The sequence below is a fragment of the Lepus europaeus genome, chromosome 7 (genome assembly GCF_033115175.1).
Source record: "Lepus europaeus isolate LE1 chromosome 7, mLepTim1.pri, whole genome shotgun sequence".
Classification (NCBI taxonomy): Eukaryota; Metazoa; Chordata; class Mammalia; order Lagomorpha; family Leporidae; genus Lepus; species Lepus europaeus.
In genome coordinates, this window is record NC_084833.1 from 53,175,291 (window position 1) to 53,463,648 (window position 288,358).

General features: G+C 44.5%; 2 protein-coding genes and 1 pseudogene across 5 annotated transcripts; 2 read left to right on the top strand and 1 right to left on the bottom strand.

The window, feature by feature from the left end:
• Window positions 1-23,892: 23,892 nt before the first annotated feature.
• Window positions 23,893-63,395, top strand: DKK3 (dickkopf WNT signaling pathway inhibitor 3). Its single transcript, XM_062196491.1, has 8 exons — window positions 23,893-23,993; window positions 24,493-24,737; window positions 31,045-31,182; window positions 33,690-33,773; window positions 59,487-59,579; window positions 60,624-60,768; window positions 61,372-61,528; window positions 61,997-63,395. Exons 2-8 carry the CDS (start codon window positions 24,519-24,521, stop codon window positions 62,208-62,210), a joined length of 1,050 nt encoding a protein of 349 aa, XP_062052475.1. The 5' UTR covers window positions 23,893-23,993; window positions 24,493-24,518; the 3' UTR covers window positions 62,211-63,395.
• A 5,120-nt stretch (window positions 63,396-68,515) lies between these two features.
• USP47 (ubiquitin specific peptidase 47) lies at window positions 68,516-182,226 on the bottom strand. 4 transcript variants are annotated; one of them, XM_062196493.1, is made up of 29 exons: window positions 182,017-182,226; window positions 151,388-151,447; window positions 141,173-141,376; window positions 135,705-135,818; window positions 133,993-134,131; window positions 129,285-129,381; window positions 125,474-125,619; window positions 124,924-125,003; window positions 122,399-122,548; window positions 107,687-107,782; window positions 107,446-107,598; window positions 105,105-105,272; window positions 99,965-100,096; window positions 99,143-99,219; window positions 98,510-98,565; window positions 96,955-97,067; window positions 95,344-95,448; window positions 92,899-93,106; window positions 88,854-88,966; window positions 85,918-86,037; window positions 83,443-84,220; window positions 78,377-78,552; window positions 77,949-78,029; window positions 75,934-76,049; window positions 75,468-75,586; window positions 73,294-73,424; window positions 71,082-71,129; window positions 70,861-70,991; window positions 68,516-70,020 (listed from the first exon to the last, which is right to left on the bottom strand). In XM_062196493.1, the coding sequence occupies exons 1-29, from the start codon at window positions 182,053-182,055 to the stop codon at window positions 69,846-69,848; spliced, it is 4,125 nt and encodes a 1,374-aa protein (XP_062052477.1). In that variant the 5' UTR covers window positions 182,056-182,226; the 3' UTR covers window positions 68,516-69,845. The 4 variants fall into 4 exon arrangements, with proteins under 4 accessions (XP_062052477.1, XP_062052476.1, XP_062052478.1 ...); XM_062196492.1 differs by having other exon boundaries at window positions 88,854-88,969; XM_062196494.1 differs by lacking the exon at window positions 151,388-151,447 and having other exon boundaries at window positions 88,854-88,969.
• Window positions 182,227-183,138: 912 nt separating this feature from the next.
• Window positions 183,139-234,428, top strand: LOC133763172 (prothymosin alpha-like; annotated as a pseudogene).
• The last annotated feature ends 53,930 nt before the right edge of the window (window positions 234,429-288,358 follow it).

The following is a 288,358-nucleotide window of genomic DNA, read 5'->3' on the forward strand; positions in this document are numbered from 1 at the left end:
CACAGGATGAGTGCATGTCGACACACCAAGTGAAACAGAAGCCTGGCCCCAGGCCCAACATGGGGAGGGGGGTTCGCCTTTATTTTAGCCTCCGCAGCGAGCACTCAAAAAAAGACAGAGGCTGGGGCTGGTATTGTGGCATAGCGGGTTAAGCCTCTACCTGCAGTACTGGCATTCCATAGGGGTGCTGGTTTGAGTCCTGGCTGCTCCACTTCTGATCCAGCTCCCTGCTAATGGCCTGGGAAAGCAGCAGAAGATGGTCCAAGTCCTTGGACCCCTGCACCCATGTAGGAGACCTGGAGGAAGCTCCTGGCTCCTGGCTTTGGCCTGGCCCAGCACTGGCTGTTGCAGCCATTTGGGGAGTGAACCAGTGGATGGAAGACCTCTCTCTCTCTCCTTCACTCTTTCTGTATCTCTGCCTTTCAAATCAAATAAATACATCTTTTTTTTAAAAAATAAGAGAAGTGATTGACCGATTGATGGATCAATCGATAGATAGGAGGCCATTAGGTGCCGCTACTCTAGTGATGAATCAGGAAAATGAGTCAGAGGACAGAGAGGCCCCTCCGGCCTCCAGGGCCTTTGTCTGTCTGGAACAGACACCACAGGCCCCCGGCACTCACGACTGAACTGGTACACGTGGGAGCAGAGCAGTGGCGGCAGAGTGAGAAGCTCCAGCTGTGGTCGCCCCCCACGGACGCTAAGCTGAGCAGCTCCCTGTGTGCCAGGCCACGTTCCCGAGAGCTAAGGAAGCCAGCAGAGGGACCACAGCGCCTGGTGTTAGCCCAGCAGCAAGAAAAGATGTTTCCAGGGAGTCAGGGAGGGAAGAGCAGCCTTGCCACCCCTCCCCCCAGCTCCAGGCCCTGCTGCCCCATGCAGCCCCACCCCCTGTGAGGGAGGGGGACAGCAGTCAGTCCAGATCTGAGACTCGAAACCCAGCCCCAGGGCTGCCACGGTGCCACCCAGTGCCAGCAGGGCTTACGGTTCCTGCCTGCAGGTCGGTACCTGCACACTAAACCTGTGGAGCCTCCTCAGCCAGGTGGCCACAAAACCACCTCCATCACACACACACCACCCCCATATTCCCCCCACCCCCACCCCTTCCCAGCCTCCGGCAGACAGCAGGCAAGACTCCAGCTGCTGGGGAGTAGGGTGGGAAAGTCAGTGCAGGACTTTGCTTCAGAGCTCAGGGCTGGGCCTGCGGCAGGGAGACCCTGCACTGGATGAAGCCTGAAGTCCTCTAACCACAGCCGGGCCTGCATGCCAGGCGGAGCCTCCATTCTGAACAACCAGGATTTAGGACAAATCTGGGGTAGGCGCGCCCTCTAGCGTCGAAACAGTGATAACACGCCAACGGCCGGCTTATGGCACATCTTGACTTAGGACGCCATCTACTGGTGACGTAGCCCAAGTGCCCACAGGCTCAATGAAAAGAAGCAAGCCAGGTAATAAAGAGTGGGGGAAAATTTCCAATCCTTGGAAGCAGAGATGATGTTGTATGCTAACAAGCATCACGAACTCTCAGGAAATCATGACATCAACTAACAAACAAAATAAGGTGTCAAAAGCCAGTCAGACAAAAACTGATGTATGTAAATTTTTGGATATAGAAATTTAAAATAAAACTGTTTTAAAGAAACTTGGGGAGATTTGGGAAAACACAGAAAAATAACTCATTACTCTAACAGACAAGCTTAGCATAGAGATGGAAGTAATTTTTGAAAAAATCAAGCAGAAGGAGCTGTGGTTAATCCTCTGCCTGCAGTGCCAGCATCCCATATGGGTGCCAGTTCGAGTCCGGGCTGCTCCACTTCCAATCCAGCTCTCTGCTATGGCCTGGGAAAGCAGTAGAAGATGGCCCAAGTCCTTGAGCCCCTGTACCTATATGGGAGACCCAGAAGAAGCTCCTGGCTCCTGGCTTCAGATTGGCTCAGCTCTGGTTGTTGCAACCATCTGGGGAGTGAATCAGAAGATGGAAGACCTCTCTCTCTCTCTCTCTCTCTCTCTCTCTCTCTCTCTCTTCCTCTCTCTTCCTCTCTCCCTCTCTCCCTTGAACCTTCTTTATCTGTGTAACTCTGACTTTCAAATAAATAAAAAAATCTTTAAAAAAAAGAAATAAACTGTGCAGGACATTTGAGACAGCACTGAAATAGCAAATGCCCAAGTTTGTGTAGGTCAAGAGGGGCTGGAGAAGGCCGAGAGGGTGGAGGGTGCACGTGAAGATATAACAACAGAACAACTCCTAAGCCTAGAGAAACGCACAACTGTGCAGACACAGGGAGGGAAGCGGTTGATAGCCCGACTCTGCAGTCACACCTGCCCCGTGACATGGGATACTAAGCTCTCCAAGACGACAGGTGAAGAGTGGATTCTCAGCTGAAGTGAACATAAGCAAACAGTACACAAGGGCGCCCCCAACTGGCCTGGCCGGAGACTTCTCGGCAGAAACCTTACAGACTGCGGGAGATCTTCTCAGAACGGGAGAGAACATGTGGCTAACCAAGAAAGAATACCATTTAGATGTGAAGGAGAAAGATGCTCCCAAAGGAAAGCGGAGAATCTATCCCCACAGGCTCGCCCTGTAAGACATGCTAGAGCGAGTTCTTCAAATTCGGGCAAATCGACACTAATGAGTAAACAGGAATTACCAAAAGGCAGAAAGCTCACTGAATGGAGAGCCTGGAAACAAACCCACACACCCACAGCCAACCGATCTTTGACCAAGAGCTGAGGCAATCGGACAGCCACGTGCAGGGTGAACACAGAGCCTCATCTTTCACCTTATACAAATGTCAGCTCAGCGTGGACGAAAGACCTACATGGAAGACGTGAAACTGAAATTCCTACAAGTTAACGTAGGGAAGCAATTCAGGCAGGACATTGTGATGTGCAAGGATTTCATAGAGCAGATCCCAAGGCTCAGGAAACAGCAAAAACAGACACATGGGGATGTATCAAACTGAAAACCTTCTATACTGCATGAGAAACACTCACCCGATCAAAGAGACAACCTCCAGAACCCAGGTCACAATGAAAATATTTTCAAGCCATACATCTGACAAAGAGTTAAGAAGAATGGATAATGAACAAAAACATCCCGTTAAAAAATGGACAAAAGGTATCTGAACAGATGTTTTTCTAAAGAAGATATACAGTGTCCAATAGGTACTGGAAAAAAAGCTCAACATCGCTAATAATTAACCATCAGGGAAAAGCAAATCAAAATCACAATGCAATATCTTCTCACTCTAGTTACAGTGTTATCACAGAGACAAAAGATTGGGGCATTGTAGCGCAGCAAGTTAAGCTACCACTTGGGATGCCTACATCCCATATCAGAGTGCCAGTGTGAGTCCTGGCTACTCTGCTTCTGATCCAACTTCCTGCTAATGCACCTGGTAGGCAGCAGGTAATGAGTCAAGAACTTGAGCCTCTGCCACCCACATGGGAGACCCTGATGCAGTTCTGAGCTGCTGGTTTCAGCTGTGGCAGGCAGTTGGAGAGAGCAAGTGGATAGAATCTCTCTCTCTCTCTCTCCCCCTTCTCCATCCCTCCCTGGCTTCTTTTTTTTTTTTTTTTTTTTTTTTTTGACAGGCAGATTTAGACAGTGAGAGAGAGAGAGACAGAGAGAAAGGTCTTCCTTCCGTTGGTTCACTCCCCAGATGGCCACTACAGCCGGCGCACCGCGCTGATCCGAAGCCAGGAGCTAGGTGCTTCCTCCTGGTCTCCCATGTGGGCACAGGGCCCAAGGACTTGGGCCATCCTCCACTGCCTTCCCGGGCCACAGCAGAGAGCTGGACTGGAAGAGGAGCAACCGGGACAGAATCCAGCGCCCCAACTGGGACTAGAACCCTGGGTACCGGTGCCACAGGCGGAGGATTAGCCTAGTGAACTGCGGTGCCAGCCCCTCCCTGGCTTTCAAGTGGATGAAAAGAAATCAGAAAACAAATAAACATTTTAAAGAGATTAATTTATTTATTTGAGAGGTAGAGTTACAGACAGAGAAAAGGAGAGACAGAGAGAGAGATCTTCGATCCGCTCATTCACTCCTCAAATGGTATCAACGGTGGGAGCTGGCCAATCGGAAGCCAGGAGTCAGGAGTTTCTTCCAGGTCTCCCACACGGGTGCAGGGGCCCAAGCATTTGGGCCATCTTCCACTGCTTTCCCAGGCGATAGCAGAGAGCTGAATTGGAAGTGGAGCAGCAGGGTCTCGAACCAGCAATCATATGGGATGCCGGCACTGCCAGCGGTGGCTTTACCCACTATGCCACAGCGCCAGCCCCATAAATAAACATTTTGTAATGACAACAGATAACAAGAACTGGCGAGGACGTGAAGGAAAGGGGCCACTTGCATTCTAACTGCTGTGAGGGTGTGAATGTGGAGAACAGCACGGAGCTTCCTCAGAAACTGAGAAACAGAACTACTGCGGGACCCCAACAAAACCGATCTGTCAAAGAGGTGTCCGGCAATTCCTATATTTATTGCAATATGATTCAAAATAGCCAAGAAAGGGAAACAAAGTAGCCATCGAGAGATGGACAGATAAAGGAAACATAATATGTGTACAGAATGGAATACTATTCTGCCGGAGCTGAATTGAACATGACATAATACATGTATGTACAGACATTGCCCGTTATGCCTAAAATACATACCATTTTTGTGTATCAGTTAATATTTTTTAAATAAAAAATACTCCCCATGTTTTAAAAGTAAAAATCCAGGTCACAATGAATGCGATCTCTTCTAACGGCTGGGGAACAAATGCCCAAGCCTTGATGAGAGAAAGGAAATAAATGTGACACAGACAAATGGATGTACTTGGTTCCCGAGACAAGCAGTGAAAATCCCATACAGACGAACAGTTTCCCAAACCCACGTGGACAGCAGCTCTTGGCAGGTGCCTGGAGAGGAGAGTGAGTTCTGGGGCACCAAGACTTGGTCTCTTTCCTGCCTTTCTGAACAGCGACCCTCGAGAGAGGGGCAGGCTTCAAACAGTGCTGGGTCCGGCAGTGTTTCTGCTGTCCAAATCTTTCACTTAGCTCAATTTTCTTCCACCTTCAAAGGATTGCTGTGCATTAGGTCTTGAGGGGCATGTGACAGTCAAGTCAGACAGCACTTAAATAGCAGACTGTTGGGGACTGACATTGAGACCCTGGCAGAGTTGCTGTACCATCTTCACCGTGTACGCTGGGCGTGAAGGGAAGCCATGGTGAGCAATTTGCAGCTGCAACAATTTATTAAACCCCAGAGTGCCCAAGGCCAAGTGCTGGGTGAGTGGGGAGACAGGTGAGTGAGACAAGCCAGAGGAGTTCGACAGAGATGGGAGACAAGGTAAGCACCTAAGCAGTTACAATTGACAAAATAAATACAAAATTACCCAGAATGATTCGAGGTTTGGTAGCATCGCAGGGACTTGTTCCTGTCTTTTACTTATGGTTACACAAGCAAGCATGTTCTCTTTACACAAACAGGGCGCCTCCCCTCCTGCAAAATAGGAGTCGTGTTGTGTGATCTGTCTGCCATCTCTCCACGTGAACACGTGGTGGGCAGCTTCATTCATTCTGATGACTTTCCACGGTCGTCCGGGTGCCTGCCACGTTCCAGACACAGCGCTGGGTGGGGTGTCGTAGGGATTGAGACCTGGTTCCTGCTCTCAAGGACCCTGTGGACGTACCAGGGTCCAGGAAATCGTCTCCCTGCTGCTGGGCACGTCGCCGTATCACTTGTTCTTTGCTGGGCATGAGAATGAGAGGAGAGATTTATCGAGCACTTGCCGTGGGCCAGGAACTCTGAAAAGCGTTTTATGTAGATTGCTTCATTTGATCTTTCCTGCAGCTCATGGCTGAAGGTTTATTACAGATGAAGAACTGGAGGACGAAGGCTCAGTAATTTAAAGCGGCAGAGCCAAGATTCAACCTCGAACCTGACGTCCGAGCCCAGATTTGTCCCCAAGGAACGTGGTTGCATACTTCTTTATGTTTAGCTGAATGTTCCAGAAGAATAGTCTCGGGAGAGGAATACGTGTGCCAAAGGGTGTACTTTTGTTTCAGTATTTAAGAGGAGAAAGCAAAGCTCTTGGTACACTGCTGAGATGCCAGTGCTGTGGATGACAGAAGCTGTGCCATCCAGTGTGGCGGCCACCTGCTCCGTGTGCCTCTTGAGCACGTGAAACGTGGCGAGTCCCAGCCGAGACATGCTCCAAGTGCAAACAAAGCACACGGGACAGTGAGGACTTAGCCTGGAGGGAAAGCTGTGAAAGCCTGGACTCTCGCCACAGAAACCTGTTGCAGAAGAATCAGGCTCCTGGCTTGGGCCTGGCTCAGCTCCAGCTGTGTGGGCAACTGGGGGAGTGAACCAGTAGATGGGGAATCTCTGTCTTTCTGTTCCTGCCTTTCAAATACAGTAAAAATATAGAAATATTTTTTAAAAAGATCAAATGGAATAGCACCAAGTGCAGTCCTACCAGGGTACTTTTCATCTGTCTGCAGGGTAGCACTCCCAGCATCCCAGCCAATGGCTGCTAAACACAGCCATCCCCACCGTCCAGCCATTCCCAGAGCTCAGGGGCCATGCTAAGGCCTGTGTCTTCTGTGTGTTTCCCAAGGGTCCACGTGCTGGAGGCCTGGTGCTCAGTGCAGCAGGGTTGGGAAGTGGGGGAAGCTCATGGGAGGCCCCTGGAGGCATTGCCCTTGGCAGGGGTTCAAGCAGGTCTTGCAGAGTGAGCTGGTACTCACGAGAGCAGGTGCTGCGAGCAAGGCCACTCCATGCCCCTGGCCCCTTCTGAACATGGCTGCTCCCCTGCCTTGCTATGACACAGGCAAGACGGCCCTTGCCAGAGGTTGAACACAGGAGGCTGGCTGCACTTGGACTTCAGCCTCTAAAAATGGGAGCTAAATAAACCTCTTTTCTTCATCAAGCGCCCAGCCTCCGGTATTTTGCTACAGCAACAGCAAATGCATCGAGGGGCATCAGAGGCAGTGCAGGATGTTAGCTGCCATTGGCGTGGCAGGTGCCAGGCTTCCACAAGCAGGCATGTTGCATACTGCAAATACATAAAACTAGAAAAGCTTACAAGGCTTTCACACTTGGAAGGAGCCCATGGGAAAGGCACTTCCAGTGCCTAAGAGCACTATTTTGATTGGGGGGAGCTTGGAAGATGCCACGGGACAAATTATCCATGATGCTTGTTCAACTGGGCAGATCTGACTCGGGAAGGCTACGGCTATAGGCTTAGGGGCTTCTGCAATGGGGGTGTTATGGTGGAGGATAGTGGAGTCGAGTTTGGGCTCAACTCCAAATATAACAAGGAAAAGTGGGAAATTGTAGCTGGAGCAGAGGAGTCATGAGATGGAAAGTTACCAAGTGGAAATGCCAACGTCAGGGAGATTCTGAGCAACAGCCTCCAACAGGTTTCTTATGACGGCAGACCAGGGTAACCAGGCCTCTCCCCAGAGATGGGGATGAGGAATACAGTACTATCAAGGGTGGCATCAGGTTAAACTGAGTGGGCAGGGTTCTTGCTAAAACTGGCCACTGCAGAGAGGACATAAAAGTCCAGAAGCCAGAGCCCAGCTGGGACAGGGGTTCAGGGGAGCCCCAGTGGAGGGAACTTCAACAGTCATGATGAGGGTTTCGGAGCAGGCCTGACGCTTGCCATCTGGGGAATGAACCAGCAGATGGGAAATCAATTGGTCAATCTCCCTCTCTCTGTCACCTTCCCTTCCCCACCCAAATCACCTCCAGTTATCCCCAGGTCTGGGCCTGTCTCACTCCAGGATGTCAGAGGAGGGACCAGTGTGGGGAGGAGAGGCCCAGGGCGGAACTGGGCTGCAGAAGCGAGCACGTGTGCCTGGGCACTGGCAGAGCAACGGTGCAGAGAGAACTGCACGCATCCTCTATTCTGCACTGACCGGCAGCGCCAGGCTATGCACTGGGCCTTCTGCTAAGTGCCAGCACCAAGGAGGCAAATCGCACACTGCACGGGGCATCCAGAGGCCCCAGAAAAACAGTTATGAAGCAAGGAGGTGGAGGGGACGCATCAAAGCTCTGGGTGTCCCACCGGCGCTTGAGTGCTCCCTGCCCTAGGCTGGGAGGTCGGAGACAGGAAGGGAAGGTCCCGGAAAGCATCAAAGAAATGAAAGAAGAGGAAGGGGAGAAAAATGCCCTTTTTTTAAAAAAAGATTTTTATTTATTTATTTGACAGGTAGAGTTACAGACAGTGAGAGAAAGAGACAGAGAGAAAGGTCTTCTTTCCATTGGTTCACTCCCCAAATGGCCACCACGGATGGAGTTTTGCCAATCTGAAACCAGGAGCCAGGTGCTTCCTCCTGGTCTCCCACGCGGGTGCAGGCGCCCAAGCACTTGGGCCATCCTCCACTGCCCTCCCGGGCCACAGCAGAGAGCTGGACTGGAAGAGGAGCAACTGGGACTAGAACCTGGAGCCCACATGGGATGGCGGCGCCACAGGTGGAGGATTAACCAAGTGAGCCACGGCGCCGGCCCCAAAAAGCACCTTTTGAGAGTTTTAGAATGCTACCCCAGCAAGAGCCGGCGCTTCTGTGTCCTTCCTCGCTCGTACTTCTCAATGGCTTAGTCCCGGTTGTATTTGACTTGTATTTAAAGGTCAGCATAATCCATGCCCAGGAAGCCCCCTGCTGCCCACCCCCAGACCCTGGCCCACTCCAGCTTGCATAGAAGTCTTTCCACCAGCCCCTTGGGTTAAGCAGAGCTGGGAGTGAATGAAAGAAGTCTCCAAAGGCTTTCTCCCGTCATCAGCTGGGACCCTCTGGTTCTAAACAGCGTCACCTACTTTAGCCACTTTAAGCAAACAGAGGGATCTGTTGGTGGAGGCAGGGGTGCCTCAGGGTCTCCCAGGGGCAGGGAGGCAGCAGGAACTGGCCCCAGCGGTGCCGCCTCTGGCTCCGGCTGATACCTGCCCCTGACCTAGTTAGCTGTGGCGACGAGGCGAGTCACAGAGAAGAAACACGGCTGCCAGGTGCTGCTCCATTCAGGGAGCGGAGGCCAGTGGGCGGCTCTCAAAGAGAGGGCAGGTGCTCTTAGCAGTGTCCATCTCCCAGGGGAGCCAGCCAAGGGCTGACCTAAAGCCCGAACAAGAACGGGCTTGGAGACCAGGAGGGCAGCTGAACAGGAGCCTCTCTCTTATTTTTAAAATTCATATAAAGGGAACAGATTTCATGTATTTTATAGATACAATGCTAAAGCCATTACTATACTTCCCTCCCTCCCTCCTTCTTCCCCCCTTATTTTTTATAGCAACCTTTTTGATAGATAATTCACATATTACATCCAATCACCAAGTTAAAGTGCAGGATTCTGTGGTTTTTAGTGCACGCATGGAGATGTGCAACTGCCACCACAATCAATTTCAGAATGCTTCATTGTCTTAAACAAGAATCCCACATGGACTGGAAGTCACGGCCCATTTCCCTCCAAAAGTCTGCCCCGGTCCCAGGCACCCAGCATCCACTTTCTGTCTCTGTGGATTTGTCCCTTCCGGACACTTCCTATCCACTGAATCTATAGCATGTGGTCCTGACTTCTGAGCTCTGATCACTTAGCATAGACGTGAGCAAGGTTTACACAGCAGAATGTGGATCCACGTTACACAGCATGTAGCGAGGCTCATCTCTTCATTGCTGAAATCGCATTGTGTCTATAAACCACATGTTGAGAGTTTGTTCCTCAGCTGATTCATATTTGAGTTGTTTCTACATTTGGGCTACTGGGATCTGTCATGTGCAGGCTTTTATAGGGGCCTACGTCACCATCGCTGTTGGGTAGACGCGTAGGAGCGGAATTGCTGGGTCATTCGGTGGTTCTGTGTTTAACATCTGAAGAACTGCCAGACCGTCCCAAAGCTCCTGCTCATCCCACCAGCAGGCTGCGAGGGTTCCAGCTCCCCTTGTCCCCAGCACTTCTGTCCTGTTTTTGCTCCCCAGAGCCCTGGCAAGTGGGCTCTGGTTAGAGATTTTTCTCCTGGCCTCTGCAGGCCTGGGCTAAGAGGGACTGCAAGCTAGAGGGGGCAGAGAGGAGGCTGCTCAGTGGCAGAGCCCAGGGCTGTAGTCCACGGCTGACTATGGACCTGCCTCACCGGTGAGTTATCAGAGCCACAAAGCCCAAACAATGCACCTTTGGCTCCATTTTCCTTTGCTATAATGAAGAACCTGAGGAACTTTACCAAAAAAAGAGGTTCACGGAGCTCACAGTGTTAGAGGCCCAGAGCCCCAACAGCACCGTGCTGCCTCTGGCCAGGTCCCATTATGGCGTGTGAGCCCAAGGGGTCACATGTGAGATGGGAAGCCAGAGAGAAGGGACAGGACAAGCATTGACAACCCCTCTCCAGAACTGGGGTCCCACGACAGCTACCTCAATTCCTTCCAAAGAAAACTCATCATCTTGCCCTAGACTCTGCCTCGCCGGGTCCTGCCACCCCTCACGCCACCACCCTAGGCACCAAGCTTCAGCACGCAGACTTGGGGGACAAATCACAAGCCATCCATAGCAGCCTCCTCGCCATAGCTTGCTGCATCCAGCAGGTGGGGCCAGAGAGGCAGTTGAGAGAGGAGCTATGCAGACTGGGAGAAAAGGGTGGTCTCCCTGGGGAATGCTCAGCTTGGGAGACACCTCCCATGACAGCTGCCACTGGTCAGGCATCCGCTGTGTGCTGCACCGCCCAGGAGGGACACACCCACTGTCTCAGCAACCTTCCCAGCCAGGAGCAGGCATTGGATTCCTTCTCTCTCTCTCTCTCTCTCTCTCTCTCTGATTTATTTATTTGAAAGTCAGAGTTACACAGTGAGGAAGAGACAGAGAGAGATCTTCCAACCTCTGGTTCACTCCCCAAACAGCTGCAATGGCCAGGGCTGGGCCAATCCAAAGCCAGGAACCAGGATCTCCCTGGGATCAGGGAGCCCAAGCACTTGGGCCATTTTTCACTGATTTCCCAGGCTGTTAGCAGGGAGCTGGATTGAAAGTGGAGCAGCCGGGACTCGAACCAGCATCCATATGGGATGTCAGCATCGCTGGCAGCAGCTCTATTAGGTTCATTCTCGAGGTGATCAGCTGGCTGCAGACTCTGACAGCTTTGTCTGCCCCAGTGTTTCTCTCCCCCCTGCCAACTGTTTTTCTTTTCTCTCTTGCGCAGGAGCCTTCCTAGACTTTTTTCCCCAATTGCCCCTATGGTTACTTTTTTGTTGTTGTTGTTTATATCCTATATGTCCATCTGTGCTTTATACATACAGAGGAAGATATTTGTGCCCCCCAAGGATGAGTCAGTGCCCCTCAGGGGCACAATTGCCCTGCTAGAAACTGTGCCTGGAGCGCAGCAGGCTGTGAGGGGAAGTGAGAGGAGGCACCTGCCCCAGGAGCACAGGTGAGAGGAGGAGTTAGGATGCCAAGCACTGCCTGGAGAGACGGGAGTGGCCATCTCTGCTTGCAGCAAGAGCCAGGCGTGGGGTCTGGCTGAATTCAGTGCATTGTTCCTAACTCCATCCTCTCTTCCCTGTGGCAGCTTCTGAGTAAGAGTGGCCTCTGTCTCAGGTGACCCCTGGGGAGCTGACTGGGCCGCACAGCATTGAGTCCAGGTGGCCAGGGAAACAAGAGCCCAGGCTGCTGGGGGAGGGGAGGGCCTCACCGCACTGCCACGCTGGTCCTGCCCATCCGGGCCGCTGCCCTCTGCCCTCGAGAGCTGCAGGAGGGCTGCTGGGCTGGGCGGCTACGAAGGGCATGCTCTTTAGACTGGAGGGGACTTCAAGCACCGTTGACTGCACTCTCGCTCTCTCTTACAAAGAATCACCCCGACCCCGTCCCAGCACACACACCTGGCTGTGGTTTGGCTTTGCTCTCGAGGACACTGGCGCTGTGCACCATCTCTCTCCACCCTGCAGTCTGGCACAGGGCTGTCTCTCACACATGGCCTTGCCCTTGCCTTCAGCATGCAAAACCTCAAGGACACATCCGGCATCAGTGGTGGGACAGCAAAGCTCCATTTGGGGAGCAGGGTTTACACTGTGATCTGTTTGTGGGTTTTGCTCTTCTTTCTTTCTTTAACCTCTGGGTAGCAACAGTCTGTGATTTCGTGGGAGATACGCTGGTGAATTTAGTCTTTGACCCTGGTGCCTGACATACAGCTCCTTAAACCCTTGGACTCTATTGAGTGACAAGAACAACTTTCGTATGCTAAGGAGAAGGCTGGGGGCTGGGGGCCACTAGATAACACCAGGACTGGTGACCCGAAAGGCCCTGGGGGAGGGGAGATGGAGTTGTTCACCACAAGCATCAATTTTGCCTTCAGAGCAATGACATCACCATAAAAAGAGAAACAAACAAGAACCCTCCAGCAACAAGCCTTTGTCTCGGCAGCGGGACACTGTTAGAGATACCCACACCGGAAGTTGGAGTCCTAGCTCCACTTCTGACCCAGCTTCCTGCAGGTGCACATCCTGGGAGGTTGCAGGTGATGGCCCAAGTATTTGAGTCCCTTTAACCTTGGGCGAGACCCAGATGGAGTTCCTGGCTCCTGGCTTCAGCCCTGCCCAGCACTAGCTGTTGCGGGTATTTGGGCAGTGAACCAATGGATGGAAGTGTTTTCTTTCTCTCTGTCTCCTTTTCAGGTAGAATGAAAATGAAAAAAACTTAAATTTAAAAAAAAAAACCCTAATGATAGGGTTCAAAGAGCTGGGTTGGTGTCATCCTGCACAGCATATGGGGACTCCACAGTTGATGTATTTATTTGGTAATGTGTGTGGCAGTGGCATGCCACGCACTGTATGAACTCTGTGCATGTTCAGGGAGGCAAGAGCTTCTAAAGATAAAAGGAGGTGGTTACATAAGTTGTTTTGAAGCAATTATCCTTGGCTACCAGGATAACAAGGCCGTGTCGGGCTGAGATTGGACAGGCGGTTGCTCAGCAGACGTCCTCGCAGAAGCGTTTTCTGTGTGAGGCTATGGTCTGGCAGACTCTCTGGTGACAGTTCTTGTTATCAGACTCCATGCCTGAGAGCCCCTCCTAGCGACCTCCCAGCTTCACTGGTTTACTTATTCTGCTAGGGCTTGACACAAGCCACTCCATTTTGATTCTGACAGCTTTCACAGTAAGCACATGAAAGTGCTGTGTGGGCGATGCTCCTGCATGGGGCACAGGAGCTGCGTATGCCCCTCACTTCACAGCAGATCCTGGGTGTTTCGTCCATGTGCCTGTCCCCGAGTTGCATCCTTGCTCACTGGTGCAGGGAGCAAAGTGCTTCCTTGGGAATTATAAGCAAATCGTAAGCAACAGGGAGTAGGTAAGTGAAGCGCTGTCCTGTGGGAGCCCTTGGTCACAGCCAGGGAGAAGCCCAGGTGATAGCCTGGGACTCGGACAGGCCTCTTGCAGTAGGGCAGTCTTGTGGGACAGAGCCCTCAACGTGTGAGGACTGTGCTGCCCAGGGGTGACTAGTGTGAGAACACAGTGACACGGCGGGACTCTGCTGCTGGCTGCAGAGTTGGGGGACGGATTGGTGCTGTGAGTGAAAGCCACTCGCAGCCATCCATGCAGCGTTCACTGGAGCCCAGTCCCTGTGCCCTTCCCATGCACAATCTCAGGAACGCACTGACAGCCCTGGAGAAGAGGCACAACTGTGGTGCTCTCGTCGCACGTGTGGACACTGGGGTGGCAAGAGCATAAACACCAAGATCACCAGCTGCGGAACGCCAGACTGGGGATTTCCACCAGGTCCTACCCTGGGTGGGAACCAGGTTTGGTACCGGTTTTAGAAAGAATTTATCAATTAACCTCCAAAGTTTTGCATAGGAAATACACGCACTTTTTATACATTTCATCAGGTACAGAAAGGCAAAAAGGAAGGAGATGCACGCCGATGCATACACAGTAATGCACGGAACACTGTGCACCCTGCCTCACTTCATGTTTCCTCTCAAATGTCAACTTATCACAGCCGTGTCTCCCCAGTTCACTAGGTAGGAAGAAGGCAATTCTCCCTCGACCTTCGCCATGTGTTTTCTGCTTTTTTTTTTTTTTCATGGCATTGATTATCATGCTAAGTAGTCTTTCTTTCCGTGTGTGTGTGTGTGTGTGTGTAGTGGTGGCTGTGGTAGAAGTGCTGGTTTAGACACCTACATCTACATTTATAGAGATGTAAACTCTGTAAGAGCAGGGACTTTTTTTGCTTTGTTCATCTCTAGTCCAGCAGCTAAAACAGAGCCAGCACCTGTCAGCCCCCAGCAAATGTGTGTTTGTAGAATGGACAAAAGGACAAAGCTGCTTAGTTCTTTTGTTAGTGCAGACAGTGCCTCACTGGTGTTTTCCAAACTGTAACTATGCCTTTTTAAAGGAAAGACTTTGGGGCTGGCCTTATGGTGTAGTATGTTGGGCTGCCATCCGTGACGCTGGCATCCCACGTGGGCATCAGTTCGAGTCCCAGCTGCTCCACTTCTGATCCAACCGCCTGCTAATGCATCTGGGAAAGCAGTAGAGGATGGCCCAAGTGTTTGGACCCCTGAACCCATGCTGGAGACCTGGATGAAGATCTTGGCCCTGACTTTGTTGTGGCCCAGGCCTGACCATTGTGGTCATTTGGGGAGTGAACCAGTGGATGGACGATCTGTCTCTCCTTCTCTCTCTGTAATTCTTCCCTTAAAATAAATTTTTTAAATCTTTCAAAAATTAAAAATAAAAAGAACAACTTTATTAAATGTTTATTTATTTCCACTTACTTGAAAGGCAGGGAAAGAGAAAGTGAGAAAGAGACCTTCTGTCCAATGGTTAATTCTCCAAGTGTCCGCCCTGCCTCGACCACCCACAATAGCCAGGGCTGGGCCAGTCCAAAGACAGGAGCCAGGAACTCCAAGTACTTGGGCCTCATCCACTGCTCCCAAGTGCATTAGCAGGAAGTTGGACTGGAAGTGTGAGGTAGCTGGGACTTGAATTGGCACTCCAATATGGGAAATGGACATCCTACATGGTGGCTTAATCCACTATGCCACAGCACCTGCCAGGGTGCGTTTCCAGGAACACACTAATTGCTACTCTCCTTATCTTACAATTTGAATCAGTGTGGCTGCTGTCAGAAAGTAGAACGTGAAGTTTGAGAAACCCTCACATCTCCTTTCCAGCTGACCACAGTCACCATCTTCTGCTTGGACAGGGTGCTGCCAACACCACCATGGCTTCTCACCGACAAGTGCCACTGTTCTCTCCACAGCAATCAAGAACAGGTGCACTAAATTGTGGTCCCTGGACCCATAGCATGAGCATCATGGGGAACATAGAGCTACCAGGTTGAGGACCCCAGCCCCAAGCCTGTGCTGAACACACACCGGGCCCCCACTGATTCTGATGCTTGCTGAAGGTTGAGAACCCCCAGACCTGGGGAGACGATGGACACCAGGGTGCCGCTGGCAGGGTGGGCCAGCCTCAGGAGCCCACCAGGGACGTTCCAAAGCCCTACGGCAAAACCAGCAGGGAGCTGTCATCTTGCAGGGGCTTTAAACAAACAGCCCCACTCCCAGGGACCGCCTGAGGTCCAGGAGGACTAGGCAGAGCATGACAATGCCAGAGGGAATGGCAGAAGACACACAGTTAGCAGAGGCTATGCAAACGGCCCCGGTCCTAGGAAGTCATTCCCTTGTTGGGTGTTGGTTCAGGGGCTTCCCTTTGCATCCCACTCAGCTTGCATCAGAAGGTCAGGGGCAATCATATCGAAAGGAGGGGTGTGGAGAGCCTGAGCTCCCGAGAAAAGGGGTCTCCAACGTGAGTGCTTCTGCAGCAGGCCTCAGCCTGGCTGGGAGCGAGTTCTGGGTGCAGAGAGAGCTTAGCGCGTGAACTCCTGACCCAGGCATCCTGACAGCGCAGCGTGAGGGGCAGATAAAAGGTTTGCCTGCATAAACAGAAAGAGCCCTCTGCACGGAGACCCTCCGTAACCCTTTGTGGTCTGAGCCATCGGCCGTGGAGCCTCCCCTCGCTCTGCCTTCCCTGGAGCCCAGCAGAGCGCGCACAAAGGGAGCTCTGTTGGCTGGGCCAGTAATGAGGCCGATGATGATAATATAATCCCAGCCAGCGCTCCCAGATGCTTCCCACGTGCCAAGCCCCAAGCTCAGTGCTCCAAAGAGTCTATTTTGTGTAGGACTCACAACAGCCCCACAAGGTAGATACAATTCCCATCCTCCTGTTTACACACGAGGAAAATGGGGCTCAGAAAAGTGGAACCTGGGTAGTAAGTCACGCAGGGCTGGCCTTGGTCCCTGGCACCCAACTTTACAATTAAATGCCAGTGCCTCGAACCAGGGGCTTTTATAAAAAAACAAACAACAACAACAACAACAACAACAAAAAAACAGTAAGCTTTTGTAACTCTTTTAACCAAGGAGAAACTACATAGAAGATGAGAGACGTTTACAATGACACATTAGCATATCCAAGCAAGAAAATCCAGAGGGTAGCAAAAACACAGCCAGAAAGGAGTTCTTACCCACGCCTGGGTGCCGCTGCTTCCAAGTTGACTTTCCCGACTGCTGACAGAACCTCATGTTGGAGAAGGGTCGCTTCTCACCTGTGGAGCTGGCTGAGGGTTTTGAGCAGCCTCAGGGCATCACAGTTAATAGTCAACATTCAGGAGTTAAACACACCTGTTTGAATCTCTGGTCTGTTTTCCCTCATTTTCTTTTAATTTGGAGCACAACTGACAGGCATCAGATTCATTTTTTTAATGAGTTTTGGGAACTGCGGACCAGTGCCAGGTGCCTACCATCACAATCAAGGTGCAAAATCCTCCAAATATCCCCATGCTCCTTTGTGGTCAAACCCCTTCCCTTATCCCAGCTCAGCAGCCAATAATCTGTCTGCCGTCCCAGTAGTCTCGCCTTTTCTAGAATATAATATAAATGGAATCAGGAGGGGCCAGCACTATGGGGAAGCTGGTAAAGCCACCGCCTGCAGTGCTGGCATCCCATATGACGCCAGGTTCGAGACCCCGCTACTCTACTTCCAATCCAGCTCTCTGCTATGGCCTGGGAGAACAGTAGAAGATGGCCCAAGTCCTTGGGCCCCTGCACCCATGTGGGAGACCCAGAAGAAGCTCCTGGTTCCTGGCTTCAGATTGGCACAGCTCTGGCTGTTGAGAACAACTGGGGAGTGAACCATTGGATGGAAGACCTCTCTGTCTGCCTCTCCTCTCTCTGTGTAACTCTGACTTTCAAATAAATAAATAAATAAATAAATAAAGTAAAAAATGCTTTCAGGATGCTTCCATTTTGTGCCTTGGACACTTCCCAGGTGACCCAGGTGATGGCTGGCAGGGACGAGGCAGGGACTAGGCATCCTGTGGTTTGGAACCAACGAGCTCACAAGCTAGAGAACCCTGGAGAGGCAGGTCCTGGCAGTCAGGCTCAGTGCCAGAACCCGAACCCAGAACTCTCCAGCTCCAAGTCCAGCCTTCTTTGCACTGCTCCAGCGGCTTCCAACCACGTCTGTCAGGAAGGGAAGCACTGCTGGGCCTGCCCGAGCTGTTCTGTCAGCTGGAGAAGAGGCCTGCAGGTTTGTGACAAGGCCTGATGGTGACAGATCTTTCCTTGTGGCCTGCAGAGCCAGGACGGGGTAAGCAGCTCTAAGGGCAGTGCCCAGGCATCTGTGCTTTTTAGTGGATTTCTCATTAAGTAAATTTATTATGCAACCAGCATCAAAACTTGCCCCAGAGAAGACATAAATACATCGTCCTGTCCCAAGAAGGGGAGAGAATTAGGTAGAAATACATTTCTTTTGCAGAGAAACGTTTTTCTTCCAGAGTTGCCTAATAACACCAATTATTTGCTTTTCCTCTTTGGGTGCTGGTTCCACCAAAATCCTCTTCCTCCATTTCAGACACCTCAGTGAGAATGCATGGAGCACAAGGATCCACCTGCTAAATGAAAGTGCCAGACAGCCAGGCGTGAGGCTTGTCCCACCTGCACTGAGTGTCAGGGGTGATGGCCAGGAATTCGGTCCTCTGGGTCGCCTCTGCCTACCCACCCATGGAAACTTGGCCGGTTCAATGTATGTTTTGGCTATTCACTGGCTGTTACTCATGGAAACCCTGAATCCATGTGAACACTCTTTCCAAAGCCAGATGGAGTTTCCATTCAGAAAATTCTTGGCACCGGTTTCTTCAGAACAATAGCAAGTTACAGGCAGGACCTGGGAAGGCTCTGTGAAATTGATGAGGCTGGACTGAAGGGGAGGTGTACCTGGTGACTTATCCCTGTTTTGTTTTGTTTTGTTTAAGATTTATTTTTATTTGAGAGGCAGAGTTACACAGAGAGATCTTTCACCCACTGGTTCACTCCCCAAATGGCTTCAATAGCCAGAGCTTGAGCTGATCTGAAGTCAGGAGCCAGGAGCTTCCTCCAGACCTCCTACATGGGTACAGGAGCCCTAGCACTTGGGCCATCTTGCACTGCTTTCCCAGGCTATCAGCAGGGAGCTGGATTGGATGTGGAACAGCCAGGACTCGAACTGGTGCCCATATGGGATGCTGGTGTTGTTGGCAGAGGCTTAACCTGCTATGCCACAGCACTGGCTCCAACTTGTCCTTATTCATCTGTTTCTTCCTTAGGTGTCTCAAAGAGCACACACCTCCTCTAACGAAAACCTCCTTGAAGAAGATTGCCTGATTAGAATATAGGCTGCCCCACCCCAGACACTTGTAAGAACAATTGGTGTCTAAGTTAACCCAGTTTGATAGAGAGTAGTCAAAAGCCATTCAATAAGATGTGAGCAAAAAGGGAGGTACAGTCAGCCTTTCATATCCATGGTGCCTCCTGGGCAAATTCAAACAACAACAGACGGAGAATATTCACCCCCAAAACTGCATCTGGGGGCAGGTGTTGTGACAGCAGGTTAAGCTGCTGCTCATGACGTCTGCATCCATATGAGTGGCAGGATTGAGTCCTGGCTCCTCTGCCTCTGCCTCAGCTTCCTACCACCCATGTGGGAGAAACAGTGGGTTTCAGGCTCTTGGCTTTGGCCAGGGCCAGCCCTGACTGTTGTTGCCAACTGGGGAGAGTGAATCTCTCTCTCTCTCTCTCTCTCTCTGACTCTGACTTTCAAGTAAATGAAAATAAACGTTTTAAAAATTGCATCTGTACTCAGTATGTACAGACTTTTCTTCCTTGTGATTATCCCCTAAACAATACGGTATAATAGCTATTTACCTAGATGCTACGTTGCATTAGGTATCATAACCTAGAGAGAATGTAAGGAATACAGTACTAGACCATTTCATATAAGGGAGTTGAACATCCAAGGATTTAGGTGTCTGGCACCAGTCCCCATGGATCCTGAGGAACGACTGAGTGTGAGAAGAATACAAAGACACCTTACAGAGTCTGCAGGCAGATGGTGCAGCTGGGGCTCAGAGAGACCGTAATGGACTGAGAACCAGAACAACTTCTTGGAACCCAGTGACGATTCTCTTCCCATCATCCTCCTTGCTCTGCACGTGCTTCTCTACTCAGCTGAGCAGCTTCAAATTCCTAGCAAGAATGGGATGCTCAGGTGACCATCCCTGGTGCAGTCCTGGGGTGGTCACGCGTGCCGTCACCACTGGGCGTCCCGTCCCTGTCCGAGGTCAGGGCACCAGGCAGGGGCACTCTGTAAAGAGGCATCTTTTATTATTTTCTTTACCTCTTCTTCCTGTCATTGTCAAGTTTTCCTTGACTTTTCATCCAGTGTACTGCCCGGCCCCGCCCACTTGCCTGCCTCTTCGTGGCACTGCGGATCACTAGCCAGCCTGCAGGAACTCAGCACGTCTCTAACCAAACACTCACTCTATGCAGTGACATTACTGATAGTTATGGGGACAAGCATGGTGGGCAGCCTGGAGGCAGAGAAAATGGGCACCGACTAGCTGGGCAGATGTGCTACCTCTGATCACAACTCTTCCCATGGTTTTCCAAGTGATGTGCAGCACAGTCTAAGACAGAAGGGAGAGGGAAGAAGAAAGAAGAAGGAAGCAGAGAAGGCAATGTGCAGTAAATCCTCCCATTGTCTAATTACTGGGAATGGGTACAGCTTTAAAAGCCAGTGACTAACAGTCATGTGTCCAGACTGTGTCTCTGTGTTCCAAGTAGCTGAGATTTCCCGTCTATGCTGTCCCTTCTTTGCGTGCTGCGTAGGTGGTAGGTGCCGGTGGGGAATCGATCCATCAGCCCCACCAGCTGGCCAGAGCCACCTCTCAACCCCAACTCAACCCACCCACGCCCCTCAGGGCAGGAAGGCACCCAACGCCCCTCCCCCAGCTTGGGGTGGACCCCCCTGCCCCGCCCAGTCCCCAGCAGTGATGGAGGCCACCACTCAGCCCTGGCTGGGGTTCAGCATTTATAGTCTGCCTGGTTACAAGATTTTTTTTTTTTTTTTTTTAAAGTCTTGAGGAGGGTTTCGTTTTGCTTCTTTTCCTTTTTCTTTAACCAACAGACTCACAAAATATTTCAAATAAACCAAAAATAACAAGAGACATGCCTGACTACCCACATGTGCTGATTAAACAGATGTGATGGCCAGCACCGTGGCTCACTAGGCTAATCCTCTGGCTGCGGCGCCGGCATACTGGGTTCTAGTCCCCGTTGGGGCACCGGATTCTGTCCCGGTTGCCCCTCTTCCAGGCCAGCTCTCTGCTGTGGCCCAGTAAGGCAGTGGAGGATGGCCCAAGTGCTTGGGCCCTGCACCCCATGGGAGACCAGGAGAAGCACCTGGCTCCTGCCTTTGGATCAGCGCAGTGCGCTGGCCGCAGCAGCCATTAGGGGGTGAACCAACGGTAAAAGGAAGACCTTTCTCTCTGTCTCTCTCTCACTGTCCACTCTGCCTGTAAAAAAAAAAAAAAAAAAAAAAAAAACCAGATGTGAATATGTGGACACTGGTTCCAGAATCCTCTATGCTGCTGCCTTCTCTTTTTAAAGAAACACAATGCTATAAATGCGACTGAAGGCACCCCCTCCTGCTGCCCAGCTCAGAGGCAGCCCCGGGGCCTATGGTGCCCACAGACAACGCATGTCGTTGTTTTGTGTGTTTTTTATTTTTAATACACATGAATAGTATGTCGCTGGGCAACTTGCCCTTTCCACTCTCCATTGTGATTTTCTGACTTGAGACAATTGCTGCCTAAATAGTATTGATTCCTTTCATTGCCGTACAGCCTTCTAGTATTTGTAGAAGCCCCAGCTCCTCCACTCTCCTGCTGAAAAACACTGAGTGGGTTTCACATTTTCGCCATTGTAAATATCCCCTCAATAAACATCTTTATGCATGGCTTCTTCAGCACACGCTCACGAGTTCCTGGAGGGCAGGCGGCTGGCCACAAAGCTGCTGAGCGGCCACTGACAACTGACAAGCCCTCCGCTGCCACTCTCACCCAGGAAGTGAGACCCTAGCTGTGACTCAGTGGATGCCTCACAGAGAAAATGCGACAATTTAGCATTTTTACATCGTAATTCCAGAAAGAGAGAAAGAGAGCGAGAGCGAGAGCGAGAGAGAGAGATGCTTTAGTGGACCTAGAGCTGAGCCAGGAATAAGATGGAAACTGTGGAAGTTTACAGCAGCCGGAAGTGGCTGGGCCAGCTCTGTCGCCTTCCTGCTTTGTGCCCCTGGGCCCCTCACCTCACAATGGCCATGCAGACTGTGAACTGTTCCCCAACTGGTCCCCAGACACTCTGGCCTTCTGCCTGCACCCCAAGTTCTCAGGAGCCACGCCCATGCCTGTCTGTGGGCCCCGTCTCTGCTGCTGGCTCCCATGCCTTTCCTTTCAGCCTGTGGATGTGTGGATGTGTTGGGCTGGTGGCAGGATTGGTGCTGAGCTGGGCAGAAAGGGCCCTTATATTGGAGGCCTGCAGACTTGCTGACTTATCGTTTTTCCTCTTTATTTCCTTTTTTTTCCTTCTAGTGGTAGTTTCACTTAATAGAATGAAACTATTAATACATTTGAGTAGACAAAATTAGATTCTATTTAAGAAGGCAGCTCAAAAGCTTTTAAAATTATTTTTTATTTTTATTTTCATTTTATTTGAAAGGAATGAATGAGAGAGAGAGAGAGAGAGAGAGAGAGAGATGCCATCTGCTGATTTGCTCCCCAAATGCCCCCAACAGCTGAGGCTGAACCAGCTTGAAGCCAGGAGCCAGGAACCCCATCTGGGTCTCCCATGTGGATGGCAGGAACCCAAGTACTTGAGCCCTCACCTGCTGTCTCCTGGGGTGTGCTTTAGCAGGAAGCTGGATCAGAAGCAGGAGCGCTGGGACTCAAAGCAGGCACTCTGACACAGGATGCAGGCATCCCAAGTGGAATGAGTCTGAAAGCAAGACCTCTGAACCTCATGCTGAAAGATCAAAGTCAGAAGCCAGGTCTTATCTGGGGAAACCGCCCGTCTTCTCTGTCAGCAGCAGGAGCAGAATCTGCACACTGCAGTTCCCAGCTTGGCCCCAGCACCCCTGGCCCTACCCTCCGTGCAGCTTCTGTTTCTTCGTCCTGCACCCTGTGCCTGAACAGACACAGTGGGGGCATCTGGAGACTCAGCTCCAGCTTCCTTGCATGGGCCCAGCCACCACCAGAAAGCTAATAATGGCTGAGCCATGGTTACCTAACACTCAGGAGACAGAGCAGAGGATGCTGTGGGAGGGGGGCTTGCCTTGGAGTTCGGGACACCCAGAAATTAAGGAGAAAGTGGCAGGAAGCCAGTCTTGGAAAGCCAGTGGTGGGGACTAGAGCTGAAGAGCACCAGCTTTCCAGCCAGCTGTGCACACAGCCCACTGCCAGCCCCACGCTGACCTTGAACTTCTCTGTCTCTGCCCCTTCACTTATGGAAAGGGTTGATGGTACCTGTCTTACAGAGCTGTGGTGAGTGCAGGGCTCAGTGCCAGAAAAGCCCCAAACATGCCTTCTTCTGTGCTGGCACTGTGCTGTGGAGTCAGGTGCAGGGACACAACAGGTGGCCATGGTCCCACAGTGGTCACCTGTGGAAATTGCTCATCTTATACTCCGCAGTCAGTTTAAATACATCCTAGGTAGGTTAATGGCAGAGGACTGTGGTAGCTAAGGGGAAAGGCCAGATTCCTGGGTTCAAATCCGGGTTCAGCTACTTAGAACTGTGTGCCCTTAGGAGAGTGCCCTAATTTGCTGGATAGGACCCAAAGCAGCAGCAGCAGCCTCAGAGGACTGTCAGTCCCTGCACCTGGCACACTGGGAGCACTCAGGATGGGTCTGTCAACAGCCTCGGCGACCTGGAGGACAGAGGAGGAATCATGCAGGCCAGGGGCGCAGGCAGGAGTGTCCAGACAGAAAGAGGAAACTAGGCAGCCCGGGAGGTTTGACAAGCTCTCGTTTACTTAAAACTATACCCGAGTGCTGTGTGGAAGACAAAGTGCAGCTCCCTTGATGGGCAGTAGCTCGCGCCCAGGACAGGCAGGCAGGACGCAACAGAGCTGGCTGCAGGTGTCTCCTCCCAGCCGCTCTGCCGGCCTCTAGGAGCTGGCTGACCTCCAGAGGACGCACTGCGGGAGCCACAAGTGGGCTGCCCAGGCCGGAGCGCGGCGTCTCCCGCCGCACACAGACTCTGGCCAGCCTGTGAAGGCCGGAGTGCAGCTGGGCGGAAGTCGCCTAGGCAGACGGCGAGCTCGGACTGGGAGGGCTGCGGCTAAGCCCCCGGCGGGAGACCACCGTGCAGGGATGCGGGCGAGGAGACGGCTGCCCCAGTGCGTGTCGGAGACCAGAGCGGGGGCAGGCGTGTGGGTGAGGTCGCCGGCGCCTCGGCGGCCAATGGCTGGGCGGCAGCCCCCCCCCGGGGGCGGGGCGAGGGCTGCAGGCGCGCCCGGGTACCAGCGCCGCCGCATCCCCGCCGCGCTCCTCACCCGCCGCCCGCCCACCTAACCCTCCAGCTCCCGCAGCTCGGTGGCGGCCTTGCGGCCAGGCTCAGGCAGGTCTACCCGGAGGTGCAGCTCGGTCCAGTCGGGGTGGGTGAGGGGCGGCGGCTCGGCTGGGTCTCCCCTGGGTGGGGGCGGGGCGCTGCGTCTTCGAGGGGAGGGGGCGACCCGTGAGGTGCCCGCCCGAGATGGGGAGGCAGTGGGGGTCGGGAGGCTGGAGCCGCGGTGTGACCTGGTCGGGGAACGGGCAGGGCTCGAACCCGGGACGGAGCTGGAGTGAGCGCAGGGGAGCGAGAGCTGGGGGCTGCTAGCGCAGGGGCCCCGGGTTCGGTTGCTCGGGTGAGCAGGCCATCAGAGATCCAGGGTGGGGAGCAGAGCTCAGCCTGGGCACGAGGACGGGGTGAGGGGTACAGCGGGGGTCCGGGTGCGGGGTGTGGGCGCTGGAGCGGCTGGAGGCGCCTCTGTCCCGGAGGGGAGCGGGTTCCCTCGCCCCTGGCGGTAGGGGGGGTTGGTGCGAGGCCGAGGGGCGCCGGGGCGGGGCCGGCGAGGGGTGGTCTGCGCGCCTCAGACAGCGTGCTTCGTCTCCCAGGCGGCGGCGGCCGGCGCAGAGCCGAGATGCGGCGTCTGAGCAGCACCGTGCTGTTCCTGCTGCTGGCGGCGGCGGCCCCCGCGGTGCCCGCGCCCGCGCCCACGGCCACGGCCACCTCGGCTCCGGGCGAGCCCGGCCCAGCCCTTAGCTACCCGCAGGAGGAGGCCACGCTCAATGAGATGTTCCGCGAGGTGGAGGAGCTGATGGAGGACACGCAGCACAAACTGCGCAGCGCCGTGGAGGAGGTGGGTGCCTGCGAGAGCCGCGCGGGGCGCGCAGGGCAGAGCTGCGAGCGCCGGCCGCCGACCCGGGCTCCCGCCGCCGCGGCGGGTAGGGCCGACTCCCGCTTCGTGCTGCCTTCCTGCCCGGGGGAGTCCAGGTCTGAGCCCATCACCCGAGGGACCCCAGCTGGCCGCCCCTGCCCGGGCAGCCGGGCTCGCCACCTAGCGTCTCTGGCCGCCCCAGTAGTGTGCGATGGTTGCTTGCGAGGCCCCGTGTCCCGGCGCTGTGTGTCACAGAGGCCGCGGGAGCGCCAGGCAGCCTCAAGTCCTAGCTTGTCTGTGGGTGTTGAGCGCCTGCCATCTCCCCAAGCAAAGGTACACTTAGCATGCGTGTGGGGACAAAGAAATAAAGCCGGGCTTCGCTGGCAATCCTGGCCCCGTTCCTTTCCTGAGAGCAGCCACGTGGGACACAGAAGGCAGATGGGAACCCGAAATCTCAGCCCTGTAAATGATCAGGGTGGTTGCTGAGAATGTGAAGGGCACCCCACCTCCAGAGTGCTCTGGATCAGTCCTGGGTTCTAGTCCTCCTCCGTCCTGAGAATTAAGTGCCTTGTTATAAGTGGGGGCACTTGATTAACAGTAGGTGGGTGATATATAGCAACCACTATTATCAAACACCAGCTATGGTGGAGCAGCTTTGCCTGGCTGCTTCCATTCCTCACCTCCCAGGGCCAAGCACCCAGGAGGGCATCCTCCTGTTCTGTCCTCTTTGGTGGGTACCCAGACATGGTGAAGGCTGCCTGGGTAGGACACAGCTGGCCCTGGACTCCCCATCCAGGTGTGGGGAGCTGTCCCTGGTGCCTAGGAGGTGGGCAGGTCTGGTCACTGTTGACCAAGCCTGTCTTTGGGGAGAAGCCATCTCACTTGGCAAAGAGGCAGAGACCAGCTGTCCTGGTCAGCGTCCACACATCCCTGTTGTCCCCAGCATGGTGGCCCCCTTGAGCAAAGCCTTCAATGCTGGCTCTTTGTTGGGAAAAGCTGCTTGCTCCCCCCCAGCCCTGCAGTCCGTGATACAGTCAGCCGGCTGGAGTTTTCAGCAAAGGGGACACTAGATAGGGAAGCAGTGGCCTGAGTGAATGTCCCTAAATATCCACTGGACAGGCCCAGATCCCAAGACCCTTGGACTTTTCCTTTCCTGCAGTTGCAAAGCCATCCCAGCCTGGAAATATGGAAGGCTGAGGGAGCCAGCTCGGCCTGGGGGTCGGAGCTCTGTGCCTCCAGATTTAACAGAGCTCCTCAGCTACCCTTCATGTTCAAACTCAGGTCGCCTGCTTTCCCTCCTGCACTTGGAAGCCTAATAAGACCGGCCAGGTCTCCTGTGTGTGCCTCTCCAGAGGAAAATGGGTCCCACTGTTGGGAAAGTTTGAGGCTGGGTCCTCTGATGTCAGCTCCAGGGGAAGGAGATGAGGGAGCAGCAGGGGATTCTTCAGTCTCCTCAGTGATTAGAGCAGTTTGGGACCCAGCAGACCAAAGTGGCCGTGTCTTCCCCTGACAAGTTACCCACACTGGGCTGTCCCAGGACCCCAGCCTTCCTCCATCCAGATGTGGCCCTGTGTTTGTAGATTGGCCAGCTGAAGTGTGCCGTGGGCAGACAGATTGGCCATCCTTGGCCTCTGCCAGTGGTCACTGCCCAGAGAATGTCCTCGCTGGTGTGGGGACAGGAGGAGTTTTTGCACACCTTTATGTCAGGAGAACTGGCACTAGGGATCAACTTTCCTTCATCCAGTCATGGCACTGTCACTCATTAAGTGTAGGATCCAGGATCTGAAATGCAAATATGCATCCCTTAGAATAGAGGGAGAATTCAATGAGAGGGTGAGAGTTAGAGCTGCTTAGCCATCTACAGTAGGGTTAGGGGCTGGGTTTGGCTTAGTGGTTAACATAATGATGAAGATGCTGATTAGGAACTTGTGTCCTATGCTGGATTCATTTCACGGTGCCTGGACTCATTCCAGGGTCTGGATTCATTGCACAGTTCTACTCCTAATTCCAGCACAGAATGCTGGGGCGCAGCAGGTGACAGCTCAACTAGTTGGGTCCTTGCTACCCACATGGTGGATTTGGATGGGGTTCCTGGCTCTTGGCTCCAGCCCTGGCCATTGTGGGCAGTGGGAGAGTGAACTAGTGAATCTCTGTCTGTGTCTGCCTCTCTGTCTCTTGAATTAAAAAGAAAACTTTCTAGACGGCTTTAAAACCAGGGTTGAGTAACAGTTATAATACAAGTAGCTTCATTGTGATGTTGGAAGGATCACATGAGACTGTTGTTCTTCAATAAATAATAGCCATCGTTATTATCGTATTAATGGTAGTGGTTTGAATAATAACAAAGTGTCCGGTTGATTCTCAGTAAGTTCTCTTGTAAATTATCTTAAAATATTAAAATCTATCTTAAAGTATCTAAAGTATCTTTTACGAGTATCTTCAAAGAATAGACTACCTTGTAGTTGTTAGTATCATAAAGGAGACTTCCAGAAAGCCCCTTACATCGTAGAAACACAAGACAGTTGTCATTTAGTTGTTGTCCAAGGGAAGAACCACAAAGACCCGGCCAGATGCATGAATTGTTTACATGGTTGCATCATGAGTCCCCTTTCAAGTAACTTCCTGACATTTTATACACTCCAGCTGACTCAAGCTGGCCGTTTCTTAAGGGGAAAGGCAGAGTAGCTCTGTTTGTAGCATTGTTATTGGAAGACACAAACCTTCAGATGGCTTCAATCTGGAAAGTTCCTGTTTTCCTGTGTGCTCCTAATAAATCTTTTTGTGGATAAAGCCAGTTGGTTTCTCCTACCCCAATTACCACATCAGTCGCTGGTATATGGCAGAACGTTCCTATCACCTCACCTCCTCCTAGCAGGAGCCCTGGATTTATTCATGGGCGTTTTCTACTGTGTCCCGTTAGCAGATGCACAGTGAGCCGACTATAAATGCCATGTACCAGCATCCACATTCCTATTCTATGAGACAACTCCTACTGCTGCAGGCTTAAGTTTCTCTTAGTGGTGGCAGTAATCGTTGTGGTTGAAATTTCCATCGCAAACTGTTCTTTTATCCCACGGTGCCCTTAAAGAACTGTTAGCTCATTCTGTTAAAATAACCACTGGTTCAGAGGGGGGAGATTTTTCAAAAAAAGAATGATCTGCTCAGTCCACGGCAAGCTCTAGATTTGGTAACTTGTCAATTGTTTGAAAGTCCGATTGTAGAATTCCGATTCCAATGGGGCTTTTAAAAACATGGGAACTTTCCCTCTCCTCCTGATCTATCCTCTCTAGCATCATCAATTTCCTTTTTTCCAGCTGAGGCTTTCCAATCATGAAACATGCCAGGATCTCTTGATTTACAAAATAAAGTCCACCTGTCTCCTATCTTGGCTCCATTCTGTTGCTTCTCCACTTTGTTGGAAAACTCTTGAAACACCTGCTATCTACTGCCTGTCATTGCCACTTCTGGAAAACTAGCTTCTTCTGAAACTGCTTTCTTAAAGGGAAATAGTATTACGAATTGGCTCTGGGGCAGATGCTGTCCCCAGCACTTGGATTGCATGATCCTGAATTCTTCTAGCCACTCAACAAAGTAGTATCATCCTCATTTTATGAATGAGCAAGCAGAGGTGTGGAGGGATTGGGTATCTTGTCCAAGGTCATGTGGCTACTCTGGGTGCAGAGCCAGGACTTGGACCCCCTTATATGACCCAGAAGCCTGGCACTTCCCACTGTGCAACCCTCTGATGATGCCAGAGGCAGTCACTTGCCTTGTCCAGGGGCCATCTTACAGTGGCTTCGCCTTCTGGACTGATTTGGCGCCTTTGCCGCCTGGAGGTCCCCCAAGATGTAGTGCCATTCTCCTGCACCTGGTTCTAGCCTGTTCCCTTATGTCCCCTCTTCCTTCCATCATCTCTAGATTATTTCCCATGTGGTTTTCTAGAACTTGCTGTGACTTCCTATTGCCCAGAGCAGAGGTCCTTGATTGGCAGCAGGGGGAGGGGAGAGAAACATTCAGAATCACTTGAGAAGTTCATGGATGTCTGGGGCCCCATCTCCAGAAATTCCAATTCAGCAGGTGTGGGGAGGACGCCAGGTATATATTTAAAAGTACCCTGTTTCCCAGTGGCCTAATCTGGAGGTCACCTGTGTGACCCTGATGTACGCACCTGGTTGAGAGCCAGGCCAACACCTTGTGCTTCAGAGCTACCATTGGGTCTGCCTCCCAGCCTCTGTCTACTGAACCCCCACTGTTTTCTCCTGTGCCCAGCATGGGCCTCCTCTCTAGCCTAAAGCACACCCCATGCATGTCCAGGCTGCCGTGGCTCTGCCTGTGCTGTCTGCGCTGTCTTCGACACTTTTCTCTGCACCAATTCTACCCTTCTCTGTCCAGACTCTGCGCATGCTTTGTGCAGAAAGGGCCACAGCTCCTTTCTCCCCCTCTTCCTGGAACCCTTTCTTCTCTCTTCTTCGAAAGCCTGACTTGCTTCTGGAGACCCCCCAGAGGGCCCTCATAGTCATCTCCAGGCTGCGCAGCCAGGGGCTCTCTCCCCTCCAGGGAAAGCATGGGCTGCGTGGGGGGAGTCCAGTCCTGCTTTGGGAGAGGCACAGAATTTGGAGTCAGATGCACCCAAGTTCTGATCCAAGCTTTGCCCTTGCAGTGACGTGATGACATGAGGCAGTGCCTTCATCTCGCTCATCTGTGAATTGGGGGCGAGACCGCCTTCCTCATGGGGTTGTGGTGACTGTTTAAGGTATCTGGTGCAAGGGCTCAGACATAGGCAGTGCTGCACACCTGAGGGCTGTTACTATGACGATGATGATCACAACATCTGTGATCGAGTTGTAAACATCGTAGTGCTTGGATTCAGCACAGCACCGTGTGCACAGCAGGCACTGACCGAGGCCCTGTGTGGTTACTTGAGCCTCTGTGCCTCCCAGACTTCTTCCACTCCAGTGGGTGTGTGCTGTGCTGGGGCGGGAGTCCTTTCTGGCATCCACCCATCGAGGCAGGAAAGAAGGGTTTGCCTAGTGCTTCAGGAGACAGAGGGCAGAGATGTTTCTAAAATAGGAAAATACTTTTGAGGATTGTATTTAACAATAAATATAGCCCAGAGTCAAAGATAGCAGGACTGGAAAACTGCCAACCACCAACTGGAACTTCCTCTTTGTGTCTCTCATTTTAAATTCCTAGACAGTATCTGGTTGGCTCAGCTGGTTCATAGTGTGGCCTCCTTTTGGGTGTAGACAGCTGAGAAGGAGTCCCACTGTGGGCTGCCTGCTCCTTGGGGGGTTAAGGGGGGGGCCCGTGCGTCTGGAAGCGGAAGTCGGGCGCAGATGGGAGTTGACTGATGTATCTGGGCTAGATGTCAGGGCAGGCGAGGAGACCGGAGGCTGCGTGGCAGTAGCCTCAGAAACATGGCAGCAGAAGGACAAATGTCCACAAAGTGCTAGAAGGGGTGTGGACTCCGAGAATCATCAACTCACCCTCCTGCCAGGGGACCAGGTGGTCTGGTGGGGAGGGAGACTTAGCTGTGGCCTGACCTGCAGTGGATAGGGATCTGCCTTACTGTGGCTCCCCCTGCCCCTGCCACCATCACCACCACTAGACCCTGCAGGGGTTTGGGAGCGAATAGTTTATCTGGGAGGTGATCCTAGAAAATACTAGCAGAAGCAGGCAAATGAAATGGATGAAAGGCAATGAAGGCTGTGCTGATGAGCAGGTTACCGTTGTGAGTGCTTTGCGTCAGTCCCACCAGGGGCGCCCAGAGAGACTGCAGGTGCTGCACACCTCGGGGCTGCCTTGCTGAGGGGAGAAGCCGCTGGGGGACTGTGCCCCATAGCCTGTCCCTTGTTGCCTGGGTGTTCCTGTGCATACTGAGCCTGCTTCTGTAGCCAGAGAGGGCCCTCAGAGCGAGACCGCGCCAGCTGCTGGCACGTACAGGGATGGATGCAGGTGACCTTGGAGGAGGCTGCCAGGAGGTGGGCAGGGCTCCCACACCATTCCCACAGGGGCCACGGCTGCTTAACGGAAACAAGTTCAAATCCAAACCCTGTCCCTCACGGCGGTGGCCCTGGGATTTATGTCCTCTCCCCAAGCTCAGTTCCCCCACTAACAGCCACCGTGTAGGGAGATTTGGAGATTTTAAGGGCTCTTGATTACAGTGTCTGTCTTGCCCTTGTGGGTCCTCAATTAATGGCACCTGTCCCGGTCACCGTTCTTTGTAATTAGAGTCCCATTTGAAAAAAGGAGAAAACAATTTTGCTAATTAAATTCATGGGTTCAATAGATGGAGGCAGAAGAAGCTGCCGCGAAAACGTCGCCAGAAGTGAGCCTGGCGAATCTGCCCGCCAGCTATCACAATGAAACCAACACAGAAACCAAGGTCGGAAATAACACCGTCCACGTGCACAGAGAAATTCACAAGGTAAGGGCGGCCCCAGCCAGGCTTCTGTCCTTCAGCCCCCGCCCCAGCAGAGAACCAAGGTCTTGTTTACGTATTTGCTACACTAGCCAGAAACACGGAGAACAGTCAAATGCAGATTCAAAAACCAGAGGGAGTGCTCAAAAACCAGAGGGAGTGCGGGTACTGTTTGGGAGAGATTTGGATCAGGAGCCTAAATTACTTCTGCATCTAAGCAGCAAATTTAACTCTGGGCTTCCTGCCAGTCTAATGGCAAAGGAATGTTCCGGGATTTCTATCATCCGAAAAAGAGGAAGCAAACAAGTGTCTGCAGAGCTGCTGTCCGGGTATTGAGTTGGAGGAATTTTTCTCCTAGGGATTTCTGTGTGACTCAGTCAGGAGCTGCAATAGAGACCGTCCTGTGGGGGAACGGTTCCCCGCGGGTTCCTCGGGAGGATCCCACGTGTGTTCTAGCCCATCTTCAGAAGGGAAGCCCTCTGCTACCAGGAGAGTAAACACTCACTGGTGTGCTGGCTGTTCAGCCACAGTCTTGTACCTGTTTTCAGCGTCTGCTGGTTCAGCACGGGGAGCAAGTGTGTTGGTTCCTGTTCTGGCCTGCTTTAAGAAAGCTTTGCACTAGAGGAGCAGAGCATTAGCCCGCCCCGCTGCGAGATGCCTCAGGGGCTTTGAAAGCAAACCACGCCCCGTGCTGTGTTCTCAGGAAGAGTCAGCCATGCCATTCAGGGCCTTTGTTTGGAGCCACAGAGTAGACGTTCTGTTGTGAATAGCAGGGAGCGCTCATCTCTTCTCAACTCCTGTGTGCCTGGCCGCAGCGGCTCCCAGGAAGGAGCTTTGCATTTGTTCGAGTACCCAGGTAATTACTTGGTTGGAACAGCAGTGCTTCTGTGCCATCAAGCGTAAGGAGGTCAATTCTTCCGGGCGATTGCCTTGACCATAAAGTGGCTTTTGTGTGGTGGCAGAGGGGTGGGCCCAGCTAGAATGCGCGGCAGCTTCAGAGAGTGTGCCCCCCCCCCCAACTCCACCCCAGGCCAGGGGATGAGTTCACCAGCTCAACAGAATCCTTCAGCATTGCTCATCTGAAGGCTGGAGAATGTTTCTGAAGGGATTGTGTTATTGTTGTCAAAACCAATATGAAGTCATCCTTTCTGATAGTAATTAGCCAATGAGTTCAACTGCTCCTTGAAATTGCTGTTTGTAGTTGTCAGAGTATCCGAGTGTGAGGTCCTCCAGTAACCAGTATGATTTTGAAAAAAAAGAAAAAACTATTTAAATGTCCTGACCCTTGCTAACTGCATTTATGAATAAGGATATGGACGGCTACCTTGCCGAGGGGTAAGGATCATGTAACGTCAAGCATATGAAAGCTTTTAGTAGACCAGCAAGTGCTGGGCAAAAGCAAGTGCAAAAAATAAAAATAAAAAAAGAAAAGCAAATGTTCTTCCTATTGTCGCTGACTTACTGCAGAGAGCAGAAGTTGTCAAGTGGGTTCCCCCGGGCACCGCTCCTGTACAGTGCTTCATAAGAGACAGGCTCTGCAATGGAGAAACATTAGGAAACCATACGTCATCCTCCTGGAGGTTACACATATACAGGCATGTAATTAAGGCCCCGAGACGTCATGCAACCCATCCCTACCAGACTGTAGAATTTTACAAATTCTGACAATGGTGTATCCTGCGGAAAGCTGGGAGAGAGGAGGAAGATACCTTGTATTTTCTGGGGAGAAGAATTTTTTAGGTGAAGATGTAAAAGCATGGTCATGAAGGCTTAGTCCCTACCTCCTCAGGACTGGCACCTGATTCACTTCTGCAAACCAGGGTGAATTTTCCACTTTGTTCCAGCTACAGAATCCTGTGATTTGAGAGCTGGCTGGTCCTTGAAAAATATGTAGAAATGAAAAAATTATGAATCAGAAAAGGAAACACTTGCGAAGAACACAGAGGCCATAACTCTTGGGTCAAGCCAGGTGGTAGACAAGCTGTTTGCCAGGACAGGGATCACCTGCGCTCCACATGAGGTGCCTGCCCCTGTACCTGGTTACAGAGTCAGAGAGAAATACCGGGACAGTCCGTGTACTAGCTCAGCACTTTTGATGACAGGAAACCATCCACAAGAGTGAGGAATGGGGCTGCTGCTGGGGAAGCCTGCTAGCTTCTATGAAAATGTCCACAGCCCCCAGCCCTGCCATTTGTCACGGAGAACGCTGGTGTTGGGTTCCGAGGGATGTGCCCCTGTGGTTGCTGAGCAGGTACCAGGGGTCAGGTTCTGCGCTGAGCCCCATCCACCCCCCTGCCCCACAGCTCCAAGACACTCTGCCAGTACCTCCCTCACTGCACCTCAGGGCTGCTGGGCATGGCAGGACTCGGGCCGAAAGAGGGCAGTGGGCGTCTGACTGTTCACCTTGTGCTCTCGCTTCAGAGTTGGGGGACGGAGGACACTAAAAATTAACCAGTGTGTGGGATTTGCCCACCCTCCCTCTGTTTCACTTTCAGTGTACCTCTCCCCTCTAGGTAACCAACAACCACACGGGACAGACGGTCTTCTCGGAGACAGTCATCACGTCTGTGGGAGACGAAGAAGGCAAGAGGAGCCACGTGAGTGCTGCGCCGTGCTCGTGCCCTGCCTGCCCAAGGAGCCCACACTGCAGACCCTGGGCGGAAGGGGGCGGATTCTCCTGCTTCTTCTGTGCCTCATTCTGCACCCCTCGCCTCGCACCTTTCCCCAGGTCCAACGCTGTCTTCCCGACAGGTGCACTTGGGTAATAGGCTCTGTCCCCTGCGTGCTCGGCATCAGAAACAGTGGTGACATTAAGCTCTACGGTCATTGGGTGCCCCCAGCTCAGCTTGGAAGGCGGATGAGCCAGTCCCAAGTATATTGACTGGGGATACCAGACAGGGAAATCTCCAGTTCCTCTGGGGTGGCGGCTGTTTTATCATCCCAGCCCTGGCCAGGCAGCTTGAGAGCAAGAGCACTGTGAGTGGGACCCACAGGCCTAGAGGGAGGACGGCTGACTGTGCCTTCCAGGTATCATCAGGCTCTGGTCCTGCTGTGACGCTTTTGTCACTTGCCTGCTGCTTAGAACAAAGGTGGCCTGGATTTTATACAACGGCAGAGTCCTAACTGTGGAGTATGAGAGAATGATTTCACAGGAGGAAAACCGTGGTGCAGCTCAGGCTGGAGGGCTCCTGTTGGAGTCACTGGTCAGAGGCAACTCGGCTGCCCTTTCCCTTCTGAAAGAGACGTCAGGGCGTGGTCAGCAGGAACCCTGTACCCCCTTTATGGGGGCTGCCAGGACCCAGCCTCCCAGATGCCTTCCGCACCCCTGGCCTGCCAAGGACATCAAGGTCTCCCGTCACCTCCTTTGGCCCCATTGCTGGAAGAGGACCCTGCTGATAGCAGGAAGGTGGCGCTGCCTTGGGTGGCGGCTGATGGGTTTCTTTGCTTGTGTGTGGCTCAGTGCTCAGTGTTGGGAGCTGGCTGACATTCCCTGCAGCCAGCATTCAAGAGGGCCTGGGAGGTGACGGGGAGGGCTGTGCGGTGCCAGGCCAAGGGCGCTGCTGGAGTGAGTTTGTTTCCAGCGAGCTGAGGGTGCTTTGGTGTCCTCATCTTTCCCTGAGCTAACAGTTTTCCCACCTCTCAGCCCTGGAAGTACAGAAGCCTATGAAGCAAGGGCAGGCTGCATTGAGGTCAGGAAGGGAGAGAGGCCAGCTTTCCAAGGTAGAATAAAGAGAGGGAAGCAGGTGGCCACAGGATGTGGCTGTAGAGCATTGCAGATCTAAGTCTGTGTCTGGGGCCTAATGAGGGACAGAGGCCTGAGCAGAAGCTCTGGAGTGGAAAGGGCAGGAGATACAAGTCGCAGAGCCAAGAATTAGGGGAAGAGCCTTTGTCCTCATGCTACAGAAAAGTGAGTGTCATTACACCCTGCCGCAGCTTTGCTCTGCAGAGCCCTGCAGCGCCCCAGGGGCAGCAGCCCTGTGTGTGAGCACACCTGTGCAGGCAGAGAGCCCAGGGGCACACGCAGCGGCAACACACACCTTCCGAGTGTGGGGCAGCCATGTCAGGGTGTGAGTGGGGGCAATGGAGACCCTGAGGGTGACGGGCAGGTACGAGAGCAGACCTCAAAGATGCTAGGAGCGCACATGGGACAGGGGACAGCTGCTTGCACTGTCGTGCTGTGTGCTGTGAGCTGGTGCCAGCTTTCCCAAGAGTGCAGGAATTGTGCACCCAGGATCGCCGTGCTGCCCACGCAGTCTCATGCCCATGATGTGATAAGGGGTGTCCAGAGGGATTTCAAAAAGTCTGTGGGAAATGGAATTAAAAGCTAAGTATATTTTGGTGCAAAACGTTTTGAAATCTATGGGTAATTTTTTTAAAGATTTATTTTATTTGAAAGGCAGAGTTACAGAGAAGCAGAGGCAGGGTGGGGGGAATGTCACCCATCCACTGGTTCACTCCCCAGATGGCAGCAACGGTCGGACCTGTGCTGATCTGAAGCCAGGATCCAGGAGTTTCTTCCTGGTCTCCCATGCAGGTGCAGGGGCCCAAGGACTTGGGCCGTCTTCTACGGCTTTCACAGGCCATAGCAGAGAGCAGGATTGGCAGTGGACCAGCCGGGACTTGAACTGGTGCTGCAGGCAGTAGCTTTACTCACTATACCACAGTGCTGGCCCCTCCATGGGTAATTTTTTAATAATACTTTCCATAACTTTTTTGAAGACTCCTCCCATGCATGGATTTCAAAGTTTTGGACACCACCATTAACTTTTAATTCCATTTTCCCATGAGCTTTCTGAAGTGCCTTCCAGGCACCCTTGGGCAGGGTCCACACCCCTGTGTAAGACAGTCCCAGGGATGCAGGAAATTGGAGGGATGTGAAAGATCTGAGGAACCCAGAGGCAGGCACGCATCAAAGCTGTCTTGATGTCTTCTCGGGCCCTTGGGACCTGAGCTCAGCGGGTTGGCTCAGAGGGGCACCCGGGACATGTGGTGCTCACTGAACAATCCTGCGGGGCATTGGAGAACAGACTGGACACTGCAAGCTGCCTGTGCCAGGGACGTCATGTGGTGGCGATGCTGAGTTGTGTTCCCCACTGCTGAGCCTTGCTCCTTGTCAGGGCAGCTTGTCCAGAGTCAGGGGCTCAAGACCAGTTCCCAGTACCCTGGAGTCCTTGCATTCCACCATCTTCCCTTCCTGGGCTCGCCCTCGTCCTAAGCCACTCGAGCTGGGGCCTAGGCGCCACCTCCCCAGCCACGCGGAGCCGCCTTTTCTGAGAAGGAAGCTGCAAAGACGAGGTTGCCTTCCAAGCAGTGTGGAGGGTGGAGCGCTGTCACCACTGTCCCACCCCACAGTTGTGCCACCTGGCGCTTTCTGCCTTTTCAGGCCTTGAGCCGCCCTGTGTGCTGCGGGAACTTTCTCCTCAAGGCAGATTGGCTGTTTCCAGGGACAAAGTCGGGTGCTGTTCACCCTCCATGTCCTGTAAAAAGGAGCTAAATAGGCACGCTCTGAGTTTCCCAGCTGAATGCAATGAAAGGGACACCCCCAGAAGCCCTCTTCCTCCCTTCTTCAAGGGCTGGCATGTGAGCAAATAGGCCAGGTAACCCGGGCAGGCTTGTGGGAACTGCAGACAGTAGCTACAGACGGTCACACTATGCTTGTCTAGAAATTTTACCCCATCTGCACCAGGTGCTGGTCTGGTTTTGCACTCACGTGTGAGAGGGAGAAGGGCATGTGGCTTGTCATTTCGCGTCAGCCCAGGGTGATGTGATTGGACGTGTCTGGGGGGTGGCTTTGGTGCCCCCGGGTAGCTGAGCTGAGTGACAGGGGGCCCGGGAGAGCTGCGGCGAGGGAGAAAACTGGAGAGCGGACGAGCCTTTTTGCACAAATAGGAGGCTTTTATTTAGAGCTGTGTCCTCACCTAGGGAGAGCCTGGCCCAGTTAGCCAACCAATTAGTCGCTATTTTTAAAGACTCTGGCCTCTAATGAAGATACAGCTCACAGCCCCTGGGGAAGCACTTCCTGCCTTTCTCCTGTGGGTCTCCTGTTGGTCTGGGACAGGAGGGAGTGGGTCTGGCTGTCTTCCCAGCGGAACACACTTGGTTTGAAGCAATGGGGTCTGCCGTGTACAGCCACCTGAGACGCTGGTCAGTGCCTCGGAGGCCACGGGAGGGCCAGATCAGCCATCCACACAGGCCACAGGGTAGACAGGAGGAACTCGGTGACTGCCTTGTTCTGGAGGGGACCGGTACCGCCAGGGCCTTCCGGCTGGAAGGCAGTGACTGTGGAGTTCCCTGCAAGTGTGAAAGCAGAGGCTTCCGTGTTGGGAGACTCCTGGCCTGTGATTTGTGTGGAGGTGAGGTGGTGCAGCGGGAGAGAAGCTAGTGTGACAGCACTTATGGACCCGCCTGTGTGAGCGCACTGCTGTTGAGCGGGGATTAACACTGGGCCCACGCTGGCTTCGCCCTGGTTCCCAGCTACCTGCTGCGGGGATGCTGGGATTAGACCGGGAGCTGAGGGTATGTGGATGTTCCCTGCGGCCCCCAGCCCCTGGTGTTTTGAGGCCGGGGCATGGCGTCAGGTGGCTGCACCTGCTCATGCCCTCCCTCTGCCATGGGTTGCCTCGTCCTGTGACCGTGTGTGTCCGATTGGGTGTTGGGGAGAATGAGCTGTGAGGGAGTAGTGGTGCTCAGGGCTGACAAGCTCCAGGTGTGGCCTCAGGTTGGCGAGGGTATTTGGTTTCTGTCGAGGACAACAGCTTTGTCCTAAGGGTGAGGACATCGTCTGTGTGAATGTGCAGTTCCACAGCCCTGCGGAACACAGCGTTTGAGCCCATTGTGCTTCTAAATTCCAACTTTGGCTTGACTTTGTGATTTTGGCTATGTATAAGTCTCCATGCCTTAGTCCACTAGAAAAAGTAGAGGAGGAGAGGGACAGTTGGAGAACTCTGTATGATTCTGAGAAATGGGTACGTAGTCCCAGGTAAACACAGTTGATGAGGATGAGCAGTTTCTATAGGGTAGACTTTTTCTCTTGAACCTTATCCTGGCTGGAACCACGTGATAATGCATTGTATTCACTTCAACTCAAGTATCTTCCAAGAAGGTGTTTGTTAAGAGAAAATGATTCCGGCCAGCGCCGCGGCTCACTAGGCTAATCCTCTGCCTGTGGCACCGGCACACCAGGTTCTAATCCCAGTTGGAGCACCAGATCCTGTCCCGGTTGCCCCTCTTCCAGGCCAGCTCTCTGCTGTGGCCCGGGAGTGCAGTGGAGGATGGCCCAAGTGCTTGGGCCCTGCACCCCATGGGAGACCAGGAGAAGCACCTGGCTCCTGCCTTAAGATCAGCACGGTGCGAAGGCCGCAGCGCGCTGGCCATGGCGGCCATTGGAGGGTGAACCAACGGCAAAAGGAAGACCTTTCTCTCTGTCTCTCTCTCTCACTGTCCACTCTGCCTGTCAAAAAAAAAAAAAAAAAAAAAGAGAGAGAGAGAGAGAAAATGATTCCACATCCCGAAGCAAATACTGTGGGGTCAACAGATGACTGTCACGTATGTTGGCATAAAAGGGAGGCCTTCTGTAACATGCTGAGTAAGCGAAGGCAGTTGGAGAGCGGTGTATGCAATATACAAAGTCTATAAAATCTACATATGTGTGTATCTGGTATGTAAAAATATCTCCATTTTAGAAAAGCAGTGTGTGTAAGAAAGGTTGGTAAAACAGTCACCAGATCATTAACAGAAGTGTCTTCAGGAATTCAAGCTTGCAGACTTCTCCTGTATCAGTTTCTTGAATCTTTTAAACAGGTCTTGTGCATTGCTTACAATGTTGGCACAAATGTCCACCTATGTTTCTGAATGATTTTGTGAGAATTTCCACTCTATAAATCCTAGAAATTAAGTTGCTAAGTCAGAGGGTGTGCAGACCCCGGAAGGAAGCAATTGATGACTCAAGTACTTGGGCCCCGGCCACCCACATGGGAGACCCAGATGGAGTGCCTGGCTCCTAGCTTCCGTCTGGCCCTGTCTGGGGTACTGTAGGCATTTGGGAAGCAAATCAGCAGATGGAAAATCTTTCTGTCTCTGTCTCTCTCTGCCTTTCAAAAATTTTTTTTAAAAAATTTAAAACAATTTTAAAGAATATGCAGATCTGAAATTTCAGGGGACCCTGCCAACTTTCCCACCGAAAGCTGATGTGCCTTTCATTGCGCACTGCTGTTTCCGAGGCTGTGTTTCACCAGCCCCCACCTGCAGCAGGGGCTGTCAATGATTCCACATTCCTGGCCAGAACCAGCGGAGGGCCCAGTGTCTGTGTGAGCCAATGGGCTGTGCCACACCAGGCGGGAGGTGGGATGACCGGCTGCCCACTGCCTCCACCCTGTTAATACAAAACAGTGGGCGCCCTCCTTCCTGCTTCCTCCCTCCACCCCTCCACAAACCTCCCAACCAACGTCTAAGTGACTCCGAGAAGCACTTCAGAGGGGTAGGTAAGGATCTGGGCCCAGGCAGCCAGTTCAGATGCCAGCTCCGTTGCTCACCTCACTCACCAGCTGCGAAACTTTGCTTCAGATCCTGAAGTCCTCTAAGCCTCAGTTGCCCCAAAATGTTAATAAGAGTCCCTTCTGGGTGGTATTGTCATGAGGATACAGCGAAGTGATCCAGGTCAGAAACAGTGTGGCTCCTGGAACACAGGAGCTGGAAGTCAGTCGGTGTCAGCCACTTGTTATTAGGATTTGGCTGTCCCCAGTCCATGACGCTCAGAATGCCCAGAATGTGTTAACTCAATGGTTTGTACATTGTTTTGAGCACCTACTGGGTTTTCTGGCAGGTAGATGTAAAAGGTGTCTCTGAAGTCGAGAAGCACCCAGGCTGACAGTGGATCAGAGCCATACAGAGATCACTTCGATATGGATGTGCTCTTTCTGGGCAGAGGGTGTACAGGGCGTGGTGGGTGCCTGGTGCTGAGGTCAGATCAGGCACCCAGGGAGACTTTGCAGGGAGGGTTCTTCGTGGGTCTCCCTTTGTAAGCAGAGGCACAAGTTAACGTCGTGGTAGGCAGCTCAGCAGAGGGGAGAGCACTGCAGAAGCCGATGTGTTACCCACTCAGCACGCATTCCCAGCCCCTAGGCATGGCTCTCGGAGCCAGTTCCTCCCCTCCCCAGCTTCCTCTACAGCTCCCCCACACCTACCTCCAGCACTGGCATTCTAAGCTACCGGGTGCTCCTCAGACATGTTCTTACCTCTACACCACCTTATTTCCCTTTGTCCCAGTCTCTCTTTTCAAGGGTGCTCATTGTCCAGCCGACAGCCCTGTTGGCAGAGGGCAGGTTTCTTGTGGTCTGTTATAAACAGTTAGAGTGCACTGAGGTCTTGAGATTCCTCGGGCCATCATCTGCTGCCTTCCCTGGTACATGATCAGGAAGCTGGATTGGAAGCAGAGCAGATGGTACCCAGACCACACTCTGCTACAAGATGCCGGTGTTGCAAGGGATGGCTTCACCTGCAGCATCACCACACTGGCCCTGTTCATTCTTCTTGACCAGCTTCCTGGAAGGTGTGGCAGTTGAGCTGCATTTTGAGTGGTGTATGGGATTCTCGGTTGTGGGGACGGAGAGAAGTAAGGTGTGTAAAGATAGGAACATGTCTGAGGAATGCTCGGTAGCTTAGAATGTCAGTGCTGGAGGCAGGCTTGGGCGAGCTGCAGAGGAAGCTGGGGAGGGGCAGGAATTGGCTTTGAGAGCCATGCCAAGGGGCTGGGAATGCGTGCTGAGTGGGGAACGCATCCAGCTCTGCCGTGCTTTTCCCTGTGCTGTGCTGCCTACCGTGATGGGGAAAGAGCCAGGAAGACGTGGTTTGGACGGCAGGGATGGTGGTGGGGTTGGGCTTTGCTTATTTCCGCCGAGGCTGGGGCCTGAGGCAGAGCTCTTGCCCTGCAAGAAGCCTGGCTTCAGGCCTTAGAGTTTGGAAAGCTTCCCTTAGAACGGGAGCCTCTGCTTTTGTGTGCTGCCAGCAGGCTGGCCAGGCAAGTGACAGTGATTGGACCTGAAGTCTCATTTGGCGGATGGTGTCCGCGACAGGGCAGTCCAACTTCTATGGCGTCTGGACAAGTCGGCTGAGCTGCTCCTTCATGCTGGTGTGTGGTTGGCCTTGGCTGAAGGGACCTGGGGATCCTTCCAGACTCTTGGGGAAGGCATTCACCGCGGCGCCTTTTCAGCAGTGCTAGGAGATGGCAGAGCCAGTATTAAAAGAAAAAAAAAAAAAAAAAAGAAATGAAACAAACCGAGGTCTTAATTAATTCCGGAACTTCCTACACCCATGTTCTTAATAGAACATTGTTTTTGAGAGAGAGAGAGAGAGATCTTTCATCCACTGATTCACCCCCTAAATGCCTGCAACAGCCAGGGCTGGACCAGGCAGAACCCAGGAGTGTTGAATTCAATCTGGGTCTCCCACATGGGTGGCAGGGACCCAAGACTTGAGCCATCACCTACTGCCTCCCAGGGTGCACACTAGCAGGAAGCCGGAATTGGAAGCAGAGCTGAGATTCAAACTCGGGCACTCCAGTATGGGATGTGATATTCCAGCCAGGTGCGTAACCACTGTGCCAGCAAATGGCCCCCACATACCCTTTTCCACGGCACCTGCACCACTTTACATTCCCGCCAGCAGTGCCCATGGCAGAACAGCTTTTCACCTTTCAGTTTTTGTGGTTGTAGGCACCGGAGGATACATGGCTCAGCTGGAGCTACAGGGCCCTGGCACCCCGGGGTGAGCTGATGCGGAGCTGGGTCAGGATGGGCTGTGGGCATGCAGAAGGCCATGTTCAGTGCTCTCAGGATTCAGTCATGCTCCGACTCTGAGAAGCTGAGCTGGGCTCCCAAATCAGGCAGGAAGTCCCTACAATGATGGACGGAGACTGAGCCACCCACATGTCTTCCCAGCTCCCATTGCTCTGTCTAGACCTCCTGTCAGGCTTGATTTTTACCTCCACTCCTGGAAACAAAAGAGTAAACAGGATACCTGGGTCCTTTCTAGGGGTGCGTGGTGTGGAGGAACTTGGGCTGGAAACTGCCGTGAGTTGGGATCCCTGCTCCTTTGGCCACCCCCCCCAACCCCGCCCCCAGCTCTGAGCCCCGGGCCTGCTCTAGGAAAGGGAGAGGCAGTGAGTGACTGGGGAAGTCGGAGGCAATGCACGGAGAGTGTCTGGCACTCAGTAGACCTAAGTAAGTGCAGATTCTGTTTCCTGACCTCACTTCCTGGAGCTCCAGGCAGGAGGCAGTAGCTTAGTGGGTACAAGTGTGATGAGTCAGCAAAGACATGTATTTTGTTGTTTGCTGTTGCTTTGAACATGACAACTGAGCATATTTCTGAAGGGCTATGGTGACCAAGGTGCTAGGCCAAGCAGATGGAAACGATGTGTGTGAAGGCAGACCTTGTGCAAGAGATACAGCAAAGCAGTGTTTCTCTGAGTCACACAGTGACAAATGGCAGAATTCACAGGGTCTTTTGAGCCCCCTTTAGACCAGGAATGAAAACACATGGCACGTACAGTGCCATCCCCCAAGCGCCATGCCTGGGGCAGACATTGCTAATCAATCGCAGAGTTATTTCCTGATGAGCCAAGAGGCTCTCAGCTCTTGGGACATTGCAGCACCAGGGGCACTCACTGACAACGGGGGGGAAAAGGACTGCAGCGGACACCGTTCCCACCCCTGGTCCAGACCAAGCCTCCCATTTTGCAGATGGGAAGACCGAGATGGAGAGAGATCGTTACTCTGCAGTTGTGCAGTGGTCAGAGCTGGAACCTCCCATCCTGCTGAGCTCAGGTTTTAATACGTTGTGGGCCAGCAGGGTCTAGATGCCCCTGTCTGTGTCATATCTTGGAGGATCAGTGATGGGACAGATGGTGAAGACTGGAGGGGAATGGGAGAAAAAGCTGAAACTCATAAAGTGACAGCAAAAGAATTATCTAGAAGACCATGAGCGGAAGGCAGGGACCTCGTCCGCTCACCCGTGTGGCCCTTTGTCTGGCGTGGGGTGGCCACTCTGAGGTTAGCCGTGAAAGCTGTGTGGCCTGGGAATAAGTAGGAGGAAGTGAAGCAGAAACTTAGAGGTCATGAAGATGCCACAAAGCACTGCAGCAATCGAGTTTTATTTGCTGGAAAAAACAGTCCTGTGCGTATTTTTCCTGCCTTCATTCATTCACCTGGATAACTGAACCCCCACTATGTACTGGGCCGTGAGCCAGCCAGATGTCTTTCCATGTTTTATTTTCTGATCCTTTTACTACTGGGAAGTAAATATAATTTTACAGTTAAGGACATCAGAGGTCAGGGAGTTAAGAAGTTATAGTAAATGACTAAGTGGTAAAATTGGGCTTTGAACCCAGACATACACCTTGACCATGTCAGTCAGAAGGTATGTTGCTGATAGGGGAGTTCGTGCTGAGTCTGCCGCCTTGATTTTGGGTGATTGGGAAACTGTCAGACCGTCCACCACCTGGCTATGATTTGTGTTGGTTATATCCAGAGTCATTGAACACACCGGGACCCCTCTCCCCCGCTGCCGACACACACACACACACACACACCCCGAAAATAAAAAACCAGCATCACTAAAGGACATGTGTGTGACAGTGCACATGGGGTCTTCCCCTCCCTGGGGTGGTGGCGCCCTGTGGGTCACGGGAGGGAACATCGAGGAGGCTTGGGGGGGGGGGAGCCGTGGCATCTGTCACCCACTCTCTGCCGTCCTCACTCGTGACCGGGTGTGCGGAACAGCTCTGTGAGCCACAGCAGGAGTGTTTGAAGTGGGTGGCACGCGCGGGCGCCTGCTGACGCTGGCCAGTGACACATTGCAATGATGGGATCTGGAAAATACAGCCACAGGGAAAACAGCCTGAAGTTTCCATAGTCTCATAATTCCGGGCCTCCTCGAAGAGGAAGCAGAAATAAAAGGCCGAGGGAAGAGTGGCTGGGATGGAAGAACTTCCAGTCCTAGTGGGGAGGAGGGCCTGCTCGCCAGCCCAAGGGGCCCCCGGGGTGGCCAAGGTGGCAGGTGGCAGCAGCGGAGACCTGACTCCTGCCCAGCCCCCCGCACACACGTCTCCCTGCCTGACAGCCTTTTCCTTTTGCCTTGCGCTCGAGGAGCTGTTTCTCTGGAGGGTATCTGTGGACACGCTCCCTGTAACCGGGCAGAGCTGCTCTCCTTCCCCACACTGTGCTGGGATTTGGGGGTTGAAAGAGCACCTGCTCTGTGCCATGCCCTGGATGGCCATTCCATCTCAGCTGTTCTTCAGCTTTCCAGAGCCACCTAACACAGGGGTCAGGACAGCCCCAGCCTGAAGCTAAGGCGCCCAGACACACAGTGACTAGCTGAGGTCCCAGATGTCCACCACTGCCCCACCCAAGGGTCCATGGACAGCCACTGCTTTAGCAATTGGGTGTCTGGCCCCTGCCCAGTGTGGACTGATCACCCTTAATCTTCCTAGATGGTAACTCGTTCGGTGTGTCATCCCACTTCGCAGATGAGCGGGCTGGCTCAGTGAAGTTGATGACTTGCTCAGGCTTGCACGTGAGAAATGAGGAAGGGAGCAGATGTGGGAGCCCATCACGCAGGGCGCATGGCTTCTTTCCACAGCCCTGGAGCCAGCTCCTGGCTCAGCGAGTGGCCGAGTCCTCATAGATGCCCCCCAGCCCTGCTGGGGCCGCTGTGAGGGTGGGTGGCTGCAGGGTGCCTGCGTAGGAGGCCTGGCTGTGCCCAGACGCCTTCCCTAGCCCATCTGCATTTGACCTTCTCCTTGGAGGGGGAGCTCTCCGTGTTCCCTTCCCACAAGGTGGAGCAGAACACGACATGGCCACTTGTGAACGAACCGCAGTCAGAGTGTCTGTTTTTCCAAACTGAAACCTATTGAGGTTTTTCACAGACTCAGCAACATAAAGGGTTCAACGCGAAAAGTTTAAAAATGCCAGAAGCCGCATTTTCGTCCTTACCACGGAAGAACTTTGTGGGTAGTGCTGGAGGTGGGAAAGAGTGACGACTGCTGGGGCTGCGGGTCGGAGGCCCAGGGTGGACGCCCGGCTGTCCCCCAGCCGGCGACCCTGCCGCTTGCTCGGGAAGTGCTTGTTGTTTCCTGCAGAGGCGAAATAGCCGTGTTTCTGTTTTGTGTTACTTTCACTTTTCTTCAGATTTTCATTTATTTGTTTTCATTTCCTGTTTTTTTAAAAGGAGTTGAACAAATTCCCTGAGGTGTGTTTTTCTTTAGGGTTAGGTTGGAGGCCCAATGAAGTGGTTCTTATGCTTGGATTCACTTTGGAGTTTCCTTTTTTTTAAAAAAAAAAAAAGTTTTATTTACTTGAAAGTAAGAGTTACGGAGAGCCAGATGGGGGCTGGGAGAGAGGGAGAGAGGGAGAGAGGGAGAGAGGTCTTCCATTTGCTGGTTCACTCCCCAGATGGCCACAATGGCCGAGCTGAGCCAATCTGAAGCCAGGAGCCAGGAGCTTCTTCCTGTCTCCCACGTGGGTGCAGGGGCCCAAGCACTTGGGCCATTTTCCACTGCTTTCCCAGGCACATTAGCAGGGAGCTGGACAGGTGGCTTCCCCAGGAGGCCCTGGTGGCCGCATGGGAGCCTGATCCTGCCCTGTGCCCAGGGCCTGGAACCACGAAGACCCAGGACACTGCTGCCCTCCAAGGCTGCACACTGGCTCTCTGGAGTGGATGCCAGCACCGGGAGACCTCCAGTTCTGCAGGCCCCGAGGCAGGTGGTACAGGCTGTGGGTGAAGACGGGAGCTGGAATGGTGGGAAGAGGCAGGTGCTGGAGACCTGCCCCAGGTGACGGTGTGGTGACAGCAGAGGGTACAGCTTGCAGCCCGTCGAACTGGAGCTGCTTGGAAGCTCACCGGAAACATTCCTGCTGTGACCTGGAGCCAACTCCGAGGAGAGCCCTCGTGACCCCCTGACCCTTCGCTCCTGTGTTGTGTCTTTTCTTGTGACTCCTCCCAGGACGCCTGTCCCTCCGACCTGACACCTTGTGGCCAAGGAGCACCTGTGACTGCTCGGACACCTGATGACCCTGGGCGCCCACGTCACTCCCCACATGTGGCTTCGGAGATCCATGCTTCATGCCCAGAACGTTAATTTCAGAAGAGAGAAAGCATAAAAACGGTCCCCATGGGCTTCCAGCACCATGGAGGTGAGGCAGGGGTCTCTTCCTCAGTAACCAACCAGAACTGGAGGCAGCCCACCCTGAGACCGGACATCTACAACAACCGCTGTCTTATGAGCAGTCACAGTCACCGTCACAGGAGTGCTCGCTCTGCTGGACCCTTGAACAGAGAGGGCAGCTGCCTTGCTAAGGAAAACAGCCTCCCCCAAGCCTGGCCTGGGCAGCAGCCAAGAAGGCCACAGAGGCCACGGCCAGGGGCTGTTCCACACCGAGGAAGCCAGAAGGGGTCAAGTGGAGATGAAAAGGCTCCTGTGAGCCACCGAGCTGCAAGGTGACCAGGCCTTGTCTCTGGGAAGCAGCTGCAATTGCTTTTATTTAGTCTACCTGTGGGAAGTGAGCCTCTCCACCCACCCACCCCCGGGCTCTGGCGACACCTGCTGGATCCTGACAGCACCTGCAGGTCCAGAACAGGAAAAGTGGCGAAGCAGAGGGCGAGTTGGGATCCATGGCATCCCAGTTTTCTATCAGCCCGTGACCTGGTGCTGTAAAACATCTGTTGGGTCCTGGACTCTGCTTTAGGAATGTGGACAAGGAGGGGACCCGGGGACTGTCTCTGCTCCACTGTGTGTGGGGCCTCAGGCTTGAAGCCAGGGGAGACCCAGTAGCTGGAGCTCTTTTCCCTTCTGCTCTGGTGCCGCCGAGGACTTCGCCTGGTGCTGCTGGCCTCTGCGTGGCCTGGGCTTCCCCACAACATGGCGGCTTGGTTCAGCGGGCAGGCATCCGATGGAGCAAAGAACCAAATGGAGGCTTAGCGCGGGCTGGGACCCAGCCTTGGAGGTCATGCAGTGTCATTCAATTAGAGGAGCCTCTCTTCCCAGTGCGGTGGCAAGGACTGGGACCCCGAGCAGGATGGAGTCAGGGTCGCAGGGGAGCAGGGCTGCTGGCTGAGGTTGTGGGGTCAGTGCTAATGAAAGCTGGGGGGAGGCTGAGGCTCTTGGGAGGCACTCGCTGGGCAGAGCAGAGAGCTCCCCAGCGATGGAACTCCAGCCTGGGCACTGGAGGACACACGTGGTTTTGGAGTCACCCCCTCCTTGTCACGTTATTTGATTACGCCGGGATGACAGGTACAGCCTCCCCAGGCCTGGGAAGCGGGCTGTCTCCTCCGATTACATGTTGATTGAATTAGCCCAACCCTGGCCCCTCTGCTTGGAGCTATGTTCACAACATTGATGCTCAGGACGGGCATAATCAGGTTTGCATTTTAGGACAATAACGGTGGCAGTGAGGAGTCTGGAGGGGGAGCGAGGCTGTAGCTGGCCACATCGTGCACCTTGGGGGGGGAAGGGGACCATCTCTGTGGGCACAGAACCCTGCCTGCCTGGGAGGAAATCCCAGTCTTCTGTCCAGGGCCTCTTCCCCATCTTCTGGTTCCCAGCAGGAGCTGGGCAGGAACGGGTGCCTCTCAAGAGAAGCAGCGAAGCTGCCTGTGTTTCTCTGTGGCACTCAGCTTCCCCTTACCGGATCCGGGTCTGGATTCAGTTCCTGGGAACCTGGCGAGAGCTTGGCTGTGCACCCTGGTTAGGTGCGACCCTGCTGGGTGGGATGCAGGTGCCGAGGGCCCTGCTGGCTTGGCAGCCTGAAGTTTGCAGCAGTGGAAGGGGCTATGGGTCCTGAATGGAATCAGCAGCAGCTGGCGGGGGGGGGGGGGGGGGGGGGAGGGGGGGTTTGCACCTGACTTTCCCCACATCCCTGGGGGCTGGGGAAGGCTGGGGCAGCTGGCAGGGGCTGGTGGCTCTGCCTGTCTGTCCTGATTTGTTCCTTTCTCTCCATCTGGGATTCTGCCCCTCTCCCCCAGCTTCTGTTGCTTCTCTTTTTGCTCCACAAGGCAAGGCTCGTGGGCAGAGGGCACGGGCTTTGAACACTTGTCTAGGGGAGACTTCCTGGCCCCCATCTGCCGTGTGACCTAGCGTGAGAGCCACCAGCCTGGGCTCACATCCCAGCCCCACCTCTGGCTAGCTGTGTGACTTTGCCACTGGCAGAGCCAAGTTCCTTCACGTTTCTGTGCCTCCGTGTTGTCAGCTGTAAACAGGGAAGAATGATGACAGTACCCCTCTCAGTGGGGGATTTGAAGTTTATGTGAATTCAGGGTTAGGATGTTGGGCAGCTGTGGCGGGTGTGTAGGAAATGATGGCAGTGCTGGCTTCATTACGGTCACTACTGCCATACCCAAACAGGGGCCCTGTCTGGCCCACAGAGCCCCTGAAGTCCAGGCAAGGATGTGGGTGGCAGGGAGCTAGGGCCACATTTCATGGCCTCCTCCCTCACGATTCGGTGTCTTCTGTTCCTAGCCGAGGGCCCAAGGTCAGGGGCAGGCTCCTGATGTCCTTGCCGGCCTCACCTTCTTGGTTGTCTTCAAGGCCTCCTGTGGCCACCAGCCCATACTCCTTGTCTTCTGCCCAAGGCCAACCCTACTCTCTCTGTTCCAAGAAACATGGTTGTGAAATTGTCCCCTGCTGATGGAGCCAGCAGATAAAACATAGGATGCTCTGTATACTATGATGGTGATTTTTACTGAAAGAGCAATATTTGGCCCAAATTGTACTAAAATATTGCCCATTTATCTGAAATTCAGATTGCAGTGGACCACCTCTGCTTTTTTTGTTTTGTTTTGTTTTCTCTTGCTTTAATGACTTTATTTACTGGGGCCAACGCACAGTGGGTTAAAGCCCTGGCCTGCAGCACCAGCATCCCACATAGGTGCCATTTCCAGTCCTGGCTGCTGTACTTCTGGTCCAGCTCCCTGCTAATGTGCCTAGGAAAGAAGCGGAGGATGGCCCAAGCACCCACGTGGGAGACCCAGAAGAAGCTCGTTGCTTCTGGCTTTGGATCAGCTCAGCTCCGGTCATTACGGCCATTTGGGGAGTGAACAGTGGATAGAAGACTTCTCTTTCTCTGTCACTGCCTCTGTAACTTTTTCAAATAAATAAATCTTTTTAAAAAGTTTATTTATTTTTGAGAGGCAGAGTTACAGCCAGAGAGAGAGAGAGAGAGAGAGAGAATCACTGGGTCACTCCCCAAATGGCCAGGAGCTTCTTCCAGGTCTCCCACGTGGGTGCAGGGGCCCAAGGACTTGGGCCATCTTGTACTGCTTTCCCAGGCCATAGCAGAGAGCTGGGGCATGAACTGGTGTCCATATAGAATGCCGAGGCTGAAGGTGGAGGCTTAGCCTACGATACCACAACACCGGCACCTCTGTTCTTAGTTGTGAAACATGATGATCCACCTTGAAAGCCCCCAGACTAAGGGGTCTCAAGTTATTGTGGGGGAGGGGTATGCCTGAGTCCTTCCTCTTACGGGGTGACCCAGAAGTGCTGCTGTGACATCACTGATGCTTTGGGACACAATGTTCCAAACAGCCTCCCGGTCTTCTGCGTGTGGAGTGCCTGTGTACCGGGTGTGTTTGGGGAAGGACAGGTCAGGTAAGGGCCAGTGGTTCCCCCACTGCGTGCCTTGGAATGGGGCCTAGGAGCTGAGCAGGCCCAAAGCCCCTGGAAAGGTGTAGGGAGGAGAGAGAGGGCCGTCCGCGCTTTCTCTAACCCAGGCGCTCCTGTGATCAGAGACGACTCGGGAGCATGAGGAAGCTTCCTTTGGAATGAAATACGGAGTCAGACTCTCCAGAGGAGACGCCGCTCAGGCCGAAAGAATGTGCTGGAGGCTGTGTGAGCGTGGGGCTGGCTGCGGCCTGGCAGTGGGACAAGAGCGAGGCATGAGGCTTTCTTCTGGAATGCCTGCTCCGTCCCCGAAGTCTGATCTCCCCTGGAGCTGACGGAGAGGGGGGCTCCCAGGGCAGCCCCTGCTCTGGGGATGCAGGCAAGGCCGGGAGGAGGAGCGCTCCAGGCCTATTCCTGAATGATCCAGGCAGTGGAGCCTGGGGAGGGGACGGGAGTGCTCTTCACACCCTGGTGCAGAGAGGGGGTGCATTTTCCTCTTTACTGGGCCATGTGGCTTGGGGAAGACAGATTGGCAGGCACAGCCCCAGGGAGCAGGCTTTTGCAGACGCTGGCACTGTGGAGTGATAATAGCTGCATTGGCTGCTGGCTGCTGCCTAGATTTTTCCATGGGGCAGTGTCTGCAGCTGGGTCAGGCCAGAGCCCGCGGTGAGGTCTGGGCCCCCCACCGGCCTGAGCTGTCTGAAGTTTCCAGAGCAGCATCCAGGAGGGATGGCAGGCGCCTGCTGTGCTGGAGACAAATGTGCCTGCCGCAGGCGTCTGTGCTTGCCTGGCTCTCAGAACAAAACGGACTCTTAGGTGAAGGTGTTTAAACCGCAGTGTCCTAAGTTAAAGATCCGAAGAGAGTGAAAACGTAATCCAGTTGTGGTGTTTATGGTGGGATCTTGGGGTAGCGATTAAGTCGGTTGAGGCCGTTAGGGTGGAGCCCCCATGACCCAGTCCTGGTGGCTGTATTGGGAGAAGTAGACACACACATGCACCCTCTGAGGCAGGGTGCTCAGCTTCCTGCCTCACCATGTGATCCCGCCTCCGCGTGCTCCACCCCCTCCCCAGATGCCCAGCCAAAGGGACTCCCTGATCTTGAACTTGAGCCTCCCTAAACTGTAAGCTACAGAAATTATTTGCAAAGGGAGTTTTCTCAGGCATTTTGTTCTGGTGATTAAAAGATGACTAACCCAGCTGGCTTTCTCTTTATCTCTTCCCATCATCTTCCCTCTCTGCGTGCTGGTGTCCAGATGTCCACTTTGTACAAGGTCAGGGCGGTCAGATTGGATTAGGACCAGCCCTAGGGACCTCATCTTCACTAATTGTATCTTCGGTGGAGCTATCTCCAAACGAGATTACCTTCTGAGGTCCTAGGCGTTAAGGACGTCAGCATATGAGCCCATAGCGGGCACCTGGAGGTGACAGCGTGCACTGAGAGAATCGGCGCTTGGAGGTCTGCTGGACCTGCACCTCAGTCTTGCCTGTTCTTCCTCGGATGACAGAGGCCTCTGAGGCTTGGTTTCCTCATCTGGAAAAGGGAGAGTGACCAGTGGTTCATCTGTGCATCTCTTCATAATTTCTCTTGTCCTTCTAATGCCAAGTACACGCTGGGTACATATGAGCTGGTACCTGTTAAGGGTTTGAATTATTTGTTCCTTCCTGAACTCCCAGTTCCTAGCAACTTCATTGTTACTGTAATAGCAACAGGAGGCGAGACCTTTCAGAGGTGGGCAGGTCCTGAAGCCTCTGCCCTGGTGAATGGACCGATGCCGTTACTGCGTTTGTATGGTGCATTACAAAATGGTATATTCAGCCCCCTTTTCTCTCGCTCTCTCTCGCCCTTCCTCCTTCTGCCATGGGGTGATGCAGCAAGTGGGCCCTCGCCGGCTGCTGGCCTCTCTGTCTTGAACTTCCCAGCCTCCAGAACTGCGAGCGAATAACTTGCTGTTCACTGTGAGTTACCCAGTCTCGGGGACAGTGTCACAGCAGCACCCTGGCTCATGCACAGAGAGAGCCAGTTACAGCTTGAAGCAGGTGCAGGCAAGCAGTCGGTGCTCTCAGCGTCCACTCCTGCACCTGCTGTGGCGTGCAAGGCTCCAGGGACAAGTGGCTCTGGGATGGCGGAGGTCCCCTGAACCTCCGCTCCTTGCCCTGAGCCGGAGAGGACAGCGTGGGAGGCCCGAGTCCACCCTGGGTGGGCTCCTCCCTGAGCCGTGTGATGACAAACATGTCTGCAATTTCCAAGGAGTGTGGAGCAACCCAGTGCTCTGGCCAGCAGGAGGACAAAGGACAGGGGCAGCAGATCCCCAGGGAGCCACCCACCCACCGCCCTCAAAGCCCACAGGGGCCCTTTGTTGACCCCTCCCCCTCCCCAGTTATGGGCTGCTGCTTTCTTGGGGCCTCTCTCCTCCGATAAATGCTGAACTGGAAAATCAAGACTTAGAACGGCCCCTTTGCCATTTGCACTGTTCCGTGATCGTGTTGAAGCCCTTGGCCGTTTCCAGGCCCAGCATCCCTGCCAAATGTAAGCCTCGATCCTAGCAACCCCACCTCCCCGCCGGCTTCTGAGCCGTCTAAATATAGCTCCCTCCTGGGGACGACACAGCGACCAACCAACTGTCCTCTGAATGGCCTCAGTCGGACGCCAGCTCCCAGGCTGCTGGTCCGGACGGGAGCCGGGAGCCGGGAGCCGGGAGCTGGGAGCCGGTGCAGACAGACAGGGAGTGGCCAGGACCAGATCGGAGCCCTGCAGCCTATGTGGCTGGCTTTTGTTCTCCAGACTGTGGCATTTAGGCGCAGACACCCAGGGGCTTTGGCCTTGGTTGTAAGTTCTCGTCTTCTGCTTCCTGGCGTGCATGGGGCCCTGGGCCCCGTGCCAGGGCCTTGCTGAGCTGATGGAGGAGAGGAGAATGGCTGGCACCAAGGGAGAGGAAAATGATGGTTTCCAAGGAGGAAGTGGAAAGAACTTTCCTTAGGGCCTTCTGACTCCCGTGCAGGCAAGCCGGGTGACCCAGGGTCCACCTCTGTGAATTGGGAAAGAAGAAACATGTGGAGGGGATTAGCGAGGACTGGTGCCGGCCAGGATACTAGTGGCCCTCCTATGTGGAGGCCCCAGGCGCTAGCCAGTGCTCGGAGTGGCGTCTCCGCTCTCCCGCTGCTGTGCCCTGGTGTGCGGCTGGCAGCAGGATGGAGTCTGTCCTCCAGTCCCAGGGCCCTGCCAGGTGCTCCCTCCTCAGGAAACGACCCCAAGCTTCCTCCTCCCCTCCCAGGCCTCAGGCCTCACTCCTCAGCCCTCCGGGGCCCACCTGGACACTGGGGTTCCTGTAGCACGTTGGCCCAAGTGTGGACACAGCCCTGGAGCACAGGTGAGAGACATGGATGTCAAGGAGAAGGTGAAGATCATCGGGCTCTCAGCTCCAGCCATGTCCTCTCCTCCCACCTGCCTGGGTCTGAAATGGCTGCCGAGGTGGGGCCCGCCCCTGCTGCTAAGGGGGCCTCGGGAGACACCCAAGCCTGGCTCTCCTATGAGGGGAGGCCACTGTGTCTCCAGACTGCCCACCTTTGGGTACACGGGCCACCTCCCTCCTCTGTGACACCCTTGGGGTATAAATAAGTCAGGGCTACATGTTCAGTCCCCGAGTTGTTGGCAGGGACGCCAGGCCCCTGTGGGTTGAGATCTGCTCTCTGCTGACAAGCTGGCTCTTGCTGGGGAACATTGGAGGTGGGATAGGCGTTCAACAGGGAGGAGCACGCTCAGCCGCCTGCTGCCATGGCCACTGTTCAGAGCGCGGACCCTGCCGAAGAGCTCTGCCCTCCTCCTCCTCTTCAGTTGTGTTTGAGTCGGCAGCCCAAGGTCACACAGCTCTGAAATGACAAAACCAGAGATCAACCTGGGAGTCCCCTGGTTTCTAGGGCGAGCACGAGCCTTTGAAAACATTTCCAGGGTCCGCTGGGAGTGATGTGGCACATGCCCCCAGGGCAGGCTGGTGGGCTGTGGCGTAATGTCGCCGTGGAGTCTCCTCCAGGGATGGACCTAGCCGAGGTCTTGGAGGCACGGGAACACATCAGCCGAGGAACCCCGGGACTGCAGTGGATCCAGTTCTGTCTGAGGTTCCGTGCCGGGAAGAGCGGGTGCACGGCTCGCCCGTGGCCTTGCAGGGCGTGCGCTGCCGTGCGTAGGCACCCATAAGGGAAGCGATCTCTTCCTGGGGACGAATGCCCCCTTTTCCTGGTGGAGAACTGTGAACAGCGGGGGCCACAGGGGCTAGTGCTACAGGGGTCTTCGCTTCTGTGTCTCTAATGAGTGATCTGGAAGAGGTGACTGATAATGAAAATTCCAAATGTACAGTTTTGGGAAATGAGAGGCCAAATGAATGGCACATAAGAGAGGACTTCAACAAGTTCATATGGAAATCTGCCAGTCTTTTAAATCCATTTTTCCTGGATCTTTGCAAAGCTCCTTTGGAGAGCCTTTTTGCTTTGGTGTCTGAATCCTGGCTAAGGGTCAGCATTCTGGTAGCCTGTTGGTTTAACCCATTCAGTACATGACCGTCACGAGCCCCGGATGGCTAGGTGCCGCGACAGGCACGCGCCCACCCGGCTGTGCTGTCATTCTGCTGTTCAAGAGTGGGACTATGTGATTCTAGCACATGCTGCTTTGACTTGGCGATGTATCACCCAAGTCACTGTGCAAGGAGTTACTTCTTTTTGATGAAGAATCTAAATGTTGTGTTTCTCAGTTTGCTGCAAAGCCATGGCTTCGCTGTGTGAAAACAGCACCAGAAGATGCAGTGTTTGGCATAACTGAGATGGTGCTGTTCTTCATTGGACAGACACTGAACCATGAACTAGAACCTTCTCTGCTCTCGGTGGTTTCCATAGAAATGTTGGTAGGCGTGTTGGTGCAAATCCAGGAATGGTGTTCAATATTCTACTAGGCTTAAGATGCAAATGTTATCTTTGAATTATGTGATTATTTTAACTAGTTTCTTCTTTAAGATTTATTTATTTTCTTGAGTTAAGAGAGGGAGTATGGGAAAGAGAGAGAGAGAGAGAGAGAGAGAGAGAGCGCGAATGAGCACTTCCATCCTTTGGTTTACTCCTCAGATGGCCACAATGATCAGGGCTGAGCCATGAGTCAGGAGCTTCAGCCGGGTCTCCCACGTGGATGGCAGGGAACCCAACACTTGAGCCATCCTCTGCTGTTTTCCCAGGCCATTGGCAGGGAGCTGGATCAGAAGTGGAGCAACTGGGACTCGAACCAATGCTCATATGGGGTGCCGGCATTGCAGGCAGCGGCTTTCCCTCTACACCACAATGCCAGCCCCTGTAACTAGTTTTTATCTTAGATCATTTCATGAATCCTGAACCCTAGAGCCTAGTCTAAAAATCACAGGATATTGTGAAAAAAAAATCCATATTTTTTTTTAAGGCTTGTTTTATTTACTTGAAAAGCAGAATGACAGAGGGAGAGGGAGAGACAGAGATCAATCTCCTATCCAGTGGTAAGTTCTCCCAGTGGCTCCAACTGCTGTGACTGGCCAGGCTGAAGCCAGGAGCCTGGAACTCCATCCAGGTCTTCTACATGGGAGGCAGGGGCCCAGGCACTTGGGCCATCATCTGCCACTTTCCTGGGTGTGAAAGCATGGAGCTGGATTGGAAGCGGAGCCGCCTGGAGCTCATATGGGGTGCCCGTGTTGCAAGTGGCGGCTTGACCCACTTGCTACCCACAACGCACCAGCCTGGCCTGTTGTGTTTATCTGCAATCGTTAGAAAGTTAAGGGGCGTTTTCTTCCCGTGGCAGTGTTGAGAGAAGTTTCTTCCTCCGTCAGTATTGCTGAAAGTGCCTGTGTTACGTCTTCGGTTCACTGCTCATGTAAGCCAACTGTGCTGGATCCCGTGATTTCATGCTGGCTCACTGGGGGCCCCGTTTTCGCTCCTGTGCGTCGTCACCCATTAGCTCTTCTAGTTCTGGAGAGTCCCCTGCTGTCACCTCAGCCCACAGCCATCTTCCCACCAGTCCTGGATTTTCTGCAAGGGCCACGTCATGTCAGTAGCATCCCCTGCTGGAAGGGATAGGAGTCCACCGGCAGCGCTCACTCCCCCCGGCACCAAACCCAGCTGGTTTTTTCCATTTTGGTTCTGACTTTGGGCAGACTGCATTAAACATCATCTCCCAGATCTTCCTGTGCAAAATCCACTCCTTCTGCCTGGTTCTGATATCGTTTTCTGTTGTTCCTTGGTCACGTCTCCCTGAGAATTGTTGCACTGAGAGCAGAGGGGGTCCCTTGCATGTGCAGGGTCTGGAGAGGACCCTGAGGCTCCTTGCACCGCCATGTCCCGGGCTCACCTGGTGCCGAGGGTGCTGCCTGCTCTTCCCTCTCTGCCTGAGGCATTTCCCCTGAAATGGCCCTGCAGTCATGGAGTCAGTTCCCTCTTCTTGGACATTCCTGGATTACAAATAATATAGAGAGACTTCAAAAAGTGTGTGGGAAATGCATAATATGAGAAAACTGTGCATGGATCTCAACATTTTTCTGTGCAAAAAGTAGCTGACTTTTTATTTCTGTTTTCTCCACAAACTTGGTGAAATATCCTCACATAACAGTGCAGCCCTAAACCTCCTTGTCCTCAGATACTTGCACAAATGGATCAGTGCTTCTGAGGGTGGTCACCTGGGAGGGACATTCCTGGGGCAAAGAACATATGCATTTGATTTTTTGGTAGATGCTAGGGAGCCCGCAGGAAAATATGTAGTTGAATTTTCATTAATTACTCCCAGATCATATGCAGTGCTCATTTCCTTAAGCCAACATTGAACTTGGCATTAGTTCCCTACCAATGCTCTTTGTTACCACTAACCCATGGGTCCACGTGACACAGATTTACCATCACATGGGTCCCTCTGCTGTAATCCAAGTGTGGGAGGCACTGCATTCCTTCCAGGGGGCGCTGGGCCCTTGACCTGTGGACCCCCTACCCCCACCCTAATGGCTGGCAGTGGCCAGTGGCGTCCTTGGAACATCACAAGTGGCACCTCTCCACTGCTGGCTTTTCTGCTGTCTCCCTGATAGATTATGCTGAACAATTCAGGATGATCTCTGTCCCCAGGGGGGCTGGTTAGCAACCTTAGCTTCCCTTTGCTGTGTAACACAACAGACCAAGGCTCCAAACAGCAGACATGGATGTCTCTGAGGGCGGGAGGCATTCTTTTACCTACTGTGGAGATGATAGCCATTTTTGTAAGCTTTTTCCTTTCAAAGTTTACATGCAGCATTCTTCTCTTGGAGCTGAATGTTTTCAGTTATTGGTACACATCCTTTTCTATGTGAAGAAGCAAAGTAATTCCTGTTATTGATAATTGTCTTTCTTCTGGATTGCCTTTAAAAATGTTTATTTGAGAGACAGAAAGTGAGCTCCTATCTGCTGGGTCAACCCCCCAAAAGCCCACAGCAGTTAGCACAGGGCCAGGCTGAAGCCAGGAGCTGGGAACTCAATCCAGGTCTCCCCTGCGGGTGGCAGGGACCCGACTTCCTGAGCCATCACTGTGGCCGCCTAGGGTGAGCATCAGCAGGGAGCTGGAACCAGGAGCCAGGACTTGTGCCCACCCCACCCCCCACCCCCCGCCAGCACTCCGCCATGGGACCTGGCTTCCCTGCCAGCATCTGAGCCCGCGGCTACCACCTGCCCCCCGGTTGCCAGTTGCTGTTCTTTGGCTCTTTTGCCCCAGGCAGATTGTGAGGTCCTAAGGGCAGAGACTTCTGTCTGCCTTTGTGTTCCCAGTGCTCCACACTAGGACGGGATTCAGAGAAGGGATTCCGTGCCTTTCAGCCCCTCCTCTCTCCCAAAGGTCACCCCTCCCACTCCACGCTCTTGCGCTTTGGTTTGGGCTGAACGGCTGAGTCACTGTGTGTCTGGGAGCACATGGTGAGCTGAGCCTGGGAGCCGGCCCTCTGTACCCTCAGGGTCCACATCCGCGCAGCCAAGGAGCTGTGGGTGGAAAATATTCCAAGAACAGTTGCGTCTGTACTGGGCTTGTACCGACCTTTTCCCCCTTTGTCATCATTCCCCAAACACACAGCACAACAGCTGCATAGCTTTTCACATAGGGTTAGGTATTACAAGCAAACACCATGCCAAGCTGCATCCACGGATCATGGCATCTGTGGGCATCCTGAGAGCAGTCCCCGACGATACCGAGGGATGGCTGCACTTCACGGCCTTGTGGACTTCTCTGGCTCTTAAGTGCCCGGGGGTCCAGCAGGCCGAGGGTCCAGCCCCCTCACCCTGGCCGCCCCTGTGCCCTGCTCAGAGCATCGGTTTTCTCATCTGTAATGCGTGCATTCTGGACTGGGGAGTCCCAGGGACGGAAGCATCCAGCGCCACCTTTGCTGAGCTGCCAGCACCTTGTAGTGTGGGGCAGAGAGCAGCAGGCAGAGCCGCAGGAGGCGGACTGGGGCTGAAGCCTGGGACCCTGGGGAGAGGAGTGGAGGAGTAACTTGGGGTCATTTTTAGGGTGTTGGGCAATGCGATCTGCCTTGACATTTTTGGGAAAATAGTGTGATGACTGCCATGCTTTTTGGTTCTCCTGGGAATAAGACTTGGTCTTTTTCAAAGCCCCCATGTGTACGGTGGTGATGTGTGTGTGCCAGGAAGCTCAGGCGGCATCCCATGGGCCTCGTCCTCGCCTTCCTTCTGGGGCGGGGGGAAGGTGGTGCCCGCTGCCTGCTGATGGTCTTCCTAGCTGGTGAGCCGAGCTTGGAAAGCAGAGCGGGCCCTGTGCTCCGAAGTGTCCCTCAGGGACTGGGCCTAGAGGGTCCCTCTGCCCCAAACTGGCCGCACACTTGACGGGGGAGGCGCCTGGCCTCTCTGAGCCTCCATTTCCGAGTTGGCAACCCAGAGGCGGTCCCTGCCTCCTGCCTGCTGGGAGGGTCACCAGCAAGGTCCAGGGTGGCGAGCCCAGCTCCGCGGCGCCACTGTGAAGGGACTGAGGGTGGCGGCTCTGGCCACGGTGTCCCCTCCTCTGCCCCCTACGTTCTTTGCTGTCCCTTCAGGCCTGAGTGACAGCAGGTCCGACTCGGGGCTGGAAAGATGCTCTTCCCTCCCTCTCCTGGCGGAGCCTCGAGAAGGGCCCAGGGTTTCCTGCCCCTGCGAGGGCTACTGCAGGCAGGGCTGCCATAGCAGGTGGTGCGGCTGGCCGCTGCTCCTCTCACAGCAGCAGGGCCCCGCTGGCCTGGCCTCGACCCTTCCAGGGCAGTCACGAGGGGCCCGGAACTCATGAGCTGGTTTGGCGTACTCCTTGTGTTCCCTGCGGAAGAACAGCCCTGAGTCTCTGCTCCCACCCTGAGCGTGCAGGCGGAGGCTGCACACAGACAGCAAGTGTGTGGATCCGGGCTGGGACCCTGCAGGCCCTGGGCGAGCACAGAGGGCAAAGCCAGGGTGCTCCTTGGGGGAGGCCAGGATGGAGGTGGTGGAGAGTGGTGGGCGGGGCGGGGCTCTGAGGGGCTTCTTCTGTCTGCAGACCTGTCCTGGCCATCCTGAGCTGGGGAGGGGGTGGGTGGCAGCCCAGGGGAGAGGAACAGAGCTCAGCCCCTCCCCCGGCACCATGGTCCAGCTGCTGTGCCTTTCATTGAGGAAGCTGTTGCCCCTCCCTTGCCAGGAGTGCATCATTGACGAGGACTGCGGGCCCACCAGGTACTGCCAGTTCGCCAGCTTCCAGTACACCTGCCAGCCATGCCGGGACCAGCAGATGGTGAGGGCGCCCTGGGGGCCCTTGGGGGCTGCAGCACCAGGGTGGGGGGCACACCAGGCAGAGGGCGGGGCTCCAGGAGTTCTCAGCTGGGCTTCCTGGGAGAGCTGCTCAATGGTGAGGGGACTCCAGTGTGGCTGACAAGGAAGCCACCGGCCTGGCAGGCCAGCTGCCACTGCGGCGTCTCTGCCCTGGTCATGTTGTCAGCCTCACGGAAGGCGGGAGGGAGGGAGTGTGAGGAGGCCCTACTCTGTCCCTTCCCTGGAGACCACCCATCCTAGTGGACACAAACAGCCACTCCCCGCTCCTCCAGCAAGGCCAAGGGCAGCCTTTCTCCTCCAGGGCTTGGAGCCCACTCCCCCCACCCCCACCCAGCTCTTCCCCAATGCACCTGATAACAGGGCAGGGGAGGGGGCAGAAGGGGGCACAGCCCATCCCCAAAGAAAGCATCATTGAGAAACACAAAGCCAGGCCAAAGGAGACGCTCCCTCCTCTCAAAACATGTTTTGGACAAAGCCATGTGGGCTCACAGACTTCCTGCTGTCATTTTTCCTTATTAAGACAGTGATCCAAGATGCTAATAAGCTAATTGGCTCTCATCGCCTGCCTGGCCTTGTTTGGGGGGTCGGCAGCCACTGCACCTCCCAACCTGCCCTGCACAGGGCTGTCCCTGGCAAGGCGTGGAGACCCGACTCAGGTCTCTCATCCCAGCCCCGGTATGGCTCCAGGTCTCCAGCCCCCTGGCACTGTCCCCATCTTGATTTGATGTGATCCGTGCATGGGACTCCAGTGGCTGCCTCGAGCCACTTGCCTCGCTGACGTAGGCACCTAAGGAACAGAGGGGAAGGCCCAAGTCCACAGGGGAACCACAGACCCCTGGCTCCCTTGGCAGTCGTGGGCTCTGCAGGAAGTGGTACTCCTGCCCCCTGGGCTTTCACTGAAAGCCCCACCCACTGGGGCCTGGGTCTCCTCCTCTCTACCAGGGGGGGCCTGGGGCGGAGCCAGGCGGGGCCATGGCCAGGCTCTGATCCCCCCTGCTCTGTGCAGCTCTGCACCCGGGACAGCGAGTGCTGTGGAGACCAGCTGTGCGTCTGGGGCCGCTGCGCCCAAGTGGCCAACAGAGGCAGCAACGGCACCATCTGCGACAACCAGAGGGACTGCCAGCCGGGGCTGTGCTGTGCCTTCCAGAAAGGTGGGTGGCCTCTCTGGGCGCAGAGGAAGCCCTGTCCCTGGTCCGTGCCAAGCACACCTTTTCGGGGCCTGCCTTCTGCACGGGCTCCCAGGTGCTCACGTGCTGGGTGTCCCAGCCCCACCACCTCTGCCCGGGGACAGAGGACTGTTTGTGTTTCACCCTGCTGATGCCTGGAAGGGTTCAGAGCCCCCAGGGTGAATGAGCCCAGGCTGGAAGGAGCAGCCTGAGGTGGGTGGGCTCCAGAGCAGATCCTCCCCTTCCCCATGGCGCTGATGCTCCAGGCCTGGTGCTTTGTCCTGGCTGTCAGCCGCTCCTGCTGCCCCCACCCCCCCAGCCTCTGCATTGGTCCTGCTTCCACTCCACTCCTGCCTCTGCCTCTCAGTGGCCCGACTCTCCTCACTGGGTCCCACCTGCACTGGGTCTCCTCAGTTGGTGCAGTGCTCTGGGCACTCAAATCTCAGCAAAGCCTGCCTCTTCCAGGCAGTCCTCCTGGCTCATTCCCTCCTGAACTCATGCTGCCAGTCTAGTTCTTTTCATTCCACTTCTTGATGGGAGGCTGCACCCCATTTCCCTGTCCTCCTTGGTGACTCTGGGTGGTTCCAGGTCTGCTGTTCCCCGTGTGCACACCACTGCCTATAGAGGGCGAGCTCTGCCACGACCCAGCCAGCCGGCTGCTGGACCTCATCACGTGGGAGTTGGAGCCTGACGGAGCCTTGGACCGGTGCCCATGTGCCAGTGGCCTCCTCTGCCAGCCCCACAGGTGAGTCCACACTGCCCTCCCTGTCTGAGGGCCAACAGTGGGGACGCAGGAGCAGGCTTGGCCTGGTGAGGGGGATGTAGACTTAGTTTCATGTAGCTTTAATTGGAGCTATTCCCAGGAGCCCTGGGTGGCCATGGAGAAGCTTCCTGAGTGGGTGGCCCAGGGACCAGGCAGGCAGGGCCCCCTCCCGGGCCACAGAGACCCAGGGCTCCCCTGTACACGGCGGGCGGGCTGTGCCCCACTGTCAGGCTAACCCTGCCCGAGGCCTGCCTACCCTAGAAGGAAGATGGCCGCAGCTGGGGGTGGGGGCAGCTGATGGAGGATGCCCCCTGAGCGACCCTTGACGCCGCCATGTGTGTCGGGTGAGAGGCAGGCCGCAGGAGGTGGTGTTCCAGGCAGGTAGGGGCTCTGCTGCATCCCCACGGGGAATCCTGGCCCTTGGCTGAGCCACAGCCTATTTCTCTGCAGCCACAGCCTGGTGTACGTGTGCAAGCCGGCCTTTGGCGGGAGCCTGGAGCACGCTGCAGAGAGCCAGCTGCCCAGGGCGGTACCTGATGAGGACGAGGCCGGCGGCTTCATGGAGGGGGTGCGTCAGGAGCTGGAGGACCTGGAGAGGAGCCTGACCCGGGAGATGGCGCTCCAGGAGCCTGTGGCCGAGCTGCTGGGTGGAGGAGAGATTTAGGTGCAGACCCGCTGCACGCCCATGTGCAACAGAGAGAGCTAATTTATTTTCCCAGGTGTGTCCCCTAAGGGTGGGCTGGCCAGGCTGTCCCCCACGTCCCCTTCCCAAGAGCCCTTGCCTGTGTCCTGATGGATGGCGGCACAGGTGTGAGTCCCCCGTGCCACACTGCACTCACACCCTGAGTTCCCGGGAGGGAGGCGGCTGCAGGTGCCTGGGATGGGTCGGGGAGACGTGCAGTGCCCTGCTTCGCGAACATCACCCTGCTGACAGTGCCGCAAAAGAGTTTCCATGCAGCTCTTCCCGCCGGCGCAGGTCAACCAACATCCGCTTGCTCTGCATCCTCCCTCCACGGCGCCGAACTCCTGCTCAGGACAGCACGTTCACGGCCAGCACGGCCTGGAGAGGAGGCATTGTCCTCCTTGTCCTCAGGGATCTCGGCGGCTCAGAGACTGCATGCTGCTCTCCCCCTGCCACCCCACCCCAGGGTTCCCCTGGTGGGGTGCTATGCCGCTTCCCTAGTCCCCACATCAGTCTCAGTACCATCAAGAGACTCCCTCCCCCTCCACCTCCCCAGGAGGAGGGCGAGTGGGGTTTCCCTCTTTCAAGGCGCATGTGGAATTAAAGGCAAACTGCTCCCCCTGCCCCTCTGAGCTGCAGCTTCTACTGTTAGAACAGCCGTGTTCTTGCCGGTGTGGGGCGGCCAGCATTCTAGACCTAGGGCGATGCTGCTGCCCGGGGCACCGCACTGGTCACGTGGGAGGTGCGCTGAGCACGGTGTCTGCCGAGATGGTTTAGATCGGTCTAGGACCAGGATTATAAACAGCCTCTGCCAAATCACTGAGCAGCAACTGAAAACCATTACCGACCACACGGAGCAAGTGAGAGCCAGCCAGGCTCTGTGCAGTGCGGTTGCAATATCCAAACCGAGACCGCCGAACTGGATGTCTTCCACAGATGGGCTTGTCAGGTGCCAGGGACTGTTTCCATCGTGTCTTCATCCAGAATTACTAAATTCTAAAGTTGCACACGACTGTAAAAGCATGCCTCCTTTGACATTTAAATTCTGTATAAACACATGTTGCATTTAGAAATCACACATAAATCACTTCAATTACCCTTTGGCTCCTTTCTCCCCTTTGACTTTGAATAAATGTAACTCTTTCAGCCAGAAAATATAAAATAGCAGTGACCTGTCTTGTTTAAAAAAAATTCCTTCCATGGAAGCAAATTTTCCAGACAATCAAAACCCACCTCTTAGCCTCAAAACATCTTAGAAATCGTAACTGCTTTTGGACTGGAATTGGTCTTAAGAGTACAAAGGAATCCCTGTGTTCTGCACGAACAAATGGAATATCTCTGATGTTGTTCTTGGGCGCCGCCTTCCCGCCAGTGCAGTTCTGGGTGGTAAAACAGATCTGCCAAGGCCAGATTAGGCAGTCCCGCTGCACTAACTCGTTTAATCTTCGCTGAATTCCATGGTCCTTTCTTCATTTAACGGATGAGAGATGGGAACACCGAAAGGTGAAGTGGCGGAGCTAGAAGTCCAAACAGCTCATGATCCAGCATGGCCCGGAGATGCTGATTATTTTAAGACCAAACACGGAGCTGTCTGTATTCAACGTCAACAGTCACCTGGACTGCTCTCCATCCTTCTCACCCAGCGAATACGCGCTGAGAGCCTGCTAGAAGCAGGTGCTGATATGCTCTGGGGGTGCCAAGTTGGCCCAGCTAAGGTCCCTACCCTGAGACTCAAGTGAGGGAGATAAAGCTAAGCCACACAGTACGCAAGAGCAGAGACAGGAACAGAGTGTTGTGGGAGCTGGCGCTCAAAGACGCCAGGAGCCTGTCAGAGGCCAGAGAGAATGCGGCAGAATCGGGTCCGCCCTCCTGGAGCTCATAGGCAGGCATGTTACCCTGCTCTGCTCCGTCGCTGGAGCCACTGAAATAGAACAGGAGGGGCTTTGCAAAACACCTGCACTCAGTGCAACCGGGGCATCTATTCCCGGCTTCACACGGAACATGGGACAGGCCGGGGGGTGTGCGGGTGGGCTTGACTCAGTGCCTGCTCTCCTCTGGACGCAGGGACTTCTCCCCCTTGATTGGCTAAAGGAAATGGCAAGCAAGAGGGCCCCTGCCCTCCACCCTCGTCCCTTCCCTGGGACTTGGAGGGCAGGTGTCAGGCCGTGGCATTTGGCTCTGGCGAGCACATGATCGGGGGACCCCATTCCTCTCCTGGCCCTGGAGACTACTTCCTCGCCCCTCTTAGCCTTTGTAAGTCACTCGCCTTCCTTGCCTCCTGACCCCCTTCATGTTCAAAGTCAGCAGTGACAGACCTGTCCACCAGGGGCCGCCTCTCAGGCCCCCCACTGTGAAGGACTGATGTGATTGGGTTGGGCCCGTCAGGGATCTCTAATCTTTCCATGTCAAGGTCTTAGGCCTTAAACATGTGGGCAAACTGTCGGATAAAGCTGAGATTCAGATGCAGGGTTCAGGCCAGGGACATCTTGGGGGAGCCTTAGTCTGCCTTCCACAGAAGGACAAGGGTCTGAGTCCTTGAGGTTGAGGAAGCCCGTCCTGATCGCAGCCATCACTGGATGCCTTGGGAAGCAAAGCACCAACATCACAAAGGCTATGGCTGCCGTTAGCCTCTCTGTTATCCGAAGCCCAAAGCATTCCTGAGTCACACTGGACCGCCTGGCACGCTGAACAATAGCGGATAGCCATACCCCTCCCCGCCACCCTGAGCCTGGCTCACTGGGCTTTCAGCGTGGGGAGAAAGGGACGCAGGGCAGAGGCAAGAGGTGAAGGGCCGGCCAAGTGAGGGGCGAGCGGCGGAGGGAGGGAGGCGGGCAGGTGAGAAGAGGGGGCATAAAGGATTTCTCTGGGCTGAGCATCCCCTCCGGGTGGTCAAGAAACTCAACCAGATGATTTCAGTTGAGTGTTTTTAGCAAGGCTGGGTTTCTCAATCCAGGTGGGCGAGGCACCTTCCCGTGGGACTTGGGAGAGCTGCCCCAGCAGCAGCAGAACTGTCCCATGTGAAGGCGGCTGGAGGGGCTATGAAACCCCCTTCTGGGAGACTGCGGGGTTGGGGAAGTAGGTTACTCCCCTCCCCGACTTCCCACAAGGGAGAGAGAGAGGAGGTATTGCCAGCTGAAGCCTGTGAGGGTTGGAGCTTGTTTATCCAAAAGGCAGAATTAGAGAGAGGGGGAGACAGGCACACAGAGATCTTCCATCTGCTGGTTCACTCCCCAAATGGCCACAATGGCTGGGGTTGGGCCAGGCTGAAGCCAGGAGCCTGGAATTCCATCTGGGTCCCCCACATAGGTGCAGGGGCCCAAGCACATGGGCCATTCTCTGCTGCTTTCCCAGGCCCATTAGCAGAGGGCTGGAGCCAAATTGGAGTGGCTGGGACTTGAACCAGGGCCCAAATGGGATGCCGGCATTGCAGAAGGCGGCTTCACCAGCTACGCCACAATGTTGGAACTTAGAGAACACTCACAAAATCTGTCCAGGAGCTACAGCCCGCTCAGAAGGGGGATGGCTGTGCAGGACACCCTGAGGAGCATCTAAACAGGCAGGGGACAGACCACTCCTTTGAGTCCCCAGTGGTTCCTGAAAGGTAAGAAGACGGATTGTGATGGCATGCACATCTCCAAAGGTTAGGGGCATGGAAGATGAGAGACGAAGCTAAGGGTTAGGTTGGTGGGGACCAGTGTAGCACGGGATACGCTTCAGAGCAGTCTCTTGCTAGGAGGCGGCTGGCCCAGCAGTGTTACTGGCAGCCGCGCTCTCTGCTATAGGACCCGCAGGGCACCTACCTTCAATTCTCCAGTTACTTGTGACCAGGGAGAGGACAGCGGCCTCACTAGCATCAGGAGGCTGTTCCATGTCACCTCCTTCATCAGTGCAGGTGGCACAGGGTGAGCAGGCGACCGTGCACATGCTGTGGGGGTGGCGGGACTTTGAGGGAAAGGACTCCACCTCATGATCAGATTAGTCGTGTCTTAGTAGTGTGAAATGACTCAGATGTCAGGGGACTGGGACGCTGCATTTAAAGGAACACTGCTGGCCTCTCCTCCCCACTTGCACACCAAGCCTAGGTGGTTACCAGCTTCCTCTGGACCATGATCCCTCTGAAAAGTTGTTTTACTAGCCCCCTAGAAAATCACAGACATAAATGATTATAGGACTTATGGCCCTTAACAGTTTGAAATGTATTGTTTTAAAGGCAGATAGAGGGAGATTGATTTCCATCTGCTGGTTCACTGCCCCCAAATCTGCAACAGCCAGGAGCCTGGAACTCAATCCAAGTCTTCCACGTGGGTGGCAGGAACCCAAGCATTTGGGCCATCACTTGCTGCCTCCCAGCAGGACGCTAGAATCAGAAGTGGAGCTGGGGCTCAAACCAAGGCACTCTAATATGGGGCATGGGCCTCAGGCAGTGTTTAATCAACGTGCCCCAAATCTGCCCCTTGATGGTTTTCTTGTAAGGCTTTGACTGCTACTCAAAAGAATGACGTATTCAAAAACCACACAGGATTATTTAGAACAGTTTCATTTAGCAAACAGAACACTTAGTCATTCAGTCTCTTCCATTCCACAAAATGTAGTCTAAACTACAATCTGTAGGTCTTAAGTGCAAAAGTGTTGGCCAGGGCTCTGGTGCTGAACAAAGGGACCAAATCCAGAAGGGAAACGACTAAGATCCACTGCAAAGGAAATGTCAGCGAGCGGGAACCACAACAAAGGATTTTATTGAACTCCATACATTCACAGGTCATTTCCAGATTTTGTTACAACACGGTAACACGTGCGATGAAGCTGTGCACTCATTGAGCCGAGAGCAAGGTGAATGTGTGTAGTGGTCCCCAGCTCTTGGCCTGTAGAGAACAGCAAGACCACTGCTTACAATGTGACCTGGCAACCCATGGCTAGCCCACCTGACGACTTCCTAGTGGGGGCATAGGTTCACTCCGTCTTCTCAGAATTATGAAGTGCCTGCCAGTCTGTTACACAGGAGATGACCAAACACCAGTGGAGGGCTCCTCGTGCACTGTGCTATTGTCATGACCACCGGCCTTTACATACACTTCCCTCAGCTAGCCAATCTCTGTACAGACCAGCTCAGGATGGCACGGTCTGCAAATCACAGCTGTTTCTTTGGCCAAAATGGACCAGAACCCTGAGCACATGCCTCACTGCTGCGGGCACTTGGTTGTTCACCTGAGTGACCTGTGGGAAGCAGCTACAAGCTGTGGCCTGTGGCCTGTGTTAGTGGATAAGCAGCCGCCAGGCTCTGTGGTCCATGGTCGTTCTTCTGCCTCCTGGGCTACAGATGTTCACCTGATGCCCTGCAGCCAAGGGCAGCTCACGTGTTGACCTCCTTCAACTCGACTACTGTTCCCATCTCATCAGTTCACTCTGCCTTTTTACTGAAATTACAGTATCCTGTTTCACTCTATCAGGCACTGAAAGCAAGAAGCTCCTCCTTTTCTATTATGAAACAATCTTCTCTACTCTTGGTAGGTATACTACGCTTGCAGTCAGAAACAGCAGTTAAACACAGAACAAAACGACAAACCAGAGCGGAAGGTACAGACGGAGGAGCGGGTATGAGAACTTGACCTCCTACTCTTACACAACACTAAGGCCACCAACGGGACCCAGTCTGCCCCAGGCCTCCCTGCTTGCCAGGAAGTGAGTCCTTGAAAGCAGAAACCTTATCTCTTAACTCTTAGGAGGGCACATCCCAGGCAAGCAGGCTTGATTCAGAACCAGACGGCTGTCCTCTGATGTAAGGCAATCCAAGCGACGCAAAGGACGCACCATCACACATGCCCGACGTTTCCCTCTGAGCACATCACCAATTCCATGAATGCAGACTTGCAGCATGACTTCAGTCAGACGTAGCTGAAAAGCTACACAGTTTACACGGAACAAAAATCAGCCAGAAAAATACCTCAGAAAAACTGTTTCTCCTTGTGGACCTCGAGAGACTCTTCAGACACTATGGAATTTAAATATATTCCAACTGCAGTGCCAACACTGGCTGATATTATTTTCTAACTCCACCTTTCTTAAAAGGGAACATGGGTAACAACCTGATACTGACATATTGATAGGATTCTCCTAAATCAGATTTAGTATCTCCGCATCTCTTATAGGAACTTCCCAGTAAACACAGCTTATCACAAATGATGTGATGTTTCAACACAAGTTATAAAGTGTCCTACTTAAAGACGACAAATCTATTCTCAACCCAGGTTCTTCATCCACAAAGTTTAATGACTAAAATAACACAACAAAATGAACAAATGTTTTATTGGCATGTTCATGTGGTAAACAGCATCTGGCATGACAAAGTTTTACCAAAACCATTTTATTGATTTTTATAAATTAGATGGCATTTCAAAACTTACGTAGAATTGTGTTCATTGAATACTTTTACTTAGCAAAGCAAAAAACTTTCTGATTCTAATGAGTTTGCAATGAAATCATGTTGACTGCATCAGTTTGTACCACAGCCTGATCTTACTAGCAACTTCATTCAATGTGATGTTAAGACGTTTCCCCAAAGTTAAACTACATGTAACTACAAATTGGCTTTAAAAATTAAAATGGGACTTACAAGCATTTTAGAAGTTTCAGACTTGAAGTAAATCTTCAAAAATAAATGTACAAAGAGAACCAGAAGGCGTTGAACAGAAAAGCCTTATTAACAAGGGCAAATACAAACCTACGGGACCCAGCACTGAGGAACCTCACTGAGGGTGACATTTACATAGATTGCTTTACTTCTCAATGTACACAAATGTACATAATGGATGATACGTGAAAAGAATAACCATGGGAAACAGGTGAGCTGCAACTAGGATAACTCAATGGGATCATTTTATTTACATGCCGAAATGAACGTGTGAAACATATTCTCTACATCCATAACGTAAGTACAATCAGGTATAATTACAATACCACAGCAACTGTAGCTGCCACCTGCTGAGAGCGGTCTAAGGGAAATGAACTGATGTGCCAGAATAATGTTCTTAATACTCTGCAAACAATGGAACAAAATAAAAGCACAACTTCACAATTCTTTTCTGGGTTACGGCTGGTTCTAAGAATTTCTTTCTTCAACTCTTATTTTTGCTGCTGTCCAAGAGTCAACACATGTTGCATTAACTTCTGAATTATCAATGAGGTAATGTGTGTATCAGTGAAATAAACAGAAAATCCATTCATTCATGGCCTTTGCACAGCTTTTATTATGAAGCTATGAGCATCCTGTTGGAGGCTAGTTTTACTAGCGGCTATGTGCACATCTGTCCGCAATAGAAGAAGTTTGCTCATCCCCCTTCCCCCTTTTCTAGTAGCAGGTTTTGCTTTTTGTTTTTGTATTTTTTATTTTTGCACATCCCTTTTCACTTTACAGTACATTTGACTATAGTGCACAACATGATTCCAAGTCAAAACAGTGGCCCATCGGGCACTGAGCTTCTGATTGGTGAAGGGCAGTCCAATCAGTGCTGGTGTCATGGGTTACCCCAACCATGTCCGGCCATAATGGCACTACACAGTAGTAGTGAACCATCTAATTAAAACCAAAAATCCCCCAGGGAAAATGCTACACTAGCAGAGTCAGTCTTGAGTCAGATCTTTATTTGGTGCTCCATCCAGATATATTTTTAGTGCTTTCTCTTTACGAGGGGAGTATGTTACACGATGTCCAGTCTTCTGGAGTCGACTGCTTTCTTTTTTCATCAGTTCGTTTCTTTGCTCATCTGTCAACTCCATTACTTCTTCTGTTTTATCCCTATATTTAAAATATTACATTTGAGATCAGTGTGGCTAAGTGCCTCTATTATTTACTGCTTGAATGCTATGATGTTCCCCAGCAAGATAATGAAATCTGCCTGTCACTGGTGAAGTTATATAATCTCATATATTAGGGCATCTGAGATTCCTAATGTGTTTATCAAATTAACGTATTGCTAACTTTTAGAAATGGCACAGAATTTCCATGTTATTATTAGTAGTAATAAATAGCTGTCATTATTGAACATCTTTTGTATAACAGGCACCATGCCAGATATTTTAAATGCCCTAGACCTAATTCTCATAAAATCTTCAAGGCAGATTATCATTGCCATTTTACAGATGAGAAGCTAGGGAAATAACAAAGCTAGCCTTGAACCCACATCTGCCAGATTCCAATGACTAGTCTTTCTCCTCTGTATCTATATTGTCTAATATGGTAGCCATTAGACATGTGTGGCTACTACTGAGCACTTGCAATATGCATGGCCCACATTAACATGTGCTAGAAGTATAAAATATACGGCATATTTTTAAGACTTAGGACCAGAAAAACAATATAAACTATCTCATAAATGACTTTCTATATTGATGACATGTAATGACAATATTTTGGATGCAATGGATAAAAATACTTTACTAAAATTAATTTCACCTGTTCCTTTTTACTGTTTTCAATGTGGCTACTAGAAAACTTCAAATTATAATGTGTGGTTCTCATTGTATTTCTACTGGTTAGGGTTGCTCTATAACAAAACAGTAGTAAAGACATTTAGGGCAAGGTATTTATGTACACCAAAAATGTTTTATCAAAGCAACAAAACATTGTGAATGTTACCTATAAAATATGACTGCACCATCATCACAGATATAAAGAGGCCAGACATTCAGGGTAGAAACTTTAGGATTCCAGTCCAAATCCTGATGAATGTCAAGGACAGATATATCACAGGGAAAAGTTCCTCTACCCTAAGGAGAGAAGAATGAATGAATAAATCCTTCCATCAGCCACAGTCACTGTGCATTAACACATTGGTGCAAACATTGTTAGCACTTTACCTTCGCAAATTCAATATCTTCCAAAGGAATCCCACTTATTTCACTAAGCTGAAAAAAAAAATCATATGAATTCATTTTAAAAATAAATTTGCTTAGAAAAGTTTATTTTCCTTTTATTCCACAAACAGAAATAGCTTGACTTTTTTCTTTTTTAAAGATTTATTTATTTATTTGAAAGTCAGAGTTACATAGAGAGGAGAGGCAGACAGAGAGAGAGGTCTTCCATATGCTGGATCACTCCCCAATTTATGCTGGATCACTCCCCAGTTGGCTGCAACAGGTGGAGCTGTGCCGATCCGAAGCCAGAAGCTTCTTCCGGGTCTCCCATGTGGATGCAGAGGCCCAAGGACTTGGGCCATCTTGTACTTCTTTCCCAGGCCATAGCAGAGAGCTGGATCGAAAGTGAAGTAGCCAGGTCTCGAACCTGGTGCCATATGGGATACCGGAACTGCAGGTAGCAGCTTTACCCATTATACCACAGCGCCGGGGCCCCAGCTTGACTCTTTTCTAAAAACACTTATCCCCCCCAAAAAAAACCTCAAAACAGCCTATGTCTGTAATAAAAAACTAGAAGGAAAAGCAGAAAATAGAATTCTCTCTTTGGGCCACTCTGCAAATACTACATCCCAGAAATTTAGTTGGTACATTCCTTTCAGACTTTATCGTATACCCATACATATTATATTCATACATCTATGATACGTGAAATTGTATTAATAAAATAATCTCTATATGATTTTATACAGCATATACAGAAGAACAGGAGGATGTAGAGTAGCTTCATTCTCTTCAAGGCTGAGCAGTATGCCATTTTCAATTTTTCCAGGTTACCATGCTATACCATTTATCTCCATGAACATCTTGGTATATTTCTACAAATAGATCAAATTTTTGCATGTAGAACTGCACATTTGAAATGCTGACAAAAATGTCAAACTCAATCATGGGAAAAATTCTACCAATTTAAAATTTAACCCTTGCCAAAGACGAATAATATTGCCTGTTTCCCTCAGGTCTTGACGACTCTTGGTATTTTCTGACTTTTTAAATCTTCACCAATTTAAAGAGGTGAAAAAGTATCATTGTTTTAATTTGTTTTCTTCGATGAACTGCCTATTCATCTGCCTATATTAATGCTAAACTAAGGTAGTGGCACCTTATATATTATGGACATATTTCATTAATGTTTCAAATAATTTTCTCCCAAATGCTCATGGGTTGTTTGCTAAATACTTCTTTGGGGGGGCTGCGTAGAAAAGTTACACTTTCATGGGGCAGATTTTTTCAATTTCTGGTTTTTGGTATTATACTTACAAATATCTTTCTCTAGATCATGTAAATATTTTTAATATCCACTACTTTAATGTAGATTTATCGTTTTATTTTTATATGCATTTAAAACACCTGGGATTTATTTCTGTGTATCATGTGACACACAGAAATACATCTTTTTCATGATTTAATCCCTGATTGAACAACTCACCCTTTCCCCAGAGATCTGTAGAGTTCCTGCCTTAAAACATAAAATACAAAATGCAAAATAAATCTTCATCTGGATTTTTTAACTCAGTTTTACGTAATCTGGTTTTTATAGACATATAACAACTTACTATACTAATTTCTTGCTACTTAGGACAAAGCTGATTGCTTTCACTTGCAACAGAAGGCACACTTCTGGATGGTCAAGAGCCAATTTTGGGGTCAGCACTGTGGCACAGCAGGTAAAGCAGCCACCTGCAATGCTGGCATCCCACGTGGATGCCGATTCTAGTCCTGGCTGCTCCACTTCCGATCCAGCTCTCTGCTATGGCTTGGGAAGGCAGTGGAAGATGGCCCAACTCCTTGGGCCCTTGCACTTGCATGGGAGACCCAGAAGGAGCTCCTTTCTGGCTCCTGGCTTCAGATCTGTGTAGCTCCAGCCATTGCGGCCATTTGGGGAGTGAACCAGTGGATGGAAGACTTTTTTCTCCCTGTGCCTCTGCCTCTCTGTAACTCTTTCAAATAAATAAATAAATCTTAAAAAAAAAAAAAAAAAGAGCCAATTTCTCAAAGCCTCAAGAGCCGTAAGAAATAAAAAGAGCGCAGCAAAACGTGTGACAGAGATCAAGAAAGCATGACTACTGCCATCAGTGTTAGGTCCTCATTTTCAAGGCTGACCTCGTGCAACAGAGTGAAAAATGGGTACCGTCTCATGTGTTTATAATGAACTTGCCTTCTCCCGCAGTTCATCAACACTACTGCTTTCCAATACAACCTCCTGAAAGGGATCCAGCTTCATCTCTGAGGGCCTCCACCGGCGTGACAGAACTGCAAGCTGTGACATGGACTTCATCTTCTCCACTCCTAAGAATATGCAAGATTATGTCAACTTTCTGCTTTCTCCAGCAGTGCAAAATTTGACTTTTCCCACAGTGCTGAGTAAACAAAAACATTTACTCCAAGTGGGCACAAATCAAAGGAATTATATAAGGAGTGTTGAGAATGAAGTATTGACTCGCTTCCCTTAGCCTCAGAAGATAGTTCTTTGGCAAGTGCTCCCTCTTCCACTCCCCACTGCTCCTATTAGACACTGCTTTACTGACCACTCTTCTCTGATCTCCAATCTTTGCTTCTCCTTTGGCAGCTCTCCCAATCAAAAGAACAATCAAATCTTCGGTACTTCATCTTTTTTCACTCAAGCTGTGAGTGAATGATTGCTTCCTTTTCATTTCCTCCCAAATTTAATGATTCTTCAAAATCTCGTTCAATTGGTGTATCTAAAAGCAACTTCTGATTTGTCTGTTGGTATCTATCTTTGAGAATAACAGATTTGTAGTTCTGTTTTTCCCCACAGATTGTGTGTACAGAGGGCAATCACTGGCTTTTACTCATTTTGTAGCATGAGGGACTGACAGGGTCCAGCATATTACAGGTCAATAAATGTTTCTTGGATTTAACCACCAACTTATTTCTCATTCACTTATTCTGATGCTAAAATACACAATGGAATGGTTCTGATGCAGGTGCCCATCATCTAGTATCATTTTCCAGTTAATCCTTCTCTGCTAATACCTACTCAACGCTTCCTGCAAGGGTGATGTCCACGTCCTTCGTCACTTCTTCTCTGCTCCCCAGACAGTGATCACTAAGGCCCCGACACACGGAGGAGGAGAGCGATGCAGAGCACTCACCTCCACACCACAGGAGTCGTGTCCTGGTGGTTCACTGCCTCCACGGTTAGCTTGTCAATCAGTCAGAATTGCAACTATCTACATTTAAATCGAATTAGCCCTGAAATAGCCTGAAATAGTGAGGTGGTACTATTACTGTAACCTCAAAAGGCTAACATCCAGAACTGATATGTTAATTTCCATAGAAAAAAGGGGAAACTAAAATCTTCTTAAGCAAAAGCAAAGTCGTAAGAGAATCCCCACAGCCAACTATTCCTCTACTACTTCCTTCAAAAAACCAATCTTTGAATATACCAATGTTGATAACTAAAGCCTGGAGGCGTGACAAACACAAGTGTTTTTCCAGCTCTGTGTCAGGGCAAGCGTGTTATGAGCGCACCCCGCTCCCGACAACACATGTTGAAGTCCTGATCCAGGAACTTGAGGATGCGGCCTCACTTGGGAACAGGATCTTTACACAGGTAATCAAGTTAAAAATTAGGTCATTCGGGTGGGCTCTAATCCAACGCAACTAATGTTTTAGAAAAGGGGGAATTTCAGACACAGACAAGCCCACAGGGAAAGCAGTGAAAATGAAAGCAAAGACTGGGTGGATGCATCTACAAGCCAAGGAACGCCAGACAACCCACCAGAAGCTAGAAGCGAGCAGGGTACAGACTCTTCCTTACAGACCTTGGAAGAAACTAACCCTTCCTACCAACCCTTGATTGAAAACCTCCAGACTCCAGATATGTGACAATCAAGGTTTGATTAAGCCACTGCTTACGATCCTTTGTAATGGCAGTTTATGAAACTAATGTATAGTTACTGTTCTCAAGTGTTTGATAAATTATCAGTATCACATTCTCAATGTAAAATAAGTTATAAGGAATGCAATTTCCCTGTAAGAGGGAGTTAAGAGTCTCAAAATTAGAGAAAATAAGAGATACTTAAAAGGCAAATGGTACCCAACGAAAAACAGGAGAAAGCTAAAAACACTGGATGCTTTTTTAACAATAACTTAAGTAGTTACAGTGGAAGACAATAAAACTCCTGGGAATGGGATGTAGGAGGAATCACATCAATCCACAAAACAATGTCTTTATGTTTCATGAAACACAAAAACATCAAATTATATATTAGGCTTCTGGTAACTCACTACTTAAATAAAACCATGGATTCTGTTAGTTCTAGAGTATTGCCAATTGATATTTCCCCACAATAATGTTGATAATACCATCAAGAACTTCAAGGAAAACCTCCCAGTTGCTGGAAATATTAATATCTTCTTCATAAATATGATAATCCAAAAACACGGTGCCAGGATTCTTCCATGTTTTTTTCCGTAGACGAAACCTATAAACATGACGATATTTTAAAGTACTATAATCTGAAATTCTCACTTTAAAAACCGACATTAATCTGACACCAAGGAAAAATGAACTATGTTCAAATACAAAGTCAAATGGTTACTCATTAAAAATGTGTCAAGAAATGCTCCCAGTACTTCAAATTTAGTATCCTCTAGAGGAAATGGAAACAAAATTATAATATTCCAGCCAAGGCTATTAACTTAATTTTTAGCATTGTGACGAGTACCCAAGTTTGTAATTCTTCCAGTTTGAGAAAACCATGCCAGTTCCTATCGACTGAACATACAATCCTTTCTTCCAATCACAGATGACATTGTAATTTGACTTTACCTGTCAATACTGAGCTCTAAACCACACTGCTCCCTGAGTTGAGGAACTAACTCCTCTTTCGATTGCCGCACAGTCATTCCTTTAGCAAACACAGCATCTAGCAGAAACTTGCATGGCTAGGAATATAAACATAAACAATTAGACTATGACACAATAAGGATTATCAAGACATTTTACTTGACAAAGTGTGACAATGCAGGGCCCGAGTTTAGGAGTCTATTTTCCTAGTTACAAATCTTTTTTTTTTTTTTTTTTGACAGGCAGAGTGGACAGTGAGAGAGAGACAGAGAGAAAGGTCTTCCTTTTGCCGTTGGTTCACCCTCCAATGGCCGCCGCGGTAGCACGCTGCGGCCGGCGCACCGCGCTGTTCCGATGGCAGGAGCCAGGTGCTTCTCCTGGTCTCCCATGGGGTGCAGGACCCAAGGACTTGGGCCATCCTCCACTGCACTCCCTAGCCACAGCAGAGAGCTGGCCTGGAAGAGGGGCAACCGGGCCTAGTTACAAATCTTAGCTCCACTACTTACTAAGTCATTCATCTCGGTCAAGTTTACTTCCTTAGTTCTCTTATCTGTGAGTTGGAGGTAGCATCTTCCTCACTGAGTCATTGTGAAGATTAAATAGCATAATATATTTTTAATTCCCTTCTTGTAATAAGATTATCACCATTTTCAAAGTAAAAGAATACTTTATAGACTAAAATGAGGGAAATGCATATTAAATCTCCAAATATATTAATTAGTTGTCCCAAAAGAGACTTAATATATTCAGATCCTGAACCCAGAACCAACATATGAAGGAGCTTCAGAAAGTTCATGGAAAAACGTGTGTATCTTAATTTCATTTCTACACAAACTTATTGAAGTCCCTGCGTAAGTCAAATGGTAATACTGGGTCACATAAAACATATGATGGGTATCTGATAAAATGTTTGTTGAGGCCGGCGCTGCGGCTCAGTAGGCTAATCCTCCGCCTTGCGGCGCTGGCACACCGGGTTCTAGTCCCGGTCGGGGCACTGATCCTGTCCCGGTTGCCCCTCTTCCAGGCCAGCTCTCTGCTGTGGCCAAGGAGTGCAGTGGAGGATGGCCCAAGTTCTTGGGCCCTGCACCCCATGGGAGACCAGGATAAGCACCTGGCTCCTGCCATCGGAACAGCGCGGTGTGCCGGCCGCAGCGCGCCTACCGCGGCGGCCATTGGAGGGTGAACCAACGGTAAAGGAAGACCTTTCTCTCTGTCTCCCTCTACTGTCCACTCTGCCTGTCAAAAATTAAAAAAAAAAAAAAAAAGTTTGTGTGAATGAATAAAGGCATTTTATGAAAATGTTATGGTTTCTCTATTTGCCTAAATCCCCAATAAACATGTTAGAAATATCTTGAAAACAGGGTGTTTGCATTATTCTTTTGGATGTTCACCACAGGTGCTATACAGCACAGGAACTAAAATATTTTACTGATTAATCTCTAATAGCTTGTTTAGACCCTTAATCTACCATTTGCAAGTTGTGTGCTCTTGACCAAGATACTTCTCTGTTCCTTAGTTTTTTCATCTCTAGAATGTTTATATTGCAGAGTTAACCAATGAGGATTAAATGAGTTAGTATTACAAGTACTTAGAGCACACAATAATATATAAAGACATGTTCAAAATACTAAAATGATTCAGGACCTAAGAAGTATCTGTAGATTCTACGGGTTAATCTATAGCATTAGGACTTATCCCAGAAAGCAAACACAAATTCCTTTTAAAATCAGAAACATTCTGCTTCACTCCAGCACTGCAGCAACACTTTAAAGCAAGAGGATGACAATGGCCTGTGGGCCAAATTCACTGTTGTGTTTTTGTAAATAAAGTTTTACTGGGACACAGTCATTTCCAATTGGCGATGGCAGAACACAGTAGCCGCAAGAGACAATAATCTATAAATCTACAATAGTAAAAAGAAACATGTAATAGTTTCTGTATCATGCTTTCAGTAACGCAAAAAGTGGCCTTACATTGCTCTTCAATGTATTACTTACCTCTTGTTCATTGACTAAAAGCTGGTATACTTTAACTCTGTATTCTCCTTTTTTAAGTGCTCTCCCCAGTCTAATTGTAATCTATAAATTAAAAACATGTTTTCAGAAATAGCATCTTAGGAGAATAAACAACCCATTTTCACCCCACAGTTTAGTTTTCCAAAATTCTCTAGATTATGGGCTGTTTGAGAACAGGTTTCTCTTTTACCTCTGAGTTCCCAGCACCTAAAATAGTAACTAACACACAGTTAACATCTCAGAAATGTTAGATGAAAACCACCACCGAAATACCCCAAAAAAATCACTAAATATCAAAGACAAATGACCCTTTTAGGGTATCTACTTCACCTTACTTGGAAGTAGTACTCAAATGTTCTCAAATCTATCATTTAAAATATTCTAATTATTCAAGGATTATTTTAATCAACCTTATTGTCATCTGAAAATGATGAAAGTGTCTCATTCAGTCGGACGCTCTCAAACTCTTGATTGCTGGCATATACTCGAAAGACCTTGAAGTGAGAGGACAAAACTCCAACAAAGGGCTCTAAATGTTGTTTGAAAGCTGCCAGAGTAATTCTTTTATCAACATGCACCATCAACCCTAAGCATAAAAAAAAACCAAAACAAAATAGGAACAAAAATGTAAAAGAAAACCTCTTTTGAGTATAAATAAAACAGGTCATATGCTTCTTATTATAATATAATCAGGAAAAAGTACCCCCTTTAGCTAATGTATACACTGAATAGTCAAAATACATGGACACTGAGTATGATCTGATACCTTTAAACATTCTGAGATACTTAAGTGGTTATTTACTTAGGTCACAGCTCTACCTGTGATAGTGTAGTCTCTGGCTGGGATCCAACCCTGCCTCCTGTGTTTACTTACTGGTGGGACACAGAGAAAGACAACAGCCTCCATACCTCTGTTTCTCTATTAGAAAATTGGAGATAATAACAGTATTTACCTCACACTGTGAATTCAATGAAGCAAAAACATTTATCATGCTTTCAGCATGGTGCCAGATACATAGTAATTGCCTCTGGAATTGAGTTCTGGGATTTTGACTAGAAAAATGTTTAAAGGCTAGTATAGGAAGATGCTTTATCACATGGTTGGACTGTAAGAGAAAATATCTAAACGGATCAGGAACAACCAACTCGCCCAGGTCTAAACTTAAGCACTCTTTGCACTGTAATTGGACTATCTGAGATCGGCTATATTGTTTTCCCCAATACTTAGTATTTTGATTTATTTTGGTCCCTCATTTTATATGCCACTCATGAGGATACTTCTGGAATGCTTCTACTTATCCTGGTCCATCTCCTAGCAAAAAGCAGAAACTTAACTGTTTCTCTCTGTTGTCACCAGGCAGTGTGGAATACAAGAGCAGCCATGCTGCCTCAGGCCTATGGTCCACCTGCAGCCAGAAGGCTCCCTCTGTGGTAGACCAGATTTCTCTATGATCTCTTTCACAGCTGAAGGATGAGACCCCTCAGATACCTCTCCTAGGTTCACACTCCCAGGTCATCTCAATTCTTGACTGATAAATTTTTCAACTAATGTTTACTGCTTTCCTAGTTTTAAAGACTCATTATAGAAAATGTGACAAGTACAAATTAGAAGAAAAGATATTGAAAGTAATGTACTTTGTTTACTATATACATTCAAGGCAGCAATTCTGGGGTGGGCATCTGGTATGGTGGTTAGGGCACCACTCAGGATGCACACATCCCATATAAGAGTGCGCAGGCTCGAGTCTTGGTCTGTTCCTGATTCTAGCTTCCTGCTAATGTGTGCTCTTAGGGGGCAGTGGTACTGACTCAAGTACTTGAGTTTCTGCCACCCACATGGAGACCTGAATTGAGTTCCAATTCCTGGTTTTGGCCTGGACCAGCCCCGGTTGTTGTGGGCATTTGAGTGAACTAGTGGATGCAGATCTGTCTCTGTTTCTCTGTTTTTCAAATAAATAAAATAAATTTAAATGCCAATTTTTTAAAGCAAATATTTATTTCATTTACTTCAAAGGCCAAAACGCACAGAGAGATGTCCCACATGCTGGTTGACTCAAAATGCCCACAATAGCTAGGGCTGTTCTAAGCTGAAGGCAGGAGCCAAGAACTCAGTCTGGATCTCTGATATGGATAGCAGAACCACAAATACTTGCATCATTTCCTGCTGTCTCACAGAGTATGTAACAGCAGGAAGTTGGAACGGAGAGCAGAGCTGGGACTGAAATCCAGGCACACTGATACCGATGCAGGCATCCCAAGTGGCAGGCAATTTAACCACTGTGCTAAAAGCATACCCCAAAGATGTCAATTTTTAGGCTTTAAGTGGTACCCTTAAATGTTAATAATCAGTGTTTGGCAAAGAAGCCTCTATTTATGTTGTACAGCAAGGTACTTCTTAAGAGAAGGGTTTAATGGAGACATTTCCTAACTAGAAACCAGAAGCCCATGACTGGGTATCAGTGTTGTCATTTCATGTGATAACCGGCCGTAGGCAGGTCTGCCGGTCTTCCCAAGCCTCACTTTCCCCACGTGATCACAATAGCAGTCTCAGGGATTGTTATGACAAGAGCAGGAAATTCAAAAACATTACTAAAATAGTAGCCATCCCTGCCATTTTTGTTCCTCTCCTAATCTCTAGCAGTGGCATGTCACAGGGAGACACAAATACTGACGGGCACGGTGCGGGACGGTGATTAGGAGCCAGGGATTCCGGGGGTCGACGGCCTGTCCTGAATGAACCTCCTGACTTTTCTTCATATATTAGATTTGTGACTTTGCCTTCTTAACTTCTGTGCTCTTCAATTACCTCTACTGTAACACACATTCAATAGTATTTATACCTCATAGTGCATTTCTGAGTCAATGCACGTTAAATGCTTAGAACAGCCTTGGCAAAGAATGTTGCCAGAATTTACTGGAGTTTTAGAGACCACCGTCATGCCATTTTTTACATCTACCCCTTGAGACTAAACAGTCATTCCTTATAGCACACTTCAAAATATTGTTAGGGTTTTTTTTTTTTTTTTAATATTTAACAAGTGATAACCAAAACCGTACAAAGCAATTTCAGTGCCAATGCACTTTATCTTTTATTACCTTGGCTTTCCTAGTCATTCACGAGTTCCTACATTCTACAACCAGGTCAGCCTGGCACAGTATTTTCAAAGAACAATCTGTAATTACTCCCTGGAACTCTTCCTGGGTCACTTGACTATAGTCTGTGATCTGAGGGAGCTGCCTATGCTGGGCAGAGCAGTCACTTTTCCGACTTCAGTTCCATGTACTGCTACTATACGCCACCATACTTTATGACTATGAAGAAGCCCACTATTATCACTGCAGCACTTTCAGATCCTGAAGGAACTGCGATGTACCACTCCAGCAGAGACTCCTGCAAAAACTGGTGCTGGCTGTCCTCCCTACGCCCCTACCTCTACATCAGTTTCCCAAAGAGTTTTCACTTTTTTGTTTCAAACAAGCCTTCTGCATCACTTCTGAAAGCTTAAATGTATTGTAGCAAATGATTTTTCTTCACCACCTACTTACTATTCCCACAACCACTAGGAAATTAGCCTGCTCGAAGTTTCTGGTGGCCAGCAATGTTCCTTTTCAAGATCTTATTCACTCTTCTAAGACAGAAATGAGACCCTTCAAATTGGGAGTCTAAATGTTCTCACTAAATTCTGCCTAAAGTTCACAGTATCACCCAGTTACAATTTTACCAGTGCATTCTACCACAGACCAGTTAAAGATGTTCCCACCCTTTACCTAAAGAGGACGTAGGTGGAATTCTCCCAATGAGCCTGATGCGTTGAGTGCGCTAAGAAAGCAGAGTAGCACCTGACTCTTCTCCCTACTATGATGGAGTGAAGAGTAGGAACAACAAGGCTGGCAGCTAGAGGGTGGCTGCTGGGCCAGAATATCAGGGTTCTATACTAGCACTGCAACCTACCAGCCTGTGTGACCTCAGGCCAATTACTCCACCTGTCTGAGCAGGTTACTTCATAAGTGAAAACTGTCTAATACTACCAATTTCACACAGCTGCTAAGAGAACTAAATGATACAATGGAAGCTATAAGCCTTATGAGGTAAAAGTTCCACAGGACCAGAGCATCACTGTAACATACGTTTTCTATCTCTGCTTTGGCACACCAACCAACATTTGCACTTGTGTTTCTGTAATATACATTTGTGGGTGTCAAATGATTGCAGCCTTGCACAGCCTTAACTTTACAAAACACAACTCAACTTTGTGCTGTCATGACATTTCATAACATCTACCACTTCCTTTCTAAAGACAGAATGCTGAGGCTGCAGGCACACAGCGAGGTGGCATTTGTAGTGGGTAGCTGTGCACTTGCCCTATCAGATGAAGCCTGAAACTGCACCTTGGTCATCTCAACATCCAATGGCTGCATGGGGCCATATCCAGAATGGATGAAGGGAAATATCAGCTGCTGGGTGGATGGATGAGGAGTGGGGCTCTCTTCCACACACACAAAAAGCAAGAGCACTGTATCTCAAGTCTGGAGCTCTAGTAATGGTCCCACTACTTACTAGCTGTCTCTGTACTTCTGGGCAAGTTATTCATCCTCTACATTTGTCAAATGAGGATATCCATGTTTGCTTTAATAACTTCAGAGAAAGTTTAAATGAGTTTGGAGAAATGAAATAAAAATGCAAGGAATAATATTGATATTTCCTTTGTTAAATACTAATGCAAAATATTTCGTTTTCAGCTATTCCTCTTTTATACTTGAAAAATGATTCTGTATCTTGAAATGGGTTGTCTTTAAATCTGTGGCTGATATTAGTCTGAGGTCTATAAAAGTTCTTTTAAGTCTTATGCTATGTTGATTTGCTATTGCTCTTCCCAAATGCCCCAAATGACAGATCTCTTCTATTTTTTCTCCTTTTGAGATTTATGTAATTTGGAGTTTCTAGTTTGTGCTTTGCCTAGAGTTACTTCCAAATAACAAATTAAAAAAAAAAAAAGCAACAAAATGCCTTTTGTCTTACTTTCTCAGTAAATTAATGATAAATGTTTTAGGAAGTTTAGAGAAAGGAGTGGTTTGCACTGAGTTGGTGAGAAGGGTGAGTAAGCACAAGTGAAAACATTTTTCTAGACATCAAATACCAAATTTTCTAAAGCACCCGGGCTTTAAATTTTTTTGATATATTATTCACTTTTAAAAACTATTCCTTAGTTTTTTACTTAATACTTTTAATACTACATACTGTTTTAACTGCTTATTTCACCAGTTGTGATATAATTACTGTCTAATGCACTGCATAGGGCTAAGCACTGTTCACCATGACTGCATCAAAAATGAAAGAAAGGTCAAAAGAGAATAATCTTATAATCCAGGAAGTTACAGGCAGTCTTAGAACTAAATTCCTAATTATAAACTAAAAATTTAAATAAACTAAGAATTGAAGCTGTTTAAAGCAGCCCTTTTCTTTGGAAGTACATACATTTGTGTCCTTCCCCAGAACCTTCATCGGCAGCACAGGGCTCTGCTCTGAAATACATGTACTGCACTTCTCCCCTACTCTTGCCACTCTCATCATATTCACTATCAGTTCCGGAGTCTTCTTCTGCTGTATCCCATGTCTCTTTTTTCCCTTCATTTGCTTTAGTTCTTCTACTACTTGTGATACTATGGGAGTCAAGTCCATTAGCCAAAGGGATCTGGGTATTATCTGCATTGCACAAAGTATCACTGCTGTGACTGGAGCTGAGAATATCACTGTCCACTGAACTTGTACTCCTGTCATTGTTCACATCTGAGTCTGATCGCTCTTCAGATTGAAAATTCTCTGGATCAGAAGTCTGAATATGCTGTTCAAGTTCTCTATTATCCACTGATGCGGAAGAGTCCCTCTCATTGAGAGGTGATTCAATGTTTTCAAAGTCACTTGTCTCAGTGCTTTTGCTGCTGTCCCCATTATCTCCATCCTGCTGTTGCTGCAGTGACAAACTTTTGAGTTTTTCAGTGCTTTCTTCTAGGATAGCTTCCACAGACTTCAGACTGCCCACAGGTCCTTGGAGTCTTTCACAATCATCATCCACATTACCAGAATCACCCCCAGCTTTCTGGTATGCTGTCCTTTTGGAACAGGATCCTGGAGATTGTTCAGGGAGCAAAACAAATAATCTGATTGTATTTGCATGCCGATCCAGGAGTTTCCATAAATGGGAGTCTGTAAAGGCCATCTGGTAATCCAAAGTCTCAGAACTCTCAACAAACACCTAAATCACAAGTCAGAAGTTACATTACAAGTTAATTTTAATATCTTTTCATTCTCTGTAAGAATAATAGGACACCAATACAAGACTGAAAAGCAAATTAAAAAATTTGTCTTGATAAAGTTTCTGAAGGATATGTCTTGCTTTAGGGACTAAATAAAATTTAGGCTCATGTGTCTTTGTAACCAGTCATAAAAATACACTAACACAGGTGGACAGACACACCCTTAGTTATTGGTCTGTCCATTTTCAGATATATTTTGTATTATACATCCTCCTCCTTAGGAAGTCAAAGTTTAATCTAAGAATATACATAGGAACATGAATAAAGATACCTCAGCAATGCGAGGCCAAAATCTGGATTACAGAAAAATTTAATGAGCAAATAAACTGTAAGGACACATGGGGATCTATACCTTACAAGAGACTCAAGAGCTACATTATGGATTTGATTTGGATCCTTACTTTAAAAAAGTTTTATAAGATAATCAGAGAAATCTGAACACTGACTGATTGGATACTGGTTGACAGTGAGGTATTTTTAATTTTAAAGAATGCCAATCCTGAGGAGATGCATGTTTCTATTACTTGTAGATGAAGTGACACAATGCTGAGAAGTTAATCTGGGGGAAGTGGGTGACAAGAGTAAGTGTAGGAGCTGGGTGATGGGGATATGAGTGTCATCACACTACTCTCTTTACTCAGGTGTACATTTGAAATTTTTCATAGTAAAAAGGTTTTTTAAGAATTAAATGCATATACATAAAGTTGGCAATTACCAATAGCATGTTGGGTTTTACATGAGAAGATAACCTATTATTCAATAAATGTTACAAATTGGGATTACCAGCTAACTGCCTAGGGAAAATTAAATCCCTCCTGCACCTCTCACTCTAAGACAGTAATAGGGTAGATTACACTTTAATGTTACATGCATACACACCCCACAAAAGCACTAGAAGAAAATATAGTTGAATAAAAATTACACAATAATAAACTAATACAAAAACAGGCTAAGAGATACTAAAAATCAAATTCTGCTGAGAAGAATGAGACTGGAAAAGATGACAAATAAAAAATGTCAAACAAGGAAAACTTTGGAAGCAATTTACCTAGGGTGAACCAAGAACATTAGGAACAAACAGATGGAATACCTAACAATATCCAGAGACAACAAAAGAGGACCAGCCTGCTCCATTTCCGTTTCAACTGGGCTAAATGCAGAGGGCAAGGGAATAATGTGGAGTGAATTCAAAGAGCTCAGTTTTCTGGGGACAGGCCTGTGACTCTCACCATGAAGTACCGCTTTATGGGAGAAGTTCAAGAAAGAAAAAAACTTAGAGGACTTCAGCACTGTGGGTAGACATAGCTATGAAGGCTACAGCAACAAGACAAGGCTTCATCGCAGCAGGATAATATGGGAAGCTTGAAAACCAAATGGAGGTAGAAGAGGAAAAATACTCCAGATGGGGCACACACAAACAAAAACAAAGGGGAGGAGACCACCAAAACTGCTCTGGAGGACAGAAAGAAGACTGATCTGACCAGACTACAAAGGAAGGTGACTACTGGGAGGATGTGAGAATTTCAAATGGAAATTCAAGACAGATCTTGGACAGCCCGAGAGGCCAGGAACAAAACTGAACTTAATTCCACTTACTACCTGAATAGAAAACAGTAATGAGAAATTAAAGACATACCTTGTTACTTCTAAAAAAACCTTCAGCTTTCAAGGTTTTACTGGGCACACTGAGAAGACGCAAGTCATTATAGCAGCGTTCCAGCACTATTCTCATTGTTTCAGCAGGTAAATGGATGGCCTATAATTAAAGCAATTTCATCAAAAAGTACTCTGTACACAATAATGCTGCTTGACACAGAAATATGGGAGTGTAAGACTCTGATTAATTCTTCTTAAAAGTAGCAGAGAATATTGAGAGAAAAATAATTTTAGTAGAAGCTTTAAAATTTTTGGATAACCCAAGGAAAAATTATTATTCCAACTATCATTCATGGACTTCACACTAAAAATTCTATTTTTCTCAAAGTCTTAAAATAAATGAGGTCATCTGATTCCAAAGAAACTGAGTAACTGAGTCTTTAAGAGTCAACGTCAAATTAACATCCTTTTAACTTCTTGGTTTTTGATAAACTATTCTGTATTCTGTGAATAGTAGTTAATAATTTTACTGGTCAATTTTACTCTGTGTAAAATGAGATTAAATTGGTAAGTAAAATTTAAAGGCATTCTGAAATTCCACATCTTTAATTTTTGTGGTCATTTTGATGAATTCTACATGAAATGAACAGATGAAAATAATTATATTAAAAACAATCTGTTTTCAGTATAACATGGTATCAATTATGAATATCTAATTCTTAGTCAATCTAATTATACTCAAAACACCGCTTTGGCTAACTGTCTATATTCTCAAGATATATTTTTCCTCAACAAGATTATGAACTTCATCAAGGAAAGGACTATCACATGACTCTTGTATCTACCTCAGTGCTCGTATGCTAGATGACACTCATTCATTTTTTCACATCTAGCATTTAAAAAATGTAATATAGAGCAATTAAACTGGCATAGCACACATACACACATGCAAGTTAATCATAAGTTCGCAACTTGATCTGTTTCTTGGCTATTACTATTTTGGCAAGAGCAAAAGTTTTAGCGGCTGGTTCTGTGGTGTACTGGGTGAAATCGCCACCTGCAATGCCAGCATCCCATGTGGGCACCGGTTCGAGTCCTGGCTGCTCCACTTCTGATCCAGCTCTCTGCTATGGCCCGGGAAGGCAGTGGAGGATGGCCCAAGTCCCTGGGCACCTGTACCCACATGGGAGAACCGGAGGAAGCTCCTGGCTCCTGGCTTTGAATTGGCACAGCTCTTACCATTGCCATCCAGGGAGTGAACCAGTAGATGGAAGACCTCTCACTCTTTCTCTCAATCTGCCTCTCTGTAACTCTGCCTTTCAAATAAATAAATAAATCTTTTTTTTTAAAGAAAGTAAAAGTATTAAAGTATTTTTAACACAGTAATAATAACGACCATTCTGATATGACACTTCGCAATTTTTTCACAAACTGCACATATTTTTCCTTTAATGCTCACAACCCTGTTAAACAGGTATGAAGACCCCCAGATAACGAGATAAGACTATCATAAGATGAATAACTATAAAATGGTCTAAACTTCTTAACTTATAATTACTGAACAACCTATTCTATATCAAGGGTTCTTAACACAGAGTCCAGAAACTACACAATTTTGCTTACATTTGTTTGCTCAAGGTCCTATAGAGTATAAGGCCCCTGAGGATAAGTAATTTGTCTGCTGTGGACTGGTCCTTTTGCCAAGGAAATCTGAATGTTTTCATATTTTTCCAGTTCAAAAATTCCAAAAGATGGGGCCAATGTTGCAGCACAGAGGATTAAGCCAAAACCTGCAATGCTAGAATCTATATGAGCAGTGGTTCGAGTCCTGGCTGCTCCACACCTGGGAAAGCAGTGGAAAATGATGGCCCAAGGACTAGGGAGTGGAGAACCAGATGAGCTCCTGACTCCTGGCTTCTGCCTTGGCCCAGTTCCAGCTGCTGTGGCCATTTGGGGAGTCAACCAGCAGATGGAAGATCTCTCTCTCTCTCCCCCTCTCTCCCTCTGTAACTCTGCCTTTCAAATAAATGAATCTTTTAAGAAACAGTAGTTCTAAATGAGCCTATGTTCATCATCACTAACTCACATAATGAGGCATATGTTTATCACCTTATCTTCCGAATCTGTCCCCTCACCTTACTCCTGTTTCTCTCTCTCTCTTTTTTTTAAACTTTTATTTAATGAATATAAATTTCCAAAGTACAGCTTATGGATTACAATGGCTCCCCCCCCCCCATAACTTCCCTCCCACCCGCAACCCTCCCCTTTCCCGCTCCCTCTCCCCTTCCGTTCACATCAAGATTCATTTTCAATTCTCTTTATATACAGAAGATCAGTATCCTGTTTCTCTTAATAATCACATCACTACCTTTCTGATGATCCAGCTTTGAAACCCTTCTGGTCATCTGTGTTCTTGCTTTATCCCAGAATTTAGCAATGCTATATATATATATATGTGTGTGTGTGTGTGTGTGTGTGTGTGTGTGTGTGTGTGTATAAAATTCTCTCATTTCCAGTCACTTGCTTTCACCTGAATTATTTCACCAGCTGCCTCATCTCCATTCCTGATTCTCTCTCAGTCTATCTGGAACTAGTCTAGTGACACCAGACTTAAAATTCTACATCACAGATCTGATCAATCATACCACTCAAAAAATCTACCTCCTACTGCTCACACCAAAGACAGCCCAAACTTTGTGCTTACTATATAAAATCCTCCATGAAATGAACTGAACATACACTCCCAAGCCTATTTTTACAGTGACCCAGCCAAACATACAAGCTGTTATGTGTACTTGCCTCACTCTCTGCTCAATTTGTTTCTTTTATTTGAAATGCCCTTCTTTACTAAGTACAGTTGTCTCCTAGCTATAAAATTTTGACTTCTTGAGGTAGAAACTATATCCTGCCTCTAACACTGTGCTTTGTAAACATGTCAAACACTCAAAATAATCACTGGCCAGTTTGAAAACTTACCTTTGAAATCAGTTGTTTGAACTCTGTAACTGTCTGATTTAAGTAAGCACGAACAGTTATGGGAACAGCTACAGATTCTGCCTTTAGATCAACAACGTGAACTTTCACCATCACTTCTGTCACATTTGAGGACATAAAAACATAACTGGAGGTTATTTTTTAATCCATTTCACATGAGCAATACATTTTTAATGTGTGTCTAACAGATGGCAAAGATACCATTTTCAAGATGGTAGATGTGTGTTACACATGTAAAATACATTTCAGAACTTCTCTTTCACAATTTAACACAATACTAGCAAATATATATAAAGAAATGGAACTGAGGCTCACAAAAAAGTCATCTCGTATCTCTTTTTAAAATGTTAAATAGTAGTCATCATTAGCAAGTATTATTTTTTACCTTTATATCTCCTATAGAAGAAAGATTTTTAAAAATAAGCATTTAGTTTCCTTGTAAAATATAAAATCACTGTCAAATGTATCAAGCATATTATAAAAACACTAATGTAAAGTTCCAAAAACAGGCAAAACCACAATACTAAGTAAATATAAGTAACCACAAAGTGCAACTGGTCCGCGGGGACACAGCCCCACACACCTGCTTATGAAACCCCTGCATCATGTCACTCATGGCCTTCTTCATAATCAACGTCCTCCCTCACAGTAATACTCTCCATGTCTTACGGAGAATTCTGCACAAAAACTGGTTATGTGTCTGTTTTTTCACTCAAATGCTTCATATTATAACAGAATACCATCTTCCCCTCTCTGTTTTCAGGGTATGCTGATACCTAAACTTTTAGCTTCTTTTTTTTTTACAGATTTATTTATTAATTTGAAAGGTAGAGTTACACAGAGAGAGAAGGAGAGGCAGAGAGAGAGAGTGAGAAGAAGAGTCTTCCTTCCACTGGTTCATTCCCCAAATGGCGGCAACGGCCAGAGCTGCACTGATTCGAAAACAGGAGCCAGGAGCTCCTTCTGGGTCTCCCAAGCTTTCCCAGGCTACAGCAGAGAGCTGGATCAGAAGTGGAGCAGCCGGGACTCGAACCGGCACCCATATGGGATGCTGGTACTGCAGGTGGTGGCTTTACCCACTATGCCACAGCACTGGCCCCAAATTTTAGTTTCTTAGAAATGAATAATCTTCAGCCGGCGCCGCGGCTCACTAGGCTAATCCTCCACCTTGCGGCGCCGGCACACCGGGTTCTAGTCCCGGTCGGGGCACCGATCCTGTCCCGGTTGCCCCTCTTCCAGGCCAGCTCTCTGCTGTGGCCAGGGAGTGCAGTGGAGGATGGCCCAAGTGCTTGGGCCCTGCACCCCATGGGAGACCAGGATAAGCCCCTGGCTCCTGCCATCGGATCAGCGCGGTGCGCCGGCCGCAGCGTGCCTACCACGGCGGCCATTGGAGGGTGAACCAACGGCAAAAAGGAAGACCTTTCTCTCTGTCTCTCTCTCACTGTCCACTCTGCCTGTCAAAAAACAACAACAACAACAAAAAACAAAACAAAAACAAAAAACAAAAAAAAGAAATGAATAATCTTCAAATACAACACTTAACAGACAGTTACTCTGTTTTTACTTCTGGTATTATATGTTAATCCTCACTTTTTCCCCTATGTTGCTAATCTGACACAGCATTCTGACTAAAATCTTGATATTAACAAGTGAAGGAGATTACAGGGATCTTACAGTTCACACTCACAGTTAGAGGTCCTTTTTAAACAAAATAGCGTTTTTTGCTTACTTCTGCTATATTTTAATCATTATCTTTTTTTCTATCTAAAAATATGGACTCTACAGATAGGATAGAGTTTGACTGAAATAGGCATTATCAGGTTTTCAGAAACGAAATTTCCCCACTTAAATAGATTCCTTGAAAGAAAACTCTACTTGACCTACTTTTGGAAAGATACGTTTTTATAATAAGGAGGTTCATAGTATCCACTGAGGAAAATAATCTGAAAGGGCAGAATAAGGTTTTGTTGGGGCCGGTGCTATGGCATAGCGGGTAAAGCTGCCGTCTGCAGCGTTGGCATCCCATATTGGCACCAGTTTAAGTCCCAGCTAATCCACTTCTGATCCAGCTCTCTGCTATGGCCTGGGAAAACAGTAGAACATGGAGCAAGTGCTTGGGCCTCTGCACTCACGTGGGAGACTGGAAGAATCTCCTGGATTCGGATTGGCCCAGCTCCAGCTGTTGGGGGCATTTGGGGAGTTAACCAGTGGATGGAAGACTCTCTCTGCCTCTGCCTCTCTGTAACTCTGCCTTTCAAATAAATAAATAAATCTTTAAGAGAAAGAATTCTGTAAAATAAATTAAAACATTTTGATTTTCTCCTATTTATTACAATCTATATACAGTGATTACTAGAAAATTCTGGACATGAGAAAGACAAGGTAACTGTCTTTAGGGACTGCTTTGGATAAACTAGGAATGTATTTTGCTTTCCAATTGGTCTCAAAGGAAGAAAACAGTAACAACAATGCATTGAGTGAATATAATAGATTTAATGAAGAAAGACAAGGCCGAATTCTTGGAACCAGAAGAAGTGGAGAAGACAGAGAAACGTCTTTTTTTTTTTTATTTTTTTTATTTTTTTATTTTTGACAGGCAGAGTGGACAGTGAGAGAGAGACAGAGAGAAAGGTCTTCCTTTTGCCGTTGGTTCACCCTCCAATGGCCGCCGCGGTAGCGCGCTGCGGCCGGCGCACCGCACTGTTCCGATGGCAGGAGCCAGGTGCTTATCCTGGTCTCCCATGGGGTGCAGAGCCCAAACACTTGGGCTGTCCTCCACTGCACTCCCTGGCCACAGCAGAGAGCTGGCCTGGAAGAGGGGCAACCGGGACAGGATCGGTGCCCCGACCGGGACTAGAACCCGGTGTGCCGGCGCCGCAAGGCGGAGGATTAGCCTGTTGAGCCACGATACTGACAGTGTTGGGGTTACAAAAATACCCTTCCAAAGAGATCCTGAAAACGCAGACCCTTGAATGACATGGTTTGAATTACACAGGTCCACTTCCATGTGTTTTTTTTTTTTGGCATAGGGGGAAAGATCTGTGATAATTTTAAAAAACTCACAGACCTATTGCATAACTTAGAAATATCTAAAACATTAAGAAAAGTATGTTACAAGTACATAAAAATATGTAGATAATTGTCTATTTTATCATTTATTACCATAAAAATCTAGTATGAAAAGTTAACATTTTCAAAACTTATGCACACAAACACAGCTCATATATGTTTTTTTCTGCAGTTGAGAAAAATGTAAATAAAGATGCAGCACTACATTATAACTGCACAAAAATTATCTGTATTATGTGCTGCACTACGGTAATAATCCTGAAGCCACTTCCTGTTACTACTGTGGTGAGCTCACTCAAGTGTTACGAGTATCCACTTAAAATGTGGTACGATGCTAATCATCTCTGCATGAGTAGTTCCTCTCTCCAATAAATTATGCATGGTAGCAAAAAGTGATCTCTTGTGGTTCTTATGTATTTTTCATCATATGTAATACACACAACATACAAAGGACGTGTTAATCAACTGTTTATATTATGGGTAAGGCTTCCAGTCAAGAATAAGCTATTAGAAGTTAGGAGATTAATGCCCCGGACTTCCACCTTGTCCAAGGGTTGACTATATTTCTGAGACTTTATGGCAATACACTTCTTTGAACCAAGGTTTGGGGATAGGAGGCAAAAGAATAGGAGAACAGAGTCAGGGACAGAGAGACAGACAGATGGTCCTAAGAGACAAGCTGTAACTTTAGAGATTTACTGCATCTTTAGAATGATTCAATACTAAATCATTCAGTTCTACATATTCAAGAAATTCTGTTGCTGTTAGTTTTTTAAATTCTGTGTATTGCTCTCAGAAAGTAACCCAGAAATTAATTTCAAAGTCCAAACGTGTCAAAATTACTCTACATTATAAGAACATATTGAAAATTCTAAATTACATTCACTTTCGAAAACAAAAATCTTTTCATGACAATTTTTAAGTACACTGTAACTCAAACTACTGAAAAACTGCTTACCTCCAGGTTTGTAAGACTGGAAAACTTGATCAGGCTTTCTTGTCTCCAATAGCAGATCAAACATATATGTTGATTTGACTCCACCTAGTAGAAGTCCCATTGGAGTATCTTCTTCTCCTTCATATGATCGTTCTAGATAATCATGAAACTCATCATACTTCACAAGGCGACAACAATCCAGAGGTATTACCTCTTCTAAATCCATCATCTAAAAGAAAACAACCCCCACAGCAAAAAGAAAAAAAAAATATATCTATATAAAGTGTTTAAGTCTGCTATGTAATAATTCTACATTAAGTCCTAACACACAATAAAAGCCATGTTTATAATATGCATCCAAGTTAAAGGAAGAAATTAAATTTATTTTAAAATTACCATGTTTCATCATCCCTCAAATGATACAAACTGTGCACATTCTAAACTTTAGTTGCACTCAAAATCAATGCATTATTATTTATTGTTCTGTAATCACAAAGTTGGAACCCTAAGAGGAAAACAAGGAGCTAACCAATTAGAATGTGTATCTTTTGTTTTCACAATCCACTCTGGAGAAGCGATAATAAGTGGATCTCATAACATCTTCCTAAGTATGGCAGGGCAACAGATCTCTTTAGGTTACCACAAAGGCTGCAGCTTTGATGTCTTTCAAGGGTCACTCCATTCCTCCACAGACATCCCCTTTAATATTGGCCTCCATAGGACCTATAGCTCCCAGCATGGGCATTTCTATCCAAAAATTGCCCTTTAGCACATGTCACTGGTAGACTTAATGTAACCTGGAAGCAATATGTCTTGAGAGGACAATAAGCTTCCTAGAAGGGAATCTTGCATGGAAGTAGTCAACGTCCACTTAAAGCTTGTGATAATGACTCTAAACACAGCGTTGCAAGCCTTGGGATGTCCCCACTGATCTCCACTCACCCTCTACTCTCATTCAAAACTGATTTCTCTCTTCTGTTTGATAGTTTTTATTTATGAACTTTTACTTCCTATTTTCAAGACAATGTTTCCTTCCCACATTAAAAACTACAGAATATTGATACCTTTGTTGCTATCACTGGTTGACCTTATCATGGAAAACAGTTTTGTTGCTAAGCCATTTGCTCCACTTTGGTCTCACTACAGTTTTGTGGGGCTGCAGCTCACAGCTCATGATGCTACGTGTAAAGGATTTGTTGCATAATCAGGCAAGTCCAGAGCCAGCCATTCATTTGGTTTGTTCATTCACAGACCCACTCAATTTTTTGATTCTCCTATAGACCAGGCAAGAGTACTAAAACTGCAAGGGTGAGCAAAACCAGAGTGGTCTTTACCCTTGTTAGAGGAGAGGATACTAAAATAACACATTTGACAAGTGGTTCTCAAGCTTTAGTATGCCTAAGAATCGCCTGAGATACTTGTTTAAAATGTGTATTGCCAGGCTCTAACAAAAAAAATTCTAATTCACTTGCAGGTATTAGCATTTTTAATAAGACTAGGATTCTGGTGTAGGCTGGGCTGGATCACAATTTGAGAAAAAAGTCACCTATCTTGTGTGCTGTTTTTACTTCTCTCGTGGGCTCTACATATAATTATATATGAAATGGTTTAGCATGTAATGTTTTTCTCTAGGTATTGACTATCCATGTCAGCCAAGTTCTGGTAATGATTACAGACAGAGGGGGTGAAAAAAGAATCTGTCCCTCAGTATCACAAATGCTATTTAGAATGGTCAAAGAGTGCTTCCCTTTCTACGTACTATTCAAACCCGCTGATAATTTTCCATATTCTTAGGATAAAACGCAAACTTCTATTCCTACAACGTCTGTAATTTCATTTTATGCTACTCTACATTCCTCAAGGCAGCCTGCACACACTACTGCTCTTCACAGTTTCTTGCATGTGCCAAGCACTTCCTCACCTCAGATTGTCTTCTTTAACTTTATGCAGAGCTGTCCCCTTCTCAAAGTTGAAGGCTCAGAATAAACCATGTCAATACACTTAGGCTACCCAACACTGAAATTATTTACAGTATTTAAACAATAAAATAACTGCAGATTGTGATGTTTAGATAATTTTTCTTTTTTTTCCCAGCAGATTATAAATTCCTTGAAGACACGGACCATGGTCTTTTTCCTGATCTCTCTTGTGTATCCTGCTGTCTTGCTCATTAGGGAATCTCTCAGGCCTCATACAATAGGTAACTCAATAAATATCTGCTAATTGAACAGAAAGAACACATATTTTGTTTCTAATACAATTCTGAGTTCTAGAAAGTCTGAAGTGGTCTTCAGAGTAAGAAAATTCTCAAGATCAACTGTCTATGTTCTGAAACAGATATAAACTGTACGAGATGTATGAATTAATAGGCTATCAAAGTTACTGTAAATGTTTCTATTATTATTATAATAAAAACCTGTGAAATCAATATTATATGAGCTATCAATTTAGTGAAATTAAACATACCTTGTAAGCCATTTCTACTGCTTCCTTTAAGGTCTTATCTTTATGAACCTCCAATTTATTTTCCATCATTACTTGCTTCACAGGATGCAAACAGAATAATTTTATCTAGAAAAAGTAAAGTATCATCATTATCAATCCAGTTTATTAACAAAGTTTACTTTTTGAATACATGATTTTTCCTAATTGCCAAAATACTGTGATTAAAAATTTTTATTTACTTATTTATTTTCATTTGAAAGGTAGAGAGAAAGAGACAAGCAGAAACAGAGAGATATCTAAAATGCTTAAGAGCTGGGCCTACGCCACGCCAAAGCCAGGAGCCCAGAACTGCATTCAGGTCTCCCATTTGGATGGCAAAGAACCAACCACCTGACCCACCATCTACTGCCTCCCAGAGTGTGTATCAGCAGGAAGCTGAATCAGAAGCATAGTAGCCAGGACTTGACCCAGGCATATTGATATTGGATGTGAGTGTCCTAAATGGAAACTTAACCACCACATCAAACACACTATGAAATAACTAAAAAAAAAATAAAATTGAGATAATTCTTTCTTGTGTCTACATTTCTCACTTGATTGAATATGTCTCCTATCAAAAAATTCAAAAACATTAATTTTAACTACTCATTTCTGTATAAGCATGTATCATAACTTTTGTAATCATTCTCCAACTGATAAGCCCTCAAGATGTTTCCAATATTTTCTTGGTTTGGAAAATACTATGATGAATATCCTTGTGGTCAAGATTTTTTTTTACAGTGTCTGTGGTTATGTCATTAGCAATATTTCCATAAGAGAAGGTATATAAAAGATACTGAATCTGCTTAAGGATCTTGATAAGTGCTTCTCAGTTTTTACTTAAAGATTTTAATGATTTATTCTTCTCATGGTAGGATGAGAATGACCACCTCAATATAACTTCACCAGCCCCAAACACTATCACTTGTATTATTAGGTATTTATGCATAAAATCAAATCAAGTTTTACCTTTGTAGTTAAGTTGCTATCAGGGGTAGGGAATGTCTGGCCCACGAAATCATTTGGTCTGACCCCACCAAGGAAACCTGCAGTTGGGACTCAAAATTAGGTAAATTTATAGCAGGCTAATTTTTAAGTTCATAATTTTGTATGGCTGTGAATGATATTATAAATATCCAGTGCCCCGGGTTCTGGTCCCAGTTGGGGCACCAGATTTTGTCCCAGTTGCTCCTCTTCCAGTCCAGCTCTCTGCTGTGGCCCAGGAGGGCGGTGGAGGATGGCCCAGGTGCTTGGGCCTTGTGCCCGCATGGGAGACCAGGAGGAGATGCCTGGCTCCTGGCTTCGGCTTGGCACAGCGCGCCAGCCGTGGTGGCCATTTGTGGGGTGAACTGGCGGAGGGGGGACCTTTCTCTCTGTCTCTCTCTCTCACTGTCTGGCTCTGCCTGTCAAAAAACAAAACAAAACAAAACAAAACAAAAAAACACATCCAATTGGCCCTTGGCAGAAAAAAGACTTTCCATTCCTGCTACATGATCATGATGGCATAACTGTTTGCAGACTTAATCTAATGAGCTAATTTTAAGAAAAGCATTTAAGCAAACTTAGCACTTTTCAATTAAAAGCACACCTAACCTTGCATGTGTTGCGTTCAATTTCTCGTTGCCTCTTTTCTTGTTCTTCCAATTCTCTCTCTCTCTGCACCAGGTTTCTAATATGTTCTGGATATTCATCCACCTCTAAAAACTCTATTAATAAAAACATGAGAAGACAGTGTCACTGAAATCAAGCTTTATTCACTCTGTTCTACTCTGCTGCCATATTATACACCTGGTATTAGAACATTCGTGGAAATGTATCTCAATTATCCCATCTCAATCTGGAACATAAGCTTCTTCCAGACAAAGGTAAAGAGTACTGAAAATGATACGTGCTCAGTTGTTGTATTTTAAAAAGTTATATACCTATCCATAAAAGCCCCTGGATCCAGAACAACTAGAGTATATACAGATTTTAAGATGGGAAGATTTTAAGATGGGAAACTCCCTCTAAAATTCAAAAACAACTAATTTCTGTCTTTAAACTGTGCCACCATCTTCAAATTGTGTAACCTTGAGCAGGTTTACTTCTCTAGACCTAGTTTTCTTTAGCTAATAACACCTACCCTATAAAGTTACTTGGGATATAATATTTAATAAATGTTGTTGCTGTTCTAAAACAATGCTATTTATGTTATTATTCTCATATATTATTATCTTTACTTTGTCCTCAAAGTACTCTTTTAACTGCTTCCTACCCAAAGAAGGCAGTCACAAAACTCCTAACTTTATCTGTTCCAGTCTTCCCTCCTTGTGCTGTAAGATTCATATGAATACAGGAAAAGTGATCACTCTTTCTGAGGTTACTTTTAAACAACCATTTAAAGGAAAACAGTATATGCAAGGAGTGGTTATCACTGACCTACACGTGAATTATCTTACAAATTTTTAAAAATGATAAAAACTTCATATTAACTCAAAGTATTAAAGGTTAACAATATAAGACTATGAAACTACTTAATGAATTTAATGATTATTTGACATTAAACAGGGAGGACAATTCATACCATAAATATGCCTTTTTGGAAAGTAAAAATTGTTTTTACAAATGAGCTCTAATTTTTAAAATATTCCATATCAACTCCTACAGCGCCCTCTGGTGCTTCATCACAAAATCAAAGGAAGAGTTACTGGAAGGCTGGGTCCGCACAGGTCAATGAATCACAATCTTAGTTTGCATAGAGGTGGCCATGATCTGAGACAAGTTAATCTCTGGGATACTTTCATTATGATACAATAAGAATGTTACTTCTCTCTTAAATCTCTGATCTGAAATTACTTCCTGTTATAATTTCCCTTAATTTTTTCATTAGTTCCACAATTTCTTGAACAGACACTATGTAATAGACCTTATAATACAGTTTTGTCTAAGTCTTATATCAATCTAATAAAGGTTTAAAAAATGTGAATACATTATAATGCTTAAAACAGATTCACTAATAGCATGATCATTTCTAAACAATCTTCATAATTAATACTATCAGGTACAAGAAAACTTAATTTCCTATCATGTATAAAACAAATCAGCTTGGAATACAAACCAAATTAGTTTATATTACAGATTAAAATCAAATATCCATAGGTTGACATACTTGCATTTCTTGCTGGATCTTTCAGTCTATATATCAGCATATATGCATTTGTAGAGCTGGCAGAAATATAAAAAAAAATTAATAGAGACAAAAAAAAAAGATGGTAAAGATTCCACTTCCTACCATTAAATAACTATTTTAAATTGTAAGGGTTCTTTCAAATGATTAGAAAATCATGCTACTGTTCAGGGACACATCCAAATTTAAAACATTCCAAAAAAAGGAAAAATCTACTTTGTTTTCAATTACAGATTTATGAGATTTCTCTCTTCTTGATAAAATAGTGAAGAGTAAAACCATACTGGAGTGACTGCAACAGTGAAGTTCAGAGTCAGCAAATTTTTTCTGGAGGGGCCAAAGAGTGAAATCTTGGGTTCTGCAGGGCACAATGGTTTGTGCTACAACCACTCAAAGATGTTTTTGTAGAGTGAAAGCACAGACTTATGCTATATAAACAAGTAACTATGTCCATATTCAATAAAACTTTACTCTCCAAATATGGAAATGGATGGGATTTGGCTCATGGGTTGTAGTTTCCTGATCTCTGGGTTAAGTCTTTAATGATTATGAAACACTGAGACGCTCTATTAATTCTAACTTATAAACAATAAAATTTGGGAAATGACTTTTTACCTTGCAAAAGCACTAGAATAATAGCCTCTGCTTCCTGAAGATCCACCATGCGTTTTCTTAATGTCCTCTTGTGTTATCTAGAGAGTTGTCAGATTATTTCCTTTTTTAAAATGAAATCTATAACAGCATTCTATTAAGATCAATATGTAACCCAATCTTTTAACATCACAGTTAGATGCTACATAAGATCTTCAGATACCAATTCATAATATTTAGTCATGAAGCACATATGAAGGCTTCAAGGCAAGAGGAAAATTGGTAGTCTAATTTGGGAAATATACAACAAGTCTCAAACAGACAAAGAAAGGCTGGCAATGTGGCTCAGTGGTTTAAAGGCACAGTCTGCAGCACCAGCATCGCATTTGGGTGCCGGTTGGGGACCTGGCTATTCCATGTCCAATGTAGCTCCCTGATAATGTGCCTGGAAAAGCAGCGGAGGATAACCCAAGTCCTTGGGCTCTTGCATCCATGTGGGAGACCCAGAAGAAGCTCCTGGATCCTGGCTTTGGCCAGTCCAGCCATGGCTGCCATGGCCATTTGGGGAGTGAACCAGCAGATGGAAGACCTCTCTCCTCTGTCTGTCTGTCCCTCTCTCATTGTAACATTCTGCCTTTCAAATAAATAAACAAATCGTAAAAAAAAAAAAAAAAAAGAACAATAAGCAACAGCAGAAAAATCTAATGAAGTAAAAATGGAAGGTGACATGACATGGCTCTAAAGATGTATTTCTAGACAGATTTTCCCAATTATAGTAAGACCAACTGTTGACTAGAAATATTCCTACTCCTTTCAGAACAATAATATTAAAAGATACCTCCTTACCCTGCTCACATGTTGATCATTGAAGCTGTACCACTGCTCATCACTGAATGACTTTATACAAGCATAATAATGGCCACCAGCAGCACTCCCCGAATGAACCATAACAGAGAAGAGCTCATAGATCAAGGAATTCTAAGAGGAAAACATATAAGTAACTCAGAGGACAGAAAAACATAAAACTCTTAGTTTGTCAGTGCTGTAATATGATAGTATATCATATTACTATGTATTATAAGTCCTATGTATTATAAGTCCTATGTATTATAAGTCAACTTTCCCTGAAAATGATTAAAATTTCAAGTCACCAAATTATTTTATACAAAAACAAATTCCTCAAATTTCATTCAATATATTCCTCCACGTTTTATTTATTCCATAACCTGTGAACCTATATGTAACTCTAAATATAAAGTTAAAATTTATTTATGTTCAAATAAAATAGTTGTATGATATGACATCCACACAGTGACCTACTGAATATTTCCCACTTAACATTAAGAATGAATCCCAAATTATATCTATAATAAATTAAAATTATTTCTTAATAGTTTCTTATTCTGTAAATAATTATTAATTGTTTAGAACTAAAGAGTAATTTAGGCAAATTTCAAGTATTTGTGAAAGAAAAAAAGAATGAAAAAGGAATTGATAAAATAAGTGATTTACAAATTCTTTTTTTATATATATATATATATATATATATATATATATATATTTAGGACTGTCTTTTCTTTCAAGAGCTGAGGTACTCCACAGCTACAAGCAATATGAGACCTTATAAATCAAATGCCACCATAAAATGTACAATGAAGAAGACAGAAATAGGCAAGAGTTAAAAAGTCAATTTGGGGGCTGGTGTTGTGGTGTAATAGGTTAAGCCTTTGCCTGTGTTTCCACTGCTGGCCTCCCATATGGATGCCAGCTTGTGTCCTGGCTGCTCCTCTTATGATTTAGCTCCTTGCTAGTGGCCTGGGAAAGCAGTAGAAGATGGTCCAAGTGCCTGGGCACCTGCACCCACATGGGAGACCCAGAAGAAACTCCTGGCTCCTGGCTTCAGCCCAGCTCCAGTTGTTGTGGAGTGAAACAGAAGATTGACGACTTCTGTCTGTCTCTCCCTCTCTTTGTCTATAACTCTGCTTCTCAAATAAATAAATAAATCTTAAAAAAAAAAAGATCTGTTTATCAAAGATGATCCTCCCGTTGGTAGCAAGTCTTTCTTCATTTCCTTTTCTGTAAAGAATTAGAGCTATTTCTTAGCTTAAAAAACATTTGAGCCTCCTTAAACTCTCTAGATATCGCAGCTTAATGAATTCCTACAACAAACTGCAAATTCCTTTTGTGGTTCATATTCCTAAAACTAAAATTAATCACAGTGGTGGTAGGGAGAAGGACTCAAGATTTACTTTCAATCCAGAATTTAAATGTATTAAAGCTTTAGACAACTTATATAATGTGGTAACTCCATGCTATTAAAGTGCTATGATTGTAGTTAGTACATATAGTTTATTATCATAAGTTTTCCACACATCAAATCTTTAAGAAAAAAAAAACCTCTGAAGAAACAAACAAAAAAAAAACCTGTGAAGAAACAAACTTAAGTATCCTAAAAAGAATTTCAAACACTAGACAAAACTCGATAGAGCTGAATAATATGAATAATATGATAACCAGGCCCCCCAGTAACAACAAACAAGCACAAAGAAAAAGCCTGCCAATCAAGTGCTATGCATTTTTTATGTTTCATCATAATAGTCAAACAAAATTTCTTTCCTGGAAAATTATGATGGTAGTAACTTCTATATGACAAAAATGATGGTGATTCATAGGACATGAAACATCTTCCAAATGAGAATGGTATTTATCATAAGCAAAAGATAACCCTGTCTATATGAAAGTATAAGGGTTCTCAAAGGCAATAATAATAAGTACTAAGGAGAGTAATGGTTACTTCATCCAAACCTAGAATGATAATTGTAAATTAAAAAACATTCTAACATTCTATTCTCTTTTAATACTTTTTGTCAAAGCACTACATTACTCAAATAAAAAGGGTATAAATCTTCAAACACAGTTCTGACAAACAGAATCACAAATTTCTGCATCTGGGTAGAACAAGAGAAAGCATCTAGTCCAAACTCCTCCAAAATGTAGCCAATGAAAGGCTCACAGATTAAACGATTTCCCAAAGTGATACACCTTGTTAGCAGCTAAGTCAGAACTAAAACCTAGATCACCTAACTCTCTAATGCATGGGTAAACTAGTGAGTACTGCAGGCTTTGCAGGCCATTAGATCTGTCACCTCAGATCTCAACTCAGCCTCAGCCATTACAGCATCAAACTGACCTCAGACAACATAGGAAATAACACGAGTTGTTATGTTCCAATAAATCTTATTTTCAAAAACAGGTAGCATGAAGCAACATACCCCGAAGTTCAGAGATTACCAAGCAGTATAATTATTTTTTAAAAACCAGAAATACTCCTACATTTTGGCATTTCATATACAAATGGCATAAAACCAAAGACAAAGCAAACAATATCCAAGAAATTCAGAGAGGGAAAACACCTATCTAAACTATCTAAAGAGAAACAAGGATAAAAATTATAGCACATTTTCATTACAGAACATGAAAGCAAGAAGAGTCTAAGAATCTTCAAGCCAGTAGAATAATCCTTCAAATGTAAAGAACAGAAAGTAGAAGTCACCAGCAAATGGAAAAGTGGAAAATTCACAAGTATGTAAAAATTAAACAACACACTCTGTGAACAACCAATGGGTCACAGAGGCAAGCAGCAGAAATTAGAAAACATCCTGAAACAAGTGAAAATGAAAATGAAACACACCAAAAACTTACATAATGTAGCAAAAGTAGTACTAAGAAGGACACTTCTAGCAGTAAATGCACACATTAAAGAAGAAAGATCTGACTAAACAACCTAACTTTATACTTCAAGGAAAGAACCTGAGAACAAACTAAACTCAAACAAAGCAAAAGGAAGGAAATAATAAAGATTAGAGCAGAAATAGAGAACAGAAAACAAAAGCATTACTTAATACCAATATCAAAGATACTATAAGAAAAAAGGTATAAACCAATATTATTTTTTAAAAAAGATTCATTTATTTATTTGAAAGTCAGAGAGAGAGAGAGAGAGATATTTTCCATCCCCTAGTTTAAAATCCACATGATCCTCTCAAATGATAAAGAAAAAACATCTGAAAAACTCGATACCCTTTCATTATAAAAACACCCAAACAAACTAAGAGGACAGAGAAATTAACATAATAAAGACCACAAATGAAAAGCTCACAGCTTACATCATATTCAATGATGAAAAACTAAAAATTTTCCCTCGAAGATCAGCACCAAGTCAAGGACGCCCACTCTTACCACTTCTATTCTATATAGTACTGTAGTCCTAACCAGAGGAATCAAGCAAGAAAGAACAAAAGACATCCAAATAGTATAGGAAGAAATAAAATGATCTCTGTTCACAGATGACATAATCTTGTTTTCAGTAAACTCTAAAGATTCTACCAAAAAAAAAATCTATTTAAACGGATAAATTCAGCAAAGTTGCAGGATACACAAATCAACACATAAAAATATCAGTTGTGATGCAAAACACTATCAATGAACAATCTAAAAAGAAAGAAAACAACCCCATTTACAATAGCATCAGAAAGGATAAAATGTTTAGGAATAAACTTAACCAAGGAGACAGAAGACTTGTACAGCAAAACCTACAAAACACTGTGGAAAGAAAATAAAGACACAAATAATCGAAAAGATATCCTGTGTTTGTAAACTGGAAGACATAATATTATCCAAATGTTACACTACACAAAGTGATCTACAGATTTAATGTGATTTCTATAAAAATCCTAATGGCACTTTTTTTTTTCAGAATTAGAATGGAAGACCTCTCTCTCTGTCTCTATCTGTAACTCTGTCTTTCAAATAAATGCAATAAATCTTTAAAAAAAGAAGAAGAAAATACTATGGTAGTTCCTCAAAGTTGAAAGTAAAATTAACATACAATTCAGCCACACCATACCGCTTCAAAGAACTGAAAATAGAGTTTCAAACACGTATCTGCATATTCATGTTCATAGCAGCCACTATTTCCAAAAGCAACGAAATGGAAGCAATCTAAATGTCTAGTAACTAATATACAATGGAATATGAGGATACTTCAAAAAGTTCATGGAAAAATAAAAATGTCTTGGTGAAAAAAATTTGAAGTCTCTGCAAAGTTTTATCGAAACAGGCATTTTTCATGAACTTCTGAAATTTTCTTCATATGGAAGGATTTCAAATTTTTTTTGCACCAAAATAAACATTGTTTAATTCTATTTTCCAGAAACTTTTTTAAGTGTCCTTGTATTATTAGGCTTTAAAAAGGAATGAAATTATGATACCTGTTAACAATATGAATGATCTTTAAAGGCATTATGCTAAGTGAAGTAAGCTAGTTACAGGAAGACAAATACCAGGGTGAGTGTATGTGTGTGGTGGGGTATGAGCATACTGTGGCATAGCAGGTTAAGCCACCACTTTTGTTGTCCACTTTGCATACTTGAGTCTGGTTCAGGCTCCAGCTCCTTTGTTTCCCATCCAGCTTCCTGCTAATGCATATGGGAAGCAGGGAATGATAGCTTAAGTACTTGAGTTCCTGCCACCCATATGACAGATCCAGATGAAAAATTAATTTCTTTTGAAGAAAACGTCATCAGTCATACCAGCTAAAAAATTAGACAGCAGCTCAGGGATTACTTAATTCTCTTTCAATAAAAAAAAAAAAACTGTAAAACATATCTTTTCAGAGAGGGTATTTGGCATAGTTGCTAAGAGGCTGATTAGGAAGTCTGCATCCCATATCAAAGTATCTGGGTTCAATACCCTGCTCTGGCTCCTGACGCACACTCTAGCAGGCAGCAGTGATGACTCAAGTATTTGGGTTCCTCTACCATAATGGGAGACCAGCGATTGTGTACCAGTCTCTTGGCTTTGATCTAGCAGAGACTTGGCAGTTGCAGGCATTTGGGGTGTGAACCAAGGGATGGGAGCTCCCTCTGTATCTCTTTGCCCCTCTGCCTTTTAAATGAATATATTTTTAAAAAATGTCTTAAAGTACCTTTTCGAGTCCAGGTTTTGAAATCTTTTCATTTCCACTATTGTTTTCAAGGCAGATCCCTTCATCAACACCATCATCATTGGAGAAATCATTGCTCATCTGATCACTATGACAGCTTCCTTCGTTTTCTGCTCCACTGTCAGTGCAACTTTCAGTCTGAGGAGATTTCTTAATAAAACATAATGATCTTAAAACTCTGAGCCAAATACAGGGGAAATGTATTCAGCAAAACTTTTTACTTGTATACTGCTAACTTTTTCACATAGTTTGGCAACTTGTTAGTAATAAATATTTATTTTATTCTCTTAAAAGTGAAAACTTAAATAAATTTATACAAGGAAAACACGTATTTTAAAAGCATTTCTACCATGGACTTAAAATTCTAATATAAACTATAGAATTAGAATTCTATTAAGCCCTATTTCTGTTTATCTTTGCAAAGTAATATGAATTACCGTTTTTTTCAGCCAAATCCTTACAAGCAGAGAACCTGAACTCCCAAACAAGTGACTTTTATTCTCAAATCTAAAAGAACAATTAAGTCTAATACTGTTAGGTATTATAAATAATTAGGAAAATAAGACATCGGCTCTATCCTCAAGAACTTTATATTGTGGCTTATAGGAGGTAGACATACAACTTTTCTATGTTTTATAGTTTTAAAATCACATTCACATGAATTTAATTTGAGTAATTTGACTTCTTGAAAACCTCAAACAACTCTTTCTCTCTTTTCCTTTTATACCAAAAACTGTTTATTTAAATGGTTTTGGAATTCTCAAAGATGCATGCTCTTGGTATGTGCAAGATAATGCATGGAAGCTCTTGAATAAACAAGCAGTATATAAGCACAAATGTTCTTGCCAAGATTTTTGTTGCCTAAGGCATCTCTTCCAAGCCAAAAATTAAACCAGAACTCCCTAAAAAGATCCTGTCAAACTTTATTCCTAGGTGTTTTCTCCTTGAAAAACATTTCACTTTATAAGGAATATATTAGGTATATACAGAAAACCGGTATAATATTGGTTACCATTTGAGTAGGAATCCTAGAAAGACTATGTCTCCTTTGAAAGTTTGGAATACTTAGCAGTAGATCTTCTAGCTGAGGCACAAGTGCCTGAAACACTTTTTTAAATCAAACCTTTCAAAATTTTATCTGGTCAGTTATCATTCGATAAACATCTGTTTCATCTAAGATATCTTCTTACAAAGCTATAAAAACCCATCTTACTTTAGAGAAAAGCAGAATGAGGCTCAGAAAGGTTATATGAATTATTCAAGGTCAAGAGGTTAGCAAGTAGAAGAACAAGAATTTCAACTGACGTCTCAGCTAGGTCCAAAACTTGTTCTATGCCTCTTAGTACTTAGCAGTACTAAAGAAAACAATGTATTTTTTAAATTATTACTATGGTGCAAAAGCATTTTTCTATTATAATTAGTTTTAACTAGAAAAATATGCTTCATAGTAGTTTTGAGAATAGCAAAGACTTCTTCCTCTATTACAACTATGCTAGGTGACTATAAATATTCCACAAAATGAAATCAGAAGAATTTTCAAAGTGGGACATCATTAATTGATCATTGAACAAGGATAGTGGAACTGGAGAATTCTGGGAGGGCAATGAGTGGAAAGAAATGCAAGTGTCCTTTGAAGTCCCATGCTCAAACTATTTAAATGAAGCTCCAAATGAAAAAAAAAATTAAAAAAGGAAAACAGACGAAGTATCTTTTCTAGTTTTCTATCCTAGCCAATTTTTTTTTTTTTGCCCGCAGTCAGGCCAGCAGGCCTGGCAGCACTGGGCTTGGTCTGCCTCTCGCCCACCCCAGGGCATGCAAGAGCCAGCCCGGACCTCCAAACGGGCCCCAAGTCCTACCTAGAGGCTGAGGCTGGCCTCTGGGGGCCTCAGGCACACCTATCCTAGCCAATTTAAGAGGCAGCAAACCTTAAGTGTGAATAACTCAGATACCTTAATCATTGAAAAAGACACTAAGACAAATACAAATGGTTCATTCACGCATTCACATATATTTATTCTGCATTATGTCTACAGATTAGTTTCAATAATAAAGAAATGGTGAGACATAAGATTAACATTCAAGAGAAAATTCCAGAATTGACGACCTTATTATCTTTTCAAAGAGTACCATAAGTTACTCTGACCGACTAAAAATTTTTTAAATATAATTTTTTATAGAACTCAGCATCAGAATATCAGAAAGGAAAAGCTTTCATGAAGAAAGTCTAAATAACATCAATGTTAAATTATCCCACACAGCTCTTTCAAAAACATAAGTATTAGTGAAAAATATTTCATGACAAGAAAATATAATAAATATTTACCTCATCTTCAACATCAATAAATGTACTCATATCTAGCTCCTCGGGAAATGTCATTCGATCATTCAATTTAATTCTATGCATAGTTGTATAATCAAAATCAAATCTTTTCAACTGTAAGGTCAGGAGATAAGGGAAATGTAAAAACCGAAGACCCTGGTGGAGAGGACAAAAAGGAAGGCACCATATTAAATATTGAATATTACCTCAGAAAATTAACTATTAATTCCTGTATGACACTTACCTTTCGAGCATCACACTTCTTCTTACAGCGTTCACAAAAATACTGATTTGGGCCATCCAGGATCTCTGGCTGGATAAATGCATGCAATGCTTCTTCCTGGAAAGAAAAAATTGCTTTCTAATCACTTATTATGTTAAATTAAAAAGCGCTGGATGCAAAAATACTGCAATGACCAAAATAGTTATAAGTAGAATGGTTGGAAAATTAGGAACCTAAATTCATCATGGCAAAAAACGTATGAGCAGCAAAATGTTACCACTATAAAAGCAAGAAAATTATTTACTTCATTTTGCACAAGATTTTCATTCCTTAGTATTGCAAAGCACAGTTAGTTATTTCTACCTAATTGCTACTGACCTTACAATGTGCTGTTTTACTAAACCTAAAATCATCCTTGGTCTTTATATTAAAAGTTGCATACTTAAAAGAGCAGTGAAAAGCATCACTTCAATCTTTCTTTAGGAGATATCTTTTTCTTTTTTAAGATTTATTTATTTATTTGAAAGTCAGAATTACACAAATAGTGAAGGAGAGGTCTTCCAGCCACTGGTTCACTCCCCTATTGGCCGCAACGGCTAGAACCGCACCAATCCAAAGCCAGGAGCTAGGAGCTTCCTCTGGGTCTTCTCACATGGGTGCAGGGGCTCAAGCACTTGGACCATATTCTACTGCTTTCTCAGGCCATAGCAGAGAGTTGGATCGGAAGTGGAGTGGCCGGGACTCAAACTCGTGCCCGTATAGCATGCCAATACTGCAGGCGGTGGCTTCGCCTGCTACGCCACAGCACAGGCCCCAGGAGATACCATTTTCTAAGCTACAAAGTAACACTGAGCTTTGAAGAATATATACTATGCATACATTAAAAAATTATATAATCATCCTTAATCACAATAGGTAGAGTCAATTAGCAATCTAATACTGTACTAGTTCTTTAAGCTGAAAAATACTTGGCAACCTTCTCATTGTAGGTGAGATACTGGCTCACTTGAAAATATATGATGAAGGGCCGGCACTGTGGTATAGCAGGTAAAGCTGCCGCCTGCAGTGCCAGCACCCGATATGATGGGCGCAGGTTCAAGTCCCGGCTGCTCCACTTTCGATCCAGTCTTCTGCTATGGCCTGGGAAATCAGTAAGATGACCCAAGTCCTTGGGCCCCTGCACCCATGTGGGAGACCAGGAAGAAGCTCCTGGCTTCGGATCGGCTGAATTCCAGCCGTTGTGGCCATTTGAAGACGACCTCTCTGCCTCTGCCTCTCTGTAACTCTGTCTTTCAAATAAATAAATAAATCTTTAAAAAAAAAGCTAGCATTTTATATAAAAATATATGATGAGTCCTAGATTATTCACCCAGTATAGAATCATATGGTTTTTCCTCCCCAGTCTTAAGCCAGAAGCATCAAACTTGGCATAAATATTGTTGAAGACTCAGTATACATAAAATTAAAATTCCCTCATCTTTTTGTGGACTGTGGACTGTTGAAGAATCAGAGGGCATGAAATTAATTTTCACTTTAAATCACTGGTTTTGCACAATTAAAAAAATAAGTTAATACAGTACATAAGATTGGTTGTATAACCTCAAATTTCATCTGCTGTCTCTTCACACATGGTATAAACAGAACTGATAATATTTATTACATATAAAGAAAAAGCTGTAGAATTATTAAGACAAAGTATTTTCATATATTTTTCTTTGGATACAGAGCAAGCTGTTCCCCAAAAGAGAAACAAAGAAACTAGATCTGGCAAAATGGACTTAACCTTGACAGCAAAGCCTATAAAACTACTATCCAAGTATTGTTTGAAGTAGCTCACTTTTGATACATGATAAAACTAGGAAAAGACATGAAAAGGCTTTTAAACTCATCCAACCGCTTATTCTGTCCTCAGAACATAAGGAAGCAGTTCTCATCATCTTAAAAGAGTACATGAAAAATGGGATTATAAATCTATTTTAGTGACAAAACACTTTGAAATCCATGCAGTTTTTATGTAACATGCATTTGCCATGAACTTGCTACCTTTGCTTTATTTATTCTCCCAACCCTGACAATATCATGTAATTTTCTCTGAACCATTTGAGAAGGCTCACACATCATGCTTTACTTCTTAATATTTTGTGTTAAAAAGATATTGTTATGTAAGTATAATTATCAAGCTTAAAAATGTTCCTCATTATCAGATTTATTTATATATTCCTTCCAAGACTACTACATTAAGTAATGATGTGTCCTTCCAAGGGTACAAGGGTATCACAGTTGTAGGTCTTGATCAACTTTAACTACCTGGTCAAAGTGTTTTTAAGTTTCTCCACTACATAGTTATAATTCTAATATGGAAACTCTAAGGAGACACTTGGAAATCATGCCAAAATTCTGGGCCTTCCCGAACTTTCTACCTTTGATTTTAGTATCTACTAATGGAGTCTTATCTAAACCAAATTTTAATGTAATATTTGCTTTTATAACCCAATTTGAAAATCTTTTCAACAGGCAATTTAAGCCCATTCATGTCTGATAAGATTGATATTTTTGGTTTTATCTGAGTCACTATTACATGTTATAATTATGGTATGTATTACATATTTACATTCCTTCCTCTATGTGATTTCTTCAGTATTTTTTTTTTTTAATTTCTTCAGTATTTTTTACATTTTCTTTTGGTACTTAGCCAGGTTAGTAATTTTGTTCTAGTAGTCACTTTCACATTTCCACTTTTCTGAGTGCCTTTAATCCCCACTCCATATACTCTTAGTTAAGCTGTTGGTATCTGCTCTGACAATTTCAAGTGGTATTATATGCATCCCAAACAGCTGGATCTTACTCCACTTTCACTTTTTCTCCTCCTCCTTTTCAAAGGTGGCATTCTTTGTGCTCTCACCATTTCATACTATTCTATGCACCCTTGTTTCATTTAGTCCTTGAAACCTACGATTTAATATACTAAATACTTACAAATCTTTTGCTGACACTTCCCCAGTTGGATTAAGCTCCATCCTCTATAAACTTCAAGGGCTCAAGAATACAATGTTCAATGAGTTTCTGAATCTTCAGAACTGCTTCTTCATAGCCATTGTAACTGAAGAACTTGCCTGCATATCAACTCCTTGTTGCTACTTTCCTTGAACTTCAAATTGCTTCTCTCCTGCCACGAATTGCATGCTGCTCTTCAGAAGTCTGATTCTAGTCCAACTTATTTTTGAAGTCTAATAGTTTACTAAAATATATGTCTTAGAGTTCACTGGGACAAGGTCACTTTTTCCAGATACATGATAGGTCCATCAAAAGGCAGATTTGACGAATCTCGTAGCCCCAGAGTTTTCTTCTTTATAGTTTCACCATTAACTTTGTTCTACTGTCTCCTTTTCTTTACAAACTCCAATTATATCAGATCTCCTTTGTGGATTTTCCCCTTAACACTTTTCTTGGAGGTCTTTTTTAGTTCAATTCATTTGCATTTCATATCCCTCACTAGAGTTTCATTCTATTCTCATTTCAGCATTGTTATGTATTCCTTTCTAAGATATAATCTTGTTTTTTCCTTCAGTTTCTTTCCTCATCTTGACTCTGGATTTCTTCTTCTTATTATTTTTAAGCCATTCCTCTCCATAAATATTTGGATACCAGGATGTGCTTATTGGAGACTATTTAACATGGTCTAGAGGACTGTTACAGTACTGTACTTTGTGATTGTTCCCCTCAGGTGTGTTTCTGGAAGGAGGGGGTTCAATAGCTAAAATGCTTTAATACAGATTTTCCACTTTCTTCTAACAGCAGTGTCATAGAGGTTTGACTGGTTTTCTCCCTTCTCATTTTGTGAACAGCATTCCTTGGTTTGAGAGCACGTTCTTTGTCTGTTTAGTGAGGTGTGGTTTCTTGAATGTAAAAGGGGAGGAGAGGCTGGTGACTTCTCTCATTTTTGCAGGACCCTTTTTTATTTCTTCTTTTCTCTTCACTGCTATGCTTCTGAGCAGCCTCACTTGCTTCTTCATTTGTGTCGTTTCCTAATCCTGCTGACTCCAAAATGTTTTCTACATAGCTAATGCTCTAAGCCATCCAAGTTCCAGTGTACAATCAGTATTTTGGCACTTGTTGTTGTTGTCCTTTCTCTTCTTCCAGGGGATTCTCTGTTCAGTTTCAGTCCTAAAGTCCCCTCTGCTTTTCATTGTTTCAAAAGATTTATTTATTTAAAATGCAGCATTACAGAGAGAGAGAGAGAGAGAGTGATCTTCCATCTGCTAGTTCATTCCCCCAAATGTTTGCAACAGCTGGGGGTAGGCCAGACTGAAGCCAGGAGTTTCTTCTGGGTCTCTCAATGGTTGCAGGAGCCCAAGGACTTGGGCCATCTTCTGCTTCTTTCTCAGGCACATTAACAGGAGCTGGATTGGAAGTGGAGCAGCTGATCTCAAACCAGTGTCCATATGGGATGCAGGCATCATAGGAGGTGGCTTTACCACAATGCCAGCCCTTTCACAGACTTTGAACTTCCCAGTTTGATATTGTTCACATACACAGACCTTGAGATAGCAGTGAAAGCTCTGATGGAATTAGGTGTTTTGTTAATTACAGGTAATTTGAAATTCATGGTATTCTCTTTTAGGAAATGCAAAAGGCATGGGTTACATTTCATCTGCACTCCTTTTATTCTATGATTTTGGGGGATGTGTGAAGACATTTAGATTCAAGCAGTCATTATTCTTCAGACCCAGAAACCATTTAAATCTATATGTATTTATTCTATAACTTCTTTATTCTAGCCTTTTAATGAGTTGTCATTTAAGATACTTAAACACAAGATTGATCAGTTATAAAAATAAGCTTAGGAGCCCACATTGTGGCATAGCAGGGTAAGCCACCACCTGCAATGATGGGAACCCACATGAGTGACAATTTGAGTCCCAGCTACTCCACTTTCAATCCAGCTCCCTGTTAATGTGCCTGGGAAAGCAGTGGAAGATGGCCCAAACCCTTGGGCCCCTGAATCCACATGGGAGATTCAGATGAAGTTCCTAGTTCTTGGCTTTGGCCTGGCCCAGTCCTGGTTGTTGTGGCCATTTGGGGATTGAACTACCGGACGGAAGATCTGTCTCTCCATCTAACTCTGCCTTTCAAATAAATAAATAAATCTTTAAAAAAAATAAGTTTCAGTCCATCTGTCCATTCAATAAATAAATTATATAAGTGATATGGTTATACGCATTTATCTGCACTTAATTAGGTATCCACAGTAAATAAAAATCATGACAAACTATATTGTAGATATCAAAGAAGTAGGTTATAGACCATAAAAATGGAAAAAATATTAAAAACATCAAATTGTTATAACACACACATACACACACACACACATCTTACCAGGAGCTGCTATGACTCTGTTGTTTTTGAAACCACTATCCATATCTTTAAACGAGCTTTGAGTTGATTATGATTATTTTTAATCATTCCAAAGAGGTAAGAAAATGTTTTGTTTTCTAAGTTTATCCCACATATATCATGCAAAAGAAACAGTTTTGTACATCTTTTGAACTGTAATTTTCAGAATTCAAAATGGAACACAGAGAATTCTTACATTCTTAGTTCTCCAAATAAATTGTACTGGTTATCACAAATTCAGCGCTAATGCAAATAATGTAGACAGAACAATCAAAAGATATATCCAGGGCTGGTGCCATGGCATAGTGGGTAAAGCTGCTGCCTGTAGTGCTGGTACCCCGTAAGGGCACCAATTCAAGTCCTAGCTGCTCCACTTCTGATCCAGCTCTCTGCTATGGCCTGAAAAGGCAGCGGAAGTTGGCCTAACTCCATGGGCCCCTGTACCCGTGTGGGAGACATGGAAGAAGCTCCTGGCTTCAGATCTGCACAGCTCAGCCCACTGCAGCCATTTGGGGAGTGAACCAGTGGATGGAAGACTTCTCTCTCTCTGTCTCTGCCTCTCTGTAACTCTGCCTTTCAAATAAATAAATAAATCTTTAAAAAAATGATATATCCAAGAAATGATACTGCTTGTAAATACATTTTTCTATCTTTACTGTTAACCTATATTCTCTATATTAAGCAGTTCTCCATAATTCAACATGTATTTTGATTTGAATGGAGAAATAAATGTTAACACATTGTATTTTATTTTATAGTAGTGATTTTCACTATCAGTCTTATTATAAGCTTGCCGATTTTATTGGTCTTTCAAAAGAATCAGCTCTTTGTTTCACTGTTTTTTTTTTTTCTTTCTCATTTTTCATTTTTCAACATCACTTATTTATGCTTTGTTCTCATTCTTTGGATTTCTTTTGTTCTTTTTCCAGGTGAAGTATAAACTTAGATTACTGATTTAAAATCTTTCTTTTTTAATGTACGCATTTAATGCTATTAAGTTTCCCTTTCAACATCACTTTATTGTGCCTCAAGAAAATTTAGCATGTTTTATTTTCATTTTCACTCAGATCAAAAAAATTTTTTAAATTTCCTGACACTTTTTCTTTGACCCATGGATTATTTAGAAGTATATTGCTACTTTACGGCCAGCGCTGCGGCTCAGTAGGCTAATCCTCCGCCTGCGGCGCCAGCATTCCGGGTTCTAGTCCTGTTGCCCAGGTCTCCCGCATGGGAGACCAGGATAAGCATCTAGCTCCTGCCTTCAGATCAGCGCAGCGCGCCGGCCGCAGCAGCCATTGGAGGGTGAACCAACGGCAAAGGAAGACCTTTCTCTCTGTCTCTCTCTCACTGTCCACTCTGCCTGTCAGAAAAAAAAAAAATATTGCTACTTTTCAAGTGTTTGATGACTTTCCTGTTTTCTTTCTGTAATTTCTTTTATTTATTCATTTGTTTATTTGAAAGGTAGAGAGATGGAGAGTGAGAGAAGAGAAAACCATCTCCTGGCTCACTCCCCAAATGCCTGCAAGGGCTGGTGCTGGGCCAAAGCTGGAAAGGGAGAATGCAATCCAAGTCTCCCAATTGAGTGGCAGGAACTCAATTACTGGCGCCACTGCTGCTGACTCCCAGGGTCTGCATTAGCAGTAAGGTGAAGTCAGAAGGTGGAGGTTGGAATCAAACCCAAATACTCCAAAGTGGAACACAGGAACCTTAACTATCAGACTAAACATCTGTTTCCATTCGTGATTTGTAATCTGCTTCCATTGTTATTGGAAATCATACACTCTGGTTTTAAGTTTACTGGGATTTGTTTTATGGCCTGTCATGGTACATATATCATGGGCTCTTGAGAAGAAGCATAATCTGCTGTTGTTCAATGGGGCATTTTATAAGCGTCAATTAGATAATGTTGGTTGACAATGATGAATCCTTCTGTATCTTGGCTATTTCTTCCTAGCTCTCTTATCTGTCTAGCTGAGAGAAGGGTTGAAGAGTCCAATTATAACTGGAGATTTACCTGTTTCTCTTTAACGTTCTGATATTTTTTGCTTCATGTACTTTGGGGCTTTTTATTTGATGCATGCACATTTAGAATTGTTATCTTCTTGGTGGACTGACCATTTTACCATTATATAATACTCTTCTGGTTCTTTCTTTGCTTTACAGTCTTTTTTATCTGGTATTAATAATTTTCTAGCTTTTTTTTTTTTTTTTTGATTAATGCTTACACAGTAACTCACTTTCTATCCTTTAGCTTTCAATCTCCCTAAGCCAATATATGGTCATTTAAAGCCTGTTTCCTTAGATAACATACTATTGGTTATTTTTTTTTTTTAACTTACTATTCTCTGCCTTTTAGTTAGTAATTTTAGACCATTTACATGTAACTACCTCTGCCATATTATTTTTTGCTTTTTTCTTTTTGGTTTTCTGCTTTTCATGCCTTTACTTACTTTCTACAGCCTTGCTGTGGGTTAGGTAAACACATTTTTAAATTCTAGTTTGGTACGATTTATAGTATTTGTTGAGTGCATCTCTGTTGCAATGGTTGTTCCAAGTATTACTTTATATACTTTATGTACACAATATATATATATATATATATAAATTAATCTACAGGTACCATTCTTTTATCACTTTGAGTGAGAAACCTTACCTTCTTTTATACTCTCTCCCTGTCATTACTGTATGAAATATCTCTCACACATAGATTTAGAGGAACTTATCAGTGTTGTAATTTTATTTAAGCACTAAAAATAATTTAGAAAATTCACAAAGAAGGAATGACTGGGGGCCAGCGCTGTGGCGCAGTGAGTTAAAGCCCTGCCTGAAGCGCCGGCATCCCATTTGGGCACCGGTTCTACTCCTGGCTGCTCCACTTCCTATCCAGCTCTCAGCTATGGCCTGGGAAAGCAGTGGAAAATGACCCAAGTACTTGGGCCCCTGCACCCACGTGGGAGACCTGGAAGAGGCTCCTGGCTTCGGATCGGCTCAGCTCCAGCTGTTGCAGCCACCTGGGGAGTGAACCAGTGGATGGAAGACCTCTCTCTCTGTCTCTCCCTCTCTGTAACTCTTTCAAATAAATTAAATAAATCTTTTAAAAAAGAAAAAAGAAGGAATGACTCTTTATCCATATTTTTGCTTAACTTGTTTTTCCTTCCTAATGCTCCAAGATGCCTTTCCCTTATTTCCTATTTAGAGAACTTCAGCAATCTTTTTAGGATAGGTCTCGTGGTGTCTTATTTTCTCTCATCTGAGAATGATCTGGTTTCTTTTTCAGTGCTGAAGACTATTTTCCTGTATTATAAGACTCCAGTCAACAAGTTCTTTCAACACTTGAAAAAATGTGCCACTTCTTTTCAGCCTCCATAGCTCAGAATGAGAAATCAGAACTATTTCCTCTTATAAGAAAGGTTATCTTCTGTTTTACTTTCTAGAATATATTTTGTCTTTTACTTGCAGAAAGTTTAGCTACGAATGCACTTGACATATATAGTCTTGTTCTGTTTGCAGTTTCCTCAGATTTTTGGATTTGTAGTTTATATCAAATTCAGAAAGTCTGAATTGTGTCTTTTACCAAATTAAGAAAGTTTTAAGCCATCATTTCTTTGATACTTTTTCAGCCCTGCCTTCTTTCTCTTCTGCTTCCAGGACTCTGATGACACAAGTATTAGGTCTTTAGTCAGTTTCAAGAGGTTCCAGAGGACCTTTTAAAAATATTATTCTTCATTCTGTCCTATGCTGTTTAATACACTTTCAAGTTCATTCAAGTGCATGATTCTTTCTACTGTCCCTTTCCTCTGCTGTTAATCTTATCTAGAATTTGAATTATTGCAGTTTTAGTTCTAAATTTCCACTGCTTTTAACTGCTATTTCTTTCCTGAGACTTTTATTTCTTCAGTTGTCCTAGTGGGCTTGGGATTGCGCAATGAAGTATTTCTATGATGGGTGCTTTAAGATATTTATCAAGTAATTGTGACATAATTCATTTCAGTGTTTTTATCTTCAGTTTCTTTAACTCCAACTGAGATTTTCCTAGTACTTAGTATGCACATTTTTAATTGAAACCTGAACATTTGGTATTATGATTCTAGGCCCTACTCAAATCTTAGCTGGCTTCCTTAGACACTGCTCCGGCTGGAGAAGAGCTACCTCCCTCGTTATTGCCACAGGGATTAGAAATCAGTTTCCACTTAGGAGCGGCTCTTGCCTACTGCGGGGCAGGGACAGGAATTCTGGCTGTTCAGGAGGCCTCTACTGATAGCACTTTGGGAGGTCAGGAGTGCCTCATATTTGCTCCTCTGTGGCCTTTACCAACACCACAGGTCACATTACCCCTGGGATGTACTTAAAGTCCCAATTCTCTACTAGAATAAATCTGACATCATACAACTGGGGAAGGAAAGGACCACCTCAGCTTCCCAAGTGGTTCCTAATGACAATAAACTAGGGCAATGGGCGAACGGTAATGGGTTGGGCTGTTACTGGCAACAGGAATGAAACTCCTGGCTCTGTATTCAGCCTCCTCTGAAAACTACTCCAGTGGGCAACAGGGAGTCAAGGAGTCTTGTTACAATGTTAGGAAGATGGAAGTCTAGGCTCCCACTAGGCCTTGAGGCCACAGTTTTTCTGTAGTGTTTAGCTAGAGCAGAATGGATATTGTCTGAAACTTTTCAGACTTGCTAAGCAATCCCTTTCCAGGTCCTTGGGATAGTGAGCAAAAGTCATTTGTAGTCTGTGCCCACTGTTTCATCAGTTGAAGAAGGTTGTCAGCTTCTTCAGCTTCAAGTTTGGGATATGAGAAAAGAAAAGGCCCGGGAACTCACCACCATGTGCTTCCTTGAGTGCTGAGATCTCTAGTCTTTATGCCTTCTCTCCACCTTTCAGTCTTCTTATATTTATTTTTTATATATAATGTAAGGTTTACGTTGTTTTTGCAATAGGAATATGGCAATGTATACATCTATGCCATCTTCCTGAAAGTAGAAGACCCCACTTTTTAAACTGGTTCCCACTATTTCAACCACACAAATTCCTAGAAAAATGAGGGGCAGAGTCTGTGGAAGAGATTTTTCTTTGTGTGAAGCTTTCATATTTGGACAAATCTGGACCACTCCTTCATCCAAATGACTTATATGGGTGAGTCAGCTAGATAACAATGTCCAAATCAACTGCTGTATCAGAGTAGGACTTAATAATATCAGCTTGTATAACCTAAACAGTTGAAGTGCTTTTGACTTTATAAATACTAATTTCACAATTCTCTATGCAAAACCTTAAAAGAATCATTACATCATATCTGCTTAGAGAACATAGGTTTTTATATAACCTAATTTCTCCAATGCTACTACATGGGAAGATGTGGCTAAACCCAATTTCAGGCTTTTGAATGCATCCTGTAGTAACAGAAAGTTGAATATATGGACATAATAATAGAATAAGAGTTAAAGAAAACAGCCTATAACAGTGTCTGCTACAGAGCATGCATTAAATATGTTATATGACAAAATATACTGACTAAAATTTTACTTTTAAATAATGAGCACTTACCCAGATAATGTCATGAGGCTATATGCCTCATATGAAATATTTGTAAAAAATGCTTTCATAACTAATCAACAAAAATCTATTTCTCATCTCTATGTATTAGTATAATGTACTCAGAACCATCTCCTTTAATATTTTCTAAAATGTGGACAATATTACTTTTTTTTTTTTGACAGGCAGAGTGGATAGTGAGAGAGAGAGACAGAGAGAAAGGTCTTCCTTTTTGCCGTTGGTTCACCCTCCAATGGCCGCTGTGGCCGGTGCATCACGCTGATCCGAAGCTTGGAGCCAGGTGCTTCTCCTGGTCTCCCATGCGGGTGCAGGGCCCAAGGACTTGGGCCATCCTCCACTGCCTTCCCGAGCCATAGCAGAGAGCTGGCCTGGAAGAGGGGCAACCAGGATAGAATCCAGTGCCCCAACCTGGACTGGATGCCGCAAGGCGGAGGATTAGCCTGTTGAGCCACGGCACTGGCCTGGACAATATTACTTTAAGAAATTCAGAGAAACTGATTTTCTACAGACTTTGAATGCACTGAACACAGAGGGATCTATTTATCTAAAAATTCATTAAGAACAACATTTTCTTAAAGGATTAAAAAGTAATTCTGCAGCTGATATTAATTTTTCAGGATTAATAAAATAATTGCAAAACAACAGGAAATTATATCGCATATTTTAGTACTCCCCCAAGGACATGAATGTTAACAAAATAGGGATATTTCTTAAATTTTCTTAATCTAATGCAACTTTCTACAATGTGTTCCTCAGAATACGTGCCTGAAGATATTAACAGATGTCCCATATAGACATTTAAACAAATTTCTGTTCTATAGGAATTGTAGTGTATTTAAGATAAAATATGTACTGTTATCTTCCCAAAAAGAATTACAGTCACATAGTTTCCCAAATTTATTTAATGAAAGAAGCCTTCCTAATAATATCTATTAAATCCTGCTAGAGATTAACGTTAAACAAAACTGAATCTGATATTTGGAATGATGTAAGAGCCCTTAAACACTGATTCCTTACTTAGGTAAAATGAACTTGAGAAATTTAATGAACATACATTATAATCATTAAAAAATAATAAATAAAATATTGTGATGAAAGGCTTTTTTAAAAAAAGTTGTAGGAGACTCCTAGTACTCTTTATAAAAATAATCTGCCATTAGGCTGAAAACCACAAGAATTGATTATACATGTTACAATGATAAAATAGGTGAATGGTAATTTCATTCATTCTTATCTTAAACATTATTGTCAATTTAATTTATTTGAGCATAAAAATAAAATACTCCAATAACTAGATGTTTCTGATGAAAGTAAAAATGAGGGGCCGGTGCTGTGGCACAGCGGGTTAAAGCCCTGGCCTGAAGTGCCAACATCCCATATGGGCGCCAGATCTAGCCCCGGCTGCTCCTCTTCCGATCCAGCTCTCTGCTATAGCCTGGGATAGCAATAGAGGATGGCCCAGGTCCTTGGGCCCCTGCACCCATGTGGGAGATCCAGAGGAAGCTCCTGGCACCTGGCTTCGGATCTATGCAGCTCTGGCCATTGTGGCCACCTGGGGAGTGAACCAGCGGATGAAAGACCTCTGTCTCTTCCTCTCTCTGTAACTCTTTGAAGTAAATAAAATAAATCTTGAAAAAAAAAAAAGAAAGTAAAAATGAAAGCTTTAATTTTTAACAGAAAGAACCTAACACTTATCTGCCTGAAATTCAACATTAACCTGACTTTACACCCATATGCATAAAACTGTGGCTCACTGAACAGGATATAAAATAAACAACATAAAATCAAGGTTGTGTGTGTATCTGTAGGTGTCTCTCTATGCAAGATAAAAATATCAGTTTCTACTAATAAAGGTAGAAAAATAAATTCTAAGACTCCAATTAAAATTAAGGCCAAGTATTAATAGTCTGAATGATTTTATAATTGTTTAACTGGATTTTTACAATTCATATTTATATCAATTTTTAAAAACACATAGAATTAACACAATACACAATGGCAAGCAGTGAGATGAAACTAATTTTAGATACTGTATGATGATACTTGTGGACTAAGAAGTATAGATTTTGAATTCAGAAAATATTCATAAATCACTTACCTCTAACTAAAGTTCTCTGAAGGTAGTATCCTCCTTAGAACCCCTATCTTGGGTAGCTTTACCTGCTATAATTTCCCATAAGAGATTCCAGCAAAGTCTAGGAAGTTTTAAGTTTCCTTCTGCAAGCCCTATTAGTGCACATGTGTTATAAACATGCTCACATTGTGCTTCACAGCTGTAGCCTCCAATCTCCACCAAACCCCACCTCCCATGTATCAATGCGGGATACTAACTTGGGAAAATTTCATTCAGAATTGGTATCATTCACTTCTCCAAAAGTATCCTAGAGAGGTGGCAAATTAGCAGATGAGTGAAAAATGACATAAAGATTTAGTTATTAATTTTCTGAATATTCAAATATAAGATTACAAATAATAGCACAAATAAAACTAGCTTCTCCAACATTCAATATTTTTTTGAAAAGTACACTGAAAAACTTTCATAAGCAACAAATTTAAGAGACAAGGCAGAAAAAACATCATTTGAGATTGCCAAGTATTTCCCTAGTATATTTTGCCACAGAAATGCCAATATTTAAAAATTAGCTAAGAAATAAGTTACTAAAAGACAAATGTGGAAATTTTTCAGGGAATTTTCAGTACATCATTTCTACTTCAAACTGCCAAAATAAAGTAACATATAGTTTACAATACAAGTAAACTAAGGAAAAAAGAAAACAAAAGTAGTTACCTAATTCAAGGCCAATTTAATACCCTAGGATAGTATTTATGAGGGAGTACTACTATGCATTTCACTAAATCTTCCAAATATCTTCAAGAAGTGGACTGTGAAATATAGTGGAAGAAAGGAGATTGGATCTTATGCTGTCCAGAAAAGGTATTTTGCTTAAATGTTTGCTCTGGGTTCCCACTGACTGATTCCATAAGTTCTTGCTGATTATTTCCTAACAGTCATAAAACACTAAGGAAAAAAAAGTAAAAGGAATCAATCAATTTACAGACTACAGACCAGAGGACTAATGCATCCTTATAGTACTATTTTTGAAGACAAGGTATGGGAAATGTTTAAAATCACTGATTACAGCTAACAGTCATGAAGGATCGGATGATAGAAAGGATGAGGTTCTACTGTTCCTAGAACTCAATGCCAAGAGGGGTCCGAGCAAATCTTAGCTCTGCAAGCAGATACTCTGCATGTGACTCACATGATTATAGATAGTCTTCATTTTCAGATTATCTGTGCTTACACAATTGATTTTTTAATTAAATACTTAGAGTATGGATTTTTTAAGAAAAATATGGTCTTTGTCTATCATTAAAACCAAAAGTTAATTTTTTAAGTGTATGGAAAAAGTGGTTCCTCCAAAAACAAAAAGTACTTTCCAATGGAAAAAAATTGGTCTCAAAAATAGTAAAAATAGCAAACTGTAAAATAGGTTTATTAAAGGTATAAAAACACAAAGATGAAATCACCTAACCATCTATCAGATAAAAAATAAAACATGAGCCATGAGGCAGTACATCTGCACTCTCTTCTCCTTTTACACATGCACTATTAGGACTCACTGAAGGGTCAAAAATCTTCTAGATATTGCTAGTTTAAAAGCAGGAACAATTAACAACCCAAGAAGGTGTGTCTAGGATGATACTAATAAGAAATTATACCACTGTGTTATTATGTATTGTGTGTAAGGGTACACAAGCAGTCAGTTGAAAGGTACACACCACACTAGCAAATGCTTGGCTGGACCCGTAAGGTCGGATGACCAGTGGAATATCAAGATAGGTGTCGATTCTCCAGCCCTCATAACCACATTCCAGGCATCTCACGTAGTCCTTCAGTTTGCCTTGATATAGTTCATTTATAAGATCAGCCTAAAAGTAAGAAAATTAATATTTTGAAAGTATTCTTAAAAGTAATTTTTAAACACATGAAAAAACAGTAATTCGTGTTTTCTAGAATGGGTTATAAAAGGACACTCATTTTTATAGTTAAAGTCTTAGCATGAATGTAAGATTTATTGAAAATTTTATGTAAAAATTTATATTACAAATCTGTAACATTAACACTAATTTAAGAGTCAAGGTGCAAAGATGAACTATTTCAATGCTCATACCACTAAAAAACCCAACTTCTAAAAACAGGTTTTGATGGAAGTTACCAATTTATTACACTATTAAACCTCATCTTCTCTTTTCATTGGGATGAGAATATACCCTAATACATCACTCTAGGCATGTTAATAATTATATAACTAAATAAATGGTTGTGTTATTATAGACTTCTATATGCACTAGTATAGTATAGCACTACTGTCTCACTTATAAAATTCTATCCTGTAGCTCAAGAGGCAAATAAAAATTTTAACTTTCAGTAATACAAAGGGTCCTCGTAAAGTTCATGGAAAATGTGTATAATGAAAAACTCCACAGATTTTGAAAATCTTTTGCAACAAAATTAATTTATCTTTTAATTCCATTTTACAATAACTTTTCTTTTCTTTCCTTCTTTTTTTTTTTTTAAAGATTTTATTTATTTGAGAGGTAGTTACAGATAGTGAGAAGGAGAGACAGAGAGAGAGGTCTTCCATCCAATGGTTCACTCCCCAAATGGCTGCAATGCCCAGAGTTGGGCCAATTTGACGCCAGGAGCTGCTTCCGGGTCTCCACAAGGGTGCAAGGGCCCAAGCTCTTGGGCCACCTTCTATTGCTTTCCCAGGCCATAGCAGGGAGCTGGATAGGAAGAGGAGCAGCCAGGACTAGAACCACGCCCATATGGGATGCCGGCACTGCAGGCAGAGGATTAACCTATTTATTGTGCCACAGTGCCGGCCGCACCACGAACTTCTTGAAGTATCCCTCTTACATGAGAGAATGATTTAAAGGAGAATGGTCAACTTTTAAACTGTATTCATATCCAAAAATCATCTTAAAATCTATTCTCCTCAAAAATATCCGCACCTAATAATGGATTTCTCACCTAGTTCCCAAACTTAGCCAACAGGGCTCTTCTGGCTCAAAGAAAGCAGGTAACTCCCTATAAAAGTACCCTCCATGTAAATGTCTTGCCCCAAGATTCTTGTACCAGAACACAAGAACTCAGTAGAAATGCCTCACTTGATCTTAACTGAAGTATTGAGAGGAAGTAACAAGGGGGAAGGGTAAACTCAGACTTACTAAGAAGAAATTGTCCCAATATCATCTATTAAAAACACTAAAATATAGTCCCATGGAGCTATGTTGAGAAACTAGGTCACTAAATGAATTTAAAAAGCTTTTCATTGTGTCTTAAGAACAGGCATGAAAGAAAGCACACTGCAGTTTACCTCCTACAGAAATTTACATTGCTTAAAATGTCTAGATTTTATAAACCCTCTACTCTACAACTCTTTGATGAAGCCCTTTTTCATTCAGTAGCCCCAGTCATCTGTGACTTTTGTATTCTGCACTGAGGAGAGCAAAGTGGTTCAAACCAATGTTTTTTAAACATTTGATACCAAACCATCAAAAGAAAGTAAGACACATTGCAATCAGTAATACAGCTGTAACAAGTTTTATTTAAAAAAAAAAAAATACCCTTACTTATCTGATGCATTCTCATACCTTTCTATCCCATTTTTTAAAAAGCAGTGGTACAGACCCACTACACTGATTTCATAACCCACAAATGGATCACAACCTACAGATGCTGAGTCCCATTTCAGTCCAGCTCTACTCTGAATCCTAATAATACAACAAATATTTTTCCTGCTCCCCATTGTTCCTTCTCCCCTGGGATAAGAACAGAGTCAGATTAATGGGGATTCTAAACGTTGAAAGCATATGGTTTTACTTCATTGGTCAAAATTAGGGTGTATAATTACAATGTGTTAGATAGTAAAATACACACTTAGTATCTGAAAATTCTGTCCAAAAAAACATTCCTCTCCCCAAAATTATATATGTACGTGTGCATGTATCTGCATGCATTATATAATTTTTTAACTCTAAAAGAGACCTTCTGAATCATATCTGTCCAATTTCCTTATCTTACAGATTTTGAGGAAGCTGTGGCTGAGGGTGGTTTTGTGAGGATGTTTGTGACTCAGCTGGTGGCCAAATGAGAACCTAGTACTTTCAATTTCCCATTCAGGACGTGAACCACTGAACTAATCCCCAAGTTTTCAAACATTAAATTGAATAAATCATTTTAAAGGAAATCAATGATTTATTAGAAAAAACTCCCTTTGACTTGGGAGATAGGAAATTACCTGTTCTGTCTGCTTCCATTTCTGCTCCAAAGCATCAAACATGACTCTGCACAGTTCTTGTACATCATGCTGCTGCCAAGCTATTTTAAGATAAAATCTAATTAAAAATAGCAATGAACTTAGTGTAATGAAAACATTAATTTGTTATTTAAGTTTGAAAAGAACACAAAAATATACATTAGAGTTAAGCAAAGGCAGTAAGTAACAAGAAAAAGATTCAAGAAATCTCAGCATTTTATAAATAGTGTAAGCTTTCTGGTGCTACAATATTTGTTATTTTTGTTATTTTTCACCATAGTGTTAAGAAATGTGTTAGAAAAATATAAGACAAAAATAATGTATAACTAAACTTACTTTACAAGAAAACTCTAACTGATCAAAATTTTATCCTTCAGAACTTAAATTTTTATAAATAAGTTAATCCCTGACAATGCAATGAAAAGGCTGAATGTAAAGATAGTTCAGTTATTAATATGTGCAATATGTTCATATTATCTCTCAGAAGTCCTCTGACTATTAGAAATTCTTATCTTTATAAGAGAGTAAATACCCTCACTACTATCCCATCCAAAGCTTCTTGTAACATCTGTGGTTTCAATTGCTCTCTTTTTGCTGGTTTGCAACAAAACAAAAAGCCTTTGAAGTTGGTATGGGATACTTGTCACTGGATCTTCTTCCGATTCTTCAAATTCCCACCTATTAAAATGAAATATTTGAACATTACTTATAAAATAATTTAATCTTTAAAATCATAATTTATATCAAAATCATAATGCCTGGTTTTAATCTGGGAGCTATAAGCAGTTTGGATATTAACTGTAAACTAATAATTTCTAAAACATTAATCTTTCTTCTAGTTCATAAATTCAGAGGAACTTTAGGACTTTGGAAAAAAATATAAGAAGGCAATAGTTTTTAAGAATGAGAGGCAAAACTCATGCAAAAGTAATCATTGAAACTGAATCTGATCAAGACCCTTTTCCAATTAATAACTTACAAATAATGGGGAAGAGAAAAAATATTAAATGACAACATGGCATCAGCTATCAAAACTCAAACTAAAAATTTATAGGTCAAATCACATCAGCTTTCAATAAAAATATTTTCAGGGAATAAATTTCAAGAGAGGAAAATATGAAGGGAAGTAAAAATCGATTAAAAACCTTATAAATCAGTAGCAACAAATGAGTCTTACTTGGACCCTGAATTGAATAACTTTTTAGAAGAAAAAGAAAATTATGAGAGAACCAGGGAAGTCTTAGCACTAACCTGAGATATAATTTACAGATGATATAATGGAGATGGGCTTCCAAATAATTGGAATAGGGATATAAATGAAAAAGACTGAGCATGAGTTACTAACACTGGGTAACTGGTACAAAGGGACTCATTATGTTATTTCTCTATTTTTGAATGCTTGAAATTTTCCACAATAAAAAAAATTTTTTTTAAAGGGAATACATATAACAAAATAAACCAGGCAAGACTTCTACTCACACAAACTTATTACAAACAGTCATCTAGACCCAGTTAGGGACTGTCTCAGTAACAGGTAAATTCCCAACTGAAGAACTTAAGCTCTCATGGCACAAGTAGACTGAGGGAACAATGTTGCTAATACACCCACAACAATTCTTAAGATAATTCTGTATTCAATAAAATAAAACATCAAGGACAAATTATTAATTTAGGACAACGTTAATGATACCCTATATCTTAATAACTGTATCTTTATTAACATAGTAAAATTACTCTATCTAAAATTACTGTCTATTTATTTTCTCTTCTTTTAGTTTCAAAAGAAATTTTGAGCCTTAATTTTTCTCTGCTGCAATTTGCAAACAGACTAAAGGGCTTTTCCTTTTTTTTAAGTTTTGGGCACAGCTTTCTGTTAATGTGTTCAATATGTTTTCTTATTTTAGGACTTAAAGTCACAGCTGTGTTATCCTGACCCTCCTTTTACACAATGGTACTTCTTTCTAACTCATAGAAGCCAATGGGATATATTTCACTTTTTTTCTTCCATGCAAACACCTTTATTTGATATTTAATATATGCTTAATCCTCCCTTCTATCCTCAATCTCCAACATTTTTTCTGATTATCTTCAACAGGAGGTATTTATTTATTTAGCTTACAAAGATTTTTAAAATTTATTTGAAAGGGAGAATTACAGAGAGATTTTCCACCTGCTGGTTCAATCCCCAAATGGTCACAACATCTGGGGCTAAGCTTGGGCTGAAGCCAAGAACCAGGAACTCTACCTGGGTGGCAGGGGCCCAAGCACTTGGGCCATCTTCTGTTATTTTCTCAGCTTAGTAGTAAGATGGATTGTCAGTGGAGCAGACAGGACTTGAACCAGAGCCCCGATATGGGGTGCTGGCATTGCAGGCACAACACTGCACCACAACACTGGCCTCCAACAGAAGGTATTTATAATTGATATTATGGGATCTAATATTCCCTCAGTATCTGTGAGGGAACACTGAAGTTAAAACAGACAATCCTCACATTTTTTGCAAGGGAAATTCACTAGTGGGAGGAATTACTATAATCTCAAACTGAATTTCCACTTATCCTTTAAGCCTGGTACACATACTATAAAAGGTTTTAAATCTTGCTGGTACTTGCTGTTATTCCAAGCACCTGAGTTAGAACCTTTGGCACCACATTGGATATTTTCATTACCTTTAATCCTAAATAAAATATGACAGTTGCATCAGTTTTCACTCTGAAATTTCCTAGCTACTGCCACCACCATCATTCTGATTCTCATCTTTCCATGCTTGATTTAAGCATAGATTCCTCAAGGGCCCTATCTTTCAAATCAATCCTACACACTGCACTACATTTTATAAAGAGTTACAGAGAGAAGTAGAGACAGAGAGAGGTCACCCATCTGCCGATTCACTCCCCAAATGGCCACAATGGCTGGAACTGAGCCAATCCAAAGCCAGCAGCCAGGAGCCAGGAGCCAGGAGCTTCTTCCCATATCTCACATGGGTGCAGGGGCCCAAGAACGTGGGGCATCCTCCACTGCTTTCGACTAAATCCAGCTTCATGACTCTCTCAAATTTTACTTTCCTTTCTAAGCCACTTATCTAAGTTTCATTATCTTCCTCCTCTCTTCACTGTCATGGCATTTAGCTGGCTTTGAATGCTGTTTAAACTATCTCATACCTACATATACTGCTATTGTCAGGAGATCTACAAATTATCTAAAACAACAAAAATAAAATAAAACAAAACCAAAAAACCCAAAGATCTTATTTCTAAACTCCCTGTGTGCCAAGCACCTAGCATTCAACCTTCTGCACAAAACAAGTATATACTGAATGAAAAATACAGCAACTTTTACAAGTAAATTCAAAAGACAAGCTTACAGACAAATATCATAGCATTATAATGTTTGAGCAATACAACTAACAGTATTAGAAGTTACAAAAACAATTAGTATTATAGCAATTTCAAAGATTTTACTAAAAAACAACACAAAAAAGGAAAAGATCAGTTACTCCTATTTTAAAATGTCTTTTTAAAAAAGATTTATTACCTTAAAGAATATATACAAAGCAAGGATATTTTAATGTATTACAATAGGCTACTCATAAAAATAAATGTCTGAGTTTAGAGTTTATTTATGGACTTCTTCTATACAGCATTTTAAAGTGCCTCGCATAAATAGAGCATTTTAAAAACAAACACAAGCTAACTTTGGATTCTTAAATGGAGAGGAGAGTATAGGTTTACATATTAGCTTTCTCTCAAAAGCAGATAATGGGGGCAGGCGTTGTAGAACAGTGGGTTAAGCTCCTGCTTTGGACACTTGCATTCCACACTGGAGTGCCAGTTTGAGATCTGGCTGCTCAACTCCCAATCCACTTCCTTGCTAATGAGCCTGAGAAGGTAATAGCTGATAGCCCAAGTGTTCCCTGCCACCCAAATGAAGACCCAGCTGAAGTTCCAGGCTCCTGGTTTTGGTCTGGCCCAGCCCTGAATGCTGTAAGCATTTGGGGAGTAAACCAGCAGGTGGAAAGCTCACACTCTGAGTCTTTTGAATAAATAAATAAATCTTTTTTAAAAAGCAGGTAATATGTACTTCTTCTTTAAGATGTTAAAGCTGCAAGTTAGACAAGTGTAATTTATCCTTCGTGTAACTCTTATCAATTTGATCCTTTGGCTGTACATGCACCTCTGATTCTCTCCCCACATTCCATATTCCAGTCTCTCACAAGAACTCTGTTCACACAAGAGAACAGAAGAAGTTGTGGCTAATGAAGTGAAATCAAACTTTAATGTTTAAGAACTATATTTTAATTATTAAATCAATTTTATTTACAGAATTTTTTTTTCAATACTCACTTATATAGTGCATTCCTAAATTCAGGAGTCATAAAAAGTGTCTGCAAAAGGCTATTCAAATAGCATGTCATTGCTTGGTTTACTAATCCTACATATCCTTTAAAGAGAAAAAACAGACAGACATAAATCAACATTTAGATAAAAAAATATGAATTTGATACCCTGGAAAGATTCAAAGATCAAAGTTACTCAGTTGGGAATTCTTTCAATGTTTTCAACATCACCTAAGAAAGATTCCTTTTCTAATGTGTAAACCATATAAACCTTGTTTCTCAGTCCAGCTTATTTTATTAGATATATGTCCAGAAATACACACGAATATAACATTTAAAGAGTAATATGTTTAATATTTTACTAGTATACTTCTACTATTATAATCATCTCCCCCATCTAAAAGTTACAGATTAAAATGGAAGTTATAAACACACTAACTTTAAATATATACACCCAATGTGAGAAGTGCTGAAGGAATTATCTGTCATCAAGCCCTATAAACCAATTTCTACCAAAAATTAATAATATGAGATAAATTCATTACATGAAAATTCACTAAAGCTGAGACTCTTCAACAAAGAGTGATTTCCTCTATTTCAACAAACCCATCAAGTACAAAATTCTATAGATCATCATGCTATACAGAGTGTGAAATAGATTCCCATCTCTTTTTTTTATTTTCTTCTTTATTTGACAGGTAGAATTATAGACATATAGACAATGAGAAAGACAGACAGAGAGAAAGGTCTTCCCTCCATTGGTTCACTCCCCAAATGGCCACTATGGTTGGCACTGCGCTGATCCGAAGCCAGGAACCAGGTGCTTCTTCCTGGTCTTCCATGTGGGTGCAGGAGCCCAAACACTTGGGCCATCCTCCACTGCCTTCCCAGGCCACAGCAGAGAGCTGGACTGGAAGAGGAGCAACCGGGACTAGAACCCGGCACCCTTATGGGATATTGGCGCTGCAGGCGGAGGATTAACCAAATGAGCCACGCGCCAGCCAATCATCTTAACTTGTATTTTGTACTCAAGTTCAAGGTTTGATTTCTTACCCTTCATCTTCATTTTAAAACATAGTGTGCATATGTTTAAATATTTTACTCTACATGGTTACAGAACTATAAACTGCTTCAATTATTCTTCACCACTCCTACTTGAGTTGTTCTCATAGCATCCTGTCCTTAATCCAAAAGAGTCTTTTGTCTCAGCATTGTGAAATTACCTATTCATGTATATGTCTTCTCCATTACACTGAGAAAACAGGTGTTGATTCTGATTTCCTTCTCTCTCCTACTACTTAGCACAGCAGCAGACGTACTTGAGGGGACAGTACATATGATTTAGAGTAACACCAGTCTGTGTGGCAGCTGATCTGACTACCAACAGTGAAAAGCATTTTTCACTCTTAATTCATATAAACGGAAGACTCTTCCCCACAAACAAAGGTGCTTTGTCCAAGAGATCAGGATGTTCTGCACCTTTTTCTCTACTAAGGCTTCCTGGGATTTCTCCATTTCTCCATCTTCCTTACCCAGTTCCTCAACAATCAGGGACAATCAGCTGATAAAGAGCCTTAAAAAGTAAATATTGCTACTGTCCTTTGTGAGCCTAAACATCAATCACGTATCATTTACTGTGACCTTGTTTCCTTGTCCTGGCTTAAAAGAGGAGCAGGGTGGACAACGGAAGGGTAGAGGAGGGCTTGAGGGAAGGAAAGAAAAATAAAAATTTTTGTCATTGCTCTTTATTTTGCCATTAGAAATAAAAAAAATCCTATAGAACCTAATGGTCTTTTGTACTGGACCTAGCATCATATTTAAACAGAACAAGAAATTTTTCATATAAAAGCACTACTATTTTACAAAGGTATTAAGATTTTAGGCCGGCGCCGTGGCTCACTTGGCTAATCCTCCGCCTGCGGCACCAGCACCCAGGTTCTAGTTTCGGTTGAGGTGCCGGATTCTGTCCTGGTTGGTCTTCTTCCAGTCCAGCTCTTTGCTGTGGCCCGGGAAGGCAGTAGAGAATGGCCCAAGTGCTTGGGCCCTGCACCCACATGGGAGACCAAGGGGAGGCACCTGGTTCCTGCCTTCGAATCCACACAGCATGCCAACTGTAGCAGCCATTTGGGGAGTGAGCCAATGGAAGGAAGACCTTTCTCTCTGTCTCTCTCTCTCTCACTAACTCTGACTGTCAAAAAAAAAAGATTTTAATGAAACTAAGATGAAAGTGTTAATGAATTAATAAAGTCTTTTGTCAATATGTATTGATCAAAATAATAAACTTCAAATGACCACTATCATCAAGTGTATTCTGTATCTGAAATAGTTATGAATCAATATATCTAGTATAGTCAGTAAGGGAGAATATGAGAACATATGCTATCCTGAAGACAGCCCATGTATAAAGAAATCCTCAACAGAACCAACAGGTAAAGAAAAAAAATCAAAAAGGTTAAATGAAGTACAATCAAAACAGGCCAATTCACGGAATAGATAAAACTGCCTGCATTCAACAACCCAGTGTCCTATCAGCAGTGGCTGACTACCAGAGGGAGTTGGTAGGCAAGAAAGTCAGGGAGAATATGTTGTCTCTAAACTCATTGTGTTATTGAGAAATGTGTTCTTAGAGACCTACATTGAAATTATAGAGCATTTTCCAATAAAAATATTTCATATGTGGTACCATGATTTACAATAACTTATTAAGGAAAACACAAAATCTATAGCAACTAATAAAATAATTTTTGAGCCACAACCCTTTTGGATTTTTATAGACTATTTTAATTAAAAAGACAGGACCCCAGCAAACTTGAGTAAAATGTACAGATAGGGAAGGGAGTGGAGGCATGTGAGGAAGAGTAATTGGGAATGAAGACTATAATTATAAAGCAATGTCTATCAAAGGCTTCTAAAATTTTTTTAAAATAAACCTCAACTTAGTAACTCAATTTCTAGAAACTTACCCTAAGGAAATAATCAAAGATAAAAATAAAAACTTAGGTACAAAACTTTCCATAATATAGTCAATTTGTGATAGTTTATCTAAATCTACACAACATACTATTTTTAGTTACTTAAAACCATGCACAATATTAAAATACTATTTAATCCACTGGAAAATGCTCCTCATATAGTAGTAAGTGAAAATTTATTTTTAAAATGTGCTCATAACACGATTTCTCATTTTCTTACAGATAAACTAAACATAAGGAGAAAAGATTAAAATAAGCAAAATCACTGAAAGTGGCTTCTGCTAGGAGCACTGTCAGTGATTTTCACTTTTTCATGTTACAGTATGTAAATAGCACTTTGTATAATCAAAGAAAGAACATTTTTAAAAAAGTCTTAGTCTGAAGTAATGTATAGGCATCTGAGAGCCATAGGAAGTTGAACACAGGCCACAGCACAAAGTAGGACTTCTATAAATACTTGTTGCATAAAAAACCCAATCATCTGTCAGAATACACAGCAAATATTTCAAGAATCCTGATATGCTAAATCTGGACCTTCCTCAAAATGCTAACTAACTCAGAATAATTTAGGGTGCTTATTTAAAATGAAATGCAATTTCCTCCAGCCTAATGCAGAGCAGCCAAATCAGCATTTTGGGAAGTAATACCTTAGAACCTATATTTTTAACAAGTATCCCCAAATGATTTTAAAAGAAATAAAAATCTGAGAATCTCTACTCTAGCAGTCTAATGGAAAGCAGCTTTATTATGTCTTATTATCTGAAATGGAAGATAATTTTGCACTGATTTTTATTCTTATTGGTTTGCTGTAAAAAGTTCTATTACCAAACCTGACCAGCTTTTACTGTCATTTCCAGAGCAAACAAATCATTAAGCCTCTATGATTAGTTATGAGGAAATTATTCTAAGTTCTAATGGCAAAAATCTAATAAGTGCAAGATTACAGATCACAGTAAAACAAAATCTGTAGCTCTATAGCTTTTTAAATACTGAATATTTGTAATAAAATGAAGTTCTAAGAGTAAAGGTCCTGAAGCCCCACCTACCACTATACCATTACCTAGCTTCTCTGAACCCTCATTTCCACTGTTTCCAAGATGGAAAGTACTATGTAGTGCAAAGATTTGTTGTATGATGAAATGATACATAAAAGATCTAATGTTAATTACTCAGTAAATCAATCACAAATTAATTCTGTATAAAGTAACTTCACTAGCTCAATAAATCAAAAAATTCAAAATCTAAGTTTAATATTTAGAAAAAAATGAATTGAAATTCTGAAATAACACCTCATTTCAAACATATGATTAAATTAAGCTTAAAAACAACAAAGAGAGTGACACAGCAAACCCAATAAAATATGCATGGCTATCTGCTTCAGAATGGAATTCTCCACAGTCTATTCTTACCCAAAAGAAGGTAACAGGTTACTTTCTAGATCAAGTCAACTTAAAAAATGTAAGATGATAGCCAAACTAGAAAATTATCAAAAAGAAATCTCCCTTCAACATACCATATCCAAATATTTGTATGTTATTAAACAATGACAAGTGCAAACATAGAAAAAAAATGGCTTGAGGAAAAGAGAAGCCACATTCTGTTTCTAACGTTGTTGCTGCTAGCTAGTGATTTTGCTCTGGGTTTCAGTTTTCTTAACTATAAATTGGGCTTGAAGTCAATAAGATTACCCTGGGTCTATATGACTACGATTTTATAAAAATACAAAACAAAAATAAATCTTACCAGTTTCTGATTTATTCAAAATAGATGAGTAGGAGTAGCTTTGGCTGACATAATCACTGGTGGAGCCCACAGAACCTTCTCTCGGAAGAGGACCTATAAACCTGTCATGAACACTGTCATCCACGGCATTAGAATCCTCCTAAAATGCAGCATAACCAATATTTACTGGATAGTAAACGATGTCAAAACAATGAAAAACACACATACTAATTGCTGAGGCAATGAAAAAAGTAGTAGCATTACTACTATTGCTACACAATGACACATACAAAGGACTGTATGCCCTCAATCTTCTCCTATGTAGGAAGGTTTAAAAGATGCTGATTGAAAACACTTTAAAGTACTCATGTCCCCTTCCAAAGTGCTTACTTCCAAAAATTTCTTTAATTCTCTTTCAAATGTATGTTTCCAAGAGGAAAGGAAATTTGGGACACTAATAAATCAAAAGTACATTGGAACTCCTTGATGACAGAATCTGTCATTCGTTTCTATATCACCCTTGTCAAGTAGGCCTGCCAGGTAAGATATACTCAATAATTGCTAGATGAGATGGACAGTTTCTCTCTGTCTTCAACAGTAAACTTCTTATGATGAGAACATATTGGAAAGGAGTAGGGACATTAAATACAGCACAGTAATTAAAACAGAGTTGAAGAACAATTATGATACATTTTAAAACATGAAACTCCACATTGTCCATTGAGTTCCCAAAATTAATATAAAATTTAAATTTCAATGCCAGACTAATCAAAATATTCTCATGATGTCATAAAAGTAAATGAAGGGGTTAAGTCAAGTTATAAAGCATGTTCTGGAATTGCTTAAGGAGGAATGTACTGTTTAATTATTGTTTCCTGTCCAGAAAGGCATTCTTAATCACAACAGAATTATAACTGAAAAACATCAACTAGAACAATTTTTCCTAAGCAAAATTTCATTGAAGAGAAGGGTTTGGAAAAAAAAAAATCCAAACTCTGAGCCTGTTTCCTCCAGCTATAAAAAAGTGAGGTAAATCAGACCATGTTTTCTCCCACACACTATACAATGTATCTTGATACCATATTTGTAGCCTTCAGACAGAAAGTTTTCTTTCCATAGTTTTCAACTTGAAGACAAAAATAATCTGAAAACATAGTTTTAAAAATTTATAAATGCCCAACTTTTTAAAGTCAGAAATCTTGGAGAATATCCCTTAAATCAGAAGTTACTACATTAGATCATCTCTAAGGCCATCAGACTAGATAGGAAAGCATACTGACTTGGGTAAACACTAAAACAAAAAGAAAAGCATTTAATTTACAAACTAATCATTCCAAATAAGGCTGGTGGGGAGTGGGTAGAGTTTGGTGAGAGGCAGTGGGAACAGAAATACTGAAAAACTGACAAAAACTGCTAAAGATCTAAAGCAAACAAGTGAGTGTTTAACTGAAGGAAAGGCCATTGAAACACAGGAGATCTCTGGGCATCTTACTTTATTCTAAACCCAGCCCTAACCACAGTGTGCTAGTAGTCTTGACAATCTATATACACAAACAACAGTGCTACCAATGTCCAGCCTAATTGTTATCACACACTCATAACAAAAATGGAAAAATAATAATTTATTACACAAATTACAAAACTTAGATCTCCTTCTTTTGGAAAATCGTATTTCTAAGTACTAAGTGACAATGCATAAAAATTATGGATACAGAGCTGTCTAAATAGCTTACCAGCAGTATTTGAGGCTGTTCACCATCTTTATCTGTCAAGTGCAGAAAGTTCTTCTTTCCTGGCTCAAAATTAGCATCAAGAAGAGACTTGTCACTGGTATGATCCAGTGAAGCCTATGAGAATAAAATGTAATATCTCAGATTGAGAAACATTAGCTGTAATAATAAAACTGAAACATTAGCTGTAATAATAAAACTAACAAGGAATATATAAATGACAGATTTATACACTGAAACAGTATTTTTCATTAATGACTCTGGCAAAATTCTATTCATGCAGGACTGGAATTAACTCATCTACTCAAACATTGGGACAGCTAAGCCCAATGACAATACACATACTGACTGGTGTCCCAGAAGCCTACATCCCTCAATACCTAAAAAACTGATGAGGGAAAAGGAAAGGGTTAAGAAGAAATCTTAAGCACTATAGAACACTCTGTAAACATATTTTCGATATTCTCTAAAATGTATGCAATATAAAAATCAGTATTTTTTATGAAACTTAATTAAAGGTAATTTTGTATAATTAAAAACTATAAAATTATGTTTTGATTATGAATATAATGAAAATCCCCAAATAAGCAACACACTAAACAAGTCGATCAACATAATTACACAATGATTATGTAATATATGTATAACTAACAGAACTTTCAGAAAGATCCCTCAAGGAAAACCTGTCCTAGCAAACGATACGTATTCCAACTATACTGGTAGGATCCAAAGATCCCAGAGGGGGATGTAAGTGATCACTTCTTTGAAAGTAAAACATAAAATTCAATAGTCTTCACCTAACTCTTTTATAGGGTAGAGCAATTTCAACCTTAGTCATCATTCTGCTACATTCTACTTGGGGAGTGACAGATGCAACTCTGTATGTTCCGAGCCCCACCCCAACCACTGCTGAGCAAATGAGAGAGCAGGGGTATATATGACATTTTGTTACACTAAGAAATGTTTTTAGCATTTCAAAAATATGTTTGATAGCTCCTTACAAAGACTCAGTTTAGAGAAAGGTCTTTATTTCTTAGGAAATTAAAATTACACAAAAGTACAGGTATTAGTGATAATAAAACTAGCTGTACTACTTACTATCTGTGTGACTTTGGGCAAGGTACTTCTCTGCCCCATGACTTAGTTTTCCTACTAACAGCCTGAGGCTATAATAGCACCTACCTCAGAGGGTAGTTAAAGAATGAAGTTGCACAAGCATTTTTATAGGGCTTAGAACAATATTAAGACCATAGAAGTGGAAAATAAGCGTAGGCAAGCAAAGCAGAAAACATGTATGACCTGCTTCTTAAATGGCTCACATCTAGAAACACACGAGAAAAACAGGACAGGATGCCTGAAGTTAAGAGAATCCACACAGAAGGAGGGAAGATATTCCTGGGCCCCTTAAATTCTCTGGCGGGACATAAAAGATCAGCTGATATAGCTGGAACACACAGACAATAAATATAGCTGTGTGTTATGAGGGGTGGTTGGCTAAGTGGGCTTGGTTTACCATTGTATGGTAACAGCAAGTGAAAGCTGGCATACGCACAGAACAGAAACGAAGCACTTGAGAACAGACATAGCTGAGGAGAGGCAAACAGGGTAATCCTGAAGAGCTATTAGAAGCTACGGCAGAAGATAATTTGGCCGGCGCCGCGGCTCACTAGGCTAATCCTCCGCCTTGCGGCGCCGGCACACCGGGTTCTAGTCCCGGTCGGGGCACCGATCCTGTCCCGGTTGCCCCTCTTCCAGGCCAGCTCTCTGCTGTGGCTAGGGAGTGCAGTGGAGGATGGCCCAAGTGCTTGGGCCCTGCACCCCATGGGAGACCAGGAGAAGCACCTGGCTCCCGCCATCGGATCAGCGCGGTGCGCCGGCCACAGCGCGCTACCGCGGCGGCCATTGGAGGGTGAACCAACGGCAAAAAGGAAGACCTTCCTCTCTGTCTCTCTCTCACTATCCACTCTACCTGTAAAAAAAAAAAAAAAGAAGCTATGGCAGAAGATAATTTAACAAAGCCTTCCGAGGGCCAAGGAGTTTCCATGGAGGATAGAAATGAATACTATGAGGTATTTGCCATCAAAGTAATTATATTCTACCAACTAGAAAGACACAAATGAATGACTATAAAAAAAGGGAATATAAGTGACATGGCAAGAAATTAGAGGACCTAGGAGGTAAAGAGGATGAAATCCCCTTAAGGAGGCATGAGAAAACATGAAGGCTTCTGAAAGCTAAAAGATAAACAGGGCCTGGGAGGACACATTTGACAATGTAGAACTATCCTACAAAGGGAAAAAGAAGCAACAGTAGAAGTTATATGGTGATGTATCACAAAATAAAAGTCAAAGATTAAATATTATTTATTTTTCAATGTCTTGTAGGGCTATCAACTTTACTGGTCAATTTCAAAGGAAAAGGGTAATTTATTTAAAACACTGTATTTTTTATATTTTTAAAGATATCTTTATTCATTTGAAACTCAGAGTTAGAGAAAGACAGAGATCTTCTATCTCAGCAGACGGCCGCAATGGCCAGGACTGGGCCAGGCCAAAGCCAAGAACCTGGAGTTGCTGCTGGATCTCCTATGTGGGAGGCAGGAGCCTTGGGCCAGCCTCTGCTAGTTTTCCCAGGCCATTTTCAGGGAGCTGGATTGAAGCGGAGCAGCCAGGACATGAACAGGTGGTCATATGGGATGCCAGTATCGCAGGCAGCAATTTACACAAACTATGCCACAACACCAGCCCCAAACACTGTATTTTTAAAAAATGCAAAAATATATGAGGCAGCAAATTTCGTGATTTTAAAGGCAAATCAGGGGCCCGGCGCCACAGCTCACTTGGTTAATCCTCTGCCTTCGGTGCCAGCATCCCATATGGGTGCCGGGTTCTAGTCCCGGCTGCTCCTCTTCCAGTCCAGCTCTCTGCTGTGGCCCAGGAGGGCAGTAGAGGATGCCCTAAGTGCTTGGGCGCCTGCACCCACATGGGAGACCAGGAAAAAGCACCTGGCTCCTGCCTTCGGATCGGTGCAGTGCCATTTGGGGAGTGAACCAACAGAAGGAAGACCTTTCTCTCTGTCTCTCTCTCTCACTGTCTGTAACTCTGTCAAATTAAATAAATAAAATCTTAAAAAAAAAAAGGCAAATCAGGAAACATCAAACATCTCTGATTCTTCTGTGGAGCCAATTAAAACTGTGCCCTCCAAATGCCATAGGGATAAATGCATTCAATTTTATTTGTCATTGGAGTTATTTTTCTGGAAAGCTTAGAGTAGCAACGGCCTAAGACAGACAGTGATAATACAAGCAAAAACGTGGAGATGGGAATTTATGTTAAGAAATAAATTAGGCCGGCGCCGTGGATTAACAGCTAATCCTCCGCCTTGTGGTGCCAGCACACCGGGTTCTAGTCCCGGTTGGGGCGCCGGATTCTATCCCGGTTGCCCCTCTTCCAGGCCAGCTCTCTGCTATGTCTCGGGAAGGCAGTGGAGGATGGCCCAAGTCCTTGGGCCCTGCACCCGCATGGGAGACCAGGAGAAGCACCTGGCTCCAAGCTTCGGATCAGCACGATGCGCCGGCCGCAGTGGCCATTGGAGGGTGAACCAACGGCAAAAAGGAAGACCTTTCTCTCTGTCTCTCTCTCACTATCCACTCTGCCTGTCAAAAAAAAAAAAAAAAAAAAAAAAAGAAATAAAGAAATTAGTCCAATATCTGAGAGTTAACATTACAATGACTGAAAGGATTATCTGTAGCTTGTCTTGAAGGCTAACCTAGAGAATCTGGTCTTTAGTGAGTGAGCACTGAGCGGTGATTGAAGGTTTGTGAACTGGAAGGTTACATGAATGCTGTGATTTAAAACACCAGAATTCTCCCAAGAGTAAGCATAGTGACTTCCGATTGAGAGGCAGGAAACTTTTAAAAAGCCTATTTAGAATACAAATCTGATAGTGCAGACGAGATCCAACTCAACTGGCTCCTCTGCCAATCTGCCATGCAAATACAATGTCTCTGCTATGATTTAAGTGGCCGTGGAGCCCCAGATTCATCTGCTGAAACATAATCCCAAATGCAACAATATTAAAAGATGAGGTATTTAGGAGGTGATTAGAGCCCATATGAATGGGATTAGTTCCCTTTATAAAAGAGGCCCCAGAGGAGATATCTATCAAAGGTTCCTAGAACACTTCAGTTAAGTGCAATTATTTTTCATAACAAAAACTAATGCAAGATTAGGACAAACCGTGGCTTAAAGTACAAGCTTTCCAATAATCCTCCTCCCAAATTCCATGAAATATCCAAAAAAGGTATTTTTAAGATGAACTATGCAACAATCCAGAAAAAGACTATCATTTGCAAACAAGAAAGTTTAAGAATTTAAAAAAACAGAAAGCCGATGAGATCAGATCTGTGGAAAAACAAAATTAGAGAAAACCACGGCTCAAAGCACCAATGGAAGACTGTTGAGGAGAGGGTGGTAAGCAGCTCAGACTAAGGTCAAAAGGTAAGAGGCCAGGGAACCATTCCAGTGAGCACGTGGGAAAAGGCATTCTGACTGGTTTGGCCTCTTTCCTTTTCATCTTTCTGCTAAGCGGCAGACAACAGTTCCTATTCCCCACCAGAGTGAAGTACAGCCACTGGGCCTCTTGCCCCATCAGAAACTGTTCCCAGGACAAATTATAAACATACCACAAAGAGCAGTAGCAAGTCTCATGACTACCACAACAACTGAAGATTGAATATGGGAAATTTAGTTAGTATACAGAGAAGTTAACAGGTTCTCAAATATGAAGATGAACAGAATATAAGAATCACTATTAGAGGGAATTATGAGATAACCTAAATGTAATAATAATTAAGAAAATAGTCAATAGAAGGCTTAAATAAGAAAATATATCCTCAAAGAGATCTGAGAAGACTGTAGCCATTAAAAATGTGTTAAAGCTTGAGAGCTAAGTCAAAAGTCACACATGTTCATACACAGAAAAACAAATATCTATTAAAAAGTTACCCAGAAAAACACATCAAAACACAAATAAAAAGTCACCTAATCTCTGTAAACACTGGAAATTATCAACTTCTACTCCTTTCTATTTCTAAATTTATTTTTTCCTTTTTTGTAAAAATCAGATCATAAATACATGATTTAATATTCTTTTTTCAATGAAAAATATATGATGAACATAATTTCATTCAATAATACTGAAAATTTTCTTTACCCAATAGTCAACTTTGATGAAGGAAAAACAGATGAAACAACATTATGCAAACTTTGGAACAAAGAATGTTGGATCCAGATGGAGGCAAAGGGAAACAGTAATCACTGAGCTGGACACAGGCTCTAACCGCAGTTTTCCTAAATTTGCCTATATACTAAAGAGTCCCAGGATTTAACACACTCATTAGTAACAACAAGAACAACGGCTTTAATGACACTGGCAGCTTAAGAGAAGATGCTTTAAGTCTAGGCTTTTACCATATCAGCAGAATTGATTCCATTTCCCCACACCAAATCAAAGGTTCCATTTATGTAGCCTACTTTGTTGGCCACATCTTCGAAGAGCTTTCTGACTGGAGTAGAAGCTGGCAAATTTAAAGTGATCCGTTCATTCACTGTCTTCGAATTAGTAGTATCTTGTATTATACATAAGACTCTAGGTTCTTCAGCAGCATTTTCTATCTGAAATTTTAAAAAAATATATTGTTTTAAACATTACTTATCTATAAAAGAAAACAAAAACAACTATAGTCATAAAATTTTATGATTGAATGTAAAAGAAGCCATAACACATTATCTTCTCTGTGCTACTGTTAATACCTTATTATGCCTGAAATACACTCTTAAGGCTATATCAAGCACACAAGCACCATACATGTTTATTTTGGGAGAGCTGGGCATATTTCAGAATCAATCATCATTCTTGTAGACAACTGCTTTCAACTTTTAAGGTTGTAAATCAAGCCATGAAGAGAGTGTATCCAAGCAATTTTAAGTTTAAAATAGTCAAATGAAGTATTTTCTGGATCTACTGAAGAAACAGAAAGGGAACTGTGCAGAAATGCAGTAAGAATTGTCTAAAAATTTCAAAACCTATTGACTAATGGATTTAGGCAACCATGTTTGCTGACCTTTATGCTGCTATGCCCACAGCCTGATGCTCAAAAATTCCCATTTATTAATGTGTTGGGAGCTGACAAGCTCATCCAAATAGAAAACCAAGTGGGAAAGGGGAGTTGGGGGGGGGGGGGGGCGGGGAGGCAAGGAAAAAAACTTTTTGAATTGCCAAATGGAGAGGAATCAGAGTCACAAATTCTCTTTCCTTCTTTTTCAACTACTGTATAATTCAGTAGTTATTATTATTTTTAAATTAAATTAATTTATTTGAAAGCCAGAGTTACAGAGAGAGGAGAGATTTCTGTCTACTGGATTACTCCCTAAATGGCTACAACAGCTTCTTCTAGTCTCCAATGTGGGTTCAGGGCCCAAGGACTTGGGCCATCCTCTGATGCTTTTCCTAGGTCACCAGCAGGGAGCCAGATTGGCTATAGAGCAGCTGGGACTCAAACTGGCACTCATATGGGATGCTGGTGTTACAGCTGACAGCTTAACCAGCAATGCCACAACGTCCCCTAACTCAGCAATTATTAAGACAAACATTTTAAAAAGAAGATTCTCAAAGAATCTCTGCTCTCTTTCAAGCTGTTGAAAGACATTGCTGTTCTTTTTACTTTCCACAGGGTAGCAGACTGCATCAGGAAACTTCGTGGAAAAAATTTCTAGCCCTCCTTCTCCTATAACAGTCACCTCAATAAACAGCACCACCTTCCACCTAGCTGCTGAAATCGGACAGCTGAGCTGCGCAACCTTCTTGTCTCTACCACCTTCATCACTCCACACCATCACTGACTTCTATCACGTTGACCTTCTGGATATCTCTTAACTATCTTTATTTATCTATCTTTATCTTTATTTATCTATTTTATGTATATCTTTATTCCTACCTGCAATAATCAGATTACATCAAAATTATTGCAATAGTTCCTAGCAAGTTTAACTTCTTCCAATCTTACATCCCTTCAATCCAGAACAGCATTACTATCAGAATAGTAACTTCAATCCAGAATAATAATCTTTTGTTGCTTCTATACTATCAACTTTAAAAGAATAATTATTATCATTGACTCGTACTAAAGAGAATATAACCACAAAATTTTTGTTTGATGAAATAATTATAACTTGTTTCTATGATTTACAATTTTGGGTTTCTAAACGTTACTTAAAAGTTAATTGGCGCTGTGGCGCAGCAGATTAACGCAACTGGCCTGAAGCGTGGCATCCCATATGGGTGCCTGTTCTAGTCCCTGCTGCTCCTCTTCTGATCCAGCTCTCTACTGTGGCCCAGGAAAGCAGCAGAAGATGACCCAAGTTCTTGGGCCCCTGCACCCACATGGGAGACCAGGAAGAAGCTCCTGGCTCCTGGCTTCGGATCACTACAGTTCTGGCCGTTGCAGCCAATTGGGGAGTGAATGAGCAGATGGAAGACCACTCTCTCTCTCTCTCTCCCCCTGTCTCTCCTTTCTCTGTGTAACTCTGACTTTCAAATAAATAAATAAATCTTTAAGAAAAAGTTAATCAAGGGGCTGGCACTGTGGCATAGCAGGTTAAGCCACTGTCTGTGATACCAGCATCCCATATGGGCACTGGTTCATGTCCTGGCTGCTCTACTTTCAATCCATCACCCTGCTAATGCACCTGGGAAGAAGAGCAGAAATTGGCCCAAGTCCTTGGGCTCCTGTACCCACATGGGAGACCTGGATAAAACTCCTCGATCCTAGCTTTAGCCAGGCCTACCCTGCGTCATTGTGGCTATTTAGGGAGTAATCCAGGGGATAGGAGATCTCTGTCTCTCTTTATCTCTTCTTCTTCTTCTTCTTTTTTTTTTTTTTGATTTATTTATTTGAAAGATGGAGCTACCGAGAGGCAGAAGAAGAGAGAGAGGTCTTCCATCCAACATCCACAACAGCCAGAGCTGCGCTGATCTGAAGCCAAGAGCCAGGAGCTTCTTCCGGGTCTCCTACATGCGTGCAGGAGCCCAAGGACTTGGGCCATCTTCCACTGCTTTCCCAGGCCATAGCAGAGAGCGGGATGGAAAGAGGAACAGCCAGGACTTGAACTGGCGCCCATATGTATGCTGGCAATGCATGGAGCGGCTTTACCCGCTACGCCACAGTGCCAGCCTCTCCCTGTCTCTTCTGTAACTCTGCCTTTCAAATAAAAATTTTTTTCAAAAAAAGTTAATCCTGTAAGTTCAGAATGGAAATAAGTTTCTATGGAAGTATGAAATTTAAAATATAAACTAGCACATTTCAGAAAAATCAAGATATTTAATTACCAGCTATAACGTATTTTAAAATGAAAAGGAAATAGATTTCTGCAAAATAAAATTTTAAAAAGATATTATTAATAAGCTTCTCAAAAAATAAATAGTACTTTAAAAGTAAAGGTGTTGCTGGCGCTGCGGCTCACTAGGCTAATCCTCCACCTGCGGCGCTGGCACCCCGGGTTCTAGTCCCGGTTGGGGTGCCGGTTCTGTCCCGGTTGCTCCTCTTCCAGTCCAGCTCTCTGCTGTGGCCCGGGAGGGCAGTGGAGGATGGCCCAGGTCCTTGGACCCCTGCACCCGCATGGGAGACTAGTAGGAAGCAGCTGGCTCCTGGCTTTGGATCGGCGCCAGCCGCAGTGGTCATTTTGGGGGTGAACCAACGGGAGGAAGACCTTTCTCTGTGTCTCTCTCTCTCACTGTCTATAACTCTGTCAAAAAAAAAAAAAAAAAAAAGTAAAGGTGTTGGGGCCACTGTTGTGGCATAACATGTAAAGCTGCCACCTGCATATATCATATAGGTGCCAGTTTGAGTCCCAGCTACTCCACTTCCGATCCACCTCTCTCCTATGACCTGGGAAAGCAGAAGACATCCCAAGTCCCCCTGCATCTGCGTGGGGGACCCAGAAGAAGCTCCTGGATCCAGATCGGCCCAGCTCCAGCCACTGCTGCCATTTAGGGAGTGAACCATTGGATGGAAGACTTCTCTCTCTCTGCTTCTTCCTCTCTGTAACTCTGCCTTTCAAATAATAAATAATTTTTTTAAAAAAAAAGTGAGTGAAGATGTTTAATATTTTTAAAAAAGTAAAGGTGCTATATTAACACATATAAATTATCTTGTACATTTTAATCCTAAAATAAAATAGAATGGACTATAAAAAAATCTAACAATACAAGAGTAGATGACAAAACACCTTTCAAACCACTTGAATAGTTTCAGAAGTCAGGTGGTCTAAATGACTCAAATGTTCCTGATATAAAATACCACAGGAGCCAAACTAAAACTTCAGATAGACTGGAGTTGACGATCCAAGAAGTTGACTCTACCTAAGAATTCAAAAAGGAAGTATCATGCACATATACATATATTGGTGATGTGGCAACATCATATGGTCTGACATTAGGAGTTCCTGCTTCTTTCTCTAAATATGTAAGCACTAACACTCTAGACCCCCTCTCCTTCTATTTAAACACATGGAGAAACCATCCTCCAATGGAATCCCATTTGAAAATTAATGTGCTATAGTAAACAAAGTTAATCTCATGTACACCTTTTACTCTTTTCAATAACTTTATTTTCTGTACATATAATTTTGCTCAGTTTTAAAAACTAAGAATCAAAAGAAAAGAATAAAAATTATTTGTAATCCTATATATCAGAGACAACTATTAACATTTTGGTGTATATCCTACCAAATATTTTTCTTACACACACACATACACACACACACAAACATCCATACTTCTTATACATAAACACTACATTAGAATACATAGGCTGTTTTGTAACTTCTTTAGTTATATCATGTAATCTTTTCCAGGCAAGCTTTTTCTTTTTAAAGATTTATTATTTATCTGAAAGTCAGAGTTAAAAGAAAGAGAGGGGAAAGAGAGAGAGAGAGAGAGAGATCTTCAATCTACTGGCTAACTCCCCAGATGGCCTCAATAGTAGAAGTCAAAAGCCAGCCAAAAGCCAGGAGCTCCATTCTGGTCTCCTACATGGGGGACAGGGGCCCAAGCACTTGATCCATCCTCTGCTGGGTTCCCAGGCTATTAACAGTGAGCTGGATTGGAAGTGGAGAAGCTGGGACTTGAACCGGTGCCCATAAGGATGACCAATAAATATACCACAATGCCAACCCCCTCATCAAGTGTTCTCTAACTTATTATTATTATTATTATTATTATTATTATTATTATTTTTGACAGGCAGAGTGGACAGTGAGAGAGAGAGAGAGAGAGAGAGAGAGAGAGAAAGGTCTTCCTTTACCGTTGGTTTACTCTTCAATGGCCGCCGTGGTCAGCACACCACACTGATCCGAAGGCAGGAGCCAGGTGCTTTTCCTGGTCTCCCATGGGGTGCAGGGCCCAAGCACTTGGGCCATCTCCACTGCACTCCTGGGCCACAGCAGAGAGCTGGCCTGGAAGAGGGGCAACCGGAACAGAATCTGGTGCCCCGACTGGGACTAGAACCCGGTGTGCCGGCGCCGCTAGGCGGAGGATTAGCCTGTTGAGCCATGGCGCCAGCCTCTAACTTATTATTTTAAAAGGTGAAGTTTAAGCCGGCGCCGCGGCTCACTAGGCTAATCCTCCGCCTTGCGGCGCCGGCACACCGGGTTCTAGTCCCGGTCGGGGCACTGATCCTGTCCCGGTTGCCCCTCTTCCAGGCCAGCTCTCTGCTGTGGCCAGGGAGTGCAGTGGAGGATGGCCCAAGTCCCTGGGCCCTGCACCCCATGGGAGACCAGGAGAAGCACCTGGCTCCTGCCATCGGATCAGCGCGGTGCACTGGCCGCAGCGTGCCTACTGCGGCGGCCATTGGAGGGTGAACCAATGGCAAAGGAAGACCTTTCTCTCTGTCTCTCTCTCTCTCTCTCACTGTCCACTCTGCCTGTCAAAAAAAAAAAAAAAAAAAGTGAAGTTTTTTTTAGTATATGAATTCATAATAATTTATTCAATCAATTCTACTTTATAGACTATTACTTAAGCTAGACTTTATTACAGCTTTAAAAATAACTCTGCTGAATACAGAATTAAGACAACGACATAAACTTTATACTTTTTGTTTCCTTTAAATTCTGATACCTAGAACTTCTGGGTCAATCACATTTTACTAGTGAATTCAGTTACAGGATAATTTGAACAAACTAAAAGCTCTGACTTCTTTAAAAATTTAACCTTGGAGCCAGCACTGTGGCGTAGCTGGTAAGGCTGCCGGCTGCAGTGCCAGCTTCCCATATGGGCGGCAGTTCGAATCCCAGCTGCTCCACTTCCCATCCAGCTCTCTGCTATGGCCTGGGAAAGCAGTAGAGGATGGCCCAAGTCCTTGGGCTCCTGCACGCATGTGGGAGACCCGGAAGAAGCTCCTGGCTCTTGGCTTCAGATCGGCGCAGCTCTGGCTGTTGCAGCCAATTGGGGAGTGAACCATTGGATGGAAGACCTCTCTCTCTCTTTCTCTCTCTCACTCTCTCTCTGCTTCTCTCTCTGTAACTCTTTCAAATTAATACATTAAAAAAAAAGATATAACCTAGCCACTTAGAATTCCAGTACTTTATACCTTATTTTCTGGCCCTTTCTTCATCACACCTACAATTTAATCTAATACATGGCCATCATCCAAAGATGTCATTTATATTTTGGAACCACTATTCTTCCCTTCCAATTTGGGATCTGAGAATAAGGCAATTCTGTTTTTTTTTTTAATTTTAAGATAGCATCTTAATTTTAAGATAGCATACTGAAGTAAACCAGTACTTTTTTTTAAAGACTTATTTATTTGAAATTCAGAGTTGGAGAGAGAGAGAGGAGGGAGAGACACAGGGAGAGAGAGGGATCTTTCATCTGCTGATTTATATTCTCCAAATGGGCTGGGCCAGGCAGAAGCCAGGAGCCAGAAGATTCATTCAGGTCTTCCACAAGGGTGCAGAGGCACAAGTACTGGGCCATTTTCCAACTGCTTCCCAGGCTCATTAGTAGGGAGCTGTATTGGAAGTGTAGCAGCCGGGACTCAATGTGGCACCCATATGGGATGCCTCTGTTGCAGATTGTGGCTTAATCTGCTACTCTAAAACACCAGCGTCATCCAATAATTTTATAACAGCTTTTCAAGAGAAAAAAAAATTTACAATACAAAATAAGCATGCATATTTCCAAAACATTCAAATGTGAAAAGGTATTTCTAAGAATTGGGAAAATAAGGCAGATATCTTCTTCACTTCTTTGGGGTGTTACCCCAGACTGCTCATACTTATGCCCAAAGAAAAACAAAGCATCATCTCAGAGTGGGTTAAACATGACTAAAAATTTTCTGCCACACTTTTGCCTCTTTTTCCTCTTTCTATGAATCTGTGAATCATGTGACCATTTAGGACCAAGAGAGTGTGACAAAAGTGATACTTTCCAACTGAAGGCAGGGCCTTAAGAAACCAACATCATCTGCTTTTGCAGCTCTTGGAAGGTTCTCTCTTATAAACCAGCCACTTTGTAAGAAATCCAATTAACCTGGGATCAACATGCATGAGGTCACCCTCACTATCCACACATGGAGAGAGAAGGCACTTAGTCGGAGCACTAAAGTGCCTTGCTAGATGGGAAAGGCCTTCTCAGACATTCCTTGGAAAGCCAGCCGCCAGCTGAAAGGAGCTAAGTAAGGATCCTAGGTGAAGCTGCATGGGGCAGAACACAATAGCAGAGTCCTTGCCCAAATACCACCCCACAGATCTGAGGCAAATAAACAAGTATTCATTTAAGCCACTACCTTTGAGTATGCTGTTACATATCAGTAGATGAAAATACCCTACATACACGTAAGCACATGCAATTATAGTTGGGAAGGATGTGACAATGGTGATAGGTATTGGTACTGGGGGGTTGTCCACTTAAGTACTACATTCAGCATTAAGGAAGGACATCTAAGGATTCACATGATTTAGGAAAATGAGAAAAAGTTTTAGCCAAAGGAGTTCTACGATTAATTCAAAGCAGAAAAACAGGTGCAAAATTTTAGAAAAGTCTAAAGCATGTTCCATTTGGGAAATATTTAATATACCTTATGAGTAATCAGAAATGTACAAAGTTTTCTACACAGAAAATCTAGCCAAGAACAAAAAGGGTATAAATCATAAAATTAAAACTATTTAAGAATAATTCACAGTACTACTGCATTTGTAAGCAAAAAGGGGAAGTCAACAGCTGTTATATTTAACATTACATATACTGAGTAAGCTCTGTTTCCAAGTTCATGGCAGAAACAAAGCTGGATTTGCTAGCTAAAGATGAACAAAGAAAACTTAAATACTAAAACACATAGCATAGTTTACAACAGGTAAAACGTTTTGGAACAAGACATTGAAAACCGTTTTCTTACAAAGATGGACTCATTGCTAGGAACATCTAGAAGCAGCTGACACAAAAAATTCTTCTCAGAGCCTCCTGAAGGTATATTTAAGTTATCTTATCTCCTTGACAATCACAATGGTTCTAAGTTTAAATCTAAATTCTCTGATAACATAATTTTTGTTGCCAAAAGAAAAAAAAAAAAAAACCTTCCTAGATGGTTTTTTTTTTTTTTTTTTTTTAAATTTTTTGACAGGCAGAGTTAGACAGTGAGAGAGAGAGACAGAGAGGAAGGTCTTCCTTTTTCTGTTGGTTCACCCGCCAAGAGGCCGCTATGGCCAGCGCATTGCGGCCGGCGCGCTGCACCAATCTGAAGCCAGGAGCCAGGTGCTTCCTCCTGGTCTCCCATGCGGGTGCAGGGCCCAAGGACCTGGGCCATTCTCTACTGCCTTCCCAGGCCACAGCAGAGAGCTGGACTGGAAGAGGAGCAACCGGGACAGAACCAGCACCCCAACTGGGACTAGAATCCGGGGTGCCGGCGCCGCAGGTGGAGGATTAGCCTAGTGAGCCGTGGCGCTGGCCCCTAAAAGCAAACACCAACTGCGGCAGGTATTTGGCCTAGTAGCTGACAGCTCATGGGATACCCACATCAGACTGCCTGGGTCTGAGTTCCAGCTATGTTCCCAATTCTGGCTTCTTGTTGGATTGTTGGGTCAGTGCCACTCCCTACAAGAAATCGGGATTTAATGCCTAGCTTCTGGCTTCTACCTGGCCCAGCCCAGACTGTTAGGTATGTTCAGGGAATGAACCAATGGATGGGAGAGAGGTTCTTTCCCTCTCTCTGTCTCTGTCTGGGTTTCATCCTTAAAACAAATAATTTTTTAAAATTTCACAAATTAAGGTGTAGAACTTATGGAATATATTCAGAGTGGCATTAACATGTAGAAAATAAGTTAATATAAAACAAAATTCAAAATTATAAAGATTCAGATTTTTCTGAGAAAAAATTTAAATAAGGAATTAAAACATGAAGAGACTTCTTTGAAACCTCTGAACTTAATGGTCAACCTATTCTCTCTCAAGACCTTTTCTTCTTTTCAATTATATCACAGAAATTAGTATAGTTGCAAACTTAGAGACACACACAGTAAGGTCACTTTCTATACTTGGTACTGGAGCTGCTATGAGCTAAGAAATTGGGCCTACACTTTCAGGATGCCCACAGGTAATAATGAATACACTGTCATAGATTACAAAAGGGAATCGATTAATATTTTTATTCTCTAAAACTTATAAAACTGATCAGCGCTGAAGCTGATCTATGGATCATGATCAGATCTATGATCTGATCTATGGATTTTTATTTTAACAAGTTATAATTCTTGGGCTGCTGATGGAGGTCCTAACTTACACGGAAAAGAAAAAGATTATCCTCCTTCCACTCCATACCAAAGTACCAGCCAGTTCTGATGTTATCAATATGATCTTTTTGTAAGTGGTTTCTTGTCACACTTAGGGAGGATAGAAGACAAGGGGGGGTTGGTGAATGCCTGATCAACAGGCTACATAAGGACAGCAAAATCTTTTGTTCTGGCCCTGCTAAGGCAGCTGTGGAAGTAATAGAAATTCAACAAATCTATAGGAGGCTAATTTTTAAGTTGAAAATTTTCTATGACCCATGAATCATGTTATAAATATCCAAATGCCTCTTGGCAGAAAAAAGGTTCCCCACTCTTGACTGGAAAAACCTTGCAGCAAAAAACTTAGAGCTAAAGGAACCTAAAGAAAATGAAGTACTCTATTAACATTAGAATGGAATGCTACATTCCAGGGAATTTTACTGCACACAGGCTCTCAGGAAGATAAGATGCAAGTAATTCTTCAAATACATTTTGGGGTTTTGATTTTGTAAATTACTGAATGATTTCATTCCCAACACTATTAATAATTGAGAAAACAAATGTATCAGCAAAAACAAAAAACAAACAAAAGGCAACTACCACACCTAAAAATCACAATAAACAGTTCTATAGTTTTTATATCAATACCCTAACCCCACCTCATACACTTGGTAAAAACAAGAACAAGCAAACATAAATTCATTTGAGGTGACTTTTAATAAAATTATTAATACTAGGTAGAAATAAAATAGCCAAGCAAGCATATAATTTAAGACATGCCTTGTTATTAAATAAAAATACTAACATGCTGTTACTTGCTCTGCTGACTATCACACTAATGCAATTATATCAGCAGACTACCTGTGAAAATTTCTTCTTCATTTCATCAAAGATATTTTGTCTGCATCTCCAAAACACATCCTATGATATATAAGAACAGAATGAATTGCGAATTATTTCTATAAAACAAAGGGAGAAAGTCAGTAAAATGAGAACAATTCATCTAAAAATGTTTTTGCAATAAAATATGTATGAAATTATTAGTATACCCTAGAAATTTTATTCACAAATTAAACTGGCAATTTTTACTTAGGTTTCACATTACTTATGTACCCTTTATGCAATACAGTTTTTAGAAACGCAACTCTAAAATAATCCCTATTGTACTTAACTATTTGAAATACATATTTCCAGAACCTTTGCCATCCTTTGCATATAAATTATATAGACTATTTTTAATTAAGTAGGATCATTAAGTAATTATCACGTGATTTCTGCTCTGTCTCTTAATACAACTCATCATTCTGTTCCAAAACATTTAAAAATAGCAATACTCCATTATATAGACAAACCATAATTTAATTTGCTAGTGGTAGGCATGTAACACCTTCAAATGTTCACTACAGCATTGCTTGTTTGTGCAACTTTCTTAAGATAATTTACAAAGAATTATTAGACCAAAGGTTATGTTCTAATTTTCAGATTTCTGACAGGTGGTGCTAATCAACTTGTCAAAACTGTTGTAGGTACCTAGAATACAGCTTTGAGCAAAGTTCTTATTCTCAAGGAAGTGACATTATAGAGAGGGAACTAAACCTAAACAAATCAGGCATCTACCATTCTCAGGGTCTCTGCATTTCTTTCAGTGTACTTGAATGCATTTCTCCCAGATATCCTTACCTTCTATGTTCAAATATCACTGTGATGGCTTTAAAACATGTCCACAGATTCTCTGACATGCCCCCAGCAGAAGTACAAGGCTAACTAACTGCAGTCTCCTTTAATATGGGCCAGCCTTGGTGTATCCCTGTGCTACACAACATGACTTCCAAGGCTGGGTGAGACAGGGCAATGGAGCTCTTGGCTTCTTCTCAGATGACCTGCCCTTGGACCCTAGCCCCCAGGCTGTGCAGAAGCCAAACAGCCAAATGGAGAGGCCATATGTAGATGTTCTAGATTCAGCCTAAATGATATCCCAACTGCCAAAAGCATCAACCACCATTATAACAGAGTAAGAAAACCTTCAGATGGTTCCTACCCCAGCCTTTCAGCGACCCCTAGCTGATTCTCAGCCTAGCAGAAACAAGCTATCCCAGCACAGCCTTGCCCAGATTGTACACAAAAGTCACTAGATTTGGGGGCAGATTGTTACACAGCAAAAGACAATTGGAATAGTCCATTTCACACCCAGGGAGGACAGAAGACAAGGAGAGGTGGTGAATGCCTGATCCATAGGCTACATAAGGCCAGCAATATTCTTTTGTTCTGGCCCTGCTAAGGCAACAGTGGTTGGGACAGAAATTCAACAAACTTATAGAAGGCTAATATTTAAGTTGATAATTTTGTATGACCTGTGAATAACGTTATAAATATCTAAACTGGAATAGTCTATTTCATGTCTTTCTCTCAACATCTTATTTAAAATTACAATCCTCTTGGTACTCTTCATCTCTCTTCCTTGCGCTTCCTTTGTATTTACAGCCACCTATCTGCTGTTTATGGTCTCCAAAAAACTTCTATTCTGAGCCAACAGGATTTATTCTGCCTACCTTAAACAACTAAAAATTTCGATGAAACAGATATTCAGACACTGAGCTACAGACAACACAGAACAATGATGCCTGTGAAAGCCAAAACCAAGTGCGCTGAGCCACCTTACAGGCTGTAATTCAGGGAGGGTAAATACAGGTAAGGTGTACTGATGGGAGAGAAGACAGCAGCATGAACACAAGCTTCATCTACAGAGCTGCTCCCCAGAAGGAGTCAGCTGAGGGAATACCCACCACCAAAGTGTGTGAGGAAACTACCTGAGGAAAGGGAGAAAAAAAACACAAAAAAAGAACCCTTGGGGTTCAGTTAGATTCCCACCAGTCAGTGTGCATGTGTGGGGCAGGGCAGATCTCATCATACACAGGCATCAGGTAAGAGAACTCAAAAGTGCACTGTCTCAGTAGTGGGACCAAATTAAGCCTAATCTGAAAACTGCATGGCCCCACCTTACAAATCTTTAAAAAACTTCAAAAGGCAGCAGCTTACAAATAAGTTAATTGCATGTAAGAACAAAGATCAAATTCATGTCAAAAAAGGCATGAAAAGAAATACTAAACTATGATACATGATGAGGAGAAAAATCAAGCAATGAAACCCAATGCAGAACTGATACAAAAGATAGAAGTAGAATACAAACAGACTAAAAAGCTTATAAATATAGTCTATATTTCAAGAAGGTAGACGCCAGCCACAGCGGCCATTGGAGGGTGAACCAATGGCAAAAAGGAAGACCTTTCTCTCTGTCTCTCTCTCTCTCACTATCCACTCTGCCTGTCAAAACAAACAAAAAACAAACAAACAAACAAACAAACAAAACGAAAGAAGGTAGAAGAGAATATGTTGTAGTAAAACTTGGAAAATATAAAAATATTAAATTCAAATTTCTGGAGATTAAAAGTATCATATCTCAGGTAAAACACAAAATGGATGGGATTAATGCTTAAACACCACTGAAGAAAAGATTAATAAACTTGAAGACATAGCACTAGAAAATTGAAACAAAGGGAAGAAAAAACTGGGGAATGGAGGAGACGCAGACAAAAAGCAGGAAAACTTTCTTACCAGAAATCATGGGGACTAGAAGGTGACAGAGTATTTTTCAGGTACACACAAAAAGTAACTCTTAACCCAGGACCCAATAACCAGGAAAAACATCCTTCAGGAATGACCCAGAAACTGCTTTAGTAATTGAGCAAAATTTAAGACATTCTCAGCTGAAAGAAACCTAAAAGAATTTTTCTACAGAACACCCTAAAGAAATGACTAAAGGAAGTTCTTTAAACAAAACAGAAATGATCAAAGGAACCTTAGACTATCAAGAAGAAAGAACATAGCAAGCAAAAATATGACTAAATACAATATACTTTCCTTCTTCTGAGTTTTTGTTAAATCTTTCACAGTTGAATTAAAACTTAAAACATTATCTGATGTGGTTATAAGTGTATACAGAAGAAATATTTAACACAATTGTATCATAAGAAGAGGGTACAGGGACATAAAAATTACAATGGCAACTAAATTTCAACAGGAGTTTTGGAACTAAGGAACATCCAATACATAGAGACCTTTAACATAAATCCTATCAAAATCCCAGCAAGAGTTTTTTGAAGACATACACAAGATTATTCTAAAATTTATATGGAAAAGCAAAGAAACTAGAATACACGGAAGAACTCTGAAGAACAAAGTGGGAGCACTCAATCTACCCTAATTCAGGCTTATTAGATAGCTACAGTAATCCAGTGTGGTAAAATACAAAACAAAGTCACAAAAGAAAAATACACAAATATGTATAACTGATTTCTGACTAGGTACAAAAGTAACTCACTGGAGAAAAAAAGTCTTTTCAACAAATGGTACTGGAGCACTGAGATAACCAAAAGCAAATAAATAATCTGCAATCTACGTACCTCACCTCACAGAAAATTTTACTAAATGTGAATCAAGAATATCAATGGAAAACAAAATTATAAAAATCTTAGAAAAAACCTTAGGAAAAAAAAATCTCAGAGCTAAGGCTAGTAGAATTCTCAAATTTGACATCAAAATCATGATCCTCAAAGGAAAAACTGATAATTTGGAAGTCAGTAACATTTAAAAATATCTAGTTTGTAAAGATTCTGTTAAGGAGTAAAAGACAAGTTGTGGATTGGGAAAAAATATTCAGCCCACAGCCTCAATAAAGAATTTTATCTAGAATATATAAAGAACTTGTGAAAACCTAATTTTTTTAAAAGGCACACAATGTAATTAGCACATAAACAAAAATCATGAAGTGAATTTTCAGTGAAAGAAAAAAATGGCAGATAAGCAACCAAAAAAAGAGGTACAGAATCACAAACCATTAGAGAAATGAAAATTAACACCACAGTGAGATGTGACCAAGTCAGAATTTCTAAAATAAAAAATGACTTCACCAAATGCTGGCAAGGATGCAGAGACACTTCTCTTGAAGGGCTGTATCAGTCTGAAGTATGGTCGCTGTTGTTTCTCAATTTTTAAAATGTATTTATATGGGAAGTAGGCAGACAGATAGCTTCCACGTGCTGTTCTCCCCAACTGTCAAGGGCTCGTCCAATGATGTGAGACAGGAATTCAATCTAGGTCTCTCAAGTGGCTGGCAGTAACTCTTTTTTCTTTTTCTTTTTTTTTAAATTATACAGGCAGAGTTAGTGAGAGAGAGAGAGAGATAGAGAGAAAGGTCATCCGTTGGTTCACTCCCCAAGTGGCTGCTACGGCCGGCGCGCTGCGCCGATCCGAAGCCAGAAGCCCGGTGCTTCCTTCTGGTCTCCCATGCGGGTGCAGGGCCCAAGCACTTGGGCCATCCTCCACTGCACTCCCAGGCCACAGCAGAGAGCTAGCCTGGAAGAGGAGCAGCCGGGACTAGAACCCGCAGGCAGAGGATTAGCCAAGTGAGCCATGGCGCCAGCCCCAGTAACTCATTTAACTTGAGCTATCACCACTGCCTCCCAGCATGCAGTAGCAGGAAACTAGAGTCAGGAGCCAGAGCCAGGAATCCAAACCAGGAAATCTAATGTGGGACACCTGTGTCTTAACTGATACTTGCTAGGCTAAACACCTGCCTCTGAAGTGTGGTTTTAATGTCTTTTTTGCCTATTAATAGTTTTGTTGATTTCACTTACACAAAGCTCAAAAATATTTCTTAAAAAATAACATATTTTATCTACTGATATAGCAAGTAGTAGGAATAAGAGATATGGACACAAATTTAGAATAATGGCAAAAATGGGGATACATCTGAGTCAATCATAATTCATTAACAACAATGTATATATCACATACATTTATGAGCAATGAATTGGCAAATATGAAAAACACAAAATATCCTGATTTTAGAAAAGCAGGTCTGATAAAAATCACCAGTAACAGTGATAAGCATAGAACAACACAATTATGTCCAGAGAATTTTAACTTTTGATTGAAATCACAACTGAAAAATTAGGGTAAAAGAATTTATTGATCCTTGGCTTTATTTAGTCAACATTTTAAGTAGTTACATGGAGTCATGAAAAAGAATTATAAAATTTAATGGGTAATCTAAGGAACAGTTAATACAATAAACCATCAATTTCAAACCTATCTCAATAGACAAGGCCAAACAGTATTAAAAATAACAGGTACAAAATTTATTATTTTGTGAAAAAAAATAGACTGGAAATGATAATCCATCCAATTCTACCCTTAAAAGTGTATCTGTGGCGCAGAGGGTTAAGCTGTCACTTGCATCACAGGCATCCCATGTAGGCACTGCTTTGAGTCATGGCTGCTTCACTTCCCACCCAGTTCTGTGTTAATGTGCCTGGGACAGCAGTGGAGGGTGGCCCAAATATTTGGGCCCCTGCACCCACATGGGAGACCCAGATGAGGCTCCTGGCTTTGGCCTGGCCCAGTCCTGGCTGTTGTGGTCCTTTGGGGAGTAAACCAGCAAATGGAAGGTATCTATTTCTGTCTCTTTCTCTGTCTCTCTCTATCTTACTCTGCCTTTCAAAGAAATAAATCTTTAAAAAAAAAAAAAAAGTATCCAAAGGGTATGATGTTGTGACACAGTGGGCTAAGCCATTGCCTGCAATGTTTGCAACCCATATAAGCACCAGTTTGAGTCCCAGTTGATCCACTTTCCATCCAGCTCCCTGGTAATGTGCCTGGGAAAGCAGCCAAAGACACCCCAAGTTCTTGGGTCCCTGCCACCCACACAGGAGATGTGGATGGAGATCCCAGCTCCCGGCTTTGGCCTGTCTCAACCCTGGCCATTGCAGCCATTTGGGGAGCATACCAGTGGATAGAAGATCAATCTCTCTTTCTCTGTAACTTTGCCTTTCAATAAATAAATCTTCAAAAAATTTATCCAAAGAGACAATTTAGTGTGAAAATACGGTGTTGGCCAGCACCGCAGCTCATTTGGCTAATCCTCCGCCTGTGGCGCCGGCACCCCGGGTTCTAGTCCTGGTTAGGGCAACGGATTCTGTCCCGGTTGCTCCTCTTCCAGTCCAGCTCTCTGCTGTGGCCCAGGAAGGCAGTGGAGGATGGCCCAAGTGGTTGAGCCTTGCACCCGCATGGGAGACCAGGAGGAAGCACCTGGCTTCAGATCGGCGCAGTGTGCAGGCCGTGGCGGCCGTTGGGGGGTGAACCAATGGAAGGAAGACCTTTCTCTAACCTGCCTGTCCAAAAAAAAAAAAAAAAAAAAAAAAATTAGGAAAATACGATGTTAGAAAGATATTCAGCAGGGGGCCGATGCTGTGGCGTAACAGTCCCCGCTGCTCCACTTCCAATCCAGCTCTCTGCTATGGGCCGGGAAAGCAGTAGAAGATGGCCCAAGTCCTTGGGCTCTGGCACTCACATGGGAGATCTGAAGGAAGCTCCAGGCTCCTAGCTTTGGATTGGCACTGTTCCGGCCACTGTGGCCAGCTGGGGAGTGAACCAGCGGATGAAGACCTCTCTCTCTGCCTCTCTGTAACTCTACCTTTCAAATAAATTAATTTAAAAAATATATATATTCGGGGCCCGGTGCCGTGGCTCACTTGGTTAATCCTCTGCCTACGGCGCCCGCATCCCATATGGGTGCCGGGTTCTAGTCCCGGCTGCTCCTCTTCCAGGCCAGCTCTCTGCTGTGGCCCGGGAGTGCAGTGGAGGATGGCCCAAGTGCTTGGGCCCTGCACCCCATGGGAGACCAGGAGGAAGCACCTGGCTTCTGGCTTCAGATCGGCACAGTGCACCAGCCGCAACACACCGGCCATAGCGGCTACTTGGGGGGTGAACCAACGGGAAAAGGAAGACCTTTCTCTCTGTCTCTCTCACTGTCCACTCTGCCTGTCAAAAAAATTAAATTAAAAAAAGGTCTATATGGAGATGAGGGAGAAAAATGTACAGAAAAAAAGAATTACATCAAAATATTCACAGTAGTGTCTGACGAATGGAACAAAATTAGAAGTGATCTGTTTTTTTCCCCACTAATTAATGCTTTCCTGAGATGTCCAACTGTTTGGAACTGCATATTTGTTCCTACAATTTCAATGTGTATCACAAGAAAGAACTTAGCAAAAGTAACATATATTAAGTAAAATTTTTAAAGTATTAGCTCAACTTCTATCCTCTCACTCAAAATAAAACAACTGCACAGTGAGAAAATAAAATAAATTTGCCTTGGGAGGATTGGCTGTTGGTGGCCTGCAGCTAAGCTCCTGTGTGACTGCGGTGTCAGCAATGGCTGCAAGTAGCCTACCAAGAGGCCAGAAGGCAGAACTTACGTTATGAATCCGTGCATGAATGCATGGAAGGTGTTTGTAAAATGTATGAGGAACATCTGAAAAGAATGAATACCAATAGCCCCTCTACCACATATGAGATCAGTCAGTTGTCTGATTTTATTGATGATCTGGCAGACCTCAGCCGCCTTGTTCACCAGGCTGATACCCAGACACTCCAGCCTTATAAGGAAGATCAGATCAAAGAGATCTACGTGCTCCTCCACAGCAGGCCCATCAGGCGTGAAAATAATGGAGTTGGAAGTATTAGGGGGATGGAGGTGGGCTTGGAACACAGGTGTGTACAGCGTGCTGTAGTGTGAGTTTTGTATTATAGTGATCCTGTTTCCATTTGTTACACTCTAGCCAGACTGAATGTATTAGATGAAGTGTGAGAATCTTGTTTTATCTGAAACCCCATTGCCCCTTTTTTCTTTTCTTTTTCTCCCTTTTTTTTTCTTTTACTTAAACATTTTTATGAGGATTTAGACGAAAGTTTTTTGGTCAGTTAATGTTGGTTCCAGAGCTTCAGACTGTTGAGATCTGCTTTATAACAGTCACTGTACTAACCCTTGGAGATGGGGTGGGGGAGTGGCTCAGTTTAGTTACATCCTCAAGGCAAACTCTTAGCGGAAAATAAATATTCTTTAGTTATATTTAAAAATAATTTGCCTAGGGAGCAGGACATGACAAAAATATATAGGAAGATCTGCAGGACTATACCATATGCGTCCATACGGAAGGATGTGTCTGCAGAAAACAAAACAAAACCAGCATAATTCAAGACCAGGCAAAATCAACAGACATTAATACACAGATTACAGGTAATTTGTAGGATATACACAAGAAAATTTACAGAACTTAAAATATCTAAAATAGAGAAGGCATAGGATAATAAACTTCAACTTCTAAGACTTCTTTATTTCAATCAGTATATAATAGTAGAAAGAAGAGTAGAAGACTGTTAAGAGAAAACAACATTCTCTTAGAAAATGATCAAATAATTATGGTTATTTATCAGCCTTACGGCCACACATAATATTCTACTCTAAAACACTTCCACCCATGTGGAAGACCCAGATGAAAGTCCTGAATCCTGGCTTTGGCCTGGCCCAGCTCTGGCCATTGCGGCCATCTGGAGAGTGAGCCTACAAATGAAAGATCTTTCTCTCTCTGTGTCTCTCCCTCTCTCTTTGACTTTCAAATAAATAAAAAAATCTTTAGAGAGAGAGAGAACATTAAGAAATCATTTTGTATTGAAAATGAAACAAGATTATATTCTAGAATAGTACAGAAATACATTTTATGCATGTGATTAGAGTATTGCTCTGATTAACACACTATGCAAAACTCCATAATATAAAATAATTTAGAGCAAACTCAATGTAGTGTGGGTTTTTCCAAAAAAAGCCAGAATAATCATGAGCTCTTTGTCAAGTCTATCAACTCTTGTTAGACCACCACCTGTGCTGGAAAGTCAAATTCAACTAGTCATTACTGGCTACAGTAAGTTTTCCAAAAGTATAACTTGCTATAAGTTTTAAATTGTCTACAGATCTGGTACAACAAGAACGGAAAGCAATTACACCATGTTAACAGTAACTTTATTCAAAATAGCCAAAAAAAGATGAAAGCAACCCAAGTGTCCATCATCTAACATATGGATAAACAAAATGTGTTCTCTATATGTACAACAGAATATCATTCAGCCTCAAAAAGGGATGAAATCCTATTGCACAATAGAACATTCATGAACCTTGAGAACATAATGCTAAGTGAAAAAAGTCAATCACAAAAAGATAAATATTGGTACTACATGATTCTACCTATATGAGGTATCTACAGTAGTCAAATTCATAGAGAAAGAAGAGTCTCTATGGTTGCCAGGGGCTATGCAAGAGAAGGAATGCAGAATTGCTTAATGGCTACAGAGTTTGTTTTTTTTGTTTGTTTGTTTGTTTTTGTTTTTTGACAGGCAGAGTGAACAGTGAGAGAGAGAGACAGAGAGAAAGGTCTTCCTTTTAACATTGGTTCACCCCCCCAACGGCCCCTGCAGCCGGCGCACCGCACTGATCTGAAGGCAGGAGCCAGGTGCTTCTCCTGGTCTCCCATGCGGGTGCAGGGCCCAAGGACCTGGGCCACCCTCCACTGCACTCCCAGGCCATAGCAGAGAGCTGGACAGGAAGAGGAGCGACTGGGACAGAATCCGGCGCTCTGACTGGGACTAGAACCCGGTGTGCTGGCGCCGCAGGTGGAGGATTAGCCTGTTGAGCCGTGGCGCCGGCCCAGAGTTTGTTTTACAAGATGAAAAGTTCTGTGTATGGATGATGGTAGTGGTAATATAACAATTGTGAGGGGCTGGTGCTGTGGTGTAATGGGTTAGGCCACCGCCTGCAGTGCTGGCATCCCATATGGACACCGGTTCAAGTACCAGATGCTCCACTTCCGATCCAGCTCTCTGCTGTGGCCTGGGAAAGCAGCAGAAGATGGCTCAAGTCCTTGGGCCCCTGCACCCATGTGGGAGACCCAGAAGAAAATCCTGGCTCCTGGCTTCGGATCGGCACAGCTCTTGCTATTGCAACCAACTGGAGAGTGAACCAGTGGATAAAAGACCTCTCTCTCTGCTTCTCTCTCTGTGTAACTCTGCCTTTCAAATAAATAAATAAATAAATAAATCTTTAAAAAAATGTGAATGTACTAAATACTACTGAATTCTATACTTAAAAATGGTCAAGATAATAAATTTTATATTTTCTATATTTTATCACAGTTACATAGCATTGCCATAAAATTTGCAAAAATAACATGGCTATACACAAACTGGGTTTCCAATGGCTCTGCATTATATTATGGATATGCATATATATACATGTAGAAGCATGCCATTTTAAACTTTACTATGAAGGGATTTGACACAACTTGAGCATATACACACACACACACACACACATATATATATGTAAATATGTGTGAAGAGAAACAGAAACATGAACTAGTTCAAAGGGCTCATACTGGTCAAATCTGGAATACATATATACATATATATATACTTTGCTTGTTATCAACATTTTTATTTGACAGCTGAAACAAATCAAACAGATCACACATGCTCAGCTAAAACCAATCAAGCTTGTCACACATAACACAAAACTGTATTTAAAGCTGGATGAACCCCTGGACATCAGATCAAATTCCTTATTATATTGACAAAGAAAATTCAAAAACCTGAAGTGACCTGCTCAAGGTCACATTTGGACACAGGTTTCCTAAGTAACACAGGCTGTCTCATGAGTTTATAATGCTGATGTGTTTGTCACATTAAAACTGTAATGGCATTGTTTTTCCTCAAACTTCTAATACTTATCCCACTTCTGCCTTACCCCTTTTAGTAAGTGTTCTAGTGTTGGTCACTTGTAACCCACTAATAATATACTGTAGGTATCTAAACTTAGAAACTAGACCGATTCTCAGGAGGCAAAATAGTAAGTCCTTTACATTCCTGCTACCTTTATTTTGGATTACAGCTAAGATTTCCTCTGTGAGGGGTAGGCTGTTACTAACAAGCAGTGGCTCAGCTTCTGATAGGACTTGTTTGTAGGCTTTAAATGTTCTACCACATTATTACTAAATCAAAGAAGTGTATTTACATTATCTGTTACCATGCATTTACAAGCATGGAGACTATAAGTAAGAATATTATATTCTTCCAATACTCCGAACATGAAATTACACAACTGAGAAAACCACTTAACAACTATTTATTTTCTACTGGAGTGGTCTCTGGTGCAAAAGCAATGTTCTACAGAGTGGAAAACTCTTAAGCTAAAATCCTCAGGTGAAGGTGACCACTTTTCTTTTAGCTATAAAATCCTGTATAAACCACTTAATTTATCTCTGATTCTTAAGTCCTCAAAGTGAATACATCCTATATCTAGCTTCTCTGAATATCCAGAGAAAATTTCTTGAAAATACTCTAAAAATTTTAATAAAATAATCCCATACCAAAGTACAGTATTATAGAACTAGCAGTTACTAACCTTAAAACAGATTTGAAAAATCTTTGCTTATAATAAAATTTATACTATAATTTATAACATTTAGAATTTAAAAAGATTATCTTGTGGGAACAAGTAAGATAAATCTCACAGATGAGGAAAATTTGCGAATATATTTTGTTTTCTGACTTCATGGCCTTCTCACAAAACCTACTTGGTGGTGGGGGAACGGCACTGTGGCTAAGTAGGTTAAGCCACCACCTGCAAACACTGACATCTCATAAGGGTGCCAGTTTATGCCTTGGCTGCTCCACTTCTGATCCAGTTCCCTGCTAATGCCCCTGGGAAAGCAGTGGAAGATGGTTCAAATGCTTGGGCACCTGCACCCACGTGGGAGACCTGGATGAATCTCCTGGTTGCTGGCTTCAGCCTGGCCCAGCCTCAGCTGTTGTGGCCATCTGGGGAGTGAATCAGCAGACAGGATATCTTGCTCCCTGTCTCTGTGTCTCTCTGTAACTCCAAATTTCAAATAAATAAGTCTTTTAAAAATAATAATAATAAGGGGGGGGGGGGGGGACTGGTACCGTGGCATAGCAGGTAAAGCCATCGCCTGCAGTGCCGGCATCCCATATGGGCACAGGTTCGAGACCCAGCTGCTCTACTTCCAATCCAGCTCTCTGCTAAGGCCTAGGAAAGCAGCAGAAGATGGCCCAAGTCCTTAGGCCCCTGAACCTGTGTGGGAGACCTAGAGGAAGCTCCTGGCTCCTGGCCTCAAATTGGCCCAGCTTTAGCTGTTGCGGACATTTGGGGAGCAAACCAATGGATGGAGGACCTCTCTCTCTGCCTCTGCCTTTCTCTAACTCTGCCTTTCAAAAGAATAAACAAATCTTTTTTAAAAAATTAAAAATAAAAAACCTGCATGGGAAAAAAACTTTGTAACTTATGTAGTCATACTCCCTCACTTCACAGATAAAAGAAACAAACCAAAAGACCCAGAGATGAAGGAATTAAGGCAAAGTCAACCTAATGAATTTTCTGATTCTCAAACCCTTGTTCTTTTCACCAGACCAGGTGCAATGCCAAATTCTTTCTCAAAGAGCCTACCAAAATCATAACCAATAATCTAATGACCTCTTTTCCCTATGTAAATCATTAGCCCCTTGAGTAGATCCTCATTTTACTTCTCTCTCTCCTATCAACTAGCAAAACTTTAACATCACATTTGCAGAAAGTATGTTAGAGTAGGCTTACTAAGAAACCAAGTCTGAAGCATTCACCATTAGTCACCAGGGAAACGCAAATTAAAACCACAAAGAGGTACCACTTCAAACTTACTAAAATGGTTTAAAAAGAAAAAAAACTGGCCGTGTCGTGGCTCAATAGGGTAATCCTCCGCCTTGCAGCGCCGGCACACCGGGTTCTAGTCCCAGTTGCCCCTCTTCCAGGCCAGCTCTCTGCTATGGCCCGGGAGCGCAGTGGAGGATGGCCCAAGTGCTTGGGCCCCGAACCCCATGGGAGACCAGGAGAAGCACCTGGCTCTTCTGTCTCTCTCTCTCACTGTCCACTCTGCCTGTCAAAGAAAAAAAAAAAAACTAAACTAAACTGAAAAAAAAAAATGACATTACCAAGTACCAATAAGGATGCAGAGCAAATGGAATTCTCAGCATACATTTCTACTAAGAACACAATGGTACAGTCATTTGAGATAAGAGTTTGGCAGAGCCTTACAAAGTTAATATACACTTACCATACGAAGACACACGTCCACCAAAACATGTATACAGATATTTATGACAGCTTTATTTAGAATCATTAAAAACTGGAAACAACCCAAAGTCCACCAGCTAGTGAATAGATAAACAAAAGTAGCATTCATCAATGAAAAGGAACCAGACTACTGATATTTGCAACAACACAGATGAATCTCAAACACTTTCTTATAGAAGAAAGAAACCAGATTCAAAGTTTACATTGTATATGAGGAGGGTTTCATGTATACATCATTCTGGAAAAGGTAAAATAGGAGGACAAAAAGATGAATGAATGGTTGCCTGGGCCTGGAAGTAGGAGAAGAGGTAAGAGATATCAGGGAACTTTTTAAGGTGATGGGACTATTATATCTTGATTGTGAGAGTGGATACACAATTATGTAATTCTGTGTAACTTAAAAGGGTAAATTTTACTGTATATAAATTATATCTCAGTAAATCTGACCAAAAAAAAAATTTCATTCATTTTCCCCAACTACCCAAGACTCTGAAAAACTGTTTTTTTAAGATTTATTTATTTTAGGCCGGCGCCGCGGCTCACTAGGCTAATCCTCCGCCTTGCGGCGCCGGCACACCGGGTTCTAGTCCCGGTCGGGGCACCGATCCTGTCCCGGTTGCCCCTCTTCCAGGCCAGCTCTCTGCTGTGGCCAGGGAGTGCAGTGGAGGATGGCCCAAGTGCTTGGGCCCTGCACCCCATGGGAGACCAGGAGAAGCACCTGGCTCCTGCCATCGGAACAGCGCGGTGTGTCGGCCGCAGCGCGCTACCGCGGCGGCCATTGGAGGGTGAACCAACGGCAAAAAGGAAGACCTTTCTCTCTGTCTCTCTCTCACTGTCCACTCTGCCTGTCAAAAAAAAAAAAAAAAAAAAAGATTTATTTATTTTGAAAGTCAGAGTTACAGAGAGAAGGGGAGAGAGGGAGAAAGGGAGAGAGGAAGAAAGAATCTGCCATCTGCTGGTTCACTCTCCAGATGACTGCAACAGACACTGCTGGGCCAGGCCGAAGCCAGAAGCTTCTTATAAGTCTCCCATGTGGGGGCAGGGCCCAAGGACTTGAGCCATCTTCCACTGCCTTCCCGGGCCATAAGCGAGAAGCTGGATTAGAAGGGGAGTAGCTGGGACAGTAACCAGCATCTGGTCACAGCTGGCAGCTTTACCCACTGTGCCACAATGCCGGTCCCCACCCTGAGTAACTTATTGAGCTTCAGTTTTTCTCACCTGGAAAATGAATGGACTGAAATACCTAGATACTACCTCCCTCCCAGTGTTAAAATCATAGTTATAGAAACACTTTTTATTTTTTTATTTTTTGTTTTACAAAGATTTATTTATTTGGAAGGCAGAGTTATAGAGAGGCAGAAGCAGAGAGGGAAGTTTTCCATTCGTTGGTTCACTATCCAAACGGCTGCCAACGCCCAGAGCTGGGCTGATCTAAAGCCAGGAGCCGGGAGCTTCCTCCGGGTCTCCCATGCAGGTGCAGGGGCCCAAGCAGTTGGGCCATCTTCAACTGCTTTCCCAGGCTATAGCAGAGAGCCAGATTGGAAGTGGAGCAGCCAGGACTCAAACTGGCACCCTCCTGGGATGCTGGTGCTGCAGGAGGCGGCTTTACTTGCAACACCACAGCACCAGCTCCTAGAAGCACCTTCTATAATGCCTATTCTTAGAACTCTTAAAATTATCTGTGTTATAATGATGGTAAATTAATATTTTAAGATGAAAGCAAAAATATTTCTAAGTCTTTTAATAAGAAGCTCAGTTATTAATTACCTAATTTTTTACGAATTCCCTTTTATTATCACAAATATGATAAAGACATAAAATAATAACTTAGACAATCTATGAAAACTTAAAACCAATAAAATTAAATTGCCTACACATATAAAGGGTAGAATTTGTATTTAGAAAATGGATGAAGTGGGGGCCGGCATTGTGGCATAGCAGGTAAAGCCGCCGTCTGCAGTGCCAGCATCCCATATGAGTGCCAGTTTGAGTCCTGGCTGCTCCACTTCCAATCTAGCTCTCTGCTGTGGCCTAGGAAAGCAGTGGAAGATGGTCCAAGTCCTTGGGCCCCTGCCCCCGTGTAGGAAACCTGGAAGAAGCTCCTGGCTCCTGGCTTCAGATCGGTGCAGCTCCGGCCATTGCGGCCAATTAGGGAGTGAACCAGCATATGGAAGACTCTCTCTGCCTCTCCTCTCTCTGTGTAACTCTGACTTTCAAATAAATAAATACATCTTAAAAAAAAAAAAAAAGAAAATGGATGAAATGTATTTATGTTTGTACATGGCTTTTTTTTTTTTTTAACTAAAGCAATATGCTTTATCTTTTAGGAGATGAGTCATACCAGAAAAACATAGTTTTTAATGCACTCTGAAACTGGGCTTATAATCAAGAGCACCTCTTGATTAAATATAAGTCTTAACTGTATTTGAAGCATTGGGAATATCCTTGGGATAATTTCATTAATGTCCTAATTAAAGCCATCCCTCCTGGTGTCTCAGGCATTGGGTTGCCACTGTCACCACCAGTCGTTATTCTCCAGCACAGTGCCACCTCAGCAACCTGCAGAGCTTCAGCCACAAAGAACAGGGGAAACTGGGAGTCCTCTATCAATAGGGCTCCTACCAAGTCAAATGCCCACAAACAGACCAGTGGTAAAGAACTCAGGAAGCAACTGGCTAGAAGTCACTCAGAAAAATGTGCCGTGTATGTGAAAGGTTAAAAACCACATCATTACTAACCCCTGAATTGTGGCTTTCAGCGAAACTTCAAAGTACACCCAACTTCTGACCTGCAAACTTCCCTTACAGCATAAGGTGTGAGAAATTGCTCAGGACTTCAAAACGGACCTGCACTCCCAGAGTGCACGAGCAGCAATCAGCTACTGGCCCTATCCTGGAGGCAAATGAGTCCTCTTTGGTTAGGCTACTTGCAGACAACAATCTGTGTGTTTATTCACTTTAAATATTTAACAGTTATGCCAAAGGAAATCCTGCCAAAATAATGAATATGTAGAAGATGCACTAAGATACATTGTGATGGAAAACATTTCAGTTTTAAAAAACAATACAGTATCCAATTAAGCAATTGAAAATGCAAAAAACAGATGAGAGAGTAAGGTATCAACAAGTTTTCCTCACATTTTCACATGTGAGCAAATTTTTAATATTAATGTGAGAGACAAGTCTTAGCAATTAAACTTCAAAGTAATTATAAACAAATCTGGTCCCTAATATCTACACAATAGAAATCTAACTCTTGAGGCACACAAAGCCTTTGGAACTTTCAGACATAACCTGCCAGAACTATCTTCTCTTACTGAACGCCAGACAACGCATGCATCTTTACTAAATTTTTTTTTTGCCACTTCTAAAATGCATTACAAACTTAGGTGTTTTAAATGGTATTCCTCCTAACTAAAAACTCTTACCTTCTCTAGCAGTCCAGCCATCCTTTGTGCTCCAATACAAATGTTACATTCTCACAGAATCCCCCAGATAAAGCCAGCTATTCCTTCTCCACCGCCCCACTTTATTTTCATCCTATACATTTGTCTTGTTACATACCTATCTCTTCCGTTAAACTAGACTAGCATCTAGGACTAGGGCAGGCTCCTTATTCATGAGAAAGTATTAGACAAATCCCAACTGAGGGCCATTCCACAGAGTACCTGATGGGTCATCTTCAAGTGTTAACCTCATAAAAAAACTGAAAAATTATCACAGATAAAATGTCTAAGGAGACCTGATAACTAAATGCAATGTGGGATTCTGAATTTGATTCCTGGGAGGAAAAAAAGACATCAGTGGAAAAATGGGTAAAATCTGAATAAATTCTGTAATATAGTTAACAGGTTTGTACTGGGACTAACTGAGGTTAATTTCTTACTTCTGATCATTGCTCCATACTAATAAAATATGTTAAAATAAGGAAGAGCTAAGTAAATGGTAAAGGGGAACTCTGAAACTCTTCTATAAAGAAATTCTGAGGGACTGGCACTGTGGTGGAGTGGGCTCCTGGCCTTGGGCCTGGTCCAGTCCTGGTCATTGCGGCCATTTGGGAAGTGAACCAGCAGATGGTTCACTGTAATTCTTTCAAATAAATTTTTTAAAAAATCTTAAGAAATTTTGAAAACCTAAGAACTTCACAAACTGAAAAGTTTCAGATACTCTGAGCACAAGAGTAGATTTGAAACTAGAGTGGACTGGGGCCGACACTGTGGTGTATCAAGTAAAGCAGCCGCATATCGTGCCGGCATCCCACATGGGTAACAGTTCTAGTCCCAGCTGCTCCACTTCCGATCCAGCTCTCTGCTGTGGCCTGGGAAAGCAGAAGAAGATGGCGCAGGTCCTTGAGCCCCAGCACCTGCGTGGGAGACCTGGAGGAAGCTCCTGGCTCCTGGCTTCAGATCTGTGCAGCTCCAGCCACTGTGGCCATCTGGGGAGTGGGCTAGCAGATGGAAGACCTCTCTCTCGCTCTCTCCCTCTGCCTCTCCTTCTCTTTCTGTGTAACTCAAGTAAATAAATAAATCTTAAAAACAAAAAAACAAAAAGAAACCTATGGCTGGTGCTGTGGCTTACTTGGCTAATCCTCCGCCTGCGGCACCAGCACCCCAAGTTCTAATTCTGGTTGGGGTGCCTGATTCTGTCCCGGTTGCCCCTCTTCCTGTCCAGCTCTCTGCTGTGGCCCGGGAAGGCAGTGGAGGATGGCCCAAGTGCTTGGGCCCTGCACCCGCATGGGAGACCAGGAGAAGCACCTGGCTCCTGGCTTTGGATCAGCGCGGTGCGCCGGCTGTAGCGGCCATTTGGAGGGTGAACCAACGGAAAGGAAGACCTTTCTTTCTGTCTGTCTGTCTGTCTGTCTAACTCTGCCTGTTAAAAAAAAACCCTAGAGTAGACTGAAGTCTAAGAAGCAGTTAGAAGCCCCTGATCTCTTCTTTTCTTAGTCTCTTCCTGATAAAACACGAAATAATCTCTGGAGAGCGTAAAACAGGGCATATCTGAACTAGAGGGCATCAGGATCACTTAACTTTGAAGGGTAACCCTATTTGAAACTGGGGAATTAAGTGGAAAACTTCCACATTCTTAGTGATGAGACCCATAATACCCTCTTCTACTCAACACCCAAGTTCATGCTCTCCTCTCAAAAAGATCAGAATTCTTTTCCAGGAAATCAATACAGCACCAGAGAAAATGTGTCACTAGGTGTTATGGTCTGAATGTCTGTGACCCTCCCAAAATTCCCACAGTGAAGCCTCATCAATATGATGATAGGAAGTGAGGGCCTTTGATTAGATCATAGGGGTAAGCCCTCATGAACAAGATTAGTGCCCTTATGCACCAGGTCCTAAAGAGCAGCCCTGTCCTTTTCTTCTACCAGCTGAGGTCACTGTGTGAAGGCACTGCTCTTTGAATCACAAAGCAAGCTCTCAGCAGATACCAAATCTGACCAAACCCTGATCTTAGACTTTCCAGCATCAAGAACTATCAGCAAAAATGTGGTTTATCTGCTACCTAGCTCGTGATACTTTGTTAAAACAGCCCGAACCATTATGACACTGAAAGTCTGCAAGGAAATTAACCAGACGTATCAACCGACAGGGAAAATAATAATCACCCATTGGCAGAGTTCTCAGCATGTTTTTGTTTTTTCTTAAAGAATATTTACTTATTTATTTGCACAGCACAGTTAGAGAGACAGAGGGAGAGACAGAGATCTTCCACCCACTGGTTTATTCCCCAAATGACCACATCTGGGTCTCCCACTCAGGTGGCAGGGGCCCAAGCACTTGGGCCGTCTTATGCCACTTTCCCAGGTGTATTAGCAGAGAGTTGAATGGGAAGTGGAGCAGCCAGGACTCAAACCAGTGCTCACATGTGATGCCAGCATCTCAGGCGGCAGCCTAGACCACTACACCACAATGCCAACCCTCAATTTTTTTTTTTTTTTTGTGACAGGCAGAGTTAGACAGTGAGAGAGACAGAGAGAAAGGTCTTCCTTTTCCATTGGTTCTCCCCCCAAGTGGCTACTACGGCCGGTGTGTTATGGCTGGCGCGCTGTGTCGATCCAAAGCCAGGAGCCAGGTGCTTTCTCCTGCTCTTCCATGCAGGTGCAGGGCCCAAGCACTTGGGCCATCCTCCACTGCCTTCCCGGGCCACAGCAGAGAGCTGGGCTGGAAGAGGAGCAACCGGGACAGAATCCGGAGCCCCAACTGGGACTAGAACCCGGGGTGCCGACGCCACAGGCAGAGGATTAGCCTAGTGAGCCGCGGAGCCGGCTGCCAACCCTCAATTTTAAAGTTTATTTGAAAGGCAGAGACCCAGATTTCCCATCTCTGGTTCACTCTTCAAATGTCTGTAACACCTGGGGCTAGGCCAGGTTGAAGCCAGAAGCCAGGAATTCAACCTGGGTCTCTCATGTGAGTGGCAGAGACCCACGTACCTGAGCCATTACCTGCAGTCTCCCACAGTGTGCACTACCAGGAAGCTGTAATCAGGAGTGAAGCTAGGATTCAGCCCAGGAACTCCAATATGGGATGCAGATGTTCCAAGTGGTGTCCTAACCACTACGCCAAATGCCAACCACCATTCTTTGGCCCTCAGCTTCAGTCTGTATCAGCCCCATCTGTTCTGAGCACTTGAAGAGTGAAGCAGTTGATGGGAGATCTCAGTCTCTTTCTGCCTTTCAAATAAAATAAAAATAAAATGAGGGGCTGGCGTTGTGGTGTAGTTGGCAAGGCTGGTGCTGGCTGCGGTGCTGGCATCCCACATGGGCACCAGTTCTAGTCCTGGCTGCTTCTCTTCCAATCCAGCTCTCTGCTATGGCCTGGGAAAGCAGTGGAAAATGGCCTAAGTGCTTGGGCCCTGCACCCGTGTGGGAGACCAGGAAGAGGCTCCTGACGCCTGGCTTCAGATTGGCTCAGCTCTGGCCACTGAGCCATTTGGGGAGTGAACCAGCAGATAGAAGACTTTTCTCTCTGTTTCTCCCTCTTCCTAGAACTCTACCTCTCAAAAAAAAAGAATAAATATTAAAAAAAAAAAAAAAAGTAGGGGCCAGTGCTGTGGTGCAGTGGGTTAACACCCTGGCCTGAGGCGTCGGCATCCCATATGGACACTGGTTCTAGTCCCCACTACTCCTCTTCCGATCCAGCTCTCTGCTGTGGCCTGGGATAGCAGTAGAGGATGGCCCAGGTCCTTGGGCCCCTGCACCCATGTGGGAGACTCGGAAGAAGCTCCTGGCTCCTGGCTTTGGATTGGTACAGCTCCAGCCGTTGCAGCCATCTGGGGAGTGAATCTGCAGATGGAAGACCTCTCTCTCCGTCTCTACCTCTCTCTGTAATTCTTTCAAATGAATAAAATAAATCTTTAAAAAAATAAATAAGTAAATTTAAAATTTAAATTAGCACAGATTTCCAAGGATCAGATATCAATATTTCCCAAGAAAGACTACATCCATAAAAAAAATAAAATATATTATTTAAATGTTTTTCAGAAAAAAAGCTAAAAAATTATATATGCTACAGCAGAAAAAAATCTTAGTATAAGAATTAGAAGATAAAGACAACAGAAATCTACCAGAAAGCATAAAAAAGAAAAATAAATAAATAAATGAAAACAGAAAGAGCAAAAGGAAAATTAGAGAAACTAGGCAGTAGCCCAACATCTAAACAAGAGTGAAAAAACAGAGAAAACGAAGAATCAAAGGAATTATTCAAGGACATTTTCCAGAACTGCTGAGCTAAATCCCAACTGAACAGGACAACTCTGAATCTAGCAGAAAGGATCAAAGCAGAATCATAACCAAGTTACATAATATAGGAATTTCAGAACTCTAGAGTCAAAGATTCTCCAAGATTCCAGAGAGGGCAAAAATAGTCTCAAATAGTAAAAAAGGGGGCCAGCGATGTGGTATAGGGGTAAAGCTGCTGACTGCAATGCTGGCTTCCCATATGGGTACCAGCTCATGTCCTGGCTCTTCCACTTTCCACTCTAGCTCCCTACTAATAGCCTGAGAAATGCAGCAGAAGATGGCTCAAGTGTTTGGCCCCTGCAACCTATGTGGGAGATCTGGAAGAAGCTTCTGGCTCCTAGCTCCTGGCTTTGGCATGACCCAGCCCTGGCTGTTGCAGTAATTTGGGGAGTGAACCAGCGGATGGAAGATCTCTGTCTCTCAAATAAATAAATAAATCTTTAAAAAAAAATAGTAGCAAAGATTCTTGTAGGCATACAATGTCTGCACAACATCGTAAACAACAGAGGAAAGCCTTTGAAATTCTGGAAAAAAATTATTTCCAACCAAGAATTCTCTGTCCAGCTAAACTATCAATTAAATGAGAGGTGAGACAATTTCAGATATATAAGGTCTTCAAAAGAGTATATCCCCTGCAGAAAGCTACTGAGAGCAGTCCTACAAAATAAGAAACCCAAGCAAAGACAATGACATTGTATACAGAAACAGGGGCTCCAATACAAGAGCTGAGGGGAATCATTGAGATGCTAGTAAAGCAAATCTAACACAAGAGCTGTGTGCAAATTTTATTAACAAGTTCAGGCGGGAGCAGGTCAGAGGGCCCAGAGTTCCTTACAATTAGACTGGTAGGTTTAAACATAGAAGGATATTTACACACTTGACAGTTTGAGCTAAATCACTGTTTCTCAACAGTGGCACTACTGGCATTCTTTGTTGTAGGAGGCTGTCCTACGCAGTATAGGATGTTTGGTAGTATACCTAACTTCCACCTACCAGATGTCAGCAGCACACCCTTTGCTCCCACCTCCAACTCTGTCACCACTTTTCCTCTAAGGAAAAATGGCCCCCAGTTGAGAACCATCTGGCTAAAGCAATATGTACACAAAAAAAGAAGCAAGTTAAAAAAAAAAGTTATCTTGGAGAAAACAAAATGTTGTATAGTAAAGGAAAATAATCATAATAAACTACACAGTTCAGCTGTGAACAGTTTATAGTCACAGTAGTATAAACTATGAAATATTGATATATCCAACAACTCATGACAATATTGGGAACACTGGGCAGAGTTGAGAAGTGATCCATGTATGGCTATGGGTAGTGGTAAAGCCTCTTCTACAACTGTGAGAAGACAGCAGATAACAGCTTAAACTGAAGTCAACAAGGAGTACTATAAAAATCCAAGTTTGAAGTATGGAGACAAGTATCAAAACAAATGTTCAAAGTGGTTGCCTCTGGGGATCTTGAAAGGAGGGGCAGAGAGAATTTTCAGAGGACTATTATTTTTGTGAAAAGTTCTACAGAGCTACTTAACATTTATAAATATGTACATGTGTAACTGACAAAAAGTCTTTCGTGGCCTGACTATCATGGACTAACCATTCCTACTGGTTAAAAAACCACTTTGATTTAGAATCAAACACCTTTCACTTTGAGCCGGGTACTTTTTTTTTTTTTTTTTTAAGATTCATTTGAAAGGCAGAGTTACAGAGAGGCAGAAGCAGAGAGATACAGAGATAGATGGAGGAGAGGGTGTCTTCCATCTGCTGGTTCACTCCCCAATTGGCCGCAATGGCTGGACCTGAGCAGAACCAAAGCCAGGAACCAGAAGCTTCTGCCAGGTCTCCCACACGCATACAGGGGCCCAAGGACTTGGGACACCTTCTACGGCTTTCCCAGGGCATTGTAGAGAGCTGGATCGGAAGCAGAGCAGCTGAGACTAGAACTTGCACCCATATGGGATGCCAGCACTGCAGGCAGAGGCCTAGCCTGCTGCACCACAGCACCAGCCCTTACATTTATTTTTATTTTATTTGAAAGGCAAAAAGAGACTGAGATCTCCCATCAACTGGTTCACTCTTCAAATGCTCAGAACAGATGGGGATGGCACTGCAGGTGGTGGTCTTTACCCAATACGTCACAGCGCCGGGCCATGAGCCAGGTACTTAACCTCAAGTGTTAGTTTCTTCATCTGTAAAATGGACAATGAAGAATAATAGCCGCCTTAAAGGACTGCTACAGTCATTCAGATAATACATGTCAACTGCTTAGCATGGCTGAGTAGCACATAGTTTACAAATAGTACCTGGGGGGCCCCGTGCTGTGGTGCATCGGGTTAAAGCCCTGCCTGAAGTACCTGCATCCCATGTGGGCACCGGTTCAAGACCCAGCTGCTTCACTTCCAATCCAGCTCTCTGCTGTGGCCTGGGAAAGCAGTGGAAGATGGCCCAAGTCCTTGGGCCTCTGCACTTGCGTAGGAGACCTGGAAGAAGCTCCTGGCTCCTGGCTTCTGGCTCCAGATCAGTGCAACTCTGGCCGTGGCGGTCATCTGGGGAGTGAACCAGCGGATGGAAGACTTCTCTCTCTCTCTACCTCTCCTCTCTGTGTAACTCTGACTTTCAAATAAATAAATCTTTAAAAAAAAAAAAAAATAGTACCTGGTATTCAATTAGCAATCACAGAATAGTTACAAACATTAATGAAGGTAAGTCATCCGTTTAGATGGTAACTCTAGCAGTTGTGAGGAGTTGTTGGAAGCAGCGTGACCATTTTAGAAGGGATAACAACAAATAAGAAAGAAAGAAATTTCAGGGGCCAGCCTTGTGGCATATCAGGTTAAGCCACCACCTGCAACGCTGGCATGTCACATGGGTGCTGGTTCATGTCCTGGATGCTGCACTTCCAATCCAGTTTCCTGTTGCTGGCCTGGGGAAAACAGCTAAAAATGGACCAAGTGCTTGGGCCCCTGCACCCATATGGGAGACCTGGAAGAAGCGTCTGGCTTTGGCGCAGCCCAGTCCCGCTTTTGCAACACAGAGAGTAAAGTTACAAGAGGTATTTTCTATATGACGAACTACATGTTAGAAAAAGGGAGTAAAAAAAAAACAATCCCTAGCAGTAGGGTAAGCTGCCACTTGTGATGCCAGCATCCCATAATGTAGCACTGGTTCAAGTACTGGCTACTCTTTTTCCAATCCAGTTTCCCTCTAATGGTCTGGAAAAGCAGTGGAAGATGGCCCAAATGTTGAGCCTCTGCCACCCATGTAGGAGATCCTGAGAGTTCCTGGCTCCTGGCTTCAGCCTGGCACAGTCCTGGCAGCCATTTGGGGAATGAACCAATGGATTTAAAAATCTGTCTCTCCCCTCTCCCCTGTCATTCTGCCTGTCAAACAAGTAAACAAATAAATAAATCTTTGTTTTAAAAAATCCTAACAAAGAGATGGTGATGACACTAACTAAAACAAGAATTAGGTAGGAGGAAGAAGTGAAAAGGAGAGAAGAAAAATGAGCTGTATACTTCCAATATTTAATTTGTGGGTTCCAGAGTACAATCATATAGAGATCCAACATGCAGGTGGAAATCTGAACTTAGAAAAGAGGTCAGGGATAAACATCTAAATAAAGTCAGAGGTTGACACTACACAAATGGATCAGATTACACAAAACAAATGTACAGAGCAAGAAGATGGGAAAAATAATCATGAACATAAAAAATGATAAGATTGTGTAAATAACTACCAAGAAAACTACAGATCTACAAAAACTATAATCAGCCCAATAATCCAGACATCTAGAAACAGCAACTATTAATATTTTAGTGCATTCCTTATTTCCATACATAAACCCCTGAACTGTCCGCTCCTTCCATGACAAAACAGGGATCACCTACAACTCTGCATTAAGTTTTTCAGTTTTATAAATGAATGTTTTCTTGAATACTGACTTTCATTAAACACTCTGATTTATTTAAAACACTGATAGGTATATAACATGGCATACTTGCCTCTTACTGGAAAAGAAAGGCTCCGTTTTTAAGAATCACCAAAAACAAGAATGACCATTTCAGCACATTTCCTCAAGTGATTTAATTCGAAGAAACAAAAGCAAAAGACAACTCATTTGATGTGTTCCATAACAGACACTGATGAAGACATTTTAGAAGAAATTAGAAGATAAAAAAACAAGTTGTTGATTGTCTGGGAATCTCTTAGTATCAATGAGCCTTATATAGCTATGAGGTTGCTGTGTAGCTCAACTGAGTTAACACACACAAAGCACACATAACAGTATCTGGCATATAAATAAATGCTCAATAAATACTGATTATAATTATCATCTTTAGATGCCAAAAACCAGTTCCAGATGGAAGAGGTAGTCACTGCATGGAGAAGGATGAGAAAATCTGCTGAGATATGGAGTTTACATCTCTATTCTTTTTCTTGCATTTTTCCCATCTACTCCATATTTATATACTCCATGGGCACCACTGTTAGTATTGCAAAGTATTACTGTTAAACCATCAATCAATATTACTTTACCTTTAGTTATAAAAGATAGTTGTGACAAGAATAAATTTTTTTTCTATTCTGTTTCTCCTATATGACGGAGTACAGTAATATGTATAGTGGATCCTCAATAAATGTTAATGTCACAAATTCTTGTAAGGAAACAAAAGAATAAGACAACTAAAGAATAAAATAACTAAAATTGGGATAACAATAAAAGGATAAGCTCCCAAAGCCATGATCAACATACCACAGTTTAAAGACACAGAGCAGGGGTGGGCACTGTGGCACAGAGGGTGAACACCCTGGCCTGAAGCACCGGCATCCCATATGGGCGCAGGTTTGAGACCCAGCTGCTCCACTTCCAATCCAGCTTTCTGTTATGACCTGGGAAAGCAGAGAAGATGGCCCAAGTCCTTGGGCCCCTGCATCCACGTGGGAGACCCGAAAGAAGCTCCTGGCTCCTGGCTTCGGATTGGCGCAGCTCTGGCCATTGCAGCCATCTGGAGTGGTGAACCAGCAGGTGGAAGAGCTCTCTCTCTGCCTCTCCTCTCTCTGTGTAACTCTGACTTTCAAATAAATAAATAAACCAAAAAAAAGAAAAAGAAAAAAGACACACAGCAGAGTGAAACACTGAGGGGATGTGCTTTGTTGCCTACCACAATGAACAGATCACATTCTCTTTGCTCTTTTTTTTTTTTTGGCCAGGCAGAGTTAGACAGTGAGAGAGAGAAAGAGAGAAAGGTCTTCCTTCTGTTGGTTCACTTCCCTAATGGCCACCACAGCTGGTGCTACGACAATCTGAAGCCAGGAGCCAGGTGCTTCCTCCCGGTCTCCCAAGGGACCCAAGCACTTGGTCCATCCTCCACTGCCTTCCTGGACCACAGCAGAGAGCTGGACTGGAAAAGGAGCAACTGGGACTAGTACCTGGCGCCCCGACCAGGACTATAACCTGGGGTGCCGGTGCCACAGGTGGAGGATTAGCCAAGTGAGCCACAGCGCCGGCCTCTTTGCTCTTTTCTGAGTACAATTTAGGGGGAATACTAACAATGCTGCATTACGCCCAAAAGAGAGAAGTTGAGGATCAGCTAAGGAACTAAGAATGCTCACAACAAAAAACAGAGAAAGTTTTTAGCCCTCTTGCTGTCCTGCTCCATCTTCAATGATGAGAAAACCTCTGTGAGGGAAAATGCTTGAAAGGCTTCTGTGTCCTCCAGAGGCAACTATCAAGATGAAGGCATGGAGATGTAGACTTCTCTCAACTCAAAGCAACAAACAGATCTCTTCTAAGACAAATGTGATCACAGATTATTTACAAAGGCCTCCAGGCAAACACAGAAAGCAGCGTGCCCGGGATGAGGAGGAAAACCTCCAGCAGAAGACAATTTGGGTAAAATCTAAGTTTCCTTACAACTCCGTAACCACATCAACAAGTATTTTCTCAACATCTGCTCAGGAAAGATGCTGTCTTAGACCTGTAATATGTACAAAAATGTAAAACAAAGGAGAGAGACACAAAGATTTCTTCAATCAAGGAATTCGTCACTAGTAATATATAAAATGTACATTACAGTTTGAGAACACAATAGATGTTGCAAAGCACTAGTTATTAATTGTCAAATGAATTCCATGCACATATAAAGATCTGCTGGCTGAGAAATCCTTATGGTTAAAATACTCAGAAAAGGCTTTTCAGAATAGGCAAGATATGAGGTACTATTTGAACAATGTGTATGAAGGTTCTGAACATGTAGGTAAGAGAAGTAGGAAAGAGGGTACAGCACAAATAAAAGTGAAAAGCAAGTGAGAGAGGAACCTGTTTAGCTACATTAAAAACTTGTTTCATGGGGAAAGAGATAAGCTGGAAAGGCAGGTTGTGGCCAGAATCAACTATACTGGGGCCTTGAATACCAACCTAAGTAGTTTCAAATTTATCTTGCATACAAGTCTCTGGAGCAACTCTCAACTCCGCTTAAAGTTTCTGTAACCACAGAAAATGGTGAATAAGTAGCATGGCAAGGTTCCAATACTGACTTTTGAATTTCATGCATTTTCATGTGTGACACAATATTAGTATTCTTTTGATTTTTTTCTTCAACAATTTGAAAATGTAAAAATCACACTTAATTAATGGTCCACACCAAAACAGGATGCATGTTAGATTTGTACCATGGGCTGTGGTCTGTCAACCCCCTAACTATACTAAGTTTCCTTCTTTAGTAGTCATCTAAGGTATATTTGTCATTAAGCTTCAGGGACCACAGTATTATTCAGTCAACAACTATACATATCCATACATGCACATACATACATACATACCCCTAAACAAGATTTAAATGTAGTAAGCTGTCAGAGGTTACTGACATAAGAACCTCCCCCTGCAAAAAACACCCCTCAATACTGTTGATGAAAAGCCATTAAATCAGATGCAATACATTTTTAAATTCAATTTTTAATTCTGCAGTTTATTTCACATACTGTATGTACCTGTTACGTGGAAGCATCCGTAAAACACAGTATAACTGAGGAACAGGATCAAGGGGTGGGAGTTCTAGCCTTAGCCCTGCCCTTTTCTCCTCATCTGTTCCCTAACAATTCACTTTCAATCCTCTGGCAAAAGCCCCTCATCTGTAGAGTTAAGAGGCTTAATTACTAGAGGATCACTATGCTCTCTATTAGGTTTAGCGCTGGAAGATTCCACTACTACGTAAAAGCACCAGTCAGGGAACATCAAAGACCAACCAAAAGTGATAATTAAGAATACATACACACAGAAAAGAAAGGCTCTGACTAAACAAGGGTAGGCACACACACCAAACGGGTAGGAAAATGGGCAGAAACATGCAGTATTATCAAAACCCAGGAATGGCTTGCTTATTTGTCTTTGAAGGGGCGGGGGAGGGGGGGAGGGAGGGAAAGAGAGAGGGAGGGAGGAGAGAGTGTGAGCTCCTATCAGCTGGTTCACCCCACAATGCCTGGGACGAATGGGATTTGGCCATGCCAAAACTGGGTTTCCCCTGTGAGAGTAAGGAACCCAATTACTTAATCCCATTACTGCTGCCTCCCAGGGTCTGGAGAAGTTGTACTTAAGAAGAAACTAGAGTCAGGAGCTAGCGATGCCTATGGAAACCAAGTACTTCAACATGGGATGTGAGCATCTTAACCACTAGGCTAAATGTACACCTCTAGGATTTTTTTTTAAGTATCAAATTCTACAAAAATAATTGAAGAAAGAGAAGAAAAAAAAAGCCAATGGATTTGGCCATTTAAGAGATCACTGGTGACCTTCAGGAACATATTTCAGGATTCCAGAAGCAAATATGGAAGTGGAGGCAATCAGCTGGACAAAGAATGAGTAGGGCCATTAAAAGAAAAACCAGTCAGCTAAAAAAGGCAATGGCCTCAAGATTTGACAGTACTGTGCACGCTTCTAGAAATCATGAAAGAAACAGAAACTAAGGAATAGAAAATAAAGGCATATGGTCTACCAAAAGCAGAAGGGAAAACAAAAAGTTGTGATGAGCTTGAAGCATCAAAGAAGGGAAATAAAAGAGAAGCATTCAATCTTTAAACTTCCAAGAGATAATGGCAGCATTGAAATATCAGTTTTGCACAACAGATATATTCCTGGAAGCTATTTATCTATATCACATTTTCTATAAATTACTAGGGGAATAAATTATAAATTATAAATAAAATTATTAGGAAAACAAATCTAATGGTGGGTTTTCTTATAGCGAAGTCCCACCTATACTGTAGTTTCTAATGGAAAAAAAAATAAGGATTAAACTTTGCTTTTAAAGAATGAAAAACAGCAATATACAGCTCCAAGAGGAAAATGTTTATACTTTTCTTATACAACTATCACTTCCTTGCATAAGAGTTACTTTCGCAGTATAGAGTACCAAGCTCCTAATCACAGTGCAAAGAATTCCAGTGTTCCCTCTCTGAGCTCAGCAAACTACCAAGGCAAGAATTCTGATCAATTCATCTGTTTAGCTGCTTTGCAGAGTTGGTGATGCCTGGAGAAAAAAATACTGACATCTTTGCAAAACAGCGATCACTGTCCACCTGGTCAGGCTGGGAACATATTTGTTTCATTCGAGTAGGTAACTCCAATGATACCACTTTTACAGAGTGTCAGAGCTTGCTGAAGTATCAACAAGTTGTTAGAAAACAACTTTTACAAGGCAAAAACATTTAAGAATTGTGACGATCACTCATAAATATATCAAGACCCTCCAGAGCTAATTTCAACCCAACACTTGCCTATTTAAGGTATATGAGAAATAAAAATCCAAAGCATTAGCCTGATGATCAGCCTGTTAAAAATACACATTTGAATGCGCTTAAGATATTTATAAAGCCAAGAGAGATACTATTAATATATTGAAACTCACTGGCCAGTGCTGGATGGAGTCTACTCTTAATCTCCTACTACTATTCAAGACAAGCCAAGAAGTCAAGGCTTCTCATGTCGCTTGCTTTTAAGAATTTAAGAAGCCACCCCAATCGGCACACATAACCCAGCCACCAACACACAGGGCAGCTCCCCATATGGCAGTGCTCGGTTGTCCCCTACCAGCAAAGCAAAGTGCCACTGACTACTTTGCCCCGACCTCTGGTAGGCCGCGGTTAGGCAGGCCCATAGTACTACGAAGTAACAGGAGTTGAAAAAAGTCGTAACAGTTAACTCTGCCCTCCCACAGATCTCGACTAGGGTGTAGCTTTCCCCAGCCTTGAAAGCCATCCCCGGCCACTGTCAAAACCAGAAGCAGCACCGTCACCCTGTAGTGCCGCCCGCAACTGTTCCAGGTTTGCTTTGACATGATCCCTCTCCGTCTCGGCTCCACCACGCATTAGATAAGGGCTAAAGCCCCGCTGGCCCCCCACACCAGGACCCGGCCCCTTCCCGTCCGCTCCTTTATTTGTCCAGCCCAGCAAACCCGAGGCGGGGTGGCGGTGGGGGGAGGTCTCTGCTGCCGGCCCCTGCATCCCGCGGGTCTCCCAACTGCTCGCCGCCCCCACCCCACGCCCCCGACCGCCGCCGCACACCGCCTCCTTCCCCACAGCCCGGCCCGCATCCCAGCCGGCCCCTCGCCCGGGCCTGCGCTGCTTCGAGCGGCCGCAGGCCTCGGGCCTGGCCTCCTCCTCCGCTGGCCCCTCACCTCTTTCGGGACCAACTGGTTCTCCTCGCCGGGCACCATCGCTCAGACTCCGGGCCGCTCCTCTCCGCCCTGCCGGGGGAGGGGGGAGGATGGCGGCGGCTCTGTCTCAGGAGAGAACGGCAGCGGCGGTCATCGTCTCCGCCGCCTGCGCTCCGGCGATCGCGGAGGCCTCAGCCTGGGCCTCAGACACCAGCGCGCAGACACCTACCCAGGGCTCCGCCGCCGCCGCCGCCGCCGCCTTCGTCGTCGGCCCCTCCCCCAGCCCGCTGCAATCAATGGAAAAATGGCGGCGACCGCTCTCGCGAGACTTCGGCCCGTGGGGCCGCGAGCGCCGAGCCTGGCGCTTGGGGTGTCCGGGTGGTTGTCGCTCGCACGCTTTTGAACACCTGGGTGTCTACTCTGCCCCGGGATGTACAGAATGGTCGAGGAGCCCTGCAAACGCCTTTCGTTAGAGGAAAGAAGGACCTTGCATCTCAAGGCTCCCTCTGTCGGCAGGGAAAAGGCCAGGCCCCGGCGTCTCCATGCCCCGCTCTCCCGCCTGCCTGCGCTTCAGGAAGAGGCGCCAGCAGGAAGGCCCTTCGCTGGCCCCGCCGTCCACAGGCTTCTTTGCAGTCAGTCCAGCTCCCGAACGTCCGGTCCTCTTCAGACACCCCAGCCTCTTGCCGGAGGAGAGAGCACCGTGGGATCCCGCTCGGCCTCCGCCCTCAGGCAGGGCTGGGGCCCGTGCAGTCAGAAGGGCCAGCGTAGTATTTACCCTCCTCCCCACCTGCCTCACGACCCCGCCGGCAGGGACCTCGGGGCCCATCTTCCACTGCGAGAGGCAACACCCCTCGCCCCCGTGAAGTGGCGGCATCGCCGGCCGCGTCCCCCCAGCTCCATCCCCGCCCCCGTCCAGGGAGCGTCCTTCTCCAACGGGGCCAAGTTCCTGCGAGGGACGGACGTTCTGCTTTGGAAAGGAGCGAACTTGAATCTCCTGTAGCTACAGACAGCGTTGTGCTACGTGTTAGGCTAAGCAGATTTCGCAACAGTCGTTTTTCCAGACGTTAGTGCTTCCATTACGAAGGCCATTGATGGATGCAGGATTGTCAGAGCGCGCTGGGCGAACGCAACCCTGCCGGGTCCCTAACACCCACAGCGTCAGCCACCTGCACCTGGGAGCTCCAGACTTCTAGACCTTCGCCTCTGTTCCAAAGGCAGAAAAAGGTATCCACCTATTGACCTCAGCTGTGCACTCCTGCTGTGTGCAGCACTTTGTAAAATGTAAACGGGTAAGGTCAAGATGAAACAAACATTTAAAAAACTGAGTTTATTATAGTAAGGGCATAAACATTTCTGTTGCTCCCGCTGAAGAATATTTAGCGAACTATGATTGGTTTGGATTAGTGTTTTAAAATCTTTAATACTTTGTAAAGCAATTATTAAAAAGCTCGATTCCACACACGGTTCAGGTTATTTCTGGACTTGGTGTTCACAGGCTGCCATTAGCTGAGAAAAGTAACTGCGGAAGATGTAGATACTGATGGAAAAAGTACATCTTTAGCGGCTCTTAGCAACTCAACACCCATTTTTAAAAATCAGTTCCAGCCACAAATCCTGCAAAGGTTTTTGTTGAAATTCCAGTAAGTTTCCATCTTCCCTGATAAAAATCAGAAGATGTGGCATTTTTATGCCTTTAGTAAGTGGGTTCAAAACACTGTAGAGTAAATTTCTTGGAAGATTTTTTTAATAGGTTGAATAATTCTGACTTCAAGTTTGAGTGTATATGTACCATGCTGAAGTTTCTTTGGGAACGCTAGTCTTTATTTAAAATTTTGATATTACTTAAGGATTTTTAAAAGTAACTTTGACTTTTCAAAATATTATCTTTTCAAAAGGTTTATCAGGGGCTGATGCTGTGACATAGAAGGTTAAACTTCCACCTGCAGGGAGGGCATTCCATGTGAGATCCTGTTTGAATCCTAGCTGTTCCGCTTCCAATCCAGCTCCCTGCTGATGTGCCTGAGAAAGCAGGGGAAGGTGGCCCAAGGGCTTGGGCCCCTGCACCCACGTGGGAGACCTGGAAAAACTTCCTGGCTCCTGGCTTTGGCCTGGACCAAACCTGACTGTTGGCGGCCATCTGGAAATTGAACCAGCAGATGGAAAAATCTCTCTTTCTCTCTCTCTCTCTGTAACTCTGACTTTCAAATAAATAAAATAAATCTTAAAATAAATAAAATATCATGTTGTGACATTCAAAAATAAATAAATAAAAGATTTATTTACTTATTTGAAACACAGAGTTACAGGGAGAGAGAGAGAGAGAGAGATCTTTCATCTGCTATTTCCACTCCCCAGATGGCTGCAATGGCCAAGACCAGGCCAAGCCGAAGCCAGGAGCCCAGAGCTTCTTCCGGGTCTCCCACGTGGGTGGAGAGGCCCAAGTACTTGGGCCATCCTCTGCTGCTTTCCCAGGCACATTAGCAGAGAGTTTGATTGGAAGTGGAGCAGCCAGTATTCAAACCAGTGCCCATATGGAATCCTAGCTTTACCCATTACACCATGCCAGCCCTGTCAAAACATTATCTTAAGATTATTTATTTGTTAATTTTTAAATTTGTTATATATTTGTTATAAATTTGTTAATTTTAAAAAAAAAGATTATTTATTTTGATGACTGAATTTTTGGGCACTCACTTAAATTTCGCACCTGATGTAAATGACTCATTTGCCTATCCAGAGTTCCAGCCTAGAGTAGCACACAAAATAGAAATATTTCCAAATCTCTGTTTTCAAAATGTCATCCTCATTACTCGGAGGTAGCTTCTGCAGAGCTCATGTTAGAGGTGTCACCTCCATTATCATGGCTTATGCTTACATTATTATCTCCAATTCATGTTTTCTTCATGGAAATCTTTTTTAGCTACTTTAATTTTATTAAGAGTTGATTTAATGAAGCAATCATGTCATCAGTAAGTTTATGTAACTTGGCACACATAAAACTAGAATAAATTTCTATAAAATGAAAGACTTTCTGAATGACTACATTACAGAACTCATACTTTTCACTTAGGAGGAGTGAGATGCCATTATTGATCATATGTTAAATACTGTTGAGGCTTAATTTGTTCTGTTTTTACATAAAAATAAATATAAAAAGGAGTTCTCATATTTTATCCTTACAATCCTTCTTCTCTGGTTGGCTACTCTTCTCTTTAGAGGCCACTGACCCGATCATACTAGAGCCTGGTATGTTGGTTGGTATTAGGTAACCCGATCATACTAGAGCCTGGTATGTTGGTTGGTATTAGGTAACTCGATCATACTAGAGCCTGATATGTTGGTTGGTATTAGGTAAATATTCTTGGAGCAAGTATATGAATGTATGAATTGGCTAATAAATGGACACATACAAATAACTGAATATTCTTAGTAGATTATTACTGAGAATACATGTACATGTGTTTATTTTGCATATGAATTTCCATCTCTAGTCCTGACCCCTCCATGGGCTCTGAATTCACTTCACCCATTTGCCTTTTTGAAGGCTTAATATGTCTGAAACTTAAAACTTGAGCTAAACAGAGCATTTGATTTCCAAGCCCCCTCTACTTTCCTCCTTTACTTTCCTTCTATGACGTACCCTTCATCAGTTCTCCCACCGTGATAAACCGTACCATCGTCAATTCAGTTTAGCAAGCCAAATACCTGAGAATACTGATTTTACATTCAGTTCATTAGTATCATATACCCTGTTGCTTCCACCTCTGAAATATATCCCCAGTCCATCCACTTCTCTCTTTAACCACTACTTCAATCCCTCCATTCTCTTGCATGGACCACTTGCCTCCTAACTGGACTCTTGGTTTCTACTCTTACCCTCAACAATCCATCCAGAGTGACCTTTTGAAAATATAACAGATCATGTCCGTAAATCCTTCAAAGATTTCCCATCCCACTCCAAATAAAATCCACATCATTATTTGCCATGGCCTGTAAAACCCAATATAATCTAGCCCGTCTGCTTTGTCCCTACGTAGCTATCACTTTCCTCCTAGACCCCAACGACCCAGCCAATCTGCTAGTTCTGAGCTTTTTAAATACACAAAGTTTGGCCCTCCAAAGCCTTTGCATCAATGATCCCCTTCACCTGGCATTATCCCTTGAAGTCCTTGCTCTTAGCCTAGTCCCATCTTGTTATTTGGGGTACCAAAGGTTACCTCCTCAAAGAGGCCTTTCATGACTATTCAATCTAAACTTTGTTGTTAATGGAGTCTCAGTGCCTAGAACAGAGCATGACACATAGTAGGTGCTCAATTTTTGTTGAATTAATGTTTTTTTTTTTTTTTTTTTCCAATCAGAGTCACCTAAAAAAAAAAATGCCAGGACTGGTATAATTCAAAGGCTCCTTCTTTTCCTTATATTCTCTGGGAAAATCTTCCTTTTCTACTTCACTTTAAAATGTTACGGTATAAACCCAATTAAAATGTAAAAAAAAAAAAAGTCCCGTGAACCCAGACTGGAGGACATTCTACAGGATACTTGTTCAGTGTTCTTCAAGACTGTTGAGATTGGGCTGGTGCTGTGGTAAAGTGGGTTAAGCTGACACCTGCAATGCCAGCATCCCACGAGGGCACCAGTTCAAGCCTTGGCTGCTCCATTTCCGATCCAGCTCCCTGCTAATGTACCTGGGAAAGCAGCAGAGGATGACCCAAGTGCTTGGACTCCTGCTATCCATGTAGGAAACCCAAAAGAAGCTCCTGGCTCCTGGCTTCAGACCAGCCCAGCTCTGGCTGTTGTGGCTCTTTGGGGAGTGAACCAATGGATGGAAGATCTCTCTCTCTCTGTCTCTCTGTCTCTCTTGTTCTCTTTCATAATTCTGCTTTTCAAGTAAACAAAATATCTTTTGTTTAAAAAGAAAGAAAGAAGGCTGGCGCCGTGGCTCACTAGGTTAATCCTCCACCTGCGGTGCCTGCACCCTGGGTTCTAGTCCCGGTCAGGGCACCAGATTCTGTCCCAGTTGCTCCTCTTCCAGTGCTGGCATCCCATATGGGCGCTGGTTCTAGTCCCAGCTGCTCCTCTTCCAATCCAGCTCTCTGCTGTGGCCTGGGAAAGCAGTAGAGAATGGCCCAAGTCCTTGGGCCCCTGATCCTGCGTGGGAGACCGGGAGGAGGCTCCTGGCTCCTGGCTTCAGATCAGTGCAGCTCTGGCTGTTGCAGCCATCTGGGGAGTGAACCATCAGATGGGAGACCTCTCTCTCTCTCTCTCTCTCTCTCTCTCTCTGCCTTTCCTCTCTATGTAACTCTGACTTTCAAATAAATAAATAAATCTTTAAAAAAAAAAAAAAACACTAAGCAAAGAAAGACTGGTATACCTACACCTAAACAGACATTAAGACAATTACTAGAGATAGAGATACTGCATAAGTATAGAAGAGTCCACCCATCAGGAAGCTAAACAAATTCTACAAGTATATGCACCAAATATGATAGCCACAAAACACGAAAGGACTTCAAAAGATTTATGGAAAACTGGAACACAAAAATAAGCTTATTTGGTACAAAAGAATTTTGAAAACTATGTATAAATTTTCATAATATACATTTCCCACAAACTATTTGAATATGTCTTCTATTCTAAGCAAAATAGAACCAAATTGATCAGGGTCACAGAGGGAGTCACTTGACAGTCAGCTTTGCTTGTCTTGTACCACCAGTGCCTAATAAAATGCCTGACAAATTATAGGTGCACACTAAATGACTTACAAAGTCAGTATTACAAACCAGAATGCCTATTATTTCTACATATCCCTACCCCTGTATGAATTCTAACAAACATATTACTGGTGCTTAAACCATATATAAACACACACACACACACACACACTTATCTAAGTAGTATACGATAGTATTTAAGGGGTCGGCGCCGTGGCTCAATAGGCTAATCCTCCGCCTGTAGCACTGGCACACCGGGTTCTAGTCCCGGTCGGGGCGCCGGATTCTGTCCCGGTCGCTCCTTTTCCAGTCCAGCTCTCTGCTGTGGCCCGGGAAGGCAGTGGAGGATGGCCCAAGTTCTTGGGCCCTCACCCTCATGGTAGACAAGGACGAAGCACCTGGCTCCTGGCTTTGGATCAGCGCAGCGTGCCGGGCCGCAACATGCCTGCCGTAGTGGCCACTTGGAGGGTGAACCAATGGAAAAAGGAAGACCTTTCTCTCTGTCTCTCTCTCTCTCACTGTCTAACTCTGCCTGTCAAAAAAAAAGTCAAAAAAAAAAAAAAAAAAAAGAAAGAAAGAAAAGGAAAAGAGGGGGCCAATGTTGTGACATAGCAGGTAAAGCTGCAGCCTGCAATGCCCCAGCATCCCATATGGGCACCAGTTTAGGTCCTAGCCGCTCCACTTCTGACCCTGCTCCCTGCTAATGTGCCTGGGAAAGCAGCAGAGGATGGCCCAAGTGGTTGGGCCCCTGTCACCCACATGGGGAACCCAGATGAAGTTCCTGGCTCTTGGCTTCTGCCTGGCCCATACGTGGCCATTGTGGCCATTTGGGGAGTGAACCAGTGGATAGAAAAATTTCTCTTGCTGTCACTCTCACTCTCTGTAATTGCCTTTCAAGTAAATAAATAAAACTTAAAAATAAACAGCAAGTGATAATCACACTTGGCTGGCGCCGTGGCTTACTTGGCTAATCCTCCGCCTGTGGCGCCAGCACCCCGGGTTCTAGAATTAGTTGGGGCACCGGGTACTAGTCCCACTTGCTCCTCTTCCAGTCCAGCTCTCTGCTGTGGCCCGGGAGGGCCGTGGTGGATGGCCAAAGTGCTTGGGTCCCTGCACCCGCATGGGAGACTGGGAGGAAGCACCCGGCTCCTGGCTTCAGATCGGCACAGTGCCGGACGTAGCGGCATTAGAGGAGTGAACCAACAGAAGGAAGACCTTTCTCTTTGTCTCTCACAGTCTATAACTCTACCTGTCAAATAATAATAATAATAATAATAATAATAATAATAATAATAAAAACAGCTTTAAGTTCACAGCAAAATTGAGCAGAAAATATGTAGGTTCTTTATGTCCACTCTCCACACACACCCTCCCCTAGTACTGACAGCCCCCACCATAGTGGTACATTTGTTTCAGGAATAAAGCTACCCTGGAACATCATTATCGTCCAAAGTCCATAATTCACGTTAGGATTCATTCTTGGTGTTTTATACCCTATATGTGTTGACAGATGCATAGTTTCTCTGCCCTAAAAGCTCTCTGTTTTGACTGTTTATCCCTCCCTCCCTCCTAACTCCTTGTGATCACTGATCACATATCACTGATCTCCTATAATTTTGCCTCTTCCAAAATGTTATATAATTGGAATAATACATATGTGTCCTTTTCAGATTGGCTTCCTTCATTTAGTAATATGCATTTAAGTTTCCGCCACATAGTTTCATGGCTTAATAGTTCATTTCTCCTTAGCACAGAAGAATATTCCATCATCTGGACTGATACCACGGTTCATTTATTCACTAACCTTCTGGAAGACATCCTGGTGGTTTCTAAGTTTTGGCAGTTATGAATAAAGCTGTCATAAACATCTTGTGTAATTTTTGTATTGGCATAGTTTTTTAATTCATTTCAGTAAACACCAAAGACTATGATTTCGGAATTATACAGTAAGGGTATGTGTAGTTTTATAATAAACTGCCAAACTATCTTCCAAAGTAACTATACTTTGACCTAAACAGAGTCAATTTCTCCTCCTACCTCAATGACTAAGTGTTCCTGTTACTCCCCATCCTCACCAGCATTTGGTATTATCAGTGTTTTAACTTTGAGCTATTCTAGTGGGTATGTGATAATATGTCATTCTTGTTTTAAATTGAAGTTCCATAATGGCATATGATGTTGAAGATCTTTTAATATACTTACTTTCCATCAATTTATCTTCTTTGATAAGTGTCTATTTGGGTCTTTTGTTCATTTCTTAATCTTGTTCATGTTCTATGGTGAGTTTTGAGAATTCTTTGTATATTTTGGATAGCAATCCTTTATCAGATGTGTCATTTGCAAATATTTTCCCCCAGTTTTTGTCTTATCATCTCATTCTCTTGACATTGTCTTTCACAGATCAAATTTTTTTAATTTTAATGAAGTCCGGCATCTTCATTGTTTATTTCATGGATCTTGAATGCTCTGGGTGTTGTTTCCAAATAGTTATCACCATACACAAGACCATCTAGATATTCTCCTGTTATCTTCCAGGTTTTTTTCCTTCCTTCCTTCCTTCCTTCCTTCCTTCCTTCCTTCCTTCCTCCCTCCCTCCCTCCCTCCCTCCCTCCCTCCCTTCCTTCCTTCCTTCCTCCCTCCCTTCCTTTCCTTATTTGAAAGGCAGAGTTACAGAGAAGAAGAGGCGGAGGAGGGTGGTCTTCCATCCGCTGGTTCATTCCCCAAATGGCCACAACGGCTGGATCTGGGCCAATCTGAAGCCAGGAGCCAGGAGCTTCCTCTGGGTCTCCCATGTGGGTGCAGATGTCCAAGGACTTGGGCTACCTTCTACTGAGTTCCCAGGCCATAGCAGAGAGTTGGATCGGAAGTGGAGCAGCTGGGACTCAAACTGGTGCCCATATGGGATGCTGGGGCTGCAGGCCGGAGGTGTAACCCACTGCGCCACAGCACTGGCCCCTCCTCTAGGAATTTTATGATTTTACATTTGATATATAGGTCTGTATTCCATTTTGAGTTCATTTTTGTGAAGGGTGTATAGTCCGTTTAATTTCTTTGCATGTGGATAATCAGTTTATTGAAGAGTATCTTTTCTCCATTGTTTTGTCTTTGCTTGTTTATCAAAGGTCAGTTGACTATATGTGGGTCCACAGGACCCAGATGAAGCTCTTGGCTCCTGGCTTCCACCTGGTCTAGCCCCAGTTGTTGCAGCCATCTCAGGAGTGAACCAGCTGTTGGAAGATCTCAGTCTCTCTCTGATCTCTCTCTAACTCTGACTTTCAAATAAAATAAATAGATTTTTTTAAAAGTTTGTGGAAAACATAATTCAATAATGTTTATTTTAGTTGCAAAAAAATTTGAAATCCAAACATATGAGGAGTTCCAAAAAGGTCTTGGAAAATGCATACTATGAAAAAAAATGCATGAATTTCAAGATTTTTTTGCACCAAAATAGTTATCTATCAGTTTCATTTTCTATGAACTTTTTGAAGTCTCCTTGTGTTTCTGTTTGTTCATTTGCTAGTATCACAATGTTTTGAATACTGTGACTTTATAGTGAGTCTTGAAGTCAGGTTATATCACTCCTTCAATACTGAATTGATATTCTGGGTCTTGGAAAGACAAAACTTTAGAATCGGTTTGTCAACATCCACAAATAATCTGCTGGGACTTAGATTGGGATTGCATTGAATATAGAGATCACATTGGAAAGAACTGACATATTGACAATACTGGAGTCTTCCCATCCAGAAACATTGAATATCACTCCAATTAGTTCTTTGTTTTTCATCAGATTTTTGTAGTTTCCCTCATGATAGATCTTGTATATGTCTTGTTAGATTTGTACCTAAATATTTCATTTTTTTGGAACTAATGTAAATGGTAACATATTTCTAATTTTAAATTCCACTTATTAATTGCTAGTGTTTTATACTTTTTACTAGTGTGTCATAGTAACGTGAGATATTAATAATGAAGAAAATTGGGAGTGGTATATCCAGACTCATTGTTCTATCTTTGAAACTTTTCTGCAAATCTAAAATTACTCCAAAATAGAAAGTGTATTTGAAAATGTTCATTGAAATATTTAAGATATTTCTTTCCTTTCTTTTTTTATTTTCTTCATTGCATATTTCTATGTTTTAAACGTTTTAAAGGCATATAGTCAAAGTCATATTACATTTATGAACTAGTGACAATATTCACCACTTTAATGTTAATAAAGATGTTAAATGTATCTTATGAAAGTGAAAATAAACTTTCACCATGGTTATGTTTTAGAAGGAAAAGCTTCATCATCAATGTGATTGGCTTTGCAGCCAAACTGACCTGTTCTGAGGTCCAAGCTCAATCACTTTCCCCATATAAGACCTCTCTCAGCCCCTGTTTCTCAACTAGAAAATGAGAGTGATAAAGTAGACCCTTCATATCTACAAATTAGCATTTGCAGTTTTGATCAGAAAAGTCCATGTTATGTAGCCCTCTATAATTGTACTAATGAGGCAACTTGAATTTTTTATGTTAGCTGAAGTATAACACCATATAAAGTGGTTGAAAGAACAAACTAAAAAATATTTCTTGAATTTGGATTCTACCTGTGCTATTATAAACCATGTGGCCTTTCTTAGATCTCTTAAATTTACTAAGCTTCCATTTTATCTGCAAAATCGGATAATAATGGTCACACTTTACAATGCTGTTGTATTAAGTAGTAAAGAAAATAATAACTACGACTGTTAATATTGGTTGCATATGCATTTGGATTCTATTCTAGGGGTTGAACACATTTTTCTATTCAATTCTCTCAACAACTTTATGTATAAGTACTAATATTATCTTCATCCTACAAGTGAGGAAATTAATATAAAATGTTTAGAGCACTCAGCTTGGTATATACTAAGCAATCAATATATGCTGGTTACAATTATCCCAGCCCTAGACTGAACTACATGAGGGAATACACAGCCTTAACAGCTCCTGGAATATAGTTGATGCTTTTTTAATACTTGTGGAGTCGATAAACCACTCACTTACCTGATCAATCAATCTTGTTAATCATTCAGTAGCTGTGCTGGTAGTTTCATTGTTGCCTCTGTTCTCCACTTGGGTAGTGCTTCCATGAACATGGTTAAAATTCTCTTTATGGAAAAGAAATTCAATTATTAGTAATGAGATAGAAATTAATAGGGTACTGGATCTTAGCCACCAAATAGATCCTATGGCTAAGTTGAAAAATGAAATGCAAAATCAGTCAATGGTTTGTGTTTATGATGGGAATGATGCCATCAATAAGGAAACAGAAAAGCAATTTGAGAAATTATTTCAGGGAGTGACTCCATTTTAAGAAGTCATCATGGTTGGGCATTTAGTGCAGTGGTTAAGATGCCATTTGAGATGCCTGCATCCCATATCACAGTGCCTGGGCTTAGTCCTGGATCTGCTTCCAGTTCATCTTCCTGCTAATGTGCAACCTTGAAGGCACCTGGTGATGGCTCCAACTGCTTGGTCCCTGCTTCAGTAGAAAATGCCTTGGGAAACATATCCAAATAAGAGAAGTTAACACTAGAGCATAAGGCAACCAAAGACAAATTAATTGGTTCAGCCAGGCTTTCTCCAGGGTTATGTAAGCACTCAAATTTCAAGGAGCAAGAACAGGGAGAAATCAATAAAATAAAGTTGGAGGCTTGGTACTGTTAATCTTTGTGAAATTATTTCATAAGATCTTTGCAATAAAATAATATTTATGAATTTGGCATTGAAAAAATTCTCAGTATTCCTTAGAATGTCATGGATGACTTATAATAATTACTTTTGGTATTATGAATATTAGAAATAATGTATACAAAGGTGAATATGTTATAAAAATATTAGTGTGGAATAAAAACAAAACCCAAAAGTATAAGGAAAATATAGTAATTTAATAAAATCTTAACTTGTATGTAGTAAAATATTAACATAAATCAGAAGAAAAAAATATCAGCTGGAAAACTATTTGCAACAAACATGACAAATGGCTGATTTCATACATATAAAAGACCTCTTATAAATCAATAAGGAAAAGATGAATAACCCAACAGAAGAATACTTAAAGAAGACAAATTGGCACTTTATGGGAAATGAAATATGAATTGCCAATGAACATCTGAAAAGATGCTCAGCTTTACTCATCATTAAATAGCTGCAAACAAAAACAACAAAATGCCATTATCACTCTCAAATGAGCAAGACTTATAGAGAAACAAAAACTCTTATTTGAACTTGTGGAATATGAATTAGTGTAACCATTTTGGAGGCAATATGGTGATATACATCAAAATTCCAAGAGTACGTATTTTGACACTGTGATTCTGTTTCTAGGATTATGCCACAGCACATTGTACTAAGATGTACATGAACTCATGTTCATGACAACATTGTTTGTAATAACCAAAAACTAGAAATGAAGGAAAATGTATCAGCGGATATTCAAAATTATGGTACATCCATCCTGTAAAATGCTAGGCAGTTATTAAAATACAATGATATAGGCCGGCGCCATGGCTCAACAGGCTAATCCTCCGCCTGCAGCGCCGGCACACCGGGTTCTAGTCCCGGTCGGGGCACCGGATTCTGTCCCGGTTGCCCCTCTTCCAGGCCAGCTCTCTGCTATGGCCCGGGAGTGCAGTGGAGGATGGCCCAAGTGCTTGGGCCCTGCACCCCATGGGAGACCAGGAGAAGCACCTGGCTCCTGGCTTCGGATCAACACAGTGTGCCGGCCACAGCGCGCCGGCTGCGGCAGCCATTGGAGGGTGAACCAACGTCAAAGGAAGACCTTTCTCTCTGTCTCTTTCTCTCACTGTCCACTCTGCCTGTCCAAAAAAAAAAAAAAAAAAAACAATGATATAGAAAAAATGAAAACTGATATGGATTAAATTCAGCATGATGTGCTGGCTTGGATCCTGGAACAATATCTAAAAAGGACATTAGTGGAAAAAATAGTGAAACCCACATGAAGTCCAGAGTTTAGTTAATATGAATGTACCAATGTTAACTTCTTATGTTTAACAAAAGTACCTTTATTATATAAAATGTTAATAAGTACCTTTTGCATAAATCAAAATTATGCCAAATAAAAAAAGTTCATTTAAAAGTAGTCACATAGGAAAGGACCAAGCTATGCTAAGTCAAAACCAAATTCAAGGTAGTATATATAGCATTTGTGTAGTAACATAGGAGGTCTATATATATACACATATACAGAGCGAGAGGTAGAGAGGTGTAGGCATAGAAATCAGCAGCGTATGCTCCTCCCCCTAAAGTAGCTTATATAGGTTATCTCTGAGTTACTGGAATGAACATTTTCATTGTCATTGGAAATAAGCGATTAGTTGAGATATTCTCTTTTTCATTTTCACAGTAAATCATCCTGTATTCTTTCAATTCTTTTACTAGGGGACACGTGTTTGTTATATAATTTAAAAGCAACTAATTCAACAAAATAAAGTATGAAAATTTGCTAGCATCCATAACGGTGCTGTGGCGCAGTGGGTTAACACCCTGGCCTGAAGCACCGGCATCCCATATGGGTGCCGGTTCAAGACTCAGCTGCTCCACTTCCTGTCCAGCTCTCTGCTGTGGCCTGGGGAAGCAGTAGAAGATAGCCCAAGTCCTTGGGCTCCTGCACCCACGTGGGAGACCCGGAGGAGGCTCCTGGCTCCTGGCTTCAGATTGGCGCAGCTCTGGCTGTTGCGGCCAATTGGGGAGTGAACCATCGGATGGAAGACCTCTCTCTCTCTCTTTCTCTCTCTCTCTCTCTCTCTGCCTCTCCTCTCTCTGTGTAACTCTGACTTTCAAGTAATATAAATAAATCTTTAAAAAAAAATTGGCTAGCATGCTCACTGACATATTGAAGATACTCACTATTTGAAAACTTCTATGGCCTTTTAATATCTGCTAAGTCTGTAAGTTCTTTAACAACAGTCACAAAGTTTTAGTCAGTATTTATTGTGGTCTGACTCTGGACTGAGTATTTTACACATTGTCTCATTACTCCCTGCAGCAACATTCTGATCTATGTATCATTATTATCTTCCATTTTATAGACAAGGAAAAGGGTTAGAGAAGTAAAAATTTTCAAGGTCACATCACACAGTGAATAAATGGTAGAACCAGCAGCTTGTCTCCAAAGTAAAGCCATGGTTGCTTCTGCAGATACTATTTCTTTTTTAACTTTCTGAATGGTTATGTGGTAAGTGTAGTCTAGCAACAAGTGGAAGAAAGCAACAATTAATCACTTTTACTCTTTGAGTTGAATGCTTCTGTCTCTGAATCTTTTTAAATTTTAGCAAATGGGCTTTGCACCTTGATTCTTTACATTTTAAATGTTCTGACTTGTCTTTGAATTATTTAGTGGTTTTAACTAGTCCCATATCTGGATCACTTTTTAGAGACAGTTATTTGATTCTTAAAGTTGAATTTTTGGGAATACTATTAAAATCCCTCCCTAAAACGGAGCGTTTTTCTTTAAAAAAAAAAAAAAAAAGATAACTAGCATTTGTTATCCCTTTCCTCTTCTTTCTCTTTCTCCCTCCTGGTTTTGTAGAGCAGGTAGTTTTTCCCTCATAAACCAATATGAGTGAGTAAAGGAATATCTTCTCCCCAGTTTACATGGCTTCTCTGGTAGAAAAAAAATTAAAACCAACATTTAGATGCTAAACGTTAATAGAATTTTCTACATGCACAGAAAACTAAGTCATTTTTTAAAATATATTTATTTATTTGAAAGAGTTACAGAAAGAGAAAGAAAGGGAGAGATCTTCCATCTGCTGGTTCGCTCCCCATTGCATCAATGGTCTGGGGCTGGGCCAGGCCAAAGCCAGGAGCCAGGAGCTTCCTCTGGATCTCCCACATGGGTGCAGGGGCCCAAGCACTGGGACCATCTTCCACTGCTTTCCCAGGCTTATTAACAGGGAGCTGGATCAGAAGTGGAGCAGCCGAAACTCGAACTGGTGCTCATGTGGAATGCCAGCATTGCAGGTAGCAGCTTTACCCATTAAGCCACAGCACTGGCCCCACTAGGTCATTTTTAAAATTTACTTTTAAAGGTTTATTTATTTGTTTGGAAGTCAAAGTTACAGAAAGAGGGAGAGACAGAGAGAGAGAGAGAGAGAAAGAGATCTTCCATCTGCTGGTTCACTCTCCAGATGGCTGCATTGGCCAACACTGAACCGGGCTGGGAGCTTCTTCCTGTTCTCCCAAGTGAGTTCAGGGGCCTGAGCACTGGGGCCATCTTCCATTGCTTTTTTCAGGTCATAAGCAGGGAGCTGGGTTGGAAGTGGAGCAGTGGGGACATGAACCAGAGCCTGTATGGGATGTTGGCATTGCAGGCAGTGGCTTTACCCATTAAGCCACAGCACTGGCCTCCATTTTTAAAATTTAAAAATATTTCAGAAACTATATTATTTCATCTTCTAATCTGTAGGCGGAATGTACACTTTTAATCCCAATTATCAGCATAATTTTTGTCAATTATCAACATTTGTTGGATTCTTGCTGTTTATATGGCACTACTGTTTATGGGAAATCATAAATTCCTAGCCATACTCAATGTCTCATTTGATTCAACTACAAAAACTTCAAAATTTTCTATGCATGTGAGCACTACAATCTTACAAAGCTCCATGGAAGATAGAATATAATAAATAAAACTTAGAAGATAGATCATAAAAAATAGATCTGAAAATGTGATGGAAACAAGAGAAAATGAGTAAGGGTCATTTATCGTAACAAATTAATCTCCACTAAATATCTCTAAGGTGCTTGACATTGTGATGGGTGCTTAAGAGAATGTGCGCTGACTGACTTCCCACACAGTTGAATAAAGAATATTAAACATGACGGGGCATGCCGGAATTTTATGTCTGAAAATGTACTCTGAAATTCAACAGATAGTTAGAAAGACAAACAAGTCGCCGGGGACAGTGTCACATAGATCACTGAGAGTGCTCTCCACTCTCAGGGAGCGTGTAGTCTACTTAGAGCAGCTCTGGACAATGTGTAAATTTGTCAAGGCATCCCAGATTACCCAGGTATCTGTGAGCAGTGCACACCTGCACAATCATACGTGGCAGCCCTAGCCATACTTAAACACCTGTGATGGACACATGTAGTAGATGTGTCCATAAGATTCTGAGTATAGGGAAGCAGATTTCTGTCTGGATGCAGCATTTGAATTCAGGTGATTGACAGAACGTCTTACAGTGAGGAGCACGGGCCCCTTTACTTTAACTTGGCCTGGTCTGTGTCACTCTCCCCTTCAAATAAATAAATAAATCTTTAATAAATACATTTTCCTTACAAAATATTTCATAGTAACTTAAGAAATGTCAACATTATTTAAGTCTATAATAAGTAGAAATAAGTAAAAAAGTAAATTAGTAGAAGTATAAGTAGAAATAAGTATAAGTAATAAGTAGAAATAAGTAAATAAGTAAAATGTTATGTTAAAATGATTTCCCACAAACAACCTTATTTCCTAGAAAGTAATGGCCACGTTTTAAGTGTGAGCGACATTCTGGAGCCGCATAGAATGTTGTGTAGTTATCTCTGAATTTCTAGGCCAGTGGTCTCCAAATTGTTTTGACCCAATGTTAATTGCATGAAGCATCAATACATGCTGGTTAATTTACTTTTTTAAAGATCTATTTACTTATTTTCTAGTGACTGGAGTGAAATAGACATTTTGAGAATCAATGATGCTTTATAGCCCTTGTCTCCTTCATTGAGGAACAGTGTTTTATTTTGTTTTCTCTTCACACTATTTGTTGAACTCTTTTACTTAGGATAGGGTTGACTGTACGATCATTAAGTGTACTGAAAAGAGATCGTTGTAGAAATTAAGAGTGAGAACCCGAGAGTGTAAATATTAACAGTGAGAATCCAAGATGGAGGGGGAGGAAGGGTTGGATCGTGGATGGGAGTGAGAGTGGGGGGGAAAAGTGCCACTGTGTTCCTAAAATGGTATACAGGAAATATAGGAAACTGGTATAACTTAATAAAATATATATAAAAAAGATTTATTTACTTATTTTGAAAGAATTACAGAGAGAGAGGGAGGGAGATCTTCCATCTGCTGGTTCACTCCCCAGATGGCTGCAATGGTGTTGATAGCAATGGCCCAAGTGCTTGAGCCATTAGCTGCTGCTTTCCCAGGCCTTTAGCAGGAAGCTGGGATTGGAAGTGGTGCAGGTGAGACATGAACCTGCACTCAAATGGGATATGGGCATTGCAGGTGGTGGCTTTACCTGCTGTGCCACAATGCCAGCCCCAGGTTACTTTATTTTTGTAGTTAATACTTGTCGTGTGATTATTGGCTAACATCCCACGACTTAGTGAGCAACTGAGGGTGAAATTCATCAGTCAAGATTGAGAATGCCAACCTCTGTTTCCATACGGATTGCCTCCTGACAATTTGCTTCACTGTTGCATTTGTCAGACTAGAGAACACCATTGTGCCTCTGACCTTTCTAAGATGTCTGACCGAGGAGTCGCGCCAAGAGGAGGAGAACCGTGTCCCCGTGCTTGCACACAGGGTGGCTTGCTTGCTAAGGGCACTGACTGCGGAGAACCTGCCGGGTGGGAGTGCTGCTCTGCCTGTGACCAGCAGCTTAAACCAGCTGCACCCCAGCTTCTTCATGCTTCACTCCCAGGGCTTTGGGGAGTAACTGAGGTAAGAGAAAAAGCACTTAGGACAGTGCCTGGCATGCAAGCAGCGCCATGCCAGGGTGTGATATGGGTGACATTGCATTCCAATGGGAGCGTTTTCCAGGAGGAGTCTTTTAAAGTCACTTTTCCATGTTGTGAGGGCCAATTAGCTGAAACTAGGAAAGGCAATCTGTCAGTTTACCCCAGTGAACTCCCACGGGCCCAACTCTTTGCCATGGAGGCTCCCTACCCTCTTCCAGGCAGGTGACTGGAGTACACCCAGAGGCTGGCAGACATGCATGCCAAGTGGGGTGCTGCTGTCTCCCCACGCAGGAAATGTTAATGAAGCTATATTTTTCTTATACATAGGCTTGTATATGTGTATGTATGCATGAGTCTATATGCGTGTGTATGTATGTGTACGTACACATCCCCATATGTTTGTATATATGTGTGTGCATGTGTACATGCAAATATATGAATGTATATACACATGCATGCATGTGCATCCATGTGTGTAATGTGTATATACACACAAGCAAAAAGTGAAGTTAAAAGGTAAGCTTATTTTGGCATAAAGAATTTTGAAATCCTCGCATAGCTTTTTCATAATTCACTTTTCCTGTAAACTTTTTGAAGACCCCTCATGTGTGCGGTACACATATGCATATATGTATACAGACATAGGCATGTATGTAAGTATATACAGGGTAGATGTGTGTGCACATACACATGCGTGTGCACATATTTTAGAATGTATTTCCTCTAATGTTTTCACACGTCAGTGGATTTTGGGAATATACTCTGCAATGTACACCCCCTGCCCTCCACTGGAAGTCCTCGTGCTGGAGGACCCACTGAGAGTGAATCTGCAGCCTGCCACAGAGAGCCACGGCTGTCGAAGCAGAACCTGAGCAAGGCCGAGCCTTGAGTGGGAGAAAATGTAGGGGCAGGAAAGAGCAGGGAGAGCCAAGGACGCTGGCAAGGGCCCAGCCGGAAGATTAGCTGTCCGCATAGCCCTGTGTCAGAGCTCTCCCTACACGAGCCAGCGGGCCTAGGGGTTCCAGAGACAGCACATTCCAGCAGATCAGATCCATTTGGCAAATATGTACTGTGCTAAGAGTACTGAAGGTAAGTAAGTGGTCACTTTTTTTAGGGAGTTTATTATAGAGATGACTCACAGCAACATATAATCTCAGTGGGAATGGCTGTTTTATATCTGCTAACGTGTAAATGCACTTACAACTTATGAATAAATAGTACAGCTGAAAGTGCTATCACATGCAGAAATCTTCAGAGAGAACGTTTCCTGGAGGAAGGAAGTGGTGCCTGGAGAAGTATTCGAAGCCCAGCCCTGGCTGTTGCAGGGATCTGGGCTGTGAACCAGTGGATGTGTTGAAAGATCTCTCTTTTTCTCTCTGCCTTTCAAATAAACAAAAAATTTTAAAGACACAAAATGAAATGAAATACTGCAACATCCAACTGATTCCTTCATTAAATGTTAAAATACAAAATAAGTTTTCCTTATATGTGTTGTGTCTGGCACTGTGGTGTAGTGGGTTGAACCTCCGCCTGCGGTGCCGGCAGGATACCCCTATGGATGCCAGTTCAAGTCCCGGCTGCTCCACTTCCAGTCCAGCTCCTTGTTTATGGCCTGGGAAAGCAGTGAAAGATGGTCCAGAGGCTTGGGCCCCTGTACCCACACTGAAGACCTGGAGGAGGCTCCTGGCTTCGGATCGACCCAGCTCCAGCTGTTGCAGCCTGTCTAGGGGGAGAACCAGCAGATGGAAGACCTCTCTCTGTGTCTCTCCCTCTCTCTGTAACTCTGCCTCTCGAATTAATAAGTAAATCTTTAAAAAGATAAATATTTTTTGGCCGGCGCCGTGGCTCAACAGGCTAATCCTCCGCCTTGCGGCGCCGGCACACCGGGTTCTAGTCCCGGTCGGGGCACCGATCCTGTCCCGGTTGCCCCTCTTCCAGGCCAGCTCTCTGCTGTGGCCAGGGAGTGCAGTGGAGGATGGCCCAAGTTCTTGGGCCCTGCACCCCATGGGAGACCAGGATAAGCACCTGGCTCCTGCCATCGGAACAGCGCGGTGCGCCGGCCGCAGCGCGCTACCGCGGCGGCCATTGGAGGGTGAACCAACGGCAAAGGAAGACCTTTCTCTCTGTCTCTCTCTCTCTCACTGTCCACTCTGCCTGTCAAAAAAAAAAAAAAAATTTTTATGAAAGATGTATTCTTCATGACATCAGATCTGTCTAGAGTCACCAGACAATAACACAGGAAATCCATGAAGACATTTGTTTTTGTTCACTGCTCTGTGTGCAGTTGTTAAAGAATTAACATGTTAAGGAGTTATGTATGTGAAATGTTAGGTAACAGACTTTATATTTTCTCTTTGAATCCCAGAAGGAGCATTGTGGGGACGCTGTAGGTCATGTAGCCCAGATTCCACAGCTGGAAAACCAAGGCCCACAAAGGCCAAATGTTCAACTCAAGGCAATGCAGGAAATCAGGTCTAGAACAGGCGTTGAGGTCCTGTTTCCCAACTGCTAGCCCAGGGCTTTCTTCGTGATCCAGTGGCACCGCCCCAGCAGTACCAGGTGGCCACAACTCACCCTGTGCTATTCAGATCTCCTCAGGAGCCAGGAATGAATCCGACTCCAGAAGGCTGAAGGAAAGGATGACAGCCTGCAATTTCCCCGTCCAGCTGCTGTGTTCAGTTTGGCTTTGCTTGGAACCAATGGTTTCAGATGTCATGCATCCTTGTCTCAGAAATGACGAATAACAATGAAAGTAGTAGTATATGTAAAGGTGCAATTTAGGCTATGAAATACACATTCTCTATTTCCATTATTTTCCAAGCAAACCAACCAGGCTGAGTAATCCAATCTGTGTAGCTCGGTGTTCAACAGGAATAAGATTAAATACTTCAGAGTTCTTCATTGGTCTTTTTTTCCCCTAAGATTTATTTATTTGAAGGGGTGGGGAGAGAGAGAGAGAGAGAGAGAGAGAGAGAGAGAGAGAGAGAGAGAGAGAGAGAAAATGAATGAATCTTTCATTGGCTGGTTCACTCCTCAAATGGCTACAACAGCTAGGCTGAAGCCAGGAGCCAGGAACTCTATCCAGAACTCCATGTGGCTGGCTGGGGCCCAAATACTTGGATTCTCACCCTGCATTCCCAGGCACATTAGCAGGGACCTGGATCAGAAGTGCAGAGCAGTTGGGATTTAAATGGGCACTCCACTATGGGATGTCAGCACTGCAGGGGGTGACTTAACTTGCTGGCCACCACACCAGGCTCTACATTGTTCTTAAGGACACAATTTAAATATCCATATATTCATAAATATATTATGAACATGTAGTCACATTTTATATAAATTTATCTGAAGTGAATCTATTAACTTATTTTATATAGAATCACATTTTATAAATGTGTGTGTGTATATATATCTCCAACAAACCAGAATTTTAGATTTAGATTTTAGACACAAATCTGACCTTGCCATATTACCCTTTCATCCCTGAATAAATGTCACTGTTCTGAAGAAAACATCTGTCACCCTTCTAACAGGAAACACCCTGAATCTTACTATGCTGCTCTACAACCCCTCCCTTTTTTTTAGAGACAGAGAGAGAGAATGAGAAAGAGAGGCAGACAGAGCACTCCCATCTGCTGGTCACTCTCCAAATGCCAACAATTGCAGAGGCTGGGCTGGGCTGGAGGCAGGAGCTGGTAGATCAATCCATGTGTCCCATATAGGTTGCAGGGACCCAATCACTTGAGTCATCACATGTTGCCTCTCAGAGTCTACATTAGGAGGAGCCAGAACTAGGATTTGAACCCACAGACCCTGATGTGGGATGCCTGAGTCTCAGGTGGCATCTTAACTGCTAGGCTAAATGCCCACCTTTGTTTCCCCTTCTTAATTTAAAATTTATATCTAATAATCTGCATTTTCAGGCCTTCGTTGTTTGGCAATTCTACCTCCTAAATATATCTCAAAACTGCCTACTTTCTAATTTTTTAAAAAAGATTTATTTATTTAGAGAATTACAGAGAGGCAGAAGCAGAAAGAGAAAGAGAGAGAGAGAGAGAGAGGTCTTCCATCCGGGGTTAACTCCCCAAATGGCCGCAGTGGCCGGGGCTGGGCTAATGTGAAGCCAGGATCCAGGAGCTTCCTCCAGGTCTCCCACGTGGGTGCAGGGGCACAAGGACTTGGGCCATCTTCTACTGCTGTCCCAGGCCATAGCAGAGAGCTGGATCAGAAGTGGAACAGCTTTGACTCGATTGGTGCCCACATGGAATGCCAGAACTGCAGGTGGCAGCTTTACCTGATATGCCACAGCACCAGCCGGCCCCAAAACTGCCTACTTTCTATCTTCCCTGCCACAATTGAGGCTGACCACTGTCATCCCTCATTAAGATGAATTATAAATGTTTTCTTAAGTTGTTATCTAATGGTTGAAACGGTTTGCTAAGTATTCATGTGATATTGCTATTGTCAGCAAGCGATCTAGGACTTGCTCCCCCATTTCTCTATTCTAAGCCCAACTTGTTCTTTCATTTCTCTATTCTCTTCAAGGTAGGAAACTAATTCTATTATGAAGGAATCTGTAGGATGCACAATTTAATCTTTAGACCTTATAAAAGAGATGGCTAACATTTTTCTGCAATAGCATAGCCAAAATAAGAACTCAAATAATAATCTCATAGCTAGATTCACTTCGCCATCAGCGAAGTATACAGTAAGTAGAAAAAACCTCCCTTTCAGACCAAAGGGAAAGAAAGTTTTTAAGTGAGAATATAATTTTCCTCATGGGCATTGTCTACCTTAGAAAAACTACTACAGAACATGCCTGTGACTATAGACTTGTAGTTCAGGCCACCGAAGATTAGAGATGGGACTTGGGCACTCCCTTGACTTGCATCCTCTGGTCTGCTTTAACACAAACCAGGAGGAAAAGAAAGCTCGGCATCAGAAGCAATGGGTGGCAGGCCTATTAATGGCTGATCTGTACAGTGATCTGCCCTCAAGGAGACCCAACAGGCCAGTCCACTGCAGTGGCTTTCAATGTGGTAAGCCTGGGCTTCAGCAGAAGTCAGCTTGTGAAGAGCCCTGGCAGCTCTGCCAAGACTTGGATCACTGGAAATGGACCTGCCCTGGAGTCGAAGGATGCCCAGGTCAGAGCCACAGATCTTATTGGCTCTAAGCTGAAAAGCCCTTCACTCAGCCCAACTTCCAAAGTGACCACTGCAGCTGAGGGGATGGTCAAGTAGGGTCAGCAACATTGCAGGCAGAACTGTAAATTTCTTGTTAGAGATGCCCCCTGCCTTTACCTGGCCAGCTCTCCTCCCAGGCCAGCCAAGTAATGAAAGTCAACAGAGTGCCTTCCCCTAGGAGGTTCACACCTCCCTTAGGATATACCCCATGTGAAGAGATAGATAGGTCTGGGCCTCTGAATTTACAAGGCCTAAAGCCCACCAGATTATTATCAAGCCCCTTCTATCAGGTTCTATTTGCCTCTCAATCAGAAAACTTAATTGTAGCTTAGACAGCACCTTTCTTAGCTCCTCTAATAATGACTCTGTCCTTTGTTCTAGGCCCTGTCTAGTGCACTTGAGCCTCATTCCTTTGTAATCATAACCTCTACTCTACCACCAATGGCTCTACTCCCATCCTGTGTATACTGATGGTCCTCTTCCCCACTTAATGCTGTATAATTGTTCAAACCTGGTCAATGCCACTCTTAGGATCATTGGTTACTATCCTCACTCTGTCTTTTATGACCTTGTCTAAATATGATCAGAGTCGGCAAACTTGGAAGGCTTCCATAGCCTTGGCAACTCATGACGACAGCCTAGGGTGGTTACTGGCGCCATAAACTAGAGTGTCAATTTGTTGGGTCAACAACAGGAGCCACTGTGCACTTGCTCCTCATGTGGGATCTCTGTCCTTAATGTGCTGTACATTGTGATTTGATGCTATAACTAGTACTCAAACAGTATGTTTCACTTTGTGTTTCTATGTGGGTGCAAACTGTTGAAATCTTTATACTAAATTGATCTTCTGTATATAAAGAGAATTGAAAATGAATCTTGATGCAAATGGAAGGGGAGAGGGAGCGGGAGAGGGGAGGGTTGCGGGTGGGAGGGAAGTTATGGGGGGGGGAAGCCATTGTAATCCATAAGCTGTACACTGGAAATTTATATTCATTAAATAAAAGTTTAAAAAAAAAAAAGGTAATAAAATAGCTTCTTACCTCTACTCCCTTCCTCCAATAACTTTCCCATAGAGTAGTTAGAATCATCTTGTTTCAAAGAGAATCATGTAACTTTTTGGCTTAAAAATTTTTCAAGAGTTTCCAGAGCTCATAATGTAAAGGCCACAGTCTTCAATGTGCTTAACAAATCTCGTGATCTGGCCCCTGCCTACTTGCCAACTTCCTCTTGGCTACACTCTCCCTTGACATCTGTATTTCAGCTGTCCTCTTTCAATATCTGAGAAGAGTCAGCTTTCCCCTTCCCCAGGACTTTTGCACATGTTGTGTCAGCGTCCTGGACTGCTCTCTCTACTACAGCCCTTTCCAGCAGCCCACACACCTCCTTGGCCCACTTATTTTCTACTTAGTCTCAGAGTTCAGCTCAATCAGCACTTCTTCAAGGAAACCTGTCTCCCTCTTTAGATGAAGTCAGATGCCTTGTCACATCCTCTTAGCCATTGATTCTCCTCCGTTTTTGCACTTAATATAGCAGTAATTAAATATTTATGGTATTCGTTGTTCAATGTTTGTCTTCCCGAATAGCATGTAGGTGAAACACCTCATTCCTCACTGTCACAGCATTGGCAGGAACAAATTATCTATTTGAATAAAAAATTAATTTTTAAAACAAAGGTTACAAAAGGGAAAATCTAATTATGAAAGTAATTCAACATAATATAAACATATGCTGAGAAACAAAACCAGACATTGCTCTAAAATAAATATCTCTCTTTGTCTTATTCTGTATCTCTCAAAAAAAAAAAAAAAAAATAGAGGGGAGGGAGAAGGTGCAACTGCCATGAGAGAAATGTTGCTAAAACAGGAAGGAAGCAGGGGATGTTTAGGTCAGCTGACCGCGGCAATTGAGGCACCTGGCTGCCAGCTGAAGTGAAGCAGCCTCATCCAGCCAGGGACACTGGGGATCGTCTGCTCTGGGGAGTCCTCTGTGCCACCCACCAGGGAGAGAGGAGGAAGAGACTACAGACTTGCTGGAGGCAAGAGAGGCAGGGAGGAACCCTAGGCGCCTGGAGCTGGGCCAGGTGGAAAGTCTGAGGCTAAGTTCCTGCACAGGGACTGTGTGTGTCTTAAGCTGCTGAATCTCAACCAAAGGTTTAGATTCTTCCCCACAGCAGCGTTCGACTGTGGAGGACGTGTCCACAGGCTTGTGGAGTCTCTGGTGGTTGTCAGTGCCAGGGACAGAGCAAGAGGAAAGTATGAACGCTCTTTAGGATCTCCTAGTATGTCTCCAAGAAGACTAGAGAAAGAGAACATGTAGGTACAAGCTTCTCCTATGCTCTTGGCTTCCTGATACCTATAGTATTATTCTTAGTGTGGTGGATGAATCATTGATTTATGGTATGTTGTAAGCTATCACTATATATTTACTGATTGCCTACAAGATATTAGGGCTTACACAGTACAAAAATATATTAAATAATTATTTATTAAGAATTTACATTAAAGGAAGATTCCAACTGCCTATCTTTATAGTGCTTGAAGTCACTCTTTTCAAACCTGTAACAGAGTTAGGGTCTACTGGTTGAGTAGATTTATAAATCAACTTTTGGTGAATAGGAATATTCACCCTGATTATGCTAACGTCTCATTACTACATAAAATAAAAAGAGTGATGACAGCAAAGATTCTTGACCAAAGAGAGGTATTCACAGGAATGTTCTATAGGGCTGGCAAACTTGCTTGCAAATTAAAAGTTAATTAAAGGATGTCTGTATCAGCTGACTCATCTAATGGGTTTCTGTGAGTGCCAGCAGCAGTTATCTTCCAGGAATTTGGAGCTACAAGGATCTGAGAGAACTTTCTAGTGGTTTACAGCAGGAAGATAAAAGGACACTAAAAGAGGACTAGTTTCTGGAGAAACCATGAGATGCCTTTGGGAATTTGTAAAATATCTGAGAGAATCTTGGTGGGCTGCATTTTGGAGAGGAGCAGCAAGAGAGGGAGGGATAGATCAAGATATGTATTGCTTGGACCATGTCAGGTTTAATTAATTAATTAATGTCTGGTTTAATTAATTAAATAATTAATTAATGTCTGGTTTAATTAATAGCTCCTATTAATTAAACCAGACATTGCATATTATTGCTACCTGCTTCACACTGCATTCTTTTTTAAAAAGATTTATTTTTATTTATTTGCAATACAGAGTTACAGAGAGAGGTGGAGACAGAGAGAGAGGTCTTCCATCCACTGGTTCACTCCCCAAATAGCCACAAAGGCTGGAGATGCGCAGATCTGAAGCCAGGAGCCAGGACTTCTTCCGGGTCTCCCACAAGGGTGCAAGAGCCCAAGGACTTGGGCCATCCTCTACTACTTTCCCAGGCCATAGCAAAGAGCTGGCTCAGAAGAGGAGCAGCTGGGACTAGACCCGGCACCCAATATGGGATGCCAGAGCTTCAGGCCATGGCTTTAACCCACTGCGCCACAGTGCCGGCACCCACATTGTGTTCTTATAACTAACTGCAGGTGAGAGTTTTGGGTTTCACTATTTTACAGAGGATGATACTGAGGCTCGAGTCACAGTCAGTAAGGGGCAGAGCCAAGAGCCAAATCAAGAACTGACCAAGTCCTCAGCCTGTGTTCCACATTCCCATGCTGCTCCACCTTTCTGCATTACTGAGGAATCAGAGCTAAGATTGTTTTCCCAAGTGAAATTACTCAAATTTCCTACTGAGTTATATGTATGCTTATATCATTACTTGTATATTTATATCCTCTATGAATGTGTAGGCTTCCAAAGTGAAGAGAACTAATTCCTCCTCTTGTCCCGACTGCTAACAAAGTACCAAAGGCTGTATGCATGATAACTCAATGCTCACAAAACTTCATCCTCTAGACATCACTGTTATCTTCATTCTACAGTGAAGAAATGGAGCCACAGAGAGATCTAATAATTCATCTGAGGCCTCGTGGAGGCTTTTGACGCTTGTCATTGCCTGGGTCCTTTCTTTCCAGGCACGTGGGAAGACCCCTTTCTGACTCTTTGCAGTGAAGTGGCCTTGTAGACTAGTAATGGTCAGTAAGCCATGAGTAGTGTTGCTGTGTGTCACTGCTGTGTCGTGGGTGACTTCTCTGCTGGAGCATGTAATTGCTGTGTAAGACTCTCCAGGCTCAAAAGAGTGCATCTACAGCTACAAGATGCTAGCTAGCATCATTATCCCCTTGGCTCTCTGAGTGATCATGGGGTGTACCACTCCCTTTCCTCCACCATGGAAATGTTGAATTTTGGGTGTAATGTGTTACCATAGCAAACCTAACTCATCTTGACCAACACACAGGATCAGAACTGTAATGAGTGATGGAGTAGAGATTTAAACCAGGCGATCTGGATCTCAAGCCTGTGCCTTAAACCAGTTACCCTGTACTTGATTAGTGAATGTCGATTGACTAACTGAATGAATAAATGGTAAGAGGACTTTGTTACCCAGTTAGACTTGTGATCAGAATCCAGTGTTGGTGCAGAGCGAATGCTTTCCTTTTTCCAGAAATACCATCTCATTTTCGTCTTGAAGCACTAGACAATATTGATATTTATAGTGAAATGAATATATCTAATTACCATGTTCATCTTGCACGACAGCTTTTTAAAAGGTATTTGGCTAAATTAGAGCCTTCAGAGCTCATCAAAATTGAAGCATTTGGCTGGCTTGAGTTAGTCATTTTTGACTCTTTGTATTTAAAATGACAGTACTATCAATCAAATGAAATCTTAGTCAAAATTAAAATCTTTTCTAATAAAAGGCACAATTTGATAATAGCAGTGTTCTCCATAGAAGTTACCCATAGGTGCTTTTGGATTTGTTTAAAAAATTGTAAACAGTAGAAAAAGAACATCTCACAATGTTCAGAAAATAAAAATGTAGGAACAGTGATTCATATTTCAATCACATTTTACAATTACTTTATATTATTATTAAATTTTTAAAGATTTATTTAATTTATTTAAAAGGCAGAGTGACAGGGAGGGAGAGAGAGAGAGAGTAAGATCTTCCATCTTTTGGTTCACTTCCCAAATGCCTGCAACTGCCAAGGCTGAGCCAGACTGAAGCCAGAAGCCAGAGTCCTTCTGGGTCTCCCACATGAATCATCTTTTGCTGTCCTCCTAGGCACATTAGCAGGAAGCTGAATTGGAAGCAGAACATCTGGGACTTGAACAGGGAACTACAATATGGCATTGCAAGAGGCAGCTTAACCTGCTGTGCCACAGTGCCAGCCCATATTATAATGTTTATATCATTACGATAGGGGTATATCTTTTTAATTTTAATTTGCTACATAATATTATACGACACATATTTTTCAAATTTTTCTAAAGCAAAAATCCATAATTATGTAGTCAAAGCACCATGATTTTTCTGCCTTCTATTCGTGTGCATTTTTGTAGATGCCCTACCTTTTTAGTTCTTGTTAAAAACAAGGTAAAATGAATAGATTTACTATTATAGTTTGTTAAACAAAATCTGTGACTTTAGTGGATGACATTGAGGAGGATTTTTAAAAATATTTTTTATTTATATGAAAGTCAGAGTTACATAGAGAGAGAAGGAGAGGCAGAAAAAGAGAGAGAGAGCCTTCCATCTGCTGGTTCACTCCCTAGTTGGTCGCAATGGCTGGAGCTGTGCCGATCCGAAGCCAGGAGCCAGGAGCTTCTTCCGTGTCTCCCACATGGGTGCAGGGGCCCAAGGACTTGAGCCATCTTCTACTGCTTTCCCAGGCCATGGCATAGAGCTGGATCGGAAGTGGAGCAGCCGGGACTCGAACCAGCACCCATATGGGATGCTGGCACTGCAGGCGATGGCTTTACCTGCTACACTACAGCGCCAGCCCTGAGGAGGAGATTTACTTACTATTACTTATTGATTATTTTGCAGTTAGTAGGACAGGTAAAAATACCTAATTAGATCCTGCTGACTTTAGCATCCAGAAGCCATGGAAGGAAATAGAGAGACGCTGTTCCTGTACACTGTGATTGTACACTGTGTTGCCATGTCCCGAGGGTGACATGAATATATGACATAGGTGAAAGTGTGTATTCATTTTTCTGTACAAATTGAATTGTTTTGCCATAACAAAATATCGTAGACCAAGTGGCTTAAACAGTAGAAATTTATTTTCTCATAATTCTGGAGACTGAAAGTGTGAGGTCAGGTTGCCAGGATGGCTGGATTCTGATGAAGATTCTCTTTCTGGCTTGCAGATGGCTTCCTCTAGCTGTGTGTACACATGGTGGAAAGAGAGGGAGACCACAGTGCTTTAAGGTTAGGGCCCCACCCACATTTAGCTGATTTCCACCTTTAAGGTCCTATCTCTAGATATAATCACACTGGGGGTTAAGGCTTTACTAGGTGAGTTTTGCTGGGGCAAATTCAGTCCATACACAGTCCACAGAGTCCAATGGCCACAAAGAATGATATGTGATTAAACTTTAACAGGTTTAGAAAATTCATTTCCTCAATTGCTTTCTCCATTACTGCATTTATCTCTTTTGTCACCCTCTCCCTATAGATAAAGTAGAGATTAAAAACACAAAGAAACTGACAATGATTCCAGTAGTCGGCAGTTTTTGGTTTCCTTAAACTCAACACACTCTAGGTTTACAGATACTTTATATTATTCCTGGAATTATTGTATTTAATAACCAAGAAACAGTGGCTTTATGTTTCCTTCCTAGGGGCTTAATATTTTCCCAATATTATTCTGTGCATGAGGATTTTACCTTTTTAAACAAATGATCTTAAAGACAGATTAAACTCTATCAAATTTAAAACATTAATATTCCTTAAGTAAGAGACCAATATGCAAAAGAGAATGTTGAATAAGTTAAGTTGCAAGTTCCTGAAAATACAGGATTATAATGAAAATATCTCTTTAACTGTAACTGCAGTGGTTAAAGTTTAATGGAACATTGACGGGGAAGTATGGTTCTGCTAACTGTCCCTGCTCTTGTTTTGTGAAAGCTAAGAAAGATTCATGCTACAAACATATTCTGTATTCATGGAAATTTGCAGCTCAGCTTTTAAATATCCCCAGCACATGAGAAGGTCACTTGCTCTGCTCTATGTTTTCTCTGTGTGTATTGGTTTGTAATAAAAGCCATGACCTCCAGAGGTTGGACATTTGCTGGGAACTAATGATCTGTCAGGGTTAGCGACCCACAGCTTCATGCTGAGATCATTAATCAGCCCACAGCCTTTAACTTATGGGCAACACCCTCTGCCATCAGTCATCATGACTCAGGTCCTCCAGGCCAGAACACACAGTTTGGAATGTCTACACTGCAGGCCAGCTTCGCTGAATGCTGCAGCACACTGTTAATCACCCACTGTAAATCAGTGTGTGAGACTCCACACTGCAGAGGACATAGCTTCTATGATTGTCTTTCTTCTAGGGCCTTGAGCCTGGATCTCAAAACTTCAGAAGGGTCATCCACTGCCCTTTGAAGCTGTTAGTATTAAGGTAGTTCAATGTATTTTTAGAGAAATGAACCCCAGTAAATGAGCTTTTCTAATAGCCGGAAAGCCACGGTGGATTTTGTAAACAGGAAAATCACTAATGAACCCAATATTTCATTTTCTGTTGTGTTTGTCTTGTTAACAATTGTTACAACTCTGGGGCAGGTTATCTGTTGATTGCACGCCATGTTCCTCCATCCCTCTCCCTGGAAGGTCTCAGGATCCCGAAGCTAAGGAACTAGAGTATCTTCTCAGAAAAAAGAGCGCTTCTCCTCTGGGTCTTCCCTGAGGCATGTAGACCCCGTTCTCTCTCTGGGCCCTGCTCGTCCTTTCCCTCAACCAGACTTTCCCTGGCACCTACAAGTGTAGCAGGCACCAGTCTCTTCAGTCGCTTCTGGGCCGCCTTCCTCCGTACTCCCATCTCCGGAACCACTCTCCTCCTGGCCCGTTTCCTGTGTGTCCATCCTTGGTGCGACCCAGCATTCTCTTTTGTCCCTCTCTTCCTCCTTGTTTTTTGCAGAACACTGAGGGCTACTTACCATACCTCAGAATTCACCTCATTCTAAGTGCACAGCTTTAAGCAGCTGGGGATGTTTACGTGCGGTTCGGTCACTGTTGCCCTCAAGCTTTGGAATGCTTCTGGCAGCTGCAGAACTCCCCACTGCCCCATCCTTGGCCCCAGACAACATGTGATCTGTTTTTCCATCCACACTGCTTGGCCTTTTCTAGAACGTGGCTGAAATGGACTTACCCAGTATGTTCTCATCTGTGTCTGGCTTCTGTCACTTAGCATGATGTTTTGAGATTTCATCTGTGCTGTGTGTGTGTCTGTAATTCATTCCTTTTTATTATTGAATATTACTGCATTGTACTGACACGCCACATTCATTTTGCTCAACAGTCTCAAACTTTTAAACCACTCTGTGCATTAATCTCCCAGTTTGTAAAATCGGTGCAATAGTGGAGGCGACACTGATGTGCAAAATACTGAAGGCTGAGGTACTAGTAGATACTCCCTGTCAGCTCATGGCATTTTATTGTCCACCCTTAGGAGGTGTAAGCCTTACCATAAGGGCCCAAATCAAGCAACTTTAGGGCAGAATTTGACTTCTTGTCTGCCAGTTTGTCTCCCCAAGACACCGATGAGGATGCTCTCTGTGCTTGTGCACTGGACCTGGAGGCTGGAGCAGGGGTGCAGCTGCGCTGGACATCTGCTGGGACAGGGGGCGTGGCTTAGGAGGCAGGGTGGCACGGTGAGGTGGGTTCTACAGCCTGGGAAGAAGGGGAAGGGGCAGGAGTTGAGTCAGAGAAGAGCAGGACAGAGGAGAGGTAGATCACAAGGGTGTGGCACTGGGAGCACTGGCCAGGGGGTGGACATGGCGGGGAGTGGGTGGGGAGGAAAGAGTGGGGCCTGGGGCAGAGCTTTGGTGGAGAGTGTGGCATGGCTGGCATGGGGTGTTTAGCTAGGAGCCACCTATTGCCAGGGCACCAGTTTCCTAGCAGACTCGACCCTCTGGCCCCTTCTCCAGTTCCAGAGTTGGCGGGCCGGTTCCTCCATGGCCCCGTGAGCAGGTGATCAAGAAAACCAAGTTCTGTCTTGTGAGTCCTCACCCTCTGCCAGAAGAATATGAGGCAGGAGACTGTGTTCTGTTCCCTGCTTTTTGATAAGAGACATATCTTCTTATTTATTTATTTGAAAAAGTTACAGAGAGAGAGAGGGAGACAGAGATTTTCCATCTGCTGGTTCACTCCTCAGATGGCCACAATGGCCAGGGCTGGGCCAGTTGGAAGCCAGGAGCCAGGAGCTTCAGCTGGGTCTCCCACGTGGATGCAGGGGCCCAGGCACTTGAGCCATCTTCCACTGCTTTCCCAGGCTCATTAGCAGGGAGCTGGATTGGAGTAGAGCAGCCAGGACTTGAACTGGTGACCCTATGGGATGTGTGGTAGGTGGTGGCTTAACTTGCTGGGCCACAGCCTAGGTGGGGGGGGGCATATCTTGTATACTAAGTGTGGTGGGCAGTCTATTAAAATGCAAATGGAAAAGAGCCCAATCCAGTCCCAGGCGAATTGAAATACACAGCCAATATCCAGATTTAAACTCTTCTTCTTGTCCTGGAGGTGGCAGGGGAGCGCTGAGCCATCAGGCCCAGGCATCCACACCTGGCACCAGGGTCCCTGGCGCTGGCTTCTGGGCTTCCCTCCCTCATCCGTCAAAGCCCTAGCAGAGTGCCTTGCATACAGCTGATTCTCTTCTGTAGTTTTAAAAATTTAATTCCAGAATCACAGCATGAAAAACAGAATGGAACATCTCTCCCACCCGCCTCCTCCCCAGAGCCCTCTGATAACAAGGAAACCCGTTGTCCCGCCGATGTGGCCCCTGGAGCATCAGCTCTTCTCAGTGGACAAAGCTTTCCTCCCATATGTAGGCCATTCCTGGAATGCCATGTTCCCTTATGGAGATGCTTTTGAAGAGGGACTTTATTGAACTGCAGCATGTTCAAGAGAGGGTGACCAAGACGGCCAGTAGCCTATCAATCATGTCACCCAAGGAGCAGTTGCGTGCATTTAGACTGCAGGGCCTGGCCTCCGGAGGATGTGACAGCTGGCTTCAAAGGGAGAGGCTGCCAGGAGAAGGGCTTGCTTTGTATTTTTCAAGTGAGGAGAAGCTGCAGGAGGCTAATTTTGGCTGGCGTGACTGAGAACTTCTTAATGATCAGAACAATCCAGCAGTGGGAGGGGTCTGCCCAGGGGGCTTGATTTACAATCAGGGGAGATGTTTATCCAGAGTCTGCGCTCCATGTGTGGGGATTATTTTGGGAGAATTGAGGCAGAGAATGGAATAATAGGCAAGAAGACTTCTTCTTGTTATTTTTCTTATTTTTTAAGCTTTATCTATTTATTTGAGATCCAGAGTTACAGAGAGAGAGGGAGAGACAGACAGAAAGAGAGACACAGAGAGAGATCTTCCATCCACTTGTTCACTCCCCAAATGGCCACAGTGGTTGGGCTGGGCAGGGCCAGACAGAAGCCAGGGGCTTCTTCCAGGTCTCCCACATGGGTGCGGGGGTCCAATCACTCCAGGACATCTTTTGCTACTTTTCCCAGGCCATTAGCAGAGAGCTGAATGGGAAGTGATAACCGGAACACGAATCAGCCCATATGGTATGCCAGTGTCGCAGGCAGAGGCCTTACTCGCTAAGCTACAATACCAGCCACAAGAAGACTTCTAAAGAAGGTCACATTCAGACATCTAATTCTAGGAGTTAAATTCTGGTTAAGAGTATCTGACTTGTTCTAATTCACGCTGAAGACCTCTTCTTTTTTATTTGATTTTTTTTTTGTTTTAAAGAGTTATTTGACAGGCAGAGTCTCTCTCTCTCTCTCTCTCTCTCTCTCTCTCTCTCTCTCACACACACACACACACACACACACAAGCGGAGTGGGAGGAGTGGCAGAGAGTGCTTCCACCTTCTGATTCACTTCCCAAAACTCTGCAGCACTCAGGGCAAGGCCAGGCCAAAGCCAGGAGCCAAGAGCCAGGAACCCCATCGAGGTCTCCCACATGAGTGGCAGGGGCCCAAGCACTTGGGCCATCCTCTGCTGCCTTTCAAGGCACACTAGCTGGAAGCTGGACTCTGAGATGAAATGTTGGTGTCATTTAACTCAGATCCCTGGAGGGTACAGTCAGTCTTCTTTCCAGAGTCACGGGGATTGGAGAGTATGACTGTTGGGTCTTGGGGTGGAAGTCTAGAGCAAATAGGAGGGAAAGAGACAGATGAGAAGAGCCCATGAAAGGAGGGACTGCTAGGGAAAACTGTCCTCACCCACTTCACTCCATGGCTTCCCTGGATTGGTTCTGTTCACCTTGGAGTGGTTCTGTGTGGTGTAGTGAATATGTTGCTGCATAGCATCTCTCCTTCCTACTAGTTCTTTCTGTAAATAACACTCTCCTATTACCAACCTTTATTTATTGATTGATTTACTTATATTTATTTGAAAGGTAGAGTAAGAGAGAGAAAGAAAGAGAGATCTGCCATCTGCTGGTTCACTCCTCAAATGCCTGCAATAGCTCTGATGGGTCTCAGTGGCAGATTTAAAGACCAAGTGATAACCAATTTAAATCAACCAGTGGAATCCAGACTTGTGTTCTCTTTTAATTCCTTCCTTTTGTGGTACAGTCCAATGGTTAGTAGTTGGATTTTTTCAAGTACTCAGTATACTTCTTCTGCCTTGTGCTTTCGTTGGTTTTGTCAGCTTTATTTGGTTAGATTTAGCTTCGCAGATTGCAGTGGGCCCAAGACACAGCTCTCCTAACTGCAACCCCTGTCTAATGGTGTGGATATTGCCCTTCCAGTTTACCTCATCTGGCAGATGCATAGCACCCTTTTCCGTTTAATGGTATGGATGTGAGAGCATCTTGCGAGCAGAAACGCACTATACAAAAGTGAATTGTATGATGTATAACATGGGTCCCTAGAAGTGTAGGGAGGGATTTGCTAGTAAGTTGCCAGTAGAACATGTTTCTGTTGGATTTAGGACACATTATTAGATGGATACAGTTATTTCTGTAAACTGAAGCTTCAGATTTTGGTGCCTTGATGTGTCTGTGTGTTGGGATGGTTTTTCTCCCAGACATATGGTCCCCAGATGAAGTTCCCTCATGGGCTTTCCTACTCTAAACATGGCCTCTTTGATACACTTCATCAAATGGAAATATTCTCTCATGTAAACCAAAGTACTTTTTTTTCTGCTTTAAAAAAAAAAAAAAAAATCAGGGGCCGGCGCCATGGCTCACTTGGTTAATCCTCCACCTGGGGCACTGGCATCCCATATGGGTGCTGGGTTTTAGTCCCGGTTGCTCCTCTTCCAGTCCAGCTCTCTGTTGTGGCCTGGGAGGGCAGTGGAGGATGGCCCAAGTGCTTGGGTCCTGCACCCGCATGGGAGACCAGGAAGAAGCATCTGGCTCCTGGCTTCAGATCAGTGCAGCGCCGGCCATGGCGGCCATTTGGGGAGTGAACCATCAGAAGGAAGACCTTTCTCTCTGTCTCTCTCACTGTCTATAACTCTGCGGGTCAAATAAAAAAATCAAATCACCCTCTGTACCTTCTTTAGGGAGCACATGCTTAAGAAATAACCATTTCTATCCAAAATACATCAAGTTACAGCTGAATCATCTTACATGCAAAGTTGCTGGACATATCCAACCTCACTTGAATTGCAATTAGATTATTGTACTCTATGTAATATTACTAAAAGAATATTACAGATTTACTTTTAGAGGAGCTATCTCCATCTGACCACCTGTTACATACTTGCTTAATTTTTTCAAGAACCCCTCCCCATATTGTTAAGATATGACAGTATATACAATCTAGTGTAGGATTATGCATACAGTGACCATCTAAATGTTTATTATATAAATAAATTGGGCCTATTATTGTCTGTCTTATTTTAAGTATCAATTGCAATTAGATGAGAACCAATTTGAAAATTATTTTATTTTATTTTATTTTTTTTGACAGGCAGAGTGGACAGTGAGAGAGAGAGAGAGACAGAGAGAAAGGTCTTCCTTTGCTGTTGGTTCACCCTCCAATGGCTGCCGTGGCCGGTGAGCTGCCGCCTGCGCACCGCATTGATCCCAAGGCAGGAAACAGGTGCTTCTCCTGGTCTCCCATGGGGTGCAGGGCCCAAGCACTTGGGCCATCCTCCACTGCACTCCCGGGCCATAGCAGAGAGCTGGCATGGAAGAGGGGCAACTGGGACAGAATCCGGTGCCCCGACCTGAACTAGAACCCAGTGTGCCGGCGCCACAAGGCAGAGGATTAGCCTGTTGAGCCACGGCACCGGCCCCAATTTGAAAATTTTGATGTCTATAAGAGAATGTTGAGAACAAATCATTATTAATGAACAGATAAAGCTGGAAAATTGCACAGATTGCCAAAATAAGCCTCATATTTTGTATAAGGAAATTGAAGACATGATAACTGTATTCAGAATTTGACATTTTCAAATATTTGAAAAAATGCCTCAAACATTTCTAATACTTTATCTTATAAGAATAAAACTCTTAAAAACAAATAAGTTAAACATGACCAAAAGTATGTAGGCAAGAACAAAGCCACCAAAGATGACATTTATCAAAATCAAAGGTTTCCTCTTTCATTTTCATTCTTGTCTGTTATTGAAAAGTGGAGAAACAGCACATTTACAAAGTTAAAACTCATTGTCATACTTCTAAAAGGTTTTGTAGAAACCCCATCTCTCAGGGGCCAGCGCTGTGGCATACTGGTTATAACCACTGCCTGCAGCGCCAGTATCCCCAGTGGGTGCCAGTTCAAGTCCCTGGTTGCTCTGCTTCCAATCCAGCTCTCTGCTAATGTGCCTGCGAAGACAATAGAAAAGGGCCCAAGTGCTTGGACCCCTGCACCCACATGGGAGACCCGGAAGAAGCTCCTGGCTTCCAATCAGCCCAGCTCCACTGTGGCCATTAGGGGAGTGAACTGGCAGAGGAAAGATCAATCTCTCTCTCTCTCTCTCTCTCTCTCTCTCTCTCTCTCTCTATCTATCTAACTCTGTATTTCAAATAAATGAAATAAATATTAAAAAAAGAGAAATCCTATTTCTTGCAAGAAAAGTAAGACCAAATAAAGCCAGAAGAACGGTGTAAGTGTTTATATGTATGTGTCTGTGGAGTTGACAACAATGACCACCAGATAGCTAGTATTTCCAGAGATAATAACCATGAAGATCTTAAAACTATTTAATACTTTTTTGAGGATGTGATCCCAGCAGATCCCAAAGTCAGAAAGGAAAACGTACACAAGGAAATCATTGTTAGTCTTGGGTTAGGAGTTGCCATTCCTGAAATAAACAGCTGTCCTCACAGCACAGAGCCTCTGTTGTGTCACCCACTCCTCCTGTACTTGAGTTGAAAACATGTAACTCAGAGGATGAATCTTGGGAGGAGAGTCTGAAAGATAAGAGGGTGCTCAAACAGGAACGGTAAGCCCTAAAAAAACAGGCAGCTGTTTGATCACACTCAAGAGCTTTTTCTAATTCAAAAGCCTTGTTCAGAAAAAACAAAAAATGAAAAGAAAGTCAGCACTTGTCCCACGAGTCACAGCAGTCACTGTAGTTATTTGTTCTTAGCAACTCCTAAAAACGACAGGGCTTGGAGGTGGAGCAGGGAGTCCCCATCTCTGTGATTCTGTGGAAGCAGGGCAGAGATCTTTAAGGAATTCAGGAACACAACCGTTTCCCTCAGAGCAACTTTTCTCCCAGAGGATCAGAAGCCATGCTAGCACCCAAGAGGCCAGGAAACACAGGATTTTTTTCCTTCTTCAGCCAAGGCACTTGCTTGTTCTTCAGAGAGAAAGCAGATTTGGAAGAACAGCCTCAGGGTTTGCCTGGATGAAGTAGGTCAAGGCTAAAAGGGGCTGAGAACATATTTTGTAACACTGGTTGCTGGTAATATGACTCCTAAGCATGTTTTGGAGAGTGTGAGCCTTGTGGAAGATAATAATGAAGACTCCGGTATCCTGACTACTGTTTTTAGTGGTGACAGTTAGAGGGAAAATGTGTTTGTATCAAACTGCAAAGAAACCAGATGCGATAAAATATATTCACACAAAACTGACTTTATTCTTTCTCTTAAGAAATGGCTGTGATACTAATATTCCTAGAGTGTTTAGTGAAAATAAAAACCAAGATAGGAAAGTGCTTAGTCATAGAAATTACCCAGAGATATGAGCTAATCCAAATTTCAAAACAGTTTTTAGCTTTTATGTTTTTGTTATTTTGCAATTAAGAAAACAAAACATCTTAAAATGATATGCACATGCATCACATCTATTTATACATATGTGATTGTGAATCTTAACAGTTTTTGCTGTAAATGAAATAAAATAGATGAGGAAATTGGAGAAGAGCAATTCTTTTTTTTTAAAAATCACTTGATTGAGTTGTGATAGACTTATAACGAGCTGTACACATTTAACGTATGCAACTTGATGAGTTTGGGGTAAGTATGTAACTGCGAAAATATCACCATCATCACCTCCCAGTTTCCTCTCACCCCTTTATTATTATTATTGCATTTTATTTTTGCTTTCTGTGGTAATAAAAATTAAAACAAGAGCTACTTATTCGGAAAATTTCAGGATACACAATAGTGTTGTTAGCTGTAAACACTATGCTGTGTGGAAGATGTCTAGAACTTACTTATCTTGCGTACCTGATACTTTGTGCCATTTGACCATCAGCTCTCCATTTCTCCTCTTCCTTTAACCCCTGGCAATCATCAGTCTCATCTGAGTTTCTGCGAGTTTGACTATTTTAGATTACACATGTAAGTAGAGTCATATGGTGTTCGTCTTTCTGTGTTTGGCTTATTTCACTTAGCATAGTCCTGCAGGTCCATCTGTGTTGCTGCCAATAGTAGGGTTTCTATCTCTTTATTCCAGTGTATCTCTGTACTATATTTTCTTTATCTATTTGTCTGTTGGTATACATTTAATTGTTTCCAAGTTTAGTTATTATGAATAATGTGTAGCAGCAATTTCTTGGGTTGTTGACTTTGGGTTAGTAGCAAATATAGATAAGGTAATGTCAGCTGTTGTCCATTTTAGTAAGAGTAGAAAATAGAATATTAGTTTTTCACCTTTATAGAAATGTTTAAGAATTTAATAATCCTCAGTGTGACTATTTATTTGTAGGAAATAATTCAGTGAGTAGTAAAAAAAATTGTTTATTGATGGATTGCAAAAAAGGGAGTTTTAGCGAACATAAAAACGACTGTGTTTTAATTTTCCCCCCAAATTTTGATGCCTCTCTTTACTCTCTTCTCTTTCTCGTTGCCTTTTTTTCTTAAGTACATTCATTCTCTCACCCCAGTATATTTACTCAGTGCTTATTTGTGCCAAGGAACTAATGTTCTCCTATTATCCCCATTTTCCTCAAATCCTACAACACAGTGGGAGAAAATATCAATTAACAGGGACCCATCTTCAGAGGAAGCTTCCTCCCACTTAGGGGCCAAGTGTGTCTGGGCACGTGCAGAGGTGGGGCTGCCTGGGGTTGTCTCTTTGCACTAAGGTCTGAGAGAAGGCGTTCTAATGGACCTAACAAAGAGGAGTTGGGTCAGAACCAGGCCATCACCTGCTGGAAGGAAGGTACATTCTGAACCTAGGATTTTCTTGGATTTTTTGCGGACCCCAAGTTTGAGTCTCTGGGAACACTGGAAATACCAAGATAGCACTGCTTCGAAAGAATGCCACAAGGTGCTTTCCTAAAAACCAGGAGACAACGCCTCCAGCTCAGTGGGCAGGTGCTGTTGCAGAACCAGCCCAGGGCTGGCTCACTGTGCAAGGCTCAGTTAACTCAGCTCACCTGGCACTGTCTGGATCCGAGTGTGCCAAGGTTGGGATAGGGCTTCTCTGGGGATAGGTCTTTGTACCAGTTCATCTTTGCCAAAGATGGAGCCACTGTCAACAACTGATGTCCTGGTTAGCTAAGGATCTTCTCACCAACAGTTCCTTAACTCCCACCTTCTCACCAGCTTCTTATCCAGCTCTCTTGTGATCACCTCTCTTCCCTGCCTGTTCTCCCACCCGGGTCCTTCATTCCTCAGTTCCTCTTTTCTTGTCCCAGCTCATAAACACAGCCCAGGACACTTTTCCTTGTGCATCCACATGGTTGACTGAGCCACTTCCTTGTCAGAACTCTGCATTACCTTGCTCTCTCTCCTTTTCTGCACTCATTCCTCAGAACATTAACTCTAGGTCTATGAGAACTTTGTTTTCTCAGTTCCTGCTTCTGGGATGCTGCTTCTGCTGGGAAAACCCACAGCACTCCACAAAATGTGCCACGCCAGCTCCTGGTGTCCAGGCTCAGCAGGGTCTGTGCTTGTGTTCTCCTGCCCTTGACCTGGTTAGCTTCACCCTCAAGAGCTCTTTACCAGCATTAGCCATCACTACTCTCCTCTACCACTTAGCCTTGGCATAGAATTTTACTTCCCAAGAGCACTAAGGCCAAACTCTTACCTCATCACTTGTGCATCCACATGGTTGACTGAACCACTTCCTTGTCAGAACTTGCTCTCTCTCACTCTAATTAAATCTTTTCCCCACCATTCTCCTGCGATCTCTCTTCCAGTGCATCAACCGCTTCTGTCTTGTAAAATCCTGTTCTCAGTCCTCCTCTACCTTGGACTGAGACTTGACACAGTCGGTTCCTTGCCTTTTCAGGAGCAGTTTTTTTCTTTTTACTTGGTTGTGGGGACACCACACTGTCTTTGACTACTTTCCCCCTACTGGCTGCTCCTTCCCTAGTTCCTCCCCTTTTATCTGACTTCTAAATGTTTGAGTATCTCAGAGTTCAGGTCTTGGCTTTATCCATGCTCTTTGTCATTCTCTAAGAAATCCATGTGATCCTCTGGCTTTAACTACCATCTATAGGCTAATTATTCAACCTATCAACTGAATTCTGCACTTGGATTTTCACCTGCCTAGTTGGCATATTCCCTTGAATCTCTAATATGCATCTCAAACTCAACATACCAAAAATTTTTCTGTGTCAAACTGTTCTTTTTCAGTCATCCCTATCCTTGATGCTTTTTTTTCTTCCTCTCTGTTTCATTTATCAAAACAGATCCTCAACCCACTTGCCTTTCTTTGAAGCCACCACCATTTCTCAAAGGGACAACTGTAAAAGTCTCCTTGCTTTGCTACAACTATGAGTATCCCTCCCTTGTTACATTTTCTATATAGAAGGAAGAGTGATCACTTAGCAATTTAAATGAGATAAAGTCACTCCCTTAACTAAAATCTTCTACCAGCTCCCCTTGATACTTCAAATAAAATCTAGATTCCTCCACCTTACAGAGTTGTACGTGATCTGCCCTGCCTATCTCTATGGTGTCTTTGTTCCCTTTTCTCCTTTGCCCATTCCAATCCACTTTCACTGATCTGCTTTGGTGTCTTCCAATTCAATCAGCCACTTTCCCTGATTTTCACATAGCTTTAGCAGTCCTAAGTAGCACCTCCTCAGAGAAGTTGTCCTGGCTACTCATTCTAAAGGAGCCAAAGCCCTATCCCATTACCTTATTTTATTATTTATTTATTTTTATTTGAAAGGCATACACACACACACACACCACATACACAGACACATAACACACACAGATCTTCTGTCTATTGGTTTACACCACAAATGCTAGCAACAGCCAGGTCTGGACCTGGTTGAAGCCAGGAGCTCAGAACTCAATTCAGGTCTTTCGCGAGAGTGGCTTACTTAAGTACAGGTTCCGTTACTTGCTGCCTGCCAGGGTGCACGATAGCAGGAAGATGGGATTGGAAGCAGAACTGAGGCCAAACCCAGGCACTCTGATGGGAGATGCAGGCATCTCAAGCAGCAACTTAACCCTTGTGCCAAATGCCCACTCCAACCTTATTTTAATTGTCTGCATAACACTTATCTTTATTGGATAGTTTTCTTGTTGGTATTGTCTGTCTCAAGTATAAGGTCATCAGAAGCTTTGTATTTTTAATCATTCCTGTATTCTCTGTGCAATTTGGTGTAAACCTGTGGGCTACCACAAGACAATTGTATATTTGAGTCTGAGGCACAAAATAGGTTAAAGTCATCATTGGCTGGGATTTTATGCATTATTTACCAGCACTTGCTGATTTTATCTGTCAGTATTTCTTAATTCCAACTCTTTCCTTCCATTATTAAGGAGATGGAGAAGGCAGAAATTGTCATCCCCTCCTTCCATGACGACTTCCACAGTTTCCCTCCTCTGGTATTGTCCCTTCCAATTCATTTGCTACCATGGTTTTAAAATCAGGAGTCTAATGTGTCACACCCATGTTTAAAATTCTTCAAAGGCTCCCAGTCATCTGCAAGATAAAGTTGCTTGCCTAAGGTGGTGACTCAGATGGACAACCTCTCTGTCCACATTCTTCCTCCTGCTTTATGTTGATGTTAACAACAATACCACTAAATAATATAGTAGAACCAGTGAAGGATTTCTGGTAATGTTTTTTAAAGATTTATTTATTTATTTAAAAGGCAGAGTTATATATATATATATATATATATATATATATATATATAGAGAGAGAGAGAGAGAGAGAGAGAGAGAGAGAGAGAGAGAGAGAAGGAGTGACAGGAAAAAGAGACAGAAGAAAGAGAGATTTTCTATCTGCTGGTTCATTCTTCAGATGGCTTCAACAGCCAGGGCTGGGCCAGGCCAAAGCCAGGAGCCAGAACCTTCTTCCAGGTCTCCCACATGAGTGCAGGGCCCCAAGCACTCAGGTCTTTTTCCACTGCTTTCCTAGGTGCACTAGCAGGGAGCTGGATTGGACTAGAACCAGCTCCAATATAGGATACTGGCATTGCAGGCTGTGGCTTAACCTGCTGTGCCAAAGCATTGGCCCCTTCTGATAGTTTCTTGACTTTCTTGCCTTGGGAGGAAAATAACCAGATCTTGTTAGAAATTCTAACTACCAGCTCTGATTCTTTGATCTTCTGATTTAACTCCTTCCTTGTCCTGCCTAGAAACTTTGTGCTTCACAGAATTCTCATCCCTGGGCTCTCTAATCTGTAGAAGAAAGACAAGTACTTGTTCCTCACTGGGCTCCAGAACCCTCCCTTGATGTGCTTTCCAGTGAAAGATCAGCTGAGATTGCCCAATAGTCCATGTCTTGGGATTGGAAACCAAGACACTGGAGTTTCCGCCAGTTTTTCCCATGGACTCTGAATAATCAAGCTTCAGGTAAACGCCAGAGTTTCCTGATATGGCCCCTGGGCCCAGGAATAACCATAGCAACAACAGGGAGAATGGAACTTGCCAAGTTCAAAGTCCCTTGGCATGGGTTATCTTATTATCACTGCAAAGGGAGCTGGGCCTCCATCTAGCATCTTGTACACTGTTATGAAGGAGGATAATGACATGTTGTTCCAATCCAGGGTGTGGTGGGAATGAGAAAAGGACTTTGGTGCCAGTGGGACTTGTTAGCCTGGAGTGCTCTCCAGGAACAAAAAGCAGGATTGCTGTCCATAATGACAACCCTGGACCAGATCAGAATGGTACTCACTCAGGTGAGCCAGGTCACCAGGTGATTTGGGGGATTTTCAATCTATTTTCCAGGTTCAGTTGCTCTGAACTCTGTGAATGTCAAGAAGTCTATTAGTCTGTTTGGCTAATACAACACTTTACTCGGAGACTTTAAAAATTAAGCCAATAAAGCCTTCCACATGCTAGATTCTGTGTTATGTGCTGTGGTAAATTCTAAGATGAATCATGGCTCCTGCCCCCTGGCCTGAACTCAGACTGGTTGGGATTATTAGACACATGGCCAAATAACAAAAAGTACAGAGCATGGAAGGATAATGAGTCAAGACAGGTAGATAAGAGCATAAAGTGGGTTCAGAGTAGGGAGAGGTATCCAACAGCTGGTGAAATGTCTGGAATATATTTTTATAGCAAGAAGCATTCTGATTAAAGGGTTAGAGCTGCAGAGGATATGCCAGGTGAAACCATGTCAGGAAAGCCTGGGTGTGTTTGGTGCATGGAGATTGGGTAGACTGGGACTAGATCCTGGTGCATCCTCATCTGTAAGGATTTTGGACATCATTCTTTAGGCAATGAGCATAGACTGAAGATATGAGTGTTTTAGGAGGAGCTGGAGATGGGATGTAGGGTGGATGGAAGGAGGAGAAGGATGGAATGTGGAGAGACGCAAAGCGTTTACTGGGATAGTTCAGGTAGGTGCACCAGGCAGGATAGGGCAACCTAAATAGGTATTGTAAGTAGAATTGCACACCTTGGCAACCTTTATAATAAAAAGGGAGTAATTAAAAATATTTATTTGAGAGACAGAGAGGGTGTGCTTCCATCTAATGATTGACCCTCCAAATGCCCACAACAGCTGGGGCTTGGACAGGTTGAAGTTGGGAGCTTGGAACTCAACCCAGGTCTCCGAGGTAGATGGCAGAGACCCAACCATTTAAGCCAGCGTCTGCTGTCTCCCAGAGTGTGCATTAGCAGAAAGGTGGAATCAGAGTGGAGCTGGAATTGGAAGTGGAGCTGAAACTCGAACCCAGTCACACTGATAGCGAATGTGGGTGTTCCAAGCAGCATCTTAACCTCTAGACCAAATGCCTGCTCTTTACACAAATTTTTTGAAGTTCCTACATATTTAGAAGGATGCTTGGCACACAAATGCCTGATAAAAGCTGAGTCTTTTAAAAAATCATTATCACTACAACAGCAGAAATTTATTGTCTCACAGTTTGGGAGGCTGATAGTGCAAGATCAAGGGTGTCACCAGGGTCAATTCCTTCTGAAGACTGTGAGGGATGGATCTGTTCCATGTCCCAACCTAGCTTCTGGTGGTTTGCTGGCATCTTTACTGTTTCTTGGCTTATAGATGCATCACCACCATTTTGGCCTTCAGGCTCACATGGCATTTTACCCGTGTGTCTTCTGTGTTCAGATTGCCTCTTTTTATAAGGTCATATTGGATTAGAGGCTCTCCCTACACCCTAGTTAGTCAAGATGACCTCATCTTAAATAATTATACCTGCAACCACCCTATTTGCAAACAAGGTCACATTCTTAAGTAATGGGGATCAGTACTTCAATGTGTGGATATTGTGGGGACATAATTCAGCCCCTAACAGGGGAGGTGGTCTCTGGGAGAACAGTGTTAGCAGAGGTCAGATTATATGTAGGATAAGAGAAGTGAGAAAGTGGAACTCTGAATTGTAAGGGAAATAGAACAGAAGACAAATAGAAGGTTATTGACCATGGGGATAGAAAAAATGTTTACAAAATGAAATGAACAGATGAGCAGTAAGCTACATCCTTGTCCAATGTGTAGCAGGTGCACTTTTCACCAACCCTCCTGCCAGGCCCTACACCCTTCTCTCTCCCTCCTTCCTCCCCATTTCCCTCCCTCCCTCCTTCTCTCCCTTCTTCTCGCTTGACTTATATGGAGAATTGGTTCTTTTTTCTAGGTTTCTCATAAAAAAGGTTAAATAATTGTCACAGCGAGAAAAGTCGAGCAAGCACAGGGGAGCCATCTGGGCCTATAGTACACTATAGAAATGTAATAAGGGAGCAAGGAGGGGTGTATTTGGAACACAACTAAAGCATGTGTTCCTGTAGAATTTCGATTTCTTTAAAAATATTTTTTCCATGAAGTTATGTAGCTTAGAATGAAGAACATTTCCTTTGAGAAAAAGCTGTAAAGATGGTAATAACCTTAATTAAATAGACTTTCATATTCAGGAGGGAACAAAATTATAAATGTACATACAACTTTCAAGCATATGTTCTTTTTAATGATATTAATATATCTCCAGAGATAGTAGTAAAGCTTCTTTCTAATTAAGTAGTTTTTTATTAAACTGAATGAAATCTCATGTTAGTTTAAATACCATTTTCAGGAATTAAATAACAGCCAGAGTCTCAGATAAAGAGTGTTTTTCCTTTCGTCCATGGAAATGATTGGTGCTGGTCAAAATATGGTTTGAGGGTGAAGGAAATGAGTCTGTTTATTAAATGAAGAAAACTGAAATTCCCCAAGATTTTGCCAAGCACGGACATATTACCACTAACTCTATTAATGCTAGGATAGTTATTTTTAAGTAAAAATGGGAATAATGTAAACTTTGCCAAAATTTGGCAATTGACTACATTTTTCCATCAAGTCAGTCAACCTGATTCACATTCATAGATGCAGTTTCCATTGTCCTCTGAGAGTATGGTAGGGAGCAGCAGCCTGAGGACTGGAGCTGGAAACAGACTAGAATTCAAACTCTGATTCTGTGGTTAGAGAAGAGAGAGAGCAAACTGTGTAGGATTAGAAAGGAGAGGGATTAAAACAATTGAAAGGAGTATTACATGCACCTCTCTGGCATTGCATTTGAAAATAGATGAAATGGTTCATTTCGTAGTAAAGTTATAAATCATCAAAAGGAAAAGCCGAAGTGAAAAATGTGAGTATCAATTATCATATAAGAAGTTAGAAAGCTGATTATGCACTATGATTGAGGAAGACAATAGGACTAGACAGATCCACATTGAGTGTGATCGCATTTGTGAAGAATAAGTAATTTAAGTGTTTTATGAACTGGTCGAGGTCATAGACAATGATTGTGTGTGAATATGGATACAAAATTTCTAAATAAAATGTTAGCAAGTAGATTCTAGTAAGTATATATATCAAGCACTTGCGCCATCTTCTACTGCTTTCCCAGGCCATAGCAGAGAGCTGGATCTGAAGAGGAGCAGCTGGGACATGAACTGATGCCCATGTTGGATGCCGGCAGCACAGGTGGAGGCTCAGCCTACACCACAGCACTGGCCCCTAATTAGCATTTTAAATATATGAAAGTATTTCAGAATGCTCATGAAGACGTGTATATCTTTTAATTCCATTTTTTTCAATGAACACTTTGAAGTACTCCTAAACCCATCTTAACTGATTATAACTTGTTATTGTCAGTTTTCCTTTGATCATTAATTTTAGTGAATACAATTCTTCTGAGTTGAATTGTTAGATCAAGACTCTCTTTTAAATTCAAATTTTGCTATTCACAATAGTAACTAAAAGATGTTATTCTTCTTTTTTTTTGTCAATAACAAATTTTGCCACCTGAAGCTTTTGCCACTGCTAGTTTTGTTTGTATAGATATTTCTTTTTTTTTATTTGACAGGTAGAGTTATAGACAGTGAGAGAGAGAGAGAGACAGAGAGAAAGGTCTTCCTTCTGATGGTTCACTCCCCAAATGGCCACCACGGCCGGAGCTGTGCAGATCCAAAGCCAGGAGCCAGGTGCTTCTTCCTGGTCTCCCATGCGGGTGAAGGGGCCCAAGCACTTGGGCCATCCTCTACTGCCCTCCTGGGCCACAGCAGAGAGCTGGACTGGAAAATGGGCTGCTGGGACTAGAACCCAGCGCCCAAATGGGATGCCGGTGCCACAGGCAGAGGATTAACCTAGTGAGCCACAGCAACAGCAGTTGTATAGATATTTCTGCAAGTAATATTTATGATGATTTAGATGAGTTAATGATTTCATATTTCATGGCAGAGAACAAAGCTAATGAATAGAACAAAGATGTGAGACCTGAATGGACAATGGGGTGAAAATGTCTTCGAGGTCAAAAAATTGGTGTCAGAATGTTTTTCCTTGCACTTGGCACAAGCTAAGTGCTTGGAGATGACTAATTACTATTATTACTTGAAGGCATAAAGCATTTCTGTATTCACGCACACAGCTCTATTTAGCTCTATTCAGCCATCCTACTCTATGTAAGATTTTGCTGTAGGGAATCAGGAGATGACAACGTTTGTAGAGCTGGGGTCAAGGGCCAAGTGAGAGAGGAAGAGGGAGCAGCGGGGCTGTGTTGGACTAGGGGGGGCCTCCTCAGGCTCTGGGGACGCTTGTTGCTCAGGAGGACGCATTGCTGTCCTAGAGGGGTGTAGTCGTGTGTTGCCATATCCTTAGATTCTCCAGCAGTTTTAGGTGAACTCTGGCATTTGAAACACTGGTGAATAATTTGAACTTTATCAAAACACAATGTGGGCCAACATGATGTGGTGCATACGGGCTACAAACTAGATTTTGACTTCTTGTACAGCACAGCCCATAGTGTCCTCTTGATCCCAATGCGGGACAGTGTGACTCACTAGGTAAATGTCCTACCCCGCCTTGGAGAAATGTCCTTCTAAAGAAGATATGCTGATCCCAGCAACCCGGCATCAGAAGAGTCAGGGAAGCTTTAGGTCCAGATCTGAAGGACGGAGGTGGAGGGGATGGGACCTGGCAGGAAGGGCTTTGCCCCGTGTTATTTCAGCTCATTCCTTTCAATAGCAGTGTGGGATGTGGCTCTCCAGCAGGTGGCAGCATCAGAACAGTGATTGGCCACATTGAGCCCTATAATCACAATTTCTTCCTTCTTTCTGTCCTTATTTGCATATGAATATGAAAAGGAACAGCTTGCCTTAGATCACCTTTAGAGAAAATAAAATAATTTGCTGCACGCTTTTCAATTAAAAAAAATATAAGCCCTGTTATGTGTCAGCCACAGCAACACTGTCTCAAGCATCATCTTGTTTAATCCTTGCAGGTTGTAACGTGGGCAACTGTTCTCCCCCTCTGAAGGACAGGACGTCGAGGCTGCGCAGTTGCTGAGAGGCAGAGCTCCATCCGTAAGTAGGCCGTTGGGTCTCTTCCCAGGAACCACACTCGTTACTATACACACTGTGCTCCTGCTGCTGGTCAAATCTGTCAGCATTTTGCCTGAGTCCTTGAGGGACTCCAGGGGCAAGAAAGCAGCATGGCAGGGGACGCTTGCCCCAGATGCTCATGAGGTGGCTGTGCCCCAGTCTGGTAATTGAAAGAAGATGGATGCTATTACTCAGGAGCACCGTGTTTGCCATCTGGAGAGTGGACGTGCAAATGTGATGTGTTTCTCCTTTTTTATGTAACAATTCCTGAGACAAGAACAGATTGCCTTTCTACTTATTTCTTACTGTTCGAAGCGTTGGCATATAAAGTAAGTTACCTAGCAAATGTCATGCTTCTTGTGTCAAAGTGAGGAGCCGTCCATCGTCCCAGCCATTGAGCACTCAAGGCTGCAGCAGACCTACCCCTTGGCAATTTCATACCATGTCATCTTGCATTTGATTAGAAGTCATTCATCTTTAGTTTTGTATAAATGGCTAAAGTGTCTTAAACAATTTGCCAAATGAATTAGCTCAAGTGGCAACATTCAGAATTTCTCCCGGCCAGAGCAGTGTTGGGTAGAAAGCAGATTCAGAGCTCTTCTCCACTTTTCTGTGACCTGAAATAAGTAACACAGTGTGCCAAGGGGTCTGCTTGCTCACCTGTGACTGAAGGGGGGACAGGCTAGCACAGTACTAACTCCTCACCTGTGCATGGGAGCCCTAGAGGTGCACACCTTCCCAGGAATGGTCTTCCATCTGCTGGTTAACTCCCCAAATGGCTTTAGTGGTCAAGGCTGGGCTAATCTGAAGCCAGGAGCCTGGAGCGTCCTCCAGCTCTCCCACATGGGTGCAGGGGTCCAAGAACTTGGGCCATCTTCTACTGCTTTTCCAGGCCATATCAGAGAGCTGGATCAGAAGTGGAACAGCTGGGACTTGAACCAGCGCCCATATGGGGTATGGACACTGTAGGGGGCAGCTTTGCCCAATATGCCACAGCACTGACCCCATCCTTTAAGTGTTTTATACAAATTCCATGGTGTAGGCGTTCACAACAACTTTCTGATACTATCATCTCCACCCTTTTATACACAAGGAAATCGAGTCATAGCTGCTTTTACTAACTTATCCCAAGGTCACACATCTAGGAAGTGTGTTAACCAGGGTTTAGATGGACCCCATTCTGACCCCAGAGTCTTTGCCCTGAATTTTCACAATGAGCTCTTCACCACCAATGCAGAGAAGTGTGGAGATGACTGGGGTTGGTTGAAGAAGTCTGGCTGGCCACCCCTTATCAACAGGATGGGGCAGATGGCATGGAGCTGTCTCAGAGGCTCCAAGCCCTCTACACTGGCCTCTGAGTACCTCCCGCCTCACATAGTGGGCACAGTGGTATCCACTGCCTGGTGATCACTGAACCTGCTAAGATGTCCCTTTGGCCAGAGCCTGGGGTTGTTTCTCTCACTGTAGGCCCTGGCCCCTTCATCTGTCAGACTACCCTAAAGCTATCACTGATCAAATTTTTGGCCTCTGCTCAAGGAACTGACGTGGAAAGCTGCCAAGGAGAGACAGAATACCATGTTCAATAATGGTGAAGGCCTAGGTGTCAGATGCCTGGATATGGATCCTGGCTGTGTTAATTCTAGCCTGGGTGAACTCGTGTGACTTAGGGAACCACCAGTTCTCAACTATAGAAGATGGCAGTACTTGTCTCCCAGGGTTGCTGAGGTGAGGATTATCAATACATATATGCTTCTTAGGCCAACCTTGTCAAGTCCTTAGTAAATGCTGTCTGTTGTTATGCAGTGTCAGCAGGATGGGAATAGGGCACTATGATGGTAACTTTCAGAAAAAGCACTGAATGATATCCATTCTATAGCATAAATTTACGAAATTTCAGTAACTTGCCACGCATGGTACAATAGAAATACAGAGCCCGATGTGTAAGCTATTCTAGGAAGTCTGCAGTTTGGAAGGAAATGTGATGGTGTCTAGTGGCAGATGATCAATATTTGTTGAATAGATGAATGAAACGCGGGATGAGGCTGATCATGAGATAGCCAGAGAGAAAAGAGTGCCAGCTGGCAGAGGGATTCCTGGGTGACTTTGAGAAAAGCAAGAGTAGTCAGCATGAGGTGAATCTGACATAGGTCAGCACAGAACACAGGGAAGTGAGGGAGCTATGATGAGAATCTCACCACCACCATCAGTGGTGATGCTGGCACTGAAGTGGGTGAGCTAGAGAGAAGTAGGCTGGGGAGGAAGGGCTGGAGGGAGCAGGAAGATGAGGGAAGAGGCCTGGCCAGTTGGGATCCATTCCAAGTGGGGAACTAACAGAAGATCCAAGGACCAACACAGAAGCCTGTGGGACAGACGAAAGAATAGTCTCTAGGAACTGGGGATGACTGGTGGCTTTGTGCTCATTTAGAGAGCCCCAAACTCAGGGATCTCTGGAGTCAGGCAGGGAGGCAGTGGAAACAGAAACATTGCAGAACCTGATTGTCATGTGAGCCAAGCATGTTCACATGTGAGTGAAGCCTGGTCCCATGTGGGTGAAGCCTGATCCCATGAGAGCCAAGGTTGTTCACATGTGAGTGAAGCCTGTTCCCATGTGAGCCAAGCATGTTCACATGTGAGTGAAGCCTGGTCCCATGTGGGTGAAGCCTGATCCATTGAGCCAAGCATGTTCACATGTGAGTGAAGCCTGTTCCCATGTGAGCCAAGCATGTTCACATGTGAGTGAAGCGTGTTCCCCTGTGAGCCAAGCATGTTCACATGTGAGTGAAGCATGTTCCCGTGTGAGCCAAGCATGTTCACATGTGAGTGAAGCCTCATCCCATGTGGGTGAAGCCTGATCCATGTGAGCCAAGCATGTTCACATGTGAGTGAAGCATGTTCTCATGTGAGCCAAGCATGTTCACATGCTAGTGAAGCCTGGTCCCATGCGGGTGAAGCCTGATCCATGTGAGCCAAGCATGTTCACATGTGGGTGAAGCCTGATCCATGTGAGCCAAGCATGTTCACATGTGAGTGAAGCTTGATTCTGTGTGGGTGGAGCCTGATCCCATGTGCACTGAGGGCAGGTCTTCACATCTCGCAGCCTGGGAGTAGTTGGCAACACCTAGAATTAGAGAACATGCCAATGACTGGACTCCAGGCTTACCTGCTGCGAGACAGAGGAACCAAATGAGAGGAGGCACTCCTATCCTGAACAGATAGGAGAGACCTATAACTTACTTTGGCAACCTCCTGTCTCCTGGATCTCTTACAGTGAAGTCAATAGGTGCTTTTCCCAAAGCAATGGAAAGATTTCTACTGTGTTTATTCTGAAGAAAAAAGCAGAAATGACTTAACTATTATCACTAGAGTATGTCTTAATAAATAATAGTGCCCCTGTACTGTGGAATAATATGCATTAATCAGAGATGATGATAGAAGAACATATATATGCACATGGACCTGTGATATATTAAATGGAAAGGTATGTTTTAAAAGCCTGCATCAGTGTTACTCGCCTTGTGTAAAATTATTATGGACTGGCTGCTCTGAAAAGCCATCTTTGCATTGTTCCCGGGCCCAGCTCCTGGCTCGCTGCAGCCGCCTCCGCCGCGGCCTCCAGCAGCTTTGTCGCCAGAGTCCCCGAACGCCCGCTGCCTCGGATCCCCAGCGTGCCCCACCATGTCCGACGCGGCCGTGGACACCAGCTCCGAGATCACCGCCGAGGACTTGAAGGAGAAGAAGGAAGTGTGGAGGAGGCGGAGAATGGGAGAGACGCCCCTGCCCACGGCAACGCCAACGAGAACAGGGAGCAGGAGTCGCACAACGAGGAAGAGGAGGAGGAGGGCGATGGTGAGGAAGGGGAGGAGGAAGAGGGCGATGGTGAGGAAGAGGACGGGGACGAAGGTGAGGAGGGCGAGGCAGCTACAGGCAAGCGGGCAGCTGAGCAGGACGAGGAGGATGACGTCGACACCAAGAAGCAGAAGACCACCGAGGACGACTAGACCGAGACAGGAGAAGGCCGCCGCGAACCCTAGGCCGCCGCGAACCCCAGGCCGTGAACCCCAGGCCGTGAACCCCAGGCCGCCGCGAAAGAAGGCCGCGGTGAACCAGGGCCACCGCGAACCCCAGGCCGCCGCGAACCCCAGGCCGCGGTGAACCCCAGGCCGCCGCGAACCCCAGGCCGCCGCGAACCCGAGGCCGCCATGAACCCGAGGCCGCCGTGAACCCCAGGCCGTGAACCCCAGGCCGCCGCGAACCCGAGGCCGCCATGAACCCGAGGCCGCCGTGAACCCCAGGCCGTGAACCCCAGGCCGCCGCGAACCCCAGGCCGTGAACCCCAGGCCGCCTTGAACCCCAGGCCGCCATGAACCAAGGCCGCAGCGAACCCGAGGCCGCCATGAACCAAGGCCGCCTTGAACCCCAGGCCGCCGTGAACCAAGGCCGCTGCGAACCAAGGCTGCCGTGAACCCCAGGCAGCCGCAAACCCGGTGACCTTCACCCTCACCCCAGTCCCCCCACTGTGGTCATCTCCGAGTAGAGGCCGCCCCGCTCCCCTGCGGACGCCGCGCTCACGTCCCACAAACCCAGTGAATTCGCAACAGGGGAGGGACAGCACCAAACTCCAGGCCCTGCTCTCTTTCTTAAAAGTACTTTAAAAAGGAAAATTTGTTTGTACTTTTTATTTACGTTTTATATTTTTGTACATATTGTTAGGGGTCAGCCATTTTTAATGATCTTGGATGACCAGACCAGCCTTTGAGCGTCCTCTGTCCTACTTCTGACTTTACTTGTGGTGTGACCATGTTCATTCTAATCTCAAAGGAGAAAAAAAAAAAACTTGTAAAAAAAGCAAAAACTACAACAACAAAAAATCTTATTCCGAGCATTCCAGTAACTTTTTTTGTGTATGTACTTAGCTGTACTATAAATAGTTGGTTTGTATGAGATGGTTAAAAAGGCCAAAGATAAAAGGTTTCTTTTTTTCCTTTTTTTGTCTATGAAGTTGCTGTTCTTTTTTTGTTTGTTTGTTTTTTGGCCTGTTTGATGTATGTGTAAAACAATGTTGTCCAACAATAAACCAGAATTTTATTTTGCTGAGTTGTTCTAAAAAAAAAAAAGTAAGAATTATGTGCATGTAATCAAGTGTGTGAGCAATGCATGGAACATATCTGAAAGGCTGAACATTGGCTAATTCTTATAAGAGAAATTGATGGGAGATGAGAAGGAGAGGAAAAGGAATAGGGAATTTTGCTTTATGCTTAGTAGATGTCTGTACTATTTGTATTTTTTGTTTCCTAATGAATATTTATTGAATCCCATTTTCAGAAATATAAAGAAGAAATTTCAAAGTAAAATAAACTTTGTTTATATTGGTATTGGAGTTTTGTATTTTCTGGCTGTCTTCAAGTTTGCACCAAGTTACTGGTTTTGATAAAATGATATTGTGAAGGTTTTTAAAGATTCCAGGAGCCTATGGTGAGGCTGGAAGTGGGGCTAAAGCTGATCAGGAGGCCATAGGGGGAAGTTCTGGTTCTCTCTAGCAAGCAGGTTATGTGGAGGAGAGAGTCTCCTAGGTGTGTCACTTGGTAAGTCTAAAGGTCATTCAGTGGGCACATGCTGGATGGTAGGAATTACACTTAACTCTGAGTTGGGGGGCTGGCTCTATGGCATAGCAGATAGGGCCACCGCCTGCAGTGCCAGCATCCTGTATGGGCACCGGATCGAGTCCTGGCTGCTCTACTTCCCATCCAGCTCTCTGCTGTGGCCTGGGGGTTCAGTGGAGGATGGCTCAGGTGCTTGGGCCCCTATACTTGCCTGGGAGACCCAGAGGAAGCTTCTGGCTCCTGGCTTTGGATTGGCACAGCTCCAGCTGTTGCGGCGAATTGGGGAGTGAACCAGTGCATGGAAGACCTCTCTTTCTCTCTCTCTCTCTCTTTTTGTGTAACTCTAACTTTCAAGTAAATAAATAAATTTTTTAAAAAAGGAAATAAAATTTAAAAAAAAAAAAAGAAGAACAATGAGTTGGGCTTCTTACTGGGCATGGCATAGAATTCTTGACTGGGTATGGCTGAGGTCATGTCACTGACTATTCCCAAGGCTGCTGCACATTTTAACTCACTGGGCTTACAGCATGTGAATGGGAAATGCATTGGGACCTGGATGGATCCTCTGTGTGCTACTGCTCTGGGCACTCATAGAACTCTTATTGGTCTCCTACATAGAATGTGACAACCATGTGAGACTCTGAGCTGGTACCCAGAAAGCAGACTTTCTGAGCACTTCCATGATCCCATGCATGAAGAGGCATCTGAAGAACGTGGTTCTTGCATCCCTGATCCACTCAGTGGACACCTTCCAGGAACAGAGCCTGTGCGATGGAGAAAACTGGGCTACAGGCTCACCAGGACAGCCAGGCCCCAGAATCCAAGAAAAGGGATAGGAACATCTGCTGCTTGCATCTGCCACCTTTTTATGTGGCCAGAAAGGCCATAAGGGTTTGAAAGCATCTACTTGCTGCGTGAAACTCCAAATGAATAGAAGCCACGGTTAATAGTTCGCATACTTCTGAGAGTAGGTAGCATGAAGTGAAAGCAAACATTCCAACGAGGCTGGAAGAGGAATGAAGCCTTGAGAGAAGTCCGTGGCTGGGTTCGCTACTGCCTGGGGGGCAGATCCTTGCCCAGGGGTGCACCCCAGCGCTGCGAACTCCGCATTTCCATGGGTTGCTTAGTGTCGGTCACATCCAACGTAAGAGGCAGTAAAGCGAAACTGAATCTCTCAAGGGAACCATGACACTTTCTTGAGGCACTGTCCCCTCAATGCCAAGAAGGAAGCCCTTTTGAGGTGGGAAGATGGCTGGCTGGCGGGGCCCCCTCACTGGTTAAGAGGTTATTATCAGATTCACAGAGATTCAGATTTGCCACTCAGCAACCAAGAAGTGGCCACAGTTCGTGAAGCAGTGGAGTCCCTTGCGAATGCTCCAATGGAGCATGGCGTCTTCTGAGTTGGGGAACCCACAGTGGCACTCATCTCTCATTACTCCAGCCAGGACAGCTGCTTCGACCATGATTAAGAAGGCAGGTGTCCATGCTTGGGAATTCTCACTCTCAACTCCCAAATTCTTCACTTGCTCTAGAAGAAAATGGTGACTTATCAGGCTGCTCCGCTGTGCTCAGTCTCCTCATTTTCTCCCCAATGTGTTGGAGGTGCTTCACTTCTTGATTTTTGTCTCCTCGTGTTTTCTTTCTTGAGAGTTTTTTTTTTTTTTTTTGAAATGGAGGTAAAATTCACATCACGTAAAGTTGCTGATTAACCATTTAAACCAAACAATTAAGTGATACGTAGTGCATTCACTAGTTGTGCAACCATCATCTCCATCTAGTTCCAACACATTTTCATCACCCCATAAGGAATTCCTGTACCCTTTAAACAGTAATTCCCCCTCTGGCAACCACTGGCCTGCTTTCTGTCTCCATGGATATACCTGTTCTGATATTTCATATAAATAGAATCATGCAATATGTGACCTTTTGTGCTTGGCTCCTTTCTCTTAGCTTAATATTTTAAGTAGCCCTTCAGGGACACTGTGTGGTGTGGAAAGAATGTCATCTTTGGAGTCAGACAGAGCCCGGCCTTAGTTCTGGCCCAGCCAGTTACCAGCTGAGTGTCCTGGGGTGGTTACTTACTTTTTCTGAAATTCAGTCCTCATTCATGAACTGAGAGCATCCCCTACCTCATATACTTGTATTGTGAGGATGAAAGATAATATATGTGAAATCACTGCATCTTGTATCTGGCTCATAGTCAGTTCTCCCTTAAGGTTAGAGGAAAAGGAATTAAAATAGATGTGAGAGCGTGAGGTGCAGAGTATGCTAATTCCTTGCCTTTGCTTTCTCTTTTATACATCTTTTCCTGTGAATACCTAATTGCACAGTGGTGTATCTTTTCTCTGAATTCCTCTTATCTACATGGTCCCTCTTGCCCAGAGCACACGCCACAGGGTCCTTTTGTCAAATAGGCTGATTGTTCCTGTGTATGTTCTTTATCTTCCCAATTAGACTGTATATTTTCCTGAGGTCAGGTGCTATTTTCTTCCAAGTAATGTATTTTCTAGATTTTCCAGGACAGTCCTGCTTTTAAATACTGTGTTATAAAGTCTCCCAAACTGTTGGAATAGCACAGAAAATCCATCATTTGGCCTCTAAGCCACATCACCCTGACTACTCTGGCACATAGGAGTGCTCCTTCTCCTGCCTGGCTGTAACAGTGTCTGGTGAAGGTGCCCGTGGTCAGAAGGGCCATCTCTCTCCCTCCTTTCTCCATCCTCACAGACATGGACCTCCAGTCCCAGTTACCTGCTCTTAACTGAATGATGCAGGTTGCTGTTCTCAGGAAGGTGTTTTTTCAAAGGCACTTGCTACAGAAGCTCAAGTCCAAATGCAAAGTGATTCACCTTCTCATAGAAACATCAGCGGTGACTGAGTGGGTTCTGAACTGGGGGTGCTACCAGAGAAGGTCAGGCAAGGGCAGGGAAAATGTCTCTCTGTGTTTCAGCATAACTTAGACTCATGGCTGAAGTTACATGTTGGGGTTTTATGGCAAATAAAATGCATTAGCACCCAAAGTATCCATTTAATGTTGTTGACCCTGTAGTTTTCTTATTTATATAGGAAGTTTGTGCTTACAGAAAGAATAAAAACAGAAACCAAGAGTCAGAAGCATTTATGAAGACAACAAATTCCTAGAGCAGTTGTTCTTAACTGGTTTTATGGATCCCAGAGCCCTTTGAGGATCTGATAAAGTCATAGGCCCTCTCCAACACAAAGATGCACGATATTCCCAGGCACACAAGAATCTGCAAATAACTGGGGGATTTTTAGCCCTCCTTGAAGCCCACCCAAAGTCACTATGCTAAGCTTTCTACCATGATGAGAGCCACCAGTGTGCCAGGTGGTCTGCAAAGCATCAGAGGCACAAAGATGAGTAAGACACAGTCCCTGCTTCCTTGCTTTCAAGGGCCTTGTCCTTGGGTGAGAGGACTCAAACCCGTGCCAGACAGTGACATCTCAACTGGTTTCAGTCGCTGAAACCTTCAGTTGGTCTCTGTGCCATCTCTTCCTTTGCTCCCTACTGCCCTTTCCCTGGTTTTGTCTCTGATCTCCTGGCTGCCAGCAATCATTGGAAGCTGGTAGGTTTTGTTTGTTTGCTCTTCCGTTGTTGTTAATTTCTCCATCCTTCATATGATAAGCAGTGATTTGTTTTAAAGTTCATTTACCTGAAGAAGAACTGATAACTCCTCTCCTCTCTTCAGAAACTTGCCACCCCTGCCCACATGGATGGAGAGGCCCAAGCATTTGGGCCACCTTTCACTGCTTTCCTAGGCACATTAGCAGGGAGCTGGATTGGATGTGGAGCAGCTAGGACTTGAAAACCGGTGCCAGTACAGGAAGCCAGCACTGCAGGCAGAGGCTTAACCTTCCATGCGACAGCACCAGCCACCCTGGGCTCACCTTGCCCAGAGACCAGTGATTGCTTCTGTTATGGCCCCCACCCAGGCAGTGCAGGGCAGTGGCCAAAGGTTAAACAGAAGGTCTGGAAGGCTTGACAGCGTCCTTTAGCTTACTGATCAGAGGAAGTTGTCCCTGGATCTGGGAATTTGGCCCAGCTCTGTGTTTGAAGGCAACTCCCCAACGGGAGCGTCTGCTCAACCACCAATGCCCCTCCCTGAGGTTGGCATGGTGAGGTAGAGTCAAGGTGGTCTGGAATTTGCCCTGAACTCTAGGGACTTCAGCCACGTAACCAGGGAGATACTGTTAGAGAATTTTTGCTATGGTTGGAATGCAACGTGGAGCATCCTAGTTGGATTCCAAGCACAATGGAGGAAGCTCCTGCACATGCATAATCGCCAGCATTCAGGGCCTTGTTCACAGAGCAGGCACAATAAATGCTCGCAGAATGGAAATCCAAGAGCTTCGCAGTGAGCTCTGAATACTGATTCTGCTCTGTGAAGGCTTCTTCACATTTGCCACAATACCAAATGCCACTGTTTGGTCCCTCTCCAAGGCTCTGTCTCTAAGCTCTTAATTAGAAAAGGGAAGCAGTAATTATTCAAGTTATTAAAATATGGAATATTGCAAAGGAGCGGATTAGAAGTCTTCATGCTAATCCGAACAAATTGTGCTAATGTTACTTTGATTCTAGCGAACCCAAACCCACAGAGGAAGATAAAAGCTAGGGCTTGCTTTCTAAGTGGAGGGTTTAGCCTGTTTGCTAAGCTAGGATTCTTCAAGCATTCACCAGGAGCTGCAAAGGAGAAGCAGGAGGAGATGAAAGGAAGAAAGATGGGAACACTAAAGAAAAGATGAGGTAGAGAGAGGGGAGAGCTGTATCAAGAGAATCAAGTCCCTAGCTGTGATTCAATCTTCCACCACACCTCCACCCCATTCTGGGAGCCATGGGATACAAAAAGAGCAACTTGTAGCTCTATGACCCTAGCAATCATGTTAGTAAGGATGAATACTGAAACCTATATCCAGTCCAGATGCGTCTGCACGTCTTCCCAGCAAGGTGGACATGACCACTTATCAGGGAGAAGGTTGTTTCAGTCAGCACAGCTCCCAGAGCTCCAACACATTGGACATGGCCTTGTCTGGGAACCCACGTGATCGAGCAGGTCCTCACATGCTTCTCACATGAAACACGTGCCAGATAGAGCTCAAAATCTATACCCACACCTTTTCTTGCTAGAACTACATAGAGTCCACCCCGGGACCACTGACCACCCATGCCTCCTAGCTACACACTGAAGAGTCACCTTTGATGCTCCTCTTTGTCCCATTGCCAGTGTCTTTTGACTGCTGGGACCTGGTGATGCAGCTCAGAGCTGCCTTTTAGAGCCTCTTCTTTATCATTACCCTCAGCGCCTCTGCCCTGGTTCTGAGCTTTATCGTCTCTTCCTACACTGCTTTCCTAAATTCTTTCAAAAATTTTCTATACTACCATGTTCCAGCAAAAATTTCTCATCGTTCCCAGGTCTCTGTGCCTTTGCATATATGTTTCCTTCTGCTAAGAGTCTTTTTCTCTCCATTGACCACCTGTTGAGCTCTCATCTGTCATCCAAGGCCCAGCAGCAGTATAGGTGCTCACCGAGCTGGGGCCACTGTGCCATCAGAGCCCTGATTCCACAGCACTGCTACTGTGAGGGACAGGGACTGAAATTTACTTACTCATATTTATTTATCTTTTATCCCTGGGGCCTCACAGAGTATTTGCACATGGTCGCACTCAGCACACCTCTACTGGTAGAACATTGGTTCTAGAGAGTGATTTACTCTCCAGGTACTTGGCTCTCTAAAAGGAGCTTGGGAGAGATCCCACGGAGCTTTGTGTGATTTAGTGATTGGATGAGTTACAAGGTGGGGTCTCAGGGGAAGAGGAGGATAATGAAGAAATCACATTTGAGTCTGCTGGAGTTTACTGAATTTCATAAAAAGACGTTGGTAGTGCTAAAAACTCATTATCATCTTAGCACTTGAAAGACTTGAAGCAAATACTTTCATTTAGAATAAGTAGTGTGTATGAAATGGCAAATAGGTCTAGATACTATATTTTACCTGTGTGTCAGGTATATTTATGCCCATTGTTTAGATAAAGGCATTGAGACTCAGAGAAGTAAGGCTTATGTAAATCACTCATGCCCACATAAGTATAAAAGGGGGTGGTGGAATTAGGGTTTTATAACAGTTGAAACAGATTTGACTCGAAAATATGATCTCTTCATATTAGCCTAAATTTATCCCAGGTAGTAGAAATATAAACAATATACCTCCTCTCCAGGATCTGTGCTGGAAACTCATCAATCTTCACATATTCTTTTTTTTTTTTTTTTGACAGGCAGAGTGGACAGTGAGAGAGAGAGACAGAGAGAAAGGTCTTCCTTTTGCCGTTGGTTCACCCTCCAATGGCCGCCGCGGTAGCGCGCTGCGGCCGGCGCACCGCGCTGTTCCGATGGCAGGAGCCAGGTGCTTCTCCTGGTCTCCCATGGGGTGCAGGACCCAAGGACTTGGGCCATCCTCCACTGCACTCCCTAGCCACAGCAGAGAGCTGGCCTGGAAGAGGGGCAACCGGGACAGGATCGGTGCCCCGACCAGGACTAGAACCCGGTGTGCCGGCGCCGCAAGGCGGAGGATTAGCCTGTTGAGCCACAGCGCCGGCAATCTTCACATATTCTTGTTCATCAAGAATATAATAGCATTAATAAAACCTGATAGGGGCTGGCATTATGACATAGTGGGTTAAGCCACCACCTGCAGCACTGGCATCCCATACGGGCAGATTTGAGTCCTGGCTGCTCCACATCTGACCAGCTCTTTGCTTATGGCCTGGGAAAACAGTGGAAGATGGCCCAAAGTGCTTCAGTCCCTGGACCCGTGTGGGAGACACGGAAGAAGCTCCTGGCTCCTGGCTTTGGACTGGCCTAGTTCCAGCTGTTGTGGCCATCTGGGGAGTGAACCAGTAATGGAAGATTTCTTTCTCTGCTTCTCTCTCTCTCTCTCTGCCTTTCAAATAAATAAATCTTAAAAGAAAAACTGATAAAATGGTCAGAAGGATTTCCATTCAGTCGCTTCTGGTTGGTGCCACTAAGAAAAGAGGCCCCAAAGAGCATCAGAAATGAAGAAAAGGAGAGACGCAAAATGCCCAAGTACTCCATAATTGTGTTGTCAAAGCACTTTTCAAAAAATACCTTTATATTTTTCTGGCAACACTATTGTTAGGTAAGGAGACTGTAGACTATTCTTAGGGAAGGAGACTGGAGCTTGAGGAGGTTACAGGACTTAATAAATTTGAACAACTAATAAATAGTAGAGCAGGACTGAAATTCAGATGTACATTCCCCCAAAGCCAGTTCCATTCCGTCACACTAGGTATGCCCATGCCCCAGCTTCCAGCATAGCGCATGGCAACCAATTAGGCTTGAATATTCAAATATTAAAAGAATAACCTGGGGCTGGCACTGTGGCACCATAGGCTAAGCCTCTGCCTGTGGCACCTGCATCCATATGGGCGCTGGTTTGAGACCCAGCTGCTCCATATATATATATATATATATATACACTATATATACATATATATTTATATTTTATTTGACAGATAGAGTTATAGACAGTGAGAGAGATAGAGAGAAAGTTCTTCCTTCCTTTGGTTCACTCCCCAAATGGCCACTATGGCCGGCTCTGTGCTGATCCAAAGCCAGGAGTCAGGTGCTTCTTCCTGGTCTCCCATGCGGGTGCAGGAGCCCAAGCACTTGGGCCATCCTCCACTGCCCTCCCGGGCCACAGCAGAGAGCTGGACTGGAAGAGGACCAACCGGGACTAGAACCCAGTGCCCATGTGGGATGCTGGCGCTGCAGGCGGAGGATTAACCAAGTGAGCCACAGCGCCGGCCCCAGCTGCTCCACTTCCTATCCAGCTCTCTGCTATGGCCTGGGAAAGCAGTGGAAGATTGTCCAAGTGTTAGGGCCCCTGCGCCCACGTGGGAGACACGGAAGAAGCTTCTGGCTCCTGGTTTTGGATCGGCCCAGCACCGGCTGTTGTGGCCATTTAGGGAGTGAACCAGTGGATGGAAGACCTTTCTCTCTGTCTCTCCCTCTCTCTGTAACTCTCCCTCTCAAGTAAATAAATAAAATATTTTATTTATAATAAATAAAATAATAAAATATTTTAGCCAATTTTTATTGTATTTACAATATGATAGGTGCTCTACAAAGTACCTTGCATGAATGGTCTTTTTTTAGTGCTCATAACAACCCAATGATGTAGGAGCTATGGTTTGTCCCATTTTACAAGGAAGGAAAGTGAGGCACAGAGAAATTAAGTTGCTTGCTTGAGTGGCAGAGCCAGGATTTAAACCCATTTCTGAGGACTTCTGAGACTTGTCTTTTGAAAGTTGCTAGCCTGCCCGTCTGAGTCTACTGATGATGGAAACTCTGCCGGCAGTCTCCTGCTCAGAGCCCAGAGCTGTCTTCTAGGGCTGGGCTCAGTTGGGTAGGCTTTACAGGGCAGCCCTCTGAAAAAAAATTCCAGATTTTGAGAAGAAGTGAAAACATTCCCCCTGGAAGATAGGAAAGGAAGATAGTTGATTGCTGGCTTTTCTTGAGCCAGTACTAATTAATACCAGCTTATAAAAATCCCAGGGCTGGCCGGCGCCGTGGCTTAACAGGCTAATCCTCCGCCTTGTGGTGCCGGCACACCGGGTTCTAGTCCCGGTTGGGGCGCCGGATTCTATCCCAGTTGCCCCTCTTCCAGGCCAGCTCTCTGCTATGGCCCGGGAGTGCAGTGGAGGATGGCCCAAGTGCTTGGGCCCTGCACCCGCATGGGAGACCAGGAGAGGTGCCTGGCTCCTGGCTTCGGATCAGCATGATGTGCCGGCCGCAGCGGCCATTGGAGGGTGAACCAACGGCAAAAAGGAAGACCTTTCTCTCTATCTCTCTCTCACTATCCACTCTGCCTGTAAAAAAAAAAAAAAAAAAAAAAAAAAAAAAAAAAAAAAAATCCCAGGGCTAAGTGATGGATGGGTCCTTGTATTTCATTTTAATGGTTTATTGGGCATAATTCTGAGATGCGACTCTGTGCAAGCAATGAATACACAGATCTGCTGGCACTATTTTCATCCAGCTAATGGGCTTTACTAGCTAAGGACAATCCTCTTAGGGTTTTTATCTCTGTTATTTCAAAAAAAAAAAAATCCTAGAAAGAATTTGGTGGTGAATTCACCCCAGACTCCCCTAGTCATGGAACCACCAAGTTTTTGCCCCATCCTTCATTTTATGTTTTTAGTTTTTAAAGGCTTCTTGAAGGTTTCTTGAACCTTCAATCTCTTTGTCTGCCTAACTCTTTTTTTAAAGATTTATTTATTTATTTATATGAAAAGCAGAGTTACAGAGAGAGAGAGAGAGAGAGAGGCAGAGAGAGAGGCAGAGAGAGGAGGGAGGTCTTCCATCTGCTGGTTCATGCCCCAGATGGCTACAATGGCAGGAGCTGGTCTGATCCGAAGCCAGGAGCCAGGAGATTCTTCTGGGTCTCCCACGCGGGTGTAGGAGCCCAAGGACTTGAGCCATCTTCTACTGCTTCCCCAGGCCATAGCAGAGAGCTGGAACAGAAGTGGAGCAGCCAGGACTCGAACTGGTACACATATGGGATGGCAGCACTGCAGGTGGTAGCTTTACCCACTATGCCACAGCACCAGCCCCTGTCTGCCTAACTCTTAATGAGTACTTTTCTCATCTGTCAGATTGGGCTGGAGTGGGGAGTAGTACTTATACTTATAATCCCCTGATTCTGATATCTGTTGTGGTTCTTGCCTGTTTGGATAACACGGTTCCATACCTGATTCCATCTCAGTAGATACCCAAGAGGCCCCCAGTAGTTTAGTGCATTCCTTGGATAGGATAGGGGTTCCAATTTCATGGCCACCTTATACTCTAGGCTCCTGCACTTTCATAATCTCTTCATTGTCACCTTTACCCCTGGATTCTTCCTAAAGGCAGGTCATTTTACTTAATTCTGCCTGGTGGTAGCCCTGATATCATCTTTACATAAATGTGGAAATTGGAGTAGTTCAAATTTATACCAGATAGTATATAACCACCTCTTTCCTTTTTACCTATCTGGACCTTGAGCCAGCAGCTCCTCACTTCAAAGTCAGAAATAGAATCATTTATTGAGGGCTTCTGTTGTTGTTAGGCATTGGATCAATTGCTTCCATATATTTCCACATTTAATCCTTAAATCAGTTCTACCAGTTGAGAGTCTTAATTTGCATTTTACAAATGAGAAAATGGCTACTCAGATCCCATAGCAAAGAAGCAAAGAAGGGAAGGAACTGGGATTTGAAAATCAGTCTGATACCAAAGTCTTAATCCTTGTGTGCCCAGTGATATTTGATGGCTGAAAGTTTGCTCTGCCCTGGCTTAGCTTCTGGGGCGGGGGAGGAGTTGAGGTAGACACTCTCTTTGGCTCCATCTCTCCTTGTGTCTGAGTATTCCTGGAAGGCACCGGGCTTAGTTTGTCAGCAAAGCCTATGGACCATGTCCTTTAGGGGGAAAACAAACCCCTTCATCCCTTTCCACTGTCTCCCACTCTCTTCTCGAGTTCTCTCCGCAAGACTGTGCTCTTCCAGAAGTCCACGAGGCGTGACTGCTGCCATGAGGTGATTATAGGTGCGAAGGAAAGTAACCCTCACACCATCTCTGAGCCACAAGTTTGTGTACTGGTGTCATTTAGTGCATTTTATATTGCGTAACAAACTCCACCTCATGCTCTTCACAATATATGCCCCAATGTGTCTGCAGAGATATATCTCAGCTCCACTGTCAGCTTTTCCCAGGGAGCTCTTCTCCCACAGTCTCAATAAAATCGGGTCCTTCTCCTCCCCCCATTAGCTCTGTCACATCTCTCTGATTCACTTAAATCATACTGTTTATCTTAAATTGAAATTACTGGAATGATTCCATTTCTATGAAACATCCAGAAAAGAAAAATTTTCAGAGGCAGAAAGGAGATTAGTGGTAGGCGGGGCTGGGCGTGGGAACTGGGTTTAGCTGTAAGTGGATATGAAGGGCTTTATGGAGGGGGATGAAAAGTGAATGACGCCAGGGGTACAGAGTTTAATTTCTAAAAACTCAGAGGTGGGTGATGGCGAGGGGAGGGAAGGGCAGAGATTTTATGTGTCCTTTACTTTAGATTTTGAGAGGAACAACCTTTATTAATCCCTGGCACCCTGAGTCTCTTTTCCTCTTCCAATTATGACATCTGTTACCTCTTTCTCTTTTTTCCTGTGCCATGGTCGTTGTGAGCAGTTTATTTCCTTTTTCCTCTCCTCACCAGCTTCCAGAAATCCCCGATTTACTTTTTCCCAGAGCACTGATTTATGCAATTCAGCCGGCTTTCTTGCTTTTACAGTCTTGATAAAATCATCCAGTTGCCAGGTTACACCAAAGGAGCATGGCTGATGCCTGGCAAGATTCTCCAAACCAGCCACTCACCTACCTTCCCAAACCTGGGCCAGATGCTAAGGAGCCAAGAACTTGAATTTTCTGCCTACAAAAAAGACATGCTACAACCTTCTGTTTTCCTGCAAATAATAACAAAGAAAAGAAATCAAGCTAAGATCATGTTTTAATAATGCTTCTGCCAGATAGTTTTAGTTCATTTGGTGCCTAAATGACCATGTTTCTGAGCTCTTTGGAGAAGCGTGTCAGGCAGAGACAGGAGGCTCCTCACCACCTGTCTTGGCCTAACTCAGCCTCTTTGACCTGAAATCCAGAATCTCATACCCGTCCCAGCCATTTCGGACCAGGACATAGCTTATGACAGTAGCCCGGCGCCCATGATCTGGAAGGATAGAAGTAAAGTTGTACTTCCAGACTTGATGTTTGCAATAGTAAGAATGATCTCTGCTTTGCGGCCTCCTACTCCTGCTGCCTCCTGTCTCAGGCTTTGTAGACTGGGAACTTGCCTCTATCTCTGTCCGATAGTTGCCTGGTTATCATAATCTCTCTCCATGACTGGGATCTACCTTAAACTCTATCTTGTCATTGGCAACATACACTCAGCTCAGTTTCTTCTTTTCCTGTTGGGGATGATGGTGGAGAAGTGCCGAAATCTTCCATCTGGACTCCCTCCTTCTGGGTTACTGGCTGAGGTCCTGCTATGACTAGAGGGATCACTAGAATGGCCAGCACCTGCCGGTGTGCATCTTCCCTAACACCCACATTCTTCCATTTTCAATACTCCATCACCTCCTTCCCTTTTCTCCCAACCCACCACATCCCAATAATGGCCTTGCTTTGCTTAAGTCAGGGCAGAACAAACCATACCTTCCAGACCCCAAGTCTTGGGCTATCTGGTTTCTTTTGCTAGAAGCCTCCTCTTCAGTTGAGCCAGCTGAAACTCAGCAAGCAGCCAATGACCTTCTTCTGTGTGCTGGAGGATGGCAAGTCAAGTAAATCTTGGTTCCTACTTTTAGGACCCCACAGTAATTCCCAGAATGATGCTGCTTCTCTGGGCTGGTGCATATTACTGAGAAACCACCATGCATCACATCGGAAGTCCTCATTTCAGCTTGGCAGAATTTCTGCTATCTCAAGAGAAGATTGAAGGTAGGAAAGGCTGAGATCCTGTTAGTTCAAGCAAAAGCAACACTGGAGTTGGAAATCTCCAGGAAATGATATTTCTGATAGTCTGTGCATGTGTATATGTGTGTGTGTGTCTCTGTGTGTGTGTAGCAGGTGGTGGGATCCATAGAGACTTGAAATGCTTTTCTGTTCACAAATGTGGAGGGAGTTTGCCAGTATCAGGAGAGTCATAGTCTGATAGAAACAAAAATGCAACAATGGTAATATAAGATCCATTCTAGATGTGCTGATTACTTAGGGAGAGCCTTAAGGGTTAGGAGTTTTTGATCATTTGTTGCAAAAGCCAGTACCTAACTTAACAATGATGAAAATAATAAGGACAACACTGAAAAGAAATTCAGAAAAAAAATTATAATGCTTCTGAAACATGCCACTCCCTGCGGGAATGAAATCATCAAATACTAGGAGGATTTTCTGCTACAAATCTCAAAGATCCTGGGTATGGATAGGATGGTTTGTTCTCGTAAAGTATGTGGGAAAGATTTTTTTAAAGCACCTCTGGCTTAAATTTTTCTTTTTAGTCCGAATAGCTATAAGCTTTTCATGCTATAATCCGCCTTTCTTTATAGAACTATGAAATCTTCTCATGCAGCCAAGTTTTGCTGCTGAAAGGCAAAGGATAAATTGGAGGTTAACACATCCCTGTATTCATTAAAACCAGCTCTCCATAAAACAGATTCTACTCTTGATAAACGTTTGCTCCACCAGGCCTGGAAGTGGGTGAACGTGTAAGGGAGTATGCATTGGGAGGGGCTACCACATGAGCGCAAGACAAGGTGTTGCTATGGCCCTCAGTTTCTTCACTGGGATTGACCAGACTCAGGGTGGAATAGTGACGCCAGTGATGGACATCAGTGCAACGTGTCCTGGATACCTCTGAAGGAAGGCATCCTAATTTGGACAAGTGAAGTCACCATCAAGCTTAAACAATGGCAGAAAAGACCAGGCTCCATGGAATCATGGTTATTTTAGACTAAGAGTATGTCATCAACATATCCTGCAAACAGTAACTTTGGGTTCCCTAGGTCTCCACAGGCATTGCCAAGGTGCTTTGTTGGTAGAAATCCCCAGATTTCATCTTCCTTCTGAATACCATTTTCATATTGAAGGTCTGTAGGCCCCAGGGAGGGGCTTCTCCATGGACCACTATTTATCTGATGACCCAGGACTGCGTGTCTGTGAGCAATACAATTCTCAGGCCAGTCGCTGAAGGGCTGGAGTCTGCTCAGATCAGATGCTAAGGGCCTGGATAAAGGGAATCCATTTACTTAGTCCAAGGGGATCTATCACTTTGGGAAAATGACTGATATTTTCTAAACTGCATCAGTGCTAAGGAGCTAAGAGAATGTCTTGGGCATACTGTTATTTCACAGCAACTCGATTCCACTTGGGATTCTATTGTTATCCTGCCTGATCTCTCATCATTTATTAACAAATGCTTTTGGCAGCAGGAACATGCATTGTAATGTAAGAATTTAGGCTCTAATCAAGAGAACGTGTTTGAGTCTGGAAAACAACTTGGGAATCTTTCTCCTCCAGAGGATTTATACACATTGAATCCCCCAAGAAAGTACAGCTCTGTCTTGGGAGGGCCTGGAGCCAGGAAGCTCTCACAGGGCAGCAGGAGCGTGGTGTAGATAACTAACTGCCCCATGGCATCTTCTCACAAGAGCAGCTTCTCAATGCAGACCAGCAAGTAGCTCTTGAGGAACCAGAAGGAGCAAAGCTCCCTTTAGCACTGCCATCTTATTTAGTGTCCTTGGAGTCCCATCCATCCCAAGGGAGAGCCCAGCCTGTTCTTGATCCCGTGGGTACTTTCCCGCAATTGTTTTTTTTTTTTTTAAATAATAGCATAATTCCATCTACATAAAGGTTAAACAGTTTTTAAAATTGACAAGTGAATAATCGTATGTATTTATGATTACAATGTGATTTTGATATGTGTTCTATGAAATAGTTAAATCAAGGTGATTAACATATCCATCACCTCACATTATTATTTTTTAAAAGATGTATTTATTTATTGGAAAGTCAGAGTTAAAGAGAGGCAGAGAGAGAGAGGTCTTCCATCTGCTGGTTCACTCCTCTGATGGCCACAATGGCTAGAGCTGTGCCTATCTGAAGTCAGGAGCTGGAAGCTTCTTCCAGGTCTCCCACATGGGTGCAGGGGCCCAAGGACTAAGTCCATCTTCTACTGCTTTCCCAGACCACTGTATAGAGCTGGATAGGAAGTGGAGCAGCCGGGACTCGAACCTGTGCCCATATGGGATGCTGGCACTGCAGATGGTGGCTCCACCTGCTACGCCACAGCGCCGGCCCCTCACATTATGTTTTGTGAGGAGACACTTAAAGCCTACTCTTTTAGCGATTTTCGACTAGACAAGATGCTATTATTTACTTTAGTCACCGTCTTGCACAATAGATCTCCAGAACTTATTGCTCCCACCTAACTGAAACTTGGACCCTTTGACCCACATGCCAATTTCCCCACTCTCCAGTCCCTAGTGACAACTGTGCTACTCTGTGCACCGCTGAGTTCAAGTATTTAGATCCCACAGATGAATGAGGTCAGGTGGTATTTGTCTTTCTGTACCTGGCTTATTTCACTTAATATTATGTCCTGCAGGTGGATCCATGCTTTTGCAAATTGCAGAGTTTCCTTCTTTTTAAGAGGCCGAATCATATTCCTGTGGAGTATATACTGCATTTTCTTTAGCCATGCATTCATTGATGAGCACAGAGGCTGGTGTCTATTCTGGCTATGATGAACGGTGTTACAATGAACACAAGAGTGCAGACGGCTCTGACTGTGATTTCATTTCCCTTGGCTATGTACTCAGCAGTGGGATGGTGAGATCATATGGTGGTTCTGTTTTTGGTTTTTGAGGACCCTCCACACTGTTTTCCAGAAATGGGTTACTAATTTACTTTCCCACCAACAGTGTGTGAGGTGTCTCCTTTCTCCACATTCTTGCTAGCCTTTGTTAATTTTTGTCTTTTTGATAAAAGTTGTTCTTACTGGGGTGAGATGATACCTCTGTGGTTTTGATTTGCATTTCTCTGATGATCAGTGATGTTGGACAACTTTTCATGTATGTCATCTTTTAATAAATGTCTAAATCTTTTGTCCATTTTTAATTGGATTATTTGTTGTTGTTGTTGTTGTTTTAATATTGAGTTGAGTCCCTTATATAGTCTGGCTGTTAGATCCCTTGTAAGAAATGCATGGTTTATAGGTAGTTTCTCCTAACTCCTATGTTGTTTCTTCCCTCTGTTGATTTTTTTTTGCTATGCAGATGCTTTATAGCCTGAGGAGCAGGCTATTTGGTGCAGCAGCTAAAACACCATATTAGAGTGCCTGATTCAAGTCCAGTCTCCACTTCTGATTCCAGCTTCCTGTAACGGGCACCCTAGGAGGCAGTAGGTGGTGGCCCAAGTGCTTGGGTTTTTCTCACCCACTTGGGAGACCCAGATTGAGGTCCAGGCTCCGGGCTTTGCCCTGGTTGTTGCAGGCATTTGAGGACTGAACTAGCAGATGGACAATCTCTCTTTGTCTCTGTCTTTTTCTCTCTGTGTCTCTTTTCTTTCCAAATAAAATGAAAATAAAGACTTATAGAAGCATTTTAGTTTCATACAACTCCATTTATCCATTTCTTGCTTTTGCTGCCTCCTGTGCTTTTGAGGTCTTATCCAAAAAAATCCTTGCCCAGACCAATTTGTCCTATATTTTGTTCCAAGTGTTTCCTAGTTTTGGGTATTACATTTAAGTCTTTAATCCATTTTGAGTTGATTTTTATAAGTGGTGACAGATAGGGGTCCAGTTTCATTCTTCTGCGTGTGAATATCCAGGAAAAACAAATTTGCTATTTTGCCCCCCCCCCCCCCCATTTTCTGGAAAGAATTTAATCAAGCTTCATGAGCCAAACCATCTGAAATCACAGTGATTCTCAACCCCAAGTTTGACAGGCTCTTCAAGTTTTGACAAAGATTTCAAGAAGTATCATGACATCATCAGGACAACATTCTCAAATAATAAAATTTAATTTTAAAAGATCATCACGTGTTGTACTGTTGTTTAGGAAGGCAGGAATGCCATGGAGGTGGTTTAGGGCAAAGCTTGGTAGGTTCAGCAGCACTGAAAGGGGGCAGTGTGAAGGGCAGAGCTGAAGAAGTTAGAGTCCCCTGGCTACAGCTGTGCCATTTCGGGTCAGCCGGCCTTCCTGCGCCTCAGTTTCTCATGCAACTACTGCAGGGCTACAGCGACAATCCAAGCACCTACTTAGGTTAGTGACTGCCCCGCCAAGGCCACCTGGAGCCTGCCGGGAGACTCCAAGCAGACATTTACTGTGTGTGGTGGGATGTTCTCTCGGTATCTCCTGAGACAGAAACTATCCAGCCCAGGGCCTGCCTGAACAGTGCCCTGCTGACCTGCTCCAAAACACAGAACAAAGAGTGACGTGAAGGGCATGTTTTAAAGAGGTGATTAACCTGCCCCCAAAAGGGAGGAATGTTTTAGGGCAAACTAGTTCCCAGATCCAGCCTGGAAATCCCCGTGCTTCCCATCCATTGGCATACTTGTGATCTGTCCTGCCTGTCCGTGTGTCTCCTCTGTCCTTCAGGAATGGGAATCTGGCCACACACTGCTCCCTTCCCTCTGCTTCCACTGAGTCCTGATGTGCTCTGACTCCATGCCCCACAACTTCCAGTTAGCTTCCTTATCTGCTTTCCTGGCCTTTATATAAAGTGCATGAATATCCAGAGTGTTGATCATTCCAAGCACTGACAAACTCCTTCATTTAAGTCAGATTCCTGAGGCCCACCACAGGCTAGGAAGAGCCCTGAGCTGGGCATCGGGGGACCTGGGTTCTAGTCTTGGCTGCGGCATTCACTGACAAATTGCCCAACGTGGTAACAGTGATACAGTAAATGTCTTTTTGACTCTGTTCCTGGCTAATGCCACAGTGCTCTTGAAACCCTTGTGATTTCTTGAGTAGGAGGGGTACTAAGTCTATCTTTTTATTCTAATGTTTGGTCTTTGACTCCAGTGTCTTTCACAAAGTTCCTAATCCCTTGGACTGTCCCAGGTGATGGGAGCTCTCTCATTTTCTATTGCAATGACTCTTGGTGGGCTACTGGCTGGCACTGGTCACCAGACAGACCAACCACAGTTAGATGCTAGAACTTTGGGCCACTTACATAATGATTGATGGTGTCTATGTGTTGGAGCCTCTCTGAGGGTCCCTGAATTACAGGGTTGGCACCTAGAGCAGGCAGGATTTCTGAGCTCTTTCCTCGCTTCCTCTTACCTAGCCCGATGCATTGCCTCATCTGATTGCTAATCCATCTCCTTTATCATATTATTTGTTAACATCACAATTCGGCAAGTTGATGTGTTTCCCTGAGTTCTGGGAACCCTCTGAGACAATTAATCAAACCTAGGAAGGGGTCACAGGAGCTCCCACTGTAGGGCCAGTTGGTCAGAAGTACAGATGACGGTCCAGAACTTGCAAGTGGCGTCTGCAGTGGAGGAAGTCTCGGGGAGTGAGCCTCTGTGGGGCCTGGCATGGTTTCCAGGTAGTGTCAGAATGGAGTTGACTTTGAGGACACCCGGCTGATGTGTGATGCGGAACTGTTCAGTGTGTAGGGAGGATAATCCACCTTCTGGCCACAGACATATTTTGTTATGCTGGGGGTTCAGTAGTGTGTGGGAGTAGGAAGAGCAGTCTGAGTTTCTCATACCTTATAGTCAACCTCTGGGCCTTGACCTCTGCACATCCAACATTAGGGCAGAAAGTGTGAGTGGGCAGGCACAGTCTCCCTTGTCCCAGCATTCTGTGACTTGGTGAGGACTGAGTATTGAGTTTGTTTAAAAAAAGAGAATGTTATAAGAAATTCAAAAGCCTGGAGAGAAGAAGGTGAGCTAGCATGAGACGAGAACATCACCAAACCCCAATCCTAAGTGAATCTGCTGCAGAATGGGAGAATGGAGTCTCGCTATGAAGCCCCTGAAATGAGAAAGCTCTTCCAGACACCCCACATGGGACTGTAACTCACTCAAAATTGCACTGAGGCTATAAACTGCAAAGAGCTCCTCTTGAAGAATTTATGAGGGGTCTGAAAGCTGTATATTTGCTCTCGAGACATCTATTGTTTGTTTATAATGTGTGCATGTTTAATTTGCAATAAAAATCGGGAGGCAGTACTATACAAACAAGCAACTCATCCACCCTCGAGTGCTGTCTTGGAAGGGGGAGGATGGGAGAAGGGAATTCACGGAGAATTTATCACTTTGCCCTGTGAGTGGAGGAATTTGGAGTTGTTGCTTCACTGCTAAAGGCTGTCTTGTTGGGCTTGTTGGAGAGGTGACTCTGGTGGGCTAGGGGTGGCAGGAAGAGTTCTGAGGGGCCTTTGGTGTCTTCTTGTCTTTTAACGTTCTCTTGTCAGAGTCCTACCCCTCCAAGAATCCTCCCCTGGGGGATTCCCTCCTGTGTGGGGGGATCTATAGGGTGAGCAATGGGGACTCACAGACCTGTGGTCCAAAGGAGACTTTCAGTCCTCATTGTTATTTAAGGACAGAAACTGGAGAAATGAGAGTTTTGATAAGACAAGTTCTGTCCTGGTAGAGGAAGGAGGTCTGTGTGGCATGGAGGACCCTCGAGGGCTAGGACAGGGCTGGGAGAAGGGAGAGGAGGAGGCACTGAAGCCTGCTGTGAGCCTCGTGTGCCAGCCCCAGTGTGAGGGTTTTCTGTAGGACTCCGGTCGGTGTACTTAGACGCTCAGGGAGGCTGAGGCTGAGATTATTATCCCCATTTACATCAGGGGAGACAGAGGCAGAGTGAGGGCCATGTTCACACAGTCAATAACTGGTGGCATGAAGGTGTCTGACTCTGCCTGTCACTGCTTTGAGTCAGTGTGACATATGGTTGTACTGTGGTTGTCATTAGATGCAACACTCAACTGTTTGGCTCAGGGCAGGCTGCTAGGATGCCATACTGGAAAGACAGACTCTTGGGCAGGGGTAGAGGATCTTTGTGTTTTTATCACCAAGAATCCTAGATGTGTAGAGCATAGCCCTGCTATGGCTTTTTTTTTTTTTTTCTTTTTGGACAGGGCAGAGTTAGACAGTGAGAGAGAGAGAGAGAGCGAGAAAGGTCTTCCTTTCCGTTGGTTCACCCCTCAAGTGGCTGCTATGGCCGGCGCATAGCACCCGGCGTGCTGCGCCAATCCGAAGCCAGGAGCCAGGTGCCTCCTCCTGGTCTCCCACGCAGGTGCAGGGCCAAAGGACCTGGGCCATCATCCACTGCATTCCCGGGCCACAGCAGAGAGCTGGATTGGAAGAGGAGCAACTGGGACAGAATCCAACGCCCCAACCGGGACTAGAACCCGGTGTGCCGGCGCCGCAGGCGGAGGATTAGCCAAGTGAACCGCAGCGCCTGCCGTGCTATGGCTTTCTTAACAAAGGAGCATGGTGTTAGGGCTCTGTTGCATTAGAGACCTGGAGGACAGTTGTGAGCCCCTGTAGTGATGTTGGACATTGGTGTCCTGGACTCAATCCATGTTCAGCCTGGGTGCTCAGGGAGGAAGGTCCTCCACTACCCCTGCTGAATGCAAGAGTGATGATCTCTACCTTTCTGCTCTTGGTTCCCAGCATCTTGCACAATGTCTGCCGCAGACTTTCTCCATTCATATTATAGACTGGGTTACCGAACGAAGGAAGAAATCTTGAAAGAAAAATTCTTGTGGAAGTTTTTTCGTCCTGTGCCATGCACAGTTTGATGGTTGATTCCCTAGGTTTGACAGCTGGGAATGGAGATGCCACCTCTCATAGATCACTGACCATACTAGAAATTCGTCTTTAAAAATGGCACCACAGGCCCTCAAGCTTCCTCTGGGGCTGACTACAGTAGGCCCCTTTGTGGTAGCTGAGAGGGGTGGTCCCTTGCTGTCAGGACTTGCATCCATCATGGTTCCTGCAGCAAACCTTCGTGGAGCTTGCGTTCACTTTCCCTGCCCTCTGGGAGGGCCACCTGAGGAGTGAGCCTGATGGAACTAGGAGGGCATTTGGAAGCAAAGGGGGAGGAGCTTGCTTTAGTGACCCAGGAAGGCTGAGTGGGGGAGGAAACAACCAACTTGCAGAAGGACATTCCTGCCGGTGATGACTGACGCCCCTCGCTGCCTCCATCCAGGGTCTGAACGAGGTCCTTGCCAAGCAGACCTTTCCCCCCGACTACCCAGTTGCCTACAGGTTACTTCTTGTTCTTTTTTTTTTTTAAAAGACATTTATTTGTTTGAGAGGCAGAGTTACAGAGAGAGGGAGAGACAGAAAAAGACATCTTCCATCCACTTGTTCATTCCCCAGTTGGCTGTAATGGCTGGAGCTGGAATGAAGCCAGGATCCAAGAGATTCTTCCAGGTCTCCTATGCTGCTGCAGGAATCCAAGGACTCGGGGGACATTTTTCACTGCTTTCCCAGGCCATCAGCAGGGAGCTGGATCGGAAGTGGAGCAGCTGGGACTTGAACTGCCACCCATATGGGATGCCAGTGCTGCTGGTCCCCTATAGAACTTCTTCAAGCCACCAAAAGTTGCTTTCCTGATTCAAGTCTATCTTCCCAACATAAAGCCATTGCATCATCAGCCTCATCACCCTGTGTCTCCACTGCCTCCAGCACCAAAAGTGTTAGCATTCCCTCCCTTATCTGCGCTGTGCTCTCTAAGCCCAGCCCGGACAGCCTTCTGGTGCCAGAGACGCCCACACATGCCGTCAGAGAGGTTTATGCCTCTCTTTGGGTTATGTCTGTGACCTGGCTTCCCTAGATAGTTCCAGAAGGCACAGCAGATCACCAAGAATGGACATGCAAACATCTTGGAGGATTTACAGGGAACGACTATCCCAGAGAAACGGCTCAGGCAGAGGACACTTGCCTGAAACTCTGAGCGATTGCTGGTTTTCCTGAAGCTGCAAGCCATGAGTGAAGAGCTCTCTGCTCTGTGAACACACATTGGTCCCCCGCTTTCTTTAGCTTAGGCACGCTGGGGCCCCTCCCGGCCATCGTGGTTCCAATTTCACTTAATGTGATGCCACATCGGCAGCCACTGTTTCTTCACCATACAGAGCCTTCCCAGCTACAACAGGAATCTGTTCACACAGATTCACCTGCTTGTCTCTGCAGAGCCATGGAGCAGCTGCACGCAGGTGGTGCTGACTTACTCGGCCCCCGCGTAGGGCCCCCAGCTTGTCCCTGTGCTACATGCCCTTTGCCTTTCAGAACACACTGCCATCCCAGTGTGCCCAGGGCAGAGCCAGAAGTTTCCTGGGATACCAGTCTGCTGCAGACCCACAGCCCACAGGCATCCCAGGGCCCCTCTCAGGCAAGCAGAACAGCGTGAACAGGAAGTGGATGACCTTGCCCCGTGAGCTCCTGCTCAGTTCTGCAGTGCTGTAACGCCGGCATTCCCCTTCACACAAGCTCCCAGCCTCCACGTTCTGAGAAGACTGCGTTTTGCTGTAGGTGACTGAGACTTGAGAGCACCCTCGAGGTGATGTAGGGGCGGCCGTAGCCATAGCTGCGTGACTAATCGGAGTCTCTGCAGGACAGTGGGAGGCCTGTCACCCTCGGCTGGCCCTGGTTTGGAAAGCCTCAGTGGCTTGGATCAGAATCCCGTAGGACTGGGCTCTTGTTATACTGCCTCAGGTTTGAGCACTGCACATCCTGTTGTACCACCCAGTTCCCTCTCTCCCCATAGCTGGTTCTGCCTCTGCCTCTTGGCAGCACTCAGCACTGTCTGGAGAAAGGAGCTGCTTTTCCATTCCCATGGACCCCAGGTGGCCTGTGCTGCTGCTGTTGTTGCCTTTGCAGAGCCCTGCTCCCCTCACAGGCTACTGTTTATGGTTGCTGGCCCATTGATGAATCAATCAATTAAGCACTTATTCAGGAATTAGCACTCATAGCAGAGCTGGCTCTGGGCAACACACTTGCAAGCTTTGTATGCAGTGTAAAAGTTGACAGTGTGAGCACTGAACACCTCGGAGGATGGTGGATGCTAACCCTAAACTGAACACGTTTCAGAAACTGAAGGGAACCCAAGTTGTGTGGACTAATTAGGTAGGGACTGTGCAGTCACAGGAAGAAAACACTTCCCTTCTTTAAATGCGAAGTATTTTTCCCTGGGAAAAATAGAGAATGTTTGGGACAATTGGAAGGTCTTGAATTGTACACGAGGAAGGCAGCAGCAGAGGCCTTGGAAATGAAGGAGATGGGTGGGATTCTGCCGTTGCAGAACGCAGGTCCGAGGGCGCTGCTCATTGCTGCAGGTGCTGCCGAGAGGCCGGGACCCACCCTGTGGGAAGGCTCATGCCTCCCGTGGGGAATGCCTATCATAAGCATTCATTCTGTTCCATGGATTTCACACAATAGGACAGCAAAGTCTATTTCTGACAGACAGGTAAATGCCCCCTTGCGAAGGCAGTAATAACACGTTTGTCAAAGCGGCAAGGAATCTCAAACTTATTTTTGATACAGATTCAATTGCTCCTTTAATCCCAAATAACCACTCCATAACTGTACAGAACAGAGCAGCCCGAGGATAACTGCCGAAATGGAAACGAGGCAAACCCACCACTTTCTATCTTGAAAGGATTTAGTCTGCCTTTCACAGGCTGTGTATGGAAGAATCGCTCACACTTGCATGATGCCTCGCTGGCTTCTCCCCACTGCAGACATGCTCAGGAACCAGCACTCGTCACAGGCCCCAGAGAGAACAGAAAATGCTTTCTCACAATCACTGCTATCCTTCCCCCGCCCCCAAGTCAGTGGATTGAAACATCAAAAATTCGTAGAATAATAGACGTCAAAGACAGAGAAGAGGCGTCAGGGTCATGGATCCTGTCTCCAGCGGTCCGGACGGCAGAAATAATGATCAGCCTTGACCCGGTGGCACCCCGCACCTGCCTCCCAGCTGAGGCAGCACACAATGCTTGCACATCATGTTTAAGATGGAAAATGTACTTCCAAAGACCTTGTCTGACTGGTGTTCAGACAGTGCTTTCTCGGGTAAGTACCTTTTTCTTCAACTATTTCTTCAAGGGTTCTAAGATCCCAGGCTGAGCAGAGACAAGGCAGATACCAGAACCAAGTGAGTGCGGGAGGCTTACTTCAGGGTTAGACCAATGGTGAAAGGCCAACAGCTGGAACCTGCAAGGATTCTAGTGGCTGTACCAAGGAGCTCCCCAAAGTCATGCTCTAGACCTCTGGGCTTGGATCGGGGATGTTTCAATTGCTAAGTGTGCTTTGGCCACCACTAAGCAGGGGGGCTTAGAAAAGTTCATGGGAAATGGAACTGATAATTAAGCTTGTTGTAATGCAGTATTTTTCAAATCCATGCATCTTTTTTCATAATACACATTTTCCATTAATTTTTTGAAAGTCCCTGATAGATTTACTGAAATATAATCTATGCCAGGTCCTGTACTAGGTGGATCCTGGCTACACAGACATGAATGAGATAAGGAAGGAACTAACTGACCTAGTTGTTCCTTGTAGGAGTTCCCAATCCAGTGAGGCTCCTAAACAGGGAGCTTTATCATAATCGGAATTACAGTCAGAGAAAAATGTGTGGTGCATCGTAGGGCGTAGGGAAGGGGCAGCTGACCCAGGTGGGTATGAGGATGAGTGGCCATCAGGTCCAAGCTAGGAATAGTAGACAAGGATATAGGAATATAGCTGGGGGGAGGAGAAAAGAAACAACTACAACTACTGATTGGAGGGCAACTTGGAAAGAGAAGGAGATTTTATTTTATCCTTTAACATGCTGGACTTTGTGCATTTGGCTGTGGCTTAGCTTCCATCCCTTTATTTTTCAAGATTTATTTGTTTATTTGAAAGGCAGAGTTAGAGAGAGAGAGAGAGAGAGCAATCTCCCATCTGCTCTCTCACTCCCCAAATGGCCACAATGGAACCACAATGGGCTTCCCACATAGGTGCAGGGGCCCAAGGACTTGGGCCATCCTCCCCTGCTTTCCCAAGCTTGCCAGCAGGGAGCTATATTGGAAGTGGAGTAGCCAGGGATCAAACCAGTACCCATATGGTATGCCAGCACTGCTGGTGGCAGCCCAGCTCGCTTTGCCACAGTGCCAGCTACAGCTTCCATCTTTTTTTATTGCATTGGTGTAAGAAGAATGAATACAACAATTCATGAAAGGACCTTCAACAGTCCTACTGAGTATCCTGCCATGAGAAATATGGGACAACACTTGAATTTTCTTGTTCCCGAGGTGGAGGTGGGAATTAGCTAAGAAGGTGTCAGAGGTCTGGAAGGTACCTCTTAGACACTGCCAGAAAAAGCACTTTTCAGACCTTCATTCACTCATGCCCACTCACATCCGCTTTGCCAAAGCAAATCACATGACTAAACCCAAGGTGGGCAGAGTGGGGTTTGGTGCAGGAATTTTTTTTTTTTTTTTGCCTTTTTAATAAGAGGAAGGGCCCAGTGACAGTGGAAGGGAATGGATCCAGGGAAGGTGAAAAATTGGAGCTATTAATACCATCCACCACAGCAGGTGAATGAGGAAAGGATTGTGATTGGGTATTGGGGAGCCACATTAAGATGGCGCTGGACCATGTGGATGCCAGGTTGAGAGCTCAGCACGGAGCAGAAATGTTTCAGAAACAGGGTGGGTCAGAATCTGAAGGAGACAGACAGGAAGTGGCCAAATGTCTGGCTTCCTCTTGAGTTTCTTAACACCTTGGGACATCCACAGGTGTGATGCCCCGAGTTTGAAAAAGTTACATGAAATTGCTTAAATAATGAATTCATGTTTACCATCCTGGGTAATTCTAAAGATTTCAACTATAATTAAGTTTACTCAATCTAGCCAATCTATTGAATGCCACATTAAGGTACTTAAAGTTACGGAGGTCATTGGTATTTAGATGCTATTCAATTGGTTTTGTTTCTTGCTGGGAAATCCCCTCCCTGGACTAATTCATTAAGCAGAATCAATAAGATGGTCAGCGTAAATTACGGTCCTGGAATTCCACAGCAGCCTTCTGTGAAGCTTCATTCTTCTCACCTGATCCGAGCATCTCTTTCTAGCTGCTACTCCTGGGCACAGGCCACTTCATTTCCCAGCCAGTCCTGATAGAGGCAAGTGTCCTAGTTGTACTGGTCCCACTCTGAATGGAGTTCACTGATAACCTGTTGCAGCAGAACTGCTGTTCCAGGACAGTGGGTTTCTGGGGGCGAACACAGCTGCTGCCTTTCCCACCTCAACCCTTTCGACACATGTCTAGTGGGAGCCTTTCTCTTTGAGACCTGGTTCATGGTCTGGGCCATCTGGTGTCAAACAGCAAATAACAGGGGCTAGCAGCTGTAATTTCAAAATTTATTTTTCAGCTGCTCCATTCCATATCCATGCCTCTTGTACCTCTGCCTGTCCTGTTCTTCAGCCTCTCACGTCACTGCTGTGTCTTTTCTCCACCCCACTTCTTCCATATCCGGCCAAGCACATCTACTCCTGATCTCTTTATTATTCCAGAACTGTTCCACATAGAATACTCTGTGAGCTGACTCGTGAGGATGAGTCCTTGGCAAGGGGTGTGTGTGTGTGTGTGTGTGTAGGGGTCATTTATGTGGGTACTGCTTCTCTGACTCTAATCATGGAAGGGTCATGATTAGCAGATACTCAGGCTCCCAACTCAATCTGTGGCTCCCGTTGAAGCATCCGTCCAGTCAGCTAAATTCATAGCAGCATGTTCAATTCATGTCTGTTTCTCTTCCCTGGGAACCAGACAGACCTCAGTTTGTGTCCTCCTGTGACTGGCTGGAGTGTGGTTGTGAATAAATTGATTGACCACAACTTTGATGTTGTTGTCTGCCTGGATTGCAAGTGTCACCCACCATCAGAATTGTCTCCGGTCAGTTTCCTCAGTTACCAACCAAGAATCCCTTTGAGCCCCCTGCTTTGGATAATCCGGGTAACTCCGCTAGACCAATCACCATGGCCAGGTCACTGTGCCAGTGTCTCAGCCACACTAGACCCAGGTCCCTCTGCCTGTGCTCTGCTTGGGCGGCCAGTGTTATTCCTGCTGTCTCCACTCCCCCTGCCAGAGGAACGACATTGATAGAGGAATATCCAACGAGTGTAAAGGGTGATGTTGCCCCTTCCAGATCCAAACTCTGTATCCCATCATAAAACAGCAGTGCAAAGCCTGGGGAGATGCCTCAAGAAAATCACAGAGCTGCAGGTGGAGAGGAAATTGGAAAATAGAAGATTGCAAAAATATTTTCTTAAAAAGCCCAATCTACAAAGATGATCACTCTGTTGTAACATTCACCAAAATGTCAGTGTTCTCTAAAGCTCTCAAATACCCATCCTGGTGATTAAGCAATCAATAATTAACATGCAAATCTGAAAGCCCTAGGCAAATTGAATATTAATTACTGACTTCATAAGTGGAGGCTGCTCAGCAGTATGAAAATAGTTCAGGATAATTAGGATTTAACAACCTTCAGACATAAAGAAAATAAATACAGGGTTCTTGATGAATGACTTTTATTTTTATTTCATTATAGTATTATAAACATTCTTGTTTTTCCTCAAGGAGAGAGAGAGAGAGAGAGGCTTTAAATACTTAAAATACATCATAGTACAACTCCCATCCACCTTCTCTACTGAAACCCTTTGGGAACTGTTGGAGTTTTCTTCTAAGTCTAAGATTACAAGGTGACCCTGTGTCAGTTGGGGACCAAGAAATATTGCACAGCAAGACTAAAAACAACTGGCAACTGGGATAAATGGTTAAAACAAGCTGCTATGTAAGATCATCTACTTGCTCTGTAGTGCTTGTCTTGGACGCCCTTGTCCTCGAACACCTGGTACCACTATCTCCATTTTAAAATGCATTTCAGTGTCTGAGATTATATTTCTGCCTCTGTGTTCATGGATCTTTTGATTTCATCTTCTGGGTCTGGTATCTTAGCTTACTTTCCTGGCTCCACCTGCTCTTTGTCTCCTGGCACTCAATCCTCATAAGTTCCTCAGTTTCAGGCATCTGGTCCCCCTTGGATTCCCCACTATCCTCTCTTAGGCAATCTATATTTTAAAATGTCAGTCCTTTTTGTGTATAGTATTTTTTGATCATCCCCATTTCAAATCTAATAAATAAATCTTTTTTAAAGATTTATTTATTTATTTGAAAATGAGAGTTACACAGGGAGAGAGGCAGAGAGAGAGAGAGAGAAAGAAAGAGAGGTCTTCCATTCGATGGTTCATTCCCCGATTGGCCGCAACGGCCAGAGCTGTGCCCAACCGAAGCCAGGAGCTTCTTCCCCGTCTTTCATGTAGGTGCAGGGGCCCAAGGACTTGGGCCATCTTCTACTGCTTTCCCAGGCCATAGCAGAGAGCTGGATCGGAAGTGGACAGCTGGGTCTCAAACTGGCGCCCATATGAGATACCAGTGCTTCAGGCCAGGGTGTTAACCCTCTGCGCCACAGCACTGACCCCTCAAATTTAACTTTTTAATGGGATTTTTATTGAAAGGTAACGTTCACATAGAAAAGAACATCAGTCATAAGTGAATCCAATCTATTTTCATCAAGGAAATGCATCCAACTCACCACTAACCAGGTCAAGAAATGGAAATTAGCAACACCTCTGAATTCTGCCAATGCCCCCTCTCATTATCCCAAGTCTCCTTTCAAAGGTCAATACAACTTTGCATTCAACATCATAGATTTTTAACCTGTTTTAAGCATAAGTACAAGCATAAATAGAATAACCCAAAGTTGCTTTTTTTTTTTTTTTTTGGTGTCTTGCTTCTTTTATTCAACATTATGTTGTGATAGTCAACCATGATGATGCATATAACAATAGTTAACCCATTTGCATTGTAATATCCTTTTGTGCAATGCACTGTAATTTTAAAAATCCATTTTATTGTTGATGGGCATTTAGATTATATTTATCTTTTGATGAAATCATGAGTTTCCTGGGTTACAGGTGCAGTTACCTTTAGTAGACATTATCAAATAGATTTTACCAGGGGTTGTACAGATTTATACTCCCTGCAGCAGGATCTCAAGGTTCCAGCTGTTTCCCCTCCTTGCCAACATTTGAGACTGTTTTTCTTTTCCATCCTAGCCATTTCTGGTGGTATTTAATTGTGGTTGAGTTGACATTTCCTTGAAAAACATCTTTTTGTAGCCGGCGCCGCGGCTCACTAGGCTAATCCTCCACCTTGCGGCGCTGGCACACCGGGTTCTAGTCCCGGTCGGGGCACCGGATCCTGTCCCTGTTGCCCCTCTTCCAGGCCAGCTCTCTGCTGTGGCCCAGGAGTGCAGTGGAGGATGGCCCAAGTGCTTGGGCCCTGCACCCCATGGGAGACCAGGAGAAGCACCTGGCTCCTGCCATCGGATCAGCGCGGTGCGCCGGCCGCAGCGCACCTACCGCGGCGGCCATTGGAGGGTGAACCAACAGCAAAAGGAAGACCTTTCTCTCTGTCTCTCTCTCTCACTGTCCACTCTGCCTGTCCAAAAAAAAAAAGAAAAACATCTTTTTGTATGTTTATTAGTGATTGAGAAAACCTGATTTTCTGCCCTTTCTTAGTGTTTTTTAGACATTCTCTATATATTCTTTCTACAGTTCTCTATGGGTTGTGTATACATGATGTGAACACTCCATTAGTCTAGGACTTGCCTTCATACCTTAAGTGTCTTGGTCTGTGCCTTATCTTTTTCTTTTTTAAAGATTTATTTATTTATTTGAAAGGCATAGTTACAGAGAGGCAGAAAGTGGAGAGAGAGAGAGAGGTCTTCCATATGCCTGTTCACTCCCCAAATGGCCGCAACGTCTGGACCTAAGCCAGTCTAAAGCCAGGGGCCTGGAGCTTCTTCTAGGTCTCCCATGTGGGTGCAGGGGCCCAAGGACTTGGGCCATCTTCCACTTCTTTCCCAGGCACATTAGCAGGGAGCTGGATCAGAAGTGGAGCAGCCGGGACTCAAATCAGTGCCCATATGGGATGCCAGCACTGCAGGTGGCTACGCCACAAATCAGCCTATGTCTTGTAGTTTTCATGTGGAGAATTTCCTGATATTAATGTAGGAAATTGTGTGTGTGTGTGTGTGTAGGAATTTTGGCAACCTCAAGATTGTGAAGTTATTTTTCTGTTCTCTCCTGGAAGATATACTGTTTTACCTTTTACAGTGAGATGTACAACCCATCCAGAATTGATTTTAAGGGGCATGGTGAGAGGTAGTGGTCAGCATAAATTTGTCCAAATATATTTGTCTGTCATGTGCTAACTCGGCCAGGCTGAGCTTGAGTTTCGCAGAATTGCCTTTGCTGGTTTGCTTCCAGTTGAGGTGGAGTACAATGGATAGTTTATCACAAATGCTTGAGTCCAAATAGGAGGCAGTGACTGTTTTCTTCAAGTTAAATTTTCCCAGTTATTCTATCAAATGTAAAATTCTAAAGTTTTAGGAAGAACATGGAAAACATGGCCCTGAAGATTTTCCCTTTTGTTTATTTCCCAAAGTTTTATAGTTTTACATTTTATGTTTAAGTTTGCAATTCATTTTGGGTTAATTCTTATATAAGATTTCAATGGAGAGGTCCCCCTACTCCCATAGATATCTAGTTGTTCCAACATGATTTGTTAAAAATATCAACCTTCCTTCATTGAGGTGAGTTCAACACTTTGTAAAAATCAATTGGGATATTTGTGGGTCTAGTTCTGGATTCTGTTCCATTGATCTATTGTATCTATTCCTTTGTTAATATCACACTTTTTTTTTTTTTTTTTGGACAGGCAGAGTTAGAGAGAGAGAGAGACAGAGAGACAGAGAGAAAGGTCTTCCTTTTCTGTTGGTTCACCCCCAAAATGGCTGCCACGGCCGGCGTGCTGCACTGATCCGAAGCCAGGAACCAGGTGCTTCCTCCTGGTCTCCCATGAGGTGCAGGGCCCAAGCACTTGGGCCATCCTCCACTGCCCTCCCGGGCCACAGCAGAGAGCTGGACTGGAAGAGGAGCAACCGGGACTAGAACCTGGTGCCCATATGGGATGGCAGCGCCGCAGGTGGAGGATTAACCAAGTCAGCCATGGTGCTGGCCCCTCCTTTTAAGTTTTACAATGTATTTCTTTGTGGTCTCAAAAAAATCTTGCTAGAATTTTGATAGGAGCTACATTCACATGATATGTTTGTTCTGGAGAGAACTGACACCTTTCTATGTTGAGTTTTCCAATCCATGAGTACAGTGTATATATTTATTTAGATTTTCTTTTCAGAATTTTGTAGTCTTCAGCATATAAGTTCTATGCATGCTTTATACGTACTTTTAAAATTTGTTTTGTAATTGTAAATAGCACCTTATTTAAAATTTCATTTTCCACATTTTAGTTAACACTTAGATATACAATTGACTCTTATATATTGATATTGTATCCAGTGACCTTGCTGAACTCACTTATCCACTGTAAGATTTTCTTTGTGGATTCCTTCAGATTTTCTATGCAAACCATCATGTTATCTGAAAATAGGAAGACTTTTATTTCCTCCATTCTAATTTGTATACTTGTATTTATTTTTTCATGTAGTATCTTTTTCTTGCCTTATGGTGCTGGATAGGGCTTCCATCACTAATAAACATGGTAAGAATGGACTTAGTTATGATATATAATTTTTTTCTTATATCATTGAATTTATCTCCTAACATTTTGTTAATGTTTTTCATCTATGCTTTATGAGGGATATGGGTCTGTACTTTTCTTGTCTGTAGTTTTTGTCTAGTTTTGGTATCAGAGAAACCTGTCTTTTAAAAAGAGTTGAGAGGTATTCCCTCTTCTGTTTTTCAGAAAGATTGTGTTAAGTTTTCTTAAAATGTTCAGTAGAATTCCTCAGGGAAACTACTTGGGCCTAGAGATTTCTTTTTAGGACATCTTAAAGTCACAACCTTATTTTCTTTGTCAGCTATGGGCTCCTGAAGTTCTCTATTCTCTATTGTGTGTGTTGTGGCAGTGTGTTTTTAATGTCTGCAGGGTCCATAGGAATGTTCCCCTCCTTATTTCTACTCATGGTGATTTCTGTTTTCTTTCTTATGTTTTTTTGATAAGTTTGATGGGGGTTATCGATTTTATTAGTCTTTTGAAAGAAACACTTTTTGTTGATATCTCTACTGCTTGTTTGCTTATTTAACTATTTATTTGCCATCTTTATGATTCTTTTCCTCTCCCTTTCCTGGGTAGGTTAAATTCTTTTTTCCAAATCCCGAGATAGATGCCTAGATTATTCAAATTTTCTTCTTTTCTAACATATCAATTCAAAAGCTGTCATTGCTCTCTAACCATAGTTTTATTTCATCCCACTGGTTTTGTTAACTCGGATTCATTATCATTCAGTTCAAAGTATTCAAACTTTCCATTATGATTTCTGACAATCCATTTTTTTAGCTTACGATAACTTTGCTTGTAGCTTTAGAAGATATCTGTTGTTTATAAAATCTAGGCCAGCAGTTATTTTATTTCAGCACTTTGAAGAATTATTTCATCTTCCTCTAGCTTCTGTTGCTCAGACTAATGTTTCTGAGCTTCAGTTGGATTTTTGGAGTATCCCTGTTGTTTATTATTTTTTTTAAGATTTTTTATTTATTTATTTGACAGGTAGAGTTACAGACAGTGAGAGAGAGAAACAGAGAGCAAAGTCTTCCATCAAATGGTTCACACCCCAAATGGCCCCAATGGCTGGAACTGCTCTGATCCGAAGCCAGGAGCCAGGTGCCTCTTCCTGGTCTCCCATACAGGTGCAGGGGTCAAAGCACTTGGGCCATCCTCCACTGCCTTCCCAGGCCACAGCAGAGAGCAGGACTGGAAGAGGAGCAACCGGGACTAGAACCTGGTGCCCATATAGGGTGATGGCACCGTAGGTGGAGGATTAACCTAGTGAGCCACAGCACCGGGCCCTGTTGTTTATTCTTGTGGCTGTGCGTATTACTGATAGAGCTGCACAAACCTTGTGACAACATCTTCATTTCTCCTGTGTAAATTCCTAAGAATTCACCGTGGTATGACTTTGTTTAACTTTGTTAGATAATGTCTAACTGTGTTCCAAGTGGTTGTAGCATTTTGCATTCCTGCCAGCCCACATGTGGGTTCCAGTTGGTCCACATCCTTGTCAACACTTAGTTTTATCCCTTGCTTTGTCAGTCTTTTAAATTCTTTTTTAAAAAATTATTTATTTATTTATTTTGACAGGCAGAGTGGATAGTGAGAGAGAGAGAGACAGAGAGAAAGGTCTTCCTTTTTGCCGTTGGTTCACCCTCCAATGGCCGCTGTGGCCAGCGCATCGCGCTGATCTGAAGCCAGGAGCCAGGTGCTTCCCCCGGTCTCCCATGCGGGTGCAGGGCCCAAGCACTTGGGCCATCCTCCACTGCCTTCCCGGGCCATAGCAGAGAGCTGGCCTGGAAGAGGGGCAACCGGGATAGAATCCGGTGCCCCAACCGGGACTAGAACCCGGTGTGCCGGCGCCGCAAGGCGGAGGATTAGCCTGTTAAGCCACGGCACCGGCCAGTCTTTTAAATTCTGTTCATTATAATACATTCAAGTGTAATTAGGCATCACCTTCCCATCACCAGTATTTGAAGATTGCAATTTCTCCACATTCTATTATTATCTCATTATTATCTATTCTTTCTTCTTCTTTTTTTTTAACTTTATAACAGATTTATTTATTTGTTGGGCCTGAGTTACAGAGATAGAGAAGGAGAGACAGAGAGATCTTCCATCCACTGGTTCACTCCCCAAATGACTGCAATGGCCAGGGCTGGGCCAGGCTGAAACCAAGAGCCAGGAGCTTCATCTGGGTCTCCCATGTGGGTAGCAGGGCCCAGGGACTTCAGGAATCTTCTTCTGCTTTCCCAAGCATATTAGCAGGAATCAGAAGTAGAGCATCTGGGACTTGAACCAGAGCCCATATAGAATGCAGGCACCATAACCAGCAGCTTAACCCACTGCTCCACAGCCCTGATGTGTTATGTATCTTTTAAAAACATAGCTCTCCTGATGGTATAAAGTATATCTCATTATGGTTTGAATTTTTGTACTTCCTGATGACTAATCATATCAAATATATTTCTTATATGCCTATTGGTCACTTATGTATCTTTTTTATTTTTTGCAAATACTGTTTAAATTTAATTTTCATATGCAATTTTGTTGCTAAAAAAAGTGGATTACCAAAAGATAAAGAATTCCTTGGAGACTATGAAGATCAGGGCACTTGGTGGTCAAGCTTTCACATGTCCTTGGTATTGGATATGCAGATGTGCCCTCTGAACCTGTTCCTTCTCTTGGTGCCAGTGATAGTCTTATTCTTTTCCGGGGCCTAAAAAAATTCTCTTCTAAAACCCATTCCTTGGTACCGTGTGCACAATGTCCACTACCACTAGCCTGAGAGTTATCCTGGATGTGCCCCTCCCCGTCACCTCCCGCTCCCTGTGCTGGTTCAGCCTGCTACATTTCTCTTGCACTCATAACCAGAGCTGGCTGTCTCATTCCCCACTCTTACGTGTTACATTTCTGCAAAACCAAGTTGTATGGAGTTCCTTCCCCGAGCATTCTATATTCTTTCCCATCTTCCTGTTATTTATTTATCTTGAGAGGCACAGACACACAGAGCATGCACACAACTTCCCATTTGCTGATTTACTCCTCAAATACCTGCAACAACCAGAGCAGGGCTGGGACTGGGGCCAGAGCCAGGAACTAGGAACCCAATTCAGGTCTCCCACGTGGGTAACAGGAACCCAATTACTTGAGCCCTCACCATTGCCTCCCAGAGCTGGAGCAAGGAATTGAACCCTGGTTGATCTCTGGTGCAAGATGTGGGTATCTTAACAGGCTAAATAAATGCCTGCTCCCTTCTTTTTTGACTATCCCATTTCTTTTGCCTGGAATGCTATCCATGTATTTATTCATTTTTGTTTTGTTTTGTTTGAGAGGCAGCTATGTTCTGTCCACAGTTTTAGGTCCTGAGCTTAGAAAGAACTGAGTTCCTGAGTCAGCCGATCCACAAAGTCAATGCATCCCCATCTCCTTCTTCCCTGACCCCTTCCTGACAGCTGTGACCAGGGAGGAGTCTCATGTGTGACTAATCAAGATTTTAATGCTGAGGCTGCAAAATGAACCTCGGTTTCATTAAAAGAGGAAATCACAGAGCCCACCTTGTTTGTACAAGCAGGATTGGGTCTTTTGATGTTATTTTGGTTCCCATGGTGGCAAGAAGCAAGATCAGGGAGAAGGCTGGCACCACCTGGCTAATCTGGGCCATTCCCATGGACAGGCTGGTGAGATTTCCATCCATGGGTCATGCATGGGCTATTGCGTGGGGTGGTTGAGTCCTGCAAACCTGACACTTTCCATAGCTACAGAGTAGGATGAAGGAAAGGCTCAGGCCTGAGGTGTGGAAGAGCTGAGTCTTCTATGTACCTGTGCCTTTTGATCCTCCGTGCAGCAGACATGGTGGTTTTCTTTATCTCTCCATTCTTTAAAACATTTTCAGTTTCTAACATGGTGCAACTGGGCTTTGCTGAGCTGGGGGCCACAAGGTGTTAAGTAACTCTCTCAAGGCCACACAGCTAGGAAATGGCAGAGCCAGGACTTCATCCCAAGTCTGAATACCTAAGGGTCCCAGGGAATTGTTACCCTACCAAACAGCCAGACATCTCCATTTGGGACTTGTTATGACCAGGAAGCTAGATCTGCGCTGGGTTTTATTCCATCCTTAATCCTCAGGTTGTCAAAACCCACCTTGAGGAGTTGGGAGGGCAGCTCCTCCCTGCACCCAGGGAGCCTGGCTGTGTTGGGCATTGGGACACTCAGCTGTGCCTGAGTGGCATGCTCCGACATGGGTGGGACACCCAGCTTGCTCTGGGTCTGTAGGAAAACACCACAGAAGAAGCAGTTTGCACCTCTTCTGTTTCCTTACCTAATGAATGATTTAGGGAGCAGACTCACCTCAGAGAGACCCACTTTAATTGCTAGCATGAAAGAGGAGCGACCGAGCAAGCCTCTCCTGGATTATTTATAAAGGTGGAGAGGAAAGAGCTTTCCAAATAAAGACCTGTAGAGAAATGGAACCCAGTGATGCCAAGGAAAGGAGAGAGAGAGAGAGACTGGAGAGGAAGAGGGAGAAGAGAAAGAAGCCAGGGCTGTTGTGGATGTTGGGGTATAGGAAATGGGTTACAGGGATTCTTCTGGGCTGGTGAAAATATTCTGGGATTAGTGGCGAGGCTGTGTGGGTAAGGCCAGGGGGAGAAGGCAGCCTGGGAGGTGCTGAGTGAGCAGCACAGGCTGTTCTGTGTCACTGTCACCAACCCCTGTCGCTGCAACCTCAGCTTTTGCTGAATGGAGACACCTTCCTGTTGATGTTCATGTTCAAGTGACCCAGCTGAAAAATAGCATAACCTGCACACCGTAATGGTTGTGGCATCCAATACTGTAGGGCAAACCTAACTCCATGCTTTCTGCTGTGGTGTGCAAAAGACGTCTTTTACTCTGTGAGGTTTTGTCCTTCTTAAATGACCTTGCACATACATCCTCTGGAACCCTCGTCTACCTGGCATCTGTTCCCTCTTTTATATCCAAGCTGTTCTTGCCCAGGCGTCTTTGTCCTCAACCTATGAACAGCGCTCCTTTTTCCTTGACCTTGTTTCACCTCTTTATGCCTCAGTTTGCTCAAATGTCAAAACAGGGATAGCGTCCTCTGCCTCGCTGAGTTTGGGGAGGGGTGGTAGGTAGGTTGAAGGGCAAGGCCAGCTACTAGGAGGTTTGTGACGAGTGGGTGTGCCTTTCCTTCCTTGATTCCTTTTTGGTCTTCAGTCTTCCAGAATTGTATTGCCTGAGATGATAGCCATTGGCCGCAAATGGCTGTTATCGCAATGTGACAAATGTCACGGTTGCCTTGTGACACCTGCAAGTCTCACCACATGTTCTTGAAGTTCTTGCTCTGAACTCCATTGTGTCCAACTCAGTCCTCTTGATTCATATTGCAAGGCTCTTCTCCTGAGATACCCCCGAAGTGAATCTTATATTTACTTGTTGTGCATATATATAAACACACATACACATAAAATAATAGTTTTATTGAGATGTCATTCACACACCTTAAATGCCATCCCTCTGAAGCATACAATCCAGTGCTTTTTAGTATATTCAGAAAGTTGTGCAACCATCATCACTAGTTCAGAACATTTTCATCACCCCTTGAAAGAAACCCTGTATTCCAGTCTCTTCCCATTCTGCCCTCCCCCAAGTCCCTGGCAACCACTGATCTGGTTTCTGCCTCTACGGATTTGCCAATTCTGGACATTTCCTGTGAGTGGAATCCTGTGATGTGTGGCCTTTTCACACGTCTGGTATTTTATGAGGCCACCCCAAAAGTGATCTCCACAAATGGTGATGACCTATCCAGCCCGTTTTATGTGGTACAGTGACAAGCACAAACATGAAACTTAATTTTATTTGTGCACATGGTACACTTTTGTTTACTTTGGGAAACCGATATTGTGCCCATTTCACAACCAAGGAACTTAAAGCACAGAGAGTTACAAAGGTGGCCCAAGATCATTCATATATCCACTGAACACAGGCTTTATTTATTTATTTTTCTTAACACTCCAGAGTTCTGGTACATGGTACGTTTTTCACCTCCTCTCCTCTGAACCGAGCAGAGCGTTTGACACTCACATATGTGCTGTTAAATAGATGAATGATCCAGGCGGTGAATCAGCTGAGCCATCAAGTGGAGGGTGGAGGGGAGTGGCCTCAGAGCCTGAGTGTGAGTCTGCCTCTGCAGGCTGACAAGGAGCAGGAGCAGGGCCCTGTGCAGTGCTGTGTGGTGCGAGCTGGATGTGCACCCTGGGGACACTCTGCCTTCAGTCCTGGGCTCCTCCTTGCTGGGCCATTAGTGTGCCACTGGGGTGCAGCAGTGAAACCTCCCAGGGAAGGCCTGGGGGCTGTCTGCTCCGGGAGGACCACTCGGTACAAATCAGGATGGATGGCAATCGGAACTCAGCAGTGAGCAGGGGCACTCGGAGCAATTTAAAGCATGAATTGATATCTCGGCTGGGGACAGTGTCGACGTCCTGCTCCTCATTTGTGCTTCATTGTGCATATGAGCTCATGTGGAAAATTAACAGACAAATTCACCCTCTGCACAGCCCAGACTGGAGGAACAGGCAGGGCTCCTGCTGGAAGCAAAGCAAGGAAGCTGACTGTGGGGGCAGAGCAAGGGGCAGGTCCTTGTTTCAGGTACATATCTAGCCTGCAGGTGGGACACAGCAGCCCGATGGGCTCTGGAAAGATCATTCACTGAGATCTGTGGCTTTATGGTGGCTGCAGAGTGACACGGGGTAGAAGGATAAATGAAACACAAGCAAGCCAGATTAATCAGAGAGCTCCATTCACTGGAAAGGGTTCTCCCTTTCTCAGATAATTCTGGAAGCAGCTTACTTATCCTATTTCTGACCATCTCTACCCAGTAGCTTGTGGTATCATCTTCTGGCTTCCGATCAATATCACTTGCTTAAATCCCTTTAGTGCAAAAGATCCTGATGGATCCACTGCTGTTTCCAGTTCCCACCTGCAGTTCACCTTGTATTGCTCTTTTCTTAGTCCCTGTATGCTGGGAACACTGCCTTCCTCTTAGTGCTTCCAGAGTCATCTTATGTCTGAAATACACTTCCCTTTGCTTTCTTTCTGGATGAAGCTCCACTCAGTTCACAAGTCACTACCTTGGGGAAGCATTTTCTGATTTCACACCTCTCACCTTGCCCCAATATCTAGTCTCAGTCTCCTTTATTTCTCCATCAACAGCATTTATCACAAATTGTAATTAAATAATTAGTCTGTAATTAGTTGCTTAATATCTACATTTCCTGCTCTATGGTTGACTCAGAGAGAGCAGACACTCTGTAGCCTTATTCACCTTCGCTTTTCCAGTGTCAAGCACATTGCCGGGGATAGAATAAGTCCTTAACAAGTGTACTGGCTGAATGAGTCTCATTCTTGGCAGGTGATTCTGTCTGAGATTTTAAATTTGCATTTCCAAGATAAACTTGGTACTAAGTACATTAGTTCTGGGAATACCATTATAATCTGTATGAAGCCCAGGTCTCACATGGTGTAGTCTTGGTGTGGTGACACATGCAAAAAAGGAGTTCAATAAGCAAAAGAAATGGTCCCTTCCATTCTTCCATTTCTAGTCATTTTCCCTCTTTACTCTGACTCCCTTCTTCCCAACTTTGCCTTGGTAGATTGACTAACCTCTTTGGCTCCTTGGTGGCACAATGGCAGCCCCTAACTACCAGGAACTTGTAGGTAGTTTGGTGAGGAAGCAATTGCTGTGGTCCAGGAAGACATTATGATAACTTGGAAACCAGTGAGGGGGGTGCATTTTAAGATTTTTTTTTAGGGGGCTAGTGCGTAGCATAGTGGGTAATGCAGCCACCTGCAGTGCTGGCATCCCATATGGGTGCCAGTTGCAGTGCTGGCTGCTCCACTTCCAATCCAGTTCCCTGCTAATGTGCCTGGGAAGGCAGCAGAAGATGGCTCAAGTGCTTGGGCCCTTCACCCACGTGGGAGACCTGGAAGAAGTTCCTGGCTCCTGGCTTTGGACTGGGTCGGCTCCAGTTATTAAAGCCATCTGGGGAGTGAACCAGGCAGATGGAAGATCTCTCTTTCCCTGTCTCTACCTCTCTCTCTGTGTAACTCTGCCTTTCAAACAAACAATCAAATAAGTAAATCCTCTTTTAAAAAAGATATTTTTAGGAGTTAAAATTGATAAGGGGTGTCAAGGATATTAGGGTTGATACCCCACATTAGCCTCCACCCAGATGACTAGTCTCAGTTGTTTATGGAGGCCCAGTCTCTGATGGCTAGGTTCTGGTTCCTGTCTCTAATGCAAGAGAGAAACTGAGGATGAGATGTAGGTAAGTGTTAGCACAGAAGCAAGATTTGTTTGCATACAAAGATTACGCACACACTCAAGAGGGAGTGTGAGCACGCTCAAAAGTGAGTTTCACTCACTGAGGTTTGGGGCCCTCTCTAAATGATTTGGAGGCATAGGGTGTGGTACCTGGGACAGGATTTATTGAATATTTATAAAGGGTTGAATTTGGGCCATGTCTTGAATATTACCCATTTCCTTGCCCTTCTTTGGAAATCTTGGAAGTATCATGGTGTCAGATGCATGATGGAACTAGAAGTGTCAGCCATGGTAATTGTATTATGAGATTATAATGAGCTAAAGGTTATCACAGGGACAAAACCAGCAGTTTAATTGGTTATTTTTGGCTAGTGCCAGTTCCAGTTCTTCTTCTTTTAAAGATATATTTATATATTTGAAATCAGAGCTATATAGAGAGAGGGATAAAGAGAGAGAAATCTTCCATCTGCTGATTCATTCTCCAGATGGCCGAAATGGCCAGGGCTGGACCGGGCTGAAGCCAGGAGCTAGAAGCTTCTTCTGGGTATCCCACATGGTGCAGGAGCCCAGGCAGTTGGACCATCTTCTGCTACTTTTCCCAGGCCATTAGCAGGGAGCTGGATCAAAAGTGGAGGAGCTGGGACACAAACTGGCATCCATATGGGATGCTGGCATCACAGATGATGGCTTTACCCACTAAGCCACAACACTGACCCCAAGGTCAATGCCAGTTCTAAGCAGTGGTTTCAAGGAAGCTATGGTTTTCCACTGCAGAGAAAGGAAGGAGGTTGGGTGGTGCAGGCAGGGCTGCAACGAGGGACTGAAGATCTCAGCTCCTCCTTGCTAGCTACCTCCTTGCCTATTTCAATGGTATTTGCTGAGGATTACTTGCAAAATGGTCATATTATTTATTCCTGTCCTATTTTTAATTTATTTTCATTTTATTTGAAAGGCAGGGGGCTGGTGCTGTGGCATAGTAGGTTAAGCCTCCGCCTGTGGCACCGGTATCCCATATAGGCACTGGTTCATGTCCCAGCTGTTCCTCTTCCAATCCAGCTCTCTGCTAATGGCCTTGGAAAGCTGTGGAAGATGACCCAATTCCTTGGGCCCCTGCACCCACATAAGCTCCTGGCTCTTGGCTTCAGATTGGCGCAGCTCTGTCTATTGCTGCCAATTGGGGAGTGACCATCAGATGGAAGACCCCTCTCTTTCTCTGCCTCTCTTTCTCTGTGTAACTCTGACTTTCAAATAAATAAATAAATCTTTAAAAAATGAGCTTAAATTCTATTCTTGCTCTTTTTGAAGATAATATGTTCTGAGGAATTTCTATCCCCCCAAAATGATGCAAGAACAGTAATAGAAAGCAACATGTAGAAAGGGAAAAAGAGAATCTTCTATTATGCCACAGCCAACACAATCAAATTGGTTTTTTTGCCTGTACTTCCTTGAAGTTCTCGTAGATATGCATTCAAGACTGTCCAGAATGGTAATCATAACACAGGCCTCATTGATGTTTTTGCATGAGGTATGACATCCATGCTGCTCAGTGGCCAAATCTGTGCAGTTTGGTAACTTCTCACGTGTTTTCACTCTCATAACCACCTTCCAGCCTAAGACATAAAACATTTGCTCGGGTATCATTTTGTAGTTCGCTTTTTAAATTTAATGTCTTATCAGAAGCACATCACCCTGCTGTGTATCCCAAGAATTTTTTAGTGTGCTCCATGGTCTTCATATTGCTCTTATTAAAGGCTTGGCAAATTCAGTCAGATAGCTACATGACAGGTATCTGAGCCAAGCCACATCATTGCACATTAAAAGTTATTTATAAAATTCTTCCAAATCATAAATAATGCTTTAAAGATCTGTACAGGGGAAGTCAGAGCTCGGTATCCTGCAGGCTGCATTCTGCCTGCACATTCATTTTGCTAGACTTGCTTGGTGTTGGCACACATGCTTTTTAAAAGAGCACTTGAGTTTTGTTGCAAACTTTAAAACTCTGGAGAGCTTACGTGGCTGTGTCTGGATTTCTTGCTTTCTTGATAAAGCAGAGGATCTGGTCACAGGACCGTGTTGCCAGCAGCAGATGGGGCTGAGCAGAGGCTGCCCTCCTTAGAAGGGGAGTGTGCACCTTGGTTTCCCACAGTTTCTTTGTCCCAGATTCCTTCTGTAAGGACCGCTCACCAATATCTGGCATCTGCTGGCCTCTAGTAGGCACTGAGTTTGCCATTGTTTTCATTGTTTTTTTTCTTGATGCCTGTTTCAGAGGTCCTTTGTGCATGAGAGTGCTAATAAACCCAGGAAAGTCATTTAAAAAAAAAAAGCGCATTCACAAGAGCATGGTGAAAAAGACCTTCTCGCTTGTGTCCCAGACCCTAGTGGTAATCACTGCTCATGACTTTGACCTGGTCACATCTTCTGTGAACCTAGATTTTTGGTTTTCAAGCAAGAACACCCATTGCATGGAGCAATTGCAAAGATTTAGCAGTGCTTGGCTTAGCACACAATGGATAATCAATAGATGATGGCTAAATTAAAAAATCGATTGAAAATTGTTCTTGATGGTTCATTTATCTAATTCTAACTCTTGGACAGCAACGTTTATTTTTACAAAAATCAGATTTAATTGCCTCTGAATTTGCTGTTCATTCAAAAGATCTCTAGAGATACCTATAAAGTTTTAATAACATCAACAGTAATAATCATAAGTGGATAGGATTTAATAATGTTGTGTCTGAGTGTCTAAAGTGTGACCTTAATACAGTGATTTAATTGAGACTGTAAATTAAAATGTGCTGCATTGCTCACTCATACTAAGGAGGTTAAGATGGGAGAGAGTTGGCCCTTAACACTCTTGCTTGAACTGATGTTTCTTTAGGAAGACCATGATCTCCAGCTGCTTGGTTGACTTTTTCAGTGGTTGTGAACAGGTCCAGAGGCTTTTTGGAGAACACCTCATGCAATACAGACAGGCTGGCACCCAGTATTTTGAAAACCTAGAGTATTAACCTTGGTAGAAGAATATTTGCTAGAAGATGTTTTGTTTATCTGTTACTACATGATCCTACTGGAAACCTACTGGAAATCCTTTTCCAAGTCCTATCTTTCAGGAAGTCTGTAAATTCTTTTTATTTTTCAATTTGACTTACTTATTTTCACTTTACTCATAATGGGGAGAGAAGAGAGAGAGAGAGAGAAGAAAGAGGAGAAGGAGGAGGAAAAGGAAGAGGAAGAAGAAGAAAAGAGAAGCAAAGCAAAATCTTCCATCTGCTGGTTCACTCTCCAAATACCAGCAGCAGCCAGGGCTAGTCCAGGCCAAAGCCAGAAGCTTGGAACCCACTGCAGGGCTGTCATGTGGTTGTTAGGGACCCAACTACTTGATCCATCACCTGCTGCCTGCAGCATGTGCATTAGCAGGAAACTGGATTGGAAGCAGAGTAGCTGGGACTGCATTAAGCACCCTCAATGTGGAATGCAGGCATCCCACATGGCATCTTAACTGCTGAGCCAAATGCTTGCCTCAATTCTTTCTAAATGTCTCTCTACTCAATTTACTTCCTTCCTAGAACCCACTCTACTGCCACCCAAGCCACATACGCTCTCCACACAGCAGCCAGGTGGCCTCTAGCAAACATAACTCATATCCCATCACTCGACTTCTTGCAATTCATCCACAACTCTCATTCCACTTCATCACATAAAATCCAAACGCCTTATAGTACACGAGGCTCTGCAGGACCTTTTCCAACTCTTCTCCAACTTCACCACACACAGTGCTCCCCCGGCTCACTGTACCCCAGCAACACAGATCATCTTTCATGCCAAATTCTTTCCCAGCCCAAAGGCGTGGCAGATGCCTTACCTCTGCTTGGATCTCTGGCCCACCTTTGTGTGAAAGCTTGGTTTCTTCAGCTCTCTGGTTAAATGACACAGTCCCACCCTATCTAAGGAGGCCCTCTATTCTGTTTTACAGTGTCCTGTGTGCACACTTACCCTTCACACACTCTGTAGTGATTTTCCAAAAAGTTTTAAAGAAATATATTTGAGAGGCAGAGAGACACTGACAGAATAACAGGGTCAGAGGGGCTCCCATCTCCTGGCTCACTCCCCAAATTCTTACAATGGCTGGAGTTGGACTGGCTGAATCTGAGAGCCAAGAACTCTATCGAGGTCTCCCACATGGGTAGCAGGAACCCAACTACTTGAGCCATTACTGCTGCCTCCCATGGTCTGCATTGGCAGGCAGCTGGAGTCAGGAGCCAGAGCTGGGTGTTGAATCCAGATACTTCTGTGTAGAACCCAGGTGTCTGAAATGCTAACCTAAAGGCCTGCTCTGCCTGTGTTGATTGTATTTGCTTCCCTGTAGGGGGATGTTTCCCTGTTTTAATGTAAGTTTCACAAAAATCGAGGCCTCATCTCTCCTACCAGTTATAGCCCAAGCTGCTAGAACATTGCTGGGAATACAGTAGGCATCAATAAGTATTTACTTAATGAAGGGGCTAAATGGATGGATGTAACAACTGTGAGGGAACAGGGTAATTTCAGGAAGTTTTCCTAGAATGTGAAGGCTCAAAAGAGCTTTGATATCATCACCTATACTGACTGACTGCTCCCAGAGGGAAGTGTTTCAAAAGGTCTAGGAAAATTGAGAGCCAAAGGCCAGGATACTGTCAGTTTATTTCTTGGTGTTATCCAGGGGGAGGGTGTGAGCTTCAGACCAATTAGCACTTAATGCTTTTTTTCTAGCAATCAATGGTTTGGCATTTAACTTATCACTCTGTGCCTTTTGACTTTAGCTACCATTCATTAGAGCTCTTGAACCTGACAAATTCTCTTTTTTTTTAATTCATTTTTTTCTTTGATTTGAAAGGCAGAGAGACACATAGATGTAGACAAAGAGCTCCTATACATGGGTTCACTCCCCAAATGCCTACAATGGCTGGGAGCTGGGAACTCAGTCTGGATCTTCCATGTATGTGACAGAAACCCAACTTCTTGAGTCCTCTTCTGCTACCTTACGAAGTGCACATTAGCAGGAAGCTTGATTGGAAGTAGAATAGCCAGGACTTGAGGCAGGCACTTCAATATGGGAAGGGCATTCCAAGCTGTGGCTTAACTATGAGACTAGAGGCCTGCCCCCCGATCAGTTCTGAGAGAGCTAACAAAGCTAATCATCAGAGGGTCTGATGTACTTTGGCCTCTCACTGGTGCTTAGCTAGTGACCAACCCACTGTTTGGCTTTGAGCCAGCTGCCCCTGTACTCTCCCTCATGGAGAGTACAACTCTTGTCCTATCTAATTTTTAAAAATTATGTATTTGAGAGGGAGGGAGGGGTAAAAAGGAGAGAGAGAAAAACACACACACACAAAGAGAGAGAGAGAGAGAGAGAGAGAGAGAGAGAGAGAGAGAATCGCCTATTAGTTCACTCTCTAAATGCCCACAATGGCTGGAGCTGCAGCTAGGGCCAGAGCCAAGAGCCGGGATGTCAATCTAGGTCTCCCACAACAGTGCTGCTTTCCAAGGTGCACATTAGCAGGAAGTTAGAATTGGCAGTGGAACCAGGACTCAAACCCAGGCACTCAGATATAGATTATGTGCATCATAACCAGTGTCTTAACTATGACATCAAACTCTGCCCCTCTATCTGCTTTGTCACTTGCTCTGCTTAACTTCTACCATCTCCCTTTTCCTTATTGTTTGTCCTGATGTAATAAACTCAGTGCACAAATCCCAAACTTTCAAAATCAGTAAGCCTTTCTGGGCTTGTCGCTAGGTGGCTGTGATATGGCTAAACTCACCAATAACATTGAGATCATGGGTAATACAGGACCATCTATGGTGCCTTCCTCTGGAAAATCAGCCAGCATGCCAAGTACATTTACTCTTTCTGTGGCAAAACCAAGATGCAGAGAGGAGCTGTGGGGATCTGGCATGTGGTTCCCACATGAAAACAAGCAGTAGCTGGTAGTGTCTGTGCACAGCGCTGCTTCTGCCTTCACAGTAAAGACTGTGACCAGAAGACAGAAATGAAAGAGCGGGAGAGGCGCCATTTTGAGACATCAGTAGCCTATAATAAGTGGGTTAATTTATGTAACAACAACAAAAAATTAGAATCAGTAAGCCAGGGCACATCTTCATACCAATAGACTGAAATTCATTTATTTTATTTTATTTTTGACAGGCAGAGTGGACAGTGAGAGAGAGAGACAGAGAGAAAGGTCTTCCTTTGCCGTTGGTTCACCCTCCAATGGCCGCCGTGGCCGGTGCGCTGCGGCCGGCGCACCGTGCTGATCCGATGGCAGGAGCCAGGTGCTTCTCCTGGTCTCCCATGGGGTGCAGGGCCCAAGAACCTGGGCCATCTTCCACTGCACTCCCTGGCCACAGCAGAGAGCTGGACAGGAAGAGGGGCAACCGGGACAGAATCCGGTGCCCCAACCGGGACTAGAACCCGGTGTGCCGGCGCCGCAGGCAGAGGATTAGCCTATTGAACTGCAGCGATGGCCAAATTAATTTATTTTTAGCTCTGGCACTATCAAGGTCTGTCTGGCACACCCTGCTCATGAAGGATGATATTACAACCCCATTCTATTAGGTGATAAAATATCCAGGAAATAAAACAAGAAGGAAAGAAAATTCCAGGACCTGCGAAGTAGGACATAACGATGGCTCAGGTGTGGACAAGTACTAAGTTCTGGAAGAGAGGAACAAGATATAATTAATAAAATGAGAAATCTTCAAACTAAAAGTAAGCTTCTAAGAAACAGCAACTTTTCCTCTTAGGGTCAGGGCCGGTGGGGTTCCTTCCATTACTCTGGGAAAATATGGAGAAAGCTTCTCTTCCTGGTTTCCACTTTCATATCCTTGGTTTGGGTTTAGCCGTTATTTCAAACCATAGTGTCCTTCGCCTGGGAGCTTCTGCAGGTATCTATAACTCATGGCTCATGACAATGAGGGGCTCAGAATCCTGTTTCACTGGCCTGTCTGGCCCCGATTGTTGCTGTCCACTTCCCAGCCCAGGCCTTCACTGTCAAGCTATGAAATTGAACATGTGTATTACATATAAACTTTTCCTATCTTGCCTGCTCACAACTCTAAGAAACCCCACCAATTCCTCCTTCCCCAGGCCCACTACTCTTGTATTTGTCAACGGAGAGAAAGCAATAGTAACAGTAATGATGATGGCATTGGTTAGGATTCACCCAGGAAAAATGAAATCACAGAGACCTAAATTCAAATCACAGCTTTCTCACTTATTATTTGTATTTCTTCTCTAAGCTTCCGTTTCCTCTTAACAATATTAAAATTGCAGGGTCAATGTGAGCGTTCAATAAATGTGTGTAGAATGGCTTTTGTACTTAACAAATATTACTCCCCCCACTTCTCAAGTAAATTAAGGTGCTTTAAAATCACCTTGAGAGGCAAGGCTCAAAACCAGGAAACACTGCCTCAGTGGCATCATTTCGGCAGTGAGTGGTACAGGTTGGTTTGGATTTGGGCTCTTCCATGTGCTCTTGACATTGTAATGTAAAGGTAGCTTCCTGTTCTGCGTATATTTAAGTCAGGTGGGCTTTGCCCCTGTGATTTCAGGCTGATGAGCATTCCTGGTCCTTGCTCTGGCCTATATTGGTAATTGATCATATTTAGAGACTTGATGGGAAAGAGAGTCTTTGATTAAGATCTGCTCAGTCCTATTAAATATTTCTTGAATCTGCCCCATCCTCTCCACGTCATGGTTCAGAAACTTACATTTCCTGCATGCATCAGTGCACCAGCCTCCTAGCAGCTCTCCCTGCTGCTGGGCTCTTCTCCTATCCATCCTTCACGCAGCAGGCAGAGTGGTCTTTCAAAAACATGAACATGACCCTGTCAAGCCTTTGCTTAAAAGCTTCCAGTGGCAATGTGCTTCCCAGCCACACTGGTTCTCAGCTGCTGGAGTCATGACACGCTGGTTTGTCACGTCAATTCTAAGGCAGATCCATCCATCCATCCGTCCGTCCATCCCACAGATACTTCCTGAGCACCTGCCCTGTGTCAATGACCGTTGCAGGGGTTGGGGGCATGTCAGTAAGCAAAACAGACAACAGTCTCAGCATGTTGTCAGAAACTTGTTATTCACAAGAGTTAAAGCCCTACATGCTGTGAGTAATTGGTTTGACTACAATGATGGATACACTTGGTTCCTGTAATAACATTATCCTGAATCACATGCATGGTGAGGTGCTTCTTGATGGGGGATGGAAGAGGGATTTATAGCTTGCAGTGAAGGAATTGTGTGTAAATCTGCACATGCCTTTGGCAGTGTGTATGTGAATGATAGCATTCTTCTGAAAAAAAAAAAAAACTGTTAAATATTGTTACTCGTCCACAAGACACAATACGAACTCTTTAGCTTTTGTTATTTGGCCTCTGTTTATCCCATGAGCCTGATGCTCTGCCACTCCCTCCTTGCACTGTACACTTGCTGGTCCTCATCCTTTATAGATGTTCCACATTGGTTTAACTCCTCACCAAGAAAAGGGTTTGGGTCAAATACAACTGAAATATATAAATTGTTTTCTAGGAATCAGTTTTATTTTGTCCATGTATGAGGGGAAAATGGACTTTAAAAAGTGCAGAAAAAGACCTGTCTAAGACACAAGAAAATCCTCAAGGGCAAGCCAGAGGGATTATTGCAAGCAATCAGAATTCTCTGCCATAATGAAGTGGATTCCAATAGGCTCATGCTTACAGCCCTAACTCTGAGCCGAGTGCCCAAGTCATTTGGTGCTCAGAACACAGGTTTTCTTCCAATTCTTTCCACTTCTGTGATGCTGGGGCTTGTCTTCCAATTAAGATGTCAAGGGTGATGCTTGACCTAACTGTGGTAGCTTGAAGAGGTAGAAAGTAAGGTATCACAGAAGTTGCTCCTGACTAGGTTTTACTGAAACGTGAAAGGCGGGAATCGTTGGTTAGCACAGGCACTGCTTGTTGAGTCAATAGGTCGTGTTTAGACAGAACTTCCCATATGTCATTTTCCCCGGGACATTAAGGATGGCTGGTTGATAGTTCTTTAGGGCACGATCCTTTCTGGTGGGAGAGCTGAGACTCGCCTAGGAGCTTAAGCGTCTTGAAGCAGAAAAGCAGAGTAGGGACTCAATGGCATGAGTCACCAGGGGGACAGAGAATGAGGAGTAAGCAAGCATGCCGGGGAGTCCAAAGCCTGTGATTCTTCTAGGCTACCTTTGGGGAAGGAAGTTCTGAGATTCTTGCGGACAGGATATGTTTGAGAGCTGGGTCCCCACCTCTTTTGCACCCCTAAGCAGGGCTCAGTGACCCCCTCTCCAAAAGGGCTGCTACAAATTGTTTTGGTCTTTCCAGCCAAGGCTTTAGTGCCTGGCCTGTCTCCAAGAGCGGCTGAAATGTGGCGAGGGGCCCTGTTGGGGTGACCCTCACTTTGTAATTAACCTTCCTCGTTAGCAGTGCACTTGCTCCCAGTGGGCAGTATACACATGTTTGTGGTGATGTAACTGCCAAGCAGGGCTGGGCCTGCCATTTGCTGGCATCCTAATTGTCTCCAATCACAGGGAAATGAATTGCAGCGGGAAAAGTCATGAGAAATGAAGCGCCCTGGCAGCCAGCCAAGGACTGCAAACTGTGAACTGCAAAGCCCAGCAATCTGCCACTAAGGCTGGCGCTGGAGATGGCCTTGGGCTGCCTCAGGAAGGCTGTGGGGGCTCGGGAGGGGGATGGGCCGCTGGGAAAGACAGCACTTGAGTGAGGGGGTGGAGGGGAGATCCAAGCACTTTCCCTTTGTGGCCTCTGGATTTTTCTCTTCCCGATGGTTGCCTCCTCTCTTCTGATGCCCAACAGCCTCCAATAGCCTGTTAATAGTTATATTAATCAGGCTTCTCCACAAAGGGAGCCAATAGGAGAGCATGTACATACACACAAGTAAATCTGTTTTTCATCCTACCTACCTACTTACCTACCTACATATCTACCTACCCACACATCATCTATCTGTAGAGAGAGATTTGTTATGCAGTATTGACTGACACATCCCACATCTCACAGCCTGTAAACTGGACACCCAGGAAAGATGGTGGTACACTTCAAAGGACTGAGAGCCAGGAGCACTGCGGGCAAGAGAGCAACATCCCAACCCAAGCAGTCAGGCAGAGGGTGGATTCAGCCTTCCTCTTGCCTTCAGGTTCTGTTCAGGCCTTCAGCGAACTGGATGGGCCCCCACCCCCACCCCTCTCTTGGGGAGAGCCATCTGCTTTACTCAGTCCACCAACTCAAATGTCAATCTCTTTAGGAACTATCCTTGCAGAAACACCCAGAAATAATGTTTAACCAGCTATCTGGGCATCCAGTCAAGTTGACACATGCAATTAGCCATCCCAGTGGTGATCTCAAGAGCACAGAAAAGTGAAGATAGGCCAGGGAATGGAACACAGAGGAAGGGAGTTGATTAAGGGTTCTGCATGGATTTAAGTGATGAAGAGAAAAAGATAACCATGAAGTTTTATTCTCCATATCGTTAAAAATTTTGTTTTAATTATTTTTTTATTTATTTTGAGAGACAGATAGAGAGACGGAGCTCCCATCAGTTGGTTCCCTCCCTAAATACCCCCAACTGCCTGGGCAGGGCTGGGCTGGGCCAAGAGCCAGGAGTTGGGAGCAATCCAGATCTCCCAAGCAGGTGGCAGGAACCCAATTATTTGAGTCATTACTGCTGCCTCCCAAGGTCTGCATTAGTTAGGAGTAAGAGCCAGGAATTGAAGCCAGGCACTCTGACATTAGATGTGGGCATCTTAACAATTGGTGCCACAGGTGTGGACGAAGGAAGCTGTTGGTGCTGCACTCCCCCACCCCCACCCCCACCCCCGCGAGGCTGCAGTTGCTGCTATCCGCATCTTTCCAATGATGAAGACTGATGGTGACAAGAGACACGGAAACCCTACAGCTTTAAGCCAAGACTCCCTTCTATGAACAAAATGAGGAAGAATGAAAATGTTGTAGAATGAGATCAGCTTTCTTGGAAATGTCCAAGAGTTAATAAAATTGGCAGTTAGTAAAAGGCAGTCAGTAAAACGGAGTTTAGGAGTCCCAAGTCTATCAAGCCTCAGTCGACCTGGAGATTTTCACATCTTTATTTGCATTTACTTGGCTGGCCTTGAACCATGGAACTGTGCCAAAGGGAGACTTGCCAGTAGAGAGGGCTACTCTGCAACGAACTTACAGGGCAATCAGCAGGGCCAGACTTGTCAGTGGGTGTCCATGGAACAGGGCCTGAAAATCAGGCAGAGCATCCTTGAGCTAGGGCAAAGATTCTGTTGTAGGCAAGGATACCTCACGGGCTCCAGTGGTTGGATGAGATGTCTTCAGGTCTCTGCAACTTCCTCTGTGGCACCGACTCATTAATTCATTCCACAGCTATTTATTGGGCATCAAGAATAAGCTAGGCACTTTGGTAGTTACTGGGAATATAGCAGTGAACAAAATGCACACAGCCAGGGCTGGCTCTGTGGCATAGTTAAGTCGAGCTTCTGCCTGCAGCGCTGGCATCCCATATGGGTGCCAGTTTGAGATCTGGCTGCTCCTATTCCGATCCAGCTCTCTGCTATGGCCTGGAAAGCAGAAGATGGTCCAAGTGCTTTGGCCCCTGCACCCAAATGGGAGACTTGGAAGAAGCTCCTGGCCCCTGGCTTTGGATGGGCCCAGCACTGGCCATTGTGGCCATTTGGGGAGTGAACCAGCAGATAGAAGATCTTTCTCTCTCTCTCTCTCTCTCTCTCTCTCTCTGCCTCTGCCTGTCTGTAACTTTGCCTTTCAAATAAATAAATAAATCTCTTTTTTTAAACTTTTATTTAATGAATATAAATTTCCAAAGTACAGCTTATGGATTACGATTACAATGGCTTCCCCCCCACCATAACTTCCCTCCCACCCGCAACCCTCCCCTTTCCCGCTCCCTCTCCCCTTCCATTCACATCAAGATTCATTTTCAATTCTCTTTATATACAGAAGATCAGTTTAGTATATATTAAGTAAAGATTTCAACAGTTTGCCCCTACATAGCAACACAAAGTGAAAAAATACTATTGGAGTACTAGTTATAGCATTAAATAACAGTGTACAGCACATTAAAGACAGAGATCCTACAAAAATCCTAATTTTTTAAAAATTAATTAATTTTCTATGCAATTTCCAATTTAACACCAGGTTTTTTTTTTCATTTTCAATTATCTTTATATATAGAAGATTGATTTAGTATATACTAAGTAAAGATTTCATCAGTTTGTACCCACGCAGAAACACAAAGTGTAAAAATACTATTTTAGTACTAGTTATAGCGTCACTTCACATTGGACAACACATTAAGGACAGATCCCACATGAGATGTAAGTACACAGTGACTCCTGTTGTTGACTTAACAATTTGACACTCTTGTTTGTTTATGGCGTCAGTAATCTCCCTAGGCTCTAGTCATGAGTTGCCAAGGCTATGGAAGCCTTTAGGGTTCGCCGACTTCGATCTTATTCCAATAGGGTCATAGTCAAAGTGGAAGTTCTCTTGTCCCTTCAGAGAAAGGTACCTCCTTCTTTGATGGCCCCGTTCTTTCCACTGGGATCACACTCGCAGAGATCTTTCATTTAGGTCCTCTTCTTTTTTTTTTCCAGAGTGTCTTGGCTTTCCATGCCTAAAATACTCTCATGGGCTCTTCAGCCAGATCTGAATGCCTTAAGAGCTGATTCTGAGGCCAGAGTGCTATTTAGGACATCTGCCATTCTATGAGTCTGCTGTGTATCCTGCTTCCCATGTTGGATCGTTCTCTCCCTTTTTAAATAAA

Excerpts from the sequence above, each read along its gene's own strand:
- USP47 (XM_062196492.1), bottom strand. The coding sequence starts at position 182,055 with ATGGTGCCCGGCGAGGAGAACCAGTTGGTCCCGAAAGAG. Across the intron at positions 151,448-182,016 it reads ACCAGTTGGTCCCGAAAGAG|GATGTGTTTTGGAGATGCAG; the intron begins GTGAGGGGCCAG and ends TATATATCATAG. Across the intron at positions 141,377-151,387 it reads TGAAGAAGAAATTTTCACAG|ATAGAAAATGCTGCTGAAGA; the intron begins GTAGTCTGCTGA and ends TTAAAATTTCAG.
- DKK3 (XM_062196491.1), top strand. The coding sequence starts at position 24,519 with ATGCGGCGTCTGAGCAGCACCGTGCTGTTCCTGCTGCTGGCGGCGGCG. Across the intron at positions 60,769-61,371 it reads GTGCTGTGCCTTCCAGAAAG|GTCTGCTGTTCCCCGTGTGC; the intron begins GTGGGTGGCCTC and ends GGGTGGTTCCAG. Across the intron at positions 61,529-61,996 it reads CTCCTCTGCCAGCCCCACAG|CCACAGCCTGGTGTACGTGT; the intron begins GTGAGTCCACAC and ends ATTTCTCTGCAG.